The sequence below is a fragment of the Cyrtonyx montezumae genome, unplaced genomic scaffold, assembly GCF_038088225.1.
Source record: "Cyrtonyx montezumae isolate F1298 unplaced genomic scaffold, pur_monq_1.0 scaffold_1, whole genome shotgun sequence".
Lineage (NCBI taxonomy): Eukaryota > Metazoa > Chordata > Aves > Galliformes > Odontophoridae > Cyrtonyx > Cyrtonyx montezumae.
The window spans coordinates 19,483,735-19,770,955 of record NW_027071825.1 but is presented as its reverse complement, the minus strand read 5'-3'; the positions used below and the strand labels follow the sequence as shown (position 1 = coordinate 19,770,955).

Sequence of the window (287,221 nt, the reverse complement as noted above, 5' to 3'; positions counted from 1 at the left end):
TTATAACCTGACAAAAGACAAAAAAGATAAAAATTCTGTTATAAGAAAAATGAATGTCCTAGAAAAAAAAAACCATAAAGTTACAGCACTGAGGTGAGAATGGTGAGATAACTAGTGAAATTAGTATTTATAGGTTACTTAATCATGAAGACTCAAAAGGAACTGAATTGCTTAGTACTTTAATGGAAACATCTAAATACCAGCAGTGTAATCTAATCTCACTAAAAAAAGAAATATTCTTGACATTATCCACAACTATTTCTAAAAAAATGGCATGTTTCACTATTTGAAAATAGCAACACCATGCATGACTCTTTCCAAAACAACAACAAAAAGCTACACTACATTTTACTTCTGAATGAACGTAAAATATTACTGTTAAATTTTCAAGAGCTAACAATTTTTGCAGTAGTTTACACATACTTAGGAAAAATTCTGCATCTTTGCATACCCACAGATGTCAACAGTCACATTTTTCTTTTCTGAGAATGCCACGAAAACACAACTCTACAGAGCATCTTTTCACACTGCAGCCCTTACCTTGACACTCTGCTTGAGACGATGAAGCTGTGGTGGCAGTGGTAAACCTCCCACCAGGAGAACTGTTCTCATGTTTGGTAAACCAGCCATGAGTTCTTTAGCTTGTCTTTCTATCTGAATTGCTAACTCTCTTGTTGGTGCCAAAATTAGGGCAGATGGAGTTTCTGTCTAGAAAGGAAGGGGAAGTAAGAAATCTGTTGAACGCAGAATTACTATATTGTTTAGGTAATAGCTTTCAAGATTACCTCTCCCAGTATTGAAATACAAAATATGTAGTGTGGCTAGTATGGATACAGTTAGACTGCTAATACCTCCTCTACCTGAAGATGGAAGGTAGAAAAAAGAATTGTGACAATTAAAAAAAGGGAAAAAAAAGGCTCCAGAAAGGAATCAAGTGGTGTTTTGTTTTGATATATTTGTATTTTAATTATTGCACTGAATTTACTAAAGAACTTACTAAAAAATAAATTTCACATTAACTCAAAAGACAAAATGCTAGCAGTCAGTCAGCTAGAGTCTAAACGCAAAATTGGGACTGTCTTCTTTTTGTTCCCTGTTTAAGGATCTTCAAATTATCACCTCACTAATACTTCTGCAAATCTAGAAAACACAAAATTACAGTACAGCAATTCCTCTCAGATAACAGTTTCTCAAATACAACTAATACATAATAACAAAGCAAAAAGAATATAAGGTGAAACGGGAAAAGAAAAAAAGCAAGGGCAGAATCACTGACTAGCTCCAAGATGCACTATTTCAGTAATACTAACAAATCATAGATCACTTAGTATATCCTTCAGGACATAAACAAAGCTTTCACATGTATTGATACCTACACTGCAATTTCACATGACAAGTTTTTTGGATAGTATACATTTCCTTCTCTTCTTCAACTGGAATATTTACAAATGACCAACAGCAGGAAATGGTTCCTTTCCCACTGTCTCTTCAGAGGAATTACAAAGTCCAGAAGGGCTTTGTTAAGTTGAACACTTGCCAAGATGAAAACAACTGAAAACTTACCACCACAGTTAAAAGTATCTAAGCCAGGAAATGTCAAACATTATCTTATAACCAGATTTCCTTTATGTTCTTAATGTACCATTTCTCTGCTACATTAAAATGAAAATCATTCTAAACAAAATACTTATTTACATACAAATTAACTAGTAAAGTATCCTTATGACATAAAACAAAAGAGATCATGTAGTGAAATAATATTCATTTTGAGACTCCAATTTTGTGCACGTTATTATAAGCATACAACTGTCATGCAGACTTTAAGGATAACCAGACAGAAGACACAAAGGAGAATAATCCTGCTGCTCCTGTATAATGCTCCTGCATAACCCTCGGTGATATAGCACTTTGAAGATTAAGAACTACTTGAGTAATTTCTAGATTAAGAGTTACATAAAGAATCTTTAGATTATTAATTTGAAATACATACACGTGTATTGATCTCTCTACAGAAAAGACATATAAGCAATATTAAATATCAAATAGAATCAGGTCTCAAATTTTCAAATTTCAAAATCTTGAGCACAGCCACAAAAGCAATATGAAACTGATGCACAAGGTACAGAATACTATTTGACATTATTTCTCATCATACATTCACATTCTTCTGAAGCAAATATTTTTTTAACTGCTTTCTCCCCACTGATCCTGCAAGAAGCTGTTTGTAAAGCCAGAGGACCTATAGAATCATATAACCTGAAACTCCTGCTGTTGTTTGATGGTCAGACAACCATATTCCAACAGAAATTACCCCATGAAGTCATACAAATGTCAGTGCATGTCAGTCACCTGCTGCATCAAGACCAATCAACAACTACTTGCAGAACATTTCCTTTTCTATTTTAAGTCACACAGGAAGTTTACCTCAGAACTTATCTAACTTTCTTAACAAATAGAAACTGTATATTACATAATACAGATGCTTTAGCATTCAAAGTGCAAAATAATCATCAACCCTCCCCCAAAAAGAACCAATGTTCCACAATCAAATAAATAGATGACTTCAAATAAAAAAGACTGCAATTACATTCTCAATTACACTAAAATTCCAGGAGACATCACTTTATCTAAACACAGTTTCATTACCTCATTCAAAACCTTCATAATAACAGGGAGTAGGAAGGCTGCTGTTTTTCCTGAGCCTGTGTCTGCACTAGCCACAATATCCCTCCCTAACAGTCCAACAGGAATCATTTGCATTTGGATGGGAGTTGGAACTTCATAGCCAGAATTCTTTAAATTACTATTTAAAGTTTCAGGAAAAGCACAGTGTTCAAACTCTATAATAGGTCTTGGAATTTGCTGGCCCTGGATTGCAATACCTAACTGCAGTTTAAGGTTCTCAACCTGCTCATCCTGCAAACTTAGAATAAAGGAGTGTTCTTGGTAGAAATAAGGTGTACCAAGCAGGTGAGTTTCTTCTTGAGATTCTCCTTTTGCGAGGTGATCAATTTTTTGCTTTTCCTCCTTTTCTTGAATTTGTAGAAGGTGTTTGGCTTTACATTCCAAGCTACAAACATCCTCATCTGTTTTATCGCATATATACTCTCCATAGCGACCACAGACAACACAAACAGGTTCTCCAGGTTCTGCCCAGCGCTGGGATTTGCTGAAAGATTTTATGGGTTCTTCTGAAGAGCTGTCTTCAGTGGTATTTTGGTTGTCTTTTCCCAAAGAGGCATCAGGAGCACTAAGATCTGATGGAACAGTGAGGGGTTCCATGCACTCTTGTACAACATCATTCGAGTCGCATTGTGAAGCAGGAGTTCCTGTTATAGCTGATTTATGGTGCTGGAACTCAGGGTTCTTCTCCAACGAAGACCCCCCAGAAGACAATTTATTTTTCTTGGACGTACAGCTTTGGTCCTCATCACCACCACTCCTCTTGACTTTAACAGATCTTGGTAAAAACATGCTTCTGTACAGAGGAAAGGAAACAGCTGTTATTAACTTCTGTCGTAAAGATTAGGAGCTGAGAGCATTTTCAACCTAGAAACCCACCCGCAATCAGGGTTCAGAAGCTGCTTCCCGTAAACAATTACCTTGGATGGAGCGATGTGAGCACAACACAGAGACGCTCGGCCCACCCGGCCCGCCGTCACTGCGCCCGCTCGGGCCCCGGAAGTGCCGGCGCACGCGCCGCCGCCGCCGCGTCCGCTCTCAAAATGGCGGCCCGGGGCGGGCAGTGGCTGCAGCTCGGCAGCGGCGGCGCGGGCTGAGGGAAGCTGGGAAGCCACGCGCCTGACAAGAAGCCCCAGGGCCCACGTCACCGGCACGGGGCGAGCTGGCCGCTCCAGCTGCTGCCGGCCGCACCGCGCGGGACCACGGCACCGCGTCTGTACTGTGTGCAAAACGTCCTGGGCTTCAGCTCGGGTGGAGTACTGTAAGCAGAAGTACACGAGTGCTCCCAAAGTACCGCCTAAGACCATCAAGTAATATTATTACTAATATTAAAGCATTGCTGTTGATATTAAAGTATTCCACTTCTTTGTTTAAAATGATACCAAAAAAGGATTTTCTGTGTTTATTTGTGGCTCCTCTATGAAACACAATGAAAGCAAATGTAGCATCTTGGATTTCTGCCCACAGTTTACTAACAGCTGTTTTGCCCTACAGTTTCTAACTTCTCACAGCCATTCTTCAGAAGCTTGAACCAACTTTTCACTTCACTTGTGAACAGTAAATAATTGAGTAACGCAAGACTGGATTAAATCAGAAGATCAAAATCCCTCTATTCACAGGTACACTAAGTTCAGAAGAAACAAGTGTTCTGCATACTACATCAGAGAGGGTACCAGAAGCATTTCAAAGAGTGTGACTGCAGCACACACCTCAGCCCTCTGCAGTGATACCTGCCAGAGTGACCCCTGCTAGCTAAACCTGCCCCAGAACACAGCCTGCAGAGCGCAACCTCACCAAGAATCTGGTTTCTTGGGTTCCACAGGGTTTCATTAACAAATACATCCCAAAGAGAAAAGAGTTCAAAACACTTTAATGTAGTGTGTTTTAAGTTTCCTTCGTAGCCAAAATATCCTCATGCAGACTGAATTTTCTACGTAGTGTGAGCTCCCAGTGTAGGCTAACGTACTGAGTATGGATTCAAATTCAACCCAAAATAGAGCCTAGCACATCACTCCCTCCAGTGGCAAGTGTCAGAACTGACAAATCCGAGAACTAAAACGTGCCTCCAAAGAGTAATCCATCACGTACAGCAGACTGAGATTTTCTTTATGCTGTTTGAAATGTCTCAATGTGTATCCTACATATCACTATTCTGAAATAAGCAATTCCATGGCCTTAACTTTGGTTGTTAATGTCATAACTGATAAAGAGCAATACATTTATGATGACGCTACTTAGAATGATTGCCTGAATTAAAATAAAAGAGCACATATCACAACATCTATATGTGGAGTTACTGAAATATATGCTAGTTAGGAAAGGAGGGAAGATGGCTTTCCATTCAGGTGACAAGGAAATCAAAGCACGTTTACTTAGAAACTGGCCCCATACCTGCTCACCTGATGCAACAAAAAACTAAATAACTTTGTTTCTTTCATATTTAAGGATTTGAAAACCACTCTGCAGATTTGTAGGTAGGTAGTAATCAGCAGCTGTAAGCTGAAGAACACTTAAAGAATAGTTCTTTGAATGAATCACTGAGTCAGTGACAGTCAATTACTACAATGGATTCTGAATTACAGCGTTAAAGGAAACACAGAGAAAAAATATCCAGATAATCTAAAACCAAACAACTGTGGATAATCATTAACTAGTCAGTTCTGCTAACATTCATATCAGTTGTTTTGATTTAGTATAGACACTGAATGCAATGCATTTATTCTGAGGCCAGGCAGCAGAAAGGCAACTCGTAAGGCTGCTGAAAATAATCATCAAAAAAATGCTTGGACTGAACGTTTTGGGCTTCCTGAGCATTCTTTGTTTGGAGAGCCGCATTCTAAGGAGTAGGTTGATATTATTCTCTGCAGAAGCCTGTGGTAAAATTCGAATTAATAAAAATCTAATTAAATCTGAACACTTAAAGCATATTACTGAGCTGTGGGTTTATTCTTTTTAGTTTGTTTATAAAAGAAACACAAATGAACAGAAGTCCCATCCTGAGCTCTGTGCAAAATTCCTACAGGTGCAGAATGTCTTTGTTATTCTATGCTGTGTCAGATAAGAAACAAGGATATCACCTACTTCTGCTATCTGCATTTGCTGTATTTTCTGTGATCAATGATTTTTCTATTAATGTTAAAGATCCAACTATTAGAATACAGTTCTTTAAGTGATCATTTTATAATATTATACTAAAAGACTAAGATCTTACTTTTCCATGATGTGACTGTCATATTAACACAGATCCACAGAAGCATTCTACAAAAGCCAAAATTCTCTCCTTTCACATTACTCTATTGTTCTTTCCATAAGCACCTCAAATCATTACATTTGAAAGCTGCTTACCACTTTGCATTTAGATCTGGGTTACAATTAATAAGGCTGTTTTAGAGCTGTATGAGATGGGCACCTGTTCCAAAAACAAGATTAAACTCCCGCGATATGCACTTACTGAAATTAAACCCCTATTCTCCCCCTTGTGGGGTTCCAGACAAATGTACAGGAGAAAAAAACACACAAGAGACAAAAGGAATCACAAGTTTCAGCTTGCCAAGATAGCCTGTGTTTGCTGTGTTACCATCACTGCCAGCTGCCTCTCCTGGCTTTGGAAGGCACCGTAAGCTGTCACAAAATAGAGTAGCCTTCCAATGCTTGCACTTGGTGCTTGTGGCTGACTTGATGGCTACACAGCTCTATAAGTCAAGTCCCAAAATCTTCCTTTATGTCAGCCTGAGTGACTGCTAATGCTGGGCTCCAGCGTACAGAATTCCAAATTTCTAAAATGTCACACTGTACACAAAGTATTCAATGCACTCTTAATAGTTCACTTAAAAAAATAATAATACAATTCATGGATAATTTTTTCCACTGACTCACTCTGAAATGAATGACATTCATTTGGCAGTCCTGTGACTTATTTGGTATTAGTTTCCCTAGCAGAGATCTTTGTCATACGCTAAAAATGACTCTGTATGTGATTTCTAAGCAAAATAGAGGATAAAAAATTGTGACGTAGTTCACCAAAATGAAGTTACATCTTCAGCTAACATCCTTTTCCAAAAGCAGAATGCAACGTAGATACCTAGTTACTGAGTGGAGCATTTGTTCATGACCTTTTAACAAAAAAGTATAAAAGAGTTCAGAAGGCAATCCATTTTAACTTTCATTTATGTCTAAAATGCATCCATCAGTTTTACTGTTCCTCCTCTAAAAGTGCTTCTTTCCTGTTTACTTTCCTTGTGCAGTGAAAAGAACAAGTAAGAAGACTTAAGTTTTGCTATAGATAACACTTTTTTTTCTTTCCCATATATATTTTTTCCTTCATAAACTCCAAAACGTATAATCTTGAAAAGCTAGAAGTGAGGCTAGAGTCTCCTGCCAGTTCCTCCCCACTAAATAATGTACTGCCATTTGCTACAGCTCTGAGCTGTGTTGTTTTGTTTTGTTTTTTCCCCACCACCTGGGAGGCCATGGTTTTCATTAGCTGTAGCAAACAGCGTAGTGGTAAATAAATTATTTGTATCTAGTCTTAGCACAATTACACTTCTGTCCTATTAGTTTATTAGTCAAAATAAAGTGTTTATGTTGGCTGCATTAGCATGTATGACACCTAACTGAGGGTAAAACCTACCTACTGTGCTGGAATTTGAAATGAAACAATTATTCATTGGACAGACAGTACTATATGGTACTGTTTGCCCTAGAAATTGTTAACTATCCCATTCAACTATGACTTCAAGTATAGTTTTGATTTCATAAAGAATCAAAGAGTCATTTCCTAAGTATTTTGTGTAAAAATAAAGAAGCCTCTAAGAAGCAGAGCTACTTTATTTTTTCTGAAGACAGATTTCAGTATGGATAAAAGTGCTACAGTCAAGTTATTAAAAACAAGCACACTACTCAGATTTTATGGAGTTAAAAAACACGTAAATCTGTGAAAACAGACCTTAACATTCTAGTACTTCTTTTTCATTTCCTGCCTTTATGAATTACCATTAATCTGATGATATATTTTTAATTAATTTTATCCTTGCACTTGGATATTCACTCATGGCAGAAATAAACCGCCCTCCCAGGCAAATAATACTGTATCATAAACACACAACAATCAACCTACAGAGATAGAAAAGCACAGATTTAAGAATGACAGAATAACAGGACTGAATAACAAGTCTTCAAGTTACACCTACCTCTTGGCATAAAGTGCCAGGTACATAAGAGAATAAAAAGCTTTAGTCTATATTCCAATCCATGAATACCAAAGCTCTGTGGATCAGTTTGAAGATGGATTGGGTAAACAAGGAGATGACCAAGTCTGTATAAACCCCAAAATAACCTTACCCTAGGCCTTAACAGTCCACCTCTGAATGCTTACCATTTCAAAGCTTGTCTCTAATTACAGGTTTCTCCGGTTGCTTTTATTTACACTCTTTTAAGAAACTCGACTCAGACTAAACAACTGTGCTCCAAGTTCAGTTCCACTCAGGGAATCCACACTCAGAACACAGCTTGACTCCTCAGATCAGTCAGAGAATGGCACTGTACCAAATACTGGACATTGTCTGAATTTGTCACGTAAGTGTAGATCTTGCATAGTTTTGCAAGGAAAAATACTATTAAATATAAATAGATAAATCAGAAGTGCTTTTCTCTTATGATATATATCTAAAGTCAGAATGTGTAATTACCTTTTACTGCAGAAAAGAGAATGTTCTTTCTTTCAGGCTAAACAGAACAGCAAGTATAGTTAAGGTGTGATGAAACCAAGACCCTGAAAGCAGAGAGTATATGAATATATCAATAAATAGCAACTATATAAGACTACGGATAACCCAAATTGATGAGACTAAATCACTAAATGTTCAAGAAAATATAAATCCTTTAAGCCTCTCTTAAGCTTTTTCTTCTATGAACCACTTGCAGTATTTATCATCTAGCAGTTACAAACACTAAGCAGACAACTCTCCCCTTCTCATGCCTTGTGGCACTAAGTTCCCTGTCTGTCGTTTAATTTCAAGTTTCATGATCATAGACCTCTAAAGATGAAACAATAGACTTATCCTTCTGAAATTCAGCTCATTTCCTAAATGCTATTTACTATAAAAACACATGGTCAGTGCATTAGCTCAGCTTGATAAGTACAATAGCTATTAAAAAAGAAAGCAAGCTTAACAAATGCAGCCTATCTCTCACAACCACAACTTGAATGACTGCTCCCCTATGCTTTTTATTAGAAAGATTCAAAGAAAATGCCAGTAACCTTACAGCTGGTGACTCTAATACCAGTGGGTAGCAAGACAGAAATAATGAATGCCTCCTTGTTAAACAGTTTTGTTTGTGCTGTTCCAAGAAAGATGTGCCAAGAACTTTCCATGCAAAGCTTATTTTTCTGGGATTTGCAACTTGGCAGTAAAAAAATCCAGTATAATAATGCCTGGTTCAGAAGAATTCAGATTATGGGTTTTAAAATATATTTCTAAATTTCAGAATGAATTAAATCTACAATAAATAAGATAAACAATTCAGCATTTCACATATTTCTAGATGTTACCTTGAAAAAAATTCTGTGATCAGCAATTTTGCACTCCAGATAATTACACATTTTCTAACCTTGTGGGTACTAAACGAGCCCAAAGAATTCCAATGAAAATTGAGAATTTTGTGCTGTATGCTCAGGTCTCTACTAACATGTATTTTCCTTTTAGAGAAAGCTGTGTGAAATCCATGTGAAGAATCCATGGGATTCTACCTGCTAAACAATTCAGTGGATTAAATCTGTACTAATTCTTAAGACAAAGCAGCTGATTTGGGTGTAAGGATAGGTTGTGAAAAAATTGGCAAAATAACACAGCAGTCTTATAAGACACAAACTTAGAATGTCCACATTAAAATTGTCTTTTTTTTTTTTTAAGTTATTTAATGAAATGATTAAAATTTTTGAGCCATACTGAAGTCCATTTCTGATTTCCCTGCTTCCTTTTTTGTCTCAGGAACCAACAGCACAAGGTCATTCTGTAGCTTTTTGCCACAGCAATATTATTTCATGTTGCAACTAGTAAGATACATAGAAATGAGACTGTTGCATGTTGCATCATGTAACAACTCAGACTAAAGCTCACTCTAAAGAAGCTCTCTTCTGTGAAAAGACAGAGCATGAAGAAGGAAGACTGCCACAGCTACCTGAGTGCTGGAAAGAGCTGTGGGAAGGTGGTGGATTAGGCTGTGCCTAAGAGGAAGAAACCTCCCAACAATCCAAAACTAAGAAGGACAACAAAAATAAAACAATCATTTATAAAACAGTTCTGAATATATCGGGCAGGATCACTGCAAGGGAAATTTTTGAAGGAATAGAGCCAGAAAATACTACGACACAGCAGCAAAGAAATGTTTCTGTACTTGACTAATTTGTTTTTTCCTTGGGGCTTTGCCTACAGCACATTAGCCCCCAGAATACCTCTACCTACCTTAAGGTTAAGTGCAAATTAAAACTAAGTGGGCATATAAAATAAAGTTCATCTGAGATAATTTGTATAAGGAAAAATGCTAGACATGTTTCATCATTCTTGTGGACTCTATGAAATGAAGTAAAGCCATGGCTTTCATTCTCATTCTGTTCAGCTTCAGAGTAAACGAAAGCTGCAGGGGAACAGCTCCCCCTGACATTACTGATTTAAATACTTGAAAATAGAGCACTACTGCACTATTCAACCTGAACAAGGAAAAAGTGTGGCTAGACAGACAAGAGACAAGTAAGAACAAAGAGTGCTTACCAGATCAGTGGGACTCAGAGCAAAAACAAAAAAGCTTCTGTACTACCAACCCTGTCTGTTCTGCGAGAAGCCACAAACATAGTGGTTATAAGAGGGAGTTGGCCCTGGGAAGCATGTCAGTATGTCTTCCATGATTAAAGAGACAGCAGAAGTGCATCTCCATGCAGATGGCTCTTAATTATCTGTTGATACACAGGAAACCTGCTCTCTAGTAGCAGTGAGGATATTGCTGTGGGACTCTTAAGTAATGAAATCAGAGCAATGTAATAATATCAAAGCCTTATTTGTTACTTCTTGCACACTATTACAGTATCTAAAACATTGTAATTCAGACTCTGAAGTGACATCATTCATCACTTTGTTCTACACTTCCACTGGCCTCTGACTAGAGCATCCCAATACAACAAAATAATGTTTATAATTCTTATTTTTCATCTCCTTCTCTTAGGTGTCCCACCCTTCAGTTCGTCTCTTCCCTCAAAGAAGTCAAATAATATTCTTAATTATTCTTGCACAATACTGCATAAGACCCTGGAGGTAAAAGGAAGAAAATGTAGCAGTGTGCCCTATACTTCAGATACACTTTTCTACTGAGCTGGTTTTTGTTTCCCTGGTTCTCTTTTCTGGTAACTACGACTTACTGCTCTTCCTAAAAGAGAACACTACAAACTGGGTCAGAGAGTTAGGGTTGGTTAGAGTACCCAGTTCAAGTAGACATCCTATGAAGAGTGAACTTCTCACTCAATTGAACAAGCAGGACCCACATCAAAACAGCAGTTTATAGCAATATATGTTTTGCTACCTTACATTCCCCAACCAGGCAATTGCTTCAATTCTGTTAAACACAGGGAGGAAAGCAGGAAAGAGCTTGCCACAGACAAGAGTTGCCAGACCAAAGGAAGGCCAATAGGTATATACCCCATCAACTCCCCTTTCTAGTTCTTATTTCCAGGGATTACTTCTGTTGCATCATGTAACAATTCCCTTGATTCAGTGTAATGCCTACAGGCACACTCTCACCCAGGCTGCTGCTTCACTCATTTAGTAAATTATCGCCTACAAGGACTGTACTGTGTCTGTTAAGATAAAGCCTATGTGAGGGATTATGGAGATCTGTGCAGAAGTAAGCATCCCAGGTGTTCTTTGTCTGTCTCAGACATCTCCCAGAGCAGTGATCATCATGAGGGCTCAAATCTTTTTTAGAAAGCAAGTTTCAGCTTGCTTGCCCCCTTCCTTCATCTTTGTTCTTTTCATTGGCTACTATGAAGAGGGGGGTCTGTTTCTAACACCCTTGATTATGACTGCCACTTTTCATTCTTTGTGCTGTCAAGTGAAACCATCACTGCTCCCTGCTTAGGTAAGACAGCTGAGAAAATGCCCTGTGCTTCAATACAAACTGTGTGGCAACAGAGCAACCTAGCCACTAGTCATTTATGGGCACTAGTTCATAGGTACCAGGGAGGACCAGCTGATGAGATACCAAAATAAAAAATGCAGCCATTTTAACTTACCCTAAACAAATGGGTCCTATGTTATAAAGGTAGTAAATGAAAATGACTATATGGTAATATTCACACATAATATAGGGCAATATTCACACACAGCTTTAAAAAAGATGTCAAATAGAAAAGCATCATTATTGATATTAATAGAATGGACAAGGAATCGAGCTATGTAATTCTTAAATGAGGAAAATCCTATTAGAACTAGCATGTGCTTCAGCAGGAAAAAGCCTAGATTAGTGACTACAGTAACAAACTAGGATAAAGAAATAGATGTGCAGCAAAAATTTGTAATTCTAGCCACTTTCAGTAAAATCCTGTAGGTGCTATAGTAAGGGTGAGGCCAAAATCTACTTAAAATTGTGGTTATTCAGATAAATACAAAAAGCGATTTATGAAACACTTAACAATAGATGCTGCCACAAAATCACAGACCAAATGTAATATGGGAGCCATGTGACTGGATAGGCTTTAAGATGCAGAGGGCTGCATGGTGCTGGGTGGGCACAAGGGAAATGACTGATGGAAAAGCAGAAATAATACAGAAGCCTTAAAGAAAAATGCAGTTTCAGCAAACTGTTACACACAGTATTAAAAAAATATATCTAACTGTACACAATGGTAAGAAGGACATGACAAAGGAACTCTTTCGTACTGAAAGAAAACATGAATTCATGTGCCTTCTTGACATGTGAACAGCCACTATAAAATTATCCTACCCAATCCACTATCAATTTTTCAACCTGCTGGAAACAAAGTGAAGGATATTAGGTACCGGAAAAGCAGTCAAGTTGAAGCGTAACAGATTAGGACGTAAGCATCCAGAACTGATGACTGGTAGAGTAAGTGATAACATGAAGGTTAACCATAGCAGAAAGGAATAAACAAGTGAAGACAGAATAACCAGGGAAATGTATATATATTTTTATAATTAATCTCTCTTTTGAGACTTTCTAGAAGAAAGAAATCATCCAATTCATTTCTTCAAAAAGACATTCTCTGCATGGCACCCACGATCCAGAAAAAAAAATTATGTACACAATTAAATTTATTCATACCTTTAGTGGCAGTGATTTCAAATGGAAACTAGACCAACAATTATCCTTAAAAATCTTGGTTGTTGCCAAGTTTTTATTACTAAATATAACATACATACATTTAGTTTGAGACAACTATTAAAATAATTGTTGTTCTTTCCATGTTTCTAATATGTATTGAAATAGGAGTGTCTTTAGATGTTTTACATGAGGCTTAGATATCCTATACTTTTTTGGGTATTGAAAATATTTTCAAATGAACTGTAAGGTACACATCTTTAAAGCGACTTTGAAAATAGAAACAAATTAAGTTATGGCCAAAGAAAACTCTATGTACTCAGATTCTGATGACTTTACTAGGTATGCATAATCAAAATCTCCAATAACATCAAGGGTCATTATGTATAAATCTTCAGAAAGAACACTTTCCATGGCCACTTTTTAAACAGCATGCCAGCTATTTATGCCTGTTCCCTAAAGTAAACATTGCAGTTCCTCAGTAACATGCAATTTCTCCATAAGTTAAGGGAAACTGAGAAACTGACTAAAAAAAAAAAAATCAGTGAATTAGAAAATGATGTTTTGAAGAAAATAAATAGAATTGAAAAGCTTAATCAGGTAGTTCCTTTGCTATTTTCTTTACTTTTTCCTCTTCATCACTTTTACTACAATCCTTTCCAAAACATAGTTCTGTTGCAACTAAAGGACACGACAATTTTCCTGTTCTAATGGAGCATTCCTTCCTACTGACTGCTGTTCTCATTCAGACACACATGGGCTTCATTGGAAACCGAAAGCAGAGCCAAAAGATGGAAAACTGAAGTCTATTCATGCTCAACCAATAAACACAAGCATGCTTCCAACAAATGACCTCTTATGAGCATTCACATATTCCTGCACATATAAAAGCAGAGAGAAAAAAAATAGTCAGCCACTTCAATGGAGTATAATGCAACAGGAAAGAGTGCACAGTTCACTCTAATTCAAACTCTGAAAAAATACTTCCTAACTGATTTAAACTTCTTACACCCAAATACACAATTAAAAAACTAGAGTCATATACATTTTACTCTAAACTGCAGTACAAATAAAACATTATTTAACAGGTATCATTATGGTAATAACATCACATTTTAATTCTGTACAAAGCATTTCTGAATGAAAATTTCACACCATGAAGTTACTTTACAGTGTAGCTAAGTAAGCTCAAGACTTTAAAGGTAACAATCATAATATAATACTTAGGATTTTCCTCAGAAAAGTGAGCATGTATCTAGACAGCCATAAAGGAAATAGTCCTCTCTTACTGAAAGAGGACAACATTTATTTCAGGTGTTTTAAAGCTGACTATAGAAAACATGAGTTATAGAGACTACCAGAGAGTAGTGCAATGTCAAAGAGAAAACACAGGAATTAGAAAGTACTACCCAGAAAAAAAAAAGCCATCTAGAAATACCTAGCAAAAGTACAATTCCAAGAGATAGACAGAAGTTGAAAAGCTGCCAATGTGGAAAGGAGATGGCAGGAAAAAAAAAATCTTGGGAAAGACAGCAAAGTAACCAGAGAGGAAAGGACAAAGGGGAACAAACCAACCACACAAACATCAGGCAAGCTGAAAGTTTTCACTTTGAATACAAATTAATAGAACTTGAAATACAAACACTGTGTAACCATTTTTGTACTTTTATATCTTCCCAAAACAGGAAGAGCACACTCTTGTACAAAATACGCTTTGAGAAAACTCATAGCTTTCAGAAAATACATACATATCATAGCGGAAAAGCTTTCTTTCACATTACAGCATTACACATATAATCAGTAATAACATCAAATAATTTTAATAATTCAATCACTCAATAATTAATGCCTATTAAAAATACTAATAAAAATTTCCTAATTCTGGCAATTTGACAGGTCTTATAATTACTTATGAAGTAAGACTAGAAGGCTAGTATATCAGTTATTCCAATTCAGAAGTCATCCTTACATTACAATATCTACTTTAGAATCATCTGTAGAGTACCTGTTCAGTCTAGTACCTGCCTAAAGCCTCCTGAAGTCAACAAGTATGCTCACTAAGGAGTGCAGTGGAATGGGGCTGCTCCTTGATCTGTGGCTTGCCAAGCTGTGTTTGCTGCTTCTGCCAGAGGACACAAAGTGTGCCTCTTGTCACAGCCATTTCTGTCTTGAACACTGGAACCTCTGGAAGAGAGAAGGAAAAGAAGGTGAGAGCATCTTACAAAGAGAAATGTTGGAGCAGTCATTAAAGAAAACATCCCCACAGTGTTATTTCTAGCCTTTTTTTGACATCAAGGCTGAAGCATTTTGTGCTGGAATAGTTCCTGTGAACTGCTATGTTTGTGGATTTGTCCTAATAAAGCAGTTCAAACCAGCTGCCACTAGCTGTTACTGCCAATTTAAAACACTTCAGTTTATCACGCATAATTTCTTATTTCAAAATATTGAATGAAATCTTACTCAATCCTAATCACTCCCTAATCTTGCAGTAGCCCCAGTTTAGTCTAAGAGAATCTGCCCTAGACAAAGCTTCTTTAAAAAGCACAATAATCTTGAAACAAGTGAGAAAACAAAGTAGTTTAAAACTGTCGGTGAAGGTTCATTCCATACTCTCCCAAGGTTATGACTACTGGCAACAACCATCTCCTATGCCATTATTCTTAACTTCATGGTCATACTCAGGACTGCTGCCTCACACTGACTACAGATGTGGTGTAACCACTGTGTAAATGACCGAACACATGTCAGTGAAGGATCAGGTCTACAGTACAGCTAAAGGATAAAACTAGTCAAGTGGGTTTCTAATATGGGGTAGAGGGAGGGAGGGCAAAGGAAAACAAAAGAAAAATGGTACAGAAGCTGCATGCTTTAATTCTTAATACTTATCAATATTTAGTCTTCCCACTTGGAATAAATCATAAATACTTTATCACAAAAAGATTGTGAGTTTATTGCTATTTAGAATGTTTTAAGATGGATAAACAGCAGAAGGAGATGAGCCCTCGTTCTGGGTTTTTCTATTTATCTCTTCTGGACAATTAAAGTAAACTTGCATCACTTTCCATGTTGACTGCTGATGCCTCTGACAATGCAGTGAGCAACTTCACATTTTGGCACATTTGCAGAACTAGAACTGGCACAAGCAACTAGTGGTGACATTTTCTTTTTTATTCACAAATATTTTATATTCATGCATTAACATTTAAGAGTGCTGAGCAAGTTAAAAACATTAATATTACAGTTACCACAGCACAACATTTTTAGATTTTCTCCTGTAAACCTGAATAGATTTTACCAGCATGAAGTCTGCACCCATACAAACTTTCACATTTAGTTTTAGATAGGTAGTAGTCTCCATATATATACTTAACCACAATGGTCTCTGCTTTCTGTTGTTATAAGACAAAATTTAGTGTATTTTTCACAAATTTGAAGAAAGGAGGGACTCGGGTCTACATCATTTTAGAACACCGTTTTGATAGTTTTGGGTAAAAGTAAATACATTACTAGTGTATAATACAATATAGGTATGTGTATTGTTGTGCAAGTGAACTGAATGGATGACAGATCTGCAGGCCGTTAAACAGAACCATCCTCCCCTAATTGGATTAAGCAGCATTTTGTAAAAGGGAAAAAACAAACAGCTTTTCTGATTTTGTAGTGTTTACTGGGTGATCTTATGAACTCTTAAAGTAGATCCATACCCATCATACCTAAGTGATGGCCTTAGGGTTTTCATGAACGAGTTTTCCTGCAAGCCAACCTGATTTCCAGGCATTTTGTTAGTCATACAGGAAGCAAGCAAGCTGGAATCTGGGAGCACATTATTTTTTTTTCTGTGTCTGACTATTTGGGGTTTTAAAGCTCACGAATTCCACGAGTTTGTTGTTACTTTCACGGGAAGAATTTAAGCTACCTTTCCAGATGCGATGTTAAAAGTAACCTAAAAGATTAAGCGTCACATGACTTCTGAGGTATATACAAAAACTAAGGAAAGCATGCAAGTACAGGTTTGACTCCAGTTGCTGAAAGCTAAGCCTGTACTTCTTAAGAATGCAGAGTACTTTCCAAAGCCACACCTGCACATGGGGCTCTTCCCATTTCCCACTGCGGGAATTCCAGCAGGCTCCTGTCAGCAAAACCGGGAAGCCTCACAATCACGAGACCGCCATCGTTAGGCACGGGATGTGCCAGAACACCCTCACTGCTCACAGTCGTAGCAGAGAAGCCTCCCCTCAGCCCTGCTACGAAGAGCGGCGGGCAGACTCAGCAGCCAGAAACTACCGCCCTTTCCTTTCCTTTTCTCTCAGCCGGGCCCCCTTCTTACCGCCGGACCCCTCCTTACCGCCGGGCCCCGCTCCACCTCCGCCCGAGGGGCGGGCTCGGCCCGGCGCCAGAACCGCCCCTTGCGGGAGGTGCGCCCACGTGACCGCGCGTTCCCGCCCCGCCCCGAGCGAGCAGGCGGCGGCGGCCGTGTTGGTGCCCGCGCATGCGCGGCCGCGCGTCTCCCGTCCGGTGCGGCAGCTGCGGGAGCGCCGCCGCAGCGGTTGCGTTAGAGGGAGCGCGGGTCAGCTCTGTAGGGGCAGCGCCCGGACGGGGGGTACCGGCGGGCGACCGGCACCGTTCCGGGCCCGCTGTGTGCCGCCGACGGGGCGAGGCGGGCCGCGCGGCGCCTGGGAGCCGCTGCCCGGCGTTTTGACATCTCGGCGCTGGGAAGGGCCGCGTCCCGGCCTGCTGCGGCTGGGGACACGGCCGGCCGCTCCCGTGGCGCACGGCCCCCGCCGGAGGGGCTCCCTAGGGAACGGGGGCCCAGGCCGCCAGGGCCGGCTGTCGGGCTGCGCGGGGCGGCGGCGTGAGCGCGGGGAGACAAAGGGCCGGAGGAGGAGGAGGAGGTCGCCGAGCTTCGCCACATTCCTGCGTGGAGGAAGGCGGGAGGCGGCCCCGGCGCGGACAGCTGGGCCCGCGCTGCCCCGGCCTCAGCCCCGCGCCGCTTCAGCTGCTCCCGCCGTGCCGCGGCTGTGGCTCCCGGCCGCGGGAGGAGCAGGAGGAGGAACCATGTAAGTTCGGATTGCCGAGGGTCCCGTGGGAAGATGGGGGATGCTGCGGACGCCAAGGAGATGAGGAAGACTTTCATTGTTCCTGCCATCAAACCCTTCGACCATTATGATTTCTCCCGAGCCAAAATCGCCTGTAATCTCGCCTGGCTGGTGGCCAAAGCCTTCGGGACAGGTAGGCGGTGTCTCTACTCCCCTCCTTTGATGCGGCTGCCTGGGGCTGCGGGCCTTGCCCGGGGCGGGGGGGTTTGTGGCACTGCCCCTCACCCCATGCCGGTGTGCTTTGTTACCTGTGGGCTTCGCAGGGTAACGCTAATCCGTCCTTGAGTGGTGGTGTTGGTGTTGTTTTGCACTTTAGAGCTAACGCGATGTTATTTTAGGAGTTGAACTCTCTAGATTGTGGTTTGTTTTCCTTCCAGGGTCACATTTTTCTATAAGGCAAAACAAAGCCATCAGTAATCCATGTTTGTCCGTGTAAGAGCTGAATTAGGGGCTGGCAGTGGAAATGGATGTGTGCTGTGATTCTGTCGTGTGACGGCAGCCTGTAGCCATTGGAGTGGTTAAGCAATAAGGACTGGGGAGAAAAGCGTTTAATGCCAGCTCTAGGCCTGCAGAGCGCGGCAGGCTCACCCCTCCCTGTCTGCAAGCGTAAATGGCAGTGATTGCCATGCCCCGGAGAGGCGTCACTTGTGCAGCTTTGTCACCCTGGACCATGAGGAATACCAGAGCTATTATTCGATCCTTGAAATGGTGTTGTTCATTGAGGATTATCAGGCTTACAGAGGTCTTCTGAGGGAGACATCTTGGAAATTTACCAAGATGGTGTTTTTTTTGCTTTTTTTTTTACAGCTGTAGTATATGAATGGTTTAATTTTTTATGGATTATAAATAGATATTTTCTTTGAAAGCTGCCTTAGATTTTAACTGTCAATATCTTTACACTTATTCTGTATGGACTAACAGGAAAAGGTTCTTTCTTCTGGAGCTTTTGAGCTTTTGCATTTAGGCCAGAGCATTGTTTAACATATTTTAGCAAGGTTAAAGGTGTACCTTTATGGTGCTTCTGGGAAGTAGTGGTATTTGATATGGGACTTGAAAAAAGTTGATAGTTTCAAGGTGGCAGAACCTAGTGCAGTTTTACTATGTTCAGTGGCTACTGAAAAAAATGCATATTCATCATGTAAAAAAAAAATAATATTGTTTTCATATTAAAATTTGCCAGTAAATATTGCTTGCTTTCTGTTGTAAAAACTGGAGAAGCATATGATGTTTTTATGTAAGGCTTTGTCAGTTCTGCAGACATAAGAGTTGAAATAGGAATCGTGGAAGTTCTTAGAAGCCCTTGGTTCTAGATCTTGAGCCATCATTTTCTATTTAGCTCAGCTCTGTAGGCTGTGCTTGTGGCAGGTCGGGTGCATAGCGCTTTTGCGATTACATAACCCTGTGCTCTGAAGCCCTGAAAAGCTTTTGCTGCCGGAGTTGGATAAATTTCAGCCTGCAGCTGAATGCATGCTGTCTCAGTTTATATTGGTTGAGTTTCTATTGTATTTGTAAAGCAACTTGCAGGGTGCTTCTCAGTTAACAGTTTATGGAAAGGGTGATCCAGAACACATTCCTTTGCTCTTGGTTACTGTGGTGGTTGAAACACACCGGAGAAATGTCACTAGAGGAGGTAGAAGCTCCTTCTGACCTCAAACAGCGCCATAATGTGTGGTAGGAAGAGGTAAACAAACACAACTGTAGCATTTCTGATCTCACTGGTCTTGACTTTGATTAGTATCTCTAATGTGAAGGATTTGTGACTAAAGCAGGGAAATCAGTATACAGGACTTGCGTGTCTGGAATACAAATGCTTCCTTTATACTTAGAGGAAAAATAGGAGAACTGACCTTCACCTTTTCTAAGAGGGAAGGAAGTTTGTCAGGATTGGGTATTGTAAACTACTCATTTGGTTGTTCAGAGTAGATCACAACCTTAGTGATGCTATGAGTGATTGCTTTATTTGTTTTTATTTATTTTATATTACATGCTAAAGGAATTAATGGATTGCTAGTGTGCTGATGGGTGCCAGATTTTTTCTTTTTTTTTTTAATCCTTGAAATATTGGAATTCCTTAAGAGGGTGTGGGAAGCAGAGAGGACTTTTCCCCATCTTCTCTGAAAGAAATGACCATTACCAATTTTGATTAATGAAATCAGTAAGTTGTTGCAATCTTGTATCCACTGAAGAAGGCTGCATCTTGATACATCAAATGGGTATATCTTTTAGGACCGGGGATGCACTTTGTGTTCTTAAAAGCATACTCTAATATAGTCAAAATTTTAGATAAAACCTGACTATGTGAAGAAAAAATTTGGAATGGGTACCATTCCTGAACGTTTAGTAGTAACTTCCCATGTTCGGTGATTGCTACCTGCATCCAAATACTGGCACCAATGGAGAATTGTTGTTGTCCTCTGAGAAACTGTGAGACATTCTGGCTCACAGCTTAGGCAAGTCTAAGTAACTTGTCTTACTTGTTAAATTAGGAGTATACTAACAGTCATCTTGAAGGCATCTTGTATGAAGAACAGTTTGGATGAAGAGCTTTTTTTGTTCTTGTTTGTTTATCTATTTTTTCAGAAATGACTGTTGAATACAGCTCTTATATGTATGTATTGAGGAAGCATGGGTTGTTGTGCCTCAGTATTTTCTGCAGGAAAACATTAGGATAGGTCAAATGTTTTCTGAAAATCGAATGTAAGTGACACAGCTTCCAGTAACTGAGGGAATGCCTGACCTTAAAATAAATTCTGCTAGCACTCACTTTCAGCATTAACTCCCAATGCTGGGATTTAACCATTTCAATTCAGAAAAACTGCTTTCCAAAGAAATAGTTTATCTGTGTTGGTGGTATTAAGTGATTTGACTTTGAAGTGTGATGTGTTGTTCTGTATCCTCCTTATTTCTAAAATAACAGAAGATGGATATCATTATTTTGGAGTGTGAGATTTTTGCCTTCTCATTCTACTGTAGTTGCAGAAAATCTAGCTGGAAAAAGCTCTTATTTGTCCACCATCCTAAAGAGGCTGAGCTAAATATGTATCGTTCACGACAGATGTTTGCTTATCCTGTTGGTTTTTTAGAAAAGTCTGTAATTAAAGAGATTTCATGGCATGTCTGGTAGTCAGTTTGAATCCTTATTTATCTCTAGATGTTATAAGAGCATAAATATTTCTTCTGTCATGTTCCCAGTGGACGTGAGGGCAGTGGGCACCTTACTTGTGCAACACCTTTCACATAATAATTACTATCTGCTCTCTGTTCTGCTGTTCAGACAAAGCATGCTTTTTTTTTTCCAGCTCAATTTTTTTGGAAGTCAGGTTTTTTTTTTGGAATTTTCATTTCCTTCCTTCATCTTTTCTGTGGTCTTGTTCTGCATGAATTCGGTAATTAAATCTTGGTGTAATGGTCCTACTATACCCTAAGCAGTACAGGGTAGATGTGAAAAATTACTTCATCTTTCCAACCCTTAAGAATCTCATTTATTCACTAGAGTATGATGTTTGTCATTTTTGCATCAGCCTAGAATTGTTGACTCACACAATCTGTGATTCATTAAAGCTCCGTATCTTTTTCTCTGCAGAACTTCTGCCTACTCAGTTGTTCCCATCTTGTAATCGTGTGGTTGTAGGTTCCTGCTCTGCAGCTACACTTATATAACTGCATCCTGTATTCAGAGCGCTTCTTCCACTTGTCATAATCACCCTGAATTATTACTTTGTCTTCCAAAATGCTTTCAAGCACGTTGGAGCTTCTGGTATCGGTTCTCTAGAACCTTGGCCAGTATGACTGAAAATACTGGGTCTTGTACCATAAACTGTACCTTCTTTCCATTTGATAGAGATCCTCTGGTGGATACTTGTTGAATATGATTTTTCAGCCAGCCTTGCTTCCATTTTTTTTGTAATTAAGTTGAGACTTATCTGGCATTTGTGAGAATATAATGGTAACAGTTTTAGAGTCCGGCTAAATCTGTTGCTATTACACTATTCACACAACATGTTATCCTGCCTTAATAGTTAATTTCACTAGTTAATTTCAATAGTTAATTTCACTTAGCATGGTTCTTTTTGACAGGACTAAAGCTAAATAAGAGCTGTCCAAGACCAGTGCTTGCCCTAAACCTTTCTTTGGTTGTTTTCTGCAGTGAAAGCCAGAGTCCCTGTGCCTTTTAGCATTACATTTACCCCTTATAGGTGTCTGAAGCAGTAGATTATGAATTGCATCATCGACAACTAAACATTAGCCAAGAAACTTAAAAATAGCTTTTTTGTGATGATTAATATTTTCAGAATTCAAATGTGGCTACTTACTGCTGTTTGCAGATGTTGCCAGTAGAGCCAGGAAGGGAGGAAATGAACATTGTGTATCTGACAGAAGCAAGTTGAAACTAAATACTTTCATCTGTTAAGTGGAGTGGTGTAGGCCAGGACATCTCATAATCTTGCTCTAGCAGACCTAATTTCTTTACCTTTGCTCAAAAGCTTTGTGGTTTTTTTTTTCTCTAGCTTTTGCTAGTAAAATCTTAAACAAGAGTTTTGAGTATAAAAGCAGGTGCTTGGGATTTTTGTGGGGAATTTTTTTTTTTTTCATATACATAAAAAAATTTTTTCCCTCATCTTTTTAAAGTATTTAGTGACGAATTCATACTTTAGTCAATCCTACAAAAAGCAGTTGGCTGGACAAATCAACAGATTTGGGCTGCTTGAAGCTTCTTGTATCAGCCTCTTCTGTCCCATGTGCATAAAGCTTGGATTGAGTCTTTAACTTTTTGTAAATTAAATAAAATCAAATGAGCTTCTGGGCTTTCTGGATTTGTGAGAGTCATTCGTAGTTGTGCACTACACATACAAAAATAAAATAAAATAAAAAGTAAATTAGTAAGTTAACAGTTGTCAGGATTCTTACTACATGATAAACATCAGGTAAGGTAGCTTGTAATCAGTGGTTTCAGTGACTCCTTGTCATTGAGCCTGGTTGTCATTAAAAGTTAAGAGCCTGTCTGCAGAAGGTAACATGAAGCAGCTAGCCAGATGATGAGATTAAGCTCTACCTATACTTTTCTATTCTTCTGCCCTCATTGCCTTTGCTACTGCAGCTGGCCTGTAACTTCATTCTTGCGATGAGTGTGGGTCATCTGCTGGGTTGATCTAGTGACTCCATGTTTAAAGGTGCTCTCATTCTCACTTCATATGTATCTGTACAGGTAAAGTGAAAGAGGAACTGCTCAGCTTCCCTGTATGAGGTTTTATATGAGTTCGTTTATCCAGATAGCTGGTAAATTTTGATGAGCTTACATGGATACAGTTGCATTCCTGAAGTGAATCACTTAATGTTTGCTTTGGTGAACTTAGGGCTGTGGATACATGGTTTTGGTGATCACTATCTTGGAAAATGGGGCTGGAAGTCAAAATTCCTCAAGACCTGCAAGCAAAATTTAGCAAGCTCTTCTCTTACCACCACTCCCTTCACTCCTCCTCCCCTTTCTTTGGGCAGTATATTATTACTGATTTAGATGGAAGTAGTAAATAAACCTTTTTGCTGCAGAGTTGAAATGTCTTTGTCTAATATTAGAGTTATATTGCTGTAGTACTTTCCAGTTTGCTTTCTTTTGTTTGTTTGTTTTTTCTTTCCCTCAGTTAGAATTATTCTTAAGCTAAGACAATCTGTGATGCAGACACCAATGTGGATTTTTCACCTTATGTCTACCTAGTTATGGCTGGAATAAAGTTTTCTTTGTGATGGATGTGGTGCTAAAGTTCAGAAAGTCTTTATCTCCTATTTCTGAAATAATTTCGTTGTGTAGGAAATGTAGAACATATCTTGTTGCTAGCAGTTATCCAAATGCTAAATGTGTGAGATGGGATTGTAACTATATTATCATCTTAATATTTCTCATATCTTACACATCCTGAAAATAAGTTCTGAAGGCATTTATGCAAATAGAAGTTGATCCCTTTATTGCCAGGGATTATTTTAAGTTATTCTTTTGTTTCTCAGGATGTGAATAGGTAGGCAGGTGTTGATAAAGTAGCTGTTAAACCTTCCCCTTGCTTGGTACTTCCCGCTGTGCAACAGAAGGCAGAATGTGGGTCAGACTGAATTAGTGTGACACAGAAGAGCTTTTCTGATGTGATCTGGACCTCCAGAAAAAGAATTGAGATCTGGATAGTATATGAAGGTAGTATGCAAGTTGCTATTTTTTTTTCCTGTGCTGATTTTTGTTTTGTGTGTATAAGAAATCCTTCTAGAAACTGAGACCCATATAAAGCATGAGAAAGTGATGCTGATATATCGCTATCTGCACCTGAAATGTAGATCTCAAAGCAGCACTCTTGCTAGAAAATATATTTGCCCAATTGTTTATTAGGATATTTTTCCTAATTTTTTTTTATGTCAGGATCAGACCTCTTGTTTAATTACTCATTAAGCTGTAATTGTGACAGAGAAAATAACTCTCTCCTTCCCTTAATCCGAAAGACTCACACAGAGGCAAATGGCTTTCATTTGGTTTAGTTTCATTGCACAAAATTTCTGGACATGACTTATTCTGGTTAGTAGTGCAGGAGAATGTTGGGTAAGGAATAGTTTGGAGTGCACTCAACCCCTTTGCATCTTAATGGATTATTTTTCAATTTGATCTAAGAATTAGAAGTAAGGAGTTGAGGCTTTTTCTCATTTTAAGTTATCAATTTGCTACGTCTGAGGATGGCAAAGCTCTGTATTCAAACATTATTGGTCATCGCCGAGCAGCCTTCTCAGTGTCGTAAGAAGTGCCCAGTGGATGTGCAGAACTGCTTCTATGGCATCCAGAGACAGGTGGAAAGGATCTGTTTGTTTGAAGTACTGTGACAACAAATCCAAGAATCTCTCAAATTCAGTTTAGGTGTAGCAGACAAAGTGAAGAAATGTCATACTGAAATTCAGCGTGGCGCAGTGTTTGTAAGATGACCTTCTAGGTACTTGCTCCTAGGCAGAAGCTAACCAAGAGCAGCATAAGAAAGTGGCAGGCAGGTTCGACAAACCAAAAGTAAAAATTCTATTTGAATATAGAATGCATCATTTTCTCTTCCAGTTCTTGATTTAAAAGTCACGTTTCATTATTTATGATTTTGTTTTCAACAGCATCAATTTGAGCTATGAATTAATAACCTGCTGTAAATCTTAGAAGTGGAAGCTTTGAAAAGCTCTTAAAGGTCTGTCCAAAACAGAACAACAAACTGAAATGCCTCCATCTTCTACTGAGGAAGCTATGAAAATTCATCTGAAGTAAAGTTTTATATAAGCAGCTTTTTTTTTCTGGCCTGTTTTTAGTCTTCAGGTGCTCGACTCATGGAGGTTCCAGTCCCTCATGTCCAAATGACAAATGAGGCATTGGAGTCCTTGTTAGTAAGTAGAGCCTGAAAGACAGTAACTCACTCTGTTACCTTACGGCTGAAGCATGCCTTTGTTCTGCAGAAAACTGTCACATAATGGAGTCCATTAAGATCTGGCATAAATTCATCTACTGGTTTGCAGTAGGAAGTGGTTGAAGGTATTAGTCAGAACTTTGGCAGAATAAATGTGTTAAATCTCAAAGCCTTTTACAAATAGTTTTTTCTTAATGTGTTGTTTATGGAAGTCAGTAACCTGTAGAAAATGCCTGTTTCTCAGCTGAGGTTTTACATGGTCTTGTGGCTCCTGAGAATGATGTGTATTTTAGTTGGGAAGCTGTAATGTTTTTAACTTGTTAATATGATCCTGAAGAATAAGTGAGAGAACTTCGTGATGGACACTTCTGCTTTTACTCTTCCTTAATGCATGCATTCATAAATCTCAAATTGTTCACTGTTACAGTCTTACAGTCGTGTAATTCAAAGGTTCATATTCATCTATGTAGAAGCCTGGTAGTTTTCCAGAAATGCTTGGTTGTTAAAAAAAGCCTAGACTTTACACATTAATGGGAAGAGCTCTTTCCCAAGGAGGAATGCATGCTATCTTTAAGAAATAATTCACGTTTACCTGAAAAGTGCTCTTTAAGAGGACATTTCTAAAGGTAAGGTTAGAGCTAGTAGCCATGAATTATGTTCATAGAATCATAGGGGTTGGAAGGGACCTCAAGAGATCATAAGAGTCCAACCCCCCTGCCAAAGCAGGTTCCCTACACCAGGTAGTGTTCAGGTGATTCCCTGCTTTTGAAATTACCTGTTTGTCTAGAAAAGTTACAATTGCTCAATTAATATATATATATATAGCTTGCTTTAAAGCTTGCAGTGAGTTCTTTTTTGTTTTTCCTCTTTGAAGAGTATCTGCAGGATTGTTACGTGAGTCTATTATATATTAAGAAACAATTGCCTGAAGATACTTAAAATATTTTTCTAAAAGTATCCTAATTATTTACATCATGTTTCTGAACTGTGACATTGCTCACTCTGTACCTCTTCCTCCCACCCTCTGTATTAATGAATTTACATATTCATTTCATTTATTTGCTCCGCAGTTCAATATTTACACAAAGAAAAACTATTTTTTTTTCTTCTTTTATAATGCCCCTGAAGGTTAGGCATCCAAACCTGGAACCGGTGGTCCTAGTGACAGTCTGACTTATTAAATATCAAATGATGCTCTTTAGCTTGAAGAAAGAGCATGAAGGTGCCTTAAATTTGGCATTTGGAGTTATGGAGGGTGGAATCACGATGAGGACTGAGCTCCTGATCGTGAAGTGGAGGATCAGGAGGGACCTCTGACACTGTGAGTTTTGTGTTTAAATAGCCAATGTGTGGACAAACAGGGGAAGAAGGACAGACAGGTAGGGTTGTGGCAGATGGAAATAACATTTAAGGAACTAGGTGTAACTAGTAGCTCATAGTATGAAAAGCAGCTATGATTAAGAAACTATTTAGATCCTACAGTCTTAAAATACTAAGTGAGGCAGGGAAATGGTAAGAGAAGATAGTAGCGTAGCAAGGATGTGCCATTAAATGTCATTGGTATATTTGGTTAGTACTTCTAGTATATTGATGGGGAGGGTGTTGATGTTTGTTGGTTTGTTTTAGTATTCTTATTAGACATTAGACTTGTATTATAAAGAACAGATTAATTTTGCTGACAGCATAGTTTGATCTGTTCTATGAGATATTAGCCTTATAACCCAATTTAGATTTATGGTTTAGGCAATTTGTATACTATGCCTCTCTTCTCCTTGTCTTTATGAACTGACAAGTAAAAAGCAATGTCTAAGCAATTTTTACTGTCTTTCTGATATTTACAGAAATACACATTAATATTTCCTTTTATGCATTCTCAAATGCAAATCTGAGGCACCTTCCAGCTCAGAAAGGCTAGCTCTTCATGTAGAGTCCATAGTGGAAACATATGGGTTGTAATAGAATATGTATGAGGAAGAAGATAATCTGTCATTATCTCTGATGTACTGATGTGTTCTTTGGGTTTTTTCCTCCCTCCTGCTCCACCCGTATTGGGACACTGACTCCACCCTCCGTTTCAAATCCTGTCGGTGCAGCCGCTCAGCTGAGGGAACAAGGACTAAGCAGAAACCTAGAGTTGCGTCACTGTTTTCCTACGCTCTTTTTTTTTTTCTACATGGGCTCTTTCTCCCATAATAAACGTGCTTGGCTTAATTAATTTAAAAAGAAAAAAAAACAATGAAATTCTTATGGGGACAAAGGGAAGCATCTTGCAGGGCATATGTCTGGAAACATGGCATCTGAAACTGCATCCAAGTTGTTCTCCTCATTGCTGGTGATCTAATTTCATTTGATCTAATACCATCTGGAATTAATTTATAACTTACATTTGTGGTAGACAGTAAGAAAAAATACTCGTATATTGTATTGTGTGAAGTATTTGAAAGAACTGTTACATATAATCTTGAGCAGCCAATTTTGGAATTTAAATCGCAGTATAAACTAGACAGAATCTCACATAGCCTTCTGTTGGTACTAAGCAGGTTCATTTTGAAATAAAAAAAAGCTACAGTTTCAAGCAAAACTCAGTAGCATGAAGAGACAAGTAACACTTGAGTATTTTGTCAGAAGAAGAAAATGTACAATATTTCAATATTTGTTCATTCTTTAAATTCTCTTAAAACATCCACATCTGTATGCTTAACTGCTGAATGTCGTCATGGTGTGTTGCATGACCCTTGGCAGAGCAATAAGCACACATCCCAGCATATATGAAACCCACAAAGATGCTGAGCGGAGGTTTCACTTTTTGTCTCTGGAATTAATCTTTGCTAAAATATGACATTCAATTTCCATTTTATTAAGGTAATAGATACCATTTTTTTGTGTTCAAATGAACATTATTTTGCATTTGTAAAGCTGGCCTATACAAAATTTTGCTGAAGAGAATCAGAATCTTTAGATGGGCATTTGGAGATGCCAAGAAACCTTAAATAAATGATGCTGTAAACCACAACTGGACCTGGTGTGTGGCCTTTGCTGAGTGATAATAAGATGATTTTTTCTTTTTAAGTTTCTGTTTATAGTTAAACTGTTACCTTTGTGTGAATTTTTCGCCTGTTGTTATGTGTCACGATGACTGAGTAAAGGTTTCCACTTTCCCTTGAATATATTTTCTGTGACATAATTGTGAATCCATACATTTAAACAGACAAAAATATCCTAGTGCTATATGATATGTATTGTTTCTAATAGCAATGCTTTATTATTTTTGGTCTTTGTAGAAAATGTTCCAGAAGAACTGCGAGAGCCATTTTACACAGACCAGTATGACCAGGAGCACATTAAACCACCTGTAGTTAACTTGCTGCTATCTGCAGAACTCTACTGTCGTGCTGGGAGCCTTATTCTGAAAAGTGATGCTGCAAAACCACTTCTTGGTCATGATGCTGTTATACAAGCTCTGGCACAAAAAGGCCTTTATGTCACTGACCACGAAAAATTGGTGACTGAACGAGATCTTCACAAAAAACCCATTCAGATGGTGAGTGTTAAATTTTGAATGTTTATTTTGTTTCTTATTGTGTGCCCCTAATAAGTGTATATCTATTTCTTTTTAACATGAGTTGCTTTGTTAAACTATTTTTCTCAAATGCTGTTAATTAAAGAGAGGCTTGTGGTTGGTTTTGTTTCCATCTCCTCATAGCTGTAAGTGTATATAAGTGGGTTTTTTTGATGCTAATGCTTAAAAACACCTATCACTCTACTTAGAGCAAGTATTACTTTTTTTTTTTAATATGACAGTGTCAGTATTGACTGCCAGTGAATATTTCTTGTTTGGAAAGTAGTTTGAGTATAGATATTATTTTTCATCCTTACAGAAATCTTTGATTAAAACCTTACTAGGAAAAAAAGTTTTGGTGATACTGGCAATTCATCCTAATAACATTTGGTAGTCATCAGATACATATTAAGTCAATGTAAAACACACAACAATGGTATATTCTTTTGAAAAGACTTAATGATAGGTCTTTGCTTTCTACAATTGCTCATTAAAGCGTTAGTTCAACAGATGGATGATTCTATTACTGATCTATTAAGTCATTGGATTTACCTTTTTTATTGGAGCCGAATTAAAAAAAAGTCTATAGAAACGGTGACTACATCCGGCCAATCCTTTCCTCTAAATTGGCATATGAAATGGCACTATGATAAAATAATGTTTAGAATGAGATATTTGAAAATTTTAATCTATTACTTAATATAGAAAACAGTATGAGACTACTAAGGCCGAGCTGGCAACTTCCATTCAAACGCAGAGCTTTACTCAAGTCTGTTCATTTGAAATCAGTCACTTTTTTTTTTAAAGAACAATTCAATAGAACTACTGTTCCTAATATACTCAGAGGTATTTGTGGCACAATCTCGTCTTTTCAGATTAAAGTATATTGGGCACAAGGATCAAAATGCCTAATAGAAGGACTTCTGTAAGTTTTCTGTGATCCATTAGCTAGACTTCACAGTCTGATTTTACCACAGTCTTTTTTGTTGAAATCTATCCTCTGTAATTGGCTGACAACTGTTTTGAAGTCTTCTGATGCTTTTCGTGGTCAGTGACCTGTAACTGTTGCTGGAATGAAGGTAATGAAAACAGAGCAATGTTTTTATCATTAGTTCAGTAGTGCCATGTGTTTATTGACATATAAGAAGACTAACCAGCTTTTGACAGAGAATGACTAAAAACAACCTTTTAGTTCATCAGTTGTTATTAGTTGATAAGTTGCAGGGGCTTTACAGAGGTAATTTGCAGAATTTACAGAAACGAAAGCTACTAATTAGTTGTTAATGGTTTCTTCCATGCAGCATTGCCAAGAAATATTAGACCTCTTCATTTGTGTAAGGTTTTTTAGCTTTTTAGAAGTGATGGTAGTCAGTCTATGATATTAAGACTGAACTCTTAACAAAGGTTTTGTTTTTATTTTTTGATGGAAAATTCATTCCTTCTCTGTGCTTAACAGCGGAAGATATCTTTCAACAGTAGTGTAATAAGACTAATCAAAGCACTGTTCCTTTATGTGTAAATTGTGATCGGTGAATAATTAACTTGAGATTATGCCAGCCTACTTTTAAAAAGGAGAGCTTTGTAAAGAACAAGTGTTTGGTTTCTTTTAGTGAAAGAAGCTGTGGATCTAAAATAAAAGATTCTGAAGTGGTATAAAGTTTGCAGGACATCTGCAACAGTTGTAATGAGATGTTACATTAGTATGTTCATAAAAGTGAAAGCATTTAGGAGACAAAGAAACAAAATTCCAGTCCATGTTTTTATGCAACTTAATGCCATTTGTTTCTGGATGAAGTTAAGGTTACTGATTTGCAATTGTGAGACAACGACTCTTGTATTTTATCTGTTTCTAGAGCAATTGTAAGAGGCATCACTTTTCAGAGCTGTCAGTTGAGATATATCTCTAGTTTAGTTTGCAAGAGTTTAATTCAGAAATCAATGTTGCTTGAAATCCATTTCAGTAGCAATCTTTAATTTCCCTCGTGATTGGGTGAATATTTGTGGCTTTTTCTTGTATTGTTTAGGTACAGTCCAGCAGTTACTCAAGCATGAGTCTTGTAACATCTGATATCCAGAGATTTCTATTCTGCCCAGGTCACTCATCCCCACCTCAGTGCTAGGAACAAATCCTAGAGATAGAATGACTTGGGTAGAGTCGATCAAGTTCTAACAGTGCCACATCGGGGACGCCTCTCACTAGATTAGGGTGCCTGATGGTCCATCAAACCTGGTTTTGAATGCTTCTGGGGATGGGGCTTCCACAGCTTCTCTTGGACATCTTATGCCAGTGCTTCACCACCCTTGCAGTAAATAATTTCTTCCTTGTGTTTGAACTAAATCTACTCACTCTTCTCTGGTAGTCCCTCCTCAGCTTTCCTGTAGGACCCTTTATTGCAGAGGTCTGCAGTAATGTCTCCCCAGAGCTTTCTTTTCTCCAGGTTGAAATACCCCAGCTTTTTGCCTTTCTTCACAGGAGAAGAGCTCCAGCCCTCTGATCAGTGAATCAGATGAGAGAACTGATGCTGTCAGGCTGGCTCACAAGCAGCTAAACAGAGGCCGTGTGACAGGGATCAACAGAAAACCCAACTGGCTTGGGCAGGGGGGCAGCAAAGTCTAACATGGTTGCTAGCAGAGAAATGGCTAAAGAAAGCAGAGTCTCTGTTTATTCTGAACCCAAAAGTTTTAATTGTCCCTAAGCAAGTTCCTACCAGCAGAACTATATCATAATTGGAAATTATCAACCTTTTTCCTTGCTATGCAGTTTGTAAAGCTGACAGGATTTAAAATCTGGCTGTTACACTATTGCCAGTCTTAAAATTATGCCCTTGCTATCTTCTGGTACCTTTTCTGTAGTGTTCCATATGTCACAGTTTCTCTAAGTCTTGGACAGTAAGCTATATATCCTGTTTTAGAACATGAAATGATTTTTGAATTTTGTAGAACAGAAGAATTGCATGTGTAATTAACTTACAAGTTCCTCTCTGAGGCCAGATTGTGTAAAACTGTGCTCAGTCTAATTCCTTGTAATTAGATAGAAAAATGTATGGTAGTCTTTCTCTTGGTTAGCTTGCCTTCCCTGTAGGACAGGAAAAAGATTGTGTATGTTAGAGGATGTTTAGGGTTTCCTGCAGAGATGTATTGCATTTCTACAGCTGAAAAGAGAGAAGCTATCTTAGCAAAATAGGAAAGGAAATCAGAATTTGGAATGATTTGCTTTACTTTTCATGTGTGTAGCTGCAGACAACAGGCTTGGAATTCCTCATGCTGTGTATGTGTTTGTAGTGAAGTGATAGCTGTGGTGATTAATTCTTGATTTACTTCATGTGTAACCAGAATACTTCCTAAATTGGGCATGTCAAGTTTTAGCCTTCTCAATTTCTACACAGCTATGACCACACCTTTTTCTTGGAGGTCCCTAACATAATGAGGACTTTGAAAAATCTCTGTGGTGGATGTGTTTCATTCTTTAAGTGTTTGGGTAAGAATGGATTCTACTTTCCTTCTTAGTCATTACTGACTTGACTGCATTGGCACCTAATTTGTGAAGCTGCAAGTTTTTGTGATTGTGTGTATGTATAATTTATAAATATATTCATTGGTTTCTTCAGTGGAATAAATTTGGGAGAGGCTCACTTAGGAAAGGAACAGACAGTAACAGGAGCAAAGGCTTTTCTCATAGCCTCTCCTGCGTAGAGGTATGGAAGTCTATGTGGTATCGGGCTTATTTTGATCTCTTGGTTTGTTTTTCCAGTTAAATGGAACACCAGGTTGTATTTTAGGCTTGTTCTGATTTAAAGACTTAAAATTTAAACTGTTCCCGAAGGACCCCATCTTGAGATAACATTATATGCCACTTCAGTGGTACTTCTATTTATGTTCTCCATGTATTGCAAGCCATCAAAACTTAATTCTACATTTATTTTTGTTAGATCATATTTGATAGGATCATCCTGTTACCTTTATTTTTGGCAGGGGAGCAAAAGAACAAAATAGCACATTATAACTCTCCAGTCTGAAATTCATGTTGTTTTGGCTCTGCTATGTTAGACTTTGGGCACTGCGAAAATAGTGCAGAGCTTGAAACTGAAACAATATTGAACAACCAGTGTGTGTTTGTGCTTCTGAAATATGTACTTTGGTAGTGGAGGAAAAAAAAGATTTACCTGATGCTTAGAAACTTTCTGAAAGATAAGTTGCAAAAATGTGAGAAAAACAGGAAAAAATAATCCATATTTCATCTTATTATTTTCACATATATATTATTAATGTTATGCATATATATGCATATTCTTGTAGGACAAACCTGAGGAAACTTTACCATGATTTTGATATTTCATCATTCTAACCATTTTCTATTCATATGCTGGTGATCTCTGTCAATTTTCCTCAAGTTGGAGGGAAGAATCAATAGGTATAGTGAGGAAATGCTTTCTCTCCTCCAGATCCCTGTAATGCATTTCTGCCACTTGGGGGGAAGAATAAAGAATCAGTGTTGTCTTTCCCTGCAGCTTGCTTCTCTGCAGGGAAACTGAAGCTGTGTAGTTACCTAAGTGGTTTGCTTCTCTACTGTTTCTGTCAGGACCGTGTCCAGCTAAATTTTGAGCTTGGGGGGGGGGGGGTTAATGGAAAATCATTACATGCTGGTTTTAAACAGATGTTTATTAAAGGATGGAGAGTAAGAACATGAACAGATGTAGTAATGTTACAGACTACTGCCAAACTTGCACCAAAAATATATCAGTATTCAATAACAAAGGCAGGAAAATGGAATTATATATATATATGTTTGTGTATGTGTATACATGTATGTTTTAAATCAACCAAATTTTTTAAAAGGTAGTCTATTTCTGGGGAAAAAAAAGCATTTTTAAATATCTATTTCTTAAATAAAACTTAAAGATTAGAATAACGTTAGTACATAGTGCATATAAATACTATTTACCGGAAAATATGCTTACAAATTTTTCTATATATAATAGTTTCAGTAGCAGAAACTATTTAAAAACAAATGAAAAGCTCTGCAGTAAGCAACTAAGAGTAATGCAATCAGAAAGCATAATTTCTGAGTAAACATGAACTCCAATTTGGAAAATAATGTTGTGGAAAACAACTGCCAGCTGAGCAGTAATCTTAATATTGCACTTGTGTATAATTATTTTTGGAAAATTAGTCTCATTGACCAAGACACACTTAAATTCTGCATATACTTGAATTTTGTCATCCAAGATGTGAAGGGAATGGGTGTCTCCAGCAAAACTGCAGCAATAAGTGCATAATAGTTGGTAGGATTAAAAATGGTTACCTCCTAAAAGCCAGGAGACAGTATGTGTGAATGGATTTTTAATATCAAAAGTACTATTCTATCTTCCAAATTGCTAAGTTAGTCATCACCTCTGAAGTGTGTGTGAAAGGAGAGGGGTACTCAAAGCTAGGATCTGCATCTTTTTGTGGATAAGACGACAGACAGTAAGTGGTTAACTCATCCTGCATTCCAGATTTCTGGTCTCTTACAGAGTGCATTCATTTGAAATGACAGTCCCTCTCATCAGATGAATATTTATCCTTGATGAAGGACTGTCAGCTCACCCAACTAGCTTGTAGCTACATGCTACAGCCTCTGCATTTTCATGCTCTGGAATTCCTTCAACTCTGTAAGACAACAAGAAGTGTACTGTGTGCTTCACAGAGCAAAGGAATAGCATGTGGCTTCTGCCTTGAAGAATTTGTTTGCTGGTTTTAGGCGTGATGTAGCAAGTTTCCATTCCTGTGTGATTGTGAATTACTTGTTAGTTGAGGGCACATAAGAAGATCGTGCACTCACTCAACTTAAGCCAGTATACATAATGTGTAAGTTAAAAGAAAAGAATCTAATGTTAACTAACTTGTGATACTGAAGTATCTTGCATAAGGGAATGTTTCACAAAAGAGTAAATAGTAAACAAATGTGATGAAACAGAACCTGAATTCTGAATTATTTCATTTTCTTAGGCTTGGGCCTTATAGAGTCTGAAGCACTGCACAAAACTGATCAGCAGTCGCTTTAGACTGGGTTAATATAAAATGTGTGGAACATCTTAGTTGTCTTGATTTCTTCTGTAGACACAGTCTTGGTACAGGTTCCTTTCAGAGTTCTCATTTTCTTGAGAAGAGCGATCCAGTGTTTTTGCTTGTCCTGTGTCAGATATACCATCTCCCTTTAATTAGTATTGTGCAAACATCTGTTTCACAAGGCAAATCAGCATCCCAAAGGCAGCCTGGGTACCAAGGCCCTGAAGCACCAAGGGTCCATTGGCGCTTTGGTGGTATCTGCTACACTTTTCTTAAAGCTTATTCTTCTGGTACCTCAGCAAAGAACATTGTATCCCATTTGTGCTGACTCGTAGGCTGGGTGCTGTCTCGTATGGCTGCATGGTTTTGAATCGTTTGACTTACAGAAAAGACAAAAAAAAAAAAAAAGACCAGCAGTGATTTTTGGGCTGTTTCTAGAGTGTGCTTGTCTTGAAATGTCTAGAACCTCATGGGCAAAAAAAAACAGTGCAGACTGTAAACATGAGTCATTGGGGTTTATTTTATTTTAGGAATTTTCTGGGACTGAAAAATATATTTAATCTAGGCCTGTTCCTTTTCTGAAACCAAATTGCGTGTCTGTTTATTTACTGTTAATGCATTCTTTAGCATTGTAGATAATTAGCATGGGCTGTAGTCAAATTGAGTCACTCTTGTATTTTTATTGTCAGAAGAAATGGCAGCTGAAATAGAATTTCTTAGCTAGGTTGTTCTGAGCTTACTTTGATCCATTGGCATTCTACATTCCTCCAATGTAGCTGGAAAAAAAATCGCTGTGAAGGAACATTACTTATTAGAGACTTATTATGGGAGAAAGTAGACATTTCTTTCTAGGGTATCAATTTAGAAATCTGTTTACCAAAGACTGCAGGTCTTGATAGGATTTAACTCTAAAAAATCACTTAGATATCAGTATCAGGAAGGTTTGCGTGGAATGTTTCTGGCCAACTTGTGCACTGAGTGTGGCAACTAACACAGAAGGCGGCAGAGCTCCTGGTGTCTTCACATAGGGTCATCAGGTTGGATTTGTCCTACGAAGTAGGAAGGTTTGCTGAGCCTTTCCAGGAGCTCTAATGTTGGGAGGATGAAAATAAGCAGTTTGCACTTTCATGTTTTCAACTTTCCCAGTGAAAACTTTCTTTCTTGAGTTTTATTTTCACTTTTGTGGTTCTGCTTTGTTCACTTCCTTGCTCATTAGGAAAAGGAGTGCTGCTTTGGCTGAAAAAATAGTTGGTATTCTTCTGCCTTAAGCACACTAAGTATTGGACCAAAAATTTTCTGATTGTGTTCCTGTTTTGTGTTCCTTCTTATTCTGCTGTTTGTGTCACACAAAGAAGGGGAGGGGAGACAACAACAGCACAGAAATCCCAGAGGCTTACAAGGGAAAACAAATAGGAGAGACAAGTAATGAAAGAAAATTGTTAAGAGTTAAAGTTGCTGTAGGATTTAATCCTGAAGGATTCCAGATACTGTATAAAAATGATTTCTAAATTGGTTGGGAAGTATTTTAATTAATCTGGGAAGAAATATTATTTTGTTAAACAGTTGAAATAATGTTCCCCATGTTTAAATGATGCTGTTTAAGTAGTACTTTTCAGCTTTTGATCGCCAGTTTGCTGCTATGTACTTTCTTTCTCTTTTTAAGTATGTGAAAAGTTTATTTAAAAAGTATTTAGAAATGCTTTTCCTTCTGCTCTGTCAAATATGTATCTTTGCAGTGTCATAACTAAGCTGCTTCTGAGAGAAGAATCTATTAATTGTTTTGCAGACTACCTAGAAGATCTTTTTTCATGGGTTTGTTTATATTACATGAAGAAAAGAGTTTGCTAATACTCTCCTGATGGATAGGGGAAAGCTAACGATCCTACGTGTTTGCAGTAGGCGGTTAGTTCCTTACGAGCAGCCTTTCTTCCTATTATGGGAAATAGTGAGCCACTTTTAGCAGGAGGTACCGGTCTGTCATGTAAACAGGAGAGCCTCACTACCAGCTCTGTGTAGTATACAGACACGTGATGAGGGCACAAAGCCACATCGAATGCTGAAGGAATACAGTTGGGACTCACTGTAATGCAGCAACTGTTTTCATACAGTACAAAAGAATGTTGCTGATCTGCATTTGGTAATCTGCACACAGGAACCTGGCAGTCTGCTCTTACTTATCCACTGTGATGACAGTGTGCTCTTTTCTGTTGGATCATAACATGAAAATCTTTGTTCTTGCATTCACTCTAGAATTTAACACAATTTTGGGACTTTTTTTATTCCCTTAACCCTCCCCTAGGGTTGAATGAACAAAATGCTGCAAGGTGACCACAGCATGTCTGGTATTTTTGCTTGACAGTGACAAGTAGTAAAGAGCAGTGCACTTGATCCTATAAGTCAGTGTATATGAAATGACATTAACATGCACAATGAAAGCATGCACTGAAATATTTTTAGACTGGTTTGGTAAAGAAGTTGCAGATGAGTTATGACAGAGTTTAAAAAAGAAAATGAAAAATTACATAAATAGCAGAGCAAATAGATATTATGTAAATGTTATGGTGAATAAGACTAATTTTACCTTCAGGATACTGATGAAGGACATGTAACTATAGAATGTATAATGTAAGTAAGAAATCTCATTTTATGGGTAAACATTTCTTATATATAGAATGAAGGTATCTGCTATTGAAGGTTAAAGGTTACTAATATCTCATGAAACAATCTGGATAATAGCATTTCAGCAACCATTCTACAGCAGCAGGTAAAATTATATGCTGTTGGAAATGGCTAAAAAATGACACTGGTATTAGTAACAGCATTTGTTCTGAGATCGACCTATAGATATTTTACTTTCTTAGTGCACTTTTTGCTCATGTTGGCCCACTGACCTGTGATTTATGGATTAAGCTCTGGGGCTTGGGGCGGTTGGGAGGCCTTTTTTCTTCCATATCCTTTTTGCTATATAAAATTCATACTACAGAAAGTCTCTCTTTTCATGAATAATTGCCAGGAGTGGATGAGCTAGTGGTGATGAGAAGGTAAGATACAGATCTGAGTGAAAATGTGGTCACAAGATATTATCTCTGTCTGAAGTTGCATATGCCATTCCTGGCAGGTGCCTGGCTACCTCTGTGGACAGACACTTTTGATCCTTCTGCAGGAACTTGTTGGGATGAGTTGACTATCCTTGTTGTTGCCTTTACCTGTTATCTTAGTTAATTCTTTTCTTTTGCAGGACCAGCCTGTTATTGTGATCTGTCTGTGAACATGGAGAGCACTTTATTCCCTCCCATGAAAACTGGACCCAGATTTCTAACTGGGACCTTGTTGAGGCTGTAGGGCACAGGAGATACAGGATACAGTTTACAGACTCAAGTGTGCAGTTCATACACATACAAATTGCAGCTGATATAGCTGAAAGTGTGATGTTGTATGTTCATGTTCAGGTGTTTATGCACTGTAGACTCAGATCCTTTCTTCTTATCAGCTACTTCAGTGTTTTCCACCCTAAATTGATGCAGAAGTTAAGTATAGTGTTTTGTTTTTTTTTAAACACTATTCTCAATGATATTATTTAGAAATTGAATACACTTAGATCAATACCACATGCTTTAGTGGAAATAAGGAAATAACCAGAGCTTTATTTCTGTATGGCACACAGTGAGAGTAATAAGCATGTGTCTAGGCTTCCTGTTTCATTACATAGTAGTAGTTCTGTAAACTTGAGTGATAGACTTGTGTTTTATGAAGGGCTGAATCATCTCTAAAGAGCTCCACTCACTTTTAAGAGTTTTGTTATATTGACACCTTTGTTGCTCTATGGGGAAAAAAGATGCTGAGGGGACTGAGTGGGGTTATATCCTAATAAGAAAAACAGCGGGATAGATTCAATGTCAGTGAAAAGAAAGTTAAACTTGCTATTTTGAATAGCTTTTATTCTTTTTCTTTTTTCCATATTCTTACTTCTCCCCACTCTCCCTAAAATAAAATAAAACAGAACAGCTGTTATTTATGAGTTTTCTGTAAAGGCATGCTTGTGTATGTGGAGCAAAAAAAAATTCAGCGAATGCCCATAGAAAAGCTGTAATCCAATGTAATTCAGGATATCGTTATATCAGGAAGCTTCAAAACTTGTGCTAAATTACTTACAGTGAAATTTATCTAATAGGAATGTACTTGCAAATAATGGGAGTATTTATTTTCAGCAATAGGAAGAAATAGAAAACAATTTATAGTGTGGTGATGGGAAAGTAACATGATATGGTAATGAAGGAATTGATGAAGAAGGATGTACAGATTCTAATGAAGAACTGCTAGAGTGGAAATCACTGATGCTGGAAGTCCTGCTCAGTTCAGTTACTGAACTTGCTGACAGTTTTAGTGTGGTGAATGAAGATTGTTATCATTTAAATAACCAACTCTGATGTCTTCTAAGTTGTTGTAGTGTCTTCAGGTGTACTCCCTGTGTTTTAGGATACTTATTTGCTTTTAATTGTAGCCTTTAGTTGGAAGTTGTATTTTATGTCAGGACATGCATACACACTAGAAAACTCTGAAGTGCTATATGCTTTTGAAAAAAGATTAAAAAAGAAAGTAAAATAAAATAAAAATTTCCAGATGCCTCTGGGCATGGAGGGGTAATTTGTCTGGCTTTTCCCAGAACATCTGGAGGCTGAGAACTTCTGTTGCAGGCTACATGTGGCTGGGTGTTATTGGCCTGTACTGGTTCTGGGGGAGGGAGATGGGCAGTAAAGCCTTGCTTGTTCTAACAAGATCTGATGTCTTAATGACCTAAACACAATTATGCTCTTATCATACGTATAGCTGTAGTGTCAATTGTTTTAGCTTCTTTTTCTCAAGCAACTTTAAGCTTTTCTTTTATTAAAGAAGAAAGCTACTTTATCATAAATACAGCTTGCCTTTTGATTTCTATTGAGCTAAAGCAGAGCCTTCCATTTCACTGTGGCTTATGTGATTTCTCAGCTCCCCCTGCTCTGCTTGCTTTACTGCTCAGGTTTGTCCTCTTCCTTAGTTACCTTTCACACAGATTTTGCATTCCCTTCAAACGTGGTCACTGATGAGACCTTCCTGAGAAAATTAAGTAGCTAAGAATGGTGGGATAACTTAACTCTGGTATTTCTTTCAAGATGTACATAATCATTCATGACTTGGGGTTTAGAGTTGAATTGTCAGTTTAGCTGACCAGATTATAAACCCGTTTCATGTATCCAGCATTAAAAATCATATTTAAGCAGAATGTATTAGCATTATCAGATACCCTTCATTTTTCAGTTATATTTATAGCTGAGTTTTCAAAAAGTACTAGGTTCCATACATTCATTTTTAATTGGTGTTATCATTTTTTAATAAATCAAGCTACTTTTTGACCTTGAAATTATTTTGCATGCAATCAGAAGAAGGATCTGTCCTTATAATTATCTGTATTGTCTGCTGACTTTCTAAAAAATATTGTTTCATTGTTTCCATTTCTAGTCACTTAGTGTTTGACTGGAAGGTCCCCAGCGCTCTTGCAGTTGCTAAAAGAATGTGCAGAAAAATCCTCTTAAATTGTTTTGTGATTTCTTTTTTCGCACAACACTTTGTTACATTCCTCTCTCTAGTCTCTGAACTCAAGATGTAGGTTATACATAAAATTGGCAGTCTTGCAGATAGTCCAAAGTTTATTAATAATTAATACATTCTTCAGAAAAGAGAAAAATGTTCAAGTGACTACTAGTCTTGGCAGAAGGCAAATTACAGTTTAGATATATAAGCTATCTTTCATATTACATTATTTACATCCCTGCTCCCATGAAATTATTAGAAGTAAATAATATTTCAGGAATACACATTGTGGCAGTTATTCCTGTATTAGTGCTGCACACCATACCCCATTGAAATAACTTGAAGTGACAGTGCAAGTGTGTTTAGAAGAGGTTGCTTTTTGTGATCCTGGAAGCAGTGCAACAGATGAGTTGTGGGAATCGAGTATTGACCAACTGATAGAAATAGAAGGAATAGATACATGAACTAAAGTAAGAGTGATGCTATGTGCTTCTATTAAACCGTCTGTCGTAGGCAATGCTTGTGTACTTGAACTTCATCGAGAAGTTTTCATTAACCTCTTGTCTGTGCACTGATAAATAAACTTGCTTATCAGTAAAATACTTAATATGAAAGTCAGGCTTTGCTTTTGAGACAGATTGGTGACAGTGCTTTCACCTCGTAATTTAAATATGCACATCTCTTGTCAACCCTTGTCTTTCTTAACAAAATTCAGCTATAAAATTTCATTGTTACTAATGTAATTTCCACCAGCTTAACACTGAACATACTTAAGTAGCATTACCTATGGAATTTCTGGTGGTCTCTTTTACATATGCAGTCTTTAAATATGATATCTCTTCCAGGAAGGCTCAGCTAGAGGTCTTTTTAATCAGGTCATTGTTTGAATTGATCTCACAGGTGATGATGAATGCTCCTAGTAGGAGGGAGATGTTTCTCAGTGCACTATCATTTCTTATCCTTACACACAATGTATTCTCAGTCATTAACACAGTGAGCAACCAACCATCTTTCTAGGCTGAAAGGTGACACAGCAGCACAAAGGACTGCTGATGATGTTTCATTCTTTGTGATAAAAATTGCCTGTTTCTCTTGCCAATTACATCCTTTTTTCCTGTATGAAGATCTTGGTTCATAATTATCATTAGACAATGATTATCTTAACTAGCATCTATATGAATAAATTGAAGTTCAAATCATGAAAGACAGATTTCCTAGTGTTTAAAATTTTATTAGTACTATTTCTTTGATCATATTGTCTGTTTTGTCAAAAAACAGAATTTTTTGACAAAAACATTCAGGATTCAGGTTGGAGGAAAAAAGGCAGAGATTAGATGGCTCAAGATGGGAACCGTATCTTACAGCAGATTTGGAGTGAGGGCTGGGGGGGAGGCGAAGTGAAGTTACTGCTGAGCAAAGTGCATCTGTCCATAAAGCTCTATTGTAACAGGGCAGTTTAACTTCTTCCCTCCTTTTTGTTACCAGAAGGTAACCAGAATTAAGCTTGGAGATGCTTCTTGAATATGCTTTAGTTATGTTTTCCAAAAGATATTGTCTGTGTGCGCCAACCCCAATAAAGTAGAGACCTCCAGATCTGTGTGTAGGCATGTTATGATAATGCATATAGCCAGAAATATCTTCTCCAAAAGGGCGATAAATTATTTTCTCCTACAGTATAACTCCCACCTCTCCTCCTCTGTCCTTCTTACAAAGATATTTGCATAGTTGGTGCTTTACAAATTAAGGTAATATGTTGTGAGTCTGTTGGCAACTAGGCATACCATTATCATTTGCCTGATCGTCATAGTTTCTGGGACAAAAGAACGGTTTGTGATTAGAACAAGAAATCTTGTTATGTTAAAGATGGAATATGTTGAAGAAAGTTATGTGGTTTAGCAATTTTTTATTTGTTTTTCTAGTCATGTATTAAACGGATAGTATAATACAAGTAACTGGTATCAATACAACCAAGTCCGCATGGGAATCAGTGATAAAATGTGAAAACAAAGGTTGACTTTGAGAACAGACATGGTGAAAATGAATTCTGTGGCATGCAGCTCAGGGGAATGCCTTTCTTTGAGAAATGTTGGATTGCTGTGCACTATACATAGCAAAGGAAGAGAAGGTTGTTTTGTTTTTTTTTCCCAAACACACCTTATAACTGTCAAATATGTGACCTACAGAATGAAGAAATTGGTTTTCTTTACAAATTTGGCAGTAAAGTATCTTAAAGACTTTCTATTGTTATATTGTCAGCAACACTGTAAGTCAAATAGTAACAGATGAGGTCAAAACTTGAGCTTCTCTAAGCCGTTTTTTCCTTAGAATAGCAGATCTGCGTCCAGGAAAGATTGATTTGAAGTCTTCTGTTTACTGAATAAATGGCACTCCTACATGGGATTATTTGTTTAGCATATCAGAGGTTTTCAGAGATTTTCATCTTTAAGTATTGCTTGAACGTGCTAAATATTGAGGCATCTATAATGCACATGTATTGTCATAGTTTTCTTTAGCAAAATAGTTTACTGATTTATACTTATGTTTTGGGTGGTCAGGTAGTGTACAAGACACTGTAATGTGTATTGCCTGTTAGTGTAATATTTCCTCTTTAATTAGAATTATATATATATATATTTAATGATGTTTATATCATGTTGTACTATTGCAACACTGACTTTCAGATTTTGACCTGTCTATGCAGATGGACAGCTTTCTAGGTTTAATTGAAGTTTTTCCTTGGACATTCAGGTAATGTAAGTTGTAGTTACTACCTTTTATAATAATGTACTGTAATTTAAACGAATGTCTTTTTTTTTTCTTTCTAAAATGTATCTCATGAATAGTTCAGACAGACTTCCAGCAATCACCTCTTTCCATTTAGGGGTTATGGAATTCGAATGTCTGTAAAGAAAGAGCTGGTGCCAGTCAGTTTACAATATCAGTGAAGAGGTGTGGAAAGGAGAACACAAATGGTCTTGAAGTACAGAGCACAGTAAGGCAGTCAGAAATTAAGGACAATTCAGGAGACAGTGATTTCTACACTGCTTTATTTAGTCCCATCAAAAATAAATAAATAAAAAGCAAAACAAAACCATCAGTGAGTTTTTGTAGCAATACCTTTCTAGAGTTTTTGGTCTGTCTTTATGTCATTCCTCAGCAGTCTTTATTATTCACCCTGCCTTGTTATCTACCCCCTTCAAACAAAATTGCTTTCAGTTCTCCAGAATGTTTGAACACCAGTGAAGACTTTGTTGTGTGACAGTGCCATATTGCCCAGACAAACCAGTGTAGCTCATGGAGTTGCCTGACTTTTGCCTGGAGTCACATCCTTTAAACTCTCAACTCTTGTAGTTATTTTCTGCAGCAGGCCTGCGCTGATCTCTCCATTGCAGTATGGTGCACTGCTGGTGAGATGTAATGCTTAACAGGCTGTTCTCTGAATCCAGTATTGAAGGGTAGTTACAAATACTTATCCTTCCCAGATCCTTCCCAGTTCCTCCCTTCGTTCTCCTCTCTTCTTCCTGGTTAAAAATGTGATTTAATAACTGAATTGAGGGGTCAATTTGTGCTGCTGAAGCACAGGATCATTCATTTTGGTTGAAACAAAGACTTTGCCATCGCACAAAGGACTTCTGTGGTTTCTGGATGGTATGTGCTCTGACATCCCTTGTGCTTGTAGCAGAGGTTCCTAATGCTGCTACTGGTATTTACTGTGTTATTGGAAGTGCAGCAAATGCTTACTTGCATTCCAGTAATAGATATCTTAAGTCACTGAAAAGTATTATTTTACAAATGAAGGTGTAGAATTTACCCTTTTTCATGTTTCTGTATTTGGTTCTTCTGTTCAGCTGTTTTCTTTGTTTTGCCTCATTTATGTCCCAGTGTCATCCTGAGCTTGCCTTGGTTGGGGAGAAAAGGAGGCGCGATATTTTGGAGAGAAAATAGATGTTTACTGTAATGTGAATGTGTCATTACTGCAACTAACTTTATCATTTTGAGAGGTACTAATTATGCAACACCTCCTAGAATAACATTTTGAGCTAAATAGACATGAGGAATAGGAACATGATAATATGTTTTATTGTTTTCATCTTTAAATAGACACGTGAACCCCCAATTATTTCATCACCAAAGGGAGGTGGAGAGACTTCTTCAATTTGTTTTCAGCCTTAAAAAGTATCACATTACAAACAAGTAATCTTGATTACCAATTAACTGAGCAATACTGCATGGTTTGCAGTGGACTTCTGTCTTTTTTCTTTGGGGAAAAGAGCATTCTAGAGGTAATTTGTGGCTTCCACACAAAACCTTTTCCTTTCTAAAAAAAGCTTACCAGAAAGAAAATAAACTTACTGAGGAGGATATTTATAATTTTTTCATGCCTTTTTCAAAACTTTTGAAAAGCTGTAGTTACTACTTCATTGAACTACCATTTTTGTGAAAGGGAGGAGGACATTCAATCACCTTACTAATACACAGCTTAAATTCCAGATTATTTTCAAAGTGGAGACATGCTTGACAACAGAAGCGTATGTCCATAGGGTGTTTGAAGATATCCAAGATCAGTCGTGCAAGTGTTAAGTGTGGACTAACCTACCAGACAGAAAGGCTTTTGAATACATTTATCTTAACAGCCCCATACATCTTTCCCACTTAAGCTTTGACTTCAACTGTGGACAATTTCCTTGCTTAGCAGCCGCTGTTACAGCCATCTGTCACAGCCCCTTAACCACTGGACAAAAAAATGTTGGTCAGCTGTCTAATTTAGTAATGCTGTTAGTCAGCAGCTTGTCACCTACAAGTCTTTACTACAGTATCAGCCATAGGGAAGCAGGTTTCTTGTGGTTGGTGTAATTTCCTGTGTCTGTTTTAACGTCTTTATTACTGTTGATATAATTCATTTAAGTAGAAGACTGGGAAATTTCTTTTAACCTTAGCTGTTCTTTTAAAAGAAAATCTTTGACAAGATCACTTTCTCCCTAACATTTTACTATGCTGTGTTATGGACTATAAAGGTGGTATTTCTACAGTCCATTAAGGAACAGGATAAATAATTGCTATTCTTAATGTAATTGCTGTTACAGTAATGGGTATGATGACCGTATTTGTCTGCCCTTTTTATGTTTAATAAAGAAACATCAAGGAAATTATGGGAAACCTATATATATATATTTCTTTGATCATATTGTCTTATACATACATATATATATATGTAATGATAACATTAGTAAATAAAACATTAAGAAATTGCATGTAAGGGTATAAGTAAAAAAGCAGAATGGAAATTTGCAAGCACTTTTCAGATAGAAATGTAGGGATATATTACATTTGCTCTTCGCACACAGATTGGAGCTTGCTTCCTCCTTTCAAAAGAGCATCCTCTTTGATTTCTTACTTCATACATTGTCTTGTAAAAGGTTAGTTTTTTCATGATAGGCTGAATTATGCTGGATTGAAGACTGCATTGCTTATGCTTGCATTAAAGGAGTTGTTGATTTATATTGTAAAAGACAGTAGTGTGGCAGCTTGTAGTGTTTGATTGTGCTTTGGGTGACTTGCAAGTGTGTTGTTTGCTTGTTTTTAACAACAGTACTGGATTTGAATTCCATTGGTGACTTGACCTTATTGAGTCCTTTTTTGGATTAGGAAGTGAGGGAACCAAAGCTAATTTCACCTCTTGTTTTGTAGCAAAGCAAGAGTTGTGTATTTACCTAAAAAACAAAACAAAAAAAATCCACCAACGTAAATAATAATATTGAAAACTCAGATTTGTACTGAAGAAAATGAGCTATATAGTCTTTCTGTACATTTTAATTTAACGGCGTATTTTCCCTGAAGCTGGGACTTTGTACTGGGAAGGACACCAGCTAACTTCTACATGATGTAACATTAGGTGGTTACTCAAAGAACTTGTGGTTCTCCGTTCCTGTTGATATTATTAATGTACCTGGCGAGGCCCCTGAGAAATCTGAGCTACTTGGAGCTGTTATGAGAAGGACATTGGTCTGAATGACATCCAGAGGTCACTTCCAACCGAAGGTTTTTTATGATTCAGAATCCTTTCAAATATTGAGTTCCTCTACAGCAAATTGCAGATAATAACCAACTGCTTACATTGTCTCAAAATGAGAATCATCCTAAACTGCAGTATAATCATCCCTTCCATCTTTATTGTGCCAAACGTAGTAATAGAACAAACCAGTGTATCGTATTATTTATCACTGTAATTAAAGTATCATTTTTCTCTTATTCTTGTGAGTGCCCTGCATAGTTACTAGAACTTTGTTTGGCATAACCCAAGACCATAGGACAGCAGAAAAAGATGTAAAGTGCTGAGAATTACGCAAAGTTTCATCTTTTGTATCACTTCAAGCTTTTGGATCTTAATGAATTAATTAAAATATAATGGCGTGACTTATACCAGATGGGTATTTGATATTCAGGTCATGCTTAAACTTCTGTGAGGTAGTGTGAGAGAAGCAATCTAGTTTCATGTTTAAGAAAAGGCAAAACAAAATGTGGTTATGTGGTATCAGTTATGTGAGTAACAAGAACTGTCATTTAAAAAATTACTATCAACAGTTCTCTGGGAAATGAATTAATTAGAAGTCTGGGTTGCATGGTTTCAAAACTGCCTTGAAACTCCACATTAGTGTGGGTGGTGTTATCAGTGAAACGTGTAGCACCTCACTTGGTGCTGTGGCAGAGTGCTGAGTTAAGTCAAGCACTGTAGAAAACAGGCCTCTACTGACATTTCCATGTATTAGTACCCTGGACATACGTATACTTTTATTCTGGAACCTCAGGCTTTTCACTCTGTCCCTTTCTGGCCTACATACTTGTAGCACACCACCCAGATATGAACTCTTCACCCCACATTCTGTAGCACCCAACTGCTCCTGCATCCCCCTGCAGAAGTGTTAGTTCTCCAGTGTTCCTAAGGCTGTATTCCTGAAGCAGATGCTCTGATTTGAACAGGCTCGGGTACTCCCTGTGGACAACCACCTCTGGAGGTGTTTTGCTGAGCTGCCAGAGAAGTTAAACCACAGCTTTCAATGTCATTACTATGCAGGTATGAGTGAGTCAGGAAGAAGGAACTACTAATTTGTATATGGTATACTTGGTTTACAACCAGAGCCAGTCCTGTTTCCCCTTTTTCCCAACTCTGATATTCTGCAAAGATTGATGGAGATTGTTGTGGCACAAGAAGTTTGGATGGTATTTGATATAATTACCACCATTTCATTTTGGTTTAAGTGTTCGAAGCATAAGAACAAACAACACACATGCAACAAAATAGACATTGTTTAAATGATTTTTGTTCCTGATTACTCTGGGCAAGATTTGACAGAATTCTAGCAGAATTCTGAACTATCATTTTAAAAAATACTAGGGAAATTTTAAGGGTAGTGCTATTTATTCTTCTATGTATGTATATAGTTAACCGTCATTCTGCATTAGTTTCTCATTTTAGATTGTATATATAATTTATTTATGTAATTTATATATAATTGTGACTTTTTTTGTTTTGGTTTATTCGATTGAAAAAGGAATGCTTGATATGAAGTCACTCAAGTGCTGATTTCTAGAGCAACTCTTGATGCTGTCTGAATGTGTCTGAGCGTATCTATATATTTATTATATAGTGTAAAACTATAAAATAGGACAAAATAAAAATAGTAGGATTACCATCATTTACTGGTTCATGATTCCAGTGCTTGTAGTGTAGGTATTTTCTTCACTGTGAAAGTCCCACCTGCTTATATAATTTGAAAAGACTTCTGGAACCTGCTAAGGATTTAATTCGTATTGAGTTAATATATGAAATTAAATTTCCTGAGAAGCATAATGATGAAACCTCAGGCAGAAGAACGTGTTACCAAAATGTTTAACTCAGCAAGTTTATATATGTAATGATTCCATTTTTAGAAATATTTTGCACGTCAAATATGTATGGCCAATCAAATAATGTTTTTGTACATTCTTGGAACCGATTACTTAATGTAAAAAATAAACCAAATAAAGGAGGTTATGATAAATATTGAAAAAACCCTTCACTCTACCTTGCAGAACCTGTTAGGACCTGTTTAACATGGCACAGTAATGCCTGTTCTTGCTAAACGAGCATCTTGCAGGATGTAAGTGCTTCATGGAAGTGCTGAGAGGTAATTTGACTTGATCGTTGCCTTGCGAGACGAGACTAACTAGACAATTGGGGTTATTTTTGAATTGTGCTAGGGGTAAGTATTGCAGGAGGCAAAAGAAGAATTAAGTCTAAAGATTGTCAAATGGCAGAAGTGACTACCTCTGACTGTTCTACTTTGCTGATCAAAAGCTCTTAACCTTGCTTTTCACTCATTAAAGTAGCAGATTGATTTGAGCCTTGAGTTACTTAAGGGCTTTTGTGGAAGGGTGCCTGGGGGTTAAATCTACCACAAACCATGTCATTCATTGAGTGCTGAAGAAAACAGAATTCAGAAATGTGGGTTAATGTGGTTCTTGAGGAGATCACTGCTGTGTTCTTAACACACCCTTTTGCTGCTGCTGTTGTCCTGTATGTTTAATCCCATATTTGTTAGCTGTTCCTGTCTTTTACTATGTCTGTCAGCCACCTGGCATTCTTGTCTTTTCTCGTTAAGTATGTCCTACAGTGTTTACTCTGCATGGTCCATACATTCTAGCAGTAAGAAATTCAGTGATGGTTTTTGTGGGGATGATCTCTCTTAGCTATTGTATTCTTCCTTGCTTTGTTTCTTTCCAATTATCTTGCCTATGACATAATTAGCAGGACATCTTTGGTAATAATTGTAACAGGAGGCATAACATTAATTTTAGAACTGACATGCTAGCAGGACAGTAATGAGAATTACAGTTTTATTTTGAGAAATGTTATTTAGAGTTAGCATTACCAGATAACTGCACTTAGGAATACACAAAACGCTGAACCTTTTTGCAGGCTTAGTACTTACTTGTGTGTGATACCTTCAGGTTGTTTCATCAAGTCCATGGAATTTACTCTTATTGTTGTCTGAAGTAGCTGTTACCAGTGGTGGATGCTGCTGGTGAATTCTGTAAAGTAAACTTGTTCTATGCCATACTGTGATAAGTACCTATATCCAAAATATATATATTTCAGCCAGTAGACACAGTTAGCTACAGGGGTAGCAATCAGTAAACAAGTGGTACAAACATTCTCCCAGCTGATTGTAGAGATCTGATCTCTTCCATTTTTTGTTCAAGTGCCAGATCAGTGTGGGTAAAATCTTTAGGGAATTTAGCTAGAAGTGTGCTTATTTTACAAGTGCTAAGTACAGCATAAAGGCTGCTTTTCCAAAATGTGACCAAGTTCCTTCACAAATTTTTTCCCAGAAGATTCTTCAGGCACAACCAACTTCCATGAGAACAGAAATATTCCTGTTTACAAAAATGATATGCTGTCCAAGACCAAGTCTCTCAAAGCACAGTGAGACTAGGGGAGGTTTTTCTAATTGAAAGAAAAAGGAAAAAAAAAATAAAAATAAGGAAAAACTTGGGATTTTTTTGTTTGGCATGTTTAGTTGTGCTTTATAAACATGAGGTTAACAATTATATCCTATGCCTTCTTTCTTATGTTTTTTTTTTTTTGTCCCTTTTCTAAAGGACCGTTCCAAAACCATTTCTACTGGGAAATGGTTTTAGCTTTGATTTCCCTAAAGAGTAAGGTCAAAAGAAGACTCCTTACTTGCACTGTTTAATGGAATATATCCTTACTAGTATGTAGTAATATCAGATATAATACGTAGTATTTACCCCTAAGTATCTGTGTGTGTACAATATATATACCTTATGCATAGTATATTTTCTATGGAGTTGATGGCAATTGCTGATGGGAGGTGGAGCGAGCCAAATAATCAAAGATGAGACAGAAGAAAGCATTAGCAGTGATGCTTCAGGATAATAATTCTACAATTCAGTAAGCTTCTTACTGAAGTAATCAGTAGTGGCAAAGAAAGCTGTGGAACCTACATTAAAGAAGCTGAAAGTAACCAGTAATTATATGGGATGATTGAGTTAAGACTCTTGTGTTCTTTGCAGGGTGGAGCTGAGAACAACAAAACTGTATTTGTCTTTAAAAGAAAAAAATCCACTTCAAAATCTAGCAGTTTTTTTAATGCATAGTACTGTGCCATGTAAAATCTTAGTGCTTTGCATCATTGTAGTGAAATGATCAAAGAAAGAAAAGACTTCTCTTGGGAACTTAATTACTATTCAAACTTTTTTTTTCCAGAACTTCAACAGCTATGCTGATAAACCTTGTATTTTAAACAACTGGATACTGTTTTTGTAGCACAGTTTTTAACTTAGTCTTTCTTGTTTAACATAATGAATTAGAAGATGTAAAAGAATGTGGGTTGTTTGACTTTCTCTCAGATAAGGAGAGGGAAAAAAACAGTGGAAGTGCAATGATGAGTGTATTGCTGCCTGACTCATGGTGTTCACTGCTGTTGCCATGGCTGTAGAAGCTACCTTGTGAAATGTTAATATGCATTTTTTTTAATAGAATTGAACAGAGCTGGTGGGTGTTAACAAGCATTTGGGGGTCTTTATTTTCAATGTGAGATGTGTTTTAAAGCAGTGTTTTCCAAAATACCATCTTTGGAAATCAGTTTGGTTTAGGGGAAGTGTTGTTCCTTAATACTTATAAAGCTTGTTGTGAAGCACAAGCAAATCTGTTAAGTGCTGCCTCTACAAACTGACATCATTTTCAGTCATGAGAATATAATCTGGTTTATTTATTTATTTAACATTTATTACAACCTTTGAAATAGACATGGTCTTTCATTACATGGGAATATCTGTGTTAACAGAAGCCACGTTTTATTTATCAGTATATACCTATTTTAAACAGTTGTTTGTGTGTATAGCTACGTATGTATTAGGTAATTAGTTTGCTAGAAGAAAAATATTTTCTGTCATATTCCTTTTTAGTTATGTTAGTATAATTGTTTTCTTCCTGGATTGTGACTTGAAAAATAGATAACCTTCCACTTATGCAGCAATATAATGATGATAAAGGTTGCTTGCCAGCCAGTCTCAATTTTTATTCAGTACAAATAACATTGATCAGGCTGGGGAGATTATTTTTACTTAGGTCTTCTGTGACCACTTCAGCTCTGTGAAGACATTAAGTTGATGTAATATTTGAATCACAAGTGTTGTTTTTTTTTCTTTCCATTTACATATGTTTATTTTATTACAAAGTTATTTTAATTCACGGTAAGTTTGATTTCTCAAATCTGTTGTGCAGGTTTCTGTTTCTCTTTCATTCAAAAACTGAAAAACAGACAGAACTTGCAGCATTTACAGTTGTAGTCTATAAGCATCAGGCTGTGTTTGCAAACAGTACGTAAGAAAATGAGATTTCAATTTGCATAATAATTAGGCATTACTGTTTCTCTTTGTAGAGTGCTCATTTGGCTATGATTGATACTCTTATGATGGCATATACTGTAGAGATGGTCAGCGTTGAGAAAGTGATTGCATGCACTCAGCAGTATTCATCTTTCTTCCAAGCAACTGATCTACCTTATGATATAGAGGATGCTGTCATGTTCTGGATAAACAAGGTATGATAACTGGAAAAGCAAACCCTTTTTTTATTTGTAGTCTGTATGACTGTAATAGAGATGAGTGGATAGGAATATGTATATACATAGATGTATCAAGACTGCATATGACGGGGGCTGTTTTTTCATTTCCTGTTTGTGAATAACAAAAAGAAAAGTTTGCAGGAAATCAGTTGAATAAGTTATGCAAACTAGTTAAATGGGAGGGATAAATAAAATAGAATAATATAACTTACGTTATATAGCTTACATATGGCATGTTAACAGCCACTGTCACGTTGAGATACCATGTTGGCTGGTTGAGTGTCTCCTGTTAGCTATGTTAGAAGAGGTGACTTATTCTGTAATTTATCATGATTTAAAACCAAACTGTTCTGTTTGTATTTGATCACATCTTGCTTGAGATTGCTTACCTTAACCACATAATCAAATCAAATGACAGCAATACACTCTTAATCAAATACAGTCAAGCATAATAAAGGGCAGAGTTGTTAACAAAATGTAAAACTAAAAGTAAGTGACCTAGACTGCAGCTGAAATGTTGACATTTGCAAGTTGTGCTTCACAGTTATGGAGTCAGAAATATCTGTTAAATCTTTTCAGTAAACTTAAGGTAGTGATTTAAAGGCCTTAATAAGAAAACTTGCAATTTCTACAGCTTGATTCTTAGGCCACTGAATAAGCTTTTTTGTCTCTAGGTAAATGAACATTTGAAAGACATAATGGAACAGGAACAAAAACTTAAAGAGCATCACAGTGCAGAATCTGCAGGAGGTCAGAAGGTATGTGCAAGAGTTTAAAAAAAAATTAAATTGAGAGCAAGCATTCATTGTAAATAAAAATTACTTAGATATGGTATGTATTGGTAAGCATACGTATGCAAACACTGAACTTTGTGTATTCCAGAAAGCAATTTTTTAATTTTCATACAATTGTTGAATATAATGAATTGGAAGCGACCCACAAGAATCATAGCATCCAGCTCCTTTTTTTTTTTTTTTGTAGTTTAATGATTTCCATGAAGTTATTCTTTTAAATGTAACAGTAGTAAAGTTTCACTTTTCATTCCCAGTAGTCCTTTATGACAATTCAGTCTTTGACAGCAAGGAAACATCTGTATGGTAGTCACAAGTAATTTATTAAGATAAATGAATATTCTCCAAAGAAATTCAAGCTGCAGTTGAGTCTACTGTGAAAAAGGAAAGCACATTTTAATGCATTTTTTTTAATGTTCCCCCTTGTGAATTACGTGGATCTCAAAAGAGAGAAATCTGCGTATGGCATCGTAGGAATGATTCTGTATGATCTGTGATAATGTTATTTCAAGGGGGTTTTTTGTTTGTTTGTTTTTGTTGTTGTTGTTTTTATGTAAAAAATAAAAATTGTTTAAAATTTTTTCCTAAAAGGGTGTGGGTTTATTTGTTTTGTTTCTTTTGTTTGTTTCTTTGTCTGTGGAGTTCAGTTAATTAAAAAGCATTATACACATTTATATGTGGAAAGATTGCGTGCAGTTCCAGAGTATATAAAATTGCATGTTTAATATGTTTCTGGATAACTATCCTAGCTGAAAAAAAGATGAGTCATTTTTGGAAGCTGAGAATAATTTTTAAAATCCAAAATGCATTAGAATCTTTATATGGTTAACAGCAATCTATAAAAAAAAAAAAACAAAAAAAAACAACACAAATATCAGAGCAATTACATAAAATTATCAGTATTTGTAAAACAAACAAAAAAAAACAAACAGTAATGTTTATTCTCACTTAAATTACCATTTTCGTTTTGCTACGAATGTCAAGATAAAATTTCTATTTTATGATGTCACTGTTCTTGAATTAACTGTTGAAATAGAGTGCATGGCCTATAACCATATCCTGTAAAAACAAAAACAAAACAAAAAAAAAACAAACCCAGTGAACTGAAAAAATTGACTGAAGTTACTGTGAGCATTTGTGATGGGTTTTTGTTTTTTGTATGAGTTATGAATCTCTAAGACAACCAGAGCCTGTTCTGTTGGCCACATTACAAATGTGCTTGCAGAACAGCAAAATAATTCGACAGTTCACATATACTGGAAAAAGTTAATTGTTTATATATATATATATATATATGCTGAATTTTAGATAGTGTTTTCTCAGGTGCATGTTAAATGATTTGCCTTGATGTGAGGCTCAGCAGCATGAATGATGTTGTCAAGTATTCCATGCTATGAATATATACTGGTATAGCTTTATCTATTAGCTGAAAAGATTAATGTGGATAAAACCTCAGGTTCCAGTTGACCCCTGGACATCTCTTGTGCTTCTAGGAGTTTATGGCAGATTATGTTGCGGTTGGTTGGATTTTTTGTTGTTGTTGCTATTCTGTTTTGGTTTGGGTTTTTTTTGACAAATACCATTTGTACAATAAGATTTCAGTGACTGCAGTGATGAGTGAAATCTGCTTTTAGAAAATAAGTGTAAGGTCTGGGACATTCAGTCGCTTGTAGTTGTAAGTATTTAAGGAATTTAAATCTGATTTTTTTATTTTATCTTACATGCAGGAACATGGTAACATGTTTTCAACTCAGATTGTTATTTCAGATTTTCTTTGAGAAACACTGGTCTGTTCAACTGATGATTAACTGTGAAATTTGTTTTTTGTTTTTTTTTAATGTAATGGTATTTACCAAATGTTTTTGTTAAAGTTAATGATGCTTGCATGCATACAAATATCTGAGATTTAGAAAACATATTAAACATACGCCTAAAACTGGTATTTCATAACTGTGAATCATAGTGAATGCAAACTTTCCACAGAAAACCATGAAGAAAATCTTATTAAAATCAGTTGTTCAAGTTTTCTGTTAAATCATGAAGAAACTCCTGTCAAGCATCTGCTAGTTTTAATCTTCAGACTACAGTGTCTGATCATTTGTCTCCATATTAAATCAGCTCACATGTTCTTCTTTTTATAGCATGCAATCAGTGACATGTCCTGTTACACTGCCCCCCCCCCCCCCCATGTATCTCAGCAAAGCTGTGATAAAAACTAAATTATTGCTGAAATGTGTGTATGATTTATGGTCTGAGTACTAATTAGTGCAGTTTTCCTTTTTTTTTAATTCCATCCCTTGCCTGCATTTAGTTATTGCCATCAGTAGATTTTACTAAATTGAAGAGGGGATGGATGGGTTTGATCGCTGCCTTTCTATAAACCAAAATGATATTATTACAAACTTTACCAGTTTCCTGAAAAAACTAAATAGGTCTACATATTTACTGCAGCATGGCATTTTCAGGCTGAGTCTCTATTTTGTAATTTGGGTTTATCACATTACTCACACGGTAAGGAGTTCTAAAGGTGATGATTGCATTCTAAAAACAAATTTTGCAGTCTTCCTTCTGTTCTGGTGCAGCTCCTTCAGAAATTTGTTTTAGCATTTCTGAGCTGTGATTGGATTTTGAACCCAAACCAAGTTTAATTAAGAATATCTCTTAATTACATCTGAATTAGAGAGGTGGCCAAACTACCATGGGAACAGTAGGTCATTCTTGTGATTAGGATGAGCTTTTCTTGATTTCTGGCCAAGAAGCGACAAAGTTCAGTATTTGTTTCATTTTCCAAGTTAACAAGTAAACGACTTAATTGTTTTCTTACCTCTAGCATGATAAATTCTTAAACATATCAGTTGTAAGAAAGACATTGAAGATAATATTGAAAATCTGTTGTGAGCTTTTTTGTAATGAATAGTAAATCTTTGTATTGCTATATCAAATAAATGACACGACTGGTACGATAGGCTGTTATCTATTTCTGAATAGTTGCAAACAGTATTAACAGATTATGAGATTGCTTTTGTTTTCCTTCACTTTCTTCTGCTGCTAGCTTCCTGTAGAAGATAAGAGAGGAAGGAGTATGTATGCTTATTAGCTCCAGGTAGCCCCCTGTGGATCTTGATCTGCTGGTGCTTTGTGGTAATCTCCTCTGTTTCTGGTAGTGTCTGCATTTTTCAGAATTAGGATTTGAAGTTTTGTAGCAGCTTTGGTTTTCAGGCTTCAGTTGCACAATATGTGGTAACTGTACAGTTGCACTGGTTAAACTAATTATTTTCAGTATGATCAGAGCTTTCTCTTAAACTGTTATTTGTCTCTTTAGTCATTTGGACCGAGTCTACATTAAGCCAAATCAATGCAAATGCCATGAGAAAAACAAACAGAAGAGTATTTACCCCAAGACCCAAACTCTTTAAACATATTTTAAAATTGGTTTAAACAATGCAACTTTGTGTGAAGGTAAAACACTAACACTATAGTTCCATGGTCAATTTAATTTGTCATAAGTCCCCACTGCAAGCAAAAGATAACCCATCAAGAGGACTGTTTTGGAGCAGAATCAGCTTTCTGATCTACTTAGTGCACAGCTGCATGAATACTAATGGTAGTGCAAGGTAGAGAGTGGAAACAAGGGCTTGGTGAAAGGCATGACTGCCTTTTTTTTGGTAGCATAGGATGAATTTCTGCAGTTAAATGTATAATGGAATCATGTTTAACACTTAATTTGTAGGAGATTAGAGAATCTTGTAAGACTGCAGGTTCTCTCTTGCAACTGTTTTTAATTTCCTCTTAAAAAAAAAAGAGTTCAAATCAGGATTACTTTGTCAGGATTTTTAATGGCTTATCAGTTCTTAATTATTTCCATAATAATAATTTTGTTCCTGTTCATATGAAGTGCAAGTTCAAGAGCCATTGAATTCCATTGTATTGTTCCTAGAGATTTCAGTTTTTCTTCATCCATTCAAGTACAGAAAAATCCACCAACTTCAGTATGGTTTACCTTTTTGCCTTTAGTTTTTAGGTCAAATTTATATTTTTAAAACTTTCCATATAATTGGTATTTTTAATAATGTGTCACTTTAGAATTGTATATACCAGTTCTGATCATTTTTCTGTGAATAGTCAAACCTCCTTCTACATTTCAGGTCATTGCACATCATGCAGCTGATGCTAATGTGATTTGTCATTGCAAAACTATAACTGCTTGCACCTCTTGTTGTTCTGAAAACTGCTGTATGGTTGTTCAAAAATATTGTAAGCATTATAAACATAACTGTTTGGCTTTGAAGTGTCTAATCCAAACTTCATTGCAATTGGTTGTAACATACTACAGTGTGTTTATACCTTTTTTCATTGCTTTAGCTTCCCTGCTTCTGCATATACACTGTTGGAGTTCATTTTGATACTTGTAGTACCATAACTTCAAGTCTCAAATGAATTCTTTAGTCAGATTGCGTATTCAGGGTACAATTACGTGTGTGAAAGCATTTAACAGAACTGCATTGATGTGACAATCTTATCTGTTTATCTGGGAAAATGATAATGTTGATCTACAAAGACTGAAGGTGCATATTTCTACAGTATTATTTGTGATAATGAGTTCAATACACTGGCTATAATGCTCTAATGTTTACCATTAAATTATAGTTTACTGTTAAACAAAATAGGAATGTTGAAGAAAATTGCTTTGCAGAAATAATTTGTGAAATCTGATAAATTGTTCCTTTTTTTGTTTGCTTTCTGCTTTTATTCTTTTTTTCCTACTGCTTCCTCTGAAGTCTCCTACCAAATGGTATTGGAAACTGGTTCCTGTAAGTTTGCCCAACTGCTTCACTTTGATCAACTAGCTTATTTTGGGAATGGCTTTGTCCATGTCATGCTGGTCTAATTATTCATTTCATTTATCTCTTCAAGATAATTTGATAAGAGATTGCTCTGAAAAGGTGTGCATAATAAAAATAAATAAATAGATAAACAAGCAAAAAAAAAAAAACCCACACAAAACAAGTAAATTTACGATATGATGCTGGATGAGATTTGCTATCGTTTTATGTAAGATCATACTACCAATTATTAACTCTCTTTTTCAAAACACTTTCCCCAAAAAGTCCAGTAAATGTATGCTATTTGATATTGACTCTTAAAAGAAAAAAAAAAAGTTTGCAGAAACAATTTTTAATTGTTTATTGTATATGGGATCTGAAACTTTGTGATATATTTTAATATGCAGTCATTTCACCACTTGTCTAGAATTCCTTAATTTTTCAACTGGTTTAAGATAGTTCTCTTCTCAGAGAAAGCAATCTAAAACAATCTGTAAATAGTGAGACCATAATTGCATTATCAGCAATAAAAAGTGACTGTTCAGGTCTGAAATTAATATTAAACTTTGTTTTGCCTTTGTTGCGTCTCCTTGGGGTTATCATTGTCATATAGTAACTTGCCCCTGAAACGCATTCCTATTATTAATTCTGCAATGGTTTTGCAATATGGATAACATCCTTCCATGGACAGACACACGAGGTCTGGCTGGGAATAAGCTAGTCAGCTGATTAAGTGCATGCAGAATTGCATATTTCTGGTCTGAATTCCAAAGAACTAATCCTTATGCCTTTGATCTAAGGATTGCCAAATAACTGATGTAGCAGTTCCTCAAGTCTCTGTTACTGTAACTAGTAAAATCTTTGCAAGGAGAATGTAAAAATAAGGCAGTTGCATGTAAGCAGCACCAGAGATTACGTGGTGTTCCTGGTGTTGAGATTAAAAAAATAATTGTTCAAGTACACTTTTCAGTAGACCAATCTGTAGGTTTATAGTAATTTGTGCACTACAAGCAATTTCTTTGTAATGCTCTCCGTTAAAATTGTGACATTTATACACACAAATACTCTGCTCTTTACAGTATAATCCATTAACTATGTTTTGAAATTAAATGAAGAGAATAATGAAAAAAGCCTTTTTCTGCTTTACAGAAAATTAAGCACATTTTCTTTTTTGTTGTTATACAAAAAAGTGGCTACTTCACAGTAGCTTCAGAATATTTTTATTCTATTTTTGTCGTCAAACTGAATTCCATAAGAATTGAAACCTGTAACCTAAATTCACCTGCCAGTTGTCCATGAACAACCTGCACTAGAGGTACTTACTTTGAGCCTGTTACTTGAGCGGAGATACAGTTGAAATCCTAGTGCTACAGATAATACAGCAGGAAAGCAGTGGCTCAAGTATTCTGTTCAACCACTTTTCTCATGTTCTTCAATGTGCATAGCACACATGTTCAGTAATGGAATAGACCTCAGCATACAGGCTCTCACTACTCTGAGAAGTGAATTTTTAGCACGTTGCCAAAGGTAAAGGCATCAGAGATTCTTATTAATAATTGCCTCAGAATACACGCCAGCACTTATGGCAGAGTAGCTGATGGGCTTTTAGTTAGTTTTTAGCTAACCTTGTTCATGTGCCAGTGTCTCAGCTATACTGAGATTTGTTTAAGTGGAATATGCTCAAAGATGCAAATTCAGTTTCTGTAGGATCTCAGAAACAAAAGCGTCTGTGTTAGCATTTATGTTTAAATGAGCACTACAGCAATATAATAAATGTAGAGGGTTTTTTTTGTCTCTTACATTATTGCATCCATATTTATTAGCAACCATTGCAACTGATTAGAAGGGTTTCTTCAAATGGAGGTTTATTAGAAATGCAGTGCAATTAGCAGTGTCTTCTGTTTTTCCATATAATTTCTTTTATCTTTTCTGCTAAATTGAAACACTATGCTTGTTATACCTTAATGAACCTAGCATGTCAGGTTATATTTCTTTATTTTCCTGAAATGAATTGCTTGGCATACTCTACAGTGAAGTCAGACCTCCTTCTAGGTTCACTTTAATGATTTGACACGGTTTCTAGGCGCTGTTCATAAGGCTACTTTAAAGCATCCTTGGAGTGACAGCAGACTTTCATAGAATTTAATATGCAAGACCATTGCATTATTAATTTAAAATATTTTTCAATACTGCATTAAAAAAGATGGTACTTAAAGGAATATAGAAAATATTACATTACTATTTGGACCATAATGTTAGAGTCCATCTATATCCTGTATCTTCTAACATTATTTCATAATTAAATCATAACACTTAACTGGCTTAGTTTTAGTCATTTGGGCCCTGGAAGGGCAAGTACAGGGACCTAATCATATTGTATTTGAAACTTCAGGGGTTTTCATCATAGTTGATAATAGTATTGCTCAAGTGTGAAAAAAAGAAACTTTCAGTGCAAGTGAATTGGCCTGATTTCTCATGTTTAACATGAGAAAAATTATTAATAATGCATTCTATGTTAGTATTTAGCATAACATGTAAAATACTTGATGCAAATACCAGTCCATTTCAAATATGAAATAAAGGCAAACTCTGTTATAAATTGGCTATTAAATATTAATTAACCAATTATTAAGTAGATGTTTTCTGGGACAAATACAAGCCCTTAATTTTCCTAGAACAGATGTCTTCTTACTACTAGATTAGATTTGTGCTTCTTGGGCCTGTTAGAAGACACTGATGTGTGCTACAGATAATCCCCGTCATCCTTAACAGAAATCCAGTGACAGTAAGTGTAGCCTTCAGGGTTAGTCTGTGGTTCTACATGCTTTTATTTATTTATTTTTTAACCAACAAAGCTAGCTTAAACAGTTCCCACCCCACCCATAAAGCCTCCAGCTCTGCCCACTCGCTGTAGAAACAAAGGAGAAGTGTTTTTGGTGGAGCAAAAGTTTTATCGTGCAGCCCCATCATCAGTAACTACTCCAGTACAACTGAAAGGTGGTGAGTAGCAGACAGGAACTTGCAGCTTCAGCTTTGCTAGAATCTTAGAATGGCTTGGATTTAAAGAGACCTTAAATATCATATAATTTGAACACCCTGCCACGGGCAAGGTTGCCACCCACCAGATCAGGCTGCCTTGTGCCCCATCTAAACTGGCCTTGAATGCCTCCAGGAATGGGGCATCCATAGTTTCTCTGGGCAGTCTGTTCCAGTTCCTTGCTACTACAGAATTTCTTCCAATCATCTAACTGTTGTGGTTTAACCGTATTTTAGTTTAGAACTGTTCCCCTTGTCTTGTAACGATAAGATCATGTAAAACACTGATCTCTATCTTGTTTATAAGCTCCCTTTAAATACTGAATGTCTTCAGTGAGGTCTCCCAGAGCCTTCTCTTCACTGGAATGACATCCTCAAAAGCTTCACCAAGTTCCTACAAGGCTGATTTCCAGCTTAATGTGTGTATTTGAATGAAATTTACTTTTTTATTACTAAAATTTACTTAGAAACAATCTTGGCATTATAATTAGTTCTGTGGTATGAATGAGAAAGTAATCATTTGGTACTGTTTTAAAAATAAAGTGTAGTAAATATTAACAAATTAAAATCTTCCACTTCCATTTGTTTTCTCAGGAAATAATGAAAAAAAATTGAAGTCATAAATAACACTTTTTAAGCTAGTTGTCTCTCCCTCCCCCTCTACCCACCCAAAAGAGAAAGTCATAAAAATGTATTAATTGCAGGTGACTGCTGTTTTAGCATTCTGAACTAATGACCTTTCTGTATACTCAGTTGTTTTTCAGAGTATTTCCTTTTTTTAACTGGGCTGCTGCCTGGCCTTAACACTTGACCATTGATGCTTTGTTTCAAACTGCTTATAGTGAAACATGCTAGTAATGAAATGTAGTTGATGCAGATTTCCTTGTTTCTGAACTCGCTGTTAAATCAATTATGTTATTGAGATTTTGGGAAAGTTTATTGTGTGTTATCTTCATAATCATTTGCACTCCTGGTCAAATGAAGCTGTGATCCTTACAGCAGACAGGGGTCTATCTTGCATTTACCTGCAGATCCCTTCTGACTGAATAGAAATGAGTACTGGATGTTAAATAAGTTTTAACTGAGCTGTACAGAGATCATTAAAATTTGGTAGTTTTGAAGGAAAGCATCAATAGTGTCATATAGACTCCTTTCCTTTGAACTACTATTTCTGGCATTCGAAACAAAGCATAAAGTGAATAGTTCTAGGAAATCTGAAACTGAGTACATTCATTTATTTATTGAATGCTGCTTTTTCACTGAGTGTAAAACCTACAATGCAGATCTCTTTATTCGTCTGTTTTAGAGTCTTTGTCTCTTAATCCCTTCATTCTATATTGTAGGCCCGTTACAGGAAGGAACAGACATTGCTCAAGCAGCTGCCCTGCATTCCATTGGTGGAAAACTTGCTGAAAGATGGTACAGATGGTTGTGCTTTAGCAGCCCTGATCCACTTCTACTGCCCAGATATTGTTAAACTCGAGGGTATGTCTAAGATGTCTCAGTTGAAATGTCTGTATTCGAGATATATGTATGAAGGAAGGTACAGAATAAGTTACGTCAGAGGCATAGTCTGAGTGTGACAGTGATGGATTTAGTATTAACTTTTTACCTATGTATTTTTAAACTTAAATAACAAGAGCCAAGGAGTCCTTCCACATTCTAGTTACATTTATGTTATCACACTGATGTAAGTGTATACAATATGTTACTGCAGATTTGACTGTGGCAACACTTCTATTATATTCTATTTCATGCTATGAAATTTGCAGCCATCTGGAAAACTCTGATTCTTGAAGTTGTGTAAGTGCTTTCTTGTGAATCTGAGCAGTTACAGCTGTAAAATATGGAAGGGTCACTTCTTTTTTTCACAGAAAAACAAAACAAACTGCATAGCTGATCTGTATGGCAAATAGTTGTTCTATGCTCAGGGCTTTTCTCTGATAGTTGCGTATGTCATTGATAAACGGGAGTATATAGCGTAGAATATACTGGTGTTATGCTGTTCTATAATAACAATTTTCTGATGATGAGCAGTTTTATCTTTGCACTGTGGCCTAGTTTAAGTCATATCTTCCTCTCGGCAATTGAGAGCCTCTTTCAGCTGTAAAATGCCTTGGCAGCTAACACCCATCATTTTCTGCCTGTGCTGTGTCCATGATACCTTTGATGTCGTGGGAACACTTGTATATACTCATCCTAAGAAATCCAGGAATATGAACAAGGATATAAAGGTCCTGGAATATGGAATTCAAATGCACAACCACTTTATAGGAAGCTTCCAGCCCAGTAGGCTTTGAAGATTAAAGACTCTAAGATGAATACATTCATCATTCTTCTTTGGCTTGTGAATTTTCAGAAATACAACTTTGAGTTTATATAAATGTTGCAGCCAAATATATGCAATTGTATATGATTTGAGAAAAGTTAGTATTTGGGTTGTGTTTAAACTGGGTAACACCTAATTCCTTACTGTTTTTGGTATGACTGTAATATATACTGTCCAAAGGCTCTTTTATACAATTTCAGGATGGCATATATACTTAACAGCAGATTCCTCCAGCATCTGTCTTTCAACATATTGCAATACTAAAGACACTTGTCGTCTTTGAACTTCAGCTTTAATGTTTGATAGGTATCTTCCCCTACAGACATAAAAATGTGTGCCATTGTCTCAGAAATAAATTGAAAGATACTCTAAGTAAATAGAAATACTGTAAGACACTTTGCCAGTCTTCCCTGTGTTCAGATAATACTACATTTGATACGTGTTAGATTTCACCAAGATTTTATTCTGTACTAGAACTGAGGAAGGCAGATAACTAAAATGCATATGCAAAAGTGCTTAAAAATGCACTAATAACAGGGAGAAAAATATGAATCCAGACTACAGAGCTCTAAAATAAATGCTTTCTTCTCATTAAGACTTAATTTAACTTTCAAACCTAGGTTTTCTTCTAGGAAAAAGACTGTCTGTGTAAGTGAGACAAAAGATCGGCTATTGCTTAAAATTACATAATTCCTTTCATGACTTATCATGTTCAATCTTAAAACTGTCTAGCTTTTTAAAATCTGTACTTCTCTTCAGACTGTTGCAGAGCTCCACTTCTTTCATGATTTTAAGTCTTACTCTTGTTTCCTGCTGAAATGTGCTTGTAGCTTGTCTATGTGCATTTGTTGTTCTACAGCAGCATCCTTAACTTGAATAGGTTCTTCTCATCTGATGTATTTAGCTTTGATATGTTTTCTTTCTGTTGTTTTGCTCAGGCTACCGAGCCCAGCCTTTTCAGTCTCCCCTTATGAAATGGATTTCCATTCTTGTTATTGTCTTCAGTAGTTTTTTCTGCAACTAGTCTACCTTTGGTTCATCTTTCTTGAATGTGAATGGTCTTAATTGTACACAGAAATCCAGACTGGCGTCTCATTACTGCCTTGTACCATGACTTCCCCGTTGCTCCTAGAAACACATTTGCTGAGGCGTTCTAGTTTAATTTGCTTTTTTTCATAGCTGTGTGATGCTGAAAGCTTGCAAACTAACTTTACATGAGTTAATGCATGATACCTTCTCTGTATCAATTTCAGCTAGTAAATCACAATAATATTTTATTAGATAAAATGCATGAGTTTGGAATTTTGCATTACTAAACTTAATCTCATTTTGGTCAGTTTAGTCAAATGTTTTTTTCCATCAGTATTATATAGGGAATTGGTTGGAGTGATGGAATATTTCTGGGTCCCTCAGGATGGGAGCCCTTATCCTGCTAGCATCCAAATAGATTCTTTATCCAAGGACAACTAGAAGCTTATGCACTTTAAAACTGTTACCTGAAGCTCTGTTGTCCACTGTTGCTTTAGGGGAAAAAAAAAAAAAAGAAATGTTCTGGAAGTATGTTTACTTATCTTCAGTTTTCCTCTTTACAATGGCTTTTCTTGTACTTAATCTTCCAAGTCATAAAAAGAGAACCAAGCAGTTATCTGGGCAGAAGCTAGTTACAGCGTGCTGTATAACTGCACAATTCTATTCACTGCTATCAGTGCTTTGTTGTACAGTAGCATCTTGAAACATAAGGATGGTATTTCATGAATCAGAGGCTTTTGATCTCTGTAAAGATTCATATTGAACAACCAAATACACAGTACCAAACATGTTAAGACTAAAGTGATGCTGCATTTATAGGAAAATTCAGACTTAATAGCATTAAAATATACTCTGCATGTGAAGAAAGCTTTGTGAAAAAGCGTGCATTCCTGTATAGAAATTCTAAACAAAAAGATTTTTTTTGTCAATTAAATATTGTCTTTTAATTGTGTAAGTAACTTCCATTTCATAAAAGTGAAAGCAGAAAAAATAGACTTTTCAACAGTTTAAAAAAAGTTTAGAAAAATATCTAAAGATACGAAGCTGTATTCATATGAAATACAGTATTCTCAATTCTTAAGATTCTGAAATAAAAGAATAAATCTCTTTATGCAGAAAAACAAAAACCAAGTTTGGATTTATCCAGAAATGCTCCAGAATCGAACAAAAGCACTTTACTGCATGCAGGTCAGGATCTATATATCTAATCTTTGCTTCTGTTCTTCTTTTTTAGATATTTGTTTGAAAGAGACAATGTCTTTGGCTGACAGCCTATATAACCTACAGTTGATTCAAGAATTTTGTCAGGAATACCTTAACCAGTGTTGCCATTTCAGTCTTGAAGATATGCTCTATGCAGCTTCTTCAGTAAAGGTAAAAAATAAAGAATTGAATAAGCAGAAAGCCCTGTGGACACTGCTTCCATTTTCACTTTTTTTCTAACAGCATATGAAGCCTTTTGATCTGCTGCTATACAGCTGAGTGGAAGACTGTATTGCATGTTTTGTGGTATAGCAAGCAGCAAATTTCAGCAGGATGTAAAACTACTTTCTTTGGGCAGTTCTACTAATTTTAGGCTATTTGAAAAAGAATACATTTATACCAACTTTGATTTTGTGCAAAATGATTTCACATTTTGTCTTTCTTACTGTTGGTTAAAATCTGAAGTAGCAGTCTGCATTAGTTTCAATTTTTAAGACACAAAAGTGCAAAATTTTGAGTAGTTCATAGAATTATTGCACATTGTCATTATTCATTTATGTGTGTACAGCGATTTCATGGGTTTTTAACCTGAAAGATTTTTTTTACTTTGCTAAATGTTCTCTGTTTTGTGTACTGTTTATTTTTGTTCAGGTTTTGCTCTTCTGGGTTAATTTCAATGAAAAAAATAAACAGGGACTCAAGTCCAGCAAATACTATTTTTAAACAAGCAGTTAAGCATTTTTCGTCGTTCTAAGATTCTAATCATTTTAGAAAGTTAAAATCATTTGGTTATTCTGTTGTTTTTAAACACTGTGGAATGTCCAATTGTAACTTTAGTTCTTCATTATTGTGTTTTTCTAAGATTTGTTTCTGTATAAATGCTTTGTTTGCTTAAGATTCTTGTTGGCCTGCCTTTAGGGAATGAGGTATTATTTTTATGGAGTCAGCATATCCATTGCAGATGGTCTGTAATTGGTTTCTAAATATCTGGGTCACTTCACTGTTTTTTATGATTTTTACAGCACTTGCACAAGCTGAGTCACAGAAGCCAGAGCCCAAATGCAGACAGCTTTGCTGTCTCCTGTAGGGTTGAACCCAGTCCTTTTCAAATAAGTAATAAGCTGCCAGGATGAGTAAGGCAGGACCAGCCCCTCTAAGTCTAGACTACTTAGCCGTTGCTGTTTCGTTTTGTGTATGTGAAGCTGTCTAGTGGCTGCTTTCAATCAACTTTTGGTGCTTTAAAATTTCATATAAAGTAATTTACCTATGTACTTGAAACAAGGCTGTTGTATTGCAGCCTCTCTTGTCTGCCATTTCCTGTGTGGTCCTACAGGTATATTGGAAGGTACTGGTTTGGATTACTTCACAAGCCAGTATAAAGAAGCTTAGTTTAAATATTTTCTCAATATCCCAGTGTGTCAGACTTAATACTTCTAAAATGCTACAGGCTCAATAATTTTGCTGTTTCTGAATGGTGTCTTTAAAGGAATTTAGAGTTTTTTCAAAGATTTAGAGTATGTCTAGGACTGAGAAGGCCCTTTTGTGACCATGTTTTTACAAGTTGCTGTGGTGTGGATACTTATTTAGATATAAATTCTACAGAGTTGGACTGCCAAGTTTTTCTTTTGAACACTGACATGGAAACTTTGTCTAGTGCTATAAACTCTCTTTTTCCAGTGTTAAGAATAATTTACTTTCAAAATAAATGCACAGTTAAAGGAGCTGTTTCTAAGCTTTACAGTGCATCTGATCAGAGGGGGTTTTAAGAAATGTATATATTCCCTGAAGAATTTTATTGTCACTTTGAAAAAAACTTGTCTTGCTAACAGATATTTTAAACATTACACACTGAGATATATGAATCTTGTAGACCAGTTTAATTTTTAGTTTTAAGACTTACAGCATCGTGGTTTCAGATGTCAGTCAACCAAAATTTCTCTTTATTTTCAGAATGACCCATACTGTTCAATAGGTGGCACTATGATTCTTCTTGTGTAAAAGTCTGTTAGACTTTTAATGGTGTCAGAAATAATAGAAAAGAATCAAACCACTGTTATGCTGCTGGAAAAATCTTCAAGAGAAAAGTAAAGTGGAGTTTTTGGTATGACAGTGCTGGCCTTTGAAATTACACTAGGTATCATGACTTTGTGCTAAGTGTTGATGCACAGAGTGCATACCATACACTCTTGGATTGTAGTCAGTGTGAGATGGATCACAATACAAGAACACTTTCTCTTAATTTAACTGCCATTATAATAGAGTAGATTCATTATTACAAGCAGACAGCTATTCACATAATGCATTCATTTCCTCATACAACTCACACTTGTGTGCGTACTCAGTTATTTTCAAAGGGTTGGAGTGATGCTCGGGAAGCCGACACAGTGTCCTCCCAGAAACAGGGATCATGATAACCCACTAGTGGCTTTTTGGAAGCTGTCCAGAGAGATCTCTCAAGAGGCCTCCTCTCTCAATAGAGGTGTATGTAGGTATATATAATGAATTTGTGTAGCTGGTCTGCACAGAGCAGCTCCTGCTTTCTTCATGTGGTTAGCATTATACAGCCTATTGTTGGTGCCTCTCGTGGTCCTGCGCAAGTTTGTCCAGCTCCTGCTGTTCTGAGTTCTCACGGTTTCAGGACCGTGAGCATCTGCAACATCTGGGTTCTTGAGAGACTTTCATGTGCTATTGCTCAGCACATATGGTTCTTATATTTGGCTGCTGTTTTCTGATAACTAAGAATTGATTCACCCAAACTTCCAGAGTGGGCACTTTTATTCAGGTGAATGAAAGGTTTCTGTATGAAAGTCGTGAGACATGATTGCTGCCTCTCATCTGAAAAGGAGGTTACTCTGACCTGAGTGTGGGCCAGAGTCTGAACTGTTTAGAATCTGAATTAAGCACATGGGTACCTTATTTTGCACTTAGTTACTAACAAGAGCTGACAGAGCAAATGTTTGTGCTGACAAAGGCCTGGTAAGCCAAGTGGAGAACCTGGTTCCAGAGCTTCTTTTTTTTTTTTTTTTTAACACTGGAGAGTATCTGCTGATTTGAGAAGGAGTATTAGAATATCTCAAGACTTGTTTTGTAGTTAAAATGTGTCACATTTGAGCAGTTCTGAATCCATGCACTTTCTTATGTAAAGTAGTTGGCGACTTCACTGATGACATGAGTAGAAGCTATAATGTGTGTCCTCTGGGATGTGAAAAAATGATGTTTGTATATATCATGTAGGTTAATCCTAGAAATTAAGGACTGGGCTTCTTCCAGTAGTGCTGTGCAGCTTTCCCTCTTATCTCAAGGCAGCAGTGCAGATTAGGCTGCTACCTTGTGTAAGCCCATGTTAAGTGTGCATCCACGCTCTGTAAGGACTTGTGAGAGCAGCTGGCTGCGCTTGGTGAGGCACTTAGCATCCTGATGGTGGGGCTAGCACAGGGTCTACCTTCCCATCTTGGCTGGTTTAGGAGGAATGCAGATCAGGAGTGAAAAGGAAGGTTCAACCCATGAACAGTTTAAGGGATTTCCCTCCCAGGAGGAACCAAACACTCCTCAGTCATTATTTGAAGGGAAGCAGTGGGGTTTTATTCTGCTGATGTTAGTTGTCTGGTTGTACTGCTTCTTTGTCCTGATCCAGAATAAGATGTACTAGAATCTTCAACTTGAATTGTTGTGGCATTTGTTAAGCTGTAGTGGGACACAAGGCAAACATGTAGCACATGGATGAGATGCAAAAGGGCCTTTTCCACAGACTTTGAAACACCCCAGTTCTCTTTGACCTTGATGCATTCGTGTTGATGCTTCAATACATGCAAACCATGGATTTGCATTTGAGGTAGCATACTTTCCTGGCCTACAGAGCAGAGATCCTAACATGCATTGTGATTTGAATTTTACAGTGTTTTTTTTATGTTCATTTTGAGAAAATTCCTAATGCATCTAAGGCTGCTTTTCCAATGAAAAGTATTGGATTCTAGTCTGATTATAAGTGATTTGTGTGGTTCATATTTATGAACTTGTAGCTGTTCACCAAGTGTATAGATCTAAAACCTATGAATATTACAAGGGATGTAGCTTAATTTAAGTGGCAAGATTGGATGTGCTGTTTCTGTTTTCCTTAATTTCCATGGCGTATGTTGAGAACAGAGATATTCAAGAGAAAATTTATCTTTTTAATATAAACTTTCATAAAACAAACTGGCTTATGTCTTCCTTGGATGCAGAAGCAAGTAATGACTCCAGACCTTTCCATTACAAGTAGGGGATCCTCTTTTTCAGAAGGTCTTCCGATAGCAGAAGGCACAATAGAGAAAATGCAGCTACTGTTATGTCTTACTACATGCAATGGTCACTGTGCATATAAGGTGGAAATACAAAAGTGAAAAAATTACGTCAGATTGTTGTAGTGAATGTGAAGCTGCGAGTCTGCCATCTGCTGATCAGTGTTTCTCGGCCTGCGTGAGCTGTTCAGAGCTTAGTTGTGGGGTGGTTTTTGAGCTAATAATACTGTTATGTTTCTGAATGTTTCTGTGTGTATGTGCATGTAGTAATCATATGACAAGCTATTAGAACTTGTCTTGGCTTGATCAAGGCAGAATCTGTGGAAATAATGTCCGTGTTGTTTCCAGCACTGGTTAGCAGTATTACCGCAGACCCACAATTAGTTTCTCCAAAAAAAAAAAAATTAAGCTATTGATAATCTGTCTTCCCCTTTGTTTATGGTTAACATACTTTTCTGACTGCAAATAACATGAGGGAAAATGCAGTTTGCATTGTGATATTTCATCACAAAACATCTAATACAGCCTGAATTCTAAATCATCTGTGCAGCCAACACTTTCACTTTTCTTTTGTAAGTATACCACTTTGTGTTACAGAAAAGCAAGCTTTATTTCAGCAGCTCAGGACTGCATAGAAGATATTTTCAGAAGAAATATGAGTCCTTCATAGAACAGCCACGCTATTCAATGCAGCATCTCCACATAAAAATAAGAACTACAGAATTAAAATGTCATACAATTTTAGATGGGAACAAAGCTATTATTAGAATATTTTATAATTACTTTAGTAGTAAGAATTATTTCAAGTGAAAAAATCTTCAAGTTGGAGGGGAAGGAAGGCTGAAAGTATTAATAGATGGCATAGAAATTGTAATATTAAAGACTATATTTTGCCTGAAAAATACATATCATTTTTCTGTTTACGCATATTCTTTTCTAACCATATCAGGATGCTACAGTTAGCATTTAGCTTGCACAGAAAAGGTTTTGCTATGTGTCCTTCCTCATTCCACATTCAGTTTCGGTAGTGCTGAACAAGCCAAGGTAGTGTTTCCCCTGATCTATTCATAGCTTGTCTTTAATAACTGTGGCAACATCTGGCTGATCCCTTCACTGTCTACTAAAGTGCATGAGCAGCTTTCATTCAAAGAGTATCCCTTCTCTGAAGTGGAGGCTTAGCTGCATTAGAAATGTCCAGGAAAAATAAATCTGAATCAACAATGTCAAATAGATGTTTAAAATTACATTTTGAAATCTACTGGTACAGAATTGGGATTATCTCATTTATTTTTAAACATTTCTTTTGTAAATTTTAGTATATTTGAGAAAAATATTCTTACCCCTAATGCCTGTAATTTGTGTCTTAATTGATATTCCTTTTAGTGCTTTTGTCAGATGTTGCAGTCCAAAACTTGAGGTGTCTTTCTACTGAAAAATACAGCTGCTAGCTGGGGAATTAACAACAGAAAGCTTACAAACCTTACAGTCATATATATCTGAGCCAACTAGAGATCTTTTTATCTGGAAAAAGTTAAAATAGAAGCCCTGTTCTGCTGATTTTACTTTCTCTGGGCTTTTCTCTATTCTTTTTTTCTTTTTCTATGTGTGGAAATGGCTAGCCAACATGACAGGCACCCTTTTCCACCCATCCTATGCTTCCCTACCCTGCCTGCCAGTCATCAGGCCCGAATACATGCTCATCGTGAAACACTGACCCAAACAATTACAATCTGGTCAAATTATGGGTGTTAGATAGATGTGCTACAGGTCACTATTACCAATCACATTGTCTAAGGAAGCAACAATAGTGATGTGAATTTAAACTGGATGAATCAGAGGTATATCCCAAGTGCTGTTTCTTCAGTTTGTTTGCAGTTAAGGGTTATGTTTTAACATACATTTATCTGATTATTTTTCCTATAGAGCAACTACATGGTGTTCATGGCAGAACTGTTCTGGTGGTTTGAAGTGGTGAAGCCATCATTTGTACAACCTCGTGTTGTTGTGCATCCCCAAGGTAATTATACAAAGGATTGTTTTTGAAATGCATGTTTTTAATATTTGTGAGTCGAGATAGCATTAAGTTCCCAAATACTGTGAATATTTTAGTTAACAGGATTTAGCATTGTACCACCCCCTTAAAGAAGCAAAGTACTCTTTCCTCATGCTAATCTTCATCTCATCTCATAAATCATAATTAGATTTTGTTGTTTACTACAAAAGCTTCATTTAAATTATAGTGGTGTTATCATTTGCATATTTTCCTGACCTAAATAAGCCTAGAATCCATTATGCCTGTGCAGAGATAATATTCAGAATAAGGAGCCAGGATCGGAATTTAGCCTGAAAAACTTGTATGCCTGAGGAAGAGATATTAAAAGAAAAAATAAACATAAATCTGGAGAAAGTAGGTAAATAGGTAACTGTAGGCTTGCATTTTGCACCTGGATGCAAGCACAGTCTCTTATCAGTAAATTTATAGATTAAAAAATCCAGGTCTCAAGTAGATCTAGAGATAGTAAACTTAGAGGTCATGGTAGTTTAAACGTTCATATAATAGTACTATGGTTGTCTCTCCAAGAGCTGGGAAGTGAATTCTTTCGTGTGACTCGAACAACTTTTTTGTCTGCTTGTTTACATAATTTATAACACATTAAGATCTGTTTTTTTTTGTTTTTTTTTTTAACATTGCTAGCTACTGTAGCTATGAGATATAAGATATGGCCAAAATACTGTTCCCTAAATGGAAAGTCAGTGTAGGTTTTTGGGGAATAAAGTCTTTTCTAAGAGAAAATAATCTATTTGAGAATAAGAATAATTAAGAATATAAGAACAATTAAATATTTTTATTATTTATTTAAAAATAATAGTAAAGTGTCAATTTTTTTTATTTCTTCCTTTACCTTCTCCAGTCTGTTTTTCATTCTCCATTGTCTTAATCAGTGCCAAAGTGAAAACTGTGGAAAAGGTAAACCTGAAAGGAAGTGACTGCTTCTTTAATCTATATAATGGAACCCCTGAACATTTTTTAAATCTTTGGAAATAATTAGTTCAGATTATTTCAGACAGCTTTTCTGCTCTAGATGTTAACTGAGTTCTAAACTATGGTAACTTGAGCTTTGTTCTTCCTGGCAGCTGAACCTGTAAAAGATGCAGCTTCTGCTCACAGTTTGAATGCTAACAGAAGAAATTATGTGGATGGCCCATGTGGTTCCGAATTTGTAGCCAGGTAAAGCCAGAGAGTCAGCAGTACTCTTTCAGAGTCTTTCTCTTGACAGGGTAGAGGGAGCCACCAATGTTATTTTTCCCGGATGTTCAGTAAAACTCATTGTGAAGTCTATGGTTGGTGGATAGCATATTCTGCAATCTCATTGCAACACTTGTTCAGTTTCTCTGAAAGTGATGGGTATGGTTTGGTGCTGGAGTATTATGAAAGCAACCTGTAAATAGTAGAAAGAGCTATATCTTTATACATAAACTGATGTTCTTTATATAACTTGGTGTTATTTCATAGCATTGAATGATGAAAAAGAGGCCTGAGATGTTATTTCTGATGCTAGAAATGTAATGTGTAGGCTGGAGTTCCCATTAGCCAAGACCGCCCTGACTGCAGGATGTCTTGATCCTGGCTTTCATTCTTGTTCCAACTGGACATTCTTGCCTGCTTTTCTGTATGACATAGTCACTTCAGAACACAGTGACAGAAAAAAATAGTAACCTAGACAGAGAAAGTAATTTTTTTTTGCTGGCTGAATTGCAGCAATGACTCAGAGCAGACTCCAGTGGAGAGCCAGAGCAGCACAGAGGAGGAGTAGGACTGAGGCAGCAAGCAGTTACGATGTCTGAGTTGCCATGGAGCCACAGTCTTGGTGCCAAAATCAGTCTTCTCCTGAGAGAAAATGAAGCATGTAGATTTTCTTGTGGTAAAACAGATTTTCAGATGCTGCTGGATTAAGTGCATACTTTTATTAAGATAAGATGAATATTGATTTAAAAGCTTACTTGGAAATCTCAAATTCCATTTAAAACAGGTATGTTTAGCTCATGTACAGTGTTATTAACACCGAAAATCATGCATTAATGAGAAACTCTTTTGTGTAGTTTTAATATATACTTACAGAAAATGGTTTGTATACTATAACAATTCTTTCTTTAAATTGACAAATATTATTTAGAAGCATTTCTAAAGCATACTGTATATAAACTATAAAAGTACTGGGCAAAGATCTTGAAAGTTCATTATTGAAAAAAGAGAGTTTGGGAGTGTGCTTTTAATCAGTGAACAAAATTCAGAACATGAAAGGATTTAATCCTCCATGTTTTGAAGTCTGACTTCTGTACACGTTTTACATACAAAAGCATGCATTTTTATGCATGTCTGTGCTCGGTACTGAAGTGCCTGGTTCAAATCACTGAATTATGAAAGCCTATTCTGGATTAAAACAGCTAGTCTATTACAAACCTTCTCTGTGAACAAAAAAAATCTGTTTTAACTAGAGGCAGAGAGAACCTTTGAACCTCTGTTCTAGTGCTTAGTATTATTATTGTACTTACTATATCTGGCACGGAATCTCCTTTATCTGTTCCTCACACATGCTGCAGTTCAAACACAAATTAAAAATGTCAGATTAAGCAACAGAAAAGAGAGTTGTGTGAAGAGGGCGGTATTAGCTGCAATCACTCAGTTTGATTATGTTGTTGCTAAATCAAACCCAAAAATGAGAATTTCCTAACAGTGACATTTACTTGAAATATTATCAGGAGGCAAGTACATTAAGAAAACCAGCACCGCTCTGTGCCCATTTCTGTAAGAGAAATAGCATTTTGATTTTGTGTCTATCTACATTGGGTCTCATTAAAGGTAATAATATAGCATGCTCCTTCTAATTAATGCTTCAAGAGGAGAATTACACCTTACTTTCTCCCTTGTCTGAGAAAGTAAATCTTTTGTTGACACAGGACATGAAGTCTCACTGTTCTTTTGTAAAGTGGCTTTTGATGTATTACTTCTAAGTTAGTGTTTCTTGCTTTATAGATTGGAAAGTCCAAGTTATGCACCTTCTCACCAACTGCATATACCCCAGCAGCCTTATTCATCTGTCCCAGGTAACATTTTGCAAATGGATTTAAGGGGTAATAAGACAAGATGTCATTCTCTGAGTAAATTGCTACCTTATTTAAATTTCTTCTAAACTTATCCATGCCAGTTGTCACTGGGAGAGTGTTATACAAAGGGATAGTGAATCAGTTCTGTAATTCATAAAATATACAAATGGGGAAGTACTACTAGTTTCACTGAGGACAAGTCCTGTCTGACCAAACTTCTGTGGCTTTCTATGATGGTGCAACTGCCCAGAAAGGTGTGGTGGATGCCCCATTCCTGCAGACATTGAAGGTTAGGCTAGACTAGACTCTGAGCCACCTGACAGCTGTATGTGTCCCTCTTTGTTGCAGGGGAATTGAACTAGATGACCTTTAAAGGTCCCTTCCAACTAAAACACTTCTATGATTCTATATTTTACTCAATAATACGTTCTTTGATGTCTAAGGAGTATAGCATATCTATACAGGATGAAACTAATTAACTCAATTTCTCAAGCTGAACAAAAAAACAAAGTTCTGCTGTTGCAGTGTTCTAAGTAGTGAGACTAATTTATTAAAGCAACAGAAGGTAACTGCTATGAGAAGTCATGTTGATATTATCTTGGATTCCATTTTAATTTCACTTAGGAGTCATCAGAAGGTCCACATCAATGTCTTACGTAGATGGCTATGTAGGGACGTGGCCAAAAGAAAAAAGGTAAGTGGTCTTACTTTAAGAATTGATTCAAAACTGATTGTGTATTGTATATTCTTGATTGTGATTTGCAGTTTCAAAATCTTGTAATTAGTTTATAAAAGTAGAAAGTGAAAGGAAAACTGTATCATGGGATAAGAACTCAGTAATAGAAAACAATCTTTAGAAATAAATTATTATTTAAATTATTAATGTTAAATACATTTACATTTACCTACTACAGTTAGCCAAACGAGTTGAGTCACATTGTTAATGAGTTCAGTAGTATCAACAAATAGTATAAAAACTGGTATTACTTTGTATATAGTAAGAACAGTAAGGCTGGAGATGTCTCCTTTTTCAGTTAGACCAATCATAAACTCTGAATGTATAGGATGTAAACTAAAATGAAAATAGTAAGAGTTAAAATGAAGGATTATTCTGCAAGTCTAAGTTGTCTTTTCACACCTTCGTTCTGATCTAGACTGGCAGTTTTTATATTCTTGAAGTGTTTCAAACTTACTCCAAGCTACTAAAAAGCACTGGCTAGCTCTAAAGAAAGTGTTATTCTATTCTATTTTATTTTGCATTTTTAATGTATTCTGTCTGTGAATTGTGCTGGTTGAAATACGGTACACATAACAGTCCATTTAATACTACGGTCTTAAAATAACTTGTAGAACAAATATGAATATTTTGTTATTAATCATTAGTTGCTCATTTATTTCCTTTGCTCTTATCTCTGTTAGGTCATCATTACATGGAGTTTCATTTGATATTTCTTTTGACAAAGAAAAAAGCATTCCAGTATCTTCTCCAAACAGAGGTATTACTAGATCTGTGAGCAACGAAGGCCTTACATTAAACAATAACCGTGTGCCCAAACATATTAGAAAAAATCTATCCTTCAGACCAGTAAATGGAGAAGAGGAAAATCAAGATATTGAAGAGGAAGGAGACACAGTAGTTCATAAGGACACAAAGACCAATCAGTCTTTTACCACTAATCAAAGAAATGCCAATGAGAGCAGTCACTGCAGGTTTCCAAATGGAGCTTTGCAAAACAGAGCCATTCTGGATGATTTTGGCAATCAGATTGAAACACCAACAATTGAAGAGGCTTTACAGATAATTCATGACACTGAAAAATCTCCCAGAGTTACCCAGACAGACCAAATTACAAATGGCTTCTTTCTTCACAATCAGGAAATGAGCATCTTGAATTCAAACATCAAACCAAATCAGTCTACCCCTGATCTGATCACAGACACAAAAGGTGCTTTAAGTCCTGTGACTGACAATACAGAAGTAGATACTGGAATACACGTTCCTTCGGAAGATATTCCAGAGACTATGGATGAGGATTCTTCTTTAAGAGATTATACTGTAAGCATGGACTCTGACATGGAAGAACCATCTAAATTTCTTCAGGATTATGATGTAAGAGCTAGCAATCATAGGGATCAATTAAGTCCCTGTCCCAGCTCAGTAAGTACCAAATCTCAGGCTGGCAGCAGTGCTTCTTCAAGTTCAGGAGTTAAAATGACTAGCTTTGCAGAGCAGAAATTCAGGAAGTTGAATCATGCAGATAGTAGAAGCAGTGGAAGCAGTTCACAGAAAACCACACCAGAAGGTTCTGAGCTGAATATTCCTCATGTAGTTGCTTGGACTCACATTCCTGAGGAGGCATCTGTTCCCCAGGGAAGAGACACTACACACTTACTGGCTTCAGAACTGGTACATCTTAGGATGAAGCTGGAGGAAAAGAGGCGAGCGATTGAAGCCCAGAAGAAGAAAGTTGAAGCTGCTTTCACAAAGCAGCGGCAGAAAATGGGAAGAACAGCATTTCTTAATATTGTGAAAAAGAAAGGTGATGGAGTATCACCTCTCCGAGAAGAAGCAGCAGGAGCTGAAGATGAGAAGATATTCACTGACAGTAATAGAGTGAAAGAAAGAGAAACTCAAAAAGCAGATGAACAAACCAATAAACCTTCAGAAGTAATAAAAGAAAACCCTGAAAGTTCTCACAACAAATGGTCTAAGTCTCCTGCTACTCCTATGGATACTGAAAAGCAGTGGAATTTAGCTAGCCCCTCAGAAGAAAATTTTAATGAAGGTGATATCTTAGAATATACCAAATCTATTGAAAAACTAAATTCTTCCTTACACTTTCTACAACAAGAAATGCAACGTCTCTCCCTTCAACAAGAGATGTTGATGCAGATGAGAGAGCAGCAGGCTTGGGTTATTTCTCCTCCTCAGCCCTCTCCTCAGAAGCAACTTCGGGAGTTTAAGTCTTCATCAAGGCAAACGGGAGCTCCATCTCCCATTGCACCTTTCTCACAGGAATCTCCTCGCTCTACACATCAATCTCCGCAGTCATCCAACAGGAAGAATGCATCTTTTCACATAAAAATGCCAAGGACTCCTAGGCCAAATGAATTGAAAATTACACCTCTAAATCGTACCTTGACTGCCCCAAGGTCTGTGGATAGTCTTCCTCGCTTGAGAAGATTTTCTCCAAGTCAGGTTCCCATTCAAACTAGATCGTTTGTTTGCTTTGGAGACGATGGTGAACATCTAGATGAACCTCAGTTGAAGGGAAGTCTTTTGAAGGAAGTCAAGCCTACAGAAGAGGTAGCAAAAGAAGAAGGACCAAAGTTTCTGAAAAAGTGTGAACGGAAGTTGGAGGAAAAGGAGATTAAACCCCTTGAATCTAATGTTTCTGAAGTATTATCTCAGCCCATCGTAGAAACTGTCTGCCTCACCCCAAATGAAGATCAGCTAAGTCAACCAATATTACCAACAGCAGCTCCCAAAACAGCTAACTTAATTGAAGTTTCCTTATCAGATTTGAAGCCACCAGAAAAAAAGGAAGTATCTGTTGAGAAATACGAAGGTGAGAGTGATAGAGAACAATTTGAGGATGACCAGAAAGTGTGTTGTGGATTCTTTTTTAAGGTAAGAAAACTAACTAATGTGCATGTTTGCTACACAGCTTCCTCTGAAGGGGAACTACTTTGTTGAGATATGGCAGTTCAGTAATGGCTTTGTACTGAAGTCAAAGCAACTATAAATGTGCAAACATACCTTCTGCACTTGATGACTAATTGACATCGTAGGAGTGGTCTGATTCTAGTGCATTGCACTTCTTAGCGTGGCCTTTCATAGTCATGGAAGAGTGTTTGGGGGTTTTGGTGAGGAAGATGTGTGCTGAACGTAGATTTATTTTGAATGTAAGCTTTTGTGACCTTAATTAAATATGCCTACTTATCACTCCAACTCGTACTTCCCTGTTCTCTGCCCAAGAATAATTAAAAGCTTGTCAAGTACAGCCTCAGTTGAACGTCTCAGTTGCCCTTTGAAGAGCATTTCTCTCTCTGATGGCTAGCTGTGGGAGTACAGTCTTTTGAGACTCCCTTTTGAAATTGAAAGTTATATTGATGCGGGCTTTTAGCAATAATGCACATAGTGAGAGGGACATCTAGACAATGAAAGCCAGAAAGATTTAGAATTTCCACCTTGGAATACCTCAAAATGTTGCAACAAGAGGTGAAGAGAGATGTGCCCTACTTGTCTAGGATCATTCCTCAGTTCTAAGAGAACAACTGGCTTGATCAGCAGAAGTAATTTTATATGCTGCCTTGTTATTGCTCTTTGTGATAAATTCCTTTCATCTCTTTATACACAGAAACTTCCAAAGCTAAATGTAGGAGTTTATGCAATATGGGGTCTGACTCTAAACTGGAACATTTCACTTAGCAGTTATTTTCATCCCAGTGTTCAATTTTGTTTCACTTTGGAAGTAAAAATTCCTTTTTAGTATTCTTAAGATAAATCTTTTGAAATTAATTTATTTCTAATTACCTCCAAACTGTATTAAGATATTGCAACCCAGTCTACACAGTTAAGTGCCTAATGACTTGACAAAATCTGTTGATTAATGTAGACATCTTAATATTCGGGTCCTTTTTCCTTCAAATACTGTTGTTGCTAGGATGATCAAAAGGCAGAAAATGATATGGCAATGAAACGAGCAGCATTATTGGAGAAACGTTTGAGAAGAGAAAGAGAAACTCTGCTTCGAAAGCAGCAGCTGGAAGCAGAGCTAGAACATAAGAAAGAAGAGACGAGGTAAAACTAATGACGTATTCTGATCCAAATGACCGGTAACCACGAACATAGAAATGTCATATTTAAAAGCGTAATTTGCATGTCAAATAATTCATCTTAATGTATCCAAGGCTATTTAATCCTGGAGCCAGATGTGATTAGGAGCCTAGCTGAAGACATGTGCCAGCTGGTCCTGTAAAATCAGCAGGTGGCCGCAGTCCATAGCTTAGATTCAACATGAGCCCTGCTGACCTGACTGATGCTCCTCGGATTGTTACCCTGTCCTACACTTGATATTCTGAGGGAGAGCTTATCAATTTGGGCTTCAGTCTGCACAAATGTACAAGGGCAAGTTCTTCTGTTCCTCTTATTGATGTCGGAGAACTCTAACATTCTGAAAATCTAATGCTTGTGTTTTCGTCATTGGCAACATGCTAGCTATAACTGTTAACTTGGAAAGTTGCTACTGTTGAATTTATCTGTGATTTCTTCAGACGCAAAACAGAAGAAGAACGTCAGAAAAAGGAGGATGAACGAGCACGGCGAGAATTCATTAAGCAAGAATACATGAGAAGGAAACAACTAAAGCTTATGGAAGAAATGGATACTGTTATAAAACCACGTTCCCTGTCAATCAAACAAAAAAAGCCACGTCCAAAATCTATTCATAGGGATCACATTGAATCACCTAAGACACCAGTCAAAGGTCCACCAGGTAACCCATGTTCCTGTGGAAAAAGAGTCTGTTCATGCTAAAACACCAGCTTAGGTTTTGGTACTAACAAGCACATGCATTTAGAAGTGTCCTGTGCTAAACTGATGCTGCCCATGTCAAAACTGGAGAGCAAAATTTGTCAATAAAAATGAAAAGATGAATGTCACTTACTTGCTATGCATGTGTGCATATATCAAGAAACAGAAATGTTTAACAATATGAAAACCCACAGAAACAGCAATATATGCAACAAGTTTCATACACACACATGTACTCTTACCAGTCACGAATCTCTCCTTGCACCTGACAAACTAAAAATGAGTAACACTTGGCAGAAAGGAGATGGATAAATAATATGGTCACTATAAATTAAGAGTACTTAGGCTCCTGCTTAATACAGACAGAACTGAATTTTACTTTAATATTTTGTATTTTTATTCTGCTTCAGTTGCTTAGCTGTCGCATATGCAGTTATGAGCGTTACAGCAGCACCAACCAGGTGGAACAGTTTAGCATTCATTTAGATATCAAATGACTGCAGTAGTGATTGAAAGAAATGTTGCCAATTTCCAATTAGAAAAAGGTAACCAGACCAATTAGAAAATAGTAACCAGACTGCTGTTATCCTTTTTGTTATAGCCTTGTTATGTTACTACATTTGCTCTAGCAGCTTCCCTCCATCTTCAGTGAAATCTAAACTATTTCCAGTAGTCCAGTCTAAGCTTTAAATTAAATCTCTTAAGTTGTTTCTTTTTTTTTATTAATAAGAGCTTTTTAACTACCATTGCACTCACTGATTAGCATAGTGCCCCATGTTCATGCTTCACATTAATGCTAGTTGCAGGCTATCCCAGATGGCTGCAAATGGCTGGGTGCCAGAAAGTGTTGAGGTAAAGTGCACCAAATATGCATGCAGGTATATCATATATTGGAGTAAGAACTGTGTATGGAAAAGCACTTAAACTTTGGATGCTGGTGTTGGGTCTAATGAACAGACTCTGCTATGCTACTTGCATAGGTTTTTAAGCTTTAACTTTGTTTTTATCCAGGTTCACAGCTTTATCGTGTTTTTTCAGTATCTAGTCTTTCACTGGCATCGCTGAATACAGGGGACAATGAGAGTGTGCAGTCAGGCAAGAGAACGCCAAGGTAAAGCTGAGAGAACCATTTCTTAAAAAAAAATAATAATTGTATAAAATTAGCATTAATTTTCCTACTCAAGAACAAGTATATTTTTGTGATGCAAGATATTAATGGTTTCCACTCTCAGGCATTAGGAAAAAAAATCGTCATTTATTTCACTAATTATATCAAGTAAACAGCTATAAATGGGGCGAAATTGTGGCCTCTTGAATTCACCTGCTTGTAGTTAAGTCTCAGCTTGTAAATATTTTATTAAACCTGTGTGCTATGTGTATCTACGTAGCTTCTTTTCTATCTTGACATAGTAACTTCTTGTCTGTGATTTCCTCTAAGTGGTAGTACAGGAAATAATTGTGTTCACTGGAATTCTAGGCTTTTCTGAATACAAGAATCTATTTTGCATTAATAGTTATCAGAAATTGAAATGAGAGATCACAGAATCTTGCAGAATTACAGAACTGTGTAATCACACGCAGTACATTTCAGAAACAAGTTTGAAGTCTCCTTCATGTGAAATGGATGTAAAAATAGTTTTTATAGAACACAAGTTTATTCTTTGAATATTGTAGTTTTTAAAATCGTTTTTCTAATAAATGTTTAGATCTGAGTCTGTGGAAGGTTTCTTATCTCCGAGTCGCTGTGGTAGTCGTAATGGAGAAAAAGATTGGGAAAATGCATCTACAACTTCTTCAGTTGCCTCTGCTACAGAGTACACAGGTCAGTGACAGCAATATTCAGAAATGTACCTGGCTATTGGTGGTTCTGCACATGAAAATGTTTTGGTTGTCTGCGTTTGCAGTCTTAAAACTTTGTGAGGATGCTTCCATAGAAGTTAAACTATCTAAAACACGGTTATAAAGCAAGACGAAAATTTTAAGCTCAAAATAAAGGTTCTGTCTCAGTAGCGTTTGTGAACTGCAGTTAGGCTTAGAACAGCAGATGGACTCAAAAGTTACCCTGTGCATTTTGATCTGTCCAACAAGGCAAGAAGAGCTGAAATTTAAGCTCAATTTAGAATAGTTACAAAAAGCAAAAACAAAATTGCAACAGAAAAATAGTTCTCTTAATAATGTGAAGTTAAATATTCTGGACCTTTGTTTCTAAATGGATTCTTCATGGTTTATTACAAACTTCATAGTCTGACTTCTAATTCTTTATTTTATCAGGAATCAAAAAGTAATGGTGTCTTCATCCATTGTGTCTAAATGTATACCATACAATATTGCAAAGACCTTGCACCATCATCATTACAAAGACTGTTTTTGCCCACCTAATATTACTTTGTATGTTAAATAGTAAAATAACACTAAGTATTTTATGTCAACTTCTAGAGAGTTCATGTGTGATTGATGGGCCAGTGTAGCTCTGTTTGTGATGGTAAATGTTTATTAGTAGCAAAAGAGTGGCGTTTTATTTACTTGTGAAATTTGTGAACTCTAGCCCAATTCTAATTTATTTCTGGATTTGTGTTTTCATGCAAAAGGTTAATGGAAAAAGTACTCACAGTATTTAAAGTATCTCTTTGTTGGGCTGTTTTTAAATTAGCTGACTTGTCATTTTTTCCCCAAAGGACCAAAGCTTTTCAAAGAACCCAGTGCTAAATCCAATAAGTATATAATTCAGAATGCTCTGGCACATTGCTGCTTGGCTGGAAAAGTAAATGAAGGTCAAAAGAAAAAGATACTGGAGGTAAGGGAGGGTGTTCTTTCCTCTCAAGCATAAATGCCTACGTCAAACCATGCTTAAGACACTAGGAAGACACTTGAGTGTAAATGCAAATACTGAAAGGAAGCTTTTTCTGAGATTACATCAGCTCTTATTAAAAGGTTTGAGTAATTTCTGTGGCTTGTTTCCTCTGTGGACAGTAAGGTTCTCTAGTACTGAAAAAACAACAGCTTACCACATTGGACGTGCAGCATAATATGGGAAGCTGAATTAATTAAAAGGCACGTTAATTAACTAGTAGCTACTATCTGTTTCATGTGGGAACTTTAGTATGAAGATTGTTATCATCTGCTCACACACTTGCATTTCACAACTTGAAAAATACTGATTTTATTCATAAGGATCCTCATATTGGTACCCTTGTAACAAAAGCTAATTTTGGAAATAGCAAGTGAGAAGTCAATACAGACTCAAGTGTGAGAGCAAAATAACTCCTAGAAACCTCAGGAGAGGATAGCTCTAAAGTGGTCAAACTTTTTTTAGAATGCAGCATAAATATTCAGAGCAAATCTCACAGAAATTGTGTTGGGTGGAGTAGGAATTTGGAGATTTCAGCTACTGAAGAATCTTTGCTTCGTGCTTATCAGCTGACTTGTTAACTTGACCAGCTTGAATGCATTTAGGGATGACTGAAACCCATTTTAGCACTGGCAGATCTTTTAGGCACATATGTACAAATGTATATTTCCTGTTCCTAAACTTGCTTAGCAAATTATAATGATTGAAAAAAAATGTTTTAACAGAAAGGGTTGCACATAAGTTTCATCTCTGATAGAAAACAAATTCAAAATGACAGTGATAATTTTGAATGTTTCCTAGCTACAATGCAATGTTCATATTGTGAATTTTTCTTTCTTTCTTTCTTTTAAAGGAAATGGAGAAATCTGATGCCAATAATTTCTTAATCTTGTTCCGGGATTCAGGCTGCCAGTTCAGATCTCTGTATACATACTGCCCTGATACTGAAGAAATTAATAAATTAATAGGGATAGGCCCCAAATCTATCACAAAGAAAATGATTGAGGGACTGTATAAATACAACTCTGACAGAAAGCAGTTTAGCCACATACCTGCTAAAACTTTGTCTGCCAGTGTTGATGCAATTACCATTCACAGCCATTTGTGGCAAACCAAGAGACCCGTAACTCCGAAGAAACTTTTACCCACCAAGGCATAGTAGATGGGAGAAATTTCGCTTCAGACAATTATGATAAACTTGCACTTCATCTTTACTGCCTATAGGAAATAGATCTCTAGTTGCCAACAAGACTCTTAGAGCTTAAAACTGGACACAAAGTTCTATTCTCATGTCCAACTGGAATGTAAACACAGTGTTTAGGAGTGCAGAAGATTGTCGCTTAAGTGAACACTTTGAGTGATTACAGAAATGTTTGACTTGTGTGGAGATCTGTATGTGCTAATACAATATATAGAGTATGTCTGCTCTGTATTTTGTTTAGATACACTGAAGCACTGAATGTTCATCTTTAGTGAATCAAACTACATTTTTTTTATATCCGTTGCCTTATATGTTTGTATTTGTGCTCGTCTTGAAATTTCTTTCTTTCTCTCTTCAGAGAGAGAAATACTTCCTAATATCCTCAGTACCATTGAACTTTGCATATTGACTCTTACACTAAAGACTCTATAATGTTATACATCACAGAAAAACAGCTGAACGGGTCTGTTCTGCAAAATCCTCATTGAGTACTGTAATAAAATCAGCTCATTCTCCTAAGTAATTATAATTCTGTTTCAATTAAATAATACCCATTTGCTTATAGACTAAACAGTAAAGCAAAAATCTTTGAGTTATTTTAGAATTCCTTTCAAATGAATTATTTAGCAGGTCAGGCTGTATTTGAATAATGGAGTGATTCCTGTCCTAGTAAGTTACCATCTGAGAACTGATGACTGACTGTGTGCATGTTCATAATCCTATTAAACGCAAAGCAAAACGATTTGGCAGACCTATAAAACAGTTTAAGCAAGTGTGCATTATTTTGCATTGTTGTAGATAAAGAGTGAGCACACAGTTACTGTGTCTCTGTGAGAGGAATAAAAACTTGTGAAAGAATCAGAACTAGATCCCTGATATTTTCCTGACAGAACACTAAGAATATTCAGAAGAATCGCAGAATGCACTGACACACAGATCTTTTGGGAGCACCGTATCTAGTTGCCACTGACTTTAAGATTTAGGTCACTGTTCATTCTTTCTGCCTTCAGATCAGTTTTAAATCTGAACAGTTTTCCAGGGAATAGACAACTGATTCCAGAATTTGCAGTATCTTAGTGCATTCTTTTCTTGACGTATGCTGTCGGATGATGGTTTGTAACACTTAACAAGTATCAATACATATGGCAAAAATGGCCTAAGGCACATTTCAATTAATTGATAATGTGACCATTTACAAAAATAAAGCATATTTCAGTATTATTTACAAAGGGCTGCATTTTGTTTCAAAACAGTGTTTGATTATTTAACAGGTTACCATTCCGTTTCAGTGTTTCTCTTATAATTTGCTTTTAGCATAGCACTGTTCTGAAAGCAAACAAAAAAAACCTACAAACTTGAAGCCTCCCCTACATCTGTGGCTGTTTTGATTATGTACAACAGAGGATTTGTTGGGGGAAAAAATCTCATTCTCAGGAAAAGACTTGAATGATTTTTGATTCTGTTCTGTTTCAGTGTTGTGACAACTACATTAACATAAGACAGTGTTGTGCTACAATTGTGTTCTCCATTCTCTTTCATAGGGACACTAAAATTAAGTTCATCTTTCTCTCATTAAAGTGCTTTGAGGGAAACAATGCCTCACTACTATGATGTACTCAGTTACTTATATAAAGATGCACCTGAATGAGATACCATTAAGCAGTTTAGAACAGTACTTTTTTAAATTATTATAAAGCCTTAGGCATCAATGCATCTGGGTTACAAATATTTTCTCAAAAATGCTGTCAGTTTTACTGTAATTTATGTTCTTATATTTATGTATATTTGTTAAATCTGTAAAAAAGAAAAAAAAAAGAACAAACACTTTAAAATATATGTTTAATATGTTTGTGGCTCAAAATTATTTGTGGTTAGCTGATTCCTATTGTTTGCATGTATATCACCAGGATATGTAACTCATATTTCAAGTGTATACATATTGTGTATATAGCTATAAATAATATTAAATGGGGGAAAGAGCGTTTGCACATTCTGCCTGTGAGACAGTTCCTACGAATACCATTGTAGGGACATCTTGAATTGCCCTACAAAATTGTGTATAATATACAGTGATACAAGAAACCAGAAGCTTGGAATCAACTCTTACACACGTCGAAGAACTTCACAAGAAGTTTAATAATGGGAGGATTTTTATTTCTAAAACGTGTACTGTGATTTAAATGGTAATTTGCAACACCGTAAGGACATGCACACATTAACCTAATCAGAGTGAGTTTAAGTACATAACTGAGGAATTATTTGATTCATTTTAAATATATCTGAATGTATGAATGAAATTTACACTTGTCAACAGGTTAAAGATATGTGCACTGCTTAAAAGTAGAATGTGAATAATGCAGTTGAAAAGTTCCTTGCTCGCAGTATAAAGTTTTACTTAATACAGGAAAAGTAAAGCTCAACATGCTTTTCCTTTTTAAGCCTGCAGATTTTCTAATTACAATGGGTCTGTGGTTGGGATCGTGTTTAAAAAATAAAAAATTAAAATGAATTGAAAACGTTAAAATGAAAAGGAAGCTTTCCATGAAGGCCAGTATTTATCACTGACCTTTTCAGAACACACTGGTGCTTTCATCAGGGGTATTACTATTGTTGCTATGACTGAATTGCCAAACTATCATGTTAGTTTTTGGAGCAAAATTTCCTATTCTAACAGTCACAACAGCTACTGATTTTTTTTGTTAATTTTATTTTAGAGTGACTGTTAGTTTTTATTATTTGGCTGTTTAAAGCCAAATTCAGCTATTTAATTGATTTAATGGGCACTGTTGAAAAATGTACAGTGTATTGTGTGCTTACTTGTCCACTTCTATGGAGCATAGCTTCCATACTTTTTCAAATGCTGTGCTGTAAAATATTGTCATTGCTACTTATGTGGTACTGTTGTAGTTTTTTCCTTTCATTTAAATAAAAGCATGGCACCAAAGGTGTATTTATTTCTTCTCGCGCTTATGCCTAAAAAAAAAAAATGGAAACTGTAAGAAGTTCACATTCATGCTTAATTTTTCTTTGTATGTACAATTTTTAGGAAGTATCCAAAACTTTTTATTTCGCCTTCTTGTATTGCTGTCTTTCACATATAAATGTTTTTAAATGTTATTTGAACGAGGCTAATAAGTAATTGGGCTTCTCGCTGCCTTCCTGATATCAACACAGACTTATCTTATTCTCTTCAGAAGTGAGTTACACAATTTCAAGTCAACTGATACAACCCTGTAGTCCAGTCCAGTTCTGTGTTCAAAAAACATAGAAACTTACTGGATTTGAAGGATTGCTTCAAAAGGGAAGTTTTAAAGATGATCTACTCTTGATCAAGATGATTAAGACAGCTAATAAAGGACTTCTTTTGTGACGTAAGTTGTGTTTGTTAGTTGTGCAATCTTGAAGAGAAATAGTATTAAAAAAAAAGTTCTTGCTTCCAGATATGTAAATTAGTGTTTCATTTCCATCCTAAGTCTTACCTTTCTGTGGGCATCTTGTGCTGGATTGCAGCTGAGCAAGTTCTGCTGAAAAGGGTTGTGACATCACCGCAACATCAACAGGCAGACTGAATTGTTGTGCTAACAACAGGGATGAACAGTGTCTCAATTTCCGATCTACCCTAAGGGCAGCTTCAATAATATAGGAAATCCAATACCAGGATTTCTAGCAGTGAATTGAAAACTGAGGAAGAAAATGAATAGTCTTTCCTCCTTTCCCCCAAATCAGCATCACAAAAAGATGGAAACGTATAAATGTACAGTTAAATGTGGATAAACTTTAAAGCTTACTTGAAGATAATACTGAAATAATAGAAAATATAAAGATTTGAATGGGTCTGTTATAGTTGCTAAAAATCAGGGCCCATTTTTGTGATGGACACAGACTGCTGAATGCTAGTGGCAGATTATGTGCAAGGTTAGCATTCCAAGAATGTGTCTAGCCCAGCTGACGTTGTCTGTGGCCACCTGCATCATCTGTAAAATAGTCTTTTTTTCTCTGAAGCAGTGCAAAACAGACTGCAGTGCCCTGTCTTGTCACTAGCCAATGCAGAACTCCTCCTCTACTAATCCTGATATTCAAGCTCTCTAAAACCCACACCCAACAGCTTTGCTATTCATGGAGTCACCTTCTGTGCCATAATAACTAGGGAGTTCAAAGCAGGCTGAGGCCGCCCCATAGATATCCTGTGCCAGAATAAGAAGTTCTGAACAACCAAAGAACAGGGGCTTCTATCTCCCCTTTTCCAATGGGATGCTGCTACATATCCTCTCCAGATGCTTCAGAATAGAATTATTAACTCCCCCAAGCAGGCGCATCCAGTAATGCTAATGGTTCATCCCCCCTCCCTGAGGGCAGATCCTTGGTCCAGGAGATCTCTTTCAAGACTGCAGGAATTGACTGCTTCCCTGGGAAGAGCCGTATATTCTCAGTAGGAAACAGAATAGTTTTAAATTTGGAATTAATTCTTTCTGTGGAGTCTGTAACTTGGGAGAAGCCTTACTGTTCTTTTGTCCCAGAACTCTTGTCCTCCAGAGGTGGAGTCTCACAGATTCGATCTCCAGACCTCTCCTCTCCGGAAAACAGTTCCTGTGAAAGAGATTGGTAAACCATAGTAATGCCATTGTGAAATTAAGATTAAATTTTAAAACATATGTTCTCAGCTACAGCTTTGTTAGCTTAAACAAAGTTTAATATTTTTAAAAACCAAGTGTACATTCTTTAATGTTTTAAAGTCATGTTTTTCCTTGCTCCCTTGCTATCATTACTATTATATCACTTCCATTAGGAAACAGTTTCGTTTCTATAATTAAGTTTTCTTTTAATCTTTGCCTCCAGATGCAATTAAGCAACAAGTGATAGCTTTAGCAACAGAAGGGGTCAGTGTTTTAGCTAGTGAACCCAGCCAGCTTCCCGGGATGTGGAGCTGGGAGCTCGGTGCTGCAGAAGGAGCCGGCAGCTTCCAGTCCTGGCTCGTCCACTGCAGAGTCGCTGTTGCTCAGCCTGGTGGCACCTCGCCCAAGTTGCTCCTCGCAGGCCTGACTGCAGGACATCTCTGCGCATTCCTTTCAGAAAGAAGAAAGAGAGAACAATATTACGAGGACATTTGCCAGCTGCCCCCTTGGCTGATTCTTAGCAAAACAGTTTGCAAGCTGAATCAATGCGCTGTGCATTTTAAGAGTGTGAGAGAACCCAGACTGATCCCTGACAACCTGTCACGTATGGCACGTGTAATCCAAACTGAATCAGGTCTCTGCTATTTCCTCTATTATTAGGTTGTCATTCTCCATTTTGGCAGGGCTTGCTAACACGGTGCTGCATGTGTCCACGCAAAGCACTGGCATTTTAATGTGCTTCACCATCTCACAGCAGTATCTGGACACAGAGAAAGCATACTCAGTGTCCACGTAATAATTCTCAGCCACTGTCTTCTGAGAATTACAAAGATGCATTCTATTGCACTGAACGTCAAATCACTTGAAAATGAATCTTCACATCTCGCATTTATACGTTTGATGTTTTGTGAGGGATAAGCGTTTTACCCCAGTGAGGGCCGTGAGGGAGCTGGCACCGAGCTGCTGAGCAGGCACAGGGCCAACGCAGCGCAATTCCCGCCGCTAAGCGCCGTCACTGGGCACGCTCTCCACATGGCATCCTCAGCGAAGGCTAGGCGGTTCCCGCAGCCCTCAGAGAGCCGCTGCGAGCCAGGGGCAGGCCCGGGGGCAGGCCGCTCCCAGGGACGAGCCCGCACTCGCCGGGCTCAGCCGCCGCCCGATCCCGCCCCGCCCGCGGTTCCCTCAGTGCCGCCCGCCGCGGCCCGGGGGCGGGAGGGGGCTCGCCCCGCCGCTAACAAAGCGCGGCCCCGCCCCGCCGCCGCCACCAGCCGCTCCCCGCCCCCGCGGCGACGCCCAGCCAGGCCGGCCCTGGTCGCTTCCTCTCAGGCGGCGAACGGGCACTCCGCCCCGGCGCTGGGAGGGTCCTGGGCGCCGGGCGGCGAGCGTGAGGGCGGGCGGCGGCCGCGTCGCCGAGCGACAGCGAGACCCCGGCCGACCGAACGCGGCCCCGGGCCCGCCCCGCAGCGAGGCCTGCCGCCATCTTCTCCTCACGCCCCGCAGCCGGCGCGCGGACGGGCCGCTGGGCCCCAGGTGAGCGAGTTCGTGCGGGCGGCGGAGGAGCCAGGCAGCGCGGCCCCAAAGGCAAAGCAGCGCCCGGCTCGGCTCAGCGCTGAGCCGAGCCGGGCGCTGCTTTTCCCTTGGGGCCGCGCTGCCCGGCGGTCCTGTGTCCTCGCCCGCCGCAGAGCATCGTCCCGGCGCGGCGCCGCCGTCCCTTTGTTGCGGCGCTTCGGGACGGGCGGCCCCATCAGCCCTGCGGCGTGGGCCCGGCCCGGCGGGGGCCGCGGGGAGCTGCGGGGCGGCTCTGCGGCCCTGCCCGTGCTGCCCGGGCCCGGTGCCGCGTGTCGGAGCGCAGCGCTGGTGCCGGTGTTCCGCCGGCTGAGGGGGTGTGAGGGAGAGGAATAAAGGCGATCTCGGAGCAGGTGCGCTGTAGTCTGAACGCGTTCGCTTATTCTGTAACGCGTTCTCGTTCTCCGTCGCGCTGTGGTGAGGAGGTGCTCCCGGCGCTGGCGCCGAGATGCTGGGGTTGGTGAGCCAGGAGCTGTGGGTGAGTGCTGTGTCTGCGGTGAAACGCGTCGCCGGGCTCTGTCGGTGTGACCGTGAGGGGTTGAACCGCTCAGGAATCGAGGCAAGAAATAGTAGAATTCCCAGCCCGGCGCTGAGGGCGTGTTGTGTGCTGCTGGGCTGTTTGGGAGGGATGGAGACAAAGGAATAGTGCTTGTTTGGGAGTTTCACTACTCATTTGTATTCCACAACATCACATCTTGCTGGTACTGTCATGTGAATGCAGATGCAATTGAATCTCTTTAAGAGGTGTAACTTAAAGACTATCCAAAAATCACTTTCTGCTTTATAAGCATTTTCCCAAAGTAATGTATTTGCATGCGTGTTTCGGTTCCTTAAAAAACAATGTGCTTATAATGCCAAGTGGTGTTTCGTGCAATTGATTTGTTCTTAAACATGAATGAGAGCAGAACAAGAATGACTCCTCTCCCTAGGATGCAGAGGAGTAGAGAAGCGTAAGAGCTTGTTTAAAGGGCATCTTGTGCATTGGAAGTGGAGAAGAGGTGTGTCAGCTGAGTGGCAGCAAAGTTGGTTGTGTTTTTTGGGTTTTCTCGATTTTGACTTTGTTAGGAGATGGTTATGGGGATTCAGAAGGAGGGCCAATGTTGGAATGGGCTGCTGTGAAGATGGGTAAGAAAAAAAGAGTGCATTGTTAGTGGAGGACACCTGGACTTCTAAGCTTTAATACTCCCTTCTTGTCATTTACACCTCAGGTTAGTGCTGTGCTTGGGTTGTTCTTGAGTATTAGTGCTAGAGCTGATCAGATTGTGACGCTGTGCGCCATATGTGCTGGCAGAAAGCATTGCAGTGGGATGGACCAAAGATACAGCTTGAGCTTTAATCTTGAGTTTCCCTGCTGTTTGCTTTTTTTATTATTTATTTTTATTCGTACATGCACCATTGATTGCCAGAAAAACTGACTGACTTCATAGTGTCATGCGTAAACCTATATATAGCTGTGATGTCACCATGGTGTTACAGCACTGCTTATTATTTTGACAGCATAATGCAGAGAAGTCTGGACTCATCAGTCTAAAAAACTTCCTATGAAGTGAAGAACTTCAGTAGGTTTACCATTCTTTTTTATCTGCTTGTCCAATAAGAATGTTGTTCTGACACCAGAAGTGCACTGTTTTTCATAATCTTGCTGATGTATCAGCTTACTGGAACATTTCAAACTGTCTTCTGACAGCAACAAACTAAGTATTTAACTTTTTCTAGCAGGATGCTGAAGGCGCCATTACTTGTTCCACGTGAAGTGGGGAGGGAGTGCTGATCATCCTTTATCCAATTTATGTGGAGAATATAAACAGCATAAAGAACTCAGGTTTTAGAACCTGACGGAAGTTCTACATTCAGAACAAGCTGGTCCTGTTAAAGCTGTACAGAAAATAGGAGCTAACTGCTTGCAGGTGCTGAAGGAGCCCACCATCAGATAAGTGCCCTGTGGCAGCAGAAGGAGCTCTGGAGGCATTCAAGAACCGTGTCGATGTGGCATGGAAGGTTGTGGTTTAGTGGACATGTTGCTGATGGGTTCATGGTTAGACTCTGATGATCTCAGAGGTCTTTTCCAACCTTAATGATTCTATGAACTGACTTTCAGGCAGAGTACTGAGTGTTGAGGTTGTTCTTCTGCCAACAGAATACAGAAATAATTGAAGGTGATCTTGAAGCTCTGTAGAGTGACTTCCTATTTAGAGCATACTCCAGTGGATCCAGCTACAAGAAAGCTGGGGTGTGGATGTTCCTTGCTTCAAAGGGAGTGTTAGCCTAAACTGTGCTTGTGGTTTCCTGGTGGTGAGGCTCAGTACAGGTTTGCTTCAGCTTCACTTCGTTGTTTGCCAAGGAAGCCATGTATCATGTAACTGCCAAGGCAATAATGCATAATAAAAGCAAAATGCAAATGTGTTAAATGAGGCTGGGAATTAAAATGTTAATGCTAAATTCCTAGTTAAGTTTGTGTTCGTTTCTTTTTCTGGTCTATAAGAATGGAATGGAATTTTTCTCTAGGACCAAAAATTCTGATTCAGTTGCCAAAAGGGGAAATAAAAATGGTGCTAAAATGTAAGGAAAAAGCATTTTGCTACAAATGCTGGCTCTAGGTTTGTGTGTTGTCTGTCCATCTGTTTCCTTTCCTGTAGAAAGGTGTTTTGCAAGCCAGGACTTCAATTTTTCCCCTTGACTTTACAGCCAGGAGTGGGTGCGCAGTCTCTGGGTGTGTCTGCCCGGAGCCCATCCAAGTCACACGTGGCTGGAGAGACTGCAATGAGAATTAAACAGAGCTGCTCTAAGAAGTGAGGCCGTCGTGTCTGGCACAGTCGGGTCTCTGGTGTTCCAGAATAAGATGTGCTGCTATCATCAAATGTTGGCATGTGATTGTAAGGAAAATGAAGAGGAAAACTCTTACTGCCTGATTTATTTATTTTTATCTTGCTTAAAGTTCAGCACCATTTGTTTATGGTGAACGGTTTCACTGGAGTAGTTTGTATCTTCTCCTCATCTCTGGGGAGTAATTGGGGTATTTGTGACTCCTTACTGAAGACACTTTGCTCTGTATGGTAGCATCCATTTGTTTTTCTGTTCACTTTAGTTTTACTTTGCTCATTTCTGGGGATGTGGCTTCCTGCTGAGGGCTCGTCACTGATACCAGCTTCTTGTTTTTGTATGTTCTCATAATCCGTTTAAGTCACTTCACAGCTTTGCTCCTGCCAGAAGGTGTGGCTGTGCTGGTTCTGTGTGTCAGCAGTAGTGCCCCTGTGCCTGCCCGGTGAGCAGGCAGGCACTGAGTCGGTGCCTGGCCCTGCTGTGGGTCTGCGAGGTGGTTGGGGAGCTCCTCACACCCGGGCACACAGTGGTGGCAGAGCTGCCCCAGCGGCAGAAGGAACGGTGCTGAGGAGGGGCTGGGAGCAGGAAGCTGGAGGCAGGTGAGGGCATGGAGCTCTCTGGCAGTCGGCGTTTTAATTGGCCTGGGCTGTCCTGGATTTGCAGTGTTAGGTTGTTCATGTAGCACACAGGCAGAAATAGGTGTCCTCATAGAGGAATAACAAAAATGTTTGGCTTAATCTCCGTTTACAGCTTCAAAAAGAGGCTGAGGTATGAATAGACCATGGTTTTTAATGTGCTTTGCTTTTTAAATGTGTTTCTGAGTTTTAAGCTTACATGCAAGTTTTCTAGATAGTGAGGGAATAGCTGGCAAATTCTTAGGCTCTTTGAACTTTTCTGAAAGGCAAACATTGAGGTCCAGTTTCATGTACAGTGCTTCTACTGCAGTAGAATTGGCTTCTTGATAGACTAAACTGGTTTCTCTGGACCCTACATATTCATAAAAAAAGAAAAGAAAACTAAAGGTTCAGTTATTCTTACGTGAGGTTTCAGAATCAACAATGAACAAAACTAGAAGTTGCATTACAAAAATAAGTCTACAGTATTCTGTCCTATAAAACTAAGCAAGAAATCTTAATAGTCAGCATTTGTTAAGCATGCATAAAATAGATATTGATCATCACTGAAATTCTCTCTTTCCTTTCAGGCTGCCATCATGACAGCTGAAGAAACAGTGAATGTTAAAGAAGCTGAAATAATTAAACTGATACTGGATTTTCTGAATTCAAGGAAGCTTCATATCAGTATGCTGGCGCTTGAGAAAGAAAGTGGGGTCATTAACGGCCTGTTTTCAGATGACATGCTTTTCTTAAGGTAGGCCCTTCTCTAGTGCTTAAATACCACATATATGAAAGCATACTGTTGGACTGCTATGTGACACTGAACAGGAGATCTCATCTTACTCTTCTGCTTCCTTTCCCAGTTGTGTTGTCCAGCCCTGTTCTGTGTTACAGCTCTGAAGTTAGCAAAAGTCCTTCTATGAACTATTTAATGTAAATGACAGAACATCAAATAGGCTTTAGAGTTAGGTTTGCTTGTGTTCTTGTTTATTCACGTGTTCATTCTTTTTGACGTTCTGGCAAGCTAATGAATTTGAAGTGGGAAGGAGTCTTAGCCCATGCTGACAGTGATGTGTTTTAAGTCGGACAAAGCTCCTGAGCAGGAGACAGGAGAGTGGCATCTTCCAGCAGTGGTGATCTGTTGTTATCTGCTTACCATGTCATGTGACACTGAACACGTCATTGTTTGGTTTCTAATACACAAAATATTCTTACAGTCCACTCGCACTGAGGTCTGGGATGAGGTACCATCAGGGCTTGGAGGTTTGTGTCATTCACCATTCACTACACTGTCCTCTGAGTCATTAGAAGTACTTACTGTAGATGCCCCGTATAGTGCATTGCAGTCTTCTCTGACATGAAAAAAATCACATCAAAGGTATTTAATAACTTTCTGGAAGCACGAGGAAATAATGTATCTGGTTATTCTCAAAATGTAAATAAAAATAAATTACTGAACAGGTTTTTCTCATGTAGCTTCTCTTTTGATAAGATTGCAGTTACTGGAATAAAATGAAAGAAGAACTGAAGAGATTGAAATTAGTAGTAATACTTGTTTGGATTAACTAAGAATGAAGCAGACTCTGCATCTAATGAGGAGCGCAGCCTTTCCTTTTAGAACTGGACCTGTTACTGAGTACTGTGTGCATTGTGAGTTGAAATAATCCACCTGTGCAATGTAGCACACTGTTCTTGAGAGTTGAAACTCTTTTGCTGGCATGGTTACTTCCAAGCTGTTGCTTTTATACTCTCAGTGTTGGTGCTCTGCACCTCTTAGTATAAAAATAGGTCCAGCAGTAGTTATACAATTAAAGTTAACTCATTTTTAAGTCCACTTCAGTTCTGTGGCATGTCTTCCTTGAATAAATGTATTTAATTAAGATTTCTTGCTTGAAGAATACTCAATAAGAATTACAGGTCAAACAGGATATGCAGGGCCATTTCATCCTTATTGGTATGTCTTTAAGAGCATCAGTATTGGTACCTGTATGAAATTACTTTTTTTACAAAATACTGAGATTTGTATTTTACTGTATCAGTTGTGTTAACATATGTGCAAAGCATTATTTTTTCCAAACAGATTGATCACCTGTTTTATGTTTAAATATACAACTGTCATTTAAACATAGAGCTTTGTAAGCTGATTGCTTAGGAAGAGCAGAGATGTGCTTGTCTGGTGACATGAAAGCAGCGTTGTTGTTTTTCTCTTACTAGGCAATTGATTCTCGATGGTCAGTGGGATGAGGTTCTGCAATTTATTCAGCCTCTCGAATGTATGGAAAAATTCGACAAGAAAAGGTGAAATAGAATACATGTCTATGTCTTTATCCACGAGTTATATTTTTCTTGGGAGTGGTTTTGAAAAATAGAAGAGATTCAGCATTCTTTATGAAAACAGTTGGTTTAAGTTTTAATTGTTTTTTTTGTGTGTGTATGTGTCCTGTATACAGTTCCTAATTGTGTGTGGATGTATTATTTACACTTGAAGTGAAAAATCCATGAGTGCACAATGTGTAATGGGCTTTCATTTGCTTTACATCTCAGGAATGTGATGCTGCATGTTGAACTATTCTTTTATATTTGGATGTATATCTGTTTAAGAAACAAATATGCTTTGTATACTTTTTTATCCCCTTATGACCTTTCAAATATTTTTAATGCGTAATTTCTGAAAGCAATAATTGAAGAAAAACATGTCCTCTAAAATTTTGTGGTTGCAAATTTCTTTAGCTTTGAGCAGAGTTTCTTAACACAGTAACTTTAATTCCTAACTCAGAAAAGAACTGTAAAATGTATTGCTCATCTCTAAATGAATATTGAACTACTGGATCAAGATGGGTAATATTTAACTACTTGCCTGCAGGTTTCGTTACATAATTATGAAGCAGAAGTTCTTGGAAGCCTTATGTGTAAACAATGCAATGTCAGCAGAAGACGAGCCTCAGCATGTAAGATCTGTCTTTGTTTTGGGAATTTTTTTGTTGGCAAAAAACTTATTCACGTATTCTAATTGAAAGAAAAACAAATGCTGCCAGGCTGAACACACAGGTTCTATCTATTACCAAATTGTTTCATAAATAATGGACAAACTAATTGGTGTACTTTGGAAGAAAATGTGATCCTCAGGTCTCAAATGGGATTTTATATGCAAGGGTTGCTTGAAATGTGGTGGTATAGATCAGTGACCATATGTTATCTTTGTGGTCCTGATCTTGAAATTTAGGCCATTATGCTAAAGAACTGTGCTCTTTTTCAGGAGTGTTTTGAAGCGAGCCTGAAAATCAGGGAAATTTATTGTCAGGTCCATATGAAAGATGAAATTGATCTTAACCTTCATTTCTATTGCTTTTAATGAGGAAAGATGCTGTTGTTTCTCTGAAGGCAACAGATGTAGTCACAAGGGACTGAGTTAAATGTGGAAACAGAAGGATCAGCAACCTTAGATTTTCAGAATGGAGACGTGAACGGCAAATCGAAGTGACAGGAAAGGCATGCTGACTTTGGACTTTAAGTTTCTTATTTGTGTTAGTAATGTAAGTAGTAAGTTTCTAACACAAAGATAATCAAAGGAGAAAAATGAAGAATTCCAGTAGTTCTAAACAACTGTTTTGTTTTCAAAACTGATTTAATTCTGTCTCATTTTGTATACTACCGACTTCTCTTGACAGAATTGAGAAAGCTTGAAGTGTTGTAAAGGGAGCACATTCTTCTGTAAACAGTCTGTACACAGTTATTAGATGTACACAGTTATTATACAGGAGGAGGCAGTCAATACCGTTCTTATTTCTGTACTGAATGTTACAGATGTGTAAACACTTGTAGACAAAAGATGCATATGCTGAGAGGATGCTAGGGAACAGATTTTTTTTTTTAAGAGTCTTTTCAACTAAAAATACTAAATTTTATGTATTCAATGTGTTTTTCTGACTTAGTTTCAACAAGCTTTCTTCTAAAAGCTATGTATTCATGTGGAGGTGTTATCTGTTGAGGTTAATTTTTTGAACTTCATATAATGTTTTCCTGATTGGAAAACAAAATCTTAACATAAAAGGCAGCTTAAATTTGCTAGTAACTGGAAACTAGGGAAGTATGCCACTTGTTAGCATTTATGCTGATAGTTTTCCATAGACTTGGGAGTGGGGGAAATGTAGTTGGCCCTGAGAATGGAACTAACCTTCTTTGCTATGCTAGAATTGAAGCTGTTTAGCTGCAGTTTTAAAGTTTTAAGCCTGTAAAATCTGCAGTGATGTGAAAGTTTCATGGATCTGTAGGAAATAAGACCAGGAGTGGGGAAGAAGGTGGAGATTTCAGGAGGTCTAAACATCCAGGAATTTGGCTCTGTAAAAGTTTGCATCAGCAATTTTGGACTCTGTATGATATGTTATTTTACTTAAATAGAAACAGTAATATTAATAAAGGAATGGTAGTGGAAAAGTGCTGCTACTGCATGTTCTTCAGCTAACTGTAGAAACATACGTAGTACAAGCTATTCTGTTTATTTGGGTGTTTTTGCAGCTGGAGTTCACAATGCGAGAGGCTGTGCAGTGCCTACATGCTTTGGAAGAGTATTGTCCCTCTAAGGAGGACTACAGCAAACTCTGCTTGCTGCTCACGTTGCCTCGCTTGACCAACCATGCAGAATTCAAAGACTGGAATCCCAGCACGGCCCGGGTGCACTGCTTTGAGGAAGCTTGTGTCATGGTGGCAGAGTTCATTCCTGCTGATAGGAAACTGAGCGAGGCTGGTTTCAAAGCAAGTAGCAATCGTTTATTTCAGCTTGTAATGAAGGGATTGCTTTATGAATGTTGTGTGGAATTCTGTCAGAGTAAAGCAACAGGAGAAGAAATTACGGAAAGTGAAGTATTGCTGGGGATTGATCTCTTGTGTGGTAATGGGTGTGATGATTTGGACCTTAGCTTATTATCATGGCTACAGAACCTGCCAGCTACTGTTTTTTCTTGTGCTTTTGAACAAAAGATGCTTAATATTCATGTCGATAAACTCCTCAAGCCTACAAAAGCTGCATACGCTGATCTTTTGACACCTCTTATCAGCAAGCTTTCTCCATATCCATCATCCCCAATGAGACGGCCTCAGTCAGCTGATGCTTACATGACCCGCTCCTTAAACCCTGCCTTAGACGGGCTGTCCTGTGGGTTAACAAATCATGAGAAGCGCATCACGGACCTTGGGACCAAAACGTCTCCAATGTCGCACTCCTTTGCTAATTTCCATTATCCAGGGGTGCAGAATCTCAGCCGAAGCCTTCTGCTGGAGAATACTGAGTGTCACAGTATTTTTGAGGAGTCACCTGAGCGGTAAGTGCAACTGCAGGTTTTTTTCACTTTGGCTTAAATTAACATGCATTGTGTTTCTGGATGTAACTGTAACATTGAAGCTTACCTTGGGCGGTTAATTGCTGGTGAGGTAAAACTCTGTAGGTGAATTTTTTCATTCCTGATGTGTATGTGCTGTCTGTGAAATGGCTGTAACTACGTCTTTGTTATTCTGTTCCGTTCTCAGTGTCTGTAAATTTTGGTTGTGATACTGCAAATAACTATACTTCAGGATTTTACATACAGCAGTATGTAAGGAAGGCAGTGGAGACGGCAGCATGCTGGTGTTGTCACTTTCCTCTATCATATACGTTTCTATGGTAGTAGCTTGGCATAAATATTTATGTACCATTTTCCAAACTAAATCTGAGGAAGCCTGATGGACTTATTCCTACTTCTGTACTGTATTCAGATTTTTATTCTGTTTCAAGGTACAAATTCTGTAATAACCGTTTTAATGCGGTGTAAACTGCAAAGTAGACTTCTGTATTCAGAGCTAACACGTGCATCAATGCCTCTCTCTTCTAGCTCCTGAGAGAACAGATTCGGTAACAGGGAAAAATAGTATGTGTCAGTTAAAAGCTCAAGCCTTGGCTTGGCCTTTACTTTGATCAACAGTTCAGCTGTCAAGAATTCAATCCTAGCCAAAGCTGTTAGGTTTGTTTGGTGTTTTTTTTTTTGTCTTGCAGCAGTGTTCTTTACCTTCTTACAGTGATATATCATCTTAGATTATCTCAATGTTTATCTTGAAAGGAGTTATTTTCATTTCTGAGTGATCTGGTTTAACGTTTGTTTTTACTCTTTGTAACTGGAGCTTATACATATCTCAAGAAATATTTCTATAGGAGTTGAGCTATATTCTTAAAGTACGTGCTTCGAAGATCTGAATTTTGTAAACATGTGAATTCCCTCTTGTTTTAGTTATGTGTCAGTGTTAGTGTGTGTAGTCCTGAGACCAATGTTAAAACTCAAGTTTATTTCTTTATTCAGTTACAGGGTACTGAAATAATTAATCACAGTCAAGTAACTGCCTTGTGGAGTAACTAAAATTCACAAATCACTGCAATCTTTTGAAATCTCTTTGAATAGGTGTTTGAATAAGTACAGGTGATAGATCTTAATGTGCTATGCTGTTTTCCTTTTTCTTTAATGAATCTCTCGATGTTTAGAATGACCGTAGGTGTCTTTAAAGCCAGTGTTACGTACTCCAGAAAAAAATCCAACTTCAGATTATGTATCTAGTTTAACTGGTGATATTTACAAGGATATAAACTGGAAAGCTGTGCTTTTTGTGTATATTGCCTTTGCTTCCTCTTCAGTGTGGAAGAAGTTAGAGATTTCTTTTGTAAGTCTTATTTAATGAGTGGTTGCTTGTCTTTTAGTCAGCTAGGTAAATTATATTAACAAAGATAACTGAAGAGCTCAGAATAGCTTCTTTAATAGCTTTGCTCCTAGTCACTGTGTAAAGAGGACTTTGTAAGCTGACAAAACTGAAGATGGGCATCTTAGTTTTCTGAAATGTTCTGCACAATTAACTGATTACTGAAGCATTTTCGAAAGTGTTCCACATGGAAATAATTGCACAGTACAATAAAGGGTGGAAAAAAATGCTGAAGTAGTACTTTGAATGTTCAAGCTGGTTAATTTTAAGCATATCTTTATATTTTGATTTGTAATAGTAAATAAACTAATAATTTATAGAAAACTCTAGTCCAATAGGTAGTTTAGGGCTATATAATTGAAGTGCCAGGAAAGCATCACATGGCATCCAAATTGTTTATGTTCTAAATTTTGTTTTTAAATGTTTGCAAAAAAGGTGCAGTACTGGGCTTTTTTTGTGGTGAAGTCTTTGTTTTGGTTTTGCTTGTTGATTGATTGTTTTAGTGTAACCTGTTGGAAGTGACATTTGCTCTGAAGTGCTGCCTTCAGTTTTATGACTTAAGTAGCTTTACACACTTGTGTGTTACCAGCTTTTACTCTAGAATGTTACTTTTCTCATCTTACAACGGGACTTTCTACTCATACTAATTCTCAATTACACTTTTCCATGTTGCTGCGAGAAGTGATACTCCTGTGGAGCCACAGCATCCCATGGGCAGTGAGACGTTGTCCCAGAGTATAGCTTCAGAAAATGAACCAGTTACTGGAGCACAGAGTCAGGGATCAGCCAAACAAGAGAAAAATGAGGTACTGCTGTTCGTTTAAAAATAACAAAACCTTTGGAGCTGTGTTCTGATACATTGATAATTTGCTTTTTGTGTTGAGAACTTCATGCATGGCAGTAAGTTGTTTTGAGTCTTGGCTGATTTTTTTGTGCGATGTTATAAAACAAAATTGCAATATAGCATCTTGTATAAGACACTTTTTTTGTTATAAAAAGTTCTGCTGTCACTTGAGTATGTAGTGCACCCAGTGAATATGGATTCTCAGATTAGTGCTACTAAACTATTGCATATAACTTAAATCCTGCAGTACTCAAAGTCAGTGATGTAATATTAAACAATGCTTGAGAATCATTTTAGTGTTTTAGGCAGGAATCTAGAGGGTAGCTTGCAATTTTGATTTAGCATCAAGTTTCAAGGGCCATCATATGTAATTTGTCTAGAGCACAGAGTAATGAATATAAATCCCTACTAAATGCATCTTTGCTGTCCAGATGCATAGCATCTTTATCCAATAGCATAACTTTAAAAACAACAACAAAAACTTGTAAGCTTTGTGCCTTGACTTTTTCCTCATCCTTAATGGCAGCATGGGGAAGGTGAAACAGCGTTTCAGGAGGAAGGAATGAAACACCCATTCTTTTCAGTTTCCACAGTTTTAAATGTTTGTTTCTTATTTCAGTAACAATGTATTCTAACCTGAGTATTTCTACTGTTTGAGTAGTGAAATAACATTGAGTATGTAGTTTGGTTATCTTAAGTAAACTTTTGTCCTACAGCTTCTCAGTGGTACTGAAAAATCAGTCCAGTCTTAACTGGGCTAGTCTTGTGTAGACTCTGGGTGGTTGAGGGGGTCAACGGGGCTATGAGGGGATTAACAAAGTCCTCTAAATGTGAGGACTTGGCTCCCCTCAAGGACTTTGCTGAGTAACCTTTTTGTTGCAATAAGGTTATTTATGTATTATGAGTTGGGAATAAGGGGAGGAATCTGGAGGAAAGAGCTTAGCTAGGCATATGGCAGAGCAGTCCTCAAAAGTTAAAAAACCAGGGCAGAGTTTGTGGGAGAGAATGAAGGCAGGAGAATGTTATTCTGTAGGTGAGGATATTGGCTGGACTGTTATACATAAGTAGAAAAGAATGTAATATCCAGTACATTTTCTTCATGTTTTGTATGTGTTTATCTGTGTAAATAAGAATTTTTTTTAAGTCTCATTAGTTCTTATTCGTATTGTTCCTTGAGAGATTGATTTATAAGCCAGGCTTTATGCTATAGAACATCTGGACAACCTTTTTTAGGTATCGGATCATTCTGTATCATTACCACACAGGCTAAAAGATCCAAGAATTTGATCCAATGGCAGCAGAGAGGGATTAGTTATGGAAAAAGTATGGGACAGAATATGCTGGTTGTTTATAAGGAAGCTAACTCAGCAATTTGGAAATGGGTCACGTTTTTGAAATCATTAGAATGCTTTAACTTTCAAAGATAATTTCCAAGTGTTCATCTCAGGGAAACCTAACAAGAATGAAAAGCTACTACTATTTTCTTTCTTTCAATTGGTAAAAATGTTGTGTTTTATTTTTCACAAAATGCAGGTCACTTTTGTCAGTACTTCGATCTTGGACTGAAGTGCGTTTGGATTTGTGTGTTTCAGTTTTCATTTTTAACTTGTTCTCAGCTGGTTTTGATGGTGGCATTTGGAGCTAGTAATAAGAGGGAGGGAGTGCAGAAGGCAGGACGACCTTGGGAGCTAGTGACAGGGAGTGAGTGCAGGAGGCAGGGAGTAGTGGGGGAAGCTAAAGAGAGTACATAAATGTGAAGAGACAGTGTGAAAGGAAGCTCAAGTATTTGTTTTGCCCAGAGGTGCTACATCTTATTTTCAGAGTTATTCACTGGCAGATATAATTCTGTTCTGCAGCCTGATGGCAGAGAGGTATCAACGCAGCAGAAAATACTTAAATTATATTGAAAGTATGAATTGGAATATGAAATGTTACTTGTTAGTTTTTTCTTTTATTTTCACTTTCATTTTGATCGCCTGCTTATTTTGATGTTAATTACTACTGTGGAAGTTCTATGGGCAAGAGCAGTCTTGTCCTGAATTAAACAGAAAAGCAGTACTCCAACACTAACAATGCAGTATGACAGTGATTTCCTTCTTTAATAAGAAAATTGTATCTGGTTTGGGGGAAAATGAAAGTATTGCTGGCCTTTTGATGTCTGTAATGAAGTAGTGAACTAGAGAGTGAATATTTAGGTTAAACACTGCAAGTAACTATTTAATTCTCATTTCTTCTAAGCTTCGTGATTCAACAGACCAGTTTCAAGAATATTACAGACAAAGGCTACGTTACCAGCAGCACTTAGAACAAAAAGAGCAACAGCGGCAACTGTATCAGCAGATGTTACTAGAAGGAGGTGTAAATCAAGAAGATGGAGCTGACCAGCAGCAGAATCTTACTGAACAGTTTCTTAACAGGTTGGGCATATCTGTTGCTCTTCCCCTTTGCTCTCTAGCCACTCACATCACTCTGCGAGTTTGTATGTTAACCTAGTTGGGTTTTTTGTTTGTTTAATTAGATCTATCCAGAAGCTAGGAGAGTTAAATATAGGTATGGACAGTCTTGGAAATGACGTACAAACGCTTAGCCAGCAATGCAATGGAAGCAAAGGCAGTGCAGCTACCAATCTAGCAAGTAACATTGCATCAGATGCTACTCAGAGGATGCCAACCGATGGCCAAAGTGTTAACACGAGCACTCCTCGAAAGCGTGGATCAGCTAATCAGATACCCTTTCCTGAAGAGTCGCCTGTGCAGGGGAATCAGACGTAAGTTGAAACCTCCTTAGAACTGCAAATTCTCTTCTCTAGGCACTGTGGGATGAGTAGCTGTTTGTATTTACTTCTCAAGACCGAATGAATTCGTTGTTGGAATTGGGAGTATATCGTTCATGACCTATTGTCTAGATACTTTTTATGGGTTTTAAAATAAATTTTTGACACGTGAGAAATAGTGGTTATTTGCATAGCTTCTATTTTATGTTTAGTTTTAATTTCAGGCCTCTTATTTCATATTACTTGTGTAATTCCTGTTTGTTTTGTAATTCTACTAAGCTTCTAAAATACCAAGTGGGATGGAAACTGTATTTCTGTGTAAAAATTGTCAACTTAAAAGCAAAAACTATTTTGCTACGCTTGTGTTGTGTGTGCTACAGCATGAAAGCAAATATTTCTTTAAGCTTTGACTTGTTTGCATGGAGTTAGCAGTCAAAACAAAAAAAGACAAGCTCTTGTAGAAATAATAGTTTAATGATAACAAGTTAGATTGCTAAGTTCTCAGTATCATTGTAACTTTAGTCCAGAAATGCTTAGAAATAAATGCTCCTTCTCTTTTTTCTATTGTACATTTCAACTCTTCACCAAACAAAGCAGTGTATCAGAACACACTGTCGCTCAGCCGCAGCTGGAAGACTCTTCAGGGAATCTAAACAGGACAAGAGGCGATGAGGTGAGTTTTCTTACTGTGTGATTTCTGCAAGATTCAGTATTCTGAGTATGTGACGTTCTCTCATTGTTAGTAGATGTTTGAACTGAGTTTTGGCTGATGTAGTACTGAGTGTCACAGAACTATTGAGTTCTGTGCAAGGAAGGTTCAGTGGCAGTATGTTGCTCAGTGCCATCTCCAGTAGGGTTTTAAGTACTGAAAAGGATTAAGACTTTACAGTCCCTGCAGTCAGCCTGTTTCCAAGCTTGACCGCTCTGGGTATTCTCTTTAAAGCAACAGAAATATTTAAATGGAACTTGCTCATTGCTCATTGTCTCTTGTCCTTTTGTTGGGTATTAGTGCTCTGTCTTCTTTACTCCTCCTGTTAGGTTTTTATACCCACTGATTAAATCCACCCCACTGACCTCAGCCTCTTTCAAGCTTTTCTCTTCTGGAGCAGTCCCAACCCCCCTCAGTCTCTCTTTGCACAAGGAAAGCTCTGCTTGACCCTTGATCACCTTAGTGGAGCCAAGCACTGGACACAGTACTCATAGATGTTAAAATATGGCAAAAGTAGTGGTGAGCAGTAGCTCAACTTGTAGCTTTGCTCCTTTTACAAGTTTCACCTGGATTAAACACATATTTGTAGGAATAAATTGTAATACTAGACTTCTGAGACAGGCTGTTACAAAAGAGTTGTTGTCTTGAAGGGAGGATGAGAAATGTTAATCTGATGTCAGTTTAGGAGTGAATGGAAGTAAAGAATTTCCTAAGAATGTCATTCGTTGACCAGGAACGAGCACTGTTTCACAAAATGGAGTTTAGTCTGGTGTCGCTGCTTTTTAATACATTTTTTCAGAGCAACTTACAACCATTATTTCAACAATCAAATCTACTTTTAAACATCTCGTTTTGCATTAAGAGCCTAATTTGACTGTTGTTCTACACAGGATGACAAATCAAAAAAGCAGTTCATTTGTATTAATACTCTAGAAGACACACAAGCTGTCAGAGCTGTTGCCTTTCATCCTAGTGGGAGTTTATATGCTGTTGGCTCTAACTCTAAAACCTTGAGAGTGTGTGCCTACCCAGATGTAATTGACCCAAGGTAAGAAAGCTCATAACTTATTTTCCTGTGTCACAGGACTTCTTTTTCCTGTAGCTATTGATACCTGTATGTTTAATTCATTTATTTTGCTGGCATGAGCAGTGTAATTTTTTCTTCATTAGAATCTTGAACTGACAAACAAAAAGAATCTGCTGAAGTATTTGTGTGGCCAAGTATTTGCTCTTCCATTACATGCCAGATACACTGCTGCAGTACAGCTTCTCTTTACAAAAGTGTTATTTTGCTTTAGTGGATGGGCATCTGTGTTTACTCTGGCTTCTGCTTTTAATACTCTGGGTTATTCTCCTAGAAATAAATACTGCCATCTCAATAATCATCTTCTTGCCTCTGCTCCAATAACATTATTTTCTTGGAGCAGGGGGGAAGCATAGGCATCTAAAACCTCACAGTTCCAGAAGGAGCTACAAGTATGCGTAGTTTAGGATTCATGTTTAGATTTGTAAAGTGTTCAGTAAGTAAGCTGAGTATTCCCACCCATCCCTTCCCCTTAAACATAGTACAGTATATCAGTAAATACCCTTTATAGTAAATTGGTCAAAAAGCTTTTGAAGTTTAATTCTGAAATATTTACTGACAGTATATAAAACAAAAAATTGTTGATTTTGCTGATAGTGGAAACTTGCTGGGCTTGAAGCCCAAATATTCTCTTTGTAGTTGGTTGGCAGTGCAGACATTTCCAGTAGGACAGGCAATTCCTTATCAGCTAATCAGTTTTCCCTCACACAGCTTACTGTTCTAACTGTTGGAAAGGATTAGATTGACTCTGCAGCCTTGGTCTCTTGTGAGAAGTGCATGCGTCTGTTCAGACAAGAGCCATAATGCATATAGCTATTGAAGGGATACAGAGACTTCCTTCATTTTGAGCATGTACTACTTCCTCTTAGCTGGTCTTCTGCTGTGCTCAGTCTGCCAGAAACTTTCACTCATGGGATTTACAAGTCAGCAAAGAAATTATTTTAAACACATTCCAAATCTTTGTAAATGTCTGACTGTAGACACATGGTTGATATTTGCAAATAATTCGAGTTGCATAGAGCATCTGATAAAAGAGCAGTTTAATTGTGTTCAGAGTTCTGTGTATTTTCATTTGCTTTTTTTTTTTTGTAAGCTATCCTTTAAACATGTTTGATTCAGGGCAGTTTTTTTTTTTTTTTGAGATGAATCATACTAACAGACATGTTATAATGCTGCAGATGTTGCTCAGTGTTTTCACTCAGCTGTTGAGCAGCATGTAGTCTCTGCAGGGCAGGTGCCTCCCACTTCTTGACAGTGTCAGTGATTCTCAGCTGCTGCTTCAACCTTCTGAATCTGTTTCCATGAGTGCAAACTGAGTCCTGATTTAGGCTAATTTAGCAGCAAAAGTAGATCAGCTTCCAAATATATATTTTTTCTATTCTTCTTTACTAAAATCTGTTTATCACATTTTTTAATGGACATCTTTGGTTTTTTTTCTTCCTGTTTTGTTCTTATCAAGTGTCTACAGTATGTTTTTCAAATTCCTCAGTAGTGATTTAATTTGTTGAGTTTCTGTTGTTGATGTTACTGCAGTGAATGTTGATGTTGGATACAGCAGTGCTGTATTTTAAGCACTGGACTATTTCCTGCTAGAGGAGCAGAGGAAATAACGTAGGGAATTCCTCAGTTGAAATAGAAGGAATGTACTTAAATTGGGCTTACTTCTGCTGTGTGTAAAGCTGGTCTAGTTTCAGAGAGAAGAATGTGTGGGGTGTGTTTGTGTGTGTGTACAGGTGCTAGGAAAGGCTGGGGTATTTTTGTTAATTCTTTTCATTTAATGGACAGTGAAGATTCTTGAAGCAGCATCCTTCTGCTTCTTCTCAGGCAGGGTTAACACAAAAGTAAGTTTCGTTTATTTACAGAGTACGTAGTTTTCCTTACAAATAAAAAGAAAACACTTTTCTTTGCTATTTTTCAGTGCTTATAATACTCCTAAACAACCGGTAGTTCGCTTCAAAAGGAATAAGCATCACAAAGGCTCAATCTACTGTGTGGCCTGGAGTCCCTGTGGACAGTTGCTGGCTACTGGTTCTAATGATAAATATGTGAAAGTTCTGCCTTTTAATGCTGAAACATGCAATGCAACAGGTAGCGTGTGTGTCTAAAGAAGAAATTTTCAAGTATTCATCTGCTACTTAAAACCATTTAAATTATGTTTCTTGTGTACTTAAGTTTGCTATGTTTTTTCTGATATGTGAATTAATGTAGTCCCTCTTCCTATTTACTGTTACTGTCCTTGTAAAGAAGGTAGGCACTGAAGTGTTGTTTCAGGGAGATTCTTGGGGTTTCATTTCTGTTCGGATGTCTGTTGTTTTTGTTTGCATTTTTGTTCTTGTTTTGGGGATCTGTGGCATTGTGCTGCCAACTGAAATTCTTTTTTCAAGTACTGGTAAACAGCTAAATGTTCTTAGCAGCTCTAGTCTGTAAGAATTGCCGGTAGGAATTGATTTCTGCTTTGAGTTACCCTTCGTCTTGCCTAGTTCTGTTGTCTTCTCTTTCACCATAGAAATCTGATAGTTCTTTCATACAAATACTATTTTCTTTTCCTAGCTCTTGTAACTAATACTCTGAATATAGCTGTGTTTTATTTTGAACTCAGGCTGACTTGTTCTATGTGGGTCTTAATTACCCTTTCCTCCCAGCAGAGAAAACCTTTTTGTGTTACTTCACCACAGCTTATTAAAAAAAATAACTGCACTGTGTAAACCTTGCCAGGAACTGGCCGTGGAGATGATCTCCATATACCTTTTGCTAAGCTTTAGGAATGGTAGTAAGATCAAGCAACACTCAGTGAAAAATAAGATTATTGTTGGTTTTGAGTTCAAATGGGGTGTTGTTTTTTTAAGTTTATAAAAATGGCTATAATAAAAATAATAGCCTGAAGTAACTTGTGTTGTCACTGTAACTGCTTGAAAGATTGCAGCACTGACTGCTAAACAAAGTATGTCTAATCTTGTTGTTTTTTATTTACTGTTATTACCTTTGGTAATTTTTAGGACCAGATTTGGAATTTAGTATGCATGATGGAACAATCAGAGATCTTGCTTTTATGGAAGGACCAGAAAGTGGTGGTGCTATCTTAATAAGTGCTGGAGCAGGGGACTGTAACATATACACAACAGACTGTCAGAGAGGGCAAGGTCTGCATGCTCTGAGTGGTCACACAGGTAAGTTGTTACTTCCTTCCTTCTTGCACTTCAAAGGTCTGTATTAGATTCGTGTAACAATTATTTTTGAAATGCTGCCTTTGTGTTTTTCATGAAAGCAAGAATTCAGCTATGCCAGGACTGCTCTGGTGATAGTGAGGAATGGTAGCTGTTTTTGTGTTTGGGAATGTTTTGCTTGGCAGTTTTTTTTTGTTGGTGGTGGTTTCTTTGTGGGTGATTGTTTTGTTGGGTTTTGGTTTAGTTTTATTCTTTAAATATACTGGCTGTTAATTTAATGGCAGAAGTAAATACTTTGTTCCAGAGAAGGTGCAATGCTGAGTATTTCTTTATACTGTTAATTCAGAACCTGCAGATTTTCTATAGGATTGTTTAGTCTCTGAATGCAAAAATATAATCAGAAATGTAGTATTTAATTATTTGACTAATTATATTGAATCCTTTTATCCACAGGTCATATCTTAGCACTTTATACATGGAGTGGTTGGATGATTGCATCAGGATCCCAAGACAAGACTGTAAGATTCTGGGATCTGAGGGTGCCAAGTTGCGTTCGTGTCGTGGGAACAACGTTTCATGGAACAGGTGAGATTTGCTTCCACGCTTCTGCTCATTCTTGCATAAAAATGTACTTAAAAGTGTAAAGCAAATGTAAGGTGTGTGGGTTGTTAGATTGTGGGGACTTGGCTTCAGGAGAAAGCCATGAGGATGCCATTTGTTTCTTTCCTTAAAAATACATAAACACATGAAATGTTGGTGGATACTTTGCCTTGTGAAATTCAAACAGATACACTGAAGTAATCTAGAATAAAACAGGATGTATGTTTCAGGAGGGGAAAAAAAGGAAGGCAACATTCAGTATTTCTATATAGAATCATAGGATACCCTGAATGGAACAGACCCACAAGATCAAGGCCAAATCCTGGCTCCACACAGGACCATCCAAAACTCAAACCCTATATTTGAGAGCATTGTCCAGACGCTCTGAACACCAGCAGCTTGGGCAGCCTGTTCAATGCCCACCACCCTTTGGTGAAGAACTATTCTCTAGCCCCCACCTGACCTTCCCCACACTGTTCTCTGTCACTGTCATAGAGAGCAGAGCTGAGCACTGCTGCCCTGCTCCCTGTGAGGAGCTGCAACTGCCTTGAGGCCTCCCCTCAGCCTTTGCTCTGGGCTGAGCAAACCATGGGACCTACCTCAGCTGCTTCTCATATGGTTTGCCCTCCAGACCCTTCCCCATCTTTGTAGCCCTCCTTTTGAATGCTGTCTAATAGTTGTATGTCCTTAAGTGGTGGTGCTAAAACCTACACACAGGTGTCCACCAGCAAGGCTGTACTGGGACTGTGTTTGTGGTGATGATAGTAACTGTACTTGGGAGAAGCTCCTTCACAACTAAGGAAGAGGGAAACCAGGAGTTTCCCAAAGGCACAGACCCAAGAATGTCTGGACAGACTGGGGAGCTCTGTCAGTGATCTCTGTCGTGATCCTGGCTGGCTGCAGTGGTAACATTCCATTTTTCTCATTTCCATAAATACAGTGTTTTTATTTTTCTCCTGTAGGAAGTGCTGTAGCCTCAGTAGCTGTTGATCCTAGTGGTCGTCTCCTGGCTACAGGTCAAGAGGACTCCAGCTGCATGTTATATGATATTAGAGGAGGGCGAATGGTCCAGAGCTATCATCCTCATGCCAGTGATGTTCGCTCTGTGCGCTTCTCTCCAGGGGCTCACTACTTGCTCACAGGATCTTATGATATGAAAATAAAGGTGACAGACTTGCAAGGTAACATACTACAAAAGATTCTGGGTTCATTTTTGATTTTCTTACATGAATCAAGGATCGGGTTTTGGTTAAGAAGAAAAGAATAGAATTTGAAATGTCTGAGATGTCATTGTGTTGATGGGCTGATAATGGTTATAACTATTGAATGCTGTTGCCTGAAGAGTTGGCCTTTGCTTTTGGACAGTATTTAAAAAATTGACCCTTTTTTAAAAATAGATAATATATATTTTAACAATCCTTATGCTTACTATAAGGAGTTTAGATATATTTTATACCTTCTCTTTTCCTAGCACCTTCTCCTAGACTGCTCAATTGCATGTGTGGTGTGTGTGTGTGTGTGTGCTTCTGTGTCTGTGTTGAGAGGTCCAGTATGCTTTGTAAAGTGAAACAAACGTGTAAGGTTTATCAACAAATTATAAAGAGCTAGGATATAAATTGATGAAATAACTGATGTCTGTTCCTGTGCTGTAGGAGACCTCACAAAGCAGCTTCCTCTTATGGTGGTAGGAGAGCACAAGGACAAAGTTATTCAATGCAGATGGCATACACAAGACCTTTCCTTCTTGTCATCGTCAGCAGACAGAACTGTAACCCTTTGGACCTACAATGGCTAGAGCTCAACTAAGGGCAACCTATGCAGCTAAAGCACAGAGACCTGAGACTACCGAATTGTAAAAACAAAGTAATAATAATTAGGCATTCAGAAAGCAGCAGTTGAGTAGGGAGAGTGTCTTGGAGAGAGGCACTTGTCACAGATTTTTCTGGTTTCTAGGAGGTCTTGGTGTTTTCAGTATATTCTTTTGCAGTGCTTTCAGTCTTCCATGTGAACTCATGCTGCTGTGACCTATTGTAGTCTTGTTGCCAAAGTTTGAGAAGAACTCCTTTATTGTCAATGTGCACTCTTAAGTAACATGAATGATGTGTTTACAGTTTGGTATTAATTGCATTCCTTGGTTTTTGCCTCAATGAGAATTTTATTGAGAAACTTAAGTTGAACAACACTTCAGGTCAGTATCAAAGTAGTTCCAAGTACATATAAGATATTCCACTGTTTTTTCAGATTTATTATATTCATCACTTAACAAGAGGTCAGACTTTTTAACATCCCCAGTTTCAACTTTTTTTTGGTAATAAACTCTGAACTTTAAAGATGACTAGGTAGTAACCACATCTTGCTTATGGTCTTTTATTTCTCTTCATCTAAAGGGGCAAATGTTGCTCTTGTTACTACATGACATTGTTTGCAATGAGCTGATGTGTTGGGGGTGGGGGAGAATAAAGTAAAATACTGAGGTTTTTTTTCTTCTTCTTTAGAAACATATTTTGCTTTTTGAATGCAACAGGATACCTCTGTGTGTACTGTACTGTAGAAGAGAGTGGATTGGCAGCAGTTGTCACAGTGAGCTTAATGGCTATCAGTTTTTGAAGTCAAAGGGATACCATTAACACTATAATAGAAACCAGCATGGCTTAAAATGCTATGTCTGCATGATAATTTAAGAATTAAGTAATTTAAATTCCCAGTTCAGAAGCTTATCTGAATTTTATTTCTTGCACTGTTTATGTATGGGAAATTAGTTTTATTTCTACAGAACTTTAAATTTGAATGTTTATGTATTGTTATATTTTTTCATATTGTACAGTTCCTTTTACTTTTTAAATTTAAACTTTAAACATTAGGTTATTTATTTGAACTGCGGTTAAGTTTTGAATTCTCTTGATTACTAAATTATACGTGCACTGTAGCAAAGCATTTTTAACTATCGTATAAAAGTGGAAAGGTAAATATATAGAAGTGTATCTGTGCTATAATCTCAATAAAGACCTCCAACACCTGCAGCTTCTGTATCTGCTGTAGATCCTTGTTCTGCGTTTCCTCGGTGCCACTCAAGCCTTGCCTGAAGAGCTGCTGTGTGCTTGGACTTTGGACTGGTTTCTGAGACCCTGACTGTAGGGGGCTAGGAAATAACAGGGTAGAGCTGTGAATCTGACCCTGAGGGACGTGCTGATGCTGCTCTGGAGGAAAGAAGGGCTTCTCTCGTTTCCTTTCCAGCTTCCTCCGTACCTGTGCTCACAGCTGGCACTTGTAGTAATTCTCACGCAGACAGCTTAGCACTGAACAGCACGTGCTGCTACAGAGAGGACCTAGTTACATCACTTTGTGTTCTAGATGTGCTTGTATGAGGTGCAACGTGCCTGGAGTACCCGAGTGGCAATCTCTCTTCTGTATGAAAGAACTGTCCGGGGGGAAGGGGAACAGTAATGTGGAGTAAGAGCTAAGGTGATTCATCCCATGTCGGGCAGAGCTGCCGCCTCACTGCCGCATTGCTGCAATCCCCCCCTCGCTTGCGCGCGCTCGGCTTTCCCGCCTCTCGCCGCGCTTCTTCCGCTCCGCGCGTGCGCAGCCGCTTCTGAGGTGACGGGCGGAGCGCAGCCCCTCCCGCCCCGCTCGCCCTCCGTGCCCTGAGGGGCCGGGCCGCGCCTGCGCGCCTCGGGGCGGGGCTGCGCCGTGGGGACGCCGGCGTAAGGGGCGGGGAGAAGCCGCGGCCCCTCCCTGCCTTCCGGAGCTGTGTGTGCGGCCGGGCCGGGGGAGCGCGTCGAGGTCGGTTGCGGAGTTCAGGTACGAGGGGCGGGCGCGAGGCCGAGCGGCGGCCCTGGGGTGACGCGCCCTGAGGAGAGGGCGGGAGCGGCGGTGCTGACGAAGACGCGTGCGATGCGTGGTGCGGCCGTTTCAGCCCTCGCGCGGCAGACCTGCCCCCCTTCCCGTGGAGCCCCGCGCTGTGGGTCAGTGATGCTGCTGCTGCTGCTGCTGTGCGCCGCTGTGCTGGCGGGCGGCGGGGCACAGGACGACGACTGGATCGACCCCACCGATATGCTCAACTACGACGCGGCCTCGGGAACCATGAGAAGGCCTTACAAGGTGCGGAATGTGCGTGAATGTGTCTGAGTGTCCTCAGCGAGCCTCTGCTGAGGGGTAGTCCTCAAAGCACGTGTCTGTGAAGCGTTAGACTTGTGCTCTTTTTATTGTCCTATTAAGATATGTTGTGATCTATGAACGGCAAAGAACTGCACATCTGTACCTCTGTTCTGAGGGGCGCTGCGCTGAGCAGTTCTCACTGGGCACTGGAGCACAGCGTTCTGTATCTGAAAATGGAATATCTAATTAATGGGTAACGTTTGAGTTAAGCTCTCAATCTCTCTGGTAATACAGGCATAAAGCCTGTTTGTTGCATGAGGATGTTGCGAAGCTCGATGCAGATCTGTGCTGACCGTCAGCGTCTTCAGAACGAAGATAGGAAGTGGGGTTGAACACTGTGCTGTTAGTGTACCATGTATATGGGAAATATGAAATCTGAAAATACAATTTTCAGATGGTGAATCATAGCCTGTTGTCTTGTGTGAGGAGCACACTGTACATGTATCACAAGATGCGCATTTATTCACGTCACGTAGAGCACTGTAAGCTATGGTTGGTTGCACAGGCACCCTTGACATTCTTGATTTGGTTTTGTGGTCTTGAATAATACTTTTTCAGTGTTTTATGGACCTTAAAAACTACAAACTACGTTATTTGTATTTGTAATTCTTGCGGAGGGGGCAGTTTGCAGAGTGTTGGGATGCTGCTTTAGGGTGAAGGGGAAACGAAAGCTGCAGAAGGCACACAACAAGGAATGCAGCTCTGTTGACTTTCAGTCTGGCTGCGTGGCCAGGAGGGCTGGGGATTTGGGCTGGCTGGAAGCTGCCCCTTCTTTCACTGAGTTAGTGGTTAGCCAACCATTATCTAATCTGATTCACTGGGGCTTACGTGGTCAGCAGCTCTCCGCCAAGGGGAAAGGGTGAGACTTTCCTTTTGGGGGCAGCATGTAGACAGGCATAAAACAGCTGCTGGTTTGGAGCCGGAAATAACAGCAGAGAAGCAATGGAATGTAGCTGAGAGCTTTTGCAGAGTAGACCAGCTCTTGTGTTTTAAGCACCTTTGCCCCTGCCAGTCAGAGAGCTGACTGCAGAAGTGTAACGTGGCATGTTGATTGTATTTTTGGATTCTGAAGGTTTGTTTTTTCTTTTGTAACTTTAGGTAAACTATCATAATCCCGATGATAAGACAGTGGATGGAATCATCACTGAAAACTTATCAAGTTGTTCCAGGGAAGTGGACTCTTTGCAGCAGAAGGTTTGTCATGGAACTTCAGAATATTTTTCAGACTCTAGTTTGAGCCTGATGCAGAGGCAGTGAGTGACATAGGTAGCACAGAGAATTGCCTGTTCAGTTCGCCATATTTTGCATGGTACAGATTTTTAAATTTCAGGAGATCCAGATCTGTAGTTTTTCTAGTCCTACTGAAATTGGTATTCAAACCATTTTGCTACCAGATCTGAAATCCCCAGTACTGGCCGGTGCCATGGAAAGCAGCAGTGGCAGCCTGCAAGGCTCCTTATCAACCGTGGGTGATTTGTATCTCATGTACTGATCGTGGGATTATTGTTAAACTAAACAAACATGGCCCTGTCAATTATGAGGTTCTTGAGTTGGTGATATTTGTTTGTTCTATGAACCACTTGAACAACAAGTGAGTGGAAGTGTCTTTATGTTGTAGGTTGCAGAATGCGAGAAGAGGAATGCCATCTCTCGTGAAAGCCGGAGCTTTTATATTTTTAAGCGGTACTTGAATAAAATTTTAAATGAAGCTAGAAAACTTGGCCTTGTGAGTATCTGAATATGGATTAAAAATGAGGTTGAATTCATTCTGTCATACCTGAAATTAAAATGGAGGAAACTGAATTGTGAATTAAAAAATGCTGGAAGTATGTGCATGCAGTATTGCTGTCGAAGTTTGTGCTGTTTGCTCATGGGAGGCTCAGTTGCCCCTTTATCTGTAAAGCATCCAGCAGCAGTCTGTGTGACTTCAGAGCACAGAACGCAGGATCTGTTGCTGGGCTGCAGCTGTGCATAGTAGTGCCTGACACAGTTCGCCTGAACGGTTGTTAAAGTTGTGAGAGCCAGACTCCTTATTTGCTTGTGGTAGCCCTTGTAGGCTTCTCGAGTCTCGATCACACTGCCCGGTAAGGAGTACCAGCTTCAAGTTTGCTTGTAAGAATCACCTCATCTCAATCTTCAGTTTATTGTCTTTGGAGAGGTACTTTTCTACCACGGCTAGAAAAATAAATTTTTAACAATTGATAAAATTAGTATTTTAAGAAGAATGTTATGTTTTGTAATGCAACATTTCTTATTTCCCTGCTTAAAAGCTTCTGTCTGTGTTACCCAGTCATGGAGAAGTTCGGTGGCAGCAGTCGCAAATACCTGTCAGTGAGAAGTGGTTGTAAAATCTAAATCATGGGTGCAGTAACCCAAAGCATTGTTTTTAGGTTGTTGCAGTAGAGTTGAAAGAGAACAAAACAGCTGCATTTTGTTTTATATAGGTCTTCATCCTGCCTTCCACCACAAAATGTGGCTGGTGTGTAATCAGGGCTTATAATCAGGATTTTGCAGTGGAATACTGTTTTTCTTGTGTACATGTTAAAGATTGCCTATTGGAAATACTATTGTTTTGCCTTGCTTTTAATTCAGCCTGAGGGAAACACGGACCAAGTGCATTACGATGCCGAGATTATCCTCACAAAACAGACACATCTGGAGATCCTCCGGTTCCTGCAGGAGGAGGCGTGGCAGTCAGGTGCTGTGGATGATGCTCTTAGCAACATTTTGATCAATTTTAAGCGCCACGATTATAAAGCTTGGCACTGGAGATTTGAAGACACCTTTGGAGTTGATCTGTATAATGTGTTTATGGTAAGAGAAGAAGGAAGGCAGTACACTCATATTAATTACTGTTTTCTCATGTTTCTCTGTGAAGTACTATTACCACCTTAACTCCATGTGAAAACCTGTCACTTTTTGGTTGTTGAAGCTGTAGGGCAGGCAGTTGTTTGAAACAAGAATTAAACTTTTTTATTCCTGTGGTCTCACTTTCTACTTATAGCATTGAGATTATTTTTTTTTTCTGGAATGCATATTTTTTCCTTCTTTTTTTTTTTTTGATCTTTTGTGTAACTGTGTTGTGGGACTCTTCAGGGCCTATTGGTTTGTCATCATGACTTACATTCATAATGCATGGTTTGTCAGTTGTCCTGATTTGTCCCTTGTTCACATAGATGCTGTAGCTTTTGGCTTCTGTATGAGTTGGAATGTATTTCTTTTGAGAGTAGCATGTATTTGAGGTTTTAGATTTTATAGGTTAGAGTTTTTGTGAGTTATGTGCAAAAATTTTATGAGCTACTAGTGTAGTGTGGTGTGGAAATGTAATATTCTTTAAAATGGAGTTACAAAGTGCTAAACTGAGGACAAGCTGAAGCTCTTGGAATAAATACTTAACAAAATATGCTAATGTTTGCCAGCTAAAATGACCTTGAAAGTAGCTTGTCTGGTTGTGAGGAGTCCATAGATGGCTAATGAAAAAGCAAGCTGTCGTCAGTGCTGCTTTGCTCCTAGCAGGACTCAGATGGAAAATTCTGTTCAGTGCTTCTCTGAGTTTTGCTGCTTTTACTTAGAATGTAACGTTGTCTCCTAACCAACCCACGGCAGGTGGCAGCAGCTGCTCTGTGATTCATACTGTGTGCTTAGCTACTCAAGAACTGAATTATACCAATTTTGTGAATTTAAATTATAATAGGTAATGTTATAATAGCATGAGGAAGAAATAGCTTCCTCACAATAATCAACAGCTTTTTTACTTTGTACTGTGGCAAGTATGCTATGAAAGCAGGAAGTTTTTCAGCTCTTCTGTGTAAATGATGCCACTAAAAACAAAAGCTGAGGATTCCTTCAAGTGTACAGGATGTAAAGTTAAGAAATTCAAATCTGAATCACAATTATTTATTCTTTTTCAGATACTCTTGTGCTTAGTGTGTGTTGTGATTATAATAGCTACAGAGCTGTGGACACGTATCCATTGGTTTGTTCAGCTGAAACGTGTTTTTTTAATAAGTTTTCTCATCAGTTTTGCATGGAATTGGCTCTACTTGTATAAGGTAAGTTTTTTGGAAATTTTAATGGCTTTTAGGCTTAACATTTGATAGTTATGAGGAACTTAAGGTGATTTAGTTGGCTGCAAAATAAAGAAAGGGAAGAAAGGCCTGCTTGTTGACCAGTGTATTAAGCCTAAAGAATGATTCTGCCAGTTTGTACGTTGCCACAAAGGTGCACGTAAATCATAAAGCAGTAGAATGGTGATTTCACTGTGTGGGCAAAGAGTTACTCCTTGTCATGAAGTCCATCTAAAGGAACTTGTTAGAAGTCTTATGGAAAAGTATTCATTTTCTCTATAAAGATTCCCTGGATAAGATGAAACCATTTAACAGGTAACTGATAGACCAGAGATAAATGACTGAACCATGGCATTGCTCTTCATGGCAAGGAACTTCTACTGAGTCTTGCTGTCAGGATCCCCCTGTGGCTTGTCACAGAAAGAGTGGGGGAGTGCTGCAGTGGCATGGCTCTTGAATGCCAGAGGACATGGTTGGAGTCACTGAATGTCAGAATTTTTCAGCTGATGGTTTGCTTTTAATTTTTTTCTACTTGATTTTCAGTTGCAAACTGTAAGACAAAATTAAAATGAATGTATCTGTATTAATGGAGTTATTTAAAAAATAAAGTAGAAAGTTATGATGTTTTAGTAGTTTCATAGCAGCTGTCTCTAGTATTAATCCAGAAACCTTTTCAAGGAGAGATGATGTCAGATTGCTTTTGCCTTGAATTTATATCTTTGAGCATTGAAGTTTGCTGTTTGGGTAATTCGAACTCCATGTGGAGAATAAATCGGAGGTAGCTGTGGTGGTAGGTTTTTATCCATCCCCAAGAAGTCCTTAGATCCTAACTCGGTCTAGGTAACGAGCTTTTGTGATAACGTTTCCCAGGTAGTTCCCATGCAGCTGCCAGAATTGCACAGCTGTGGGCATCCTGTGTTGCACGGCAGGCTGCTGCATGGTGGCAGGTTGGGCACCGTGCCCCCTGGCAGTGGGGCTGCTCTGGGCACAATGTGGGTTCTGCCTTGGGCCAGGGGCTGCACTGCTGGGGTCAGGGGCGTCTTTGTAGCAGACACTGCCTTTTGCAAACTACTTTTGTCCCTACTAAGAAACTTCAAACTGAGTTTGTTTGCTTTTTCAGAACTGTGATTAATCTTAATCTGTCCTTATTTTTTCATAATTATTTCTGATTCTCCTGCAGCGGGCTTTTGCTCAGCATCAAGCAGAAATTGCCAAAATGGAGCAGTTTGATAACGTCTGTGCTGAGAAGTTGGACTGGAGAGAGAGCCTTATTGGTAAATATGTACTTTCATTGTTTTGGAGTAGCTTTTAAGATCAGAAAAGTATTCAGTAATTGTGTCCAAAGTACTCCCATTTCTCTGTGAATTGCGAGTATGCTGAATGTTCTTGAGCAATACACAATTATGAGGTTTCACCATTTTTCCATGTCACAAGACTTTCCTTTCTAGCCTCTGAAGGAAAGCTGACATCAAAAATGACATTCTTAGAGCATGTCACTGAGTTGCTTCTTTTCCTTTAAAATTCGACCTGGGAATGTTCCACGAGCTGCTCTCCCCAGCACCACTCAGACAGGACGGCAGAATTTATTTGTTCTTTTTGTCAGCCAGTCATGTGAATGCAACAACTCATATGCAACTGTTTAATCTATTTCCATTATTTTACAGAGATGGCTGAATTGTTTTTTTTAAATTGACTGGTATTTATTATTCAGTACTACAGCAGGTGAACTAATGATGCCTGTCGTGGTCTTGCCGTTGAAATTCAGTGACTGTGATTGCTCTGTTTGTGTTAAATTTCAGTGGATTATATGACTTCATTGGAATTAAACTACAGAAGCACTGTGTCATGGATCACTTAAAGTTTTGAATTCTCTTAAGGAGAGAGACTTTCTGCTTACTCAAATACTCTCCTGAAATCTAGCATATACATTCTTAAGCATACTTGCAACCTGGCAGATAAGTAATAACACTCAATATTGCTTCTGTTTCAGTGACTGTGGACAAATATGCCAGATATGAAGCGTTTGTACAGGCTGTGCTTATTTTTCATCTATGGTTTCTAGGGATAAGTTAATCTAATAAAGAAAACTTTAATTACTAAGCATAGGAAGTTGTTCCTTCTCTTTTTTTCCCGCCTTTCCTCTCCTTTCTGCATCCCTATGACTGGATAAACTGCACAGCCATAACCTAACCTCAGGTTGCTGAACATAAATTTCGGCCTTGAACCATAACTAGGAGATTTCTCTTCCACTTGTAGTTGAAGTGCTACTTCCTGTATTACTACTATGCCGTGAAATATGTTTTAGCAAGTAGTGAAAATGCATCCCTGCTTTGACTTCAGGATGGCTCAGAAGACACTGGACACTTCAGGATGATCCATGTCAGAAGTACTACGAAACTCTGCTAGTAAACCCTGTTCTGCTGGTTCCACCAACAAAGGTAAAAGCCAGACCCAGGGAGGCTCTTTGCGTGTCTTTCTAACATGTGCCAACACCAGGTTTCCATTTGTTCTTCTCCAGGCATTGGCTATTACTTTCACCACCTTTGTAACTGAGCCTTTGAAGCATGTGGGACAAGGTATTGGTGAATTCATCAGAGCACTTATGAAGGAGATCCCACTGCTTCTGCAGATTCCAGTGCTAATCATGATGGCCCTGGTTATTCTGGTTCGTATGCACTTACACTATTTAAAAGCTCAAATTTATTTTTATATATTAAATATATTAGGTATTATTATTTCTTATCTGTACTGTTGAACAGATTTCATAGCACAGGTGAAATTATTTGCATGAGGATTTTTTTCTGTGGCAAAATCTTTTTAAGTTCAGTTTGGGATAAAATAGGATTAAACTGCTTGAAATCCTAGACTATGACAGTTTACTTTGATTTTGTTTCCATTTCTTTCTTAAGAAAGTGATGCATGTAATTGCGTTTTGTACGTGAAAGCACCAAGTTAGAGCCTTCAATGTCTTGTAGCAGAAAGGATGAATTACAGTGTTGCAGCTCCTGTGCTGTGCAGAAAGTTTGTAGTTTATTGTAGCCATTCAATCACAGTCAGTTTTATTTCTGTGTTTTTTAGTTTTTTGGCTTTGAATTCTTTGTGAGAACTGCAGGCTGCAACTGTTTTGTTTTGTCTTCCCTAGGCTTTCTGCTATGGTGCAGCATCATCAGTGTCTGTGATAAGATACTTAATGCCTTCTCAGAAGAAGCGGCTTCCTCTAGCTGACAGTCAACAGGAAGAAATAGAGTTCAGCCAGTATGATGGGAATAAATCCGATGGCTACTATTCACAGAAGGCTCCTTGCGTTTACAGAGGCCCTTGTGACAGAGATGTTCAGATGAGACCTGGAAATAGCAGCAGCAGTCCTGATGTGCTGCTTCCAAGTGCTGAGCCAGATACGCAAGTAGAAGAGTCTCAAAACCCAGAAGCTGGTGTACGTTAGTCTTGGCGCTCCTTGGGATTAGGTTTGATAGATTTCAGCATCGTCTGCTGGAATGTACTTAAGCAGCAAGCTTAAATCTGGTGGGGAAGATGTAGCTGTTCCCCTATAAGAGCTATCGATTATCTTGGGCACGCTTTGTTTTGGAAAAATGCAATGCCATGGTTAACCTTGGCAGGATCCTCCTGAATTAAAAACTCTTGAACACTGTCCTGTAAACTCTGAACGCACAGGTTAAGTGCTCAGTACTTATGTCAGTCTGGGAAGATAGGCTACCCACAGAAGGAAGGGGGAAAAGACAAAACTTTCCTGTGAATTACAGAAAATTAAAAACAGATTTATACTCTAGATAGTGCTTATTCCATGTAATGCTTCCCTATGGGGAAAAAAGAAGGGTATTGATGATGCTCTGAAGTTAGAAAATTTGAGGGAGTTCAGTCTCCAGAGCAGAGAGGCACTTGAAGCTACAGATACCATCAGTTTGGGTTGCTTGATTAATAACTGGTTAATTTTTACAGAATAGATTGCACACTGAGGCTGAAGTCTGTAGACTAGAAACTCCTCCAGCTGCAACACTTACTGGAGAAAAGGCACTTGAGGAACAGAAACAGTGGACAGATAAAGCAGAGCAAGAGACTGGAAAAAACTGTGATCCTAGCAGAAACGGGGAAGGACAAAGTTCTGCAGCGGGGCCAGCTGGAGAGAGGAGGAGCAGTACATGCGAGACACAGGAAGGAGTATGAGGAGACCCCACGCTCTGCGGTAAGCTTTGTCTAACATGTAAACATCATGTACTTGCTAGCTTCGTTCTAGTCCTCAAATGTAGAGGAGAGCTCAATAAGCTGATGAGAACTCATTTTTGGCCAGAAAGTATTAGAAGTGTCACTGTAAGGTAGGGTGTTATAGTCTGAGATTATGGTGTACTTGTGGAATGTGAAAAGAATGGATTTTTAAATAAGTAAGCAAGCAGCCAGGACAACAGCATTGTGGCTGCTTGCTTAACGTCAAGTTTGTGTGACAAGTTTTGAATAAAAGCAGGTACTCTGTGGTAGAAAACACAGCTATTCTGTGATGATTAAACATAAGGCTAATCAGGTCACTGGAAAACTGCTTGGAGAAAGTTGCTGACAGTTGTATATTGCTCAAATAAAAATAATTGCAGCAAGAAGTGAGGTTTCAGGACAGTACTTGTTTTTTATGGCTTAAAATCGGATTTCAGAACGAAGAAATGCTAATTAGCAACTCTGTTTGAGAAAATCTGAATAATCTTTTAACTTAATCATGTGCAGAGGTATGAGAAACTGATGTTGATTCCATTTGTGTCAGGGACATTGAAAGCTGAACAGCAAATAGGAAACACTAAAGTAAAAGTAGCAGAGATCAGCTCAATAAAGTAATGGCTCATGTGGTTTGGGAAAAAACATTCTGGCATTTCTCCTTAAAAAAAAAAAATTGATGTTTTTGCTTCAGTTGGAGTCAGTTTTCAGAGCTAAAAAAGTTACAAGAGAATTTCTGTAAACTCTTCAGTAATTCAGTAAGTGCATCAGTACAGATGTCCACGGAGGGCGAACACTAACCATTAGAGCTGTTTCTTCCAAGAAAGATCCTAGCATAGCACATCATCTTTTCAGAAGTAGTGGTTGAGGTCCCGCAGGAAGCAGCAGCCGTACGTTCATTGTTCTAACCTTGAAAATGCACGTTCTGCAGGAACTACCCGCTGCTTACCATCCCTGTGAGACTCCTGCTGGGGCAGGTGCATCCCAGTTCATAGAGCTACACTGACTGCTGCTACTTAAAACGCATGTGTAACTTGATAAACTATTTCTGATTGTTCCCTGCATTACTCAGTGAGGTTTTATCCTTACGTAAATATTAACAAATGAAATTTTTGTTTTTTTTTTTTAAGAGTATTTTCAGTTTGAAGGGGTAAAAACTAGATTAGATTTTGATTTAGTTAATTCTGGTTTTGATTTTTTTAAGTAAACATGATGCAGAAACACAGGTTGGAAGAAGCAAAGACAGACCAGGTAATGAAGTAAATTCTCAATTACTTTTATTAAAAAAAAATGTATAAAAGAAAATGGGACTTTTCCAGGGAGGTACAAATCAGAAAAAAAAATCAAGTCTTTATCCTTATAAAGAGCATACAAACCTAGGTCTAGGTGTGGTAGAGATCATTTACCAGCAACACCTTGAGGGGAAAACAAAATGCTATTAATGCTCATAATCTAGAGGCAGGTAAGAGGAAGATACAGTAATCTGTATCTCAAACAGCTAAAAGTAGCTGCCAGATACAAAGAGACAACTCAACCTATCAGTCACAAGTGGGGTGCTATTATACAAAAAGTGATTATAAAGGAGACAGAACTACTGATTGCAGTCCTCTGTAAAAAGACACGTATGTTTTTCCAGCAAACAAAAATGAAACTTAAGATGCTACTGTACAGTATGAGCTTGTTCATCTCCTCAGCTAGAACTCGGTCCTTTTATAGTGGAGGGTAAGTGGACTCTTTGTTCATCCATTCGCTTAGCTTGAGATCGTACAATGAGGCTGAAGAAGTCCTCATCTGGTACAGTTGGTCCTTTTGCAGACGATGGGGGAGCACATCTTTGATCGTCCAGTCTGGAACCCTATAGACAGACCAAGCAATAAGGCTGTACATTTACAGGACCGTGTAATATTGAAATAAGTGAACAATGCAAGTGAAAAATGACTAAAAGCTTTTCTTTTCATGTTTAAAACTTAAAGGATTTACTCTGTAAGCTTTGTTTCAAGCTTATGCCTTAACAGTTTTCAAATGAAATTATTACATTAAAAGTGCAAGCATAGTTTTGCTAACCTTTACTTAGCTGTTAAAAAAAAGCCTCCTGTAATAACAGAGCTGTCTTCCTTCCTTTCACTGCGAAGGGAGTGAAAAATAGCTGCTAGGTTGTCAGATTTGGAAAAGCAATATCTAAAGACTCGACAGATATATTTTAATCATAATGTTGCAGAGCAGTTTGCATAAAATGCCTGAGCTGTTTCTGTGCTATTTCACACCGATTTCAGGAGGCTCAAGCTGTCACACCGTGGCCTTGCACTGTCCCCTTTAAAGTCAGCTCTCCTGCTGTGTGTCTGCGTAAAGCAGTAACAACAGTGGCAGAGAACAGGACTGAAGTTTTCCATTCCTTTCTCCTTTTGTGTTACAGATTTGTTAGACACAGTATTTATTATATTAACGTCAACACTATTTGCTTGACTCAGAAAATGAGCCAAGGTTCTGTAACAGAAGATTATACTTCAGCAGGCTGATGAGTGCTGTAATTCTAGATTTCCAGGTGTTACTTTCCACGAAAGCTAATACAACTTAACTTACCTTTGAAATACTCAGTATCTGAATTTTTCATTTGGAGATACGTAAACAATCAGCTAAAATACCAAGCCTTTTAATTATTTGGTCCAGTTAGTATATATACTGAGCTATACTTGGCAGAAAGATCACTTGCACATACCATGAAGTATTGCTTCAAGTTAATGTAATTTTAATGATGATCACTAATTGCCACCAAAACCTCAATACTGAATTTTCATTTGCTGAGTTAGAATTCCTGGTATATCAGGTGTCCAGCTAACAAAGCCAGCTCTGAACACATGGACATACTCATTTGTTTTCCTTCAGTTTCAGCTTCCCTCAAGCTCATCATTGGTTGCATTGGTTGGTTAACATAAGTATCAATACCAACAGAATTTCTAGCCACTGGAGAATTAATTTAATGTATAATATTATAATTATAGAAAAAACTTTACATTACATGTGTACAGTTACTATTTAATACCTTTTAAATACTCATAATAGTATAATATTATCTGTATACCATATTTCATAATTATTATATAATATAATTATATAATAACGATATATCGATATTAATATCATCGATGCTATTAATATATGATAATATTAATAGTTATAAATTATGTTCTCTATTATATATTATGCACTGTAATAGTATATTACTAATATGCTATTGTAAAATTACAATATATTATGTTTATATATTAAATATATACACTATACATTTAAATCAATAATGTACTATAAATATATACATCTATATTAAATATTCTTAAATATATACAATATGTATATGGATACATTTAATAGTATTGTATTACATATTACATATTATACAATGTTATATATAAGAATATATCTTACATGTATATTAACATAACTATATAATATTAAATATATACTTCTGTATTAAATTAATTATCCAGTGGCTATAAGTATATAAACAAACACATATGACCATATATAAGGCCACATGCAAGAATGTGTGTATGTAAAAATGTACTTAATGAGGCCATACATACGTATTCTCATATATTATTAATATCTATGAACATACATTTATACACAACATACACGTGTATTTTGTTTTCATACATATATGTATGTTTGTTTGATTTAGTAGATAACTTTATGTTCTTATCTTAAAATCTATGTGATAAGCACAGAAACTTCTTGGAGATGTTAAATAGCAGATGTGCACACATCTAACGCCAGAAACCTCACAGCCTTACCTGGCATTTCACTAGTATATCAAAGAAGTCCTCATCTAGCTCTCTGTTGTTACTTGCCATTAGGTGGCCCAGCACAGACGGACTGGTGCGGTGGTTGAGACGAAGGCCAGGCAGGTTGCCAAAGCTGGCGCGCTGGTCATCCAGGCGGCGGCTCTGTGAGCTCGCAAGTAAATCCAGAAATTCATCAGTGTGGGGTGAGACTACAGAAGCAGAAAAGGCTAAGGGAAGAAGAAAAAGAAATAAGCACAGAAGTTCTTCTCTGTTCAAATACATTTTCAGAACAGCATTTGACAGGAACTGAAGTCAGCTATAGATCTTATTTTGGAGATTACATTTTCTTATTGTTTTAGGTGGAGTAGAGGATGATGCTGCTGAGAATCTGTTCTTCTCCTGGAAGTGGCATCTCTGATCATCCATCCTGTTACTCTGGAATCGGCTCAGCAGGTCAAAGAATCCTTCATCTGCTACTGTTTCTCGACTGTTTCTCTGAAGAGGAGAGGAAAGTTAGAGGTACTGGGAACTCAGAAGTACCTAAAACTAGAGCAACTGCAGGGCAGTTTGATTCCAGTAATATATTTGTATATCTGAAATTCATTAAACTAATTTTTTTAGTCATCCATTCCTGCAGATATTTATCCAAAGAAGAAAAATTTATAATATGGTAAATAGTTCTGGAAGGTAAAATCCAGTAGAGGCATTTTGTTCTCAGGAAGAAATGGTTCTATAAACCCACCAAGAACCCCCAGTGCCCATATGCCATGAAGTTTCCAATTGCTTCTCAGCTCTATGTTCAAAATCACTTTTCTCTCAGCAAAATTAAATGACTCCAGTCTTCTTTTTAACCATCTTCTGTGAAGAGTGCAGTAATCTAAAATGTACGTTCAATTATACCTTGTACTGTCTGAGTCCAAAAAGCTACATTTCTTAAGTCAGGAGAAATGCTAGAAATAAAATATATGCAAGCTGACCTGTAATTTTCGACAATCCATGAGGAAAAAATGCTCCACTAGTAGGAGAGGCTTGCAGCTGTCACTGCCCAGGTGACAGGAGGAGAATGGCGGATTCGACATCAACTTACAGTGTTTAACTCAAGTATATACTCAGATCTGAAAACGTTATCTGTACAGACATGCTTTCCATAATTTTTGTCAAATGGAGATGATGTCAAGTCAAGGTTATGATCTCTACAGGACTCCATACCTACCCTCTGAGAGCTGGGAAGGCGGTGGTCGATCGAATTACTGGCATCCTGCAGAACTTTGGAAGTGGTGCCGTTCTTATACTTTTTGCCTTTGAGTCGATTTACAAAATGCAGTTTTGCTGAAGGTTTGGCAATGAGTGGTTTCTGTTTAGCAAGGATCTCACTGTTCCAGTTCTGAACCTAAAACAACAAAATAAGAAATAATTTTCATGATATATTCTTTTATTTCTTATTTGTGTATTCTTTTCCTCCCCAAAAAGAATCCAACCACTCAGACATAAAAACTGAGGCTTTGCTTCTATTTCTTTGACCTATGATGACTGAGATCTCATTACCTGAATCAGGTCACTACTGTTACTGATCAGTCTTATAACTGAACCCTGATGCAACAACTAAAATGAGTTGGTGGTGTGTGTAATCAAACACGAAGTCTTCATTGCTGTGGGCTGTGCAGAAACTGTGGAGAATGGGGAAAATGGCAACAAAAGAGCAAACAGGGATAACTATCTCATTTCACTCAAACAGCATGGAGTGCTTTATCAGTCTGACAGAGTTCCCCTAAATTCTCCTCTCACATAAGATTCCCCATCGATCTGACAACTTCATCTACAATAACAAACTCTTCTAATTGGAAAAAAATTCTTGACTGCGCAGCAGATACTGTAACCACACTCTGATCTTTCAGCAAAACACAATTCATTCTAAAGCCTTCGAGATCAACCCACATTCCAGCTCCAAGAGAACTGTATCCTGTACAGTCAAACCATAATGCAGGTGTGTCCATCATGTTCTACACATCATCAACACTGAGGGAGTCAACTTCAGTACCTACTACATGAGCGTCTCGAAAAGAGGCCTTTGTAAGAACTAAGCCACAAAACTAGGTTAATACTTTATTATAAAAATCCACATGAAGCATTTGAGTGTATTGAGGGCAGACTACCACAGGCTACATATTTTAAAAGATACCACAAATGGGCTCACAGAACAAGAAAATACAGCTGCTATTAGCCAAACGCTTAAAGGATCCCTGCAGAGAAATCAGGTCTGGAATAAAACCCAGGATCTTTAGAAATCAGTATCCAAAGAGGCGCTCAAAGCAACAGTGCCACTGCAGCTGTACCAGCTGTCACAGTGTAAGCTTTGAGATTTCATTTTCTATTTCTAATCGTGGTGGTATGTTTTGGATCACTTCAAGAGATGGGCATCAGATTCCCCCAGTATGTAGGGAAAAAATAGCAATTTCAGTCTACGTCTGTAATCATTTATGTGGAACTGCCAGCACATACATAAGTTCAAAAGAGAATTCTTGAAGTCTGAGCTATAGCTTTGGAGTTCTATTCTGAATCATTTGCAGCATCAACCGCAAGCCACTCGTAAAGAAGTGATTACAGGAATTCTTTGGATGTCAGTTATAGTTTTTAACGTTAAACACTTATGGAAGCATTTAGACTTTGTTGCAATCTCACCAGCAGAACAAAAAAAGAAGGAAAGCACCAACCTTTTCTGGTGTTAATTTCATAAGTTCCATGTTCTCCATACTGTGACGACGTCCTACCCTTGGCCGGGTACCTTTAAAAAAGAAAGAAGTTCTTTTTTTTGCCACTAAGGTTTACGGTATCACCATCAAAGCTGTGCCTCTGTTCATCACATACCCAAGATAAGCATTTCTGAGTTCCAAACTCACAAGAGAATAAATAGTCAGTACTAAAGCTGCTTTAAAAACCACATAGATGTAAGGGATGCAACTTGCTGTCATGGGACAGAGGAGAAGAGCATGGATCTTCATGTGAAAGAACAAATGCAGCAACTTTATATGTAACCCCTTCTGTTCTTACAGTGGTACAAAGAAAAAAGGAAGGACTTAATTTGGGCAGAAAATGAATGCATTTGCCACATTAAAAAAATAGACTGATTAGAAACTTCAGATGATATGCTGTGTGAAAGAACGAGGCATAACCTGCAATTCACAACATAAATCCTCCAATAAAGCTGAAGGGGTTCAATACACTGTGCCATTTATTTTTTTGTGTATGAGTGTGGAAAAAATAAACACTCCCGCATCTCTAAGTCCAAAAACAATGCAAATAACAGATTACTTTTCAAGTTTGACGTTAGAAAGCATTTAGAGAGAAGCACGTACCATTCAGACTGTTATCTACCACATGGCTTTCTGACATCATGGAGGTGTTTGTGCTATAGCTTAATCCGAGAACCATCTGAAGATCTGAGAGATTAAGTCTAGCAGTGAGTTCCCCACTTCTGTCTCCTACCTGTAACCAAATAAAATAAGCAGTTCTGTTACTGTAACAAAAATGTATATATATGTAAATACAAACAAAACTTTGTTCCCAGGCGACTAAGAGAAAAATATTTAAAAGATTTTTCTTGTTGAAAAGTGTTGGAGCCATCTTAATGCAGTACATCAAAGGCACAAACCAAAGCCTACAATAGCCTCTGCTAGGCTCTCAGTGAGAGCAAAAACCCGGCAGCCAACAGACACGAGTGAAAACTGTACCTCTCTGGAGATCTCCAGGTGCCTCTCAGCAAAGTGCATAGCTTGGTCATGATTGCCCAGAGCAGTGTATGCATTCCCTAAACTCCAGCATGCTCTTCCTTCACCAATTCTGCAAAAGAGAAAAGATCTTCAGGGATATGTTTCACATACTCTCTGAGCACTAGGGGTCAGGTTTTCATTGTATTACCAAAATAATATTACTGTGCCAAGGAAAATTCATACCATCCCCAGACACTGTTCCAATGCCACCACGTTAAGTACCATACTTTAAGAACTGTAATCTGATATAGGCATAGATGTGAGTAAATCTCACTGAAACATTCGTTTTAAAATTTACAGCAACTAGTTAAAGTCACTCCTTAGAGTTTTGCAAGGATGGAACGTTGCATAACTCCCTTACTGCTCCTCAGATTGTGTGGCTTATTATTCTTCATCTGTTCTGCTTATTTTGTGTGTTTAAAAGCTGAACAACCACACCACCACAAAAACAAACAATTTACCCTCCTTTCCTCTCTCCCCCCAAAAAAGCTTTACAAATAATGTTAAAACAGGCATTATTTACTACTCAATTATCCTCCTTTCACCATCCCTTCCTATTTTCCTAGTTTGTGGAGAAGCAGGGAACAAGTTCTTACGAAGATATGAAAAACCACTACAATCAAATCATGGAAAATGTGTTTTCCCCTTCGTTTTCAAAGGCAAAACCAAGAAAAGAAGATCTAGAGATAGTCGTTCATCAGTTATCTAATTGAATTCGTCATCGGCAATACTTTCAAGATCTTTTTTCCCACCATTTGAAAACAAGCTCAGTACTGCAGGGAATTCACATTGAGATGTCATATACAGAACAAAGTCAGCCAAGTTTGAAGTAACAGGAATTGCTTTAAGCATCATCTACATTAAACAATCTCTTAGGGCTTACTTATCATTTAATTCCTGGGCAATCACAAGGTGTTTCAAATGATAATCAATTGCTTTCTCATAGTCTTGAAGCAGAGTGTATGTGTTTCCAAGGCTGTAGCAGGCCTGTGCTTCCACAGCTTTATCTTTAAGCTGCCGAGCCAGCTGCAACGTCCTCCTGAAAGAAAGGGTTAGTCACCTCACAAATCACTACTTACTCATACAAGTAACAGTCTATTACATAAACTAAATGGATTAGGACACTAGACTTTAGGACACCAAACTGACACATTAGCTGCCAACAAATTAGCTTGCAAAATCTTTGGAGATTTTAGGCATCTTACACTCCTGTTCATTGCTATTCATTTCTGTTTACTTCACCACAGAGAGAACACAGCCCTCAGACTGCATGCTTCAATGTTAATGTATTGCTTCATCAATAATGAAGGTGATTTACAGGTGATTTGCTGGTATTATATACTTAAAGCAGTTTATTATCAGCATTAGAATAAACACTGTGTGTTCTCCATCGACATGAGAAAGACAGACCTACAGCCAACAAGCCAGCCTGTCTCTGCTAGGTAAGAATCTAACTAGAATCTAATTGGTATTGAGGCACTACATTTTCCCATTTTCAAGAATGGGTAAACCCTGAAGTCTAATTAAGTTGCTAACACCTATACTGCGTCTTTGCAGAGCTTGTTTTTTTCTGATTTACAGCAGCAACATGTCTGCTGAGATGTCTAGAGATAAAGAACAACCTTGATTACAAATACAAACTAAGTATGTAAAGCTGTGTTGATATGCACCACCAGCCTAGGACAATAATGCCTGGTTCTAGAATGAAGGGAATCGAGTGTATCAACAGAAAGACATCCACAGTGCTGAGGAGTGTCTATTTGTAAGTAACAAAAACCTAAAAGGCTAACGTCATCTTAGAAAACCTGAGTAAGTGGGAAAAAACGGTGACTGTCCTTTTTACTAAACAAATGCAGCCCTTTTCTAAGTATATTTTGAAGAGATGGCTATTCTACATTGAGCTGAAGTATACTAGCACGACAGAAATTAACTGTAGGAGAAGAGGTATAGATGTAAGCAGTCAACTAACTTGTAGTATTCAGAAGCAGTTTCAAATTCACCCAGGAATATGTAGGCATTTCCAAGATTGCTGTACGCTCTTCTTTCTGCTGATCTGTCACCAAATTCTTTTGCAATTAGGAGACGCTTAAAAATATGAAATAAGCACATTAATCACTCAGTTTCATACTTCACAGCATACATTTGCACACAAAATTGAACCCTCATAGGCTTTCCAACCCTGTTCTTTAGGCCAACAGTGTTTGAAAAGAACAGCCAGACTTGATGCTATGCCCTTTTGATCTAAAGCTCGTATTGAAACCTTAGGATAACACAACAAAACACATGTACATGAGATCTGGAGCAACTGGTGATATTTCTCATTGCTGTACCTGTTCATGGGCTAAAACTGCACTCCTGAAGTTGCCCAGAAGGTAGTGTGTGTTTCCCAGATTCCCAAAGGCGCGTCCTTGTGCTGCTCTATCACCCAGCTCTGTTACTATCGTCAGGTTTTCCCTGTTTTGAAGAAGTGAGAAGAGAAAGACTCGTGCCTTTGAAGTTTTTTTCACTTAGTCGTTTAAACAAATCATTTTCCTATTTAGATAAAGGGAAAAGCAGAGTATTCTGCTTTGGCCTATTTTAATGGCCTTTATGCAACCATATTTCTTCCACTGAGTAGGGAACATTTTCAGTGAGATACTGAACTGTGTTCTTGTTCGTGCTGGCCTGCTCGTTTCTACGAATAAAGCTATATAATTATGCAAGTACACAAAATTCAGTTGTCTCATCTTGTTCTAAGAGTAATGCTGAATTCTAATGTAAGGGAAGGACTCATCTGGTAATAAAAGGTACACTGAAAATGAGAGCAAAACAGAAAATAGTGTACTCTCCAGTTTAAAAGGAAGAAATTCACACACCTTATTAGCTCATGACTCCACTACTCTCAATAGCTGAACAAACCAGATGAACGTAACTTCTCTATCACCAATATTCAGAGCTACTACTTACTCATAATAATCTGCAGCTTTCTGCAAAGCATTTTTCACGTCCTCTGGAAGCTCCCCTGGGTCGTGCGTCCCAGCACAAGCCACATTTTTCCCTTTAGAGTGATAAACATTCCCCAGATTATACAGTGCTCTAGCTTCTCCAACCTAAAACAACAGTAAAGCAAGGCAATAAAACTTTCTGCTTCCAACTCCTGTGTCACAACCACCATTAGTACAACCCACAGAAAGGACTCTGTTACTACTTGCCAACGCATGCTCTGCCCATTCTGAGTACGCTCTCATTGTCCACCCACAATACACCCACTCGTACTCCTCAACCAAACTCAAAACCCTTTTGAGGTATACAAGGCACAGTTATGGAGGGCAATAATTAAAATATATATTTTTAAAAGTCTCCTAGGTGCAAACAGCCATCTTAAAACCGACAGGTTCTTACTGTCTGTAAGAAATATTAGAACGTTCAGTATTTCATTTCCTCTGAAAGGTGGCATGCTGATTACCAAACAACAGAGTTCGCTAATATGTACTCTTTGGAGTTTATTTCCGGATTCCTAAGCATCACTCACCTTATCATTAAGTTCTCTGGAAATATCCAGATGTCTTTGACAACAAACTATAGCTTCTTCAAAGTTTCCGAGTACCTTCAAGGTGTTGCCCAGATTCCCACTAGCTTTAGCTTCTCCCACCAGATCTCCAATTGTCCTGAAATTGCAGAAATAAAGTGATTAAAAGCCAAGCCAACTACCAGTATGGGGCAGACAGAAGAATTTAGGGAAAGAAGTGATGTAAGCATATATACGTCCCATTCACGTTATATCTAAACTGCATTCACATAACGTGGTTCAATCTATCACTGTGGAAACATTTAATTATGTTTCTTAATGATTATACAGAAAGGCAGTCCCAGGATGACAGAAAGTTTTAACTGTTTGAGAGTTTTCCTTGACTATCATCCTTTTATTATACAGTACACCTACTGGTCTCCAAGAAAGCTTAGAAGAAATACTACACTTCCAGGTTCTGAATGAGATTAAGGCAAAAGATCACCACTGAGCCCCTCTGCCTCTGATACCTGGGGAGCAACACAACAGAACAGCAGGTTCTCACAAGGACGCTTACTGAACGTAGGCACCTTTGTGGTGAGTGCACTAAGCAAGCTGAGGGCAGGAAAAACAGATTTTTGCGTATATTGTGGCTAAGTCCTACCTTAGTGTTTGTTTTTTATTGGATCTATAATAAGTAATTAAAATGAGATCATTAATAGCATATGAAATGCACAGTTGTAGATTTCAGCGTATTGTATCGTGAATTTTACAATATATGTTTATAGTAACATGGACAAGTTTTATCTTTTAAACAAGAGAGACAGAAATATTTGAGTTTTAGGAACAAAGGGTAAAGAAAGGTTGGATTTAAAGAAGCTTCTTAATTATCGACAAACCTGGTAAGGCCTCAGTTAGTACTAGGATTATGGTGCTAGGCTGAGCATTAGCTCCCAGGTTAAAGGGCAGTCAAGTTACCTACCAGGCCCCCAGCCCTCTCCTGTCACCACATTCCTGCATTATCTAGCATTAGTGGCAGGTTTTGGTAGGCAGACAAACAGCCAGCTGCTCACCTCTACAAGAACAGGATGAAATGGAGAACAGGGTTAAAAGACACAAGATTACCTTGCAAGAGTTAAATCATGGTGATGGTATTCCAAGGCCTTTCCATATTCATGCAAGTAGAAATAGGCATTGCCTAGCTGGCTGTAAATAGCACTGAGTGTTTTTAAGTCTTCAGTTCCAACCTGAACAGCTGCTTCAAAGAAAGACACGCCAGCTCGGCAATCTCCTGCTTTACACAGGCGCTCACCCTCCAAAGCCAGCTCTAGGCAAGAAGCCTCCATCCTGCACAGTTCAAGAAAAAGAGATACCCGTCACTGTGTGTGCAGTACTTTGTCCAATCATTTTGAGTTCTGAAGAGGTGTATTTTATTCAGAGGGCCATCTCCACTTGTTTAGGACAGGAAGTCAGCACCACAGTACAACCAACCACCACAATACTCTACTATTAGAGAAGCTAAGGCTGAAACACAACTTGGCACTTCAGTAGTGATATGCAAACATAGCAGTAGAACAAAAAGGTCCAACTGCTTTTATGTCTTGAGAAGGAAATCCAAACATTACTTTGACCATATACAGCATCTGTAGGATCCTAAAATGCTGAGTATTCACCATCTAGATAATTTCAGAACAATGAACTAAAACTCAAGTCACAACTAGCAAATAATGGTTTTGACAAATGTAATAACACAGCCTTAGCTTTTTACTAATAGGCTCATGGATGCAGAATAACAAGGAATTGAACACTGTAATGGAGAAATGTAGGTACAAACGGGTGTGGCAGTATTTACAGGAGGCTAACAGCAATTGTTTTCTCCCATCCAACTCTCCCTCCCCAAAAAAGTCAATGATACTTTTAGGAAGCTAGCACAGTTACCTACAAAATGTTTGTTTGTTTTTAATAATACATCTTAGAAGCCCAAATGTTCTTGTGTATCAAAGACCATGACTATTTCTCCTATAGGTCTCTCCCATGTAACTCACTACTTTGTGCTTCATTTCTTATAGCGTCACTGTTAGGAAAATTCTCAGTGTAAAGAAAAGAAACAGATTTTATTAAGAAAACGTACGTCAATTCCTGTTGCTTTAATGAAAAGTCATAAGTCCAGAAGGCACTGGAACACACTGCATTACTATGGCCAAATAACTATGTAATTATACAGGTATAAAATACTGCAAGTGGTTATGAAAAAATCAGTGAATTTCTGGATTACGTTTTGAACAAAGACTACAGGAGCTCTAAGAGAGAACAGTGGCTGCCAAAAATATTCATATGTGCTTCCACTACTGTGAATTCAGGATTACAAAAGGTAAAAACCTAAAATTTCATGAAGTGTTAACAACCATACATGAAAATTTCCTACTTTTCAGCTGAGATATGAGGGAGGTGGGGAGGCAGAAGGTGAGGAAGAAGACAGCTTCAGGGTCTTAATCCTGAAGTACTCCCTAGCTTTTTTGGAATGCCTGCATTATAACAAAGCTGCTTTCAAAAGATTTTTTTGAAAAGAAAATAAGAGACATTCTCTAATAGTTCAGAAAGTGTGCACTAATGCTGCCAAAAAATGTTGGACGAAACTGTCAATTTGTGTATTGTTTTAACTTTTTCTTCTAAACAATGTTTTGGATGTTTGGAATTGCAGTCCAAAACAGAATGTTTTGCCTATTATATCTTTGTTACATTATTATTTGATATTTACCTTGCTAAAAGAATATATATTCTAGAAATCTAGTTCAAAACATATGACTATTTCCCTTCATGTGCAAGATCAGTAACGATTACAAATGTTTGCTTTTCCAACAATTAGCACAGCACTGGAAGACAGCTGTTCCTATGAGACACAGCAACAAAATATTTTGCGTACCTCCAATTTTTACTTTTTTTCCCATTTAGAAAAATAGATTATACAACATTCTACAGAAATCTGAGTAAGAAGAAACCATTTCTGACAAACCTACCAACCTTTCAAGAGAACCAGAAGAATCTGGATGGTAAGTAAAATAAGCTACTAACACAAAACAGTATCATACCTGCTGGTCTTCGACATTCCACAACTTAAGCATAGAGAGATGACAGACATATTTAACTTTTGCAATTGAAACTACTGTCTGCTTGGTGGTCAGTAACAATGCAAACAGCAAATGGTAACTGAAGCATGAAGTTCTTCCCAGGCACAACTTCTCAGCTTGGATATCCATAACACATGTGATGGTGGTAAGTTTGGAAGCTTCTCAAGAGAAGCCAAAGCACTCCTATTGCTCGAGCCCACAACTTGTTCTTTATTACATTGTGCAGGTGTTGAATGTAAGACAGAAAAGGCAGAAATGATTAAGCACAGCATGTTACACCATCAGCAACTGAAGGTTTAAGATTTAAAACACTTCATTGGGTAATCTTAATCCTATCCAAAGAGGTTCTCTCCGGGCACCTCATGTTAACTGACGTGCCTAATTAACGTGATGGCTAGAAAATATGGTGCTCCTCAGTGCAAAGCTTTAGATCATTATACAATCGCATTCATTTCCTCTGGTTTTCAGCTTGAAAGGATTGCAGTAGAGCTTTCAGTAAAATATGTACAAGGCAAAACAAGTAAAAATGCCAGACTCTAGATGTATCAACTGACTTAAGCCATTAAAAAATCATGTTTTTATGCACATTTTGAGAACGCTGTGGACCAGGAATCTTTCTGATATCCTGCACTCAAGTAAGTGCACATTATTCTGAAGGCTGCCAAACGCCAAAGCAGCATTACCACTTTGTCAAGGAACCTGAAACAACCTTCTGACTCCACAATCCTGATTTAGTACCACTTACACAACTGAAAGATGTGGTTTGGTTTCGGTGTTGTATTTTTTCCAAAAAGCTAAAGCTGATGTGAATTGGCTATTTCATTCAACCAGAATTACAGGAAGTAAATGAGAACAAGAATTAAAAATTGTCTGGGTAAAAAAAAAAAAGTCAACATTTAATATGACTTGAGCACACCTCCAGAAAGGTTGCTTCAACAGCTAGCTGGAATCTGTCTAACAAACTGAAGCTATCAAATCCATCTGAATCCATTCTTACTGGCCTTCTACATTTTCCAAGCCTAAATATGCTATAAAAACACAAGAACAGACAAAACAAAATATTCTGATTTATTACAGTTGCTTCTACTCAATACTGTATTTACTCTTCAGAAAAGCTATGGAATTATTAAGTTATTTTACCACTTTGGAGAAAACTGTTTCTAAGTTTATCCATAAAGTGCAAAAATGGACCCAGAAAATGTGTTTCTAGATATGTGTGTATATATATATACACCACGTACAAGATGTACGAAACTGTTCTACAGTCAAAAACCCTTCACCTCCTGTTCTCAGAGACTGTTCTAACTGCTAATGGTTTAACAGCATGTCAGCAGCCCACATAGGGCCAGGTTATCAATATTTTAGGAAGTCATTAAATAGTTAGAAAGAGAATATGAAATTACTTTCCAAGGGCTGAATCAAATTATTTATTCAACACAGAATGGCTAAACAAAAGATACACTGAATCCACAGACAAGAGAACAAGGCCCATTCATCTGAATACTTCTGATGAAGCTCTGTTCCTGCTAAACAGGATAGCTTTCTTCCAGACATGACCGTGGAAATACTCCATTACTCTGCTTACAGTTGCCTCCACCTGCTCTCTGAAAGGCTGGCATCTCCTGAATAATTTCTCATTTGTAAGACTACCTCATCCTTATCTCTGCCTCTAAGCTCTTCATCTTCCCTGGCTCCCCTGTGCTTTAGTTTGGTTTGGTTTTTGGTCTTCTCCGACCCTCATATTCTCTTTTGAAACGCGACCCTTGTGAGAATACAACCCCAAAGCATCTGCACCATGCAGGCCTCCCCATTTTTCTCCCCTTCAGACTCTCCTTTATCTGTTTGCATCTTAAAATGAAGAATGGAAAACTGGTAAGAAATAAGGCAAGAAGAAGAAAGCAAGATTATACTGACTGTATTGCAGTCTCTCAACACTGCTAATCTAGTTTTACTCTGTTCAATTCCTTCTTAGAGGATTTCTGAAGAACTTTGCTACTTGGTGGGGTGCTACTTTGTAACTACACTGTGAAACATACTGATCCATGCACAGACACAAAGCCAAAAAAGCCTACCATCTCTTAAATGCAGAGAAAAAAGTCACTGACACGACAGAATCCTATACTACAGATGACAGACTGCTCCTCATTCCTACCTCACTCTTGGTTTCCATGCACGACGTAGAAGCACATCACACTGACCAGTCTGAACAGCGTAACTACACGGCCCCTGGAACACTGCGTTGAGTCAAACTGTTACGAGTACTGTAAGGCCTTGGGTGTGAACTTAGCAGGCCAAGACAAATCAGTTCTACAGATATTACTCTATAGATCCCTTACTTATTAATCACAGTTATTAACATCAGCATTTCATTTTAAGACACCAGCTGACATTAGAACAAAGCAGTTTGCTCTCCATCAGCATAAGCCTTTTTTAGTTGCTAAAGCCACTTTACTGTGGGCCACTCATCTGCTGCAGGGAGAAAGAAGCAGCTTGCACAGTGACAGACCCGCAGTACAGCTCTGCCTTAGCAGTGGGCCACCAGTTTCCTTGTACAGCCAGCTCCAGCAGAATACCAGTGGGAAAGTTTCTCTAAACTTTATAAAACTATATGAAAAAGAAAACCAAACTATTACATCTCCATGTTTTTCAAATGTTCCTCAGTTCTTAGAGAAAGGTTTAATAAGACATGAATGCTTTTTTTTGTTACTCAGTATCATTTAAGCTTGTAGAGAATACAGAATAAAGCTGTAAGACACTTCGCTCTACCCATGCTCACCAAACTGGGCAAAGTTATTTCTGGCTTGTCAGTTCAAACAAGGCAGCTGGCCACGCTGCTTTCTTCACTCATTTACTTTCATAACAGCAACCTGAGCAGCCCCAGCTTTTGTTAGAGAGCACGGATCTTCTGCAGCTGTCTGAGAACGACCTGAGGCATCAGCCAGATACATCCAAGAAACAACAAACACAGCAGACATACCAAGCTCACACATGAGGCATTTCTGGTATCAAAGAGAAGAGTGTAAAATAAATTTTATTTACCATTTTTTTCCATATTGACTGCGAAGTTCCTCCTGCTGAGCACACTGCTGACCAGAACTGACACTGCTCTTCTATGAAATGGAAGACAACCAACCTAATGCTGTCAGAAAGCTGTACGAGTGTGGATACTGCAAGTACCTGCATGTTCATGCAAATTAATTTTAAGCCACGGCACGTGCTATCTTCCAAATAAGGGTGGTGCTGTGTTTCTGTTAGTGAGGAAAATGCCTCCAAATGAAGGCTGACTGGGGAGAAGGCAGGGGAACACATAAGAACCACGCTTTTCATTTGTTTTTAAACAATCATTCCACTGTTCTGGAGTCCCTTCCTGTTGAACGAGCTGCAAGATTGACCCGTCCCAGCAGCAGCCGCTCAATTACAGTGCACCGCACAATGTTCCTGTTGTTCAAATTCATCAGGGGGAATCTGCAATGCTAACGTTTCATCTCACATCTATTATGGGATTCCAGAAGAAAAAGGATCAAAGCATTCAGAAGTGAAACGGCACATCCTCTTGACTTGCAATTATAGCATTTTTTAGTTCAAAGTATCAAAGCAGTTTTTAATCAAACAAATCTATTATAGGTAAGGAAAACAGTGCTCTAGATGACAGTGCCATTCACAGCAGCAACAGTGGGACAAGTACAGAGAACATTAGCAGACAAAGCTCTATAGTTTGCAGAGGTAACCCAAAAGCTAAAAGAAGAGATAATGTGTATTACCATGCAGGGATCATACGTTCCATCATTTTATCACAAGTCCAAGCAGAAAGACAATGGAAGTACAAACACTAATACACTGTTCTGCAGCCACACATAGTTCTAGTTATCATCCAATCTAACCTCCCGTACAATAAAAGTGAATTTTCATACTTCAAAAATGAAGGAAAGCAAAGAAATAGTGATTCAGCATTCAGTTTCAATCTCACTACTAACAGAGGTGCCAAACTACTGCAAACGTGGTTAGTTTTCTGACATTAACAGTACTAAATCCATACTAAAATACATCATCTTACCTGTATCGCACATGAAAGGACTGGTCTTCTCTCATGCTCACGAAAACATTACTTTCCTCCATTGAGTTGCATTATTAGTAGAGAAAACACTACTGTTCTGTGGCAAAGCAAACAGTTCACTACGGAGAATTGTTGTCAGAACACCATTCCAGTTAGTAGGTTAATAAGTTGGCATAAAGGTATCCTAAGCTGCTGTTGAAATACTCTTCTTTTTTACTAAGGTAAGCAAGTCACCGTCAGACACGTCTTAAACTCTCAGAAACGTGTTCAAGTTCTTTCATCTGTGGCCCTTTCAGCTCCATTCAGCTGCGTTTCTGCAAAGGGAACACAAGACACGTGGCTTCAAGTCTCATAACATTCCATTAATAACTCACAACCACTTGCAGCTGATGTAAAAGCATAACACTGCTCCTACCAAGCAGGAAGTGTCAATCAAGAACATAAAGCCAGAGCCAAAATATTCATCTACACATGGCAATTCCTGTAAGCAAGCAAGAAAGCAAGTTTTAACAAAAAACAATGCTCTCCTCTGTTGGAAAAATCAAGTAATTTATCCTTGTTATTATTTTTGGCCTCATGAAGTTCCATGCAAAAAGCTTAAAGGGTGAAAGCTACAGAACAAAAGGCGTAACATAAAACCAATTCCAACCTCTTTCCATGCGAACAGCTGCCAGAACTACTGACACAGTCCCACCTGGAGAGGCCCATTCTCAGAACATCAGGAGCACAGCAGCCAGCAGAGGCTCAAGCCCTGCTCCCTTCCCTTCCTCCCACAAAAGGAAAGGGGTATTTTTGTGTTGTCCTTTTATTTTTTACACTGAGTACACATTCCAACGTGCTGCAGTGTTGCTGTATGAATTCCAAACTGTTTCAAAGGCACTGCGACAGCCAGTGCTTAGAAGTTAGACTTGTTCAGGCTGGCAGGAAAAACAAGAAATTATTCAGAAGTTTACCCCCTTTTAAATATATTTTTAGTAGAGGAGCTGACATATTTATTGCTTAGCACTAACATTACCTTCCTTGGCAAGTAAACATACAGTTGTGTAATTCACAAACGCATATTTCATCAAGAGCTTGCAGAGATTCACAAAACAAGAACAGAACTCAGACTTAAAGCTGTCACCACAACTCACCCATCTCTTTTTAATTGTCAAGGCAGGCGATGCCTCCTCTACTCATTAGTTTCATCAATTATCAGGCACAAATATTCATGCTTCTCACCACCCTCCTCTTTGACAGCATCTTTCAACCAGACCATCCACAGCGTTCTTCCAGTCAAACAACTCAGCACCAGAGTTACTTGGCATCAACAAGTGGGTGTGTGTATACTTTTGCAATTACAAAGCATGATACATACATTTTCAAATACCATTGCAACCCACGCACTGGGAAGACCACATGACAGGTATTTGCTCTGTACAGGTGTGTATCAAGCTCAAGTCAGGCAACTCCCACAAGCAGCCGGCTGCAAGTCACTGCCACAGATTCAGCGCTACGAGGGAACCAGAAGTTACTAACATGCTTTGCATCACACGTCTACAACTTCATTTAACTGGGCTCCATGTCCATCTCATATGCCAGCTCCAGTGGGTGCCAGCTCCCCCCCGCTGCTGGAAGCCCAGCTGTTCCTCTCCTGCTGCCTGCTGGCACACGGCTGGCCTCACATGGCTGGTGTGGGCACACCCAGCTGGCCCGTGTCCAACTTAAGGCACATTAATCAGAGTGAATAATTAAAAATTAAGGAGGTAGACATTCACGAACCCTTTTGCAGACTCTTCATCCTTGAATAAGAAGATTCCAGCAGCATCCTTGGCTCCTTCCCTTGTCTCACCATCTCCTTTGACCACACTTCCTTTCTGGAGAGCGTCAGATGACTGATGATCAAACATCGCTTCTGTGCCCATCTGCAGTTGCAGGGCTGCCTGGCAGCCACAGGCCGACCATTCACTGGGGGCTGCCTACCGGAACGTTCCCAGCCCTGCTCTTCCTGCCTTGCCTAAAGGAGGCAACAAACCAGGGCCTCCTCTACCCATCTGCTATTTTTCACAGAGCTATAGAAGCTTCTGCCAAATGAAGTCATCAAGGGCTGAGAGATTCAGAATTGACGCAGTGAAAGTACAAATGGAGGCAGACCAATCACACACATTCTACTTCCTTACCAAAACTAGCTACAGAGGGTGGTGGTTCAACACTAGGGAAAATTTTCCAATGTTGAACTAAGTCTGAATTTGAGGGAGTGGCTGCAGCATGAATTAAAAAAACAGGAAAAGAACCTTGCAATAGATTACCTGAAAACAAAGCAGAGCTTTGTGTACCACGTGAAGGAAAAGACAGACCAAGAAACAAATATAGTGATGGTTCTGCTATGGAAACACAGAGGGTAGTTTGACTCCAGACCTTGAAGTTTAAAACCACATACAACACAGTGACTCCAGAGGTACTGAAGCACAGCTGGAAGCAGACAAACCACACTTTCAGTCTTTAGTGACAGCCAGGGATATTTTTTAAATTCACCTTTATTAACAAAGAAGCCTAAAACAAGCCCCCAAAATTTAATCAATTCTGTTTCAAATGTAACCCTGTATCTGCAAAGAAAACAGCACAGTCAGCAATATTTGTGCAGAAACAACCACTCCCCTCTAAACGATCCTTAACGAAGTTGTGTGACACGTTGGGAAGCAGCAGTTTTCTCCAGAGCTTGGCACAAGTGCTGAGCCATGAGTGGGATGTGCAGGCTAACACACCCCACACCACGACAAGCAGCGGGCGACACCGGGAACCTCAGAGGAATGAGCTGCTCTGCAATGTGTTCGACAGAAGTTCAACAGCTGATTAGCGGACACCACAGAGAAACCCCCTTCACTGGCAAAGTGACTCTGAGGTTTCATTCAGGGTCAGCAATGGATGCAGAGCAATTCCAGCTCTGAAATACCGCCCTTCCTCCAGAAAACTTCACGCAGGGTGCAGATATCCTCACAAAGAACTACAGGGCTCCTGCTGAAGGGCTGGCTTGGAAGCACCCAACACAAGCACTGAGTGCAGACCCTGTGAGACACGGGAGGGCTGCACCCAGAGGGCAGAACAGGACAGGGGGGTTTGTAATCACCTGGCACTCCAACTAGGAGCGGATTCTGCAGAGCCTGTCATTACACACTGCATGGGGAAGAGCCTATGCTAGCAGACTCACCAGACAAGCTGTAAGTAAATACATTAACAGCAGCACCTAACTTGATCCAGATGCTTCCTCCTCCACCCCAGTTCTATCTGCCATGCTGACTGACAAATATCAGACCACGTGAAACTAAGTCACATCGCTGAATATTGCAGAAAGTTGCAAAGTGGGTGGAAAAAGGGCCGTATCAGCTTTGGGCCACACGTGGCACCCGATCAGCAAAACAGGAACCCTACCAACCCACTCGGCACAAGGCTGGGATTTCACTTACAGCACGCCAACAGAAGGCAGCACACAAAGCTTCCTCCCTTGTTCCTAAAGCTATTTTTTGCATAGGAAATCATCTGCTCCTCACTGGAAAGAAAACCTGAAGAATGCTAACTGACAGCATACAGCTAGAGAGGTGTTTGTCGCCAGAACTGACTGACCCATGGCTAACTACCTCACCAGAATTGAAAGGACAGGGCTGCAATAGGGAGGCTTTGAACCTTGCCTCCTTGACCTATAAAATCATTTCATCTCTCGATAGCCAATTAACACTCAAGACTAAATTACTTCAGTATAACCAGCAGTCTTTCTATGCAGGTGACAGAAACAACAACAACCAAACAAACCCAATGGGCACCATGATGCTCACAAAGTACCTTCACGTTGACTGATCCAATCGACTCAGTTCTTCACTTCTCTCCCCAGCTTGGTAAGTGTAGCACTTGAAACTAATAGGATAAAAAGGGGTTTTGTCCATATACTTAACCCAGCAGAACTGCAGGAAGAGAAAGCACCAGCGACAACTGAGAGCCAGGACAGCCTGAAGTAGGACTGGAAAATAGCTCTACTGAAAACATTAAGTAACTCTAAGAAAAATGAATAACAAACGTGGCCTAAAAATCCACAACTACTTTATGAGATTAAGGTACAATCAGCTATACTAGAGCAAATTTTATTTTTAATATGCTTAAAAAAGGTCCTCCTGACACTTGAGACACTTAAGAACCAACCAACCAAAAAACAACAGGAAGAGAGCACCTCTGAAACAAAGCTTGCTCACAACCAACTGAGGGTCTCACTGCACCCTCAGCTGAAAATGAAAGCATGGACACAGCTCTAAAGCAGAGTCCTACATGGATTACATAATGCTAACACAGTGCTGCATTATGACAAACACGGTAACAGTGGAGACACTTAATTTATTGCCCTATCTCTAAACAGGCTTGATCTAATTTTCACAAGAAGAGTCTTAATATAAGTTATTTCTTCCAAGACAAAACTATTCCCAGCGACACTGATAACTGAATCCAGAAGCACCTTCCTACTATGAGTCAGGAGAAAGCTCACTCACGTTCTTGGGGGTTATTTTATTTTCCTTCCCTTTGGAGTACCCAAGCCATAGGTAAAAACCACATGGACACTTTGCAATGACAGAAAACTACATCATACCAAAAGCTAAAGGGAAAAAAAAAAGCCTCTGAATTAAGGAACTTTCGCATTTCTGGACAGAATCTGTACTCACACCAAACACCTTATTTTCACTCTGCAACCAGACTGAAATATAAAGGCCTTCCTGTTCACGGGATCGCTTATTAAGAGCAAAAAAAAATGCCAGGTGCTTATGAGAACAATGCAGTACACAAGTGACAAAAACCAACATGTGAGGACTGGTGTGTTCATCAGAGCACCATCATGGCTCCAACCCAACCATTAACTGTAGTAAGCGAGGAAGCGCCCTATTAGGTACTCTTCAGTAATACCTGAGTCTGTATAGAGAAATACTGAAGGCATCTAGCACCGATGCAGGCTATACAGAAACTTATGTGCAGCAAACATCTAGGCTGCACTGACACCTGAGTGTAAGCCTCAGAAAAACCACACTCTGTAACATGACTTCCAGCTAATGGGGAACAAAGCCATCCTACATAGCACACATAAGGACACCAAGATGGTTCAGAAGAATCAGTCTGCTGTCATTTGTGGGCAAGAAAAGATGAGGATACATAACAAGAATAGTCCTAGTGAATTAGGAGATTTCCACACTGACAAAGAGATAGCATTCATTTTCAAAGCTGTGTTTTGAAACACACCATCTCCTTTATGATGTGCCTAAAGAAACACGTCCTCTCTGCTTTTGTGCTGCTGCTATTCAGCATGCTCAGATGTGCCACAGTCTTCAAATAATTCAGAACGTGAAAGAAAGAAAGAGAGAAAAGCAGACAGCAACTTCAACCCAGTGACAATGACAGCACGTGAATACTAACGCGTGCTTCAATGCTTTCGACCTTCCAACCAGCAAGTTCTGATGTAGTTCTGCAGCAAGGCTAAGGGGAACACAAAACTGCATTCAGCTTTCAAACAAGAGCGGTAGAAGAGCCCCACGGAGGTGCGTTCTGGCCCAGCAAAGCCGGCCCGAGTGTCTGCGGGTTCCGTGCGAGTCCCGTGGGGAAGGAGCTCACAGCATCGAGTCTGACCCAAGGAACCGCTACCGGGACCGGCGCACGGCAGACGACCCGTACGCACACTTGTATGTGAGCAAAGCTTCTACAGGGACCACGTCGCAAGGACGACATTTCCGGCGACGCTTCCAGCCCCGACAAAGCGCATTTACACGGACGGCATTTCCACTCGGTCCCCGCGCGGAGCCGCACCCCGCAGGCACGCTCCGGCTCCGCCACGCACGGCGGCCCCGACTCATCCGCCTCGCGCGGTCGGGTACGGCGCGGCCGCCCGCGGGCACGAGCCGTGACGAAGGCCGCGCCGCTTCTGCTGCAGCGCGAGCGCCGGACTCTACCGCCGGCCTGGCCGCGGAGCGCGCGCCCGCCCGCAGCGCCGGACGCCGACGGGTACCTAGTGCGGACGGGCTCCCGCCTCCCCCGGCCGCGAAGCCCCTCGGGGCCGCCCGCGCCTCACCTGGCGCCGCCGCCGCAAGTTTCCACAGCGACCGCAGCCGCGGGGAGAGCGAGGCGGCACCGGCCGCGCGCAGCCGCGCTTCGAACCCACCAATCCCCGCGCGCCCGCCCGCGCCGTGCCCGAGGCGGGGCGGCCAACAGCTACGCGCCTTCCGCGCACGCGCGGAGGCGGCCGCGGTGGAAGGCCGCGTCTTTCACAGCGGCCAATGGGAACCGGGGCGGGGCGCGCCGGGCGTGAGGGGAGCGGCGGGCGGGGAAGGGGAGCCGGGAATGGCGCGTTTCTGCCGCTGACGCCGTTATGAAAGGTGACGCGAAGCACCGCCGCTGCTCACAGCCCGCGCGTGAGTAGGCTGCCTCCATCCGCTACGCATTAGCGGTGAGAAATAAACCGAGTACCCGTGGGCGCGCAGGGCGATGGGCGTGCGGGGAGCTGAGCGCCTTTCCTGACACAGCTGCATCGCGTTACCGCTTTCGGCTCCGGTTACCGGGGGCTCCTGTGCTGCGCTGCAGCTAAAAGCAGCAGTGACAGTTACCTGGCACGGCGCTGCCTTCTCCTCTTCCAGCGCTTTTGGCGCCTGCACGTCTTTGTCCCCATGTCCCCATAGCAGCACAGAGCAGATGGAAGCACAAACAAGCTGCTCCCTTTCCAGTGCATTAAGCTATGGCACAGATACAACTGATGCAGAACAAGGTGACTTACCTTATGAAGGAGATGTAAGAACAGCCCGTGAGTACCCGCATAAATTGAATTACTGTACTTGTATCAAAAAAATTTCTGGTATCTTAAACTCCCCCTGTTCTGGAGATAGCAAAAATGCATCAGCAAATTGTGACATTCATGCACAACCTGAAAGTGTGTTGGACTGCAACACAGGTACCCGAGGAACAATGGGCATTTCAGCCAGAACACCTGGAAGGGAAGCAACCTTTATGAAGGAACTACCTGCTGGTGAAGCAGGCCCTGGGAATCCTCTGCCTCACTCAGAGATGCCCAATGTCCTTTGGCGTCATTTTTCTGAGGGAGAGTTAACAGGCACGTGGCAGTTGATTGAATGTGAGACTATACCAGAAACATCCCTGACTGAAAGCACTGACGAAACCACAAACAGACTTGAAACTTCTGAACATGTCAGAGGCATTTTAACAGGTCAACAGCAGGCTGCCAAGTTCGAAGAGCACCTCTTGGAAAGGCTCAAAGTAGTGAACACTGGAGGGAAAAGTCAGAATTTGCTATGTGAAAATAAATCTGTTTCAGAAACCTCTGCTTCCACTACTGCTAAGCATGGGTGCAGACAAGAAAATTCACAGCTGATTAACGAGTACAAAGATACACATATCCTTCAAAACACAGAAGAATGGAGATGTGTGTTTAAGAAATCACTTCCATCTCATCAACTCATACAGGAACAAGGTGAAATTCAGAGACATCAGGAAGACAATAATGAAGTTACTTCAGAAATGAAAGCACCAGAAATGAGTGAAAATCATAAATCAGTTCCCACCATTGAAAGAACAGCCTCCTTCCCTACATTGCTAAAGCAACCAATGACTACCAACAGCATTCTAGAAAATCAGAATTGTTTTGATTCCATTGAAGTAGCAAATCCAAAAGAAATGAGTGTTCCAGTGCTAAAGGTAATTGAGATGCTTAAGTTTAAGAAGTTTAGAATTTCTTAAAACAAAAGTGGAATGTTTATCATAAAAGGATATTGTGTTAAGTGAACTCTTAATGTAAGTAGTTCACACAGGCCCTGAACAGTTGTCAGTGAGCATACCACTTCAGTCAGTGATCACTGTCACAAAGTTCTGTGGGATAGAACTCCCGTGGAGCTTTCGTTACCAAATTAATGATGCTCTGGTGTGTTATTTCTGATGGCAAAGCATCCAGCAAGTCATTATGAAATTCACTACAAGCAGTTATTTCCAGTATTAGATGAAAGTGTTCTAATTCACTAACAGCTGTGTAAATGGGATTTTTTTTCCTAAAACGTTTTCAATCCTGTGCCTGTACTTGTGTTAAAGACTTAGTAACACTCTTCAGCTATTTAGGCCAGCATGCACTGACAGATCAGGTTTTTTTCTGATGTTTTCTTCTATAACTAGATGTGTCTTAAAGCAAACATTAGGATTTCATTACAGTAGTTAACTTCCTGTTAAGATTTGTTAGTAATTAGATAATCACTTCTTAATGCCATGCCCTGTCACTGAGTTCACTCAAGGAGACACAGAGATGCTTAAGTCCTTTCCTAGGCTTATCTCTTCATAAATTGCTCAAGACGGAACAATTTCTAAAAGTTCTCCCTACCGATATATAAGATGCAAACACTGAAATCAGAGTCATATTGACCTTCTGAGACATCATCATCAGATAAAATCCTCTCCAGAAGCCTTTCCTTATTTCTGAGGCTCTGAATAATCACCAGAACTGTTTTGTCACTTTTTTAATGTACTTCCTGTTTACCCAAATAGTCTAAGTACAGATCTTTGTAACCTTGAGTTGGCATATTTCAGTATTTACACAATGAGATACTGCACAAACTAAAACCAAAGCAAGGTATATGGTGCAGTTATAATAAACTTTCATTAACAAAAAGTTGTCCTATACATTTCTGAACTCTGTACTGTCCAGAGCATTCTATATGTTTTTTCTCTAACCAAAGATCTCATTTTGACAGATACTTCCTCAGTCAGGTTCTCCAAATCCAGGACTTGTTTACTCAGGAGACACTGGGACATCCACTGAAGCCCTTACAGTAGAGACTTCTGTCCTTCTACAATCTACGCATGGTTTGTCTGAACCAAATACATGCAAATAACTAATTTATTTCAAGTAATTCAACAGCACTTCTGGGCAGGAAGTCCAACTAATACATTTTCTCTCGCATTATATAGGATTGCCATGTGGGACAACAGCATCAGCACTCCCAGCAATAGGTGCAGTAGAGGAACGCTGTCTAAATCCTTCTAATTTACTGCCTGAAATAACACAAGGAGAGAAGATGTCTCAAATGCTAAAGGAACAGACAGATCAACTAAAAATGAAAGTAATTAAGAGCTGTTTCAGTATCTATTTTGCACTGATTCTTAAGTTTTATAGCAACTTGATATGTTTGTTTATAAAATCAATTTATATTATATCATTTTCTCTTGAAGGTGGAAGACTGCTCTAAACATAAGACTGAAGGGACATTCCTCTTACAAAACAATTATCAGGTAAAATAACGTATTTACCTAAAGCATACTTGAGTTGGCTAACAGACTTAAAGTTTTCTGGCAATATACTCAATGCTTTTTTTTTTTCCAGACATTTAAAAGTGATCTTGCTCCAAATCTCAGGTTTAAACTGAGTTTAAGAAGCAAAAATGAAAGAGCTCAGTAAGTGGCTCAGTTCTTAAATGTAAGGATTACAATTTGAAGCTATGTAGTGAAAGGCCTTAAATTAGCATAGAAGACATGAATTTGACTTGTAGGGTAGTGTGTCTGAAGTGCCATTTAGTATTTTACTTTTAAATACCCAGTACACTGTGCTGCTTGGTTAAGTATAAAAGAAAGATGCAATTCAGAGCAGCAGCAAGCTTCTTACTAATATCACTGACATTATCTGTCTAACATAGCATAAGCAGATGTTACTATGTCTTGCTAATGGTAACATTTATTATTGAACTTTCTCTTATTTGTGAAGGCATTAAATCAATTGAAAAGATACCTTGATGCCTTGGAAAGGAATTATTTAACTGCTAGAGAGGAGCACCGTAATTTACAGCTGCAGTACTATAATGACACACCTATCAACATTGGAGAATTTGATCCTGAAAGGTTTGAAGATAAGTGCTAAGTACTTCATTAGTATATCTTCTGTACTTTGAAGCATCTAACCACTATTTATCTATTAACACTTTCCAGAGGTGAAAACATTATCTTAATTTTACATGGGGTAAGCCAGAAGTTATTTGGCCAAAATTCATCTCATGCTTTACATACCCTTGTTAAAATAAGGACATCCATTTGAATAATTCAGGCATTTAGAAGGGTCTCAGTGAATTCCATTTCTTCTCTCTACCAATTGTTTTCTGCAATGGCAAATGTGGTTATCATAGTAAGATACAGAAGTTTCACTAGCTGTGTATTGTGGTTTTAGAAAGGTGGAAGGGGAAATATTTAGACTGGGCATGCTGCTTGAGGACATCCAAGAACAAGAACAAGCTGATGGCAGCAAATGCAGATCGTCTCCTTCACTTACTTCCTGTGAATCTGCCCATTCATCATATTCCCTTTGGGAGGTAACAGAGCTACAGCATTTAAAGACTGCATTATTTCATTTTACTGAAGAAAATCAGTGTGGTTATTGCATGTTCTTCTCTAACACTTGGAAAAGCATGATGCTTTTGGATAGCATGTTACTTCAGGAAGTTTTAATGTGTGAAATTGTAAGTTTTCACTAATTGTAACAAAAACTTAAGTATAAACATAGCTACACTGAATAATTAAGTACTAGCTTCAAAAGCATTCATTTTGGAATAAGTAAATGAGCAACTATTTTAAGTCATACAAAGCTTTCTGGTTTTGCAAATTCATCATTATAATTCAGCTGGAAAAAAGATTACTTGATGCAAGATTCTTGAACTGCAGAGTTGCTAGAAGACTATAAATACATTCTGCTACAGAAAATGGAGCTGTTAAATATAGTAATATTTTGTCATGGATCATAAATGCATAGGAAAAAAAACGTGATTCGTTCTCCACAGATTAAAAGACAGATACCTCCAATATGCCTTCACATTCTAATGACTTTTAGAAGTCATTCTTCTCTGAATCTCAAGGAAGAAAGAATTAGAAAATGCTAGCTGGTACAGGTCATCTCCTTGCAATGCTCTGACTGCAAAATGCTGTCCCGTGGTTTACTTTGTACAGAGCTCAGCAGTTTCAAGTATTACTGATTCTCCTGAAGAAAATGCATTTCGTTCCAAGAACAATGATGGAGAGAATACAAGCCAGACAAGCTGCATAATCTCAAAGAAAAATGCTCACTTTTCTTTAAAATGCAGGAAGTGCAATCTTTGTATTCGCACGTAAGTATAAAACTCACACAACTACCAGAATGAGTACAGAAAGTTGGGATGCCTGAAAGGGTCTTTCTGTCAGAATGTATTCTTTAACAAAAAGTCATTATTTTGTGATTATTTTTTAAATTTAAGCTTCTACTTGCCACCTTTTCAGATCTGTGAGAACAATAAGAGTTCCTTCTATAAGTAAACCTGTTTTCTTCCCAGTTAAGTGGTCAAACATTAATACATTGGTAAGGCTCATCATAAAGGTTTAAGATTGAATTGAAATATCATTCTGTTTTTATGCTCAAAGAAATAACATCCAGGAAAGGATTCCATATCCAACTGGAATACATCCAATCTTCATTCAAGGAAAACCAACTGATCCAACTGATTTATCGGATACAAATCTGAGTAAGTAGCAACAAGACAACAAGATCAGAACTGTGTTTATACCTTCTATTTAGCCTTGTTAAGCAATCCACTCCTGTCACACCTGAGCACCATGAAAATTATTTTGGAATTTCAACAGATGTTACTGCTTAGCATAGTACAAGAGACTAAGAATAAAAGAGAGACTACAGAGGAGAGCACATGAAATCTACTTAGCCAGTTTGGAGGTCTTAGGGGCAGACAAGCTATAAAGGAATGAGCAGTGAAATATGAGTAGTTTTACATTTGGATAGAATCATACAACAGTTTGCCACTGAGAACATCTTACCTCCATCCTTCTCATCCATCTTCCACACTGAAAGCTCAGCTGGACAGTGTCCTGAGCTACATGCTGCTTTGAGGACAGATTGGACCAGATGATCTCCAAAAATACTTTCCAAAGGCAATTTCTGTATAATTCTAATCCATCTTTTAGATGTTTTCACATATTACTACTAACATTTTCAAAAGCACCATGCTGGTCTGCAAGTTGTGCTTTAATAGTGCTTTTTCTCCTTACTACGTGCATTTATTTCATATGCTAAAAGGAGATTCCAAACTTGGAAATATTAACATGAAATGTCTCAATATCCACTTTCAATTTTGGGATTCAACTTTTTTATTCTGCATGAAAACCAAAGAAGGTTTTCCTGAGCCTCTGTTCCACTTAGGATGGAAACAGAAGACTGGATGCATTCTCCTTCCTTAGTCCAGCTCCTAATGACATAATTTCACCTCACCCAAACTCCCCCTGGCCACTTGAAGTAATTATTAAGCTCTCAAATCACATAAGATCCCAGTTAATGGAGATTCTTTAAGAATCTTTAGGCATTTGTTTCTCTTAGAGCAACTTTATTTTTCCCCTGCAGAATACTCTGAAGCTGTTAATATCTAACAACCTAGAGCAGTAGTTGGAAGTGTCCTAGATTTAAATATACATGGTTTGTTTATGCTTTGGGCCTACCTTTCATCCTTGATTTCTCACTGTGTCCTTTCATTTCAGTGTAATACACTGGGGCTACTGTTCTTTGTGCTGATTTGTTTAGTATCTAAAACAGGTACTGTATCCTCTCAGCTTCTGTCATGTTCTTAGTCTGCCTTGTTCCTTTAACACTTCAACATTGAGCCATTTGAACTTCCAGAGTAAAAACCTAAGGATGGAAGAGGGGAGAAATGTTTTTTTTTTTTTTTTTTTTTTTTTTTTTACAGTTCTGGGACTGGAAACAACAGTAAAATCTGCATTTGAGGCTTACAATTAGAGCTGAAAGCCAACAGCTGTCAAACAACTTTCCTGTAAAATAGATGGAAAAAATACTTCAAACTGCAGTATCGTTAACAGACTGCAAAGGGCTCACATTATTTAGCTAATGTGATATAATGACTTAGGCACACAAGCAAAAATTTCTAGCATTTCAGATCTTTTTAATGTATTTTTGGGATTTTAGGCAGTGAATCAGAAGATATCTTGGCCTATCATTCTTATGGTTCACAAAGTGATGAATTAACGAAATGTGAAAGCTACAAAATATTCCATACAAGACAACAGAGAGAAAGAAAAGGTATAATGATTTCAAAAATACCAAAATCTACACAAAGTTTTCTTCTTTATGTAGCTCTGATTTTCCAATGATGTGTTTGTTTGCTTTCAGGATTTAAATGCAGATACCCCAGAGAAAGGCAAAATCAGTTTAAACTCCAGAATTACAAAGAATCTGTTCAGTCTTGTGTTCTATGCAGAAATAAAAACTCTGGTTCAGCTTGTAAGTATGATGCATTATTGAAATCATTTTAAATAACGAGCCAGATTTGAGAGCAAAAAGCTGTATGTATCAGGCTAAAGTTAATTTAGTATGAGAAAACCCTAGCATTTAAGGTAAACAGCAGATGGGAACAGAACCTGCAGTGAAATTAGCAAATCCAACATTTGCACATCTACCTGAGTTGAATTCCCTGTGCGTGACAGCTACCACCTCCTCTATTGTTTTTGAGAGGTCCCATATTTCACTCTGAAAATATTATCTGCAGTTTTCCAGTGCCACATAGAACATTAAAATTGGCCATTATTATGCCAATCTTTTCATCACTAGCTGTTACTGTACACACTATAAACAAGTATTAAAAGGAAATAGCAGCTCCGCACTGTGTGACAGGCAACAAAGACAAGGACACTCATTTTTAAAAAAGCACTGAGCATGTAGCTTTTGAAGTCACATCTCAAACTCTTCTTTGTACTGTAGCAAGAAATTGAAGGCAAAACAGTTTGAAGTTTTCAACATTGGGTAAAAAGTTCAAGTTAACTATGTCTCTGTTTAGACAAAAAACACTACATGAAAGTGGCACTTAATAATTATTAGGAGTGAGATTATGAGTCACTATGCAACACTTTCCTCTTGGAGTCTCTCAGTGTATGAAATGCAACAAATCTACACACTAAACTCAACCCAAAAAGGGAACCCAAAGGAATATTTTGGTCTCATTTACATAAACTCTTAACATTCCAAATCTTATTCAATAGTGATGTGAAATTGAGTTTTATGCTAAACAGAGAAAGATGTTAAATGAATATAAAATTTATTCTCTGCTTTTGTCTTTACGCATGGTTTCAATGTTCTAAGCATATTCACAGAAGAGAACGCCCAGTCAGGATGCTCAAACAAATGAACAGCACCCTGAACTCATAAATGGACCTTCTGAAAGGTAAGCTACAACAGCTGACTGTGTGCATGCAGCACAAATGCCATTATTAAAGATTCAGCACTGAAAAAAAAAATCGTATCATAAGCAGGGGCAATGCTTTATCTTTTGCAGAGCATGCTATGCATTAGAACTTCACTCATTAATGAAAATACTTACCATATGAGCAAATCTGAAATACTTCAGTATTTCTTCAGTCTTTGTAATTTAATGATAAAGCTTCAGCCTGATTCAGCTGACATGGATACTTCTCCATCTCAAGAAAAAGTAACTGTATTATATAACCACATTGCCATTCACAGATCCCTAAAACAATACAAAACCTCTACAAATGTTTTTAATTCCTGCTTTTAATTATCGTTAACAAAATTATTCATAGAACCTGAAAAATAAAATGGATTCTTAACCACAGCACATACTACACAAACAGAACACTGGCTCTGTGACCGTAATTTTTGATAGCTGTACCACATAACGGTAATCTCCTGCAAGCATTGTAGCTGCATTTGAGAATCAGTGGCATAGACTTCTCAGAGAAGGATACAGCACTAAGAAAGTGATGTTATGAGAGATTTTTTCTTGACTGCATTCTGGACTGTTTGTCTTACTGCAAACAGATAATCAAAATACAGATGATTGTAATTTTCTGTAAATTCACTTGCAAATACAGGTTATCAAATTCACCAATTTCACAGTTTAAAAATACCTTGGCTGATCAAGTTGTGTATTTGACTATGTATTACATTTAGACAAGATCTTGAAGCTGATGGGACTTGCTATTCACGTAACAGTGATCAAATTATCCTTTCACATTAAAGCTTACCCAACAAGAATTCTGCCCGAAGGAAATCTGCAATCAACATCAGAAACAGAAATGCCAAGGACTTCAACATAAACGTAAGACTTGAAAGTGAAAGTTAATAACCTTACTGCTAATCTCAACAAATGTATATCCACACATCACGGCAATGTTGAACACCTCCTTTCTTAGGGCACTGATTATTCCAATCTAAGTTTGTCCAGTCCATAATGGGAGAGGATGAAATGAAAAGTTACACACCTGAAATTTTTCTTACCACTTCAAAATCACATATGATTTATTACATTCACATAAAGCTCAGTATAAGGTATAGCTCTTGATCTTAGGTGAATACAGGAAACCATCTAAGTATTACTATACTGCATAAGTAGCAAGTAGTATTATACTCTTAATATGTTCTACATTGTGCAATTCTTGCTTACATATGAGAAACACAATGGCTTTAAGCCTTCCTTACTTTTCCTCCATTACAAGAGCTTCTTGTCCTGTAATTTCATTTAAACACTGCAGGATTATGCAAAGAAATAACACTTCAACTTAAATCCTTGAGCAGCTTACAAAATATGTTTGTTTTTTGTTTGTTTTTTTACTTAACATATATTCAGGGTAGGCCAGTTGAAAATGCTACAGAGAACCTTAATTACACAGCACTTCCTATTCTATACCTATGGAAACAATTGCATTCAGCAAGGCTGTATTCTGCTGTTTCAAACAGATTTTAACTTCTACTCTGGATCATGCAATACAGACAGCAAACAATTTGAAGAAAGAAACAGAAAGAATGGTGCAAGCAATTTCAGAAGATCTAGCTAAAGCTAGAAGAAAACAGCTTTAACTATCTATAGTTAAAGTTGCTACTCTGGGTTGGTTTTGTTGTTTTAGTTAATACTAAATTGCAAACATCTCTACAAATATAAAATGATAACAACCAGAAAACTCAGCTGCCTTTAGTTCTTCGACTGTCAGTACTAACTGGTACTGCTATTCCACATGTTTATACTCAGCATCCTAACTGAGAAATGAATTGCTTATTCTATTGAAGTCACTGATACATTGGCTGGCCTACTACTGCTCACAACTGCCTTCTCTGAATATTCACTGAGATTCCATTTAAGGTAGCTTGATAAAAACTGTCCTGTCAAGCAAGGTTAGCTTTTATAATTTTGATTTCCTTCTGCCCACAAAGTGCAGAATTGATTTCATTCACTCTTGCATACATTTTCATTTCACACTTTATAAGTAGCTGCTTGAGCACAACAGCAAATAGAAGCAGGTTCTGCACCTGTAAGGAGAATGCAAGTATATCAAGTAAGCTAAAGCATATAATTATTTGTAGAGCTCCCTACACTGAGAATGTTTAAGAAACATCCTTGCATGTCTCAGTAACTGAGTAATGCCATCTGTTGTCTGTACATTTCTAAGTTACACTGTTGCTTCACAGTGATGTCCTTACTTTGTCTGATACATCTCACTGAGATTTCTAGCTGATGATGTAGGCTACAGGACTTTTTAAACTGTAGAAATACAGCAGGCCAAGAACAGTGACCTGTTCTTTTTATTCTGAAATCCATTTACCAAAGCTATTACAAGCAAGCAGACTGTTAACAGCTGTGTACGTGTAATCAGAGTTGCTATCCACTGAAACAAATCCAAAATACATCACAGAATCATTTGAGTTAGAAGGGACCTTAAAGGATCACATAGTCCAACTCCCCTGTGAGTAACAGGGCACCTACAGCTCCATCAGGTTGCTCAGTACTCAGAACAGCCTGACCAAAAGACAGCATCCACCACCTCTGAGGGCAACCTGCTCCAATGCTTCACTACCACGCTGTAAGGAACCTTTGTTATATCCAGTGTAAATCCCCCCTTTTTTAGTTTCAAACCATCTCCCCCTGTCCTGTCACAACAGACTCTGCTAAAGGATCTGTCCCCTTCTTTCTTCTGGCCTCCCGTTACATACTGAAAGGCCGCAGCCAGGCCTCTCTCTTCTCCAGGCTGAACAGCTTCAACTCTCTCAACCTGACTTGCCCTCACCTGGGCAAAGCATAAATGGTGAATAGGGAGACTTAGTTCAGCATTTCACACTGATATTTCTTCAACTCTACACAGTAAATAAATGTCAAAACCATGGATTTTACACAACTTGCCCTATTTAAGGACCAAAACAACATTTTGATATTATTTTGTTCTGTATTTATTGCCTTTAAATTACACAATTTGTATAAATCATAAAACTGCTTTAAAGGAGGGGAAAGAAAACGAACAGTCTACAACTTTCAATTGACTCTGAATGAACTTACCAGGCAAAGACATTCCCCTTAACTCACTAGTTAGCCTGAGGACAACAAAACACATCTTTCTGCAAAACCAGAATTTACATTTTCTCCAGGCTGTAAGGATATTAAAACCTGAGTAATCTCTTAGGTTACATTATGACATTTATCTGAGTCCACATCTGACAAATTAGTATAACAGTGCAAGACAGTACAATATTATCCCCTTAAAAGGTTATTAAATTTGCACTTAAATAACTTAAGACAAAACTAAACTTAGCAGTATTGCAGAATTAATACAATTTATTTGATCCTCTTCAACACAAACTGATATTTATACACAAAAAGAACAGTACATTCTCTGATCAGATCGGGTTTTGATGATAGTTTGGTCTTTTCTTTATTAAAGCATCAAGTCCTGCTGAAGACTAACCAACTTCTTTCCCTTTTTCTCTCTCATCTCTTCCCCCTTTCCCCCTGCCATTTTAGCTTAATATACTTTTTTTTTTTTTTTTTACATAGTTTGGGCACTGTTGTAGGGAATTTCATTTCTTAAAGAGATGGACTACGTAGCCATAAAAAGGAAGTTAAGAAATTACAAGATTATATTTAAGTATGTATTTTTGAAAAGCTTAAGTAAAGTGTACTTCAGTTCACAATTAACAGCATTTCTCCAAAGCTATTTATTGAAATTAGAACTGCTTGATTTGTCCATGATTGTATTTCTATCTCACCCTCTACCACCTGAAAAAAAATGGATTTTCACAATGACATACGATTAATGTTGCCAGTGAGTTAATTTACAGAGAAAAAATTAGTGACATTGCACTTGCATGGAATATTTTATCACTTCTATTTACAAACTTACTTCTGAAGCCACTAAGTGCCTAGACCCTTTTTAATTCAGTAATTTTTAGAAATGAACTATTAGAAAAAAGGCTTCACAGTTTTCAAAAACAATCAGTTTTATATATAATCTGAATAAATTTCATATAATTTATTAGGAATGAACATAACCTTTTCAAAAAGTACACCCTGATTTTTTCCCCTCTTCTATCTTCTACTTCTCCCCCAGAAGAGCAGCAACTTTAAAGTGACATTCAATTAGTCAGGAACATATTGTGTCCCAGTACACCAAGTGGAAAAGTCAGCTGTGTGAGAAGATGTACACATTCTACACTATTTGTCTTTGCTTAAAGTATCATAAGCATCACCATTCCTACTCATCCTTAATGCAGACTCTGTCCTTCGGTTTACTAAGGCTCTTGACTTCATCCAGGAGTCTTCTAGGTGTCAAAATATGTGTAGAACCTGAAAAAAATATGACAATTCCAGTCTGATGCAGGTATGATTTACAAACATTCCCTCTCAAAAAGAAATTATATACACATACAGTAAAAATTACAGCTGTGTAAGGCATATACATGAACTAAATATTATACACAAATGTACACATAAATACCAGGTACAAAAAAACAATACACTTGTTTTTTTTCCTGGACCTGGCAGTACAACAGTTCAAAACGTTTCTTATGTTATAATTTATGTTCTGATGCTTTATATAACTGTTATTACTGGGTAGTGTTCCTCTTCCACACACCACAGACACTCGGAAAGCACTGTCTCTCTTGCTCTGCCCCTTGCCCTCAGTTAAATGAAGCCTGCCAGTATTTCAGGATCAGGAGAGACTGGAGAAGCAGAAAAGTGGTGGGGAAGACAGCAAACTGGAAACTGGTGCACAAACTAGAAGTTAAGTCCCTACTCTAGTTTGAATCACAGGCTTTAAAACCTGGGCTCCTTTCATTCTGTCAGATTGCCCCAGTCTACAAAAATCCACCAATTCTATCAGAGGGTGAGTTAGTGATAGGCTTTATCCTAAAAACCAATAAAATATTTGCACTAGATATTACCATGAACAGTAGTTTTCTATAGAAACAACAATTACAGAAATTTGGCTTTTACTGACCAACATTTTCCTGAAAATTTCACAGCAAGCTCCAGATTCAGAGCAACAAAGTTGTTAGTACTGAAGAGCTCATAACTGTAACTCTCCTTGAGAACAGAAGTAAACTTCTACCTTGTAGGGTCACCCTGCAGTTATAAAGGGAAATCTTAACTACTTAAGGTCAGGGCTGTCTTGAACCTCGAGTTTTAGTAGCGTCAATCCGAACAGTCCAGTATTCCTCAAATTTGGAATTGAGAACAGTGTTAAGGTTTTCACTTGGAAGTAGGCAGCATCCAACTCCCATAACTGTTGATAGCAGATTGTACAGCTCAGAATCAAGGTTGTTGCTGCTTTATGGAAGGGTTTTCATCTCTGTGTCAGTAGATAGATTAAATCCTTTTTGACACTAGGGGCTAAATTTAGTTGCCACAATACAGGCATTCCAAGCAATTGAAAATGTTTTAGGTGATCCTGTAAACTACACTTGGTAAAAAAAAAAAAAAAACAAAAGCCTTTATGGTATTGTTTTTAAAAACAAATACTTCCTCCCACAAGAAGCAATTAATGTTGCATTACTTTACCAGGCTTCGTACTGCTTACACATGTAACTACAGTAGTATGCAAGTGTAGCTGTATTAAGTCTATTGAATCGTATTTGCTAAACATGAGGCTACTATACTGTCATAGTATGTTTCCTCAGATAATTCAAGATGATTCTTCTGTAGTTTTCAGTAATAATTTATCCACAAGAATTTATTTATCCATCATATATTATTGCAAAAGAAATGCTCAAACTTCAATCCATACAGAAGTAACTTTTCAGTTTAAACAATTCGTTGGTAGCATTCCTTCACTAAATCAACTTGAGGTTAAGAACAAAAGCCTCCTTACATTTTACAGAAAAGCACTTCCGTGCTACATACGTTTGCTTACAGCACATCTCCACATACCACCCCACCCTCCTCCCAAGGCAGCTTACCAATGATAACTTCACAAGACTTGTAGGCTTGAGAAACTTCGTAAGCGCTGCGCATCTCAGAACACGTAATGCCTCCAATCACAAATATCATCAGTCTCGCGTTACTCTTCCGCTCATCTTGATAACTAGCTTTAGGTTTCTGGCGAGCACTGCAATACATTCCGTAAGATGTATATCTTATAAGATATATGTATGTATAACTTACTATATAAGTTGTACTGATCTATTTTTTGTACTAATGATACACTTAATGAGCAGGAACAGTTCTTGTCTTGCAGTCCATGCAGCAATATTTATCTAAGTTGATAACTACAGCAGTAAGTTAGAGAAGATTACAAAGAGCTATTCTACTACCAAAAGGGAAAATAAACACAAAGCAGAATTCTCATTGCTTCTCTACTGAGATGCTTAATTCTGCCTGCTGCCATTTGCAGTGACAGCTTTCAAAGTTCATTCAGAAGAGCTAAAATCAGAAGTTTTCAGCCTCCGTGAGCAGAATATGATTATCTGGCTGTTATCAGGAAAGATTCAGAAATCCGGGAAAAGAAAAAACCCTTAGAACACATTTTCTGCAATACACAAATAGCAGGTTCAAATTAAACCATCAGCACTCAACGTCCTTGCTAGGTTGCCTAAAAGACTGCCCAATTTCAGTAGCTTATATATATGCTGTTTTAAAAAAACAAACCTCACTGTCTTCATACAGTTTAACTTTGTCTCATCCCTTTACGTTGGGACTGTTATGTGTACAAGTCTCTGTGGACTTGTGTCTCAGGGGCCTGAAGGAGCTAGCTGATGCTGAGACCATCATAACTGGTAAGATTATAATAACTAATTGAGATTGCTGTCAGGCAATAATCCATTATTAAAACTACTTCACACTTAACTACTAAAAGTGACAATATTCTCTTATTGGGAAGATGGAAATGTGAAGCAAAAAAAGCTAACTAAAGAAGCCTAAATAATAAACTACCCAAGGCTAAGAGTTACTAAATTAACAATCAATTTCAGTATTTCTTAGATGACTTTAAAGTAGTTTTACACTTCAAATATTAACTTACATAAATTTTGATATGAAGAAAATGAACTTTAATAATGCTTTACAACATATTTCTTGACTTTTTTTGATTAGGTTACCTTACTACTCCTGAGCCATTCCAGGTTGGGGGACACTGGGAACAATAAGGCCATTCTTTCGAATCCAGTTTGTTTTCTATAGCATCCTGACAGACAACACAAAGACTCACTTTGAAATGCCACAAAAAACAAAAGCCCACCAAGTTTCAACTTCCAGTAGGAATGGCTAACTGGAATTTCATGAGCACACGTAATTTCTCAAAACCACCAATGGCAACTAACATCCCAACAACAGTGCTCCAAATTAGCAACATACCATACCACATAATGCTAAATAAATTGTTTAAGACTTCTGTACATCATTAGAAGTTGAGAGTATACGTGCTTTCCTTCTAAAGAACACCTGAACAATTTAATCATTCAGGTATCACTAGTAGTTTTTCCATCTGCAACTATCCTGATGCATTTCATTCTTCCAGAGGACTGTATGAGAGAAGTAATAGCTCCCTGAAGGGCCATCAGATTAATATACCCATCAAGTTAACAAAAATCTGCAAATGACTGCACTGGGTCAGAATAAAGACCTGGTAAATGAATAATAAAACCCTGCTATTCTGTCGGACATCAGTGATAAACATGCCAAGTAAAATTTTCTAGCCTCTACCAATCTACAGATTAGATTTACAGTACACATTGAAGACCTGCTGGAAGAAAACCAGAACAACAACAGAAGCAGGTAATATCCAGATTACACAGAACATCACTAACGACACGATAGGCAGTTTAAAGAATATTTTCACTTTGGTTTGCTTCAATCTTAAGCCAAACTACAACAAGGAACATAGCACTCCAGTTATCAGGACATTAGAAGTGATTATTTTACTCAACAGAAGTAATTTATAATACTACGGAATCTCAAAAGATTGAATACAACAGCACACTTATCTCTCCACAAGGCACTCAAGAAATAATTGCTCAAATTTACCTCCATAACATCTTTGATAAGAGGTGTCCATCTAGAGAGTTGGAAAACTTCTTCTGAAGATCGGTCCCGTCTCTGTTCTTTCTGTTGCTGAACAGCAGACTGGAGAGATTTTCAAAAAGCATAGTTGTATTATGCACTACGTTTGGGTCTCATTGAAACTTAACAGTTTGCAGCAGGTAGGGGAGAAGTCAGGAGGAAGTTCTGAAGAAATTATCATTACAATCATACCAATACATAATTGATAATAAATCTATAGGCAATCATGCCACTAGACTTCAGGTGTACTAGAAAAACAGCTTTTGGAGACAAGTAATTGAGCAAGCTGGTGCTTTCCAAAACCAAGTAGCTCAAGTCATCATCTGATGTTTTTAGAGGAAGCATTACAGCTATCCTCTCTTTGAAAATTATTAATGTAAATTGTTCAAAGATGCATCATGAAAACAAGAACAACGAGTAATTGTTCACTTCCAAAGGAGATCTGATCAAACCGCCAAGAGTTACTGAAAGCTACAGACAGGTGCTTGGACAGTAGGAAGCTTATATAAGAAAAAAAGGAAAAACCTTACTGAAGAGATAATAGGAACATGAAGGTATTCCCAGTTTCTTATCATATCACTATCACTTTCTATTTGTACATTCTGGATCAGCTTGTCCAAGTTCTCCTGGGTAGTTCCTTTGATATAAGAAAAACACATGACTTAGTTACCATATGTCTGTCAGCAAGACCAATTTTACCTCATGCATTCTGGGCTGTTGTTTTTTTTATTACTACTTCTGTTTGGTTGGGTTTCTTGTTTGTTTTGGTTTTTGATTTGCCAGTAAACAATTTTAGCATAATCTATATTTTAGATAATTTTAGGTAAGAACTTTGTTCAGTGGTCCACTTTTGAGAACAGTACCCAATAGTGTTGTAGATTCTTTAAACTTACATTCTGACAACTTTCTATTCCTTCAGTACAAATTCTTCCCAATTTTCAGTTTGCAATGGACATAGAGTTCCTCCTTTAGCATATTCAGTATTTCATGAAAAGGAGAACACAAGTTGTTGCACACATCCAAGCACAGGAATGATGCTTAAAAAGAATACAGATCTGTGCTTGTATCAAAATGCTTCTTTCTTTATCAAGTGTACCTTTAGCATCTTTAATGTCACATGTGGGAAGAGAAGCTACAGAGGATAGATAATATTACTTTTAAACTTGGCCAGATGCTTAAGTTCAGTAAAAAATACTGGGCTCTACCACAAAACTTTACAATTTAGAGGGAATGTTTTAAATCATACCTCAGCTAAAAAGCAAGGCAGCTTAACATACCATTTCTGCTGAAGATATACAGGAGAATAGCTCTAATTTTGTCATAGCTGTCATGACTTTTGCTGAGCAGAACCGGAAGGAGGACTCTCATCGAGTCTTTCACTTTCTGACCTTCCACATCAGTTCCAAGAGCCAAGTCCTAAATTAAAAACAAAGCAAATAATGTCAGTGAATAGTCATCTAAGGAAGGGATAGGTTTTCTGAATATATTTTAAATATATTTTTAATGAAACTAAAGACCCCAGGGAAAAAAAAAAACAAAATGCATCGATATAAACAGCTTATGGAAAGCTTCTGACTTCGTTATTTCAAGAATAAGAACATCATAATAATACAAATTTTTAAACGTTATGCGGTAACTCATACAGTCTGCACTGGACATTGGAAAAGGTCACAGATTATAGTCAGGCAGAACAGATTTAAATCCTCCTCAAATAATAAAAGACATTCCGTCTCTATAAGATGAATAAGCCAACAGCTCAAATACAGCAGATACAGCCAATGGTTTATCAGTGTTTTTGACATAAATGATTATTATAGCTTCATTTCAAGCTAGAATAGAAACAGATTTCTCTCTCTCCTGTCCCCTCCAAAATCATGACATTCTATACCTCAAAACCATTTCAAAACATCAACTCAAATATTTCCACCTGTGACATTATAATTGCATCACAGAACAGCTTAGGTTGGAGGGGACATTGAAGTTCATCTAGTTCCAACCACCCTGCCACAGCAGGATTGCCAGCCACCAGACATGACAAATCAGGTTCTCCTCCAACCTGGACTTGAATACGCTCCAGCACCTTACCACCCTCCAAATAAAAATTTCATCTTGACATCTAAACTAAAATTGCCCTCTGAGCTTGTCTCCCTTTACCTGTCACTATCAGACCATTAGAAAATTTGGTCCCCTTCTGGCTTGTAAGCTCCCTCCAAGTACTGGAAGGACAAAATGATGTCTCCCCAGAGCCTCCTCTTCTCTCAGATGAAGAAGCCCAGCTCCCTCAACCTTTCATGTAAGAGATGTGCTCTCCCTTTGATTATCTTTGTGTCCCTCCTCTGGACCTCCTCCAACAGCTCCGCATCATTCCTGTAATGGGGGCCCCAGGATTGGATACAAGTACTCCAGATAAGGCCTCACTGGAGCAGGGTAGAGATATGACTATCACTTCCCTCTCTCTCCCTACGGGCTACCTTCTTTTGATGCAGTAATCCAAAATTCACATTAATAACTATCTTAAGTTGAAAACTAATTTCTTAATATAACTATAATTCAAACAGGTACTTTTCCCAGATATTTAGAAAGAGTTTCTTTTGTCAGAACATGTTAGGTCAACTCCATTAAAAATTAAAAGAAGAAAACACAAAGGTAACCTTTATACAGATCAGCTAGATTCAAATGCAAAAAACCCTCTAACAGCAACTCTTTAATTGTTAAGAATCTCAAACATTTAATTCCAGTGTTCCAACCTCAAAAAGTAACTACAAAAAAGATGTACACTAGTGTATGCACATACACTATATATATAATTATGAATGTGGAAGTCTATAATTGTTGTACTATTTGTAATATATTTAGCATATATACATGCACTACTACATACATTTAGTGTATACAGTATATACACTATATACGTAATATATAGTGTATCAAAGATACACTAGTGTATATCAGCACCTATTCCTGAAACCAGTCACTACATGTGCACTAGTTCTATGGGGTTACTTTTTTTTTTCCAGCTTGTTTTAAACATACCTGTTCAGCTTTACAAAGCCTTTCTATGTTAGCTTTGAACTTGCTCATGCAGTCTTCCGCTAAATTAAGATGGACAGCTTGCTAGGAGACAGAAAATACAGTGTCATAGCTTGCTTATTTTTTAAACATATCAAGCATCATTTCTATCAGTTATTCAATCTTTCAACTGTTACTATCATCACACATTTTCTATATTTCACCCTTCACTTAAAGGCTGACCCCCATAATACTTATAAAGCACTATTCCTCTGGCATCTTCAATCCTTTGGGCACACAAGTAGTACAAAGAATTAAGATTTTGAAGTATTAAAATGAAACACCCGGAAACAAGTTCCTATAAGAAGTTTCTAGTAGATGAACATTACATGGAGAAAAGCTACACAGTGCACTCAACGTGAAAATGACAGAATAAACCTAGACATCAACAACATAATTACGAAGCATAAAAGATCTATCACTAAGCAGTAGTTAAGAAATACTCCTTACCCTAGAAATCTCTTTACGATACTGTGGCATCTTTTTCATTAAGTGGGTCAGACTGGATAACGTTAACTGCAAAGAAACAAATAAGCTGAGCATTCCCTCTGCATATTAAATACAGCTCTTTCCCTTTCTGTTGCTGTTTTGCATTTTTCAAACACTCCAATAGGTGTAGGTTTATCTGTCTGTATTTAGGTTTCTTTCCAATTCAAGTTACATTAATTGATAGATCTTATCAGCTGAAAACAAATCAACAGGGAAAACAATACTAAACAAACTTACTTTTCCTTCTGTTGCTTTCTTCTTCAATGAAACTTCTTTCAACAGTTTAGGTATTTCCCTGCACAAAAAAAAAAGAAAATAAATTAGGTAAAACAGGATCAGAGTTCTTAAGTATTTTCTTATAAAAACTGAGCAGCAAGAAGTTCTCAATGAAAGTTTCAAATACAGATCTCATGTAGAGATAAAATCCCCCCACCCCCACAGAAGAAACATCTTTTTTAAACTACTGTCACAAATGATATAATGCAACAGCTTGTTAACACTTTCTGCTAAATCCCTTTGGGTTCAGACAGTTGAAAAACATCTCTAAGGAAATTATTTTACTTTTACTCAATAACTTAATGAGTGTTAACAGGTCTGCTATACATACTATGTTTTTGAAAGTACGCTCTCTTGCCATCAATTATTCAACAGTATGAAGTCTGTTTCCACTACTCCCACTTTTTTCCAGTTCAGACATCTCCCCTCTAAAAGCAACTTCCATAAGCTGTACTTGTAGCTACTTCTTAATTCAGACACATACTCTAAGACATCAGCAATATGCTTGTGCCGAATCTTCACCCAGAGCTCATCATCTTCTTCCAGAATTGCTTCCTTTTCCTTCCCATCTGCTTTGTATCTTCAAAAAGAATGTTCAGGTTGATTTTTTTTTTTTTTACTATTTATTGTTTCTATCCATTGCAATAACTTTCTAGGGAGTATTAATTATAATAATTTAATCGGTATACATGGTAATAACCAGCATTCACATTTTACACTCATAAATCAAGCTGAAACAGATACTATCTGGTCTGAAACAGATACTATTTTCATATTTTATATTAGAATATACAAGGAATATATGAATTTTATACTGAGTCCTTAAGGCAATACCATCTTTTTTTTTTTAAACCAACAGCAACTACAGTTTCAGTGATACATTTACATGTAACATGTACTTGTATCAGCTTCTGATATAGATTTGGTGGTAAAATACATACTGAGACAGTGAAGTGCAGCTTTTTGAACCAACATAAAACACACTAACCCTGAAAGAAAATGAAAGCCCCATCCAGCCACAGAATAAATTAAATGTACAGGTGAAGTACTTTGTAGCAAGTAATGCACTTCAAAGCATTAGAAAACAACTACTTTTTCTGCACACATAAGTAAACCTACAGAACAAAAGAACGAACAACCATACTACAAAACACTTTCAGTTACAGAAACTCACATAGATAATGTATGCAGCCAGAATGCAGAAAAACGAGGAAAAAAAGTAACAAGATTAATTGTGCAAGCAAAACTGGGACTCTACCTAGAAAACATTCTCTGCTACATTCCAAATACACAATTCAGTATCAGAAACACTCATTTAAAATAACATGGAAGATAAACATCCTGTTTGTTTAATGGAACGATGAATACATAGACCTAGTTTGCTACAGTGGCTGATCAGAAAGCTGACTCAATATCTGTGAAGCCGCAAGTCAACAGCAAGGCACTCAAAACAATGTTGCTACTCCAATTACTAATAAATTAATGTATTTAAACTGAAGACAGTTTACCTAGATGTGCAATGTAAATTTGCAACAACTATACAAATTAGACAACTGGAGCTAATAGGTGAGTGTTCCTGAAAGGAATCATTGAGCTTTTTCCTCAAAGCTTATTGTCCTCTTAGTGGTCTTGTCTGCCTTACTAAACCAAGCAAGGCAGTCTGAAATCAAGTCTAGTGTTGATAGTTCACATTTAGAAGTACTAAGTTCAGATGTGTTTTTAAAAATAGAAAATTAAAAACCATCCACCCACAACACAGATTTACTTAAGCAGACAACTAAAAATCAATGTTATTTGTTAGCATCAAGATTAACAAAAATATTAATTAGGTCCCACCTAACTAAATAGGCAAGTTAATAAAAAGAAGCTACAAATCCAAGACGACTATTAACTGAGGAAATACCTACGTACCATAAGCAGCTAAAAATACCTATGGTGCAATTCAGCTAAACAATTCCATGGATATGATCAAGAATAAAGTGCTTAGATAAAAAAAGTACTTGCTTGTAAGTATCATTTTCAATTGGTAGTAGATCATACGCCATTGCCTGGAATGTGAGTTCGTGAAGGACAGTTGATACTGGGTCAAAGCCACGATCGATTATTATTAATTGTGAGTGGGTTTTAGCCTAGAGAGCCATCAAATAAATATTAAAGTTAAGATGCACTGATTTTTGTATTGTCCATCTTAAATTTATTTATAGTAAATTACATCACTGCACACTTTTTTTAAGCCTGCTATTGCTAGGGAATCTTAAACTGAAAAAATACAGTCCAAATATTTATCAATATAAATGGAAACAAACACTTCAACCACCAGAAAAATGCTTTTAGGAAAATAAGTAAAATTAAAACACACACGCAAGCTCTTAAGGCCTCCCACTGCCTATACAGAAATAGGGATGTGGTTTGTACTTCAGAGCCCATTATCCATATTCAGCTGCAATATGGAAAAAAAATCTGCACTAAGGCATCCCAGCATTCATCCTGTGGATTAGCAGAGTGGTGATAGCATCAGATACATGTATTTCTGCAGCAGAGTGCAATGTCACCAAGTCACAATGGTTTACCCTATACTTCTGTGTTGAGGCTGATGCCCACCATGAAAGAAAACATCAGAACCATTATTATGTGGAAGCTGCATCTTTGTGGAAAATAGATTCCTTTAAGGGAGCCACTTCACGTATGTAGTGAAGCCTTTCTTACAGAAATCCATGAAAACTTGTATTAAAACAGAAGTTATTAACTTCTCTTCACGTCTGTACCATCCCCTACAACTTTCCAAGGACAATTAATCAGTTCATTAACATGCCAACTGTTTACTTATATACAGATAAGCTGCACAAGTTTCTACCTCTCAGAAGAGGCTTATGTACAAACAGCTTAATGCCAATTCCTAGCCTTTATTCACAAGTAATTAAAGCCTAGTTTGCTAAAGCCAATTGACAGAACATATTCCAACAAGTTTTTCAGAAGCAAATAGTTTAGTTCACTTTCTACCTTTATTTGGCTTTGCTCATCAGTTCTGTAATAGTTCTCAAGATTTTTTTCGACAAGCTGTGCAAGTCTGCTGGCATTATCTGACGGTGTGCTGGGAAGACAGGAAATAAAAGTAACTTAAATCACTTAATGAGAACATTCAAATATTACCTTTAGAAACAAAGCTTTCCTAGTCTGATGGCCCAGCACCAGAACTCTTCGGGTGTGAGAAATATGCACTTGAGCAAAAATCTAACACATGGTCCAAAGCCTGAAGGTACTGTTCAAAAGCCCACCATTACCTCTGCCTGCTTTCCAAATGATTATGCTTAAAGCAAAGCTCTCTTAAGTTTCAAGTAGAACCCCATCTACACAGTGCACATTGCTTCAAGCAATAGTCACAACTCCCAAGCTTTTCAGATAAGTGTAGACATGCAAAGCAACACCTCAACTGCAAAGCCAGATGGTACTGTGGCCAAAGCCAGCAATACTCATGGCAGTGTGTTAATGGGACTTTCTTCAAATCATTCATAAGAGTCTCACTACTGAATATTTAGGTACCCACATGTTGAACATATTAGCAGCTGGAATTCTATGAATTCTAGGATGTTAAAAAAAAGAACATGGGTTTATCTGCTTACAGTATGCTATGTAAGAAGTTTATTTTATTTTACTAGTAAAGAGAATAGGTTTATTTTTCTCTGAAAAGAAACCCGAGTCCACTTTAGAATGAATTATTACAATACAGGAAAGCACATCAACAAATCTTTGATTAGTGCAATCCATGCAGAAACCCTATGATTTCCAATGCATGAGGCCCATTACAGATCCATATCAAATCAATAAGCAAATGCAACACATGCAGTTAAAAGTAGGGCATACACAACATGGGTCCAACACATACAAGACAAGCATTACTCAAAGAGCATGCAATGCATAACACATCTGTATTTTGATTATAAACTCTCCCCCCAAAAGTAAGTTTAAGGTCACAAGACAAATCTGTAGCTGAACCACAAATAAGTTTCATACTTGAAACCTGACTCTCTCCTGCCTTTGGAAAAGTAAAACCAAAACAAAACAGTCAAGCAATTATTGCCTCACTACCTTTGAAAAGAATAACATCACATTCCAGAATGCCACTCAAGTGTAATTTCAGATGCTTACTTTGATTTCACAGCTTCTACTCTGTAGTCCCTATCGAAGCTCAGAAGTATTCTCCCCAGTGTCTCTACCACTTGTAGAAAAAATAAAAATAAAACACCACACAAAAAGCACTACAGTCTTTGACTCCACCTGCTTCATCAGTTTTTGAATTCCTCAATGCCAACTGGAGACCAATAGCAGCCTCTCTGTTACTGAACCAATTGGGCAAGCAAGGAATAGAAGGCAGCACGCTGGAGCATCATGCTATAGAGCAATCATGAAATACAGCCAGTTTATAACAAAACAGTGTATGGTAAGCACTTACGTGAATACACCAAGAAGGAACCCGCTGCTTTGCCTATGCTTTGCAAATTCCTTCCTTTCTATGGTTGCAAGTAAAAGCGATTAGTCCACAGTAAATAAAGCCATTCTATAGCCTCAACCTATTACCAAATGTGGCAGAAGTGAAAGCAACTACACAAACACAACACCCCACCTTTTATACCGAACTCCTGGATTCTCTTCTAGAGTAGCACATAAGGTAACAATTTGTTCAGCCATCGCTTCCATCACAGCATCTTTATCCTTTGTCTGTGCAAGGGTTGGACTATAACAGCAGTAGAACGCATCTGGGACATTGAGAGTAAATACCTAGGTAAAGCACAGCCAAGAGAAAAAGGCATAAGTTGTACAATTCTAAAAGATCAGTAAAAAGGCCTGCTTGTACTTAGTGTTTTAAGTTTTGTAATATACAATTGCTACACAAAGGCTTTACCTTCAAGAATTCCAACTCTTAAATGTATTAGACCTTGATGAAAGATACTTAATACCACGCAATTACTTTTTCAACAGATCAGTAAGAGGAATGCAGATTTGGAAACAATTTGACTGTCTGTACATAACACTTCTCCAACTTCAGAGAGACTTAACTACAGACCAAAAACTCCCATCCAGATAAAGATGCCTTTTTCCTTAGAGTTGATAATCACCTGGAGTTTGCCCAGGGTTCAGTCTGATGATTTATTCCATCACCAGAGGAAGCAGGTCCAAGGAGTTTAAATTAGGAGAAAGCAGTTTACATTCTCCATTCATTTTTTTTTTAAAGGATTCAAAATACTCTCACATCCCAAAACAATGGGAATAGAAAACTAAAAACAACATTAAGAGACCAAATGCTGTACAGACATTTGACATAAGTATTTCAAAAATACAGGAGAGGCTTGTTGAAAAGCCATTTACAGTTAGCTCTGCAGTTCCCAAGAGCAGACACTGTTTCCAGCTTCCACTGCATTAACAAGTATCAGATAATGCATACATAAGCAACAAGTTACTCCTCAACACAGCATTCATGCTTTCACACTGAAAACACTCCATGACTGACAGTTTCCTTGTTTCACTCTTCAAAAGTAGCAAAGCTGTTACAGGTCCTGTTTTAGTCTGTTCTTTGGGAGTTTACATTTTGTTCCATTTTCCCTCATCTTCAGTTCTCTGAATCCATTTGTTCTCCATTTCCAATCTTCACTGGATAAGCTCTGGAATTCTAAATATTTCTACTTCTGTGTACCAATCTACCTAAGCCCATCAAAGTAACTACACCTTGCCATCAGCAGTAAAAAATTTACTGCTTCAAGAAAAACCAGAATACTTTCCTCCTCTTGAAGTACAGATTCCTCCTCTAGCCTCTCTGTGCAACTCTCTGCCACAACTAATTCCAAGTTTCACACAGAGGGCGTATGCAAACAAGTAACCTTTGGGTACAAGAGCATGTTTTCCACTTAAAAACATGAGCAAGCACTGGAAATATGTCCAAACAAGAATTATGTCCAAACAGTAACAAGTGTCGCAAACATTGTGTCAGTGAAAAACAGAAAAGGTGAAATCAATTTAATTATTTTCTGTAAAAATCAGCAACATTTAACAACAGTCTTACACGCTACGTAGTGTGGTTGAGTTAGAGAAAAAACTTACCTGAGACTCATATGGGAAGAAGGAAATAGTGATTTCCTTGCATCTCCTTATTGATCTGGCACAGGAAGACTTGATTTTATTGAAGAGGTTGTCAGGACAAGCTAGAGAAAAAGACACTAAGCTAAAAGCCTTCTGTGAGCATTCCAGCTACAACTTAAGTCATTTATGAACTCACAGTATTCAAAACCTCCAAAGTAAAACTTGCCTTCCAAAAATGAGCACTTAATTTTTTTTCCCCTTGTGCTTTTAGCACAACTTCATAGCTTCAAATTCTGATCCCACAGCTGTCACTAAACCTACCAGTTTAGTACATCACTGAATTCTTTTTCTTTCAGATCAGTAATTAACAGCTGATCACAGTAAAATAAGCAAGTTGTAGAAGTTTCAACAGCAAAAAAAAAAAGATTTATTACCACTATTTTGTATTTGAGATCTCTTTTTAAAGAAACACTGCTTGTTTTTTTACTGGCTTTCAGCAGATGAGGTTAGAACACTTGGAAGCAGTCTACAACAGTGAAGGATATTAATTACAACAAAGCAAAAAATTTCTGCGGTTTCAGGAGAGAAAGCATATCCCATGTTAACAGAAGGTTGAAGGAAAAAAATAATATGTATATATCAAACAAAGCTACCAAGAAACAGAAACTAGAGATTTCAGAAATGCACTTCTACTACATTTACAGGCTACATTGGAAGAAATGAAATTTTAAGAACATCTGGATGATAAACAATATACAAATTTGAAAATTGCAGTAAGAGATATTTCTCTTGCTCCCTCAATAGAACAGTTGTAACAAGAGCTCATGCTGAAAGCTAGCCAATATACTGCAAGAAAGAGAACAATGTATTTTCAGTGATACTAAAAACTGCAGCACCAGCATCAAATGAAACAAGATACCGGGAGACACAGAGTAATTCGATAACTGCTATGAGAAAACAGTTCCTTGAAACATCAACAGAATGATTCTGTTCTGAAATAGAAAACCTAACTGCTGAGAACTGCTAATTAGGGGAATAAATGGTTTCATAATGTGAGTTTAGTATAAATTAGAGCCAAAAAAAAATCACCAGTCTTGATCAGCTAAGCTCCTGTCAATGACAGCCACACAGAAGCAGACTCACAAGAGCAGCTTATGGCACACAAAAAATAGTCTTCCCAAAATTAGAGAGAGGACCCACCTGATAAGCTTGAATCATTTAGAAATGCACCTTATATAACAAACACTAGCAAGCCCCTTAAATAAGCAGAACAGAAGTTGTCCTTACTTTGAGAATGAGAGTAACAAAAACCAAACAGAAGGATTTCACTTTTGGTTTGAGATACATATTTTCCCTTAAGAGCGACATTAAACAGACAGAGCAACTCCTAAGCAGCAGATGCACGCTATCTCTGAACATCCACAGAAACTGCCAGGATTCAGAGACATTTTGTTCTTTTAATTTTCCTCCTCTCCATCCTCTCCGTATCATTTTTAACAGAGACTGACTGCAGAATAGCATGCAGTCACATTAACCATATATGCACTTTGCAATTAACATCATCCATTAGAAGGATGCTTAGGTACCGTGCTGTCCCTTCTTTCGGGTAAAGAAAAATAAGCTAGTTCACAAATCTGAAGAAACCAGCTACAATAACTAATGATAAAGTATAACTGCACTAAAACAAATACTCACACATGTATATTTCTAATAGCTTCATTTATATGAGGTATATAACATCATTAAGTTGCCTTCCTCCGTACTTTCCAACACAGAAGCAACTAAAGCTAAAAACTGAGACAGGGAACGATCAGCATTGGTAACTGGAAGAACTGAGTGCTGCCACAGCACCTTCAGAAAGTCCTGACAACCAAAGCAGGGTTTACTGAACTGAGTCTCAAATCCTGCCTAAACAAATAAGTTATGTAGCACAGTGCTGCATGTCCTGTAACTTATTTACTATAACAGAGAGAGTACAATGCAGAAGCTTACTTACTGTCAGTGAAATAGACGTATGCTGCTTTGTATCTGCTGGATGACTTGCTGATGAAGTCATCAATAAGACCATCTACAGACTTGAGAGAGGTGGGGGAGAAAAATATCACAGATTTGCTTTTCCACACACATTCAAGTTTCTCCTACCCCTCTTCCTACACTTTTAATTACCCAGTCTAGCTTAAGAATATTGCAAAGTGACATGAAACAAACTAGTATTTTATTTTTTAAATTCAATAGCAACATTAATAAACAATGACCAAAGGTCAGTCATACACCTCAGCCAAGAGCATTCCACGAATGGAAGCAGGACATCATCTGTCATCTTAAACAACGCTGAAATTTTTTCTCACAGTACTTTTTGGGAAGTAGCAACAATCTCCTGCTAGAGGCATTACTTCAAATTGTTTAACCTACTGCATTATTAATAGATGCAATGTCTCTGTCAGGGAGGTTACTAATTTCAACCCAATGAAACATTGCTTCTCTTGATCTACATTTACTCTGTTGGTTTTTTTTAAATACTAACCTTTTTGGTTGGAGTTATGAAATATATTGCTTTCATGTGTGGAACAGGCTCCCGGTTTTTATGCACATTCTCCACCACTACAACGTAAGAAATACTACATTTTGATATTTAGAACTTTATGTAATCATAAAAATACACATTTTAATATAAGGTAATAAAAAAGCCAATGTTACCCATGCAATTCCTGTCAGGCACTTATTTTCTGCCTATAGAGTCTTGATTTTCATTAATTTATTTTTTACTTATTATTTTAACTACAAGTTACCATAAGCCTTTTGCAGCACTTATCCTTCTGTCAACTCAGGTTTAGGACTAAGCTTTTCCTGGATTTTCTACACAGGCAGATTCTACACAGAAAAGCAGGGCAACAAAAGGATGCTCACACTATGGGATACGAGGTATTTTAAAGAGAACTGCCTCATCAAGATTATTCTTCATTATTCTTCTTCCATTTAATCAAAGGAGAGGGACAATGAAACCATGCACAGCATCCTTTTGGGCTCTGGCCTGTATTGTACTTCGTTTGCCCATTTCCTGTGTGCTTACTCAGTTTCAGTGTAATTGCAGGCACAAATTAGACATTTTCAACAAATCAACTCCTTCATTCAGCTCTTGTTTTTCCTGTTTAAACAAACCATTACTGTATACAGTTGTGCAGTACACTAGACTGAAAATGCAGAGATTCATGTTGCTCGGTAATTTTGGGAAGAGAGGCTAAACAACATCAGATGGTGAGATACGGAAAAAAATATCCTCCAGAAATTACTCCCAAGCTACATGGAAAAGTGACAGTTAGGGCCCATGCTGCTGACAGTTTTTTCCTAGTAATAATAGATATCACTTCAGTTTTACACTTCTTAATTATGGAAAGCTCTCATTTCATAAAGAAGCCAACGACTTCTGTGCAACACAACTCAAATTTCAATTCCCGCCTCTGCACTGCATCTGCTTGGCTCCTTCAATTTGTCTGTTGTCTCCTGTTTTCACTTTCTCTTCAGCACTTATGTTTCTATACCTTCATACCCTAATTCTGCTGCCCAGGAGCATAAATGCATTCAAAGCAGCAGATACTACTCATTAGCAGAGCACATTATGAAAAACACAGACAGTTCACCTATTCTTTTCTGCTTTTGTATAGTTTGCTTAATTCTTTACTGAGATCTTGTATTCTTCTCAGTTGACAGATAATATCCTTAAGAAATCCACCACTTCACAAATGATACTCTCATTTTCTTGATATTAGCAAGTAAACAAAGTAAATCATAGCAATAATCATAAGCCTTAAACCAATCAATTATTAAAAAATTTATTAAAAAAAACATTTAGATTCTAGGCAGTTCCATTTTTTAACTCAAATCAATTGCAATTAATCAATTAACTCTAAAAGCCATAAACCTACTAGTCTAATACCCCAAGATAACTCGCCTTCAACCCCCCAAATTAAGACAATTCCTTGTACACATAGCATCAACTCAGATCTTTCCCTTTTCCTTATCAGGACACAGCAATCCATGTACTGCAAAGAATTATGCTTACCTGTGATACCCTCTGCCAGTAGGTCAGACATTTTGCAGCACATTGACAGTAATTTAGTAGTGTAATCATCTAAAAGAATTACCTAAAAATTAAAAATAAAAAATAATTAGATAAACTGACTGGGTATAGTAAAGCTATATTATTTCTTGAGTTAACTGACTTGAATATTTGATTCCAAAATCTATTTCTTTATGCTGTATCTTTCTATCACCTGCATACAGAAACCAGAGTAGTAAGGAATCAATCTTAGGCATCTCCTTACACAGAGGATTTAAGAGTATTAACTGCATCCTTAATACGTTTCTTATCTGCAGTCTTCCTACTAGAAACCACCTAAAAACTTTCACTTCAAGACACTAGTCTTCAATTCCTGCCAAATTTACCATACCGCCTGCTGAAATGAGCTGTAAAACACTTCCAGCATAAGAACAGATACAAGTGGCTTCTTTCTCCTCCCACCCTACTCGTCTGGTTTTTGAATTTTTTAGCAGGCAAAAATTTTCTCCAGATAACAGAGCCTATTTCCCTCAGACTCATTAAGTGATAAGGCCTTCCCACCATTCCTGACCATCTCTACATATCTTCTTAAGCCTAAGCATCTACAAAATACACACGGGATTCCTCCACTGTTTTGTACCACTGCTTACATACTTGTTCATTCACTTCCTCGCAATTCAGGAGACATGCATACACTTCAGAAAAAACTCAAGAACCATCAAAAGAATCAAGATTTTAAGAAGCCCAATTAATTACAATATTTTAGGCTCACAAAGAAAAATATGACAATGAATTTCAGAAACAAAGTCAGCCACACAAAATAAAGAAGTTAGTTTGTTTCTCTTCCCAAATAGTAATAATTGGTTTAACTCACAACAGGAAACATGAATTAGAAAATATTAAAGAAGAAAATGCACCAAAACACTGTGTAATGAAATTGAAAAATCAAGTGTTCTCTCAAGTCTGCTTTCCTTTCAGAAAATCTCACAACACAAATAATAATTAGATGACTAACATGGCCAAGCATCTTTCAAAGGCAATTTACAGAATCCCAGGAATCTCTGGGCTGCTTGAGGGCATCTACTGAAAAGTAACTAAGAAAAACAAGATAACAGTCAGCAAACTTATTATGGGAAAAGAGGGAACAAAAGATAAGTCACACACATACTGGAAGATATTCAGAAACACTTTAATATAAATAAGAAAAAAATTGAACATTTAGATCAAATGATCTTCTTGTGGTCACTTTATCTGTGCTTTATATTATTTCTGCTACTGTTCATGCATCACTGAAAGCAGCACACACGTTAGTGGCATCAGTCTCCAGCCTTGCCCGCCTTGTTGAATCCTGTTCCTCATATATCACATAGCAGTGTCAATTTCTCCTGGATACCACTGAAATTAAAGCAGCAGTGTGAAGTTCTAGAGAAACAAATAAAAGTAGTAGAGCTGATACTCTATTATTTGGAAAGCAGGCGAAGTTTAAAGCAAAAGAAAGTCATCCATCAAACGGTACTTATACAAAACTATACCTTCCATTCATCCTCTTTCCGGCAGTCATCAAATATTGCAGATTTAAGCTCTACAGAAAGGAAGGATAGACAGGTTAACAATCACTCAAATTGTTCCAAAAAAGAATTCTTCGCTTCTGCTGAAGTCACCCTAAACAATCAGAGTCCTGTAAATATTTCATTCTGGGGCTTTGTTTCTTTGCTTTTAAATAAACTGTGCCACTACAAAGATAGTACACATTGAAAAACTTCAGCTGCTCCTTAAGAAACAGCCATTAGACCAACACATTCACCAACAGGCAGACCTACCTTCCCACTACATACGGGCCTTAAATGTTTTCATTCTCCCTGTACAATTCCAGCAGAAACCTAAGGGAACCTCAGCTCATTTGGGAAATAAAAGTTACCTTAAAACAGGCAGCTATTATTTTCCCTTGCTATGAAAGCATTGGGAGAAATGCTGACTAGAAAGCACAGAGTGATAATAGCTGTAAGGCGTAACTTATCCTAGATCCTGGCTCTAAGAGACCACCACAAGTACAAGTTGCACCTTTCTAGAGCAGGGAACATCAGCTTACCAGTAGCATATATAAACTGATAAGACAGAAAAGTGGAGGAACTGCTGAGCCAATGAACAAATCAACAAAAGAATAAATAAGTCTGATTAGTCTGTTCTGTTTTTCCCCAGAGTACAGAATTTCAGATGCTGCTGCAGGCTGGGTCTAACTAACAGCAGCCATCCTGTGAAACAATAAACATAATGCCAGGAGTAACAGAGGTCTAACACAAGCTATCAGGTTCAGATGGCATTTTTTGAATTTTTTGAAAGTGAAAGAACTGTCAAGAACTCCACAATAGCAGGTGCACATAAGCAGAAAGTACATCTGTTCCTTCAGTGTCTGTAAATATTAACATTTGTACTTTTGTTAAAGACATTCTGGCATGACACAGTACCTAATACACCAAAACTCATACCCAAACGCAGGCGTGTGAACTCATCTGGATTACTAATTTTTTTAGCTTCATGAAAATTCATCATGCTTTGTATTTTCTAAGAACGCTCTTAGCAATAGCTTAGTATTTAGCATTCCAGAAATCTTTTTAGTAAATTGAGAGCCCGAGAGCATATCTAAAATCTGAAATATTTTTCCGTGCAGTACTTCAATTTACTTGACTATAAAATCACCCTTGTCATAACAAATAAATAATCCAGCTGTCCACAACTTCATTTCTATAACCAAAAACAGAAGATGCTTCATCCCAGCATGAAAAACTTAATTATCCAGAGCAACCAGTATAGCAGATACAGCATACTTTTCCCTGCAACACTCATTTATGTTATCCCCACCTGCAGCTACTCGTCTGAAGCATTCACTCTGGCTTACAGACTCGTTAATTTGTTGTTACCAAGCAGCCATAGCTCACACATTAGTAGTGCTCCATTCCTTCCTACAGGGTCATTTCCTCTGCTCCTCATACCACACCTACCCCATTCAATTCGTTTGAGGCATTCTTCCTCTACATAAGAGGATTGAGAAGTGAAATAACTAGGCACAATCCAGATTGAATAACAGACTGCTATATCTGTGTGGTGAAAAATGCCCAAAACACAAGAAGTGACAAAAAAAAAAAAAAGCAGACCATGCTATACTTCCCAAAGGGGGTCCCTAGACTGCAACTTTCACCATGAGCGTTTTGGAAAACAAAGTTAGAAAGGCTGAGTCATAAGAAGAATTTTTTTTTTAAGTAAACAAGTAGCTTTTCCTTCTCTTTCCCAATTTTTGATTACTTATTCACTACTCTTCTCTGAAGATACGTGCCAACATCACTGACGATGTCCTCCGCCGGAATGAGCTTTTGCACGCAGTTGTGCTCGGATTCAAACACCACCCTTTGCAGAAACACACGTTATCGCGGAGCAGCCGCAGCTCCGCAGGGGACGCGAGAGCCGCTCCCGAGGCCGCGAGCTCCGAAGGAAGCGAAACCCGCGGCAAGGACACTTCCGCTCCACCTCCCCCAGGTGGCGGAACCCGGCCAACCCCGCCTCGCCACGGCCGCAGCCCTTCCCGCTCGAGCCGCCGCTTCGTGAGGTGGCGGAGGACGAGCGGCAGTGCGGCCGTGCTGAGCTCCGCACAGATGTGCCCGGACCCGGCAGCGCTCTCCGGCCGCCCAGCTCCTACTAAGCTCGGCTCCAACGCGCCCGCGCCCCCGTCCCCGCCACCCTCAGCTCCGCCGAAGCGGCGAGGCCGCCGCGACGCAGACCCCCTAGACGGACAGGAAGGAGCAGCGGAGCGAGACCCCCACAGACTCACTATGCCACACCAAGCCCTTCAGCCCCCGCACCGCCGGCGCCATCTTGCACGCAGTCACGCCGCGCCACTCCCGGCCGCGCCCTTTTCAGAGGCGGTGCCGCCCGGCGGCGGGCGGGGCGTGGAGCGGAGCGGGGCGCGCTCCTTGAAGGGACGGCGGCGGCTTGAAGGCTGCGGGCGGGGAGCAGAGCTGTGAGGCGACGCTGTCGGAGCCCGGGACACAGCTCCGACATGCGCGGATCGGAGCGAGCTTCGCTGCTGCTCGTCGTGCTGCTCCTCCACGGCCTGCGAGCGGTGAGTGGCACTAGTCTCCTCTCGAAGTATTTCTAAGTGTAGGAGTTTACAGGTGGCTGGCGAGGCTTTAAAGAGGGGAGGGAAAAATGAAAACGTGTTTTAGAGGCAAGGATCTTTCAAAGCCTGCCTGCAACTGAGCACTGCGTGCATATGCATCCAGAGAGGAGAACCAGGGATGTCATCATCCGGCGGCCTGTCTCGCTGGTTGTACAGTGCCTGTGCTTAAGCAGGCTGAACACACGTATCCCGTCACTGAAATGTGTTACAAACTGTTATTTTTTAAGTTGATACCGTTAGTACTGGCATTACTAGAAGTTTCTGATCTCCCCCCAGAAATATCTTCCTTTGTATTTCTAATTTTTTACGTCTTCCTTTTCAGGTCCTTTCAGCTAACACAGGTACGTCTGCAAAATGGTGTTCTGGTTTTTCCTGCTCATTTCTGAACAGGTCCAAAGAGAACATACAAAATTCTGATTTCTAATACATTCTGTAAGTTCTCAGTGTTTTAGGAGAAAAAAAAAAAGGAAAACTTCTCAAGTTGGATTGAGTTTTTAAAAACTAGTGATGGTATTGTTGATATCTTCTGTAAATTTTAAATCTCATTTTGTGGAGTCACAATTCTACACAATCAGACACTCGCAAATAGATACTGTCATGCCACAATGTGTTAATAACAATAAGTATCTTCTAAGCACTATATATTTCCTAGTTTTCTGTGCATTTTATACTTCCTACAGTCTCACGTTCTCTGCCAGGTGCTCCTATTGCTTTATGTGTGTTTTATATGAGAAATGCCAGACAGACTGCAAGGAGTGCTTTCAGGCTTTGTTTGGTCTCTAAGTGGGGTATTTCTAAGTATACAGAACTGTCAGTGTGTTAAACTTTTAACCATAGCCATGGTGTTTTAGTACCCAGACACTTACTGCAGCACGTTCTTTCCATGAGCTGCAGAGCACACACTCGATCCTATTCATGTGGAGTACTGTTCAACAGGTTGAATATTTATATGTGGATTATATACCGTATTTGTAAAAAATAAATAGACTAAAGTGGCTAAGGGTTTTCAGTAAAAGTTATCACCACAAGATGATATTATGAGAGCAAGTAGCAGTTATTGCAGTAATTAAGAGATTACAAAACTGAACAAGGGGAATGGCACTCCAGAATCAGTGGGATCCTGATCTGCTGAAAATCAGATCACGTGTGTGCTTGCTAAGGCTCTGAACGGTCATCTTGTCAAGACTTCACTATATTCAAGAACAACTGACATGTTTTTCTGATCATGGTTTGGTTTGTTTTTGTGTTTGTGTTGGTTTTTTTTTGTTGTTGTTTCTTGTTTGTTTTTTGTTTTATTTTTTCTGTGTGTTGTTTCGGTTGTTTTTGTGTTTTTTAGGTTTCTCTGTGTCTGTATATGATGTAACCTCAAGGAGCATTTATCTCAGATGGTCCAAGTTTTCAGGAGCCTCGTCTTACAGAGTCACAGCTACAGCTGAGAATACCATAGGCCATTCTTTACTGGCTCGTTTTAGTGATGTTACACTTAAGAGCACTCTAACTTCATTAATTCCTAATACTGTCTATGCTATACAAGCAGAAGCTATTGACAAAAATGGAATTATTCTGGCAGAAGCACAGACTATGCAATCAACAGGTTAGTAAGAGAACCTTTGTGAAGTGTAATTCCCATCATCCTCTGTAGGGTTGGGATTCACCCCTGATGTTTGTTGTATTTCTCGGGAATAGCTGCCGTTCCTTTTGAAGCCTTTTGCTGACGCTCGCACTGAATTTGGTAGTAGCACAATTAGCTCATTTTCTCCTTTTTTCCTGTATGTTTCCCTGAGCTGTCATACACAGCTCAGTCTCCAGCTTTCCAAGTTATCTGCCCTTTTATTACAAGTGCAGATGTGAAGTTATGCATTTGTCAACACCGGTGCTGATAAATGGTACTTTGTTTCAAAGGACTGCTAGCATATACATCATTGATGCATGATGAAGAACCTACATAAAATGCTTTATAACTTGTGCTGAAGTGTAATTGAGGAATTCTGTTTTTAAAATACCTTGCCCAGGGAGGTTGTGGGGTCTCCTTCGCTGGAGACATTCAAATCCTACCTGAATGTGTTCCTGCATGACCTTATGTAGGTGTTCCTGCCCCTGGAGTGGGGATTGGACTAGATGATCTTTTGAGGTCCCTTCCAGTCCCTGACATTCTGAGATTCTGTGTGATACTTCTTAGAAATAGCTATTACTTTTCCAGCTTTTGTTGTTGTTGTTTTTTTTAATAAAAAGAAATCATTGCAATAAAAACTAAAAGTAGCAGTGTTTATCCTGATATGTTGAAATGCCTTCTAATGCTAGATTAGTTATCTGAGAACAGAAATTTATAATTCATGATTTCTAATTTATTTCTTATATAACTGATACTGTATATTCTCTGTCTGACCTTTAGGCAAGGAACTCCATTAAATTTGCGTATAATTTGTTATGAATTGCTACTAAATACAGTATATTAAAAGGAAAAAAATAATGGTGCAATAGATGTCAACTTGTTCAAATACAGAGAAGGACACAACTGCAAATGTTCTGGAGTCATGGTCATAAAGAACATATGTTGTCAGTTTCAAAGAGGGACAAAAAAGGGTGTCTGGTATGAATAAATGAGAAAGTGCTTGGGTCTAGGAGAGCTGTCTTCCTAGAAATAAGTTTGCATTGAGGCACATATTGAAATCCCGAGTACTTTTTAATTCTTTGTCATAATTTAGACACTGTAATTTTGTCCTCTAATGAGTCTTTTGTAGTCCTGTAATAGACAGATTTGCTTTATATATGCTATATGCTGAAAGTCCTGATTACTGAACAGAAATTGCTTGTGGTTAAGAAACACAGTCTCTGTAGTCACTTAGTGACTGCAATACATAGGAGCAGACTGAATGACCTTCAGCATGAGGTATCAGAAAAGCATTTAATTGCAATATTTAATGTGATGCTATTGTATATTTGAGTATACCTGTTTTGAGCAAGGAGAAGGGATTCTCCCAAACTGTATGCGTCAAAGGAATTTTTACAGTCTTTCATCCTGGAAAATGTGTTGTCATAATAGTAGCAAGTCTTTTCAAATATTCTAGGTTCTCAATAGTCCTTGCACTTTATATGCTGAAAAGCATCTGTGCTGCTTTGTTTTGTTTTCCTGAAATAAAGGTAATTACATTATACTATGTAACTGTTTAAAATTGAAGAACAGATTTAAATAGTCAATAATTGAAGAATAAATCAAAATAATTAATAAAAGGTACAAACCATTTATCCTGATCTGTGTTTCTTAAATGTAAAGTGTTTCAGTTAGAGTTCCCCAGTTTCAGCACATCTTTTGTTATTTGTGTTTTAGCTCCAGACATACCTGTTATTGATCAAGCTTATTCAAAACTTAGCAGTAGCATCACAGTGGAATGGAGAGCAGTACCTGGAGCTACTAGTTATCTACTGTCTGCACAGGGTGGAGATTCCTGCGTTGAAACTGTAGTCACAAAGTCACCAGGGACAGTGATGGGATTGAGACCAGCCACCTGGTACAGGATCACCATCAGATCTGTAAATGCCGGAGGAAGGAGTCGGCCTTCACCTTCCAGAAAAACCACAACAGGTGGATTTTATTTTATTCAAATATTGTAATTTTTAGCATTTATGCAAGTATCTTAACTAAGAAAAAAAAAGTCTTGGAGCTGAGAATGAAGCGTACCACACCAATTATTATAATCTTGTGTTTTAAATTGTATTGCGAGCATTCTCCTTGCAGTTTTTGAGGACTAGAATTCTAATGCCTGCTTAATGACAAGGACATGGGTCTCAATTCGTGATTTTGTTTTGTGACAGTACTGAAAGTTAATAGAGCAGTTTTAATAGAGTTTGAATGAATGTATGGATTTGATTTTAACAAAAGACACAACTTGAGAGTATGGAATAAATGAAAGAAATACAGCTAAAAGTACAAAATCATCAGATAATGCAAAACTTAGTTGATGGGAAATGCAGAATCTTAGTGATTTGCGTTCTTCTAAGCACTCAACTTTTCGTAATTTGTTTATAAGTTGCATGAATTAGATTCAATTTACAAAACCTGTTATATAATGGAAGTACCAGATCAGTTTCATAATTTATTCTGCCAATCTCGCATTAATTTGTTTTCCTGGTTGTTTTATTTTTAGTAGTTTTATTATTGTTATTATTATTATATTTTAATAATTAGTTATTTTTTAATTTTTGTGTATTCATCTGGTATTTGGACCCTCCAAACAGTATTACTGAAAAACTTAAAGCTTAATTGATATTCTTTCTCAACAGTCTTGTCTGCTCCAATTCTGTCTGTCAGTTCCCCGAGCTACGATTCCATTGCAGTGAGCTGGAAAGCTGTGTATATGGCTGCTGGATTCTCTGTGTCCCTAATGAGATCAGATGGTTTGGGCAGAATGCTGAAGCAGAACACTACCAATACCTCCTTCGTATTTTCAGATCTAGATCCAGGAACTCTATATACTATAAAAGCATATGCCTGGAATGCCAATGGTCTTCCCGGAGATGATTTCACATATAATCAAAGAACAAGTAAGAAATTTTCTTTTCTGAAACTTTGTAAGCATTTTAAAATAAGATATGCCAAGAAGTATTTATGTACATATAATTATGTTACACTTTTCTCAAATATATTGGGTAGATTATTGTATCATACAAATTTTATTTCATAGAAACTCGGATGATGCATCCATGTTTAATGAATGTTCCTGAGGCAAAGAAACCAGTAACTACCAGCAAAGTTTTACAGGTTTGGGTAAAGATTACAGGTGCTTAGACTAATTTCAGGGTTTTTCTTGTTGTAAACAACGAATATTCAAATAAGGCAAGGAATTTCAAAAGAAAGCTTGTTGTCAAAGTACAACTACAATAATTTATTTAGAAAACAATGCTACAGCTGTAAAATCAACGAGGGTAAAAAAGTACTTCAGAAAATGATTGTCTGTAGACCATATGCAAAGCTGAATTTACAGTGTTCCAAACTGATATACCACAGGTCCTAAGGCACCCACAGATGTTCACATAGCTCTCAGTAGCGGAGCTTTAGGAGCTGTTGTTTCTTGGATGCCAGCAGAAGGAGCTCTGGCTTACAGTGTGACAGCCTCCAGCGGACTTCTGAAACTGAAGTGTAACACATCTTCTTCCTCCTGCATGTTACCATCACTCCAGTGTGGGTCTGAATATTCTGTTTCTGTCATAGCACATAATGATGCTGGATCCAGTAGTCCTACTGATGCAGTAAGCTTAAAAACTAGTATGTGAATAATTGATTATTACATAACTTATGGCATTTGGACATGTGTATTTAATCTCAAATGCTAGGCCTATAAAGTTCTTGTTTCTCAAAACTGTTTTTGCTTCTGAATTGTGTGCATGAACTATTCTGTGTCCCTTTGTACTTAGGGGATAATAGCCTAAATTCAGTGAAAAATGTGCAGTGGTGTATGTATTGTTAGCTGGAGTAAGAAGTGTGCATTTTCCTCTTACCAGTCAATTTGCTGAATGTAAAACTAACCCAAGAAATAGCAGATATATCCTACTGTGGGAGATCTGTCACAGATAGACTGGGAGGAAATGAACAGCACTGAGAACTGTTCTAGGCTAGATTTAGATGTAACCTAGTGTGCTGATTAACAGATAACCACTTACAACTAAAATTGCACCACTGCTCTGAAATAAGATGTGGTCAGAGCCCATTCCAGGTAGAAAGCTTTGGCAGCACAAAAGGTTGCTAATCTCAGCTACTTAGCACACTGCCATGTCAGAGATGAATCCTTTCTGTCCTGTTCGATGCATGATGGCCCATGCAAGCAAAACCTAAACCATATAAGCCGTGTGCTACCTTACAGACACAACTCAGTTACTGATTTATTTAATGTTACCTACCTCATTTTGACCACTTGTTGATGCGAGTTTGAGATCACTCGTGAGCAACTCAGAAATGGTTCTAATGGCATTGAAAGGCTTTGGTAAGACATTTTTAAGCTGTGGCCTATAGCCTTCTCAGCCAACACTGCCTCAGTTCGACCATGTGTAATCTAATTAGCAGCAAGCTAACCTCTTTGAACCAGAAGGAGGTGAAATATGTTAATTGAGCAGAACCTATGGAATTTTCACTATATTGCAAAATTTCAGGATGCCACCAGAGAGGAAACCTAAGCAAAATGCTTTTTTATTCAGACACAGACAGTAAGTTTCATACCACTGTATAAAAGGTTTTCACAGAAGTTTTTTAAATGGTGAATGCTACTATTCTAGTAGCACTTAAGCTACTATTCTGATTTAAGCTACTATTCTGATTATCATCCAGAACTATTGTCTGTGAGAACAGAATGTGCCAGTTCCTTCTCAAACACTGTCTGGTGCCTCTGGTTTTGTTTATGGGGTCTCCCTTCAGTACATCTCTTCTATGTAAATGGTGAAGGTAGCATATTTTTGTTCTGTACAAATCATAGTCACCTTTCATCTAAGTGTAAGTAACATCATCTGTAAAGACGTGTGTTCCTTTTTTCTTGAGCAAGATAGTTTTAGTATTCAAACTGAATAGAATAATTCTGTATAAACCAGATTTTCCTTTTTTCCCCCTGAAGAATAACTTAAATGCAAACATTCTGATTACAGTTTTTTTTTTTGTTTTTTTTTTTGCAGTTCCTTGTGCACCAGGAAATATATCAATTGAAGAGGATGAACGTGGAAATTTGTTGGTATCATGGTCTAGAGTAAATTTTGGTCACTATTATGTGGTTTTTGTGAAGAGTGATGATGGCTTGGAAGTATACTGCAACACATCACATACACAGTGCTATTTCCAGTCAGACTGTGGTTTCACCTACTTCATTAGTGTCTTTGCATATAACAGAGCAGGGCAGAGTCCTTTAGGTGATGTATTCAATTACACCACTGGTAAGTAGTAATGTGTTCTTGCACATTCGTTTTGGATCTGTTAACTGTATTTATGATAGAGTTGACTGTATTTTTTTTTTTAATTTTCTTAAGGCAATGACTTAAAATTCAATTTTTACTTAATATGGGGACAAAATAATCAGTTAAGTGGGAACTTAAAACATTCTTAAGAATTACTTAGATAATTTCTCGATGTTTTGAAATCTTAATTTAAGGATATTTGTAATTGCATGTATGTGTAAGTACGCATAAATACTATGCATTACATATACTTTATGAGGCTCTTGCTTAAAGGAAGAATGTGGAATTCACTTAGGAAATAAGTCTGGGATTAATGGCGCTGAATTTGAGCAAGACACCTTTGGCAGTTGAAGCTATGAAGCACAGAGGCAAACAATGCAGCTTTCTGCTCAGGCTGAACGTTCCATCCGTGCCTTGCCTATTCCAGCACCGTGCTGCCCCAGCGACTTCCGCGCCGTGCTGGTGTCGAGCGACACGGTGGAGGTGAGCTGGGCTCCTGTCCGCGGTGCTGAGATGTACGAGACCAAGGCTGCCTCCTGGACAGAGACCGTGCTGTGCAACGACACTGCCACAGCCTGCACGCTGTCTGCTCTGCGCTGCAACACCCGCTATAACGTCACCGTTTACTCCTTCAGCGAGGCCAGGGGCAGCAACACATCGTGTACATCCAAGGATGTGGCAACAGGTATGAGCGTGCCTACCTCCCTTTAGCAGAAGTAATTAGAGTGCAGTGATTAATGGATGAAAAGCATTGATAGAGAGCTAACTTACTGTCACTGACTAAAGTGAAAATATAAGGCTACCACACATATTTAAAAATATACTGTGATGAGGGACCTAAAGAAAGATTTAGACTGAAAACTACTGAAAATCAGATTTACAATTCATTGCTATTATTGTATGCAAAATCTATGTTCTTATTCCTGTGAGTTCTAAATTCATACCACATACAGCCATGTAAGGATTACATACTTTTTCAAAGGAGCTTGTTAGCTGTAACTCCAGATTAATTTTTATGTGTAACTGTTATACTACATGTAAATAACCTGTTGAACAACTTTCAGCTCCCTGCAGTCCTGAAATTAAAAATATCTCAAAGGAGGCTCTTTCTGTGATCAGTGTGCACTGGCACTCTAACAACGAGGAAGCTACATACATCGTAACTGCCCGAGGAGAGGCTGGACTTTGGCACTGTGCAAGCTCTGGAAACTCTTGTACCCTAATTAATCTTCCCTGTGGATCTGCTTTCTCTGTCAGTGTTATAGCAAGATCACCAGCTGGACAGAGCTTACCAAGCTACAGTGTCCCTTTAGAGACAGGTAGGTGAGAATTGTATTTGATGTGAAATATTTAGTATAGTGGCATTATCGTATTTCTAAATATGTTTATAAATACATATATAAAAATTACCATTTGTGCAGATTATAGTTTCTGTATTGTCTTCTGCTAAAACACATACATATCTGCGTGTGAGAGAGAATTTGCGTCAGTCTAAGAAGCCTTAGTGCAATCAGTTATATGTCACAGCTAACAAACATAGTACTTCCTTGTCAGTGTTTTGACTTTTAATATTACCAGAAGAGGCAATGAGGTTATGCCCATATCAACAAACTAAACAGCTGGAATCCTTCAAAATGCTGTGTTTTGTAAGTAAGTGAAAAACTGAATTGAATTCTCTACTTTTATTTTAAGCTCCTTGTTGCCCAAATGACCTGACACTAACTCAAGTGACACAGTCAGTAACAAACATCAGCTGGTCAGTTGGAAGGGGTGCACAGACGTATGCAACAACGTTGGAGTCACCAAAGGGACAGGCAAAATGTCACACTCTTGGTAACTACTGTCTCCTGGGATGCATCACATGTGGCACCAACTACACAGTATCTCTGAAAGCCATCAGTGAAACTGGTTTGACATCTCACTGCACATATCAAGGATATTCTTCCAGTATGTAAATAAATGGAATTGAGAAGAAAATGACTTAGTATACAGCTTAACTGAATAGTGTTCCTCTAATACAAGTAATATAACTGAAACTCAGCAGTTAATACAAGTACCCTCTCTTAAGTAAAAGTGCTTAGAATTAATGTCACATATCATTTAAACCCTGTTCTTACAATTTTTAAAGAAGCTTTAATAATAATACTCCAGAAACAAGTATTTAATTATGCTATAATTAAATTCTTGAACCCACAAACAGTTCTGAGGCTTTCTACATAGACTACTGCCTCCATAATAAGGGGGGAGTGACACTATTCCAGTACATAAAACATAATGCCTTATAACAGCTTCATAATTTGAATCAGAGTGAACATTTTCTTTCCTAAGTAAGCTGAGTAATTATTCTGGTTTTGTTAATTTCTCAAGGAAATGCTTTAGTGTGATGGTAATCATGTAATCTGATTGAAAATGCACTACAGGAATTTACAACACACTGTAGGTTACGAATATCCTTACTGATAGGTTTCTTATTCTGCTAGGTGCTTGCTGTCCTTCTGGAGTGAAGCTATACAGGCTTAGCAGTAATGGTATCCGGGTATACTGGCGAGCTTCTGAAGAAACAGTAAGCTACACTACTCATTTACGTGGCTCAAAAGGCAGTTTCACCTGTATGCCCAGTTCAGGTCTAAGTTACTGTGATATCACTGAGATACCTTGTGGGGATGTCTACACAGTGGTGGTATCTCCAGCTACTGACCAGAGGCCGAAGCTCACGTTTTGTCCTAAAAAAATATATTCAGGTAAATGTTCAAATTCCACACTTTTTTTTTCCCCCAAGCATAATAGATAGTTAAAATGTAACCAAGCTATTTGAGTAAAGGCAGCATGCAACAGAACTTTCTATTCTACTGTTGACTCCAGAGTAACTTTTGGGGGTGCTATTGTGCAGTATTTGTGAAGAGCTTCACAGGAAGTTAGAGATTAAACACAGAAAAGCTGCTTTTTCTTAATGTAGTTTTTGCATAAGGATCACTAGCACTTATTCACACAGACTCCTCTTGACTGGTGAACCTAGTGAATACAGACAAGTTGATTTTCTGTTGGGGAGCAGAGGTTATAATGCAAAAGCAAATAAAGCCTTAAACTTAACATTCGTACCTCTGTTTCATGTCATTTCAGTGACCTGTTCTGGAAGCTCTGTTGGAATGGGTAAGAACACACAATACATTCATTCTGAAATTCATGCTCATAGAAACCCGTTAGCATTGCACAAATCCAAGAAATTTGCAAATGCATACTTGACAGTCAAAGCTTAGCATTGTGCAGGTTTGTCTCACACTTCATCTTATAACGCATAAAAAATATTGTTACCTACACTGCTGCCTGCATACCATTCATTATGCCATTCTACACTGTCACATTTGCTATTTATCTAATAGTACATAATAAAAGGCAGGCTTCTCTTTCATAGCCCAGCCACTGTTCAGTTGTAAATTAAAGAAGGTCACTATTCTAAATGTGACTTACCTGAGTCCATTCTACTTTATTTCACAAGGGTTTCAACAGGATTGCCTGGTGCTCCATTTCTCTATGTAAAATGCTGGTAATGACTTTGAACACATTTCACTAGATAGTTGCTTTTCATCACTGGAATTATCTTAATTTCTGTATTGTTACAGTGATTTACAGAGGAAAGAGCAATGCAGAACACATCTAGATGGAAATTATGGATAAGGAGGTAAGTTACAATTAGGACTACACTGTACTAATCAGACCTTTTCTTCTACTTAAATTTTTGGGATCAGTGGCATAAGCTTAATTGATTGTATCGAATATAGCTGATCTGTTAGAAGTCCATCACATTCACCTCACACTGTACGCTCCTGTTATCAATACTGATTGATCCCCTCCTTCAGCAACCCATCTTTCACTCCCTCATTAAATTTCTAATAAAATTGTATTACTTACTGCCAAAAATGACACAAGCAGTTCAAGATACTCTCCGTTACTCATTTACTCTTTTTTCCTATGAAACATTACTCCTTCTCAGTGTACTAGTTTTCTGGGCAATTCACTGTCCTTGTCTCAGGATGGTCAGAATGCCTTTTTTATCCTGTTCTCCCCACCAAGGTTGATAATTCCCTTTGCTATTGTTCTTCAGCTATCCTGGTTGTTATAGACATTGTTAACATCATTCTCCCTAAATGCTCTTTCTCTGAAGCTGGAAAGATGATCTGCACTTAACTGCAAGTCATAGCTGCTTGAGAATGGGGAAGAGGGAAGCTTTACAAGTTTTAATCTAGGGCACTGAATTTCAGCCTCAGCTGATGAGATCGCCTTAAAATACAGGTGAACATAGGAGATCCTGGTAGTCTTGAACTGTATTTTTAAGAGTAAAGCAATGAGTTCTGAAAACTGTTCCAGATCAGTTACTGATCAGTAGGTATGTTCTAGACCTAAAGCATCAATGAAGCTGTAAAGAGTAAAATTCAACAACAAAGAGCAGTTTAGGTGCACCCAAAACAAGTTTGAGACTTAAGCATGCTACACCTATTTAAATCTGATAAGAAGTGCATGTAATCTCCTTTATAAGTTTACACTCATGAAATACCTCTCAAAGTTAACATCCTCTTTTTTTTGTTTGTTTTGTCTTTGTTGCTGAGATAGTTATTACTGACGTTAACTTCTCGGTTGTTAGGAAAGGCAGAACATTTCCTCATACTCCACTCTGGTTACATTTTCCAGGCTGCACAGACCTCTCAAAGGATAAGCTTTTTAAAACAGCCCAGGTTTATTTTTACCAGTTTTGGTAAAAATAAAACCAAACAATAACTGAATAACTTCAGTAGCAAGAGATTTCTCATACTGTAGATCATGGTGACAAAGGGAAGTCTAACTTGTCATATTTTTTTATCCTGTTTGCTCTTACTGTTTTAAGTTTCTTATTCTTGGTTCCTTAAATACTAAGGAATTGTATTACTAAAAATTAAGATTTCTTTCTTCTCCTTGAGGATTAGTGACAACTTAAGAACTGTTTTACAGCAAGTGAGTGAATATTCAGGTTTGTGTTTTTTTTTTTAAATGCTACTATTTAAAATAAATAATATCCTGGATGACCCGCATCATGCTGAAGCAAAAAGGCAAAACATCATTTTATTCTTAGCTTCAGGTCACTTCATCATGACCACAACGGAGTTACCCTTGCATTCTTCCCATTTTCTAGGCTACTCTATTTCTTTGTTAAATATTCCACACAATTACATAAAATATTCTACACTATTACATAAAAGCCCTAAATTGTTCTAAGGATTGCTTTGTTTTCAAGTGAAAGACTGAGGAACACAAACACTCAGAAAGTGGCAATAAACATGCAGGGAAAAGCTGAGACCCAATACAAAGGAATTAATTGAGAGTTTATTCCAGATGGTTCTCCTCACTCAGTATACAAGTCAGAATAATCTATCAAATAGACTTGGACTTTAATGACACGATTTTTTTTCCTATAATGCATTTTGGTTTTTGCTTCTAATAACCTGTTTAAAAGAAAAATCCGCCAGATGAAATGTTCAGCACAAACTGCAATCTTACTATTTGTAGAAAATATGACTTAAAAAAAGGACACTATCAGGTAATTGTTATTTTAAATGTTTACACTTATAAAAATGCTTTGGAAGCTTGAAACTGAAATCTTTTGAAATGATTTTCTTCTTCCTACCTCCCTCTTCCCATGTGAAATGCCTTCATTAGCTCAGGATAATCATAAATTAGAGTGCAGTAACTAACAGTACTGCGGATTAACAACATGAAAATACCATAAATTGATAAATTGTGTTTAACAAAATTGGAAGCTTACATATTTTCTTTTCCTCCCAAACAAAATGCATAGATGGCTACAGTACTCACTCATCAACCTGGACAGTGTCTGCCTGAGGTAGCCTTTCTAAAGAATTTTGTACTAAAAAAGCCCATTGTGAACTAAAACTTTGCATCCAAACCACTGTCTCCTCAGAATTCCACTCCCAACTTGACATCAGTGGTAATCAACAAATAAACATTGTAAAAGTTTTTGAAAACAGCAGGTACAGTGGACATAAGTGTTATTCTAAATCTGCAGCCCTCTGTGTACGTTGTATGCACATAAATATCTCAGCTATTATACACAGTCAAGGTCCATCCCTAAAAAGCCATACTATTATGTAAAGCACAGCCATGCTAACTTCAGGATAATACAAACCATAATTCCACATCTACAAAACCAAAGTAGAATTAGTGGCAGTTTATTGCCTCATACAAATTTAACCAACATGGCAACCACGCCAAGGAATTAAAACATTTTCAGGACATATGTACAGACTGTACATTTCAGAAACATCTGAACAATAAAAATGCAACAATCTCTGGATTACGAATTAAACTAAACAAATGGGTTTGAAACCGTCAATGTATTGATGGGTTTACAAAGGCACTTCCCTACCCAGAATAGGAAATGACAATCTGCAGCCTAGAGGGAGGTTGGAGAAGAATGCTCATCAACTACTGCACAATCTCAAATTTAAGAAAAAAATAAGCAGGATTTAATCAAACATTTATAGGATTCAATGTGATCCACTTCTTAAAGAGTTCACACAGTCTCATCTTTGTTTTTCTGTTGCTTTTCTTGGCTCTCCCGGTCTGTACTTTGGCTCCTTCGACGATCGTGTTTGTCCGAATGGTCCTTGCTGTCACTGTGATCATGCTTGTGGGAACGTTCTTTGCTTCTGCTACGCTTTCTAGACCTTTCTTTACTGGGACTGTGGTCTCGTTTTCTTGACTTCTCAACACTATCTGTTCTTCCTCTGCTTCTGCTTCTACTTCTTTTATTTGATTTCTCTTTACTTTCACTTTTATGCTTACTTGATTTCTCTTTGCTCCTACTTCTGCTGCGCTTACCTGTATTCTTACTTCGGCTTCTACTCCTATGCTTTCTTTCCCGACTTCGACTTCTGCTATGTTTTCTCTCTTTTTTGGAATCCCTCTTATCATCCCGGTGTTTCTTGTCATCTTTATCATCCTTGTGTCTTCGCTCTTCGGTATCACCCTTACTCTTCCTTTCTTTTGATCTTTCTCTAGATCGATCACCATCTTTTTCTCTCTCACTACCTCTGTCCTTATCATAATCTCTCTCTCTTTTTCGGCTGCGTTCATTTTCCTTCTCTCGCTCCCTATCCCTATCTCTCCTGTCTCCTTTCCTGTCACGACTTCTGCTACGGCTTCTATATCGTTCCCTGCTTCTGCTTCGTCTCCTTTCTAGTGCCCGATCAGTACTTCGAGACCTACGCCTTTCTTTTTCTCTCTCTTTAGCTTCACGTTCCAATCTCTGCCGTTCTCTCTCTCTTTCTAGTTCTCTATCAAAACTAGATGATCCATGGGCTTCCCGATGATGACTTCTACTTCTGGATCTTCTGGGAGACCTCCTAGGACTAATGGATCGTCTTGGAGACCTTTTAAAATAAAGGATATTCAATATGAAACAACAGCTCTTCAAGTAAAGAGTACCTATTTTCTCTTCAGTGTATGCTTTACATACACAGTCTACATTGAATCTTAAATAGCTGGAAGCCTGCAAGATAGCAATATCATCTGATTTTATCCTTTAAAATCGATAAATTAATTGCCCTAAAAGCCATCTTATTGAAGAGATGGCATAGTTCTTCATAGGTAAGCTATTCAATTTCAAACTTTCAACATTCATTTACAAAAACACACATATACGACCTTGAACGTCGACGTTCTGGATGCCGGTCTATTTCTTCCATTCCCTCTTTGCCATCTTTCTTAATTTTTCTGGGTCTGCTTTTAATTTGCTGGTCAATAGTCTTCTGGACTGGCACAGGAATTCTTGGAAACAATGTGGAAAACCATTCAAGCTTAGTGAGGAAGGAACGAAGCATCTCCCCGATGGTCATAACACAGCCTCCACCTGCCTTCACATCCAAGTCCTATAAAATACAAACAAAAAATATCCTGATGGTCAACAATACTCTTCAGCGATTTAAGAAAAAATGCTGCTACATTACTTCCCTCTTGAAGTCTCATGATTATGAAAGTTTACTTCTCTTTTATTCTAATACATTTCCTTAGAAAAACTCTAACTCCGCTCCCTTTGGATTTGGCAGTATGTTACAGATAGGGAATGGGACTTATATGCATGCAGGAACATACTAATCCTGCACCATCTGGATGCTAAGGGACTGTCAATGAAGAGATTAACACAAAATCCCCTTACACAGTCCAGTTATACAGTATGATTGATCTTGTACTTTAAATAAATGCCACAAAGTCGAGAAGTTCTCTCAAACTACATTTAATACTTCATTTTGTGGATGCACAACTGCATAATATCATACCCAACCCTGTGGCCTAAATCACTTAAGAACCATATCATTTCCTATCTAAAAATGATCATAGAAAAATCTGTAGTACAGAATGGCATCCTAACAATATTGGAAGCAATAGCAAACCAACTGCCATGAAGCAGTGAGGTTTCTAATTTAGAAATATGTAAAAAAATAAATAAATGAACAAATAATTGGAAACGCATAATCCATGATGACCATTGTCTCTGAAAAGGGTCATTACCGCATGAAGGCCTTCTTGCTATGCCCTCTCACAGCTCAGGACATGTTAGTCAGCTATTGTCAGTCCCAAACCTATAGTGCAAGCACACAAGGAAAGTGAGATTTGTTATCTAAACAGGAAGAGAAAATCTAAATGTAAAACTGCTTGCACTCACACACATTTAAGTGTTCAGATATACAGTATTTCCAAATATAATCGCTGCAGAGATCTAAAGAAGAAAAAAATGAGTTAAACGTAGCACCTGGAGAGTAGTACAGTTAAACAAAATAATTGTAACATTTTGAAAAGTAGCTGTGTATCCTGAGAAGTCTTTCATTTTCACAGCAGCATGTCAAAAGACAAAGTTCTTCCACATATTTTAGAACTGAAGGAAAAAATCCTGTAGGTTTAAATTTATACATAAATTTGCTTCAACTGATGAGTTTGGATCAGGGCTGTTAAGAAACTTAAGAACAGCCCCAAGCAATATTTCCAACGAAACACAATGCTGCTGAAAGGAGCTGGGAATCAAACTAATGCCAAAAATACACCGCATCATTTTAAACAAACAACTGCTGATAAGCAACAACTACAAGGACTAAAGCATAAGAACTAAAATAGGTACTCTGAATAATGAACCTGTTAAGATCTGCACAGTGAATCACATTTGTGATTTGTTTATTATCCTGGGAATCAAGCTACTCATGGGACCCTGAAAACAATGCTGCCCCAATTTTCCTCTTTAGTTATAATGCAGCACTGCAGAGGTGAGTTCACATTAGCTAGCACCATCTAGGGGAGAATGAGAATATCACAGCTATGCAATCAAGATTTAAATTGGTTAAAAACATACAACAGCACAAGCTTACCTGAAATAACTTTCCTTTGCATAGTGTTTTTGATACTTGGCATGAAAGGAAACTGTTTAAAAATGCACAGTATCGCAGTTACAGGTAACACTTTTTAATACAGGTATTTGGACATCAACTGAATTTTCTTGAAGCCACTGACAAATGTCACACTGAAGAGCGCAAGGGATCTCTCCTGTACAATGCTTAAACCCAGGATGCAATTTACATTCTGCTCCATGAATACAAATTGCAACACTATGTAGCAGACTTCACATTCAGCTTGATAGACCTATAAACCTCATCATCAGGTTCCTAACTCCATTTCTCCAGACAATAAATAGGAATGAAGACATTCTCCTACCAGTAAAACATCCACTTTACTGTGAAGTTCTCAGTGAAATTCTTACGTCAGCATCTCAGGATGCTTTGCATTGTCTTGTGAGAAAAATGTTAATGACCACACTTAATGCAGCAATCCAGCTGTTTCTCCTCCTGAGGAATACTGTCTTTGTTTATATCCCAAGATTTACAGAAAAATTCTTGCGAGTACCGACTCCCCCATCCCAATAGTATATGCAAAAGACAACATCAGCATTCTCAGCTTAAGTATTTTTTTCTTAAAGAAAAAAAAAAAAGCACAGAACCCAAACTCACACAGCCTCCTGTCCACATTCTGATTTAATCAACTTGTTTTGCAAGGTGTTATAATTTATTAAAAAAAAAGTGATCAATTGAAAACTTCATTATATCTTTGAAATCTAAGAAAAATGATCCAGATCTCAGCTCAGATCTGCTTCCTGCACTAATTAATGAAATTACAAGAACACAAACTTGCAGCATCAAACATTAAACAGTCTTAAATCCTAATGTAGTAACGCGGAAAGAAACAAAAGAAAACAAATTATTACCCTCGCCGACATACCTCTTCATCATCAAGAAAGGATTCAAACCAGTCCCACAGATCTGTAGGTGGCTGTGTGTACCTTAAAGTTTAAGAAAAATGGGAAAACTTTAATCCAGCATTCTGCATGTTACATTATCCATTAGCTGGCTGTATCAACACTTACCTAATATACATAAATCCAAGAGCCCTAATATATGGAGAGTCTGTGTGTGTAATAAGGCCCATCACTTGCTTACGGGTGAGCTTCAGTGTGAATAACTTATAGAGCAGACAAAAGGCAGTAGACACAATTCCTCCAGTTCCAACACCTCGTACCTTTAAAAGAAAAAGAAGTCAGGTGACAACCAGGAAGTTGCAGAGAACAAACAAATATCATTAACTAACCCAGGCTAACTCTAAATCTACAAACAGGACTACGCAAAAAAAGTAATGCTACTTGCCTCCACAGTTTCAACTCCTTTGAAGCAAGGGGAATACATCAGCTCTTTGTAATCAATGCTTTAACATGTATGGACTGAAGGAAGCAAATCTGAACTATGCTTGGGAACTTTATTCTACCAGAAACAGAAAAACTTTAAGGCAGCACGTACTTCTACTTACCCCTCCACACATTCCTGTCTGGCCTGCTGTTTTTCTGCTCCCCTTTTCCCATGGTTCAACATGTGTAACCTGAAAGTGCAGGGAAGAGAGAATCAAAGAAAATAATTATAAATGTCCATAATGTTTAGCTACATATACAAGTCTAATTTAAACAATGGATTGCCTAAATCAGTTTTGAATAGCTTGTCTTATCATTAACAAACTCAAGATCAAGTCTGCTTTGTCATTAAAGCATTTGGCTTTTAAAATTATATTAAGAAATTATACCCCAGATCATGGACAGAGTTGAAAACAAACCAAGCAAAGAAAGCATCTTGAAATGGTTCCTAACTAATAAAGAGTAAAGCCTGCGCAATCCAAATCTTTTGAGATGCACTTTGAGCTGAGTGCACGAAGGTCATTAACACTGTTCCCTACATATGACAAAAATAGTCACAAACATACAACGCTGCATGTGAAATAGAGAAGAGTAACATCTGGGTTAACAAATGAAATTTCCTTATCAACTTATACATCCAGAAGAAGACAAAAATACAGTGGTGCTACACAGGACTGGAGACAAAAGCTAGTGGCCAAGTTGTACTGCAGTTCGGGTATAAAAACTGTTCACCAGTGTATGAAACAAAACTAACTACATAAGCAATTACTTGAAATCTGAGATGCACCAAGGGATGAAGGAAGATGAGATGCTCAACTGTTTTTGACTGTTACTGTCTTTGGCAAATGGGAAACACGAGAGATGACAATACTGGTGAAAATCCACCACAGCTTCCCATATTATTAGCACTGTCAGTAAATTTCACAAATCCTACATAAATAAGAGTACACACCCTTCAGACTATTTGTTTTTGCCTCTCACAGGAAATAGAAGAACTTGTCACGATGGTAGCCTTTAATTTTTCGATATGAACATGCTGTTTTCCCCAGACATGAATAAAAAAAGCCCCAGAAATAAGCATTATTTCAGAAAAGTATATTTAAAGTTTAGAGCCAACAAAGACAACTACACGTGCTTCTCTTGTCTGGAAGCACACAGAGTAAATGAAGTTGAGGACACACATTAAGGACATAAAACCAAGGAAGAATTTGCAGATACAGAACTAAACCAAACAGAGGACTTCAACTACTTGTGAATTAATTTAAGTATCTGCAAAGAACCGATACATTCAACAGACCCTTGGTTAGCTGCCTATGTTAAGTCAGAATGTTCTTCCTGAGACTCCAAGATGACAAATTCTTCCATATTTGAAATGAGCTACTTATTCTTGTTCCCAAAACAAATACACCTGAAAGTGTATGGCAGACATTGCATTCATTCAAAAAGAGAAAAAACAGGTTGGCAATTACTCAACATTACTCAGGAACCCTAAAATACGAACAGAATTAAGATCTTCTAAAGATCATTAAGTACCTTCACCCTCAGGCCATCTTCTTCATTCAGGTAAGTAAGTAAGGGTCTGAGTTTTCCCTTTGGTTATTTATTTTTTAGTAAAAAAAAAAAAAAACCTGTCCAGCTCAGCAGACAAACTTTATTTATACTGGATTAATAAACTGACATTTAATTATATGTCAACTCTTCTCCAATTCAAGATTAAGCCACTTAAAGAATGAAACACTAACACAGAACTAGCTGAACTCTATCAATACAAAGAATATCAATCACATCGACTATTTTTGACTGTATCTGAAAAGGTCCACATGACAGATGCATTACGTTCTTCAATTTACACCAAATATTTATCAGTTTTTCAGTCTTCATTTGCAAAAATGAGCTTTGCTGCTTTCTGTCCTAACAAAACAAACTCTTTTTCTCTCATATGCAGCAAGTGGTAAATCAACTAAACAGAGCGTTACTCTGCATGCTACAGGAATTCATCAGTCTGCTCAAAATGCCACACGTCAAGCAGAAAAGCAAAGCCATACAGAGAAAAAATGCACTACCCCAGTAAGTATGGGCAAACAATGGCAAAAATCTCACAACACTCCTGTGCGAGTTATTTTCAGTGACTTATCTTACTCTGGGGTTAAATGGCTGCTTAATATGTTCCCTGAAGATATACCAAAATCAGTTTAGTGACACAATAACATTACTGAGCAGTTCCGATGTACCATAAAAAATACCCCAATAATCTCCAAAGTACAGCTGACTGAAAACTGCAGCCCCATTATCAAAGTTGTGATCTTTCCTATCAGAACAAAACACAAAGCTGTGCTGATGAGCGTTAATTACACATAACCTGGGAGAACGGCTTGATGAAAGCCTTGCTGTAAAACTCATTCCATCTCACTAAGAAAACAACAACTGAGCCGTGAGTGCACTCATATTGGTCTCTTCCCAGCACAGCCAACCTAAGGCCAGGAGCAGTTCCTAGCTCGTTTTTGCCTGGGAAGAAAACTGATAAGGGAACGTGAATCTCTAATCGGGAAAAGGCCACACGTAAGCTCCTGTTGCGGCCGCCTACTGGCACAGCCACACCGCGGCCGGCAGCTCCTGGGCTGCAGAGGCTGCTCGTTTGTCCCCAGCATTCACAGCGGGTCTCCTGCCCACCGCCCAGCTCAGAGCGCAGCCCTCAGGCGGCCATTTCACGCCCTCTAACTGCCCATCTCAAAGCTAACCCAAAACCCCCTAACTACAAAGCGAACGGGAAACGCGTTTCTACTAAAAGATAAAGCTCTCGAACAGATGCGTTCCCACCCCTCACCACGAGGCACAGACGGGGGACCCGACGAGCACGCACAAAGCGGGCGGCAAAGGCCGCAGTCCCGCCCGCCCGCGGCCCCGCGCGGCTCAGTGCACTAGCCAGCAGCGCCCGCCGGGCCCAGGCCGCGGCCCGCAGCCTCACCTTGAAGTAGATCTCGTCCACCACCTCGTGGTACGTTTTGAGCTCATAGAGCTGCACCTTGAAGTAGGGCGACGAGAGAATGTTGGTGAGAATCATGGGGTTGAGGTTCATGGTCTTCTCGTTCCCCCACAGCGGCAGCACGTTGCCCTGCTTGCCCGAGGCCGCCGGCTTAGGGGCTCCGCTCTGCAGCTGCTGCTGGGCCGGCGGCATCGCGCCGGGCTGGTGCTGGGCCGCCTGCTGCCCCTGGCAGTTACCGGTGCCGACGGCGGGGCTGTTGTTGGCCATGGCGGCGGCACGCGGCCTACGAAGCGGGCGAACGGCCGCGCCACAACGCAGCGCGGGCTGCCGGGCCGGGCGCTGTCTCCGCCAACTGCTGACAAGATGGCGGCCGCGCCGGAAGTGACGACAGCGCCTTCCGGACCCGAGCCGACCAATCGACGCGGGGCAGCGCGGTCACGTCACGAACGGTCGAGCCCGCGCCACCCAGCGGCGTGAGGAGGGCGCCACGCTGAAGGGAGGATTCGCGGACCCGAGGTACGGTCCGCGCCCATTGGTGGCTGATAGCGGCCTACTGCCGAGCGCGGGGCGGGAGCTGTGCCTGCCGGCTGAGCTGTGGGGCAACGCGTGTTTCTGAAGGTAGTTGGGCGCTCAACCCTCACAAACAGCGACTCGTTTCTCTGGGCTTTAGGGCCGTCTCCGAGTAGTGTCCGTACCGCTTCGTTAGGAGCGTGTTCCTGTCGCGCCGTGACGCTGAGCGGTTCCTCCTGTAGCCGCCGTGCTGTGCGGGCCGCGCTCCTGTTTCGGCAGAGGAACGTCCGCAGCGCCTTCCTTACCTCACCGCTCCGCTGTCATTACAGCAGCAAATATCCACTTAACGAAAATCAAAAGAACTAACTGCAAAATGAGTTCTGTGATAATACGCATACAGCAGTGAGTAATCCCACTCTGCAGGCAGCTACATGGAGTCAGCTTTATTTTGAAAGTTAGATTGGTTTCTCGTTTAGTTGTACCGTTGACTTTTGGAGCACTTGTTTGTTTCTCTTGCATAATCACTTCAAGACAGTTTGTATTTGTTACCACTTACATAACCTAAATTGTGTATTCACATATTTCTCTTTTGCTGTTGGAGCGTTTAGTCCATATGTTCCAAAAACACAATGTTCTTACTCTGTAAGTTCAGATTTTTGTAAAACGGTCCCCTTAGTGGTGATGCTACAAGCTTAAGTATTTTTATCTAGAAGCTATCGTTCATATGCATATCATTGGACTGGATGATCTCTAGAGGTCCCTTCCAGCCCCTACAATTCTGTGTTTCCGTTTAACTCAATTTAGCTTTTCTTTTTCCAGGCACCCAAGCTGGTCTTCAGACAGCAAAACACAACAAGGAGGAAGTGAATTGGACTTGCAAAAAGTAAGGAAATATATGTAATATAAGAAAGGAAGATGATGGTCATGTGTGCATAAGAGCCCACTTCTGATTCACCCAAATTAATTCAGATTTTCTCGGGAGCAGGTCTAATCTGCTAGTTGAAGCTGAGGAGAAAAATGACAGTACTTAGTCGTTAAACATCCTCTGAGCATGGCTTGATTGTTAGTTCTTGAATTACAATTGGTTTCTATTTTTGTGTAAAATTGCAGTGTGTTTTCTGGCTATGGTGCTGTATTACCTTTCTTTTGCTATTACATGTAATTATATATATTGAAACTTTAATGTGAAAATACAGAAACTGTATACAGTTGTTTTTCTCATTCCAATTGCTGAAGCATTAAATAAGTTTCAGCAGTTTAGAATTTCTTGATCATTTTCTGCTGTGAGGTGCTTTTACTTAATTATAGCCATATGTTTTGTTGCTTTCTTTGTGGTACAGAAGGATTAATTCCTTAAGAATAATGTGCTTAATTTGCAAGATTATTGAACTGAACAAACCTTGAATGTGCAGTCTGCAGTTTCAAACTGAAATGGGGAAAGTCCTTCTGAGCAGAAGTTCTCAGAACAGTTGTAAACTCCTGGAATGTCTTGGATTGGAAGGCACCTGATAGATCATCTAGTTCCAACCCCTTGCTGTGGGAAGGACTGCCACCCACTTGATCAGGTCAGATCTACTTGGATCTGTTTTGAGCAGAGGACTGCACTGGGCAACCTCTCAAGGTCCCTTCCAATGTGTGCTATTCTATGCTTCCTTGAGACTGTTAAGTAGATGTACCACTGTGTAAGGGCAGGGAAAAACTTTGGACTGACTAAATGAGAGGAATTTAACTTGCTGCATTGTGAGAATAATGCAAATTTAATTGATGTAGTAGGGAATAATCAGAAGAGTTTTTCAAAACTTTTTTTCTTAGCAAGAAAAGGATCAAACACACAAAGCTTGAAACGGTTAACAGTGTTGTCTATCTCTTCCACACTGCCAGTCTTTGAAATACCTAGTCTTCCAACCAAACTTTACAACCTAATATGGAAATATATATTTCTGTGATGTCATTTGTATATCATTTGAAGTAAATTTCCCTAATGAGTAGAGTTTGGTTGTACTGCAGTGCTTTTTAGAGCCTCTTTGCAATCCAAATTCTGTTTGGATTATGAACTCTCAGGCTGCCTTATGTATATCACTGGAAGGAGTTGTGAAATTGTAGACAGCTCTCCACATCTGCTACTCAAACAGGAAGTGAATGTGGACAACAGGTCAGTGCTAAAAGCCTGAATAGCAAAGAAGCTCAAACGTAGCAGGAGGCAGCCATTCCAATAACTTGAGATACCTACAAAACCATTCAGGAAATCAGTTTGCAAGCATCTTTGTATACATTTTGTAGCAACTCAGTAAACAACACAGTCAGTTTGCTGCTAACTGTGTAAGCCAGCACATGCACATACCAACATATGTGCTTCTGTTATCCTCTGGAAACTAAAACCATAATCACCGAACTTGGATGTAATTAGCAAATGTTGTGAAAACAAATATCTACCAGCACTGGATTCCCTCCTTTCTTTGCATAGGTCACAAGGATACAGAATTATCAGCAAATACTATGTGCCATATTTTATATAGCAGCTTTGTGATTAGCTTAACTTGTTAAAGAAAGAGTAACAGAGCACGTGGATCTCTGCTTTCCTTCTCAGTTTCATTGATCACACAAAGTGCTGCCTGCTGTGTGAGAGACAAAGCTTGCCCTTCTCCGTGGTGTGGTAAATGATGAATTACCACCACTGCATTCGTGGGTTTTCCTCTCCCACCACCCTAGAGAGTTTCTGCTTCCTAGCAGCAGCAGCTTGCCCTGCAGAGGACAGCGGGTGCTGGGCTGAGCTGTGCAGGGCCCTGGTAGTGCAAGAAAGAGTATTGTGAGGGATAATGGCATTTTGGGGGGATAAAAATTGGGGACAAAGGAAAAATATAAGTGCTTTTAGTTGCACATTGAGGCTAGCAAAGGCAACAGCAATATATGCAACAGGTGGTACACGTTGCTCAGCTATCTCTGTGCATTTAAGGTGATTAGAGTGCCTGCTGTTCATTAACAGAAGGATGAACAGGTGAGGCTGAGAGGCCAGGTGGAAGGACTATTCCTTGTTATGGGTACCCTCTGGGTGTGACCCCTTGCCCTTGAATGCAGTGGGGGTGGCTTTCACGTGTGCTGTTCCCAAGGGAAGAGATACAAAGAGGCTGTCTGCATGGCGTTTGAGTTGGCAGCTGAGGAATGTGCCTGTAGCTGGTTCCTGTGCAGGTCCCTTGCCAGCTGTTTCCCTGGAGTGCATTCCTCATTCACCAGGGCCTAGTTCTGGTGGGAATTATGAAGTGTTAAGTGTTCTTTTTACAAGGTCAAAAATGAGAGTTGGAGGTGGGCTGATGGCTGTGACTCCAGTGCCACGTTGCATTGTTTGGGCAATTGTAAAGCTAAAGCTCAGCAGAATCAGTCCTCTTCAGTGACTAATAATTTTTTAGATATTTCTTGCTGGACACTGCATTGCAGAATTCATGGGGAGCTGTGCATGCACAAGCTATCTGAATAGTAAGAGAAATTGAATCGTTAGATAAGAGAAAGGAACCACCTGAGTAGGAAACTGTTTTTCTGTACTTGTTTAAAAGCTACACAAGATAACATTGTAGTTGTATCAGCATAATGTAGATGTAGCTTTTTAAGATAGAATTGTATTTAAGTAAAAATTGCCTTATTAAAAAGGTTGCTTACATTATGTGTAGATGGAGCAGCTATGGCCCAATTTTGCCAATGCTTTTCTTTTGTTTTTTCATATGTTCTTCAAGTAGAACAGAGATCAGATGAGGTCTTTTCCTCTTTAACTGTGACTCGAGCACCACTGACAATAGGCAATTATGTATTTTGACGTGATATAGAATATTTACAGTGAGTTAATGTTTCTATTTTAGACTTATTGAACTACTATGGATAAGAACTTTGAAGGAAAGCAGTTTACTGGAGTGATTAAATTTACACCACCGTTATACAAACAACGTTACGAGTTTGTTAAAGATTTAGTGAGGAAATACAAACCAAAAAAGGTTGGTATATTTTGTCTTCTTGCGTTATAAATTACAAAAATATCTAATCTTAGGTACCTGTAGAAGGCAGGAAAGGAGTAGATAATTTGGTGACCTAATCAGCTATCAATGCTACCAGAGGAGCCATTCTTAAAACCAGATTGCTGTAGCAGACATTTGATGATGTTTCTCAGGCATGAATATTGTTTATTGTTAATTGATGGGAAGTGGGAAAACATAAACAAGAAAAAAATGCCTTAGCCTGTTTTGGAGAGCAAGTAGCACTCTGGTCTTGATTTAATGTTGAGGATTTTGGATCAACTGTCCTTTATTATAGTGCTTTTTGTTTTGTTTTTAAAACTTCTAGTGCTTTTAGCTCTATGTGCAGTATCAGGTTTACAGCATTGCTCACGTGGATGCTCTTAGTTAAGAACTGATGTTCAGAATGTGCAATTATGTTAGACCAACTTTTCTCCATCATAAAGGTCTGGTCATCAGCCACTCCATTTTTGTTATTTGAGAGCATATGCCTTCATGTGGGAGGCATTCTCTAGCGTTACTGGGGTGCTGTACATTTGCTTGTTTATAGCTGTAACATCAAAAGGTTGACCCTCTTAAAAACATTTTGTGGGATCCTCCCATTTTGAAAAACTGTAACTTTGTTTACTTGGCTCGAATAGTTATGAATTTTAAACTTTGTTATTAAAATGTTATAAATAAAGTTATTTATGAAAGTCTCAAATCATTTAACGTGCAAATGCTCTATATTTAGTAATATCTAATTTACAGGTGGCAGATCTAGGATGTGCTGACTGTACACTTCTGTGGATGCTGAAATTCTGTAGATGCATTGAAGTATTAGCTGGGTTAGACATCTGTGCAGCTGTGATGAAAGAGAAAATGTAAGCTTTTGAACTGTCTTAATCTAAGGTTTTTATTTGATTTGACCTAGTGGCATGATTTATTAACAACAATTTCAAATTGAGGGTAAATACAGAAATACCAGTTGGCAAATGTGGAGCAGTCCATTATTAATTGGTTAACGATGCCAGCTGTATCAGATTTCCTGGGGGAATTGTTTGGTGATATTAAGTGTAACATCACCTAATGCAGCATGTGTCTGTCATGGCTCTGAACATGTTTTCATTTAAGAAATATACTGTTTGTAAAGATCCTTTTTGTGGCATTATGTTTTTAGTGCCTTTTTTTTTTTTTTTAAGGCATAGGTTATCTCCTCTTCCTGCTGATTATTTGGAGCCATCTGAAAAATCCCTAACTGTGACTTTGCATCAAGGCTCAGTTGCTCATAAGGATCCTTGCATGCTTGGTTTTGACTTGGTAACATGCATCGAACTGTGAGTATTAGACCAACACACTACCTTTTTCTGAACTCATTAGGGTTAATTTTAGACTTTTGCCTGTACTCTAAACAGACTGAATCAAACCTGTCAAACAGAGAAGCAAAATGTAGCATTTTCTAATGTGTGCTTAAATTAACTTTACTTAGTACAGAAATGGTGTTACTGCATGGTAGCAAAAGGAGATGCATGAAGGAGTAAAATTGTAAGAGGAGGTGTTCTAAGACAAAAAATCATGAATTTGCCAGTCAGCTGCACAAGCAGTGCTAATGTGTCAGACCTTAAAACTGAAAAGCACAGATGTGTTTGTTTTTGTTTGTTGACTGGTGAAGAAAGCTAAAATGCAGTGAAGTCATCTTGCAGATGTGTGTAAACTTACCTTTACAGAATAGAGCACCTGGAAGAATCAGAACTAGAGAAATTTCCTGAAGTGGTGTTTGGTTTCATGGCTCCAACCATGGTTGTGATCAGCACTCCAAATTCAGAATTTAACACATTACTTCCAGGAGTGATGGTTTTCAGGCATCCAGATCACAAATTTGAGTGGAACCGAGCACAGTTTCAAAGTTGGTGAGTTTACTAAATGTCATATGCAGACAGCTTTGAGTACTGAGTACTGGGAAAGTGGAGTAGCTAAACATGTTCACAGTGGTTTGTGCATATGGTTTGTTGTCAGGAGATTTGTACCAACTTAATTGGTGAATTGTTGCTTTGCTGTTTTAGGTAATTAAGCACGTACTCTAGGTTTTGTGTTTTATGATAACTTGGTTTTCTTTTTCTTTAACTGCTCTGTGAAAAATATTTAAAACCTTTGTTTTTTATACATCCTTATTACAGTTAATGCATTTGAAGTGTAAAGTATTAAGAATAAGCATTTTCACATAATAATATTCTGCTGTACAAAAGCTTCACGTAAACCTGAAAGTGTGCTCAATAATGTATGGTGTGTATCCAAAGCACCTGATTACTCTGGACCTTTCTATTAAGAGTATGCAAGCAGGTTTATGGAATAATAACTCCAGTAGCAGAGTGTGTTGACAGAAATTAAGTTTGGTTTAGTGAATCATGGCACAATGGAAGAATCTGAGCAAAACACGTATACATGAGAGAAGTGTGTGAGATATAACAGTAATTTCTGGTTACTTTAATTTGTGACTATAAATGATTCAGACTGTGGTAGGAATATGATCGTTGCTGTGCTCCAGCAAAAGATTTACAGTGCTTATCTTCAGGCATGTATTGTCATCTGTGAGAGTGCATCTTTATCACATTAAAAGACTGAATGTTTTGTAAGATCAGAATATGTTATCTATCCTAGGGCTCAGGATACCGCTGAATGCTATGATTACTCAGTGGAATTCACAGGTGTGGGGAACCCCCCAGCAGGAATGGAGGATGTTGGGTTCTGTACCCAAATAGGTGTGTTTGTTAAAAGAAGCCCTCGAACTAGAGAACCTGTGCAGTGTGAGGAACCCACTGAAGCAGCTTACAAAACCGTAAGTCTCCTTTTCTTCATTTAGGTGGACAAATAGAGTGTAAGACTTCATACAAACAGCCATTTAAGCTGTTCTTTCTGGGATCTGCTTATGTTTTCTTGTCTTTGCTCTGGTTAACATGCACCAATCAGCTCAGAAGTGTCTAAGTCAATGATTTTTGTTTCTAATTGTACGAAGGCCCTTCTGGATTATTTACTAATTAACAACATGGATAACAATTCTTATTTTACTAAACGTAGAATGAAAATTCTCCTTTACTACAGACACTCTGACACTGTAATTGTTTCTCTAATCATTCACTATTTTAACATATGTCTGTAAAGACTACTGGAGCTGATTTAGGCTGTTTCAGTAAGTACAAAACAAAAAGGATGAGTTTTTTTATGAATGCTTATGTTTTTGAAAACTGCACAGCCTTATCAAATATATTACCTTACCAAAGGTATTTTCTTCAAGTGGGACTGACAGGACCTGTTTGCTGTCGCTTGTCTTAATCTCTAGCATTTGTTTTCATCTAACCTCAGTGTTTTTAGGTAACCTGTACTGGCTTTTTTTGAAGGCATAGGTTCTTATCCTGCAGTGCACAGGCATTTTGGTTTGTTGGTGGTGGGATTTTATTTTTTTATTATCACATAATGACTGTTTTGTTTGAAAGGTTTGTGTATATCTGGTTGTGTTTGTTTGTTTTTCAGTCTTTCTTGGACTGATTGTTTGAAGTATATGTAGATCTCTGTGGCTGAGGGACACTGGTCTCAGCAGCTCACATCTGTGTTCATTCATATGTCAGTGAGGGGGAAATGAGAATCAAAAATGAGATAGCACAACATAGCGGGGTACCTACCAAGAATATTATCTAACATTATGTTGCATAAAACCTGATGCATCTAAATGCCTTGTAGTATACTCCAAAGGATATTTTTTTTCAGAGGTAGTGTTAATAATGCCAGAAATTCACTGGTATGTTGTTTTCCCAAACTTACAAGGCCTTGAATTATTTTAGTATTTCACTTCCTTGCTTAAGTTGTATGTATCTTCAAGTGACCTGTGAAGTGAAATACGTTTCACTTTTATGGGAATGTCTTTTGTAGTTTCTAAGCTATAAAGGTGTTCTAAGCACTTGAATCTTTACCTCTCAGCTGCTGTCCTAGGAGAATTGTAAAGTGCTCTTTAATGCTCTACAGACAAACCTGGAAATAAGTTCATATGACTGATATGCGTTGGGAATGGCTTTCAGTATGATTTGTCAGTCTTATGGAGTGGGTTTTGACATCAGTACCCTTTGAGTTTTTATCAAGGGGAGTGTTATATCTTGTTTCTTATCAAAATTGTGACTCAAATTTTTATCTAACCATTCTTTGCAAATAAATCAGCAGTTCAGGATCTTATTAGGAAGTAATAAATAGTTTCAAACTCGTACTTCAGTGGTAGTGTTGGTAGTATGTTAGCACTTAATAGCAAGCTAGTGGGAATGAAGTTGTCTACCTGATTTCTTTAAGCTCTTGGGATATAGACTCAGAATCCTGGAATGGTTTTGGTTGGTAGGGACCCTTAAGATCATCTAGTTCCAACCCCCTGCTATAGGCAGGGACGTCTTCCTCTAGACCTGGTTGCTCAAAGCCTTATCCAGCCTGGCTTTTAATGCTTCAGGGACAACCTGTTCCAGTGTCTCACCATCCTCACAGTGCAGAATAGCTCAGTATGAGACGTTCACTGATTTTGATGCCACAGTGGGCTTTGTTTGGTTGTTTTTAGAAAACAGAATGGAAGGCGTATTTGCAAACTCAGATTCTAGATGAATTTAGAACCTTCATAGCTATGGAACTGTCTCCAGTGCCTCATGGTGAGTAATGTGAGGAGTAAGAGAAGGATTGAAAGCATTAAAAGGAGTTGCTGAGCTTTCCCAGTTGCAGCAAGGCATACTGTATATAGTTTTTCTGAATTTGAAAATATGTCAGAAATGAAACAGGATTGAATCAAGATATTTTCATTGTGGTTTTTTTTGTCAAGTGTTTACAATTTGAATCCATGGTAATGATAAATGTTTTATGTGTTCCTGCATGCTGTGAAGGTTTTCAAAGCAGTGTATCCAAGCCTTAAAGATGAGAAGTACCTGCAGAATGCAGTGGTCTGTGAAGTTATGTACAGAGCACAAATCATTAAGCGAAGTCTGCTGCACCATTTTCTGTCAGAATATGACGAACATAGTGATGATCCTACAGAGAGAAAACTGGAACTCCAATGTTCAGTGAACTGTTTTTCAGAAGATGGTCACATGCTGGCTGTTGAAAAAGGCAGGGAGCCATTTGTCAGTGGAAATGTGGTTTATATACCTCTCAGAAAAATTTTTTCGTTTCCCAAAGTAAATCAACTTTGTGGCACTTTTGAGAAGTTTTGCAGGCTTATTTCTGGCAAGGTCACACTTAGCAGTGATTGTTCTGCTGTGATGCTTAATATTGAACATGAAAATGAAGAGAAATAGATCAGATTTCTTATTTCAAGTTCAATTAAAGTAATGAAAGTACTGATTTTAGTAGCTGTAGATCTGTGTGCTCCGAGTGCTGACTAGAATCATAAAATCATTTCTAAACTGCCCAGAACATATCTGTCAGCTTTATTTTTTCCATGAATGCCAATGCATCCCAGTTTTGAAAACCTGTATTTTCTTGCCACTTTAAGTGGTTAATTTAAAACTGCATTTCATATCTCTTTCACAGTATCTTTTGTGGCTTGGAGTGAGCCGGTATTGATGTTAACTAACTTCATGTCTGTGAAACATGTTTTACACCTTTCTGAAAACTAGAAAACAATGAAAAAATGCCTAAGTGCTGACTGTTTCTTATTGATGATGGGTACATTTTATCTTTTAAATTCTTGGGAGTCCTGAAAGGAAAGAGCTGTAATTCAGTCTTTTAAGTGGTTAGAGTCCTATCCCCTATTATTTGTAGAAGGTTTACCTTTGTTTTCTTAGTGATAGTTTGGCAAAGATACATTCTTATATTCTTGCTTACCCCTTTTCTGGGGAAAATAACAAGACAGACTACAGGTGTTTGGAGAATCTATAGTGTTCCTTAGCATGTGAATGTGTACTGAACTTGAAGAATAGATTGCTTATCATACACAGAAGACCTATTTGGAATAGATAAATTTAAATTGAAACTGATATTTTTTTTACTAAAATAAGTCACACAGTTTTGTGTGCCAGCTTTCCAGTTTCTATTTGCTTAAATCAGTGTTAAAGTCTTCTTGAAAGTCTTGAATTAATGGTCTTTTCATGAGGGTAACCCCTCCCACAGGACTCATTATACCCAGCTCTTCACTATCAGGTTGGTCTTTTGATTATTTTGTATTTGCAGTATCCAGAATTAACATTTGAAACTGGTGAATGTCAATCCTGCAGACTGGAATCAGGATGATGAAAAAAGTTGATGAAAATTACGTTTTAAGTTGCATGTGGTAATATTACTCACCAGGAGGTGGCACGTGCATCTTTAAACGTGCCAACTTTAGGTTGTTCAAGCAGATCTGTACTTGATTTTTTGATAAAAGATCCTAAATGAAGAAATACCTATTAGTGTTGCAAGGATTGTAGAAAAAGTTAACTAGCAAGTACAATAATGAACATGTTATTGATTTGATAGAAAAAAGAAAAAGAAAAAAACAACAACTCCATGAAAGCAACTTGAGTTACTTCTGCAATTTTGTGTTACTTAGGTGTAAAAGTGAATAAAGGTTACCAGAAGCCCAAGAAGTTTTGTGAAACAGCCACATTCAGTGTTGAGAAGGGCTTAAATGAGACCCAGAGGAATTGTTCAGTGCATTTTGGGATCAAAAACAAAGCAGAAAGTGGAGGGAGCACATGGGGGGGGGGGGGGGGGGGGGGGGGGGAAGGTAGAAAAGAAAGCTAAGACAGGAAAAAATACAATTGAGTATTCAATGTAAAGGAAGTAACTTGACAGCTACTAACAGATTAATAGGGATTGATTTTAGTCAGAATGGCTCAACAGAATGGTTTTGTTCAGTGTTTTAGATGCGAAGTGAGCAAGTACTATTAATAAATTATAAAAATATTGAATTACTTAGAAACAAAACAAACGAAGGTCCTAGTTCAGCGAGCCTGAAGGAGTTACTGTCCCTCTCCCCAGACATTTTCAAACAGATAGCAGAGCTAATAATTTTTTGATCTGTTCAAGTCCTGTCACAGGCTTGTAAGGTGTAAGGCTCTTTTCATGCTTGTTACCATTAATGAGGTTTGGATCATTGTGCTGGATTATGTGTAATCGTGGTTAGTTGTTGCTACTTTCCTGTTATGTTTTTTTTTCTTCTGTTTAAATTGAACAGAAGAACGAACTGAAATGACAGAAAAATTCTCATTACTTCCTAATATACAAAACAGACACATTTTATGCAGCACTGTAAGCCAACAGTTTGCATGGAACTTTGCTGAAATCAATTGCACTGACACTAGTATATACTTAAATGAAGGTACTGGGGGAACATCAGTAGATCAGAAGAGAAGACAATGATAAAAATCACCCAACGTAGTTGTGTTTACCAAGTGTACATACTATCTTTCCAACCACAACTAAAATTAGTCATACAGCTCTGAATGTGGGCAAAACTTTCTTTGCTAACATGCTTATAGATTTCCATTCACTTAAAAAAAAAAATAATAATAATGTAGCTTTATGGTCAATTTTTAACAAGAAAGGAACGTCATGAAATCTTAGCAGAAATGTTAAAAATGTATTAGGAATGTTTGAATGTGTCTTTCCCCTACTTGCTGGAAGGTCCTGCTGTGTGGTCATACAGGGAATTCAGTCTACTGATCTATTGCTGACTCATGTACTTGTTCAGAAGGTAGGATGAGTAGAGCAGGCAAGAGTGAGCAGTTGGGAGTGGAGTGAAATGAAAATTAATTACTAGCAAGAATTAGAGAAAATCGTGTTTCTCCCATGCTCACCTTTCCCTCTGCTGTTTGCCCATATCAGAAGGTCCACAAAATGCACCTATGTGTTCAGTGATAGCGTTCATAGTTCTGGTATTACTTTTTTTTTGTTCTTTAGAAGTAAAGGAAAATTGTTTCCCATAACACAATAATGATTTTGCCTTGATATCACAGGCAACAGTGGTGTACAGCCTTATTTTAATTGACAAGATATTTTCCTTCCAATTTTTTTTTTAAGAATCATGTCTAAATGATACATTTTCTTTGCCACACGAGTTTATTGTGTGTATGAGACATTTGCTTTCAATACAGTTAGAAAACATATCCCAAACAGTTCATATCAGGAGCGTCCAATATTCTTACAACATAGTTTACAAAAAATACATATTTAAGTATTAAGGCTATGTTCCATTTAAAATATGCACAATTACAGAATTACTTGATAAAGAATTGTAGCTTGAAGTATGAACAATAAAATGCAACAACACAGCTTTATTTTAAGCTAAATTTCCATGTAAAACTTTTCTCCAATTTAAAAAAAAAAATCTGCTCAGACAAGAAAATTATTAGTTTCTGGTACACAAATAGCTAATCTGTGACTGTTAGCTATGGTTTTTAACATGGGTTAGAGATCTGGGCTATGGAAATTCCCCTTTAGAATTACATAGGTAGCTGTACAGTGTTTTTATGTTTCTTCTAGCTATGCCTATTTTTCCTAGTAAACCTAAGTAAACTAACATCAAACTAATACTGGTTTTACTAGATTTGTCAAAAAAAAAGTGTAGCGGTGTTTAGCAGTACTGAGAGCAACATAATGCAGTTTTCATGCATCTTCTGCCTTGCAGTAGGTTATGGAGTTTTTTTTGTTAAAAGTAGGAAACTATCAGGCTCTGAGAGATAGTATACTAGCAGCTAGATATTATCTGATTATCCATTTCTCCAATGAAATTTAAGGTAATACCACACTTAACAGCAGCTAAAATATAATATTTGCATTAATTCTTTTTACCAATTAAAATGTTTAGATTATAGTTTACTGTAATCTAATGGAAAGGAAAAAGGTGGAAATGGTAGGAAAAAGGTGTTCAAGTACCATAATGGAGAAATGACTCATTCATTGTATTCTGTAACACTGCTCAAGCTTCAAACTCTGAAACTTCCTTAAAAACACAAGTGAGTTTAGTGACTACTACATATTCATGGAAAATGAAGTCTGATGTCTCCTAATTAAACTGATTAAATAAGGCCTACTTACACTTCAATAAAAGAATGTCAAACTTCAGTTTGAGAAGAATTTAAAGCATTCAGAGCTTCCTAAAATGACCACTCTATTTGAATTCTTTAAGTCTTACTGATTAATAATATAGTCAGTTGTAACAAAATACAGGTCACCTACAGTTTGCAATTAAAAATACAGCAGATCCAAACACAAATCAGAAATGTCATTTTAAGTATGTCATTAGAAATATGGATTCCTTCATAGTTCTCAATGAAAATGTTAAGAATTTACTTGCTTCATTCATCTTTCTCATCTGGCAGGCAAATCACTATTTGTGCAAATTTAAATACAGTACATTTTCCTTAATGTAACAGTGGACAGACAATGAAGGAATAAATCCTCAAGATAAAAATGCAAATCTGTTGCACAGTATTTCTTTTTCAGAGTGTAGAATAAGTCTACAATAAAGTGCTTATCTTAATAAGTTATATTGGTAGTAGTTTAGATGTTTACCTAGTTCTAGAGCTTAAATTGCTTAGTAAATATTATCTCTGTACCTTCCCTACCCCTCAAGGCACCTTCAAAACTAGCTAAGTGCTAACTGGGGAGGGCTAAGCTACAATAAAAAGTTGAAAGTGGTAGTAAACACTGATGAGGTTTGTAAATTGTACCATCCCACTGAATCTCTAGGTTTGTGCACAGAAGCAGGTTTCTGAGCTCCATCCTTAGCAATCCTAAGGGAAACAACCAGGTTTCTTAATAACGTGTTACTGTGCTTTGGTGTTTTGATGTATCCTACTTATTTTGTCGCTTGTACATTGTATCTGATGCATGTAAGCAGCTAGATGTCAATTACAGTTAACACAACCTATTACTGGCTGGTTCACATCTACTGAGTCTTTTTTAATGCATGTAAATTCTACCTCCACTCTTCAATTTTAAAATGAAATTATGCTTGGAACTTTTAAGAGAAGGTTTTGGCTGTTTAGAACAGTTCTGAGAAGCCATAACTTTCATGTGATACTAACTTTGACTTGGTAGAAGAAGGTGGCTTCTCTAAGGCTTTAATGCCGAGTAGGATCAAACTGAGTCCGATTCATTTCTTTGGGCTCATTTACGATTTCTTGGAAGTTTCTTTAAAAAAGAAGCTGCAGGGCACATAGCCACATGTGACCTCCTATGTAAAACACTGAAATAGGACCCACTTAATCATGCTTCTGAACATTTATGGAACAACTTAAGTAATGCACTTAACATCAGGTAGAGCTTATAAAAACAGTCCAAGTACTTGCACAATGTTTAGACATCTAGACATTGCCTTTATGTCATAGTAGATGAAGCTCAGTGAGCTAGAGGCATTCCATTACTTCTTCAAAAACAAGTTCACATAAAGTTCATCTTGGCTTTCACAACTCTTGCAATCGAGGAAATGTGAATCAGAACATTGCTGCCAGAGTTCCATGTTTTCCTCTTCTGGTCAAGTTGTTCTGGCCTAGCGTTTTATCACCACCTGCTCGTATGCTCCAGAGCCTACTCTGAAAATGTTTGGAAGACGTTTAGATCAATTCCAGTTAGAATAGAATTTACAGCATCACAGATAGATAACAACGTACTCTGCAGAAACAAACAAAACCAAACAGCTTGTACTGAAACAGCTAAGCCTGACAGGCAGAAAACGCACCCCTGTTACCATGCTAAGAAGTAACTTAGAGTTTAAGGGACCTGCAAGATGTTATTGGTAGACCTCTCTATACTTCCTTGAATTCTATCTTTTGGATATACGCAGCTAATTGTTTCTCTATATATTTACACATAAATAGGTAAAATTCTTAAGTACTAGGCCTCTTAAGATGGAAAAAAAACATCTTAGTCTTTTCTTCCTGTTGAACTGTAAATGCACAGTATAGACCTTTGGCACCCTATCTCCCCCACGCAGTGGGTAGTTTTACATAGTAAACTGCAGTGCCTGGTAACTGAATTAGAACAGATTTCTGTATACTACAGCAGCATGTTGTGTAACCATATGTTATCCTATTTAGAAATCATTGTGCCCAGTTTGCAAATAAACCAGTAAATTATCTTCTAAGCATCAACATTTCTTGCTTTTATGAAATATCTTTGTCTTACAACTTTCAGCGCATTATCAGTGCTCTCTGGAAGTACTTACTGAAATTACTGAAGTAACGTGTATGCAGAATGACTGCTGTGTAAGATGCATTTCTGTTTAGCATGACCCACGGATTAGTCATTCAGGCTACATACCTGTTAGGTAGGTGATGGCTTCCAAAAGAAGTGCTTCCACCAGGACCCACAAATAATCTTAAACCTTCTTCTAGAAAGCGAGAGTATAAACATGTCAGCTTCCTTTCTAAAACTTAACTTGTTTAAGATTTACCAGTTCTGTAACTGATGCTTTCGGATGAAAATGTTTTAAGTAAAGAATCAAATTTCCCAGGTTATTGGTTGGAAGAACTAACTTCTCTATACATTTTCCCCTGTTCTTATCTTTGTCTTTTTTAGGATTAAGAAGTAATTAAGAAGTAATTATCTGGGAAAGTTACTAGAGCTATACAACTCTAGTTGCACTGGAAAGAGTCTCTCCCATTTCTGAATGACAAGATGAAGTTGGTGATACAGTAATCCATATATATAACAGGGACTATGAAAAGAGTATTCTTTAGGCCTGTAATGTGCTTCAACTTTCCCTAAGCTTCCTTATTTATCTCCATACCTTCTGCACTTGAGTCTAAACTGAAGTCTTGACTTTGGAGTATTTTTTCAACTATATCGTCAGCATCAACTCTGGTGGCATCAACCCTCTTCAGCTGTGACTCCACTGAGTCTTGCTTTACAGGACGTCTGCAAAGATAATTACATTTAGAGATCTTACATGAGATGCAGTAGACTCTTTTGGTTCTGCTAGATAAGGCTTTCAAATTGAGCATACCTGCACAGTTTTTCTGATGACGCATCTCTACTAGGTGTATCGGTGTTGGTTTCTTTGGGCTCAGTCTCTTCACAGGGTTCTAGAATACTTCCAATTCCTGTTGAGGTGCTACCCACTGAGGTGTTTCTCCTGTGGCAGAGTTCTGACAGACTGGCTGACCTAGAGTGACACGTGCTGTATCCTGTTGGGAAAGCACAGTAGAGCTAGTGAGGTATGTTGTTAGTTGTAATCTTTTACCATCCTGAAAGCAGAATTTGTGTTTTGTCCCCTTGAAAAGAGATCTCAAAAGTTTTGCAGATATATGCATACCCAGCTAGGCAGTTCATTTCAGTTTTTGTATCCTAGTGCATGCTGTTTCCTTTTTTCTTCTTTTAATATTTCTGATTTCCTAACCATTACTTGGTGTCATTACTTCCCTTATCTTTTAGAAGTAAGGCAGTCTCCATTCAGAACTATTTGGTTTTATACATGCAAAATGTAAAAGTCTCTTGGGTATGTTAATTGGAGTTACAAAGCTCAGGGAAAAAAATACTTCACATCTGAACAGATAATGCATTATGCTTATAAAAACAGAAAATGTACCTGCCTCACGAACTTCACACCTGCAACTCCTAGGAAAAGGCTTCAAGTCCATGCAATTTTTTTTTAAGGAAAAAATTATACTTATTTTCTACAGTGTCCAATTATGGAAGTTATTACAAAGCAACATTTCATAAACAATTCATAAAGAATTACTTAATGGCTACCTGACAGTTTTGACTGCTGACTTGCATAGCTTGATGTTCTGGAATGTCCACATGCTCCAATTTCATCAGGGACTGAGGCACTCTTTGATGAAGCATCTGCAAAACATGCTAGTCAGGTAACACTGCTAAAGGCAGCTTTATTGTTACACTGCCTATAACCTTGATTAGACTCAAATGTCAGGTTTCCTAGAGGGACTAGGAATTTGATGGTGTCTTTTTATGAACCCCTTCAAAGATCCAACTGCTGCAAAAATACTGTCGTGTTAAAGAATATGTATTCCCTTTAAATATATATATATTAATATGATATATATGTATGTATAATCTAATATGGTTCTCCTCCCAAAAAATTGAGAGTAGCATTGAGTTAATAAGTTTTGTAAGTGTAGTTTTAGATTTGTCTACACTGTGGGCACTTAGAGAGATTACCTTGCTTCTCATAATAGCGTGCGAGGTGCTTTGTGGTAGAAATTACATATAACAGGTGTGGTTAAGACAAATTGAACAGTTTTAGGGTAAAAATAAATAAGAGCCTGAAGCTTATTAAAAAAAATCAACCTATAAAAAGTATTTTCATAGTAACTATGTTTTCTTATTGTTTACATACCTGGATTGTTTCAGAATAACTATATCACAATTTTACAAAACACTCAGAACTTTCACATTCAAAATTTAGGTATATGCACATCTCTAGTACCGTGATTCATAAATTGAAGATCAAGGGCCAGATTAAATACTCTGTTGAAATATAAACCCAAGGCAAATCAAGATATGTGTCTCACAGAAAATGGAAGATGTTAAATGTTAAAAAGGAAGCCTATCAAACCTATTTCCTTTCTGTCTTTCCATTAAGCAAACTGTTAAATATGAAAGAGAGATTCTGCTGCTGTTATTTAAGAAAGGATGTCTCTGCAAATAAATTTTAAAAGGTCCATTTGAGAGCCACTGGACAACATCCCTTTAAGGTTTAAAGCATTTCATAGGTATGTTCCTGAAGCTCTGAAGCCAGGTATAAAAGAATTAAGAAATTAAGAACATAATTTTATACCTGCTATACCCAGATGTACTACTCTCAAGTCTTCTCTGCCTTTTCTGTCTTCATGCAGAGATTCTGATTCTCCAGCAATTGCTATAGACATTCCTGTGGAAGGAGGCCTGTAAGAAAAAAGTGGTTAGAATTTGCTGTACTTTTGCTATGATTCCTCTAAATTGATCAGCACAGATATATATATATTTTCAAGTAGGCATAATTCTTGCTGTGCTTCATGCTAGTCATCTTGTAACCTTTTGCTGGGAACATCCTGTCTAGCTGCCGTTCAAAAAGAAAAGGAAAAAAATGGTTTAGCTGCTGTGCTTCAGGACATTTTAAAGCATCCATCTGCTCAGTCCTTCAGACTTCTGGGGATCCTTGGAAAGGCTTATCTTTTTTGTTGACCCATTGAGTGAAAAGAAAACTACCACATAACTACAGTTTGTCTACTTTGCACTGCAGTATACTTCTGGCTTTGTTTCATTTCTGTTGCAGTACACAAGGAGATTCTAGGCCGGTAGCCCTCACCCTCATAGCAGAGGGGCTTCTGTTGCCGTCCCCATGTATTTCCATGTATCTACCTCTGGCAAATTAAAAAAAAAAAAGCATCATGCACCACATAAATTAAATCTGGTGAAATAAGCTTAAGTGTTCATTTCAGTGTATACCAAAACTTAAAAGATACTTTATTAAAAAGAATAAACCTCTTAGTGTTAGAAAATGACAGTTAATTTGCTCTTGCAAGCAGTTAAGTACAACTAAAGTACATTTCAAGATATCGCCTGCATGTTTTGTAATGCTTTGTTATTTTGACCTTAGGAACACACTCTTGCTCTGCTTACAAATGAACATTTGTGAACAGTTTTGTTTTAGTCACTGTCTTTGTGTATGGTAATGCCCCCTGTCATGTTAAGTTTGAAAGTAAGATGGAAAGGCAGAAAAAGCACTTCTGGACATGAAATGCACTATATGTCTTAAACGTGCAACATACAAAGGCTGCTCTGAAAGTAATGCCTTCTATTCTATTATGTCGGCCCATGATGTCACAGGCAGATGTTGGTGGTATGGCAGCAGAGGTTGAACCTTCCCACCAATATTCCATTACGTTTTGTTGCTGCGTGACAGATGGCAGCAGAGAAGCAGTCTGACAGAATGGCATCTGACATGGAAGCGTATATCAAGCAAAGGTGTGTCACTGTATTCCTCCATGCAGAAAAAATAACACCCACTGACATTAACTAATACTGGCTGAATCTTTAAGGAGACCAAAGAGTGGATGTGAGCACAGTGAGACAGTAGGTGGTGTGTTTGAGCAGAGCCAACAGCGAACTGAAAGACAAGCCATGTTCTGGATGGCTGTACAGATTTTTATGAGTGCAACATGCAGGCTCTTGTTCACTGCTCTTAAAAATGCATAGCTAATGGCGGTGAAGGTATTTGAAAGCAGTGTTTTCTAATTGAAAATTTACTACAATAGTGTTAGTGTGTTTTCTTAATCTGTTGTCATTTTCAAGTAAATAAAGAGGAGGCATTACTTTTAGAGCAACCTACATACTTTTAGAAGCAAGAATTGAATATGTTCAGAGATATTAGACCAGATCAGATGTGAAGCTTTCTTGTCTTCTTCATAAAATATGGAGTTGATTTTATATTGTGCAACTGTTTTAAGTGATCATTTTTTTCTTCAACAAAGAACATCAGGATTAGATAAATTTTGGTTCTGTTTGTGTTGAAAGTTTATGTTCTGGGAAATGGTATATCATCAGTTTGGAAGAAAATGCCAAGTTTGAATAATTTCAGCTATAGAGTTTTTACTAAGGAGTCAAAAAACTATGTAGTGAACTAAGTTCAGCTACTTGGCTACCAGAACAGAAATACACTGTTTAAATACTATAGATGTTGAATAGTTAATCGGTTGAGAAATTGTTTATCAGTAGCAGTGAGATATTTTAATAGGTCTGACTCAAAGAAATGAAGAAGCACTCAATAACCAGGGAAATAGAAAAACTTTGCTCAATTGAAGAGATTCAGATAGTCCCATCTTACTGTTTGTTCTCTAAGCACAGGATGGGATTTCACACTGTTTTATTCTCCTTTTTGTAAGGTTGGATGAAGAGAAGAGAAAGGACTTTTAAGTGATGCAAAGAGTTCCTACAGTGAACCACCTGAGCTAATGGTGTGCAGGCTCCATTCTCAGATCCCCTCAGAAACAACGGTAAGGATACTTCCACAGCAGTAATACTACAGAAGACAGTTCTTATCTGTTCTAATTACACAAGAACTTTCCTCAGAACAGCTAAAACCTACTAGTTACAACACTCTTCCACCTTAGATTGAGTTAAGAGTTCAGTGCTGCATTTCCTGGAGCTACAGCTTCATCTAACTTCTTTAAACAAAGGTGTGTTTTTTTATTTTATTTTTTTGTCTTAAAGGAAGATTTTAGCATTTATTTATTACTACAAAATAAACCTGTATGAAATCATTATCCCGATCTTGGATTATAGAGAGGGACACTGACTGCCTACATTAATTTGATGGAACATGAGTCTGAATTCAGTAGTAACAGTAGTTTGAACAAAAACTAATTCCTATTGATGTAAAGTTGTTTTAGAGCAGAGTTTGTAAGTAAGCACTAGCTGTGGCTTTGGGAGATATTTTTAATCCAGGTTTTCAAAGTTAAATGAAATTTGAGAACCTACAGAGAAAGATGAGACTGATGTAACAAGTATGAAGCTAGCGAGTTTTTCTACATTGTTTTCCTTTTCATTAAGCTGATTTTTTTCTTTTCATGTTATATAATACTTAAAAGTGGATTAGATTGTTTTTGGTAGGACTCAGAAGAGGACAAGCATTGTCTCAAAACATAGGGGTGTATAGCTTTGCATGCTATTTCTGTCAGCAGCAAACAGCAGGTGCTGAAAGAGTAAAGGCACACAGAATAATATCATCTCCTGAATATTACTCCAACAGCTCAGCTGTAGCTTTTATGTTTTATACCTAATAGCTCACAAAAGTATTTCATTCAGGAATTTTCTTTCAGGAGCTTAGTCTTATTATTCACAACACATAGTAGGAAGGAGCTCCACAGCTTGACTGCATACTGTCGGAAGAAATGTGTCCTCTTGTTTTCATTTCATCTCCTGCTAGTTTCAGTATTGTAATGTAGTAATCAATGAAATGAACAGAAGAAAAAAAATCAAGTTAAACTAGGACTTAAGGAATTAAATTTATTGTGAACAAATAATTTTATCAACCCCTCCCTCAGATATCTTCTGGCAAGTAGAATATGACTTTTTTTAAAAACCGATACAGAAAAAATTACTATCTCCTGTCATATAAAATTAGAAATATCTTTTCTAACTAAAAATATTCAAGTGCTTTCTCTTTCTCTTTAACTAAGTCTTATCACACTTAAAATTTTTTATTTGCAAGCAAAAGCTGCAACAGCATATTTTTCAAACATCAGTCAGATCTATGTTTATATAGGACTGCTGTATGAACAGCTTCCCTTAAGTGCTTCTTTACTTTCTTTTTCTATACTCATTGCAGATGCATAGGCTGGTATATTTGCTTGAAAATGTACCAAGTATTTAACAGCAAGGAGAATTGTGGTAATACCAGTGCTGTTTTTTCACTGTTAGCTATTATTCTGCTACCATCCCATTTTTTTAAAAGTGTTGTCAGATTGAAGGTATTCACATATGCAAAGCAGCAGTGTAGTTTTGAATGTGTACTGAGCCACTTAAACTTGAATAAAACATTATCCAACACAGATTTTTATAAGCTTACATTTTAAAACATGGGTCTCCAGACATTAGCTGCATGTTGATCAACACCTAGACATGAAGAAAACAGAACATGCTGTAAGAAAGACAGATCTGTTGTATGTGGTCATATCACTAAGTTTTACTTGCCAGAAATCTTACATTTAAGGAAAATAACATCAGATATGCAAATGAATGTTTATGCAAAAAAAGCACATGCATATGTATATGTATTGTATACATATTGCAAATAAACACGGCAAAGCAGCTTTTGAAAAAACGGAATTACATTTAAAAGATTCTGTAAAGGACAGGAAGATAAAGAAGAATCTTAAAATCATTAGTAGTTCAGAGAGAATTCCTGTCTCATCGTTTTTCCCTTGAAACCAGAAGATTCACGAGCAAACAGAATTTTGTTTAAAACAGTGGATGCTGAAATATGTTGTTTGCTAACAGTGTTTAGCAAACTGCCAGCATGCTAGAACTGTCTGTGCAAACATCAGACATAAAGTAAAACCACAGAAGGTAAATAATACCATTGGACAGCAATACACTGAGAAGGCTTACTGGCTGGGTCAAAGCCATCAATTAAAAGTTGCTGAGTATATTGAAGTCACCAGAAAGTGCATGCATAAATGGTATATCCAATAATACAAATTAATTCTAGTGTCAGAACAATTTCATTATTTTTAATTTATCTGCAACCTTCTGTAATGAATTTTAAGCAGCTTACTTTTCATTCTCCCTAAACTAACAGGGAAGAATAGCAGGTTGAATTTCTTTCAGCAATTCTTGGCTGTTGTTATATTCCATACTACCAAACAGAAAAGGTTATGTTCCAGGATTGAAGCTGACTTACATATAAATAAGACGATTAAAAGTCACTTGTAGGAGACCTGCACAGGAAGTTGCCCAGTGTTAGAGATCTAATTCCTCCAGTCATATGAATGTATTTGCTTTTTCCATTGTACTTCACTATTCCATTTTTCTGTTGCTGTTAGAGTAGGAATATTACTTGAAAGGTTTTGTGTTTTTTTTATATATTTACAGCTATCTAGTTGTATATCCAAGAGTAGGAGCATTTCTATTGTTGACTATATGGATTTTAATGATACCTTCATGTTTTCACTTCAGCTTTTCCCTCTAGGAAGATGTTTAACACGTGTACTTTAAAATTTCATTAAATGCTTAAGCATACCACATGTTTTCTGCTTTGTTAGTTTAAGTATGAAAGGAGAAAAATTACTTTGAGAATGGAGTTGTCTTGTCTTGTATTTTTGGTATCGTAACCTTCTAGTAAACACCGACGAGTGGTATTTCCTGATCCAGCAAACTCTGATAGATTTAGATCTGCAAAGCCCAGCTGTTAAAGAGAAAATGAAGTTAGTATGCATATTACTAAATGAAGGCAATTACTACATGCACAGTACAGACTGCCACTCAACAGTAGTTTCTCTCGAGTAAGATGATCTCCATTAAAGGGAGGGGCACAAGACAAAATGTAGGAAAGTTAAGCATCAAATTCTACATCTTCATTTCCTTATTAAAGTCTCAAAATAGAAAAGGAGAGTTGAATACACTGATCAAGAGTTCAGATAACTGTTAATGTAATATATCTAAGGAAACTGTAGGTATTTCAGTACTATTCTGGAATTACATGGCATAAATTGACAAGAAATAAGAGACAATCCATAGGTTGAATTAGATAAATCTCATTTACCTTTGCATATGCCTTTCCTCCTTTTAACTCCTAGGAACAGGGAAAAAAAAAAAAAAGAAACAAGACACTAATAATTATGCAAGTCACCCACTAAAAATACTGACATAAGAAAAGCAAGTAGTAATCTTAGATTTTAAATATCTCACCACACATTTACTAGACTGTAATGTGGTCATGTATTAATAATGTCCTCAAAGCCTGCCAGCATCTTGGTGCTGTGAAGAGTGCCTGATGACAGACCAGCCTTTGCCTTCTGTAAGGCCTTCTGTGTCTAGCCCCAAGTCTGGGAAGTGCTTCATACTAAATTCTCACATTTGGCACAGTTCAAGGCTTCTAAGTTTACTGGTGCTTGCTAGAAGGATCCATCAAGGGCTACCTATATAGAGGCTAATGAGCAATTACTCTGGTGCCCTGCTGGAATAACTGGAATGTTTAATGACTGATTTTCATAACTTAGTCAAGATAAAGTAATAAATTACCATGCAAGTCTTAATTAGAAAAATAACATTACATAGCTGCAGCTAAAATTTATTACATTTATCAGCTTCTTCAAAATGCAGTCAAAACAAGTGAAGGAAGAATGGGGCAAGAATCAGGGAAGAAACGCTGCTTACCTTCCGCACAGACACTCTGCAGACACAAGTATCCAGAATCCCTGTTGTGGCACTGGCACTGATTTTACACATAAATATGAATTTTTTCTTCCAGCGGACACAGTTTGCCTGCACCACCTCCCTGCAGATAGGAAAGATTTGTTCAATAACAATTGTGAATGCATTCAGGACCATAAAGTGCAAATAGGACAGCTTAAGAACAAATACTGGTTCTGTTTGTGAAGGTATTTAAAGACAATGTTTGTTTCTCAGTAACAGGAACACTCAGTGATCTCTCTTCTAGTCCCACATTTCTGAACTCAGAATTTGGAACTGCAGAGCATCTATGATAACTTCTATCACTCCAGTCACTCAAATCTTCACATATTAAAGCAATATTTCCCCCTTTTCCTTCTCTTCAGTTTTTCTAATGGATATATTCCTGTTCTATATGAACTTCCTACAGCACCTTATTATTGGATGAACTAGCCTGACATCTTTAGCACAGGTAGAACTCTGTGGTTATGCAGAAGCTGCAGTTAGAGTTTATCACCTATGGAGAAGTGATGAATCACAAGGCTCAAACTTGCTGTGCTGGTGAGACTGCCAGCGACAGTGCTTATGTGTGCAATGACTTACTAAGGTTGGAATAAACTAGCCTGCCTGAAATGAGTCAGTTTAATTACTGCAACAGACTTAACGGATTCTGATGATACAACACTGAGTCACATTCAAGCATGTGACCTAAGAGGAAAAGGCTCTGTACACACCACAATCTACCTTTTATCCATTACGATTTCTATCGTAAACTTTCCTGTGCTTTAAAAACAAAACAACAACATAACTGCCAGTGTATGAGTTATTTAAATCCAGAAGAGAATCAAAATTTAAAAAAAAAGCAAATTACAAATAGCTACATACTGTACTGGAAACAGGCTTAAGCCGAGGAGCTAAGTAAAATAAAATCTTTAAAGCGACACTGGATAACTGCTGACCTCCATTACACGTAGAAGGCTTTAATAGCTACTGTAGTATTTAGATGACAGTTGCTTATCTCTCAGATAGAGAAAATAACTAACGTCCACTGTCAAGCACAACACTGCAAGTGCGTGGGTATCTGGTGTCTGCACACTTGTATACTGCATATGCTGTAAGATAAATAATTAATATCTGCTTGGTAAATGTAACTGTCTCTTTAAAACCTTAGAAGGATCTTAAATTTATTTCAACATACTACTAATATATATTTATCATTGGTCAAGTAAAAAAAAAACAGTACAAAAGCACTATTCTTTGGGTTACAGGCAACATCTCTTCAGATGTTTCTCAATCTAGTCACTTCTTGGGTGAGAATTTGTTCAGGCAAACAGCATTGTAAGTGTTAAACAGGATGATTACACTTAAAGTTACCTTACAAACAAGAAAGTAAAAGTTACTGTGAAAATGCCTCAATTATAGATATTGATGCTAAAATTCTTGTAAAAATCAGACAAAACCAAGAACACCCCCCAAAAGTGTAATCGCTTTCTTTTATAGGTACAGTGTTTTAAAAAGCAAAATAATTGAAACATTCATATACAATCTGCAGAAAGAGGGAAAGAAAAATAAAACTACTGAACTGTTCTTTTTATTTCATGATATAGAAAAGAAAAACCAAAAAAGTATAACATTTTAACGAAGGTAATTTTTGTGTAAAGAAAATCACCAACAGTTTATTCCCCCAAGTTAAATGTTCAGAATTTTACTATTTAAGCATCTGACATTCTTAGTTCATGTGCAGAACCTTTAGAAAATCAAGTTATATTGATTGGTTGCTATGGAAATGAACTCAGATAACTTCTTGGCAACTGTGCCTCTGTTATGGGGCACACTGGAGAAAGCTTTCCGTTATGAGTCAGTTTCCTATGAGCCTCATAGTCACTTTACCACATGCAAAGCAGAAACAGTTGTTTTATGAATCAAAATGCATCTTGGTTACTAAGATACAGTCAAATATGTACTAGTTATAGTGCTTCCATACAATGCAAAAGCAAACACTATTAGTAAGATCTAGCCAAGGATAATGCAAAATAGGTGGATATTTTAAGATAGGCTATACTTTGGAAATGTCATGGTTTTATGATTTCTGTTATATTACTGATATTCAACATCATAGCATCATGTAGTGTGTTGGGAGTTGATGTGACAGGAATCAATTAAAGTTCACCATCAATTGAACAAATTGTGTTTTTTTTTAGAAGTACAATTTGAACTGACTAAATTTCAATTTGACTTGCTGTCAACAAGTCCCTTCCTTTATCTATTTTATGCACTGTACACAACTGCCTTTTAGAATGATGGAATAAAAGTCTTGCTTTTCTCTTCTGATCCACAAAAGAGAAAAAAAAATCAATATGGAAAACAACATACAAGAAGCAACAAACCCTAACTCAATTGGTTTCTCATTCTAATTTATTCCCATATGGATGGGACATGTGAATAATGGCTTGTTTCATCTAATGGCCACTAATGCAAAAATAAATTACTTCTAAAGACCTTAAGCATCCTGTGAAAAATTCCTTTTTCCTAAATGGAGAAGATGAATCAGGAGAGGCTCAGAAAGAAGAAATCAAGACTCCTTAAAGGCAAAAATTTAGGTGCTTATTTTAATTATTCTAGACAGACAATTAGAACGTTTAGCCATATGCAGACAATCATGTTAAAAAAATGGCTTTTCTATCACAATTGCTTTGTAATTAGGAAGAAGGAAACAAAAAATTGGGAGTATTTGTTTACAACTTCAATGTGCATTTAAGCTTTATTTTAGACAAATTTTATATCAGTATTTTAAAAAATACTTTTGGAATCAATTAGGTAGATAGTTTTCTTTATATTAAGGAAAAGAATGATTATTTAGACATTTTACACCTTTTGTACAAAACATGAGTTACCTAAAACCTCCTATAAGTACTCTGAAAAAATAGTTTTTTTTTCAGGTAAATGGGATTACTATTACTATTTTTAAAGCTGGTGATTTTATTCAAGAGTCTTCTGAGGACTTTCAAGAATTTTAGACACTGGGCTTTGACAGTCTGAAGTAGAATGTATAAAATGCCACTAGATGAGTTATCTTGGAGTGGGAGCAGCATTTTCAGTATTATCTAAATTTTGCTTACTTCTTTCAGGGGAAAATCCTTTATGCTAGATGAAGGCTGGCTGCAGCTCTCCACGCCTCAGGTCCAACCAGTAACGATGCTGAAGATGCGTTCTAGGTAATCACACCAACACACCACATACATACACAGCCAGCCACACAGATCACACAGAGATACAGAGAGCACCATCAGCTTCATTTACACGTTGACCCAACAACCTGTGGATGCCCCATCCTTGAAGGTGTTCAAGACTAGCTTGGATGTGGCCTTGGGCAGCCTGATCTGGTGGTCGGCAACCCTGCTTGTGGCAGGGGGTTGGAACTAGGAGATCTTTGAGGTCCCTTGCAGCTTAAACCAGCCCTTGGTTCTGTCCCCTTCTCTGGCTGAACAGTCTGACTCCAGTTGCTGGCACACAGCCTCCCATCACACACACGTCATACAGTGCCTATCACCCAAGAAAAAGGAATTACAAAAAAGTTTAATATGAAGATAGAATGGAATGCACTGATAAGAACAAGGCACAGCTAGATAAGCACACAAGAACACTACTGAGTGGCCCTTTTTGTCCCATTACCTATTTTATCTCTATTTTTCTCATTCTGATTCTTCTAACCTAAATTCACCTCTTCTCCCACCTTTGATTCGTCCCCCAAACCTCACCTAATAACTTACATCCAATTACATATGCACCAATTCTGACCTTTAAAGAAATAGAATTTTTTGCTCATTTGTAGCTCAATATAATGTCTCAAAAAAAGCCATCTATACTAATTGTAAGCTATTAAATAATCAGAATACTAAATATAGTCTTCTTCTTAAGTTAGAGCTGAGAGCAGCATGTCTGAAGAATGTTATGTATAAGCTTATTACAACAGCATTTCATCTGTTTCTTGTATTCAAAGACAGTTGACTTCAACATTGTTTCATCCATGCCTGAGTCATATAAAATGCATTCTTTCCAACAAAAATATTTTTTCCTAAGCATTCCAAAAACACAAACAAAACCAGTCATTTAAAAACAGAACTTCAGTGTTTCCTTCATTTTTTCACAAATTTCAGCACCATGCAAAACAGCAAACAGCTCTGCAGGAAGAGCTCCCCTTGTCTGCAATGCACTATGCAGCAGTTAGTATATGCAACATTAATACAGGAATCATTTTGTGTTTCATATTTTTACTCATAATAACTAGGTTAAATCTAACTAGTCATACTTGTGTCAGGTATTCCGTATAAAATATGTACAAACTGACTGTAATATGGAAATAGAGCTTCTCTGGGCTGTATTTTACCTAGGAAGAATTGCTGCTTACAAGCAAACGTAGAGACCTGAACAGGAATTAGTATAGTAGAGGGTAAACTGTATTAATAAGACTGTAGCCAGCAGTTTAAAAGAAGTTACTGTTCCCTCTGTTGAACATTTGTGAGGCTCTGTCTATAGGACTGAGTTCTGTTTTGGGTCTTCCCAGTAAAAGACACTGAAAAACTGAAGCAAGACCAGAGAGTAGGTGATGAGGGTCTGGAGTTGCAGACAATAGGGATGGACCAGGAAGAGAAGCTGGGAAAGCTTGATTTTTACTGTCTGAAGAAGAGATGGAAAACAATTCAATTGCTGTCTTCAGCCGTCTCTATTAAATTAGGAAGAAGACAGACACAGACCTTTCTCAACAGAGACCAGAGAAAGTGTAAGAGACAGGAACAGTGGTGAAGCACAGGGGCAGGTTGCTTACCAAAACTGAACTCCATTATTTAACAGATGCTTCTCACATGTCTATTTCCAGGAACTTTTTCCTGAGAAATTAGCTGTTGCTGGATCTCTTACCAGTACTTACAGTAAGAAGTCTCACAATCATGAGCCGTTTTAATCAGTTACGTTTCATGCGAAATGCAATCTATACAAACATTTTCTTACCCGCTACTGGGATTTAATGATTGTTTTTTCCTACCACTAACTTGTCTCACAGCTTTTGAAAATGTATTTTATTCTAGTTTCTCCATTGGCAAATCAGGTTGCAGATGAAAAACTGCTAGAAATAGCACAACCCATTACTAAGTCCAAAGACTATGCATGGGATTCGTATGTTGTGCGGGAAGATGAAAGTGAGAGGGACAGCAACCCCATGTGACAGGTATGCCATTTTAACAAGTCTGTTTGTTTAGAAAACTGTTTAAGCTGTGTTACTATCAGGAGAAATTTTCCCTTTCAGAAGCAATAGCGACAGGAAGAGAAACAATGATTAGAAAGCAATTTAAAGAGCCTACTGGGGCAGAAAATGTGCTTGCCACAGTCATACAAAGCAAATGTAGTTATAGTCAGCTGAGTATGAGGCAGCCAAGCATCACTAGAAATAAGAAATACTTATGATCTGGAAGATATCAGATTTTTTCAGAGGAAAATTACCTTTCTACCTAGTGTATCAGAAATAAAAATTCATACAAGGAATGCAGGAGCTCTGCAACTACCTCTCAGAACTCAAACGCTCATCATATATGAACTTCTCTGGAACCTTCAGGAGAAGAAAACATTTTGATTTAAAAAAAAATTTCAGCTCCCCCTTTATTAAGGGGGATCACCCATTTTTCTTGAATGTCACACAGATACATATAATAATCAACTTAGCACTGATTGTTTTGGATGTATCACAAAAGAACAGGAGAACCATAAGCAGCTTAAAATAACAAGAATCAGAACTCTGAAGTAGGGGAATTTGCCCAAACTGAAGACTACAAGCGTAAGAACACAGAAATATTTCACTGCTTTTGTATACCACGGGGTGGTAGTAGGGAAATTCCAACTAAAAATTGAACTACCAGGTTTACAACTACTGTAGCCTCTGTCTGTACAGTAGAATGCTGTAAGCACCCTCTTAAGATCCAACACTTTAGAAAACTCATTTGATTATTTCATATCCAGTCTTGTCTTTTGCTGTTGGTTTAACAGCTCAGCCTATATAAGCAGTGATCTACCCTTGGGGCCTATCAATTATTTCTTCAGTCTGTTTACAGTGAGGTCAGTCACAGACAGCCCGTGCTTCCAGTGTCTTTGTCTGCATTGTACTAGGAGTAAAAAATACACAATGTTCACTGAAGCCTATACCTTACAATACTAGTCTTTCCTATTCAAAAAATTCATAGGTGTAATTTCTGCCCTGGGACAATATGGCATATACCATGGAAGAACAATCTGCATACACAATGTTTTACAAACAGCATCCAAATACATGGTATTTGGGAATCTGCAGAAGTATGCAGTTTTGGAGAGAGATATCCATGACCACTGGCCAAGGGAAAAGTAAAAATGTATACAGATACCTTTCTACATATGAAGCCAGGTCTAAGAAAGTTTTCTCAGTAAGACTGGGGTCTGCTGGCATAACTTGGCATGTACACAGTGGATCTGCTAAGCATCCACCCTCTGTTGTGAAATCTCAAAAGATACTGTAAAGATCCAGAAGTCATACCAGAAAGTAAGTTCAGAGATGGAAAGGAATTGTACTGCATGGCTGACTGGCCGCACAAAACAAAAACCTAATTCCACTTTACAACTTCTCTTAAGGTTTTCCATGTTGTAGAGTGAAAGCCTGTAATGCATTTATCCTCCTCAGATTTCTAGCGTCCTGTTCTCCTACATAATTTCCCTCAAGTTTAAACACTGCTACTACTTGCCTATTCAATGTTGTTTGATCAGAATGCTTCAAATTTCTGGATTATTTGAAAACACTGAGTGTTACAATACCAAATGCTTAATTGTCTGATTAAAGTACAGTTTTATCTTCTCTTATAGTAAATATTCACAGATACACATGGGCTACTTTCAAATGAATGTTTTCAAACTGGAGCTGTAAAATTAATGTACAAAATTACGTGTGAACAATTAAGATGTTTTGCTATTTTGCAAAACAAGTTTTTATATCCTGGGCTATATATGCTCTTTTTGTCTGATCATAGATTTTTAATGCACTTCAAGCACCTATCTATATCAACCAGAAGAGCTTTTGTGCTTAGAAAAGAATCTCATTAATACAGACTGTGTTTTTGCAACATTTCTTACACAATGGTAAAGATTTAGGGACTGAAAAATAATTTTAAGTAGCGTGAAATCATCTGTCTTCTTTCTGTCCCACTTCAACATTCAGGGAGTTGATACTGCTTGCAGGACCAGGGCTTCAATCATTCATTCAGCAACATCCAGAGCTCGGTCAGACTGCCTGAACCTACTGCCATAACTCACTACATACAGGCCTTAATCACACTGCTGCTAACCTTATCGTGGCATTTCTTCCTACTAATGTTACCCTAGTTTATAGCCTGTTGATACTGCTGCTTTTAAAGTTTTATTTGATGGTAGGTTTTTATTGTTTGTTTTTAAATCAAGCACAATGGACCATAGGTTTCTATCAGTACAAATTTGATTATACAGTCTTTTAGGTAAGTTTGTATATTATGTTCTGAAACGCGGTCTAGTTCTTCAAGCTTTTCTGAACACATCAAAAATGACTACTTCCAGAAAATGACCACCAGCAAATAGAAAATGATGGCTGTTTTAAAAAGAAATTTCTAACTGTCGAGCCTTGAAATGCTGCCACTCTTGTTAATTTAATTTCTCCCTTACTTACTGGGGCCTTTGCTGAATCACCACTATGAAAATCCATGTTTATTCTTAAGCTGAGAGCAAAGGCACTCCCTAAATTGGCATTGAAGGATCACTGCAGAGGAATTCTGTACCTTTCACTGAGCATGTATCAGGCTTTTCAGGCCAGCATGAACACTTGCACACACTGGGATTTTGATGCACTGACAGGTTTCACTGCTGCTCTTGTTTTTAAACTGTACCCCGGGAAAAAATAAGACAGAAGAATTGCAAAGCTTGAGTCCAGTGCAGTATTTCACTACAGCTTCCAGCTTCATCATGCTTCCACTGACATTTCCTGCAGACACATTCTGCCTCACCTCCTTCACGTTACTCATATCTGCTCACCTGGCATCTGCTTTCAAACAAACTATTGAGGAGATGCATTGGTCCATGAAAATGACTTCAAGGCAGTAAGGACTGTGTCAGAAAAAGTACATCAGGGCCTGAATTTGTGATGATTATCCATCTATTACTTACGATGACGTTGCTTGAAAGAGGAATATAATGAGAAGAACACTGGTGAACTGAATACCCTTCAACCATACAGAAGAAAACAATGTCTAACTACTCATGCTAGTATATTGTTATTATTAAATAAGTTTTTAGGTCAAAGTTCCATTTCTGTTTTCTTTATTCTCTGATTTGTTTCACTTACAGAATTAAAAGCGTATATTTCTGTAAGCTCTACAACAGCAGTGTACATTTTAATAAGAAAATAACTGAGTAATCATAGATTTGTTAATAATTTGTCTCCTTCCATAAGTCCAGGAGACATTTATCAGTTAATCTTTTTTTGTAACAGCATTAGGGTAATATAATAAGCCTCACAACAGGAGTAACTGTGATGGGATGGCCATCCCCTGCCCCCACAGTCCCACGGGGGACCTGCGGCTCACAGCACACACGATTTGCCCGTGTCCACTCCTGCTGGGCACTGCCTTAGTGCTGCTTCACGGTGCAGCACCCGGGCAGGTGACAGCTCTACCGCTGGGGCACAACACAGAAAGAAGAAGGACACCTGTCTATACTGCCTGTTTCACTGCAGCGTTAAGCAGAAACGCTGGAGCACGTGATCCGAACACACGCAGGAAAGAAGACAGCACTTCTCCACGAACTTGTTTATGTTAACCCTCCCTTCCCGTATCGATGTATCTGTACAAGGACAGGCAGGGAGCCTGTACCAAACTGCTCCGACTTCAAACCCGGCGGCAGGAATTCCTTCTCCTTTCACCTGCACCGTCAGCTCAAGACATCATGGCCCAAGCTGCTCGAGGACTCATCGCACCTTTTCACCCGCGTTTAAGAGCCTCAGCGTTTCCTTTTGAAGCGTTACGACTTCCAGCAGCGAGCGCACGACGACTCCGCGAGTGCTGTATCCCACAGCCGCTGCTGCCGGCAGCGCGGACATCAGGGGACACCCATCGCACAGAGGCCGGCCCGCCCGCAGCCCCCGGCCCGCACCGCCCCGCAGCCGGGGACGGCACCTACCGGGAGGACTCCCCGCTGAAGCTGCCGCCGTCCAGCAGCCGCACCTTGCAGAAGAGGATGCCGTTAACAAAAGGCACGGAGGAGAGCTCGTCCAGCTCCAGCTCCACGCGGAACTTGAACTTCTTCTTCTTAATCATCATGAAAGCCATGGGCCGGGAGCCTCCCGGGGGCCGCCCCCACGCGCGCTCAGAGCCGTACGGCAGCTCCGCTCCGCCGCCCCGCTCCGCACCCATGCCCGGAGCGACGGCAGCGCGGACGGGACGGGGAGCAGCTCCGCGCCGGTCCCGGCTCGAGGCGCGGTTCAGCCCCCGGCCCCGCCCCGCAGCGCTTACATGGCAGCCGGCGCCTCCCCGCCGCACCCCCCCCCGCCCGTAGCCGCTCCGCGGGCGCCGCGCTGGCAGCGGTCGGGGCGCGGCTCTTCACGCCGCCTCCCCAGAGCCGGGCTGGGGCTGGGCCCCGTTAAGGCGCGGCTCTCTGCTGACGTTAAACGTGCGGAATGAGGGATTTTCAAAAACAGCCTGCAGACGTTGACATTTAAACTCCAAACTGAGTTTCTGCCTGTTGGAACTCACAGTGGCAGGGTCTATACAGCAGTTCAGCTCCCAGTCCTTAACGCTTCACGCACTGGCTCCAGTTCTGATACAAGGAATAGATATCCATAACCTTGCAGGGAAGGAGAGGTCGTACTTGTGTGCTTACATGCAGTAACGGTGCAGTGACACGATCCCACCAGCACCTATGGGGCAGATCCTGCGTAAGGAACAGTTCAGCACCAGCACTTGGTCTCCGGCGAACAGCCACCCGCCCATCCATGGAGTTACACAAAGCAAGCCGTGAGCAGCACCTACCGGCCCCTCTCTTCACCGAGCATCGCTTATCAGCGCCTCAACACTTGTGTCTGCCCACAGCCATACCCTTGTTCTTACAGAGAAGAAACTCACAAGACTGGGTGCAATATGGTGCTGAGTACCCGAAGCCTTCAGAAAATTCATTAAAATATCTGCTGCTCATTCAGGAAAAACACTGGGAAATAACTTCTAAAGAAAAACACACCAAATGAATGCAGATATCACAAACTACATGCACAACTAAGCAGGTATAACACAATCCTAGAAGAAAGTAAAGAGAAGAAAGGAAGTAGAAAAAAAAACTCCTGTTTCTGTCTTGCAGTGCCCAGGGTGTAATGACTAAATACATACTTCCAATTAAAAACTAAGGGGAGTTCTGTCTGACTATCATTAGTTTCTGTTCCTAACAGAGATTCCCTAGAACACTCACATGTCCAGCAATTGCTATGAAGACACCTTCTGGAAGATACCTGCTCATGGCCCTACATGAGATCTCCCCCTTGGAAAAGCAGCTCCATCACTCACCCTAATTGACTATTTTTTCTTTAATAGAGTAGGGCAATCTAAAATACACTAAGGCAGCTCCCTGCATCCTGGATTTCTCAGCTCTTTTCAGTAAAATGGATACTTCCAGCATCTAGCAGGAGCAAACAATGCTATTTGCTGCATCTGTTTGCCATCAAGCAAGTTAAAGTTGTCCTTACTTAAACAAATAAACAAACCAACATTCCTTTATTTAAAAAAAAGTTTCTCATTCATGAAAAAGATCTCACAGCTATTTAGAAAATTATTAAGAATATTTAGAGATTTTGAGAGCTAAAAACATTAATACTCAGAAGGACTAAAAAGCACAAAGCTAAGTACCAGACAGATAACCTAGGGCTGTTTGAAAAAGACAAATACAGCTATTGCACCATACTTAAAAAAAAAAAAAAAAAAAAAAAAAGACAAACACCACTTAATTTTCCTTAGAAGAGATGAGAAATAAGCTAGTAACATTCACAAGTCATTTCAAGGTCCCAGACCTTGAAACATGCAGACCCTTACACAACTGAATGCCCCCATAAAGCTGTGTGAGTTAATATGTGGGGTCAGGGCCCTAAGCAGCCCCACCCACACCCAGCCAGGGACCTATATAAGCTCAGCCCCAAGGCCACTGTTTTTGTGCTAGCTCTGGGGGGGGAGGAGTTTTGTATGATTTTAGTTATACTATAGTTTAATTTCTATGTTATGTTGGACTTCAAATAGGGTTGGTATAGCTTGATCTTAGATCTGTTGTTAGAGATACAACTGCTAAGTTACTGTTAGATACAACTGCAATTGGTTTGTCTAGATGTGATTTCCGTTTTGCTTTGTTGTTGGAAGTGCCTGTTCTCCTTTCTCAGGTACTGTAGTACAGGTCTCAGCCTTACTAGCTCTGTTCTTATACTCAGTTCTTTTCCTGTAAGGGAAGTGCTTACTTTAGGACAGAAAAGAACGCCTGAGTTATTTGTTGTTAAAATAAGGAAGTAGTAATGTAATTACCTCAGCAGATTTTAATTCAGATACAACAGCCTTTACCTCTTACCTTTGTCCTCTGCATTCAAGGGTTTTATATATATCTGGAAAATAGGAACTTCAAGTCTTGAGTGTAACCTTTTTGATGAAAGTCAGAGGCATGGATTTCTCTATATTTATAGAATCTTTAATCAAAAGGTGCTCAAAATAGCAGAGGACTTCCTTGAAAAAGGCTAAACACTGAGTAATACAGCAGTCTGCATTGTCATTGATGTACAGCTTCTGCAAGCTTAAAGCACAGAATTTTATTGTAGGAGAGCTTCACACGCTTTTAAGTAAATTAGATGTTTTTAAAGTAGATATGAAACAAAGGTTCAGGAAAATCCATGTCTTCAAAACATCATAGTTACATTTAGACAGAATGGGTAATTCAAAAGCTGTCTTTCACCTGAACAGTGTAGGACTTGACTCACAAAATGACAGGAAAAGAAAGAGATGTCTTCTATGGACAAGTGATTGACTGTAGGTAAAAGAAGTGTTTGGGGGCTTTTAAAATACTCCAAAGCACTAGTGTGTGTCTTTGTTGAAGATGGGGGTGGTACTAATGTAACCTATGTTGATCCATTTAATTAACTTGGATTTAAGCTGTAGCAGAGTCAGTAGTCACCAAACAAAATCCTTCAGCTGTGACTTTTCCTTTTAATTGCCTTGGCATCTTGTAATTTATCCTGTGTGTATCCTGAAGATTACTTGTTCAGGTGACATGAATTTGTTGGTTGTTCTTAACGGACATTTTTTAATGGTGTAGCAAAACTGGATATGATTTCATTAAAAATTATACACTGTCACAGCAGTCCACAGCATTAAGCCAGAAATGGCTTTTGGCTCATACAGGAGACAATCTATATAATTTTAGGAGTGTTATCAAGTGTGTTGTTTTTTTTCTTTTTTTTCCACAGATAGAGCTATGGTATCTCAAGCAAACACTGAATCATACAGTTCAGCTGAGCTGTCTTTCAGTCTATCAATAAATTATATTAAGTCTGCTTCTAACTTCTTAGGCTTTATGATATTTATAGTACTTCCTCTAAATGGGTGGTATTGATGTGATTTAAACATTGATGTATTAGTATGAATTAGTGTGCATTAATGCATACTAATTAAAAGCTCTTCTTTTACTGGGTTAAACTTACGTATTTTTGATGTTCTGATACTATTCAGTGTTGATATCAGTAAAAGAAAAATACAGATATCACAGTTTTTTGTTTTAATCCTGTTTCAGATGTGTATATTAGGTAAGGATACTTCTTGACTCCCAGCTATCCTCTGTGGCTCTGCAGTTCCTTCAAGGGAGGAAAACATTTCCAAGCTCCTTTTTAACAAAGAATTTTGCAAATAATGCAGCTCTCAAGCCTGTCACATAAGGCCATCTGTACGAGACATAATGTTTGTAGTGCTATCTTCATAATAGCAGAGTTATTCTCTGGTTCCCAGAGATGTAAATTAAACAGAGGTCTGGAAATGCATTCATGGTTGCAGTATTGGATGTCATACAGCAGATCAGTTAGGCCTCCCTAGTCTGCAATCTTTCGGTAAGGACAATGGCTTCCTCACAGACACAGCTAACAGTTTATCTATCAATGTATGCAGAATGTCAGAGACCTTGACCTACTTTTCTTCTTCCTATCAGCTAGTCATATTAAAGAAACACTACTTAAACTTTTTGCACAGACCTGCACTACTTCATTCTTGGGGAAACAGATGCAAATGAAAAATTAATTTCTTGTTGCTTCACATCTTAATGAGGTGGATGAATTAAATACTTCTTAAATCTTCTGTCATCTTTTCAAGTCAAAGCAGAATCTGTAAGTATAAGTTCTATAAGCAGAGCTGTACCTCTGTGTTGTGGCTCGTTTTCTCACACAACTTGTAATAGCATTATGCCTGACAAAGATTATAATTGTCCCTGATACACTTATGAAAGTCAAATCTGCTAAAACTAGCTTTTCTTCCTTGTCATTTCAGGAAGAACAATTGCATATTTTCTTCTTTTACTTTTGGGCTATTGACACTTTTCACAAATGCAAATGATAGCTACAAAGTTCAGAGAAGAAACAATGTCCCACAGAAGTTCTCAGTTTTTGATTATTTATTTATGCTGCTTCCTACTTAATCATCCCCATCAGGTATTACTGCACTTCAGATTAATTATAACAGATAATCAATCTACTCATACAAATTTCCACTGAAGAACTATTTCTAAAAGATGGTAAATATTTTGTTTATATGTGTACACACATGCATCTCTGTGTATGTGATTAAAAAGCGATTACCAAAAGGCAGTGTTTGTTATTATGCTGCTAGGAAAATGCTGCCACTCATTGCCTGCAAATTCCTGACAGTGCCTCTGTATTGTCTCATTGGTTTTGTAGAAGTGATTACCTGATGCTGATATGAATGGCATTAGCTTACAATGTAGAGTAAGACTGAGGCCAAGTTAAGTGCATGTTCCGTGTATTCAGTGTTAAGTTTTGGATGTTTCTAGTTTATACGTTGTGCTAATATTTAAGTGCAGTGTTTGGTATGATACTTACAAGAAACTATTTAAGATGTCTGATAATGGTTCTGCTGGGCATCAGGAATATATTGGTTTGTGATCAAGGGAAATGCTGCACTCACTGTTCTTTTCTTGAAGATGTAAGGGTGATGGCATGAGTTAAAAATAGAGAATTAAAGACTATAAGAGAGTGTTATGCTGAGCTGCAGCAGCCTTAGCAATGCTTGCTTCCGTTCTTTCAGAAAGGAGTGAAGCATGTTCAGGCTGTACCTGTTGTAAGATGCAAGTTAGTTGCTGTACAACCAAAGTAATGAGTAATTTGGAGATGTCTCAGGGGGAGGACCACTTGTCTTTGAGTGTGACTTTGCCATTCAGAGATGCTGAGGAATTGTGCTGAGAGGAACCCTTATGAGTTTGAACAGGTACAAATTAGAAGTACTGCATGTGGGATGGAATAAACTCTCACAATGATGCAAGCTGGAGGCCTGACCAGGGAGTAACTCTGGGCTCTTGACAGAGAGCATGCTGAGCATGGGTACCTGGCAGAAAATAAGACCTGCTGCTGCCAACAGGAGGAAAATGATTGTCCCTCTCCACTTAGTGCAAGTTAGGCTGCAGTTAGAGAGTCCTGACCAGAATGGGCTCCCCAGTACCTGAATGGCAGAAACTGGGAAGTTCAGCAGGGGGTCTCCAGACATGAGGAAGCCTGGAGGACTCTCCATGAGAGTCTGAGGAAAGTGAGCTTTTCAAACCGGTGCAAGAGAAGCCTTTGTGGGGCATGGAAGGAAGTCTTCACTCCCACTGGTTAATGGAGGTTATGAAGGAAATGAGGCCAGGGACCTCACACTGGAGCTGGGTGGGAGCATATGAGACACCAAACAGAAATTGAAACAAGAAAGGCTTAGACTGTATTGAAGGGGAAGTCTTCCTCCTGGTGAGGTCAGGTAGGGCATGTTGCCTGGGAGGTTGCACAGTCCCTGTCTGCAGAGATTACAAGGCTGGACGAAGCTCTGAGCTGAATTCATAGCTGAGCTTTGGACAGGAGGTTGGACTGAAGCCCTGCAAGGTCACTTCCCACCTGATTTATTCTGTGTTTTGATAAAACTATAGTGAAATCATGTTGCCTTTAAAAGTGCAAGTATTCATTCATTATTCATTCAGTAGCGTCTAACTCAGTGATTAACCTATGGAGAGACAATGTTCCAGATTAGCTTTACTGATTACTTGTTGAGCAGGGCCACCAAGCTCCTGCTGCGTGGCTACAGCCGGACCGTGAGCACACCAGGAGGGCGGCACTCAGCACCGCTGCAGCTCCTGGACGGGCAGCGGGCGCTCAGCCGAGCATCCCGCTTCTGTTACCTGTCCTTCGGTTCCAGCTGTGCCCGGGGAGCGGGTGCTCTGCGTCCTTAGGTTTGCACCAAGCAGTTTGGAGGACGGCCTTGTGGGCTGTCCCAGCTGCTGCTCACGCGGCTTCAGCGCTGCACGGTGACTACAGCGATCCCCATATAGCCCTGTTAAGATTCAGAATATCGCAGGTATTTCTCCGCTGGTATGGGAGCTGTTTAACGTGCTAGAGCTCCGTAAGTGCACGTTTCAGAGCGTAGGAGACCCGCAGGCGCCTTGCGAAAGGCGGTCTGCTTCCGTTCAGCGCCGGTGATGCTCACAGCTCGCACGCCTCCAACGAGCGCAGGAGCGAAGCGATGGGCGCGATTGGCCGCGCCGCTGCCGCGGGGCGGGGCGGGAGGGGCGGCCATTTCACGGCGCCGCATCCCGCCTCCTACAGCCGCCGCGGGCGGGGCCGGTCCCGCTCCTCTTCCCGCGGCCCCTCCCGCCCGCGCCCAGCCCCGGGGAGCCGAGCGGCGGTGTGGGGCCGCGCGCTGCGCCATGCTGCCGCTCCTGCGCCGCCTCGTGCTTCCCGCCGCGTGCGACGGGAGCCGGGATGGCGACTCGCGGTACGCCAACCTCTTCAAGAAGCTGGACCTCAACGAGGATGGGAGGGTGGACATCGCCGAGCTCCAGACGGGCCTCCAGGCCATGGGCATCCCGCTGGGCAAGGAGGCGGAGGAGGTAGGAGCGAGGCAGGAGCGAGGCGGTGCTGTCCTCGGGGCTGCCCGGAGCCGCAGCCGGCTTGGGCCTGCTCCGGGCGCTGAGTTGCGCGGTTGTAAACGAGGCAGCTCGAGTGCCAACGCTATTAAGAGCACGGCAGCTGGTGATTCTGTTGCCAGATGGGCTTGGCCTGGCTTAGTCAACGCGCATCACTCCTGCGCTTCCTCGGGCCGCGCTGCGCCGTGATGCTTCTGCCCCCAGCGTGGGGAGGGATGTGGGTCCTGCAGCGATTGCGAAGGGACGAGGGTGAATGGGTTTAAACTAAAAGAGGGGAGTTGTAGGTTAGATGTTAGGGAAAAGATCTTTACTCAGAGGTGGTGAGGCCCTGGTGCGGGCTGCCTAGAGGAGCTGTGGATGCTCCATTCCTGGAGGCCTTCAAACCCAGCTTGGGTGGGGCCCTGGTGCAACTTGAGCTGTTGGGCAGCAGCCAGCGCACGGCAGGGAGTTGGAGCTTGATTATGTTTTAGGTCCCTTCCAACCCGAACTGTTCTATCATTCTGTGACTAAGGCATTCTTTTACTGCCTTTTATCGGCGGTATTTCCTAAGGCAGTAAAACTTGAGTCATGGAGTGTTGAAGTGCTCTTACACCACCAAATCTGACCTGTGTGAGAAACTAATATTTTCTAGTTGTTTTCAATGATGCTTCAAGATCAGAACATAATTTAATTCCCAGTTCTGTGGGTGTAAGTATTTGTGTGATAAGGCAAGTCTACATTGTAAGAGCAGCTTCTAGGTTTCACTTTTATCTCTTTATAAGGTATTGTTTACTGAAGCTGTTGGAGTTGTCTTCAATGGGCTTAGTTAATTTAGCAGTTGTAGCACTTCCTCTTGTGCTGATCTTTCATTAGGAAGCAGAGCTGGCACATGCAGATGTAAATTGTTTTGGAAGCGGTCGTGTGAGATGTACAGGTTGGACTCATGCTAATAGTGGTGTGCACTGAAGCTTGGTGTTGTCTGACTTAATACATCTTTCAGCAGGTATGGGCGTAACTACCAAATGATGTGGAGGAATTTGCATTTTACCTGTACTAATGCAAGTCAGACATGTGTGGTTAGGCTGAATAGGGACAGCAAATGTCTGTGCTGAAGTTGTAACTTTAACGGTGCTGTTCTTTATCTCAGTATTGAGAGCAGTTGGACAGCAACCCACTGCTATGCCAGGGTTAGCCTCTGTGTGGATTCTGGTACAGGCTCAGGAAGGTGAGCTTACATTTTAACAAGAGTGCTCAGAGGTAAGTTGGGTAAGCCGTTCAATTTCAGTGGCCCTATGCTAATCCTGGCTAAGTGTTTGGTCTCTGTTTTCCTTCTTGAGGTATGTCACTCTCTGCCTCAGATACCTGAGGGAGAAATACCCAGCAGGTCTCTCCTGAGTTGAATGGTGCATTTGTGAAAGTATAAATGAGTTGTAAGCATACTTCCACTTGGATATTGCTTCAGGTCAAAATCATCTTTATAATTAAATAAGTGTAACTGAATTCTCAGCCATTGGTTGATGAAGGAAGGGCAATTGGGTCTGCTTACCCATGAGAGTAGTCGTGTTGCTGGTCGCAAGCTGCAGTCACACCTTATGTACAAGTTGTTAAAAAGCTGTTGTACCAGTTAGTCTGTAACAGTTTAGCATTTTTAGTTAAAGAGAACAATAGAGGGATACCTGGTGTCCTGTTTTCTGGCAGCTAATGAGGATGATCTTCCAACATAGTTTACTGAGAGTCCTGAGATGCAAGTACCATGTTTCTGTAACACGTTTTGGGCAACTCATAATTGAAGTTCCAAATGATTCTTCCTTGTGTTCAGCATATTTTCCATGCAATGCATGGACCCATACATCTGTCCAAACCTTGATTGATGCAGGATGAATTGGTAGTGAAACCCACAAAATCAATTGAGATAAGCTACACCCTCATGGATGTAATGGGGAACAGGAACAGGCTGTTCTAGTTACCTGAGAAACAAAGGTGTAAACAGAGTAAGCCATGAGTCATATTAGACTTTTGAGATGGGTGAAACAATTACTGGAGTGCACTACAACATTTGTATGCTCACCATGTTAATTGTGCACATGGCTTTTACTTGAAATGACTTCTTAGAGTAAGAGAGCCTCAGTAGGACTTGCTGCTGCATTCTTTCCTGCCTTTATGCAGCTAATCTGCTTCCTCTGTTCTTCCTTGAGGCTTGAATCTGCCTTCTCCCACTTAGTCTCTATCTCAGGCTCTAGATTAGTATTAAATTCAATAAAAAGATCTTTTTACTACTTGGTAAAAAAGGCATTTTATTAATAAAATTACACGTTTAGTCATTACCTTTGTGTTTGGGGAGGTAGAAGTAGTTCTTAAATCTTACTAATGAATAAGGAAATGGAATGAAGCAATATTATAAATGTGACAGAGGGTTCTGCCCTGCTGACAGAGTGACAGTGTGGGTGTGAGCAAACCTTTGGATATCCTGAAGAAGAGCAAACTGCACTTTCTCGTGGCTGAGTCAGGGTGTCAGGCCTTGCACTCATTTGCTTAGGGGCAAGTCTGGGTTAGATCTCCAGAAGTGCTCCTGTTTGTAGTGAAACACGTGTACGTCGGGGTGTTGGTCAGCGTACCTGTGGTGAGCACTGCTCCATCCTGGTTAACTTTTGGTACGCAACAGGTGGGTCTTGGTTGTTTCCCTGCAGAGTGTATTGGCTCATCCCAAGTCATTGCCTTCACGGTACAAATTAGTGCTCATGCTCTTATTACTACTTTCTTCTTTGCTTTGAAACAGCATCTAGTTCCTCCCTAGGAGTTTGTGTGGTTTCAGAAGTTACAGAGCTGCTATCTGTTCAGGCAGTGGACATGTGAGCTCTTTTTCAGTTAAGCTGTCATCCATTCTCTTGACAGTTTTATTAATGTTTAATGTACAATGGGACACTCTTTAGATGAGGTAACACAGTAGATACCAGATTGATGTAAGTGCTGGAAGTAGGTCACTTGTTCCTCTTTAAGGAAGGATCATTCTTTTTCTCCATAGAAAGGCATCCTAGCCCAAAGTGACAGAAGCTCCCGACTTTGTGGTCTGTTTGACCTGCCTCCTGTCAGTGCGTGACAGAAAAGTAAACCACTGGAAAATCCAAAATGTGTGCTTCTTAGAGGCTGCCAGGGTGACTCCTGTTTTATTTTGTAGTGTATTACTTGCTAGGAAAGGATAACTTCATGAAGTTCAAAAAAAAAGATTCCTAACATTGTATGTCAGCACCTACAAAGAAGGATTTTACTGTGGAGACAGCAACAAATGACTCTCTACATGCTACTTTAAGTCATTGTGCAGTTAATTTTGATTAGAGGAGTTGTCTGATAGTGATATTAAATAGATGCTGGGGTCAGATCTCAAATGATCTCATCCCATGTCTTCAGAATGCAGCGAGTCTCTTAGATACGAGCACCATACATGGTGTGTGTGGTTATACTATTTTTATTCACCCTTTCCTTCTGTTGCAGTCAATCCTTACAGTAAACCTGCAGGATGCAAGCTTTGTGTTTTAATCTTCAGTTTGTGCTAGAAACAGCCAACCATTCGTACTCAGGAACTATTTATGTGTTGAGTCCTGGAGCTGGGAGTAGGAAGATGGTATTGGAATGAATAACTGCATTCTGGAAACAGTGTGATGATCTTATTTGGGCTGACTGTCAGGTTTAGATGTACGTCTTGTTATGTCCAGCTATGTGAAGGCCCTTTTAGTTGAAGAAGCAGTGTGATGAGATACCTCAGTGTAATGGGAAATGGGGCCCAAAAACACTAAATTCTCACCAATCAGAATATGGTCTGCTTGGAGTAATCAGCTGTGTTTATGAAATGTTTAGCCTGGTTAGGTTAAAAACAATTAGAACACTTAAGGTACAGTACTGCACTTAAAGTGAAGGAAACAGAACTCTGTTGAGCAGAGCAGACTGTGGTGTTCCTGCACTGTGTCTGCGTGTGAGGGAACAGGTGAGAACAGAGTCAGGTGTGTATTCTGAGCTTTGCTCTCTAAAATCTACAGCTCAGCAGTGCTTTAGACTTTGAAATGTGCTGTAGCTGCTTTAGCCCAGAAAGCATATCCCTTTGCAGATACTTAATTAGTGTTTAAGCAGAACAGATACTTCAGTATTTCTCCACTGTTTTATTGCTCTGTTTACGCTCTTAATGTTGATGACTTCCTTTACAAGGCAGAATTAGAAGGCTAATAGACTGAACTAGCCAAAAACAGAAGTTTGGTCTAGAAACATATAAATAAATAAGCATGAGTTTAGTAACAACTTAGAAGAAACATGGGCATTTCTGATGGCACAGTGTGCACTTAAGAACTGTTATGGTACGCGGTGTGCAGGATGATCTGCAGAGGCAGAGAGCTGCTGCACTTCCATGTCTCCCCGTGCCATTTCTGTGAAATGGAACGTGCTCTCACCAAAACCAGATGATTCAAACTGGTACTCTTTGGTTATCTAAACCTTTGTTGTCAGGTTGTAGTACTTGCTAACAGTGTATCTTACTTTTTTTGTGAAATACCACAAATGTTTTCAGTAATGTATCTGATTATGGCTTTAAGCAAACATCTGTTACCTCATTTCAACATGTACAACTTCATGAGCCTTTAACAGATGCGTGCTGCAGTCACCAAGTCTGAATATGAATATTGAATTGAATATGAAAGCATGGTACATTTAACAATATTATTTCATAACACTTGAAGCATCCAAGGAAGGAAAACATTTTTTTAAATGCTAGCTTAATTCCTATTTTTTTCTGAACATGGTACACTGGATGATTAATTCTTGTAGCTGCCAAAGTACGAGGAAGCCTGGCACCAGACGTGGGAATCTCTTTGCCCACCCTCTGCAATTTCTCTTGCAAGTTGAAGCACTCTGCTAAGTCACTGGCTTGAGGCAGCAGTGTGTACCAGGTGAAAGTATGAGGCAACTGATGAAAGTATGAGGCCTCTGCAGTATGGTAGTCTTACTTAACAGAAAAGTCCTTCTACCAAGTAAGTTGGAAATGGAAGAAAAAAACAAAACTTGCAAGGAATTAAGTACAAGAGTTTCCATCTAATTTCTGCTGTTTCAGATTCTTGGAATCTAACAGATAGCTGTGATTGGAGAGAGCTTTTCCAGGTCCTGAAGGGAAGTAGCTTCTGCAGTGAGTGCTGGAGAGCATGTTCACGGCTTGCATCTCATCCTTTTTATGCTCATTTTATAGAGGTTCTCTTACTTACAATGAGAAGACTGTGACTAGCCCTTCCCTATTGCAAAGGGAGGTGCTCAGGGCAAAGAACAGGAAGGGGAAACTGTAGCTGATGGAAATATCTGCTACTGCAAACGGTGCAGGTCTGTGGTATGAGGATGAGGGGCTCTGTTAGTGGCAGTGTCTGCCAGGTCACGTGCTGGATGCAGTTTAAATGCCATAATACCCTTTAGGAAGGAGGTGAACTGATAAGAGTAGTACATCTAAATATGGATATGCCTCTTGGGAGGTAGTGCAGATGATTGCTTTGCACAAAACGCAGTATTGTGAAGGTATTTTTGAACTTGAACAGCAGTCGTATTTGTTAGTATGTTAGATGGACTGAAAAAAACAGCATCAGTTCTTGGTATTGGAGGATATGTGTCCAGAGAAGACAGAAGCTGCCTGTGCTCAGGCTGTGGCTGGATCTGGCTCCCACTAGAATACAGTCTAAAACATTTATAGTTGTGGAGTGCAGAGTTATGTGATTGACTGATGCTCATTATTCTGGAGGCAAAGATAGAACAAAACGGGGAGAAGAGGAGAAGGGAATGACGAGGTTGCTGTGGAGAAATATCCTTGAGATAAGCATCTGAAGGATACTGAAAGAAGACATGAATCTTCTGTGTCCAGAAGACATGAATCTTCTGTGCTTACCTTGGTGTTGGTTTGTTTTATCTGTAACTGTGCCCTTTGGAGCAGTATCCGTAGATTACAGAACAATGAACTGCTAATTAAACCAATTCTGAGTCTTTAAATGCTGTTTATTTTTACTTGTAGTTAACATGATAGGAAGCCAGAAATGCCTGGTAACTTCTTGATGGATCACTTCCTGGTTTTTTTAAGTTGTATTAATCAACTGAAGTAACGGGCTAATAGATGACCAGCAATCATTTGTACTGAGTAGTCCCACTTCCCACACAGTTCAGTTTTGTAGCCTTATATGCAGCACAAAATCCATTAGAGCGAATGACATATGAAGACTAAAGTGTAGATTTAAAAGGAAGGTCTACATAAAAGCATCACGATTTCTAGCATTTTGTATTTTCTTTCATTTCTATAGCAGTGAGTGCGTTAAAGTTCACGACTTTGGCAGAGAATAATCAGATAATTCATCAGGACACTTTTGACGTCAGGGTTTTTTGGTGTCTGTAACTTTGCTGACGTTTTTGACAAACCTGCTGGCTTAGGTTCCCACATCCACAGCACTTCTGGAGAAGGAATGTTTTATGTAATAAAATTCTTCAGTATTTCAGTCTAGTTTAGGTCTTTCAAATTGCTGTAGCTTCGCTATGCGGGACTTGAAAAACAGTGGTGTTAACAAACTACATAACAGAAAAAGAACAGAAGTAAAATAATTGTTTTAAAAAATGAAAACAGCAGGAATGTCATGGCCAAATAGGGTCAGCACAGGAGTGTTCTAGTCAGTATGTGTAGCGGCCCTTAGCAAGAAGATGAATGATTAAGTACTTGTAGCTCTGTAAATTGTTAGCAATTCTTTCTGATCTCCGCTTCACTGTATAGGGGACTATGTCTATGCTTCAAGGTTGGAGTTTTCAGATGAGAAAAGATATGTCAAGCCTTGAAAAAAGAAACTCTTGTGTCTCAGGGCTGGGCCTAGCGAAGGGCGGTGTGATTTCCTGGTAAGTCCAACAATACATGGCAGGTGTTAGTGCCAGGTACGCTGAGCTCTGGTTCCCAGGGCTCACACGCAGCAGCTGGCACCTAGGCTGGTTCCTGCTCCATTGTTACAAGCACGCCTGTTAAAAATGCATGCAGTTTTCCACCAGAGAAGTAGTTGAAGCAGAAAGTGACATGGTGACAAGTGGTTATAACCATGTGAAATGTGTTTATCAGAGAGTTTATGAAATGAGAAACAGTGGAGTCTGATTGCTTGTTGGACGTCAGTGAGGTGACTGAACACTGGTTGCCGGCAGAGGCTGTGGCATCTCTGTCCTTGCAGAAGCTTGCAACTCAATCAGACATGGTCCAGCACGATCTGATCTAATTGGGCTGAGTTCTGCATGCACTGTGAGCGAGCAGTTTGTATGTGGGGGCTGACACCCGGCTCCCTGCAGCACTTGGTGGCTTCCTGCAGGCTGTGCCCGGGGAACGCGTGGCTCCCACCGGCTGATTTCTGCCCTTGTGTTGAAGACTCTTCTCAGAGTTTTCTGTTTGCTCCACGGATTTGCTAATGACTGGTTTTAGTCTTAAACTTCAGCACTTTTTTTACATAAAGAGTACATTTTTATAGGCTCAAAGAAGCCTTTGTTTGTATGAACTTTTAGATTTGTAGTGTGAGGGGGGGCGAAAAATGTGTGTGCCTTCTGAGGTACATCATGCATTTTGGTTCCGTGCTGTTTCTGTTCTGCTGAAACTGGCTTGAAATTTGGAAAAGCATTGCAAAACTGGAATAGGAGGAAGCTCATGCACATGGCTTCCTGGCTGCTGCAGCATGAAGTGTGCCTGTAGGGCAGAGGCAGAGAAAGGTGCCCCCTTCTTGCACACTAATTGCTGGCTCTGTAAACCTCCTAGGAATTTCCACTTTCTTTGGCTCACGTCATCCTCGGCAGTGGAGGATTTGTAATTGGAATGTTGCTTATGCTTTATTGTGCCTGTGAGTCAGAACAGCACTTTCTTTGTTTCGTATTTGTGTAGCTCAGGTGGGGAGCAGTACCAGTTGGCCTTGATGTGAGTTCACTGTGTGCGGCTGCCACTTAAGTGACCCCTTCTCAGTTGTTTGCAAGAGTGTTGGGGCCGTGTGGTATGGGGTGCTGCATGTGCTGGGCCAGGGGCTGGGATGGTGTCGACTTCAATGCAGGGACTCCTGTCAAGGGTCATTTGTAATGGACTTCTTTTGATGGATTTTGTAGGGCATGGGCGTTCCATGGAACTGAATTGGTGGGTATATTTTTGTTGACATGTTATTGATAGAAACAACAGCCAAACTGAATATATTAAGGGCAGAACTACAGAAATATTTTTCTAAGATGAGATCAACCACCTTCATCAGAGTATGTGATATGCACAGTGAAAACTATGTAAGATAAAGTGCTGTATTATCAGAGGTAAATCATTTGCCCCATATTTCACTATGGAGTACCATATAATCCTTAGCCTTTTAATTGAGAAATCTGTAGATAACGTACATTTTGGGTGAACTTTATTTTTTTAGATTAAACCTTTTAGTGCATAGATAGGAAAAGTAGAGGAGGCATTACAAATGAATCTGAACATTTTTGAAAACAGTAAACAGACCAGAATTCTCAGCTTCCTTTATGTTCAGTGTCTATAGGCTAATCTTGTTGGACTTTGTTTTTGAGGATTTATCCTAATTATGGTGTTTTTTTAAAAAATAAAATAAAACTGACTTTGTAGATTACAACATCTGAGTGAATCCTATCGAATTACTTCTCAGTTGTACAAGGCAGTTTTGCAAAATAGAAGGTATTTGGAAGAATTTTTGACAAGTATACTCTGAAGTACTCAGAAACTTAATGCAAATTAATGAACATATTCTGCTTTCAGGTTGTTCTTTTACACTGTGCTGTCCTCTTGGGATTGGCCACAATGAGTGACAACACAGGAGCTAATGCCCAGAGGAACAAATGGGACATAACTTCCCCTTAAATCTTTTGTTTTAGAGCAGAAGAGTTGGGATGGACTTCCTTCCCCTGTTCTTTGTGTCCTGCTGGATGAGCCAGCAGCACTGTGTGCACGGGCAGAGGATGGGCATTGCTCACTGTAGCAGTGCTGCTGGACCTTCCATCCTGACCCCACTGCTGTGTTTATGGAGCAGTTCCTGCTGTGGCTTCAGGTGCAAGCTAATACAACCTGCAGAGCTTGCTAGCCTGGGCATTGCTCACTTCTGGGCTTTGCCTTGGCTGACATGTCTCAGTTGTTTAAGGCTGATGCCCTGAGGGGTTGCAGTAATTTCCCATTTATTCTGAAGTGTGTTTTCATTTCACGGATGATGCGCTGTTCTGTTGCTTTGAATGAAAAGTATAAGCCCTAGGCTGTCATGGTATGGCCCTTGTCTATATTTCAGGCTTGTTTTCTACTGTGCTGGCAGTTGTATGTCATGTTCAACTCATGGTTAATTTTATATACAGGATTTTCTGATCTGCAGGACGTTAGCAAACACTTGCAAAAATGGAAGACAACTGTTGTTCTTGTGTGTGTGGTGAAGAATTTTCTGTGTCAGCAGCTAAATGGTTAATTGTGGTTATAATTCAGAATGGGCCACTAGTTTAAAGAGGATAGCTGAGACTATTTAACTGTACTGGAATATTGTAGACTTCAAGTAGAGCTAAACAATTGCAGGCTTAAAACTGTTCTCTGCTATAATTTTGTTGTGTCCCCTAAGCAGTCATCCACAAATGGTTAGATCCCTGGAGGTGTAATTTGTGTTTGAATAAGAAAGTTTTGGGGATAAAAACAGATGGCATCTTTGCTTCTAGTTTGTTTGTTTGTTTGTTTTTTCTTTATGAAGCTACTAAGAATGTTAAATTCTGGAGGCAAAAGCTAGCTCTGAAGTGTGTGCTGAGATGTGTGTTTTCCTGACTTGACTCTCTATGTAGTCAGTGTGGTACTTCTTAAGCCTCAGCCGTGTTATCCTGTGGCTTAAGCAACTAACCTTGTGAGTTGCTATATTTAGAAAAGTCAGATGTTAAATTTTCTCTCAACAGAAAATCTTTAAAGCTGGAGATACTAACCAGGATGGGCAGCTAGATTTTGAAGAATTTATGCAGTATCTTAAAGATCATGAGAAGAAAATGAAACTGGCGTTTAAGAGCCTGGACAAAAACAATGATGGTATGCTGTTATTTTGTGTTCAAACATTTGAAGAAACTGTTTTTAGAGTTACCTTGACTCAAATTCTGTTTAAATCGGAGACCAACTATTTTGTGTGGGAATCCTCTATTTCTTTGCCCAAATAGGAGCACAGTTACTGTTTACTGTACCTTCCATGTTACTTTATCTGGAGGTCTTTGCTTCCCAGACAGTGAAGCCATAGTGAAGTTACTGTGTATCAAGTACAGATAAAATAGTAGCTAACTTACCGTATGTTTGTATCTTATTTGGGTGGAGGATTTTTATGTTCTTACCTTTGCTTTTTTCATATAGTAGATAATAATTAAAATAAAATTCATTTTAAATTATCTTTTGCTACTGTGTGGATGTTAAATATATTTAGAATCATAGAATGCCTTGGGCTGGAAAGGACTTCAAGGATGCTCCAATCCCTCTGCCCAAGGCAGAGTTGCCAACTGCTAGATCAGGTTGCCTGGGGCCCCATCCAACCTGGCCTTAATCACCTCCAGAGATGGGGCATCCACAATCTCCCTGTGCAGCCTGTTTCAGCACCTCACCATTCTCTCAGTGAATAAAATTTCCCCATGACATCTAAAGGCGGAGAGATTCAAATGAGTTTAAATCCATTTCCCTTGTCCTGTTACCTGTGTAAAAGGTTGATTTCCCTTCTATTTATAATCTTTCTTTTAAATATTGGAAGGTCACAGTGAGGTCTCCCCACAGCCTTCCCTTTTCCAGACTGGGCAAGCCTTGTTTCTTCAGTCTGTCTTCATAGGAGAGGTGCTCCATCCCCGATGGCCTTTTCAAGTAAGATGGGGAGCAGATTGGCAGCTAAGTTAGTCAGCTCCTTTAGGACGCTGGCATGCATGTTGTCTGGCTCCACAGGCTTGTACAGGTTCAGTCTTGTGAGGCAGTCTCAGACTAGTGTATTAAACTCAATGGACTCCATATTGTATATATTCATTATCTTTTTTTTCTTTATGTTTCAAGGAAAAATTGAACCATCAGAAGTAGTCCAGTCCCTCAAGATCCTGGGCATAAACATTTCAGAGAAGCAGGCAGAAAAGATCCTGCAAAGGTCAGGAATTAATATTCTGAGCTTATTTGCATTCTTTATACTTTTTTTGTAATTCAGAGAATGCAATAATTGAGAGGATTTATAGCTTTGAAATCATGTTGGTACCTTTGGTAGCACATATAAGAATTCTTTCATTCCATCTGTTCTTGGGTTATAGATGGATTAGCCACCGTTTTAGCATATCGTTATGGGAGAGGGATGTTCATACCTCATTTTGTATAAATACTGTTGATAGAGACAAAGGCTGTGTTTTGTTTTAAAATGGAGAGTGCTCAGTACCCTTGGATAAGAAGTATACGGTATTTACCCTTGAAGTCTCCATGTATTTATTCTCTGTTGACCAGATCATTGTGACGACCAATATTTAAAATAAAATTCGTTTCCTAATCTTGTTTTGTTTTGTTTGTTTGTTTTTAGTATTGATGCTGATGGAACAATGTCAGTAGATTGGAATGAGTGGAGAGATCATTTTATGTTTAACCCCGCTACGGACATAGAGGAAATAATCCGATATTGGAAACATTCCACTGTAAGTTCAACTTTATTTTATTTAGCACCGCTCTTAAGGTTGTTTCTGTTGGGGTCATTTCTAGTATTGAGCATAATCATAGTTGTATTTATGCATTTAAAAGATTCTTTGGTTTTCCTTTTCACTTAATGTCCTCCCATTTACCAGCAAAAAAATGTAATGTGAATTTATTTTGAACAAGAACTTTTGCTTATTTACCTTCTAATTGTCAGTACTTCCTAGGAAGAAATCCTGATCTTCCCTTGGTGACACTCAATAGAAGGGAACTTATTTCCATATTAAACATTCTTTCACATTACATTACATTCTTACATTCAGTACTTTTGAGGTGTTGAGCGTTTTAACTCTTACATTGAAGTCAGTTCAGTAATTGCATTTTTGTCGTGACGTTACCGTTACCATAAAACCACAGTTGTCTTGTCAGTAACATGTTCTTATATTCTTTTGTACTAAAGAATTTCATTTAAGAAAGATAGGATGTATAGCAATAAGCAGACAGATTCTTAGGTTAGTGTTGTGTGAAGGTCTTAGCACGTCAGTGGCTGACTTTAATCAACAAATAATAAGGTAAGTGAGCCAGTAATAATCCACTTGGCTTTGTTTTCCTTGTAAAGGGAAGGGTAGTCCATATAGTTAGAAAACAATCTGTGAAGTTAGGTGAAGATGAATTTCTTTGATATCTCTTTCTTAGCGATACTGATTAATACCTTGAGGGATTGGTCAGCACTTCATAGTAAAAAGCAGTCTGAGATGTGAAATCTTAGAGCAGCTCACACTGTACAGATTGAATTCAGATGTGCTTGCTGAATGTCTCCTTGTTTGCTGCAGAAAAGCACTTGGAGCTTTGTGATCAGATAATCCTGGTCCCAGCTTGTGTAGTGAAGAATGCTTTTGCTTTAAAAACATACCTTGTATCACTTTTGAATATAAAATCTTTTTCTGTTGTTATGGAATGTCCTTAGTTATTCTTAATGAAAAAGTTTAGAGGCCTCCTGTGATATTCCAATTTGGGGTCAGTTATGACAGTTATCACAGCAAGCAAAATCCAGCTACACAGTAATACAGCTGGTGTTTCAGATAAGAGCAGATGTGAGAGGTCACGTGCCTGGCTGACAGCTCTTCAAACTGCTTGCTTTTTTAAATTGTGTACTTCTGTAATGATATAAGTGTATTATTTTAATTGGTGTCAGACACTTCTGAGCAAATAAATTTAGGAGAGATTTATAACAAACCTGAGAAAACAAAAGTTAAAGCTAGATTTAGTCATCGAAGTTGCATTTAGGGCTCATTAGACATAACGTTTGAACTTTGGTAGCAGTATCTGTAAAATATAGTATCTGTAAAATCTATTTTTTTATATATATTTGTATATATGTATTTTGAGAGTTCTGATTATGTCTACATGACTTCATTTGTTGTTGAGTATCCGAAAATGCCTTGTTTGGAAATCATGAATGCCAGAATGACAAAAAGATTTTCTCAATCTGTTTCATGTTCAATACCCAGAGTAGTTATATCTTGTCGGATATGTGTCTTTATGCATAATCTGCATACTGCAATTCTTACAGTCCAAGTGAGCAAGTCAGTCGTCAGCCTACTTAAGAGATTTCACTGGTGTGCAGTGTCTGAACGCTACTGAAGTGAATTTGTTAGTTAACAGACTTTCTGGTCGGTACATGTTGTCAGTTATTGAAACATTCCTGATTCTTTATAGGCTTTCTTAATGCATAATATTTGGTACGTATACTGGTACATTGTTCTGCTTTGATCATGCTTATAAATTATGTGAAGGATGAAGGATCCATTAAGTGACATGTACAGTTAGTACAGACTTCAGTGATAAACATGTCCAAAGCATAATACTGGAATGTACTTCGATCAGATTGAATGGTGATGCAAGCATGCAACTGTTAGTGAAATGTCAAACTTGTGCAGCTGAACAAAAATAATTAATATCTATTTCAGAGCAACTGATAATGAGAAGGAACTTTCATTGAACTGTCATTTTATGAGCTAGTACGCATCAGCTACTGGGAATTGAATATTCTGATATATCAACTACAAAATTATTAGTTTGAGATGTCAGCGTGGGGGAGAAAAAACCCCACGTATGTGTGAATAATTAGCTTGAGAGAGAAATCTCTTGTTAGTGTCCTTAGAGATTACCAAGATAATCCTAGGAGACTGTTTGGTGAAAGGTTAGCATTGACAGCAAGCATATGAACCTTAGTGCTCTCTGAAAACGTTTACTGATCATGACAGGATGTCTTTGTTTGGGTCATACTCAAGACAGAAATTTGTCATAATTTTTAATGATGATGGTGCAATCTTTGAAATGGTGGGTATGTGGTATATTGCTCAATATCTGTTTTGAAGGAATTAAAAATACTGTTCATCCAATAGCAGTAGCAATCCATAGCAAGTTGATTTTTTTTTTTGAATGTAAATTTGTTTTTTTTTTAATGTTGAACTAGCTTTTTATTTACATATTCTCGGGTAGTAGGTTAATTTGCAATTAGAACTATTGATAAAATTAAGGTAGTGGAATAAGATGGTTATTTACACTCCTTTGCTTTGGATTCTAATAGGTGCTGGATATTGGAGATAGTTTGACTGTTCCAGATGAGTTTACAGAGGAAGAGAAAAAGAGTGGACAGTGGTGGAAACAGCTCTTAGCAGGAGGAGTGGCTGGTGCTGTCTCTCGAACAGGTACAGCACCTTTAGATCGTCTAAAAGTAATGATGCAGGTAGGTGCAATGTCTAAGAACTCTTTCATTTCTGTTGTATCATTTCAGTTTGAGACCTGTTACAAAAAGCTGATGGCCAAATACGATGTGTAAATTCTAGAGATCTAGTCATATTTTAACAGGTTCTGTATTTTGTACCCATTAGAGTGTTTTCCACACTGATACTGGCAAAAATGTAAGCCGAATATTACCCTACTTGTGCAATTAAAATACAATCTTCAATGGGTGAATGTTTTCTTTTTGCTAGTTGATTTATGACTGTCTGCTTAGGTGGTGAGTTTTACCAGCTAATTATAGCACTGTTCCTTACTCTGTTTTCTGTTGTGGTTTTTTTTTTTTTTTCTTTTTTAGGTTCATGGTTCAAAGTCAAACAAAATGAATATTGCCAGTGGTTTTAAGCAAATGTTGAAAGAAGGTGGTGCTCGGTCACTCTGGAGGGGAAATGGTGTAAATGTTGTGAAAATAGCTCCTGAGACAGCTATTAAATTCTGGGCTTATGAACAGGTAGGATGCTAAATCGGAAATGGAAGTAGTAGTATGTAAAATACTGCTTCATTTTTGCTGTTTATTATGTGCACTGTTGTATTATATAGGAGTTCTTGTCATGGTTGGGGTTTCGTAATACTAAATTAGAGTAACTCAGGTTTAAAATAGCCTATACATTTTCTGCTAGGTAAAATCTTGTTTTGCTAATTTGACCATTAAATTATAAGCAGCGTAGGTTAAATCTGTCATTAATTTTAAACTGTTCTTTAGTTTTCATAACTTTGTGATGTAGTGTGTTAATCTCATTTTTAGCTTCAAAGTGAGAACAACTGAAACCTTAGCGTGTTGTACTAGCTGGGCTTGCATAGGATTCTTTTTAAGTCAAATATCATGGTGCTGCATAAGATGCCCTCACCCTGGATTTCAGAGTTATATTTACCTCAGAATCAGCTTTACACATCATGTTAAGGCCTAATCCTCCTTTAGAAAATGAACTACTCTTCTGGTATAGTTAACTGATTTTTTTTTTTTTCCTCAAGTAATACTAAAATAATATATTGTGTGTTCTTGTACAACAGTGAAATAAAAGCAATAAAAACAGGTCAAATAAATTTTGGGGTACTGCAAGACTGAATGGCAGATGTAGATTCCATAGAGAAACTGTGAGCATTCTGCTCCTCCCTCTTGCCCAGCCTTTTGGGAGTAGATGTTGGATGCATTCCTGCATGATGGTGTTTGCCTTCAATGATACTATATTGTACAGCTCTGTCGGTGCCCTTGTGAAGATGTGAGCTGAGCTTCAGTTTTCCAACTGAAGATTGTGATGTGCAACGGAGTCAGAGCCCTCTTTGTCTGGGCAGTGCAGCGTAGGCTATTTGTGGAGTATTGGTCAGCACTGCAATGTGCCCTTAATGTACAGGATGTTTGCATGTTAGCATATTTATTGTTTTTGTGAAGCATTGATGACAGAGTTGCAGTAAGGATAGTGCTAACTTTGTTGGTTTTGTAAGTGCAATTGTTATTATATGAAAAAATAAGTGAAGATTGAAAAGACACGTTATACTGTAATCCTAACTCTAGTGGAACTCTTGCATCTCCTAAAAAGCGTGTGATATTTTATGTACTCTGCAGTATAAGAAGTTACTCACTAAGGATGATGGAAATTTAGGCACCATTGAGAGATTTGTATCTGGTTCTTTAGCTGGAGCAACAGCACAAACTTCTATTTATCCCATGGAGGTTAGTAACAGCATTTGCTTTCTTTAGAGACTGTCAAATGTCTGGTTGGGTGTTTTTGTACTTGAAGGTATTGTAGGAATTCTTACATGTTCTTATATTCGATATCGTTATTTTTACTTTGAACTTCCTTTCAGAATTTCAGTGCTAGACATTTTAAATAGATACTGATAGCTGTCATTTTTCTGTATGTGTAGCTGTTCTTTTAAGATATCTTTTGCTTCTTAAAAGTTGCTGGGAGTTCAGGTGTTGATATCACTTCTCTCTGTGCATTCACCAGAAATCTTGTAGTGTATGTTTGCAGTTTGTGAGAATGTACTTTAGAAATGCGCTATTTAATGCATCAAACCTAGTTTGGGAAAAGGAATCCTATAATGTGTTTAACATAAAGTACATATTCAGACTAGTTTCTGAATTAGGCCTAAATCTTTCACAGTGCGTATGTAAGCAAGGAATGGCCTTGTCTGGAGCACAGCTGATGAAGTTGTGTGGTAACTGAGAGCTGGGTCAGATGGGGGCCTGAGTGTGGAGGGGGAGTAAAACAGCTACAGCAGAGGCTTGATGGATTAACTGGTCTTTCCTCTATAGGACGTAGTCCGAAAATAATAGAAATAAATTGTAAGCTAGTGTATGTTATTATTTGTGGTGTTCTGCATTTCATGATAAGATCTCAAAAAACTTTCTGCTAGCCAGCCCTTAACAGTAGTCATTGTAAAGAAGACTTGAACTTCTAAATGAAAAGCACTTCTAGAAAACTGAATAAGCAGATATGCATTGTGTTTTACTATAATTATAAACTACAGTAATAAGTATGTATGTAACTAAGGCTACTGATTCTCCTCTTCAGGTTTTAAAGACCAGATTGGCTGTGGGTAAAACAGGGCAATATTCTGGGATGTTTGACTGTGCTAAGAAGATCTTGAAAAGAGAGGGTGTTAAGGCCTTCTACAAAGGCTATATTCCTAACATTTTGGGTATAATTCCTTACGCTGGCATCGACCTTGCTGTTTATGAGGTGAGTTCTGATCACTGAATGTAATGTAATGTTAATATAATGTGTACTAGTTGATTTGTGAACAGAATAACAGTTACTCAGCTACTGTTACTCAGATCTGTGTTAGTCAGATTTTTAATATTCTTGTAATGTTGCAGTTGCCCTTCATTTAAAACATATAAATGGGAACTGCTGCAGAACTTCCACATTTTTCATTTTTTGCCTTCCTTGGAGGGATCCCTGTACAGATAGATCTAACTGTTGCATGTAAGGGCCTAATGTGCAGCGCTCCTTTCTTGTACTCATATCAACTTACCTGTCCTGAAACTATGCTAATCTTTTGCTATTTTTGATTTCTAATTGGTCTACAGTGATTTCTATTCCTTGTGTATATTTACATGACCCCCTCCCTCTGAGCAGAAACACGTAAAAATACAAAGCATCACACAGTCCTCTGGGGAATGTAGTTCTTCTCTTCTGAGGCAGGTATACCTGGAACTATCGATCATCCATGCAGCTAGAGCATTAACTCTTTATCTCTCAATACACTACATAATGTTATGATGTGGAATATCAATAATATAACAAAAATTATAAAACCATAACAACGTGTCAACAGAATTCTTTGTAGCTGACATGTAGTTCTTGTGAGGAGTTTGAAATGCTGTGCTGTTTCCTTTAAAGAGGAGCTGGCACCTCTTATACTCATCAGCACCAATTAAAATGTTTTATCTACCTTCAGTTACTGAGTGTTGCTTTAAAATATGTCAAGTAACTTAATACTTCTGTGTGGAGTAACGGACATGCCTAGCTGTGTGAGCTTTTGTTGTGCCTGGTGGCGTGCTGGGTCGTTCATTCCCAAGTATTAACTAGAGCGTGGGCACTACTGTCTGTTGCTGTGTTTGGATATTTAAAGGATTTTTTTCTTGGAACTGACTGCTTTAGTCTGCAGTCCTTTATCACGTGAACAAGTTTTTATCTGTAGCCTTTACTCTGGTCCTGCATGTGTGCTTTTAGTGACCTTAATTGCTTTTCCAGGATGGAACACGTAACAAATCTTAAGACTAACCGTATATTTATTTGCTGAATGCAGATATCTTGTCTTATTATTTAATCTTTTATCTTGACAGCTTTTAAAGACTACGTGGCTAGAACACTATGCATCAAGCTCTGCTAACCCAGGGGTTTTTGTGTTGTTGGGATGTGGTACTGTTTCTAGCACATGTGGGCAGTTAGCCAGTTACCCACTTGCTCTTGTCAGAACACGCATGCAGGCTCAAGGTGAGTCCCATTGTTCTGGAAATGTTTGTGTTCTCATTTAAATAACTTTGTGACAGCTGTAGGAGGGATGTTTATATTGGGGGAGGGGGGAAGGAAGCTTGAGAAATTGGGAGCTTATCTAATATGTAGGTGAGTAATGCATTTCAGTGGGATTTAGGCACGTGGATCTCTCTAGAATGTCTGGGGGTTAAAGAGATTTGCTATGAAGACAAATTTTAATTGTTGGCCCTAGATATGATAAGCTAGCTACCCAGTTGTTTAATACTTGCTGAAGAATTGTGATATTACTGGAACCGTTGAATAACACTGTCTTCTTATTTTAGCCTCTGTAGAAGGAGCTCCACAGCTAAACATGGTTGGTCTCTTTCAAAGAATTATTGCTACAGAAGGACTCCAAGGACTTTATAGGGGCATAGCCCCTAATTTTATGAAAGTTCTTCCAGCTGTCAGTATCAGTTATGTTGTGTATGAAAAAATGAAGCAGAATTTAGGAATAGCATGAAATTAAGGAAAAAGGTGAGATATTTCTAATTTCGTTGGAAATTATCAGAACAAAAATGATTTCTCAAGTAATCTGTTCTAACTATTAGAGAATTTATGGAGAGATGCTGCAACTTCTGTTTTTATCCTCAACTGGGAGGAAACTTTCTTAATTTCTAGTTCACCATTCATAAACAGATACCTATATTGCACTTTAATGTCACTGAATTGAGAAGAAAGAGCCTGTATCTTTAAATCAACTGTATGTCTTTATATTTATATAATCATGTGTATTTTATTCTTTTTGTCTTCTCTAACTGAATTTGTCTCAGATGAAACCAAAGGTAGAAGTTCATACTGCCTTGATACTGAATATATGAAAGTGACTTTTGTCATGCTGCCTGTCCTCAAGCCATTCACAGATCACATTTTGCACTTCTAGAAGTAAGCACTTAGATTGTCTTCAAAAATAACTATATTCTGAAAACTTTTACGTTAGATACAGGGAGGGATAGAGTGACATGTTAAATGTAGCTCACCATCTTTATCTTTAAGCTCACCTGTTTTTAATTTAAAGAATGAGACCAAGAAACTACTGTTCCATGGTATCTAGAATACCTCAATTGATTTACGTGGTGTTTTTTGTAATGTGGTCAATGATTTTGATATCTTACTTCTTTGGACCTGCTTTTGCGCTTGTAAATGCTGGCATGACAAGCTATAGATTACAGTTACATGTTTTACAGAATCACAATATACAGAAACAGAAAAGGCTACTGGGTTACTGGATCCATTCCTTCAGGTATAAGTTGCTGTTTAAAAATGAGATGAAGGATCTGGTATCAAGCTAATAACAAATTAGCTATTGGTTCTGTTAGAAGAAATAAACTGATTTAGTCAAGAACTCAAGCTCATCAAAAGAGCAAAATGCTTCTTGTTCTGCACTCAGTTTCTTCCCTTACTCTCAAAGGGTTACAGTCCCCTATGTGCTTTTAGCAAGTAAGGGATTGTGTTATTATGTAAAGTTTTTAAGGGCTTGTTGTGAAGGATAAATCCACTTTCCCTTACAGTCTTCTGTGCACTGTGTGTGCTGACTGTGTATGAAATTTGGGTCATAAGATACTGAAGCATTTTGTCACAGGGAACTTATAAGTGCTTAAGAAACAGTTCCTCATTTAAAGAAAAAAAACAAAGCAGCACTTCCTCCATGTAGAGAGTAGATATTTCCATGTATAAGCCACTTCCTTTTTTTTATTTTTATTTTTATTTTTTTTTCCTGGAGGGGTGTGGAATTGGGGCTGGTGGTGTGATTTTTCCTTTTTCAGTTGCCTTCAGTCCCAGATACTGAGATAAGAATAACTACTGCAAATTCCCTTGTTATGCTTTTTCTGCAGTTTGTATAGTGTCTTAATTCTGAACTTAAAATAATCCTAAATTTACAAAGATACTTTATATTCATCTTGACCTTCAGTTCTTCTCTCTGACCACTTCCTAAAATTGGATTACTGCAGGAAGAACTTTGTTCCTGTGCTGTTCCTATAAGGCCTTTGAAGATCAGTGTGTATGCACAAAGGCAGACACACACACAACTGCCCCATACGTATGTGCATGTTTATACACAAGATCAAGCACATCAAGTGCCCCTTGTTCCATGTACAGAAGACTGGGCTGTTTTCTTCAGACAGAAGGTCAGGTGTATATCTGTGTTTAGTGCTTCCATGGTTGCTGGTTTTTTCTTCATAAACTGATACATGACTTTGTAAGATTTGTATTATAATGTTTTATCAGATTTTAGAAAATGACAGCTTTGGCTGTGTTTTTTGGCCTTCAGTTTATGGAAACCTTGGACTTTGCACATTTTTAAACTGAGAAGTCATTCTATCAAAATCACCCATGTGAACAAAGCCTTTCTGGTCTGAGCGTTTCTTGGTTTGCCAACATCTTTGTATCTTGTGGGAATTGTGAGATCAGTGATGTTTCTCAGTCATTTTGTCTGACTGACCAACGAGCCAATGTACTGCATGTGTGATGACTTGAGAAATTTATATCTTCCAGACTTGGTCCTTTTTTTTTTTATAGTGTGCAAGTGCCATTATGAATATTGAAAATCATGGTGGTGATGTCAAACAAAAGAAAAGATGGAGTCTTCTTCGAATTTTCATTATGTGCCTCTGTGATGACTGTTCAATTATATATACTTTGTCTCTTAAGAAATTAATGTTTACTTTTTTAGCTATATAAAATTACCAGTTTCTAATAAATGTTCATTTCCTTATCTGGCTCAAGTGTGCTGATCTTTCTTTTATTGGTGACATTTCTTTTATTGTGTTATAGGTATGCTATTCATTGTAAAAGAAAAGTAAAGGTAATTTATCTAATGGTGTTTTTAAGGCTAGCTGGTACTTCATTTTTGCTTCATATTTGGAAATATTGTTTGAGATATTAATAGTTGATTATCATTCCATCAAAAAAACCCTCTCATCGTTTAATGGAAGATGAAATAATGATCAGTATTTTCTGCTTGTTCACTGGGCAGTGTAACACGATTGTACCTGCATGACTGAATTCTTAATATCAGGAAAATGTTTGCTGTGTTCTTGCTGTTTATTTTCTTACTTCTAAGTGAAAGGGTCAATATAAAGCCTTTTCAAGGTAATTGTCTTAATTAACTCTACTTATGTAGCATGTTTATCTTCCTAAAAGCATGGTAGGTAGCTTTGACACCCCCGAGTTTTTCACACTAATGCAATAGTTAAAGAAAACTGTAAACAAAGCCTTAGGGAGGCTTTTCTTGTCTCTGACTAATGCAGATAATCTTCTTGTAAAAAATAAGGTTTAGAGGTTTCATTTTATATATAAACTATTTCTAAATTAAAAAAAAATAAAAAGAAAAGAGACGTTTGGTTCTACTTGAGACAAGAATGCTTTTAACAGAGTGAAAATTCTTTGCAAATGTTAGGCTGTCCATGATCTGTCTCATAATAATCAAGCAGTGATCTCAGTGTCCGAGTTGCATGGTCCTTCCCACCTCCCCAGGGAAGAAAATCTGTCCCACTGCAATGTGTGTATTTACGGCGTTACTCCCAAATTAACCTGTTGGGACTCTGAATTCTGCATTCCTGATACTTTTTTTTGAAGTACTGGACCTGTTTCATGGATAGTACTATGGACAGTTTGTTTCAGACTGTTCAGATCTGCTCTGCCTATATTTCTCAGTGCACAGCTCTGTAACAGTTATTTCTAACTGCTTGCTGCTACACGCATCTTATGCTGAAAGTGCACATTCAAATACAGTCAAACTATGGACCGGGCTAGGATGGCGCAGTTCTCACCTTTGGAAAATATTCTGATTGTCATCCTGAAGTTTGTTATATGTGGGTCAGGGAAAACATAATGGTAAGCAGCCGTCATAGCTGTCATTCATCAAACTTGTTGCTTTAGCTTTCAGCATGTTCCACTGATGTGTTATCATAACCGCTATTGAAGTAAAGCAGTTGCAAGGTGCACTCTGAGTTCTTAGATTAGTTGTGACAGATTTGTTGGCTGCTTTCTCCCTTGCCTTAAAATGTTCAGTCTGAGACATTCTAAGTAGTACCATCCATGTTATTTGTCTGCATTTCAAGACAGATATGTACAGGGATCATCTCTGCATGATGTGGAAAATACTGCTTATAATTTGGTACTGCCTCTTCAGTTGAAGATTTACACCCTCTTCATGCTTGTTTCATGTTACTAATAAGTTAGTAAGTTCATAGGCAAAGAAAAGCTTTCTTTGTTTTTGCTTTGTGGTGTGTGTCAGGCATCAGTGCTACTCAGTAACATTAGAACCAGGAAGTACTTCAGTTCCAGCTTGGAATTGAGGGCTGCCCTTTTCTTTTCCCCTCCTGTTGATTGGGGTGGACAGAATGCCTCTGCTCCAGAGGCTGTAGTAGTGGTATCCTTCACAGTTGCACCAAGCCAGGCCCATGCTGCCTTGCCTGTCTGGTAATGGAAATGCTAAGAACAATGTATGCTGAACCCAGCTGGGCAGTTTTCTGCAAAAGAACACTGGGTGCTGCATCATTGGTCAGGTGGAGCTGGGTGTGCAGCTGCCTCGCGGCCAAATCAGCCTTCTGAGGCACAGGTGGAGATAAACAGAGCTCAGAACAGCAGTTCAGTGATCAGAGCTGGCTTTGTTTGTCTGCAGCAGAGCATATCAGTGTGTTGTCAGTCCTTTATAATGTTTGAAGGTAAGGATGTATGAAGGCAAGGAGTGTGTTACAGTAATGTTGCAGTTCATAAACTACTGATGTACAGGAGGTCTTAACTTCCAGGCTGTTTGTTATGTAAGGAAGTCTGGTTTTAAATGCTTCTCTCTGTTATCCAGGCAGTCCTGAGAATGGCTTTTGAGGCTTAAATTAAAGCAAGATACTAACATAAACTATTTTGTGGAGCATGTAATTGGTGAGGGCTGTGCGTATTCAACACAGCTGTTTTAGTATATTGGCAGCCCTGCTTTGTGAATTCTTTCCATGTTCAAAGCGAGGCTGGGGTCAGAAAATTGAGAAATTGCTTTGTATTTTGTCAATAACTCTGAAATTCAGAGTATGCACTGTGTTTCATCAGGTAAGTAATTGCATGAGTTCTGTATATCTAAGCTCTTAGGCTGCTTTGTGGAATAGTCAGCAATGGAATCTAGCATGTATTATGTGTGCATTTAAACCTACGTAGTATGCATAACACGTACAGATGTATGTTTTCATATATGTGTAAAGCGTTTCCCTCTCTGTACAGTTTGTGCATCTCTGCTGTGCAGTGGCTGGAGTCGCTCCCAAAACTGCTGTTTAATTGAATGATCTTAAAGCAGCAAGGCTGTCCCTGCAGGTGTTTCCTCTGCTAGCTCAAAGTATGAGGCTGAAGTAGCCATTAAGTTCTCTTAAATAATGTTGGTAGTGCACAAGCTGAAATCCAGATTGTTTTGTGCCCTGTAGACTCTTGCGAAGCAGAATGTCAGTATGTCTTTGGAATAGGCTGAGCCAAAAGCTTTGTTGAAAGATGTAAGTACAGTGGATGAACTTTTGAGTGGATAAACCTGTTGTCTTACAACTCTGCATTTTGCTAACATTTGACCCATAGTTTAGCTCTTGCTCGAGCACTTGCATGGAAGGGAAGCACTCATTATAAAGCAAATGCAGTATGTTTTCCAATCGTTAATAATTGATTCATGTGTGAACCAGTCTCCGTAGTGAGCTTCAGCAGCCCCCTTTGTGCATGGATGAAATGCGTGGCTTCAGATTGAATTCCAGCAGTGCCACCTACTGTTGTATTCTAGTACTGATTTGAGAGGAGGAACAGCTTGTCTAAACAAAACATTCGAGTGAATTCCTTGGAGATATCTCTGCAACAAACAAAAACAGTTTGTAATAATGCAGCACAAACCCGTTTGAGCCATATTTTTAGTTGTGAATTACTGTAGCATGTGGGCACAATAACACTTGAGGGTGAATTACAAAAAACAAGAATCATCATCTCTGCTTTGAGTAAGGTAAGGATAAAATCCATAGCTAATATCAAATGTCGTGGCTCTCTTTACTTTTAATGAAAATCATTTGAAATAGAAAATCTTTTTTTTTTTTTTTCTCAGAATGCTTTTTAAATGTAAAAATCCCAGTAAGATCTGCTGGCATGTAGAAAGGTTTTTACCAGTATGTGACTTAAAAGTAGTTGGGTACAGCATTTCTTGATTACATTTGAAGAGTACTACATGGAATCACAGAATTGTACGGGTTGGAATGGACCACTAGAGATCATTGAGTCCAACAATTAAATATTTCTTAATGATACTGGGACGAGGTCTGCGCTGAAGGTCATGTTAGCTCTAAACAACATTAAAACTTATATGAATGAAGGCAAGTAGAAAACTTCTTGCTAAATGTTACCAATTTTACAGCATCATGGTGCAGTCACACATTTGTCTTATGGACACATGGAGCTTGAAAATGTACAGCATCTCTGGGTGTAGTCCAGACCCCTCTTTTGTCTCCATCATTGGATTTCAAAACAAATACCCTTCTCTTTACAGCCTACCTATGTGCTTGATGCATCTCATGACTTCCTGTCCACCACTCCCATCCCATTCTCATTCTAATTATACTTAATTGAAGGGATTAAATTTGTGTCTTTCCTGCTGTGGAATGAAGTGTATGTTCATCAGCATATTGGAGCATGTGGCTGTATCTCTGAAGCCATCCTTCTGAAAATACACAGATAAAAAAGGGTTACCTTTGTCCTGTACTAGGGGCAGTCATTCATATTCTGTCAGTTGCTGATAAGGTTTCTGCTGTCGGTTCCAAGGCTGCTTGCAGTACAGAGGAAGGAGCTGTGCTTTAGTATTTCTTTCCCATGTGCATAGCTTATTTCTCTCTAGCTGGGGAGATCTTGAAAAGGCTTCACTGGAGAAGAAAAATGTAATTGCAACTTTTGACCTTGTGATGAGGAGAGATATGGAGTTGTGACTCCTACGTCATCACAGTGAACTGCTTTTGTTATGAACAAGATGTTAGGAAAAATCAGTCAAGTTGTGCTGTTCTGGATGGAAAATGGAGTCCCCCCCCAAACTTCTCAGTTTGCCCACACAAAAGCCTTCTGCTGCTGGGGGACCAGTAGTGGGTCCCCTTGACCGTATCCCAGCCCCTGAGTTATCTGCACTTAATGAATGTGGGGCAGTGCGTGTATCGGATACATCTGACTCATAAATGTTTCATTTGCTTTTACCAGTCAGCCCGGATTTGGCAGAAGGTTGTGTCTTGTGTGGCATGAGAAGGTCTGTGAGTGAAGTGTTGCATTTCTCTGCAGGGAATTGGAGCCGGAGCAGGAGCGCTTCTGCACCACTCCTAGGCACTGCTGTTCCCTTGAAGTTACTTTGACTTAGACATCAAATGCTGCTCACTAGTCCCATAAGGAGTATCTGGTTTTAGTTCATTGCTTCTCTTTTTTCTAGCCTGGGGAAAAGGGATAAAGTGGAAGATTTGCTGTGAATTCTTATCTGTTCCTGCAGGCTGATGGTTAACATCCATGCTTCACTGTGTGGCCTTTGCTGGACTGTAATCTGATGGCACTCATCATTTCCACAGTGTGACCCTGTGGCAGGAAGCTGTGATCCCACAGGCAGCTCGGTAGACAGATTCCCATCTCAGCCCTGCTCCTGCTCCTCAGCCTCAGCTCCTGGTCCGTTTCTATGCAGTTGGGTTTGGGGCAGTGCTGCTGCGGTGCACCTCCTGTTCTGCTAAAAGGAAATCACAGCCTCGGCAGCTCTTACTCAACTAACACAGCTTTATTTGCAGGGCTGTCTGCTGGTTCAGTGTAAGGTGAATAATACTGCAGTGCACAGCCTCCGATGTTAATGAAAGCGGTCGTGTTCAAGAGCAGGCTGATGGGAGAGATTCATAGGAATCTTAAGGGCAGTTTTCCACGTGGGGAGGGGAGCGTGGCTCCTTGCCTGATCGTGGGCTCTAGTCCTTCCTCCAGCTCCTCTGTAAGTGATGGCTGCGTAGAGCACTAGAGGAGAAGGTTCAGAACCCGCCATTTTGCTGCTGGAGCGAAAGAGAAGCAGAAAGCCGCAGCGTCTGAACAGCTGAAGTACCCCGGCGCTGGGACCGAACGCGCTTGAAGAACCGCGGGTCGCGCCGTGCCGGCTGAGGGCGGAGTGGGGGGCGGTTCCCGCGCCGTCCGCCAGAGGGCGCTCGGCGCGCTCCGGCGCTGTGCGCGCGACTGCCCGAGGCGCGCGCCGCTCCTCAGGCGCGCGGCCGCTCACAGCAGTGCTGTGTGTGTGCTCGACGGAGGACAGGTGATGTTCTGGAAAGATGTGAGGAAAACAAGAGTTATGAGAGTGAAAAGGAGTTTAATGCAGTGGGATGTAAGGGTAAGAACTGCTGCTGGCTGATTTTGTACTAAAAAAAAAAAAAGCCACAAGCTTTGCACAGTAGCTCCATGAATAACGCCCGATTACGATGTGTGGAACAGACCTGAGGTCCTTTTGGTTGAAGCTGCTGCATAACAAAAGGCAGCAGACTTTTAAGCAGTAAAGCGACCTTGCTGTTAACTAAGAAATCAGGATGTGAATAGAAACCTGTAATTCAGTGCCCAATGGCTTCGTTTAATGTGAACTGCTTTGAAACGTAGATAATGGTGATCGATACGTTACTGATAACAATCTCTAGAACAGACTGAAGTGACGTCGTTGTTATAGCAGCCCTTCAGCTATGCAGTGCCAGGGGGAGGGAGAAAAAGGGATGATGTAAGGAAAAAGAATCACAGGAATTGCGTCTCTAATGTTTGCTCTTAAAATTACGTATATCCTTCTTTCTAAGACTTAATGTACTTTCAGCTTTAGGTTCAGGTGAACCACCTGAAATTTTCTCTTGATTTAGGATGTGGACAGGAACTCTGAATTTAATTGCGGACTTATAATTCACGGTTGCCTGATTGTTTGTTTAAAGAAATATTTTTTCTTTAACGTCAAGATGGAAGAAATTTATCTACTCCTTGTTTCTGTAGCAGCTGCTTTTAACTTGATACTGAATAAGGCGGGTTTGAGGACTATTGGTTGAAACCTCCTTGATGCCTTTGTCAGTTTATGTAGAATTCAGATCGTTTTAAAAACAATTGTTTCTTACATGTAGGAAATATTTAAGAAATGTGACAGTGTGCCTCCTCCTTTTGTGTTGCCTTTGGAGGCAGCTTTCTAGGTGAGCACTGTCACAAAGGGTTTGCTTTCTGCCAGTGTTATCACTGGTAATTAATCAAAGGAACGTGTACTGGCACAGCTTTTGTTTCGTTCGAGCCATGTAAATCATCTCCCTTAGCCAGGCACAGACTGCAGTGCTCAGTGTTGGTGGTATCTTGGGACAATCTATCAGAATTAAATGACCAAGACGTTGAAAACTCGCAGTAATTGTCTGATGCGGGCAGTTTATCTGATAGCAGCTGCCTGGAGGCAGATTTACAAGAAACATGTACTTAATGACGTTGCTATCTCTCTCCTTGTAAGTGACCTTAACTATGAAGGTGAAGCAGAAGTGGGTTCCGGACATGCTTCCTTTGGATGTTTGCCACATTCCTCCCCCTGGCAATGCAGAATAATTACATTTGAAAAGCTGTCTCTGTGTCTTGACAGCATTCATGCAGAGCTAAAGGTATTACACGTCTGGTGAAAATTTTGTTTGAAGAGAACAAAAGTTATACTTAATAATTCAGTACAAAAGATAAAATATTGAACTATGACACTTTCCATCTCTCCCAAACCATGAAGATTTCCAATGACATTTACACTGAAGGACAACACTGTGTTGTGCTTACAGCAGACACACATTTTAGTGGATTGAGAAGTTAGGTAACTTTCCTGAAGTCACAAGAGAAGTCAGTGACCACCAGGAATAGCAGCTGTGCATCTGAGAGCCACAAGACTATCCTTCCTCCTGCACTCATAGAGGAATCAGCAAGAAGAGGAAGGACTTGCTGTGGTTTTGGAGGGGCTATTTCAGTCATTTCAACGATAGCTGCTGAGGAGCAGCACGGGAACACCCTCCATTTACACAGAGGGTGGCAGAGTGGCTCTTGCTGTAAGTAGTTCTAACTTGGCTGCTCTCAGACTGCTTTCAGGTGGGGCCAAATTTTTCCCAAGTAGGAGGAATGGTCAAAGATGAATCTGCTATGGCTCATCTTTGGAGAGAGTATAATTGTTGATGGGGCTGTTGAGTTAAACAAATGAAAAACAAGAACACAACCATTCTATCTAATGCTGATCCATCGTGAGGAGTGAAGTCCTTTGGCTGCTCTTGGCAGAGTTTCTGGCAAAGGAGAAGCTGATAAGGCTCTGCAATACCAGCTTTAAAATCTGTCTTTGGGATAAGCCATAGAAAGCATTTCTGTCTGGTTTATTAGTGATTCTCAAGTACAGTCATTTTTTCCATGGTTAACACCACTTCCCAGTTCTCATCAGTCATCTGTCAGGCTTCTCTCCCCCACTCTCCCTTCAGTCTGCACCATTAGTAATTCTAGCAGCAACTGACAGCATAAGTAATCTCCCTGTGTAAGGGAGATGGGAAATAATGCTTAACATTTAACAGAAGTTGTTCACAAGTCAGTCAGCCCTCTGCTAGCCTGGGTAATTCTCACTGGATGCAGCTGAAGAGGTTGTGGCATGGAGGGTCAAGGCAAGGAGCAAAGTTATGGCACAAATCCTGTCCCCTAACAGAGTAGAATCACGCTATCAACTGAGGAGAAGCAGCTTCCTCTGGTAATTTCTATAGAACTGCATGTGCAGGGTGCTGGGTTGCAGAAGCACCGGGCTGGCACCTGTAGAGCAAAGTCTCAGCCAAGGGCTGGGTTTTGTCAAAATTATAAATTGCCTACACCATATTTCTGTAAATAATGCAAAAACAGTTGCAAACTAGTGAAAGTAACTTTGTATTAACCAGATGAATGTGTTGGCAGGTGAAAGAGGTTATCGTCAATTTTATATTATAGGAAGTCAGCTACATTTTTCTGCAGCTGTAGATTAGCTTCAGTGTTTTAGCTTGGTTTATCTTAAATCATTAATGGTGAACTTTTCTCTATGTTGCTGCTTTGGAACAAAATGGAAATGTCTAAAAAAGAAAGAACCAAGGAGGTGGCATTTAGTCATCTGTTAATTAACATGACAATGCTTTTCTATCGTATACAGCAGAAGACAAAACCACTCCAATTGTCTGATCATTCCATGATGTGGCTTCTGCAGTACTGACCAGCCTGCAGGTCCCCCTCCTCTGGGTGTTAATAGGGAATGACTGTTTCTACCTTGAGTGTACTGCTGCTGGCAGGCTTTTAGGCAGGACTCTGAGCACGGAGGGCTCTTGCTCATGGTGACTTGGAGCAGTCATCTTGAAATTGGGAAGGAAGCAGAAGGTAGGGTGAGCGCAAGTGGAAATGAAAGCGGAAGAGACTGAAAGATAAAAAGTATCTGTGGAAGGAAAGCATGGGTGAGCATAAAGAAAGTGCTGAGTGCAACTTGCTCCAGTGGAAATGTAGCTTACGTTAGCAGCTGGTAAGAGCCAAAGACATTTGGGTTCCCAAATGCATGTGGTCACGCTCTGTCTGGCAATGCCAGCTCAGCTGCAGGAGCCCCAGAGGCCTTTTCAGGAACGACTGGAGCACTGAGGCCACAGCTGACAGAGCTCCACCACTGCTTTATTTGAGTGAGAGAGAACAGAGCCTTGCAAGTGCTTAAGCCCCAGTTGCCAGAGTTTTAGGCCGTTGAGTCTTGTTGAAATGAGTTATTGGGCAGAATTAATTTCTCATTTATCTCAATTCTCCAGGGTTTAAACCCTGAGTTTTCAATATTTTACTATGTCATTTGTTTTATACTGCACTATAGCATTGAATTGCACTCATAGTCACGTATCTTCCCCACTGGCAGCTTTTCTTCCATTAGCATTGCTCTGATTAGCTGTAAAAGACTGAGCAGATAGACTTGAAATAGGTTGCTGCTGGGGGCTAGCCACTCCAGTGTTTATCCTCTTATGGTGTGGCACAGCTGGGAATGGCAATTTGCTCTTGTAACAGGTTGACCAAGGATCAGCTGCAGTATTAAAAGATTAGTGCCCAGTTAATTTCCAGTGAGCTGTTCTGTAATAAACTCAGCATATTGATGTGGATTTTCAACATTTGAATAACTTCTTCATTCACAGAACATTGTATTGAAGTCTAGCTTAAAAAAAAATCCCATTATTTAGATTAGTTTATACTATGTTATTAAGGAACACATGAGTTTTAAACTTGCATGTAATGCTATATATTTTTTGACATCCTGACAATAGATCTAATAATGCAAACAAGCTCCTCCTAACAGGGAGGTTGCAGTGCTGCCAACCAGAACAAATGAGAAGTATGTGGACTCAGTAATCAGAAAAGCAGCCATTTAATTTGTTCTCAAAGATTATTAAAATGATTCAATCTTTCTGATTAATGAACTCTGTACCTACATAATTGAATCCAGCTGGTATAACAAATTTTATATTTATCTAGCAGTGTTGCTGTGAACAGCTATCTCTGTAGCACATCCACTGGTATCTGTTTTTCAGATGATTAGCAGCTATGTGATTGAACTGATTCCTTATGAACCCATGTTTCCCGTGCCAGCAGAGGGAGAATGAACCCAGTGAGGATTTCCTGGCTAAACTTCCTGTACTATCTTTCAGTTTGTAGTCTGCATTCTTCCCATTATCACATATCCGTAACGAAGCACAGTCGTTAGGTTCAGCGTAGACTGGTTATGGTACAACAGCAACACTGCCTTTCTTGGTCTTTCAGTCATGACAGTGTATCAGCATTTGCATCTTTCACCGCCATCTCCATTCTTCAGAGTTCTAGAAACTAGGACTTGGATGCTGTTCGTGCACCTTGTCACACTTTCCTTATGTGAGCTGGCAGGCAGGCAGGATCAGTCCTTGTCTCACTTGTGATTTGGCCCTAAAACCACAGCATGCAAACGTCTCCTTGTTGAGCCCTAAGGCCATGAGCTGTCAGCGGTGCCTGGCCCAGCAGTGGCTGCAGGGCAGGCTGGGTGGGAAGGCGTGCTGTGCTGAGAGGGGAACTCTGCTGGCAGCGTGCTTCTGGCAGCCTGCAGTGCTCATTCGTGGTTGGGTGTCTTGAGTCCTGCATGGATGTTTTTCCACTGCCCTAGATACAACAACACTTTGATGTTATTTGGACTGTAACCAGGGTAGATACTGCAACTCTTTTTCTCCAGGTTTGGTGTTTTTCTTTTTAGATGGTATTTTTGGATCTGTTCTAGTCAGGTGCTTAATGTTCACTTCAACATTTAAAAGCAACTATACAAGAATACTGAAAAATGTCTTTGCCCCCAGCTGAGTCTGTCTTTCTTTAGACCACGAATAGGATTTATGCTGTTTGTTTTCTGGCCTTGGGTGCTGTCACAATGTCAATAGGAATTGTGAGATAGGTGTGTTGTCTTTGTGCTGTGCCCGCAGCCCCTTCTAGCCCAGGCCACGTGAGGGGAACTGCTCCACACCTTTTAGGGATGCTCTGGCAGCTGCCTTTGAACTGCAAGAAGTTGTGCCAGATCTGATCAAAACAGTTTGAAGTGTGCTGGTTTTGCTCACTTGTGCTGTGTGGGAACAACGGAGTAAAAGCTGAGCAAAATCTGGATGCTTTCTGTGGGTCTTGAAGTACTGGAAGTGGTGCTGACAAGACCCGACCTTTTTCATCCCTTAAACAATGTGATCTCTGGGTCATGTGTAATAAGAACAGATTCTATTTGCAGCAGAGTGTATTTGCTTGCTTTCCTACTGCTGGTTGAAGCGTCTGTAACTGAAGAGTTGTTTTCCTTGTCTGCACAGCAGCCCTGTCAGGGCTTTAGTCACTGTGTTCAGGTCTGCTCATGCCCCGCTTTGCATCTAAAACGTTTTGGCAAAGAGTATGAAGTGCTTTTCCTCTTCTTCCCCAGAGGCTGAGTGGAAGCTTCTGTGTGAGCTCGGTCTGCCTGTCACCATATGTTTAAAAAATAAAAAGCAATTACCCCTGTTGTCAGGCAGCTGGTGAGTAATTCGCATCCTCGACTTGGAGAGGGCTCTCAGCCCCTGCTGCCCTTCTTCTGTGTGAGAGCAGGGCTCAGAATATTGCAAAATCCAGGATGGTGCCATCAGCCTGCGACTGGCTTTGGAGGCTGAGAAAGCAGGAAATTTAATGGACTAAGCTCTAAAATCAATAAAAGACTGTGTTTTGCCCTTGCTAGTCTTGGCTTGAGATAAAAGTAACATGGGTGATGTATTTGATTGTAGGAATCCTACATAGTGGAAAGTACATTCACGTTTCAGATTTATGGTATTTCTAGCCCAACACCACATGTCCAAAAAAAGCCAGTAGTTTCAGCAGCAATAAGAAACCCATATAAAGTGATTAATCAACAACATGTCTACGGCACTGGGATATTTTATATCTCGGTATTAAGTAGTTGGCTTTTGTCTGTATCCTTGGTTTTCCAACCTTTCCAGTGGTACATACAGATTATACATATACGAGGGCTGCTCCGAAAGTAATGCCTCCTGTTTTATTATGTTGGCCTATGACATCAGAGGCAGATGTTAGTGGTATGGCAGTATAGGCCAAACCTTCCCACCAGTTTCTTCTTATGTTTTGTTGCTGTGTGACAGATGGCATCAGAGGGGGCAGTCTGACAAAATGACGTCTGACACAGAAGCGCATATGCAGCAAAAGTGTGTCACTGAATTCCTCCATGCAGAAATAATTGCCCCCATTGACATTAGTTGATGCTTGCTGAACATTGCTGGAGACCAAATGGTGGATGTGAGCACAGGCAAAACTGGACTGCATGGGCAACATTTTCCTTGCAACTATCATAGTCATCATAGCACCTGTGGAACAGCAGCTTACCTCCACTGGTGCTGAATGTAATGAGTGCAGCATGCAGGCTCTTGTTCATTCATAGCAGAAATGCTAAGTCACTGCTTGAGCCAGCAGTGATTGAGCACCTGGTGGGAAGGCAGGGCCAGCCCAGGGAAGCTCAGGTGCATGCAGTGCACCTGTGTGACTGGAAGGGATGGAACCAGGATCCACCCCTTCCCAGACCTCATTTAAGCGTTGGCACTGGCAGTAAGGGTATCTTGCTGGAGATTCCTGCCTCCCTGAGGTCTTCCAAGAGTAAGCAGCTTGTTTTCCTTTGTTTCTTTGTCAGTCTTTGCTGCATTTGGGCTTATCCTTGCTTGCTTTGGCCTAGGATTATGTAACCCTCCTATCATTGGTGTGCTTTCCATTGTATTATAGCTTTACGTTGTTGCTGGTGAAAATCTATAGCTAACGGTGGTGACTGTATTGAAAAATAATGTTTTGTAACTGAGAATTTGCTCTATTGTGGTGTTGTTTTTATGGAAATAAGCAAGATCTATTACTTTTGGAGCAACCAACATCTTTATACTTGCATTGGAAGTGGCATACAAAACACTTGAACTAATGTTAGAGCCAATTAAGTACAATTCAAGAAGCGATGTATCACAATGGTTGCATTTCTAATATGATAAATAAGGTTTTTTTAACTCTATTTTTATGGGGGGGAGGGAAACAATCTTGTCTGGGTAAACAGACTAGTCTGCAGCCAGTGTTCTATTATGCAGAAATAAAGTTTAAATAATTAATGTTTGGTCACATTACAAGTATCCAAAAACAGAGCTTGCTAATCAGAAGACTTAAAAGGTCAAGCACCCTTAACGGTAGCCACAACTCTAAGCCTTACTCTGAATTGTGAAATCGAACTCTCACTTCCTGTGCGAGGTGGGGTTGCTGAAGGGATGTAAATTTACAACACTAACTTAATGTCCCTAATTATTAATTACATGTTGTCACTCTGCTGCAACAATGTACAAGGTTTTGTAACTGACAATCAGACTTAAGAAGCTTTCAAGGAGCTCTGTGGGCTCCTCTTCTACACTATTTTAATCACAGCAGCTGCCTCTGTGCTGACAGCACTGCTATCAGGAAGTGGATTCATGAAGGAGTTTCTCCTTTCCCCTACCCAGGAGAATACCTGAGAGTCCAAGGAGGACATCCCCAAAGTGCTTTGCACATTGCAATGTGACATATGAGACCTCTTTTGCTAGGTGTAAAACCGTACCTCTGAGAATCACACTGTGCGTCCAAGCTCTGTAATCTGGAAGTGAGAGTAGAGGAACTGCTTCCTTCCTCACAGGCAGGTCACATGAGTGCAGCAAGGATGAGGCTTTCCTTCCTCAGCATCCATCTGCCAAAGAGGCTGCTGCTTTGGCCTGCGTGACTCTGGGGTGTTTTGGGTCAACTTTGCCCTTCTGTTCTGCGTGTGCCAACAAACATTCCCAACCTTGGGCCTAAGGTCTTTATGCATCACTCAGAAGAAAAAAATAAAAATAAAAAAGGGCTTTGCAGATCCTTGGCTAACTGGAATCACCTTTGCTCACCTTTTTTTCCTCTGCATTTCTCCATCTCACAAGGCTTACTATAATCCTTCTTTTGCACAACAGTGTTGTGAGGTGATACATGTTTTGGCTGGGGTCTGAACAGCTGTGCGAAAATTTAGAGAAATAGAAACCTGCAGAGCATTATCTTCGTTTCCTCTTAACATTGTCAAGATAACCAGTCACTCTATACCACCACTAAAATAATAAAGTAATTAAGGAAGATCCCCAAACTCAGTTTGCCAACTCAAAGTTGTGCACCTGGAGTTACACAGATACTAGGATAAAGATACGTACTGTTGTATGCATAAATTAGAAAACACTTGCAAGTACAAACAAAATAATTCCATTTGAAATTGGGGAAATGTCTTCTGTGCAACAGGTGATTTAGGTCCACAGGCATAAGCTACTGGCAGCTCTTAGAGGTTGCACCTGGCTTCCTCAGCAGAGCTATGTGGGCAGCTGCTCTGAGAAAGATCTTCTGAAGTTATTTTAGGTGCTGTCTCAACTTTCCAGGCTCTGTCTTTACCATCTATCTCTGCTATCTCTGCGGTAGGGCCAAGGTGTGGGCTGTTTCAGGACAGCTAGCTGTCTGAAGCCTCAGACTGCCCACCTGTATCTTGTCTCCTTTTGTATCAGGACACCTACTTTAAGTCTTCTTGTAAAGATGCATTGTAACTGTCTGGATTTCCTAACAGTTGCACCAATGTTTAAAAACAAAACTCCAAGGACAGCTTTGCAAAGTGCTGGTAGGCAGTGTATGCACACTGTACTTGGTTCTTGCTTGCTGTGGTGGTAAGTTGTCATTGTCACAGGAGCGGAAACTGCCACCAACTCAAAACCAAAGCACTTCACACATTGCACCTTCAAAAGTCATTTATAAAAGTGGCAGCTTCTTGGAATATGGTCCAAAGTTATTAATAGAGCTGTGGTTTTGCTAGGTCAGGAATAGTGTCGTCGTGTGTTTTTCTTGTGTTCTGGTGGACCAGTGCAAATGAATTCAACTTGCTCCTTTTTATCTTTCCTGTAACTGTGTTAATGTTTCACTAGTTAGGACCCATCTTGGGGCTGAATCCAAGGTTCCGCTTTGATACTGATGGAAATGGTCACTTCTGTCAGCCTCATTAGCACAGTGTTAGTGATAGTACAAGTGGCTGTGCAGAACAGGATCTTCAAAGCACTTAGCAGTTATTAACTAATTAATCCTCCCGTCTGTGAGCTGAAAGGTAAATAAATACCAACGTTTCCATTTTAACAAAGGGGAATCAAATAGGAAGATTAAATGATTTGCATGGACTTAGTGGTGGGGCTGGCAAGAGTAGTTCTGTTCTTATGCTCATCCTTCATGCCCCACTGACTTGGTGTGAATTAAAGCTTTCACAACCATCTTCTATAGCCTTTCCTGTTGCTTTAGTAGCTTTCCAGAGGTAAAGTTTGTTATGCTCTGCCTCCTGCTGGGGGGCACCCTTTCAAAGTGATCCTTTTTGTTGGCAGTCAGCACAAAAGAGATACCATGAATAAGGAGATTTGGTTTCGACAACCTTCATACCTTTCAACATGACAATATTTGATCTCTCTCTATGGTTTTCTGAGACTTAGTTGCACCTTTGGGGATCTTTCACAGCTGAAAGAATTAGTACTTTTCTGCTGAGGTTGCAGGTCTGAAGACAGGTATTTCTCTTTTATTCCCCATGGCCTTACTTAACACTGGCTTGTAGTACACACACGTTAATAATTGTCATGATGTAGGAAGGTATCAAGCTGAGGGTGGAAGGAGGTGCAGCCCATGTAGAGGATTCTCATTTCCTCCTGTGTCATCCTGCCCTGCTCACCAGGCAGCCTGCCTTCAGCCCAACTGCTCGTGTCTCTAAGTTTGACATGTGCAAGAACAGCAGGTCACAGCTGAGCTCAGTGTTCCTTATTTTTCCTGTTTAACACTTGTTAATCTATCTATTAGAGCTGGATGATATGCTGGAACACAGTCTAATTGGAATTATAAATGATTTTATCCCAAACTTAGCAAAAGTTTTCAGTCAGAGACAAGAGGAAGTTTGGATACATGGAAAACATTTCAGTGTTTTCTAAGTAGAGTGTTTCATTTCAAAAACACTAAGTTCAAATAAAAGCAACCAAGTATTATTCATCAGAATCATATTTTTGTTTTTAAAGTGACATATTAAAAAACACAATATGGGTTTTTTAGAAATTCTGACATTTAATTTTTTTTGGAGCTTTTTGTTTTCTCAACGACACGTAGGGTTTGTTTGTGTGCTCACTGACAGTGAGGATTCTTTGCACTGAGTGAGAACACTCAGGATCTTTGCATCAACCCCAGCTATTTGATAGTTCAGCCACTATCCCTTTGTACATCTTGGCTTTGAGTCCAGCAGCACACCTATCATGTTTTGCATAGAGAGTCTCTTGTGCTCAGAGGCAGCCCCAGTCAGTTGCTCACAGAAACATTTGGCTAGCTAGCAAAGCCTGGAAAGTTCACATGGAAGTTGCACCTGTGTTTTTCTGTGCAACCAAGAGGAGTTTAAGAGGATGTTTGCCTCCCGGCTGTTCGGACTATGGTGTGCATTTTAACATTCTGCTTCAGATCAGCATTCCCATAACTCCTACTGGCATCCTGAAATAAAGGGAAGTGGTCTGTGCTGCATGAGGACCTTGTATGGAGAAAATACAATGGCTTTCGAAAAACTTGTGATCCTGATTTACTTCTCACCTAACATCAGAAAATGCCTCTCTGATTCTAATACATATTCAGTGTTCTCTACTTTAAATTTCAACTCGCTATGGAGACAGGCTTTGTGCAGCTTTATATTTGCCTTCACAGCTGCAGTTATAAATTACACTGCTTCTCATGAAAGTAGTTGCTGTCAGAATTTCAAGGTTGAATAGGTTGTTTTATTTTCAGCTTAATAAAACACTTGCTATAACTAATAATTGTTTCTGTGGATGTTCAGAGGATCAGGGTGATCCAGTTATCTTTCCTTGCAGGCAGTTCCTTGGCTGTGGCAGAGCAGTATCAAGCAGGGCAGCTGCAGGGTGCATGGAGATGCCAGGTCAGGGACTGGGGCTGTGGAGATGTGAGCTGCTGCAGAGTGCCTGAGGCAAGGTGCAAATTGGATTAAAAAGGATTTTCAAATGCTGGCTTTTGTCCTGCAGATTTCTTGGTAGGGGAAGAAGAGGGACAAAAATCTACATGGGGGGGGGGGGAGGAAGGGGGAAATGAGCCTTATGACAGATGACATGGCTACAGTGCTTTGGTATGCCATTGCACTCTGGGACAAAGGCTGTCTTTTTGGTGTGTCTTTTTATATTTTGCATTAAGTAACATACCCCTTTGGCTGCCTCAGTACAAACCTGGGTAATTCACAACAACAGCAATATTAGTAAGCTTATGATTTGTGGGCAGTATGGCCCAGTGAGTCATGCACCATTTGCCATTGTCAGGGAGCAAAAGCCATGGCTGAAATTGCAGTTGGAAGGTTTCATTTCAGTACCTGGTACAGAGGTTTCCTTAATAATTTCCACTTTCTCTGCCTTGATCCCTGACTATCTCCAGAATAGGGAATATTTAAGGAAGTCTTTGACGTGGTTTTTGTCTCTGTTTCCCAAGTGTAGCATCTGAAAACCTGAGCATGACAAATGATGTGTTATTGTTTTCCTCACATGGGCAATGTCTGAGGTCATAGTAATCTTTTTTTTCACTCTGTCCAAAATCAGCAGCTTCTCCTGCTGTGGGCAGGTGCTATTCGGCCTATTCCCCACATCAGCTCTCCAGCTTTGCCCGGTTACTGGTATGTTTTGAACAAACACAGATGAGGGGAAGGATGAGACACCATGTTAAAATACTTCCTGCCCAGTCCCTCAAAGAAAGGTCCCTGTGCAAATGCTTGACATAGAGATCATATTCGACCTTTGATCATCTGTCATTTTGTTGTAAGAAAGCACGCCATCATTTGCCACTGTTTAAAATAGACCCAAAGGAAGTGAGGGCTTAAACTTAACCTCAAACACATTGAGCCCTGCATTTCCTATCCAGTTATACAGTATGCTATCTGGTTTCCTACACCTCAGGCTTGCTAAGTTTAGTCTCTTCAAGCCAGCTGCTAAGTAGTAAGGGAAACAGTGTTTGCCCTGGATAAAAGATTCGCTGTCCACAGCCATCCCAGCTCCTTGTGGCCTTAATGTTTGGGCCTCCTGGCCAGCAGGCAGGAATATGCTTTTGAGGTTTCTTACTTCTAAAATGCATATTTTGAATTCTTTTTTTTGCTTCTTCTTCATTTATCTCGTGGGTTCGTGCGTTTAAATTTTGATGCCATGCTTTCTTGGATTTCTCTAGGCAGAACATTATTAGCTTCATGCTTAGGCATAATTGTTTAACAGTTACTGATGTCATTTGGTTAAACCATTGCTAAATTCAGCACTGGAGTATTATGCATTAATTAGTGTTATATCAAACCCAGTGCAGTTGCTCTGGTTTTCTTTCATCTTAGGACATAAATGAATTAATAGGAATATATAATATATCATGCAGGAATTAGATTTCTTCACCAGAAATGCTGTTTATTCCAGAAGGAAGCTGCATTAAAAAGCTGTGATGAAACTGACCTGTTTTCCCTTTTCTGTTAGTATGATTTCTTGTCCAATAACTGGTGATATGAATCCTTTTGCTTCCAAGGAACTGCTGGTTCCTTTTTCAGAGGTGGTCTTTCAGGCACTGGTCTGAAAGCTGCAGATGTTTCAATAGAGTGTGTTCAGGAGAGCTTAAGTATTTATTAACTCAGTTCCTTTTCTTCACCTTAATTCTCAATAAAATTTTCCATACTTGTACCCATTTGGTTACTGGGTCCTATCTGACAGCCACGTGGCACAGTGTGTGGTTGGTTGCACAAGCTGGAGCTCTTATTTTGGGGCAGAGTCTGAATCTGAATTCGTATGGCACAGTCATCTGTTCTTTCCCAGAAATGATGGGGCTCTTTCTGTTAGATTTTTTTTTTTTTTTAGTTATTATTATTTAGGAAGCAGGAATCTTGGTAAAATTAATATCCCAGTGAAACTTACAGGACTGGGAAAATTCCCTTTTCCCCATCTGGTTCTATTAAACAGTGGTTAAGCTCCTTCTTTGTGCTGTTTTAACAAATCTCCAGCATTTCAGGCCACAAAAGGAAAGGCTTCTGATGGAAAGGCTTTACAGTGCTGATAGGAACAGACAATGTGCAGGAGCCCTTGGACAGGTGCAGAAGCTCAGTGCAGAGACGAGCATCTGCCCTTGTGAACAATTCTTTCCTTGTTGGACACTGAAGGATTTACTATGGAATTTGTATGGAAGGGATGTTTTCTCTTCCTAGAATTGCTAATAGCTTTATCTGAGCTGTTCTGATGTTTCCCTAATGTTACATCCTTCCACCTCTGCTCAGCCCTTGCTCCAGCTGTCAGCACTTGTAAATTCAGTTTTGAATTTGGCATCAGGAGCCATTGCTCCAGTCAGCAGGGTGAATGAAAATGTGTTCAAACGAAATAATCTGGCCTAACCCAAAATACAGTAGATTTCTGTAGAACATATGATGAGAAAAGAAGTGTTAGCTTCATCAAACTTGAAACAGGTTACGTTGTATGTAATAATAAGTAATGTTCTTCTGCAATATTACTTTAGCACCTGGATATATCTTACTCTTCCCCTGTCCCTTCACATTATAAGCTATTCCCCCTTTTCATTTTACTCATTTTAAGATGGGATAGTTCATAAGTTTAAATACTGCTTTTTTTTGGTTAGAGGAAAATTGGACCTGGTGTCTGCTTGCTTTTCTAAAAAGAAGCGAATACATGAAGAAGAATACAAAACAGCATATTTATTTTATGGGAACTCTAACACGTTTTAGGATAGAGCACTGTCATAGAGATAAGGACAGAAAAATGCACAGGATGGAGCTGTAAAGCAAACATAAAAAAGATTGTCTGAAGCATGTAATTGAATTCACTTTAATCCAGTCATGCAGACAGAAGAGCCTGATGGTACTGCTCAGAATGCTCAGAACTGGTCAGAAATATGAATGTCTCTGGATGTTAATGGCTGCAGAAAGCTGCTGTAACAAATCTTTGGTTCATTGGGACTAGTTAATACAAAATTCAAAGCTGGAGGTCCTTCTGAGCTGCCAGAGACTTCTGTGCTGAGGAAGCTCGGGGCATGCTGAATAATCCTGGCAAGTGGCTCCCAAACGGGCTGTGATAACAAACAGGGAGTGCAACCGTGTTTTTTAAGTTTATTCTTGCAAGTGTTGGGATTCCAGATCTTCCTTCGCCAGGTATGCATGTGGGTCATCTCATTGGTTTTATCACCATGTACAGTAATGCTTAGCCTCATTAAAGATAGTTAAGTAACCTACGTTAAGGAGCTGGAATGATTTTTGTTTTCTTTTCCAGGCTCAGCTGCCGTGGTAGCAGCATCTCAGTAATGTTTTCTGCTTAGATTCTGAGTAACTCTTATTATCCTCATATAGGTCGGCAGTAACACCTTTTGTTTTCAGTTGGTCACCTTACTACTTTATCTTTATTTCTCTTAGTAGTGTCAGAAATAGACACCTCCATTCTCTGGAAAAATAAAAGATCAACACGAAAGCCTAAATCCATCCTTTTGCCTGTCATGTGTTAGGCAAATGGTGCTGACGTTAGGAAATGTGCAGCACTTGACACGTGTGCTCTGTAACTGCTCCAATGTAGCTTGCAGACATGGTGTGCAGTCAGCACTTTGCAGTGCTGACAGGATCCTGATGGAGAGTCACAGTGCACCAAAAGGAGGATAAGTGAATGTAAAAAGCATATAATTGCATTTGTATGTGCATAAATATGTAAGTTAGTGCAGATTTCAAAAAATCCTCAATCACAGACTTATGTGTTATTTAAATGAGTTTTTGAGCTGTTTAACTTCTTTACCATTGCAGTGTTTATAGGACGATCCTCACTTTGTTGTGCTGGGCAGAGGGGTTGCTGTCATGCCATAGCAAGGCAGCAGCACTGAAAGCCTGGCACTTTGGCAACACAGACCAGGACCTCTGGAAAGCTCTGAAGTGGTGTAGTCAGAATGTCAGGAGGAAACGGACCCATGGCCATCAGAGCCCTGTCTGTCCCCCACAGCCCAGGAACAAACAATGGCCCTGCTTTGCTGAGCTCTTCAGTTTTATGTCACACTGTGACATCGGTGCCCTGCTGGCCTCGTGCTGGGCCCTTGCCTCTGGGATGCTGGGGGGGTCTGAACGCATTGCGAAGAGTGACAGTCATTGCTTAAAAGGGTATGTTAAAAGGCTGCTGAGACCTTGTCAGAGCAATGTGGAACATCTGTGTGCACAGAATCTACCTACCCACTAGGAAAAACCAGACTTCAATGACAAGGTGGTGTTCTTGGCGTTGCTCTGAAGAGTTATTGTGTACACTGTATAACATCCATGCAGACCCTTGAGCAACAGATGACTAAGTATCATCTGATGCTCTGTTACTGAAAAGTAGATGAATGTGTCTGTTTCTCTGAAAGAAGGAAATGACAAAACTTGGGTGATGTACTTGGGAAGAACTCAATTTCAAAACTCTTTTTTTCCCCTTCAGGGCAAAGGAGTCACAACTTGGTTGGAATAAGCCAGGAAGCACAGTCATTTGCTTTTAAGTCTTTAGGAGTTATAGAGAGACAGTGACAGAAATTTTATGAGGTGTGTATCCAGTGTGATGTTTTGGAGTGGGCGGAAGTTTCACTGCTATCCTTAATGAGAATTAAGTCTCTCAGTACTCAGATACGTGCTTGGCTGCACTTGTAAGTTAGCAATCAAATGCTCTCATTATTGACTCTTTAAAAAATGGGTTTTCCTAATGTAAATCATCTCCTAAAATGTCCTCAAGTGAGGCAGGACCTCTGGAGGCAGCACTCAGTAGGAATGCTGATGTCTGAGTTGGGCAGTCCTGACTGCAAGTGGAGCAGTTGACTCCCACTTCATCCTGGCACTATACTCATCCTTTTCCTTCAGAGGCCTCATTCCCTGCCAGCAGGTAGCAGATGAGCTGATGTGGGGAAAGAGGTGGGTTCTGGAGCCTTGCAGGAGCCATTCTGTGATCCCAGGAGTACTTTGGTTTTAAGGAAGCAATGGGTTCTTGTGGATTTGTTGCAGAACACGTGGCTATTCTGTGAAATAAGGCTGCTGGGATCCCCTGAGCAGGAATAGGGATTGTGCTTAGATCAGTCTGTAGCATTGCAGAGGTCTAATGTTTGCAGGTTCAGCTGGAGCAGTGTGTTACAACGCACTGTGGAACAGTGCTGGCCAATTACTCACCAAACCTTATTATTCCTAGAGGTAGCAAAGAGATTTTACATTTTTAATTATATTGTGATCACTTTGCTATGACTTCAAATACTCATACGAAAAACACAGGAAATAACAGAAATGCGAAATAAGCTCAAAAAACTTGAAACCTTGTGCATCACTGTAATTTCCATTATTTCCTGGGTTTGGCTAGGTCAGAAATACTACAGGAAGTGCTTTTCTTGTGGTATTTTCACTTCCTCTCCTAGCAGAGCTGGAGCGTTACACAACATGTGAAAATGAGAGTTGCTGCTGCTAACCTGGCTGTAGGGGTGTTGATTTCTTGCTCCCCATGACAGTCCCCAGCATGGCAGTGCAGGATGAGGGCCAGCAGCTTTGTATGCTGGAGGTGGCCAGGCACTGCTGGTGCTGCAGGGAGCAGGATGGCCGTGGACAGGCATGGAGTGAACAAGAGGATATTGGCATTGCTTCTCTCTCCGTTTCTCAAAGCCTGCAGAGAGGCCAGTCAACCTGACGTGTTGCCTCGAAGCTCTAGGCCAGTTTTTATCATATCTGAGTGGATACACCCATCTCTCACATGTGACTTAGTGGACACTCTGAAGGGTTTTACCTGTTCCTCAGGCATGCGTTATCATTTTGAGACCTTTGGAGGTCTCATTTAGAGAAATGGAATGCCTGCAGCCAGTCTGCACACTGACCAATTGACATTTTGTGGGGTGAGCCAGAGTGTATGCATTAAATCCTGCATTAAAGCTCTGCTGATAGCATTATGCTTATTAAATAATACAAACAGTTTTCCTGTTTGCCAAACAGTGGGGATTGCTAGCGTACACTAGGGAGGCATGAACTATAAAAGCCTCTATTCTTTTTTTTTTAATTAGACCATATCTAATTAAAATGATTGCTTGCCATTACTAGCATTTATAAAGAATTTTCCAAATCAACATGACTCATGGGTCTATATGGAGACAGATTGCACCGCAGTCAATTTAGGATGTGTTTGCCTTTGCCATGCAATTGTTCTTTGTCTTCATAGACAGGCAGTGTTTGTCTGATTTATCACTTGGCGTGCGTTGCTAGCCCTGCTGGCCTCTGCAGTTCCTCTTTTAAATGAACTGATCAGCATATTTTGCATACATATGAGAGTTGTGTTTGACATCCTGTTTGGGGCTCTGAATGGACAAATCAATGCAAAGGTGAAAGCAGGACTGTCTTTAGGTGATGCTGGTGAGGAATTTAACAGATGGAGATAACAGGCTAGTTCAGTCAGCTATTGAAATCGATTTGAAAACATTAACTGGCTTTCTCTTAATCCATGTGGGAACAGGAACCTTTGCTTGCACTTCAAGCAAGCCATTCAAGCTCAGCCCCAGAGAAATGACTGTTCTAGAGGGAAGACAAGACCCTGGTCAGAGCCAAGGTTAGGCAGCAAAACCTGCTGGAGGGGAGTCAGCCACTCCTGCTAAGGGGGAGCTGCAAAAAGCCAGCCTGCAGTGATGGGAAACCTCTCTTGGCTGCAGGAACAAATCCTGTCCTAGCTGGAGCGTGAGGTGCAGCAGTGTGCCTGGAAGGGAACCAGCCCTGCTGGTTGCATGAGTGACTTCCTCCTGACTCAGCAGATTGAGAGACACTGGTTATGGGGCAGAGGCTAAGAAGGTGCCTGTGCAG

At 38.7% G+C, this 287,221-nt stretch overlaps 12 protein-coding genes across 21 annotated transcripts in view; 7 read left to right on the top strand and 5 right to left on the bottom strand.

Annotated features, from left to right (window-relative positions):
- Positions 1-15,192, bottom strand: part of DDX59 (DEAD-box helicase 59) — an 18,873-nt gene extending 3,681 nt beyond the window's left edge. Inside the window, exons 1-4 of the mRNA XM_065742930.1 lie at positions 15,030-15,192; positions 2,647-3,478; positions 541-708; positions 1-7 (exon numbers count right to left, since the gene is read on the bottom strand). The exon at positions 1-7 is cut by the window's left edge and continues 83 nt beyond it. Of these exons, the coding sequence (XP_065599002.1) occupies positions 1-7; positions 541-708; positions 2,647-3,474 (1,003 nt within the window). The 5' untranslated portion in view covers positions 3,475-3,478; positions 15,030-15,192. The remainder of the gene's footprint in view (positions 8-540; positions 709-2,646; positions 3,479-15,029) is intronic.
- A 2,512-nt stretch (positions 15,193-17,704) lies between these two features.
- On the top strand, positions 17,705-87,447 carry CAMSAP2 (calmodulin regulated spectrin associated protein family member 2). Of its 4 annotated transcripts, none has more exons than XM_065742850.1 (18): positions 17,705-18,237; positions 28,795-29,054; positions 52,133-52,294; positions 52,993-53,076; positions 57,888-57,920; positions 62,312-62,453; positions 65,561-65,700; positions 71,730-71,823; positions 72,942-73,035; positions 74,842-74,912; positions 75,537-75,606; positions 76,332-78,543; positions 79,580-79,716; positions 80,190-80,410; positions 81,460-81,559; positions 82,155-82,270; positions 83,124-83,242; positions 84,150-87,447. In XM_065742850.1, exons 1-18 carry the CDS (start codon positions 18,099-18,101, stop codon positions 84,453-84,455), a joined length of 4,500 nt encoding a protein of 1,499 aa, XP_065598922.1. In that variant the 5' UTR covers positions 17,705-18,098; the 3' UTR covers positions 84,456-87,447. The 4 variants fall into 4 exon arrangements, with proteins under 4 accessions (XP_065598922.1, XP_065598938.1, XP_065598930.1 ...); XM_065742858.1 differs by having other exon boundaries at positions 17,707-18,237; positions 81,487-81,559; XM_065742866.1 differs by lacking the exon at positions 57,888-57,920 and having other exon boundaries at positions 17,706-18,237.
- A 2,974-nt stretch (positions 87,448-90,421) lies between these two features.
- Positions 90,422-113,024, top strand: WDR47 (WD repeat domain 47). Of its 2 annotated transcripts, none has more exons than XM_065742839.1 (15): positions 90,422-90,640; positions 94,701-94,867; positions 96,328-96,411; positions 96,977-97,061; positions 98,629-99,431; positions 101,513-101,636; positions 103,913-104,091; positions 104,193-104,441; positions 105,045-105,120; positions 106,047-106,204; positions 108,159-108,328; positions 109,237-109,407; positions 109,858-109,989; positions 110,967-111,185; positions 111,657-113,024. In XM_065742839.1, the coding sequence occupies exons 2-15, from the start codon at positions 94,710-94,712 to the stop codon at positions 111,797-111,799; spliced, it is 2,751 nt and encodes a 916-aa protein (XP_065598911.1). In that variant the 5' UTR covers positions 90,422-90,640; positions 94,701-94,709; the 3' UTR covers positions 111,800-113,024. The 2 variants fall into 2 exon arrangements, with proteins under 2 accessions (XP_065598911.1, XP_065598902.1); XM_065742830.1 differs by lacking the exon at positions 90,422-90,640 and adding an exon at positions 94,069-94,095.
- An 843-nt stretch (positions 113,025-113,867) lies between these two features.
- Positions 113,868-126,665, top strand: CLCC1 (chloride channel CLIC like 1). Its single transcript, XM_065742905.1, has 11 exons — positions 113,868-114,105; positions 115,261-115,356; positions 115,781-115,888; positions 116,755-116,976; positions 118,074-118,214; positions 119,410-119,503; positions 120,570-120,667; positions 120,748-120,894; positions 121,372-121,662; positions 122,187-122,430; positions 126,586-126,665. The coding sequence occupies exons 1-10, from the start codon at positions 113,899-113,901 to the stop codon at positions 122,409-122,411; spliced, it is 1,629 nt and encodes a 542-aa protein (XP_065598977.1). The 5' UTR covers positions 113,868-113,898; the 3' UTR covers positions 122,412-122,430; positions 126,586-126,665.
- Positions 123,700-146,837, bottom strand: GPSM2 (G protein signaling modulator 2). 2 transcript variants are annotated; one of them, XM_065742886.1, is made up of 15 exons: positions 146,736-146,837; positions 140,663-140,976; positions 134,606-134,827; positions 133,505-133,640; positions 132,940-133,082; positions 132,324-132,447; positions 131,963-132,078; positions 130,877-131,032; positions 129,955-130,063; positions 129,580-129,709; positions 128,938-129,008; positions 127,440-127,616; positions 126,568-126,721; positions 126,236-126,453; positions 123,700-124,299 (listed from the first exon to the last, which is right to left on the bottom strand). In XM_065742886.1, exons 2-15 carry the CDS (start codon positions 140,722-140,724, stop codon positions 124,135-124,137), a joined length of 1,983 nt encoding a protein of 660 aa, XP_065598958.1. In that variant the 5' UTR covers positions 140,725-140,976; positions 146,736-146,837; the 3' UTR covers positions 123,700-124,134. The 2 variants fall into 2 exon arrangements, with proteins under 2 accessions (XP_065598958.1, XP_065598965.1); XM_065742893.1 differs by lacking the exons at positions 140,663-140,976; positions 146,736-146,837 and adding an exon at positions 136,239-136,258.
- Positions 146,838-147,352: 515 nt separating this feature from the next.
- On the top strand, positions 147,353-156,802 carry AKNAD1 (AKNA domain containing 1). Its single transcript, XM_065745719.1, has 13 exons — positions 147,353-148,369; positions 149,410-149,536; positions 149,627-149,778; positions 149,888-149,947; positions 150,417-150,550; positions 150,873-151,014; positions 151,646-151,803; positions 152,093-152,193; positions 153,657-153,770; positions 153,861-153,971; positions 154,827-154,908; positions 155,724-155,802; positions 156,441-156,802. The coding sequence occupies exons 1-13, from the start codon at positions 147,353-147,355 to the stop codon at positions 156,558-156,560; spliced, it is 2,397 nt and encodes a 798-aa protein (XP_065601791.1). The 3' UTR covers positions 156,561-156,802.
- A 1,844-nt stretch (positions 156,803-158,646) lies between these two features.
- Positions 158,647-180,865, bottom strand: STXBP3 (syntaxin binding protein 3). The gene is made up of 19 exons (XM_065742918.1): positions 180,810-180,865; positions 178,519-178,568; positions 176,990-177,071; positions 175,454-175,530; positions 174,926-175,004; positions 172,951-173,051; positions 171,479-171,633; positions 169,858-169,948; positions 168,862-168,986; positions 167,342-167,437; positions 166,819-166,876; positions 166,543-166,608; positions 166,057-166,137; positions 164,301-164,439; positions 163,554-163,660; positions 162,988-163,086; positions 162,063-162,148; positions 160,926-161,074; positions 158,647-159,312 (listed from the first exon to the last, which is right to left on the bottom strand). Exons 1-19 carry the CDS (start codon positions 180,850-180,852, stop codon positions 159,221-159,223), a joined length of 1,776 nt encoding a protein of 591 aa, XP_065598990.1. The 5' UTR covers positions 180,853-180,865; the 3' UTR covers positions 158,647-159,220.
- A 172-nt stretch (positions 180,866-181,037) lies between these two features.
- Positions 181,038-191,791, top strand: FNDC7 (fibronectin type III domain containing 7). Its single transcript, XM_065742818.1, has 13 exons — positions 181,038-181,100; positions 181,480-181,498; positions 182,494-182,751; positions 184,486-184,740; positions 185,439-185,699; positions 186,163-186,420; positions 187,815-188,069; positions 188,518-188,775; positions 189,155-189,409; positions 189,783-190,037; positions 190,571-190,831; positions 191,211-191,240; positions 191,711-191,791. Exons 1-13 carry the CDS (start codon positions 181,038-181,040, stop codon positions 191,746-191,748), a joined length of 2,466 nt encoding a protein of 821 aa, XP_065598890.1. The 3' UTR covers positions 191,749-191,791.
- Positions 191,792-193,423: 1,632 nt separating this feature from the next.
- PRPF38B (pre-mRNA processing factor 38B) lies at positions 193,424-202,187 on the bottom strand. Its single transcript, XM_065742805.1, has 6 exons — positions 201,827-202,187; positions 198,984-199,052; positions 198,547-198,698; positions 198,402-198,462; positions 195,786-196,009; positions 193,424-195,511 (listed from the first exon to the last, which is right to left on the bottom strand). The coding sequence occupies exons 1-6, from the start codon at positions 202,109-202,111 to the stop codon at positions 194,653-194,655; spliced, it is 1,650 nt and encodes a 549-aa protein (XP_065598877.1). The 5' UTR covers positions 202,112-202,187; the 3' UTR covers positions 193,424-194,652.
- A 979-nt stretch (positions 202,188-203,166) lies between these two features.
- On the top strand, positions 203,167-212,772 carry HENMT1 (HEN methyltransferase 1). Its single transcript, XM_065742792.1, has 7 exons — positions 203,167-203,237; positions 206,203-206,334; positions 207,103-207,215; positions 207,534-207,668; positions 208,059-208,241; positions 208,990-209,167; positions 211,236-212,772. The coding sequence occupies exons 2-7, from the start codon at positions 206,218-206,220 to the stop codon at positions 211,644-211,646; spliced, it is 1,137 nt and encodes a 378-aa protein (XP_065598864.1). The 5' UTR covers positions 203,167-203,237; positions 206,203-206,217; the 3' UTR covers positions 211,647-212,772.
- Positions 212,773-215,218: 2,446 nt separating this feature from the next.
- On the bottom strand, positions 215,219-237,270 carry EEIG2 (EEIG family member 2). Of its 4 annotated transcripts, none has more exons than XM_065742773.1 (11): positions 237,229-237,270; positions 226,153-226,273; positions 225,539-225,568; positions 225,065-225,181; positions 223,844-223,890; positions 220,073-220,179; positions 219,025-219,120; positions 218,279-218,459; positions 218,063-218,190; positions 217,594-217,663; positions 215,219-216,861 (listed from the first exon to the last, which is right to left on the bottom strand). In XM_065742773.1, coding segments are annotated over exons 1-11 (993 nt in total). In that variant the 5' UTR covers positions 237,231-237,270; the 3' UTR covers positions 215,219-216,767. The 4 variants fall into 4 exon arrangements, with proteins under 4 accessions (XP_065598845.1, XP_065598836.1, XP_065598827.1 ...); XM_065742764.1 differs by lacking the exon at positions 237,229-237,270 and adding an exon at positions 235,384-235,628 and having other exon boundaries at positions 215,219-216,866; XM_065742755.1 differs by lacking the exon at positions 237,229-237,270 and adding an exon at positions 235,384-235,628.
- A 4,858-nt stretch (positions 237,271-242,128) lies between these two features.
- SLC25A24 (solute carrier family 25 member 24) lies at positions 242,129-261,496 on the top strand. 2 transcript variants are annotated; one of them, XM_065742723.1, is made up of 10 exons: positions 242,129-242,352; positions 252,304-252,430; positions 253,421-253,508; positions 253,926-254,037; positions 256,626-256,784; positions 257,136-257,288; positions 258,402-258,509; positions 259,354-259,521; positions 260,631-260,781; positions 261,105-261,496. In XM_065742723.1, exons 1-10 carry the CDS (start codon positions 242,170-242,172, stop codon positions 261,281-261,283), a joined length of 1,428 nt encoding a protein of 475 aa, XP_065598795.1. In that variant the 5' UTR covers positions 242,129-242,169; the 3' UTR covers positions 261,284-261,496. The 2 variants fall into 2 exon arrangements, with proteins under 2 accessions (XP_065598795.1, XP_065598805.1); XM_065742733.1 differs by lacking the exon at positions 258,402-258,509.
- Positions 261,497-287,221: the final 25,725 nt, after the last annotated feature.

Coding starts and splice junctions, on each gene's coding strand:
- CAMSAP2 (XM_065742850.1), top strand. CDS start 18,099: ATGGGGGATGCTGCGGACGCCAAGGAGATGAGGAAGACTTTCATTGTT. Junction 71,824..72,941: donor TGTTGTTGTGCATCCCCAAG/GTAATTATACAA, acceptor TCTTCCTGGCAG/CTGAACCTGTAAAAGATGCA. Junction 83,243..84,149: donor AAAAGAAAAAGATACTGGAG/GTAAGGGAGGGT, acceptor TTTCTTTTAAAG/GAAATGGAGAAATCTGATGC.
- WDR47 (XM_065742839.1), top strand. CDS start 94,710: ATGACAGCTGAAGAAACAGTGAATGTTAAAGAAGCTGAAATAATTAAA. Junction 96,412..96,976: donor GAAAAATTCGACAAGAAAAG/GTGAAATAGAAT, acceptor ACTTGCCTGCAG/GTTTCGTTACATAATTATGA. Junction 111,186..111,656: donor AAAGGTGACAGACTTGCAAG/GTAACATACTAC, acceptor CCTGTGCTGTAG/GAGACCTCACAAAGCAGCTT.
- CLCC1 (XM_065742905.1), top strand. CDS start 113,899: ATGCGTGGTGCGGCCGTTTCAGCCCTCGCGCGGCAGACCTGCCCCCCT. Junction 115,357..115,780: donor TGGACTCTTTGCAGCAGAAG/GTTTGTCATGGA, acceptor TTTATGTTGTAG/GTTGCAGAATGCGAGAAGAG. Junction 116,977..118,073: donor ATCTGTATAATGTGTTTATG/GTAAGAGAAGAA, acceptor ATTCTTTTTCAG/ATACTCTTGTGCTTAGTGTG.
- GPSM2 (XM_065742886.1), bottom strand. CDS start 140,724: ATGGAGGAAAGTAATGTTTTCGTGAGCATGAGAGAAGACCAGTCCTTT. Junction 134,828..140,662: donor TCCTTTCATGTGCGATACAG/GTAAGATGATGT, acceptor TGAACTGTGCAG/GATGGAGGCTTCTTGCCTAG. Junction 129,710..129,954: donor ACCTGGAGATCTCCAGAGAG/GTACAGTTTTCA, acceptor ATTTGGTTACAG/GTAGGAGACAGAAGTGGGGA.
- AKNAD1 (XM_065745719.1), top strand. CDS start 147,353: ATGGAAGCACAAACAAGCTGCTCCCTTTCCAGTGCATTAAGCTATGGC. Junction 153,771..153,860: donor ACAACAGAGAGAAAGAAAAG/GTATAATGATTT, acceptor GTTTGCTTTCAG/GATTTAAATGCAGATACCCC. Junction 153,972..154,826: donor TAAAAACTCTGGTTCAGCTT/GTAAGTATGATG, acceptor CAATGTTCTAAG/CATATTCACAGAAGAGAACG.
- STXBP3 (XM_065742918.1), bottom strand. CDS start 180,852: ATGGCGCCGGCGGTGCGGGGGCTGAAGGGCTTGGTGTGGCATA. Junction 163,087..163,553: donor ATGTTCCTATTATCTCTTCA/GTAAGGTTTTTC, acceptor AAATCTCTCCAG/TCTGCTGTTCAGCAACAGAA. Junction 161,075..162,062: donor AATGGCTCAGGAGTAGTAAG/GTAACCTAATCA, acceptor AATGTATTGCAG/TGCTCGCCAGAAACCTAAAG.
- FNDC7 (XM_065742818.1), top strand. CDS start 181,038: ATGCGCGGATCGGAGCGAGCTTCGCTGCTGCTCGTCGTGCTGCTCCTC. Junction 186,421..187,814: donor TGCAGTAAGCTTAAAAACTA/GTATGTGAATAA, acceptor TTTTTTTTGCAG/TTCCTTGTGCACCAGGAAAT. Junction 191,241..191,710: donor TGGAAGCTCTGTTGGAATGG/GTAAGAACACAC, acceptor GTATTGTTACAG/TGATTTACAGAGGAAAGAGC.
- PRPF38B (XM_065742805.1), bottom strand. CDS start 202,111: ATGGCCAACAACAGCCCCGCCGTCGGCACCGGTAACTGCCAGGGGCAG. Junction 198,463..198,546: donor CTTGGATTTATGTATATTAG/GTAAGTGTTGAT, acceptor TTAAACTTTAAG/GTACACACAGCCACCTACAG. Junction 196,010..198,401: donor CCTTTCTTGATGATGAAGAG/GTATGTCGGCGA, acceptor TGTATTTTATAG/GACTTGGATGTGAAGGCAGG.
- HENMT1 (XM_065742792.1), top strand. CDS start 206,218: ATGGATAAGAACTTTGAAGGAAAGCAGTTTACTGGAGTGATTAAATTT. Junction 207,669..208,058: donor TTGGTAACATGCATCGAACT/GTGAGTATTAGA, acceptor TTACCTTTACAG/AATAGAGCACCTGGAAGAAT. Junction 208,242..208,989: donor CGAGCACAGTTTCAAAGTTG/GTGAGTTTACTA, acceptor TATCTATCCTAG/GGCTCAGGATACCGCTGAAT.
- EEIG2 (XM_065742755.1), bottom strand. CDS start 235,616: ATGGGTGCGGAGCGGGGCGGCGGAGCGGAGCTGCCGTACGGCTCTGAG. Junction 226,274..235,383: donor TTCAGCGGGGAGTCCTCCCG/GTAGGTGCCGTC, acceptor TCCTATCTGCAG/GGAGGTGGTGCAGGCAAACT. Junction 216,862..217,593: donor AGCCATCACCTACCTAACAG/GTATGTAGCCTG, acceptor TTTTCAGAGTAG/GCTCTGGAGCATACGAGCAG.
- SLC25A24 (XM_065742723.1), top strand. CDS start 242,170: ATGCTGCCGCTCCTGCGCCGCCTCGTGCTTCCCGCCGCGTGCGACGGG. Junction 253,509..253,925: donor GCAGAAAAGATCCTGCAAAG/GTCAGGAATTAA, acceptor GTTTGTTTTTAG/TATTGATGCTGATGGAACAA. Junction 257,289..258,401: donor AATTCTGGGCTTATGAACAG/GTAGGATGCTAA, acceptor TGTACTCTGCAG/TATAAGAAGTTACTCACTAA.